The sequence below is a fragment of the Acomys russatus genome, chromosome 17, assembly GCF_903995435.1.
Source record: "Acomys russatus chromosome 17, mAcoRus1.1, whole genome shotgun sequence".
NCBI classification, from domain to species: Eukaryota; Metazoa; Chordata; class Mammalia; order Rodentia; family Muridae; genus Acomys; species Acomys russatus.
In genome coordinates, this window is record NC_067153.1 from 43,544,635 (window position 1) to 43,810,853 (window position 266,219).

The window sequence follows — 266,219 nt, forward strand, 5'->3', positions numbered from 1 at the left end:
GTCAGACAGGCCTAGGAACCAGTGTATGGCCCAACAGCTCCTTTCTAAATGGATGACCTTGGGTAAATCTCTTAACCTCTTTTGACCCTGCTTTCTGGGAAAATTAAAGTTTAATCAGATAGTTTCGGTAAAGGATTGAGCACCGTATTTGGCAATAAAATAAACGCACAATAAATGATAGCAGTTATTACTGTCAACTACCAAAAACTAAAGACACCCCCTACACACACACACACACACACACACACACACACACACACACACACACACACACACACACCACACCCCCCCCCCCCCCCAGCTAAAACGTAGTGAGGCTAATCCGGATCTGACGGACAACACTGAAGTGCCCAATAAGATACCAAGGGGGAGGGGGGCTTACAGTGAAATCAAACCAATGGCATGGGCCCTTGTTGTTGGCCGCTTTCTCACTGTTCCACCAATAGCTTGAGGATGTGACTTGGGAGCGACACCCCGACAGTCCAATGACGCACAACCAACCCACATTCAGCTCTTCGGAGGGGCTAAATCAAGGAGCCGGCACGTATAGATTCCGTTATTAGTTCAGTCTCGAATGGAGAAAGGAGCTTGGGAGAAACAGCGCCTGAGAAAGGCACTAAATGAGCTAAAAAGAGGGAAAAGACGATGACTGCGCTAGGCGAGCTCGGCCGCCATCATGCTCTAGTTTCCCCTTCGTCTCTCTGGGTCCGCGACCGAGGAAGCGGCCTCTGGGATGCTCAGGGGGTGTGTCCCCTCATGATTGGCGCAGGCCGCTCAGCCAACCCCGGCTCGGCAAACGGGAAGCCCTTAGCCAATGAGGGGCGACGGCTGCGGCGAGGACTTAAGAGAGGAGGAACAGCAGCTTGACGGGCACGAGAGCTAGCCAGTGAAAGCTAGAGGCATCCTGCCTGCGGCCAATGGAGTGGGGCTGGGGGCGGGACCCCGAGTGTTTGTGTTGTGGTTTTGGGGGAGGGAGGCGGAGGGGAAAGTTTGTTTATTTTGTTTTTAGTTTCTGGGGTCCCCCGAGCTTCGGGAAGGTGAAGCGAGCGACAGCGACCCCCCTTGCCTCTCGGCCTCCCCGCGACGTCACCCCCGACAGCTTGCGGTGAAGCGGGGACCGCGGTCACCGCTGGGCTCCACGGCGGAACGACGCGCGCTCGGAGCCGGCGCGGCTCGGCGGTGAGTGAAGACCGTGGGCCGCGCGGGCCTTCTCCTTTCTCGCGAGCCGCCGGGCCGAGCGGGGCGGACCAGGGTGGGCGACTGAGGACGCTGTCGGGGGCGCGCGGCGCGGCCCGCTGAGGCGCAGCGTGTGCGTGTCCTCCTCGCGAGGGCGCGCGCGACGGGAGCGAGCCGGGCGCGGGGAGGGAGGGGGCCCTCGCGGGGCGGGAGCGAGCGGGACCCGGGTTGGGTGGGGGCCGCGGCGGGCTGGGGCGCTCCCCCAGGGCGCGCTGTGGGATCGCGGAGTGTAGACATGAGGCGGGGGAGTGGGGTGTGAGGGGCGCGGGGGCTGAGGTGTCCCCGCGTATTGGGGCAGGGACAGACGGGCGTCACGCGCCGGCAGGTGTGAGGCGAGGACGGGCTTCCGGGTGGGCCGGCGGCTGTCCGAGCGCTTCACCTCGCCTAGGGCCCCTGGGACCCGGACTGCGCGGCACCCCCCCCCCCCCCCCGCCGAGCTGTGCGGCGCGAGCATCCTGTGTCCCCGCGCGGCGGGCGCGCAGGCTTGTGTGCGGAACCTGATGGAGGGGTCCCACGGCCATCCCGCGAGAGCTGCGTGGAGTGGAGGTGGGGGCTGTGGGGAGAGGCGATGCTCACTTTGCATGAGGGACGGAGGGATGGCAGGGATGGAAACAGCCCTGGGGAGGGTTTGCCACCTTCCGCTGGTCCGGTGCCCTTTAATTTCAAACTAACGGGATTTGTTAGTCGATAATGGCTAAACAAATATCCGGCCCAGCGAAATACACCGGTCACACGTTTAGGACTTTAACTCCATGCTTTCTCATGTGTCTTTTGGCTGCTTGCTTCTCGTCAGTCAGTGAATTAAAGAGTCCCAACCAAGACTCCTTGAATAAAACATCATTTGTATCTCCTTAACAGTTAAACATAGCAGTAAGCTGTACGAAAAATCACACGTCCTAGCATTTTGTGAAAGTTTAATCCGGTGTTTTTCTTCGTTTGTGGGAGATTTCAGTTCTTTAAAACTGTGTTTACGGTGGTTTGTAAATGCTCCTTAAAGAGCAGAGCGTGTAGACTGTTGGCTTGCACTTGTACAGTGTGACTATCGCTGTAATAAGTGGGAGGGATTTCAGTGTAGTTGTCTCTACAGATTGGCACATACTGGATAACCAGTTTACAGACTATAGATGAGACTGGTTTGACCCATTTGGGACACAAGTGATGAGGGTTATGGTGCCTGTCTGTGTGTGTTTTCTTGATATTTTTGGGTGGGGAGTGTTGGGTTTTTTGAGACAAGGTCCCACTGTGTAGCCCTGGCTGGCCTGCTGTGCTGGCCTGGGACGCATAGAGATCCACTTGGCCTCTTCCTCCAGAGTGCTGGAATAGTCCAGCTTAGTTCTTTACTGTTTAATGATCTAAGCCTGATTATTTGAGCAGTATAGTTTCTGATGGTGCTTAAAGCAGTAAGAAAACTGTCCACACTGCATGTTAGTGGTAATCCATCCTTCTCGTCAAATCTTCCCCCTCAAATAGAAACTGTTACATGATTTTTGGGTTTTATTTTTGTTTTTCGAGACAGGGCTTCTTAAATGGTCTAAAACCAAAACAATACTTTTCTTCGAATGTCACTATGGACTAATGCTTATTGTGTGCTTGCAGTATGCCAGCCTCTCTTTTGCTTTTTAAATCCTTACTTCAAGCCTACAGAGCAGAAACTCTCAGTTACAGGGATGAGGACAAGGGCTCCCGAGAACCATACAGCTAGGTTTAATCTCCGGTTTGTTTGGTTTCTTACCCTTGTGCCTCCTGAATTATCTAGAAGGAGAAAGACAGAACGCTGAGAAGCAGAGAGAGGCAGGAAAGGAGAATCCACCGACTCCACTGTTAAGGTTGGATTGCCTGCACCTGGCTTAAGAATTTAATGTTAAATTGAGACTATTCTTGTTTTAGAATTAAGCACCTTTAAAAAAAGAGAAATATATCCAACTTTGGGGGGTGTTTGAGACAGGGTCTCTCTGTGTAGCCTTGGCAGTCCTGGACTTGCTTTGTAGACCAGGCTGGCCTCGAACTCACAACAATCCACCTGCCTCTGCCTCCCAAGTGCTGGGATGAAAGGGGTGCGCCACCACACCCGGCTCCAACCTTTTTTTAAATTGACTAATTCACTATACACAGTACTGCAAAGCTTTGCTTTTGTTTGTATTTTTAATTTCTTTTTTCTTTTTTTTTCTTTTTTTTTTTGCTTTGGTGGCCTGCCTAGCCTTATATTCATGATCCTCTGCCTCAACTTGCGCAGTGCAGGAATCACAGACCTTTGCCACCTCAAAGAAGTCAACCCATCTTCCTTTTCCCCTTTTTGTATGCTGTTTTGTTTTGCTTTGTTTTGTTTTGAAAAGATCTCACCGTAGTCCAGGATGCCCTGGAGTTCACTTTGTTGCCTAGGCTGGACTTGAACTCTTGGCTTGCCTTAGCCTACTGAATGCAGGGATTATGGGTGCAAGCCACCATGCTCAGCTTCTGAAGACTTTTTCTTTCGATCTCTGCCCACTAATTCCTTATTCCCACTCAGGTCTCTTAGAGCTCCTGTTCATTTTTTGTAGTTACCAACTTGTGATTCAGGGCTGTGTCTGTTTTGCTTGCCACATCGCCAGAAAACTAGAAAATATTTGTTGGCTATGCTATGTGTTGGGCTTTTGCTCTTATTAATTATTGTTATTTTTTTAATTCCTTATAGCCTTGTCTGCCTGCCTCCTCCTGGTAGTGTCTGGGATTTGGTGCCTCTCTTAAGAGAGCTTGCCACATAAAGATAGGTCTGAAATTACTGTGTCAAGCTTGCTGGTTGAATGAGCATTGCACCCTGGTTATTTGGGCTGGGTCAGCATTGCACCTGTCGTCCTTCTCTGGTCTCAGCTGCTCTTGGTCTCTTTCTCTGCAGCATGTTGCTTCTAGAGACCTTGTATAGGTTCCAGCTGAGCAGCCTGCTTGCCTTTTGACATTTGCTGCCTCTGACCCTGACAACTGCCTCTAGTGTTTCACCCCTACACATTGCCTCCACACTAACCTTCCTGAAAGATTGCTTTATGTTTTGTGCCTTGTCCCAAATCTACCACAAACACTTAGGTTGGAAATCCTCAGTGGTGTTTGGTTGCCTAAAGGGTTTAAGTGCTCTAGGCTGTTATTTACAGACCTTTGGATTAGTACTGCCCAATAGAAATAGAAAGCGATCCGCAACTGCGGACCATGTATGCGATTTAAAGTTTTCTAGTAGCCTCCTTAAAAGTAAAAAGAAAGGGTGACATTGACTTTTGTAACATTTTATTCACTTCAATATATTCAACATTTTAGTGTTTAAATATGTAATCAGCAAAACAAAACAAAACAAAAACCAAAACCAAACTAGTACTAGGATATTTTAAAATACTTTTTTTCCCACGTTGTCTTTGGAATCTGCCATTTATCTTTTACTTATAACATCTCAATTCACGCTAATAAGATTTTAGCATTGCTGGTGGCTACCTTATTGAACAGAACAGACCTAAGCTATGTGTTCAGCATAGTGGAAGGACCAGATGTAGGCAGTTCCAGCCACTGTCCTTTGCATAACTCAGTCTCCTTCATCTAGAAGCAGCTATATTATCCAAACATGCTACATTTCTTTGCTGAGAAACACAGGGGAACCCGAGAACTCTAATTTTTAATTCTTTTCATCTCTGGAACTGTGTGTACGTGTACAGATATGTATGTGTATGTGTGTGCCCACAGAGGCCAGAAGAGAGTATTGGAGCCCCAGGAGCTAGGCACAGGTGGTTGTGAACCATCCACGTGGGTGCTGGGATCCAACCGCTGGGAAGGCTGCAGGTGCTATTAATCTCTTTAGCCATCTCTCCGACCACTTCTGTGGAAATTTTTAGCATTATTGCTTTTCCTTTTTGAGACGAGGTCTCCTTTGTTGTTCCGGCTGGCCTGGAACATCTGGCCTCAGATGGTTCTCCTCACTCAGTCTGCTGAATAGCTGGGGCTACAGGTAACACACCACTGTATCTGATTTAATGCCTTTTCAAAGGATTTTTTTTTTTAATATTGTAGTTGGTTAGAATCACTTTGTGTTATAATCACAGGTGATAAGGCACAAGCACTGACTAATGATTATGTGATGACTTAGAACTAATGCCAACAGCACATGGCCTCAGTGTTCTCATCAGTGTGTGCCTGCTAAGTAACAGCTTGATTGTCCTGGGCTGTGTGTGTTGACACCATTCCCCTTGCATGTTTTGAGAACAGGTTTGCCTTCCTCATTTTTGCCCCTGACCTGGCCTGTTATAGGAAATCTACATATCTACATATCTATTTCTGTTTGTTTGTTTCTTGCTTTTCCAGACAGAGTTCCTCTGTGTAGCCCTCCCTGGCTGGCCTTCAACTCACTTGGTAGACCAGGCTGGCCTCAAACTCAGAAACAACCCTCCCTCATCCCCCTGTCTTTGTCCTCTGAGTGCTGGGATTAAAAGTGTGTGCTGCTATGCCTAGCCTATATTTGCTTTTTAAATCTTTCTAGTTAGATAGTAGTTAATATGGTGTCCTTTGAAGACAACCTATCATGAACTGTGAAAGATACATGGCCTTTAGAGGCAGTGCTAAGGAACAATTGAATCTGGGGCTTTGTAAATGCTGAGCACTGTCGCTTTACCATTGAGCTAAATCCTAGCTCTCTGGAGCACGTGCATGCGTACATGCATGTTTTGAGACAGGATTTCTCTGTATATCAGCCCTGGCTGTCCTAGTTTGTAGACCAGGTTGGCCTTGAACTTAGAGATTCACCTGCCTCTGCCTCCCAAGTGCTGGGATCAAAGGTGTGTGCCATCATACCTGGCTTTCTCTGGCATATTTTTATATTCCTTTTTTGATTGTACATTTGTGCTCTTCTCCCTTTATTTAGGTATTACTGACATTCCAGAAGGCTAGGATATTTAATATATGCAACTTTGTATATTTGGAATAGATTTTTCTTTTTAAAACAAAACTGTTCACATTGGGTGTGGTGATGGATGCCTTTAATCCCAGCACTCAGGAGACAGGAACAAACAGATCTTTTATGAATTTGAAGCCAGCCTGGTCTACACAGTGAGACATTATCTCAAAAAAAAAAAAAAAAAAAAAAGTTAAAAATAGCTGTGCTAGCCAGGTATGGGTAGCACACACCTTTAATCCCAGCACTCAGAGGCAGAGGCAGGTGGATCTTTGTGAGTTTGAGGCCAGCCTGGTCTACAGAGTGAGTTCCAGGACAGCCAGGGCTACACAGAGAAACCCTGTCTCAAAAAACCAAAACCAACCAACCAAACAAACAAAAACAAAAACTCTGTAGGGCTGGGGGGATGGATCATTTAGTAAGATGCCTTTACAAGTGTAAGGACCTGAGTCTGAATCCCAAGAACACATAGAAACAATTGGGCTTGGCTCTACATGCCTGCAGCCTTAGCCTTGGAGGGAAGTTGAGAAGGATTGCTGAAAGTCGTTGGCCAACCAGCCAGCAGAGCTGAGTCAGTGAGCTTCAGCAGAGACTCTGCCAGAAAAAAGCAAAGATGGAGGGCAGGAGAGGAAAGGTGCCTGATATAGGCATGCATGCACATGCACACACACACACACACACACACACACACACACACACACACACAGGGTGGGGGGCCTGCGCGTACTATACATATGTATCATATGTTTGTATACACAGTTCCCTCATACAAAATTTTTTTAAAAACACAAAAACAAATAACTGTTTAGATGTTACAGTTTTCAGATGGATCAAAAATAAAGTTTGCAGGAGTGTGTGGTGTTCCTGTCTTTAATCCCAGCACTCCTGGGGTAGAGGCAGGAGGATCTCTAAGTTCTAGGCCAGCCTGCTCTACATAGCAAGTTCGAGTCCAGCCATAGCAGCATAGTGAGACCCTATCTTAAAACAAACAAACAAATACATAAGTGAATTAATAAATAATAAAAGTAGTAGTAGTAGTTGTTGTTTTCATCTTGGTGTGGTGGTCCATATCTGTAATCCCAGCAGTCTAAGGTAGAGGCAGGAGGATTGCAAATTGCTCTGGGTCTGTATAATGATACCTTGTCTCAACTACCACCACCCAAAAAAAGATGTTTACCTTTCCTGAGACTTGGTTCCCTTGTGGCATGTAGATTGGCTGTGAAAGCAGCTTCAGAAGCAGGGCTCCAGAGTGGCTCCATGGGTATTGGCCCGTGCACATGCCCTTGCAGAGCCGCGGCCAAGATGCAGTCTGAACCAGAAGTCAGAAGCCCTGTGTTTGTTTGTGTAGCTGATACTTGCTTGAGTGCCAGCTGTGGTCCAGGCACAGAAATGACTGAGAATTCAAAAACTATGGTGAAAAGGTTTTTTTTAAAAAAAAAAAAAAAAAAAAAAAAAAAAGCTCTTTTCATACAGAGGTGAAGAGATTCATTCTTCCTAGGAAGGAAGATTTCATTTCTCACTGTTCTTTTATACTTTACTGCTTTATACCTCAGGGTATATCGTGTCATGTTCCTAGGTCTGTCTGTCCTACTAGATTCTAAGCTTTAAAGAAAACAAATGTTTACTGTGTGCTTATGTCTCTGCCATAGCATGTTCTTGGAGGTCTGAGGCAGCCTTGTAGAGTCGGTTCTTTCCTTCTACCTTTATGGGTTCTAGGGATTGAACTCAGGTTGTCTAGGCTTGACCCATCTTGCCAGTCCAGAGTTTAAGCTTTGGAAGAATAAGACTATTTTATCCCTGTGTTTCCAAGTATTCATTGCCCTGTGCCTGCTTTATTGTTGGCATTCAGAAATCTAGTGAATGCCCCAGACAAGTTACTTAGTTCTGGGGCTGGATGTAGCTTAGTTGGTAGGGTGCTTGCCTAGCATTACTCAAAGCCCTAGGTGCTTTGATGCTTAACACTTCCTTAAATCAGGTCTGGGGGCTGGAGAGATGGCGCAGTGGTCAAGAGCTCTGGTTGGTCTTCTAAAAGGACCTGGGTTGAGTTTCTAGCATAGTTGTCTGTAACACCAGTTTCATAGGATCAAACTGGACCTCTGGCCTCTGCAGGCAATGCATGCATGTGTACAAACCCACACAGACATACACAGAAATAATAATAATAAATAATAACAATAATAATAAAAGCTATATGTAGTGGTTTATACATGTAATCCCAGCATTCAGAAGTGGAGTCAGAAGGATTAGAAGTTCAAGGTCATCCTCAGCTATGTAGTAAGTTTAACATTAGCCCAGGAAACATGGAAACCGTATTTAAGAAACAAAACCAACAACCAGTTATTTAGCTTTGTAGTGCCTTCTTTTTTTTTCCTCCCCAACCAGCTAGAGAACTTTGTACCTGTGAAAACTATGCAGTTGTAGTGAAAATGGTCTTTTAAAATTACAGATCTATTTTGTATGTGTTTTACCTTAATGGAAAACATTTACTTAGTAAAACAAATTTAGTCAGGAGTGCATGCTTGTGACAAAGCTTTTCCTGGGGAGATGCAACCCACACATCTACTCACTCCAGATAAGGATCCCACCACAGACCAAAGCACAGATACCACCCGAATCCAATTGGTGAACCAACAGGTTTTATTTGGTTTATAGGAGCAGAAATGACTCAACGACCGCTGATCATCAAGGCTCACCCCAGCATGGGTAACAACAGTTCACAAAGTCTGGAAAGCCTGGAGCCCACTGTACAATCTTTAGGCAGTTCTACAGTCACTTTCTAAGTGACTGCTTTAAACCTCTCTTCCAGGTAGCTCAGCTGCTTTCTGCTGCTTCCGGGCAACTGAAGGACTTTCCACATTACACAGATAAAACTTTCCTTCTCCCCTCCCTCCCTCTCTCCCTCCCTCCCTCTCTCCCTCCCTCCCTCCCTCCCTCCCTCTTTCCCTCCCTCCCTCCCTCCCTCCCTTCTTCCCTCCCTCCCTTCTTCCCTTTCTTTTGACATTTTGATTACATTTATTTACCTCTTTGTGTTGACGCATGTGGAGGTCAGAAGATAACCCATAGGAGTTGGTTTCTCCTCCTCCGCCACCATATGGGTCCCAGAGATAGAACTTAGGTCATGAGGTTTGGTGGCAAGGACCTTCAGCTGTTGAACCGTCTCTATCTCCTCTTTGTTTTTGAGCCCAGGCTGACTTCAAACTGGGAACCTTCCTGCTTTAGCCTTCCAAATGCTGGGATTATGGACATAATGCTATCATGCCCAGGTCCCAGCCAGGTTCTTGTTCTTCTTCTTGTTCTTTCTCTCTCTTTCTTTCTTTCTTTCTTTCTTTCTTTCTTTCTTTCTTTCTCTCCTCCTCCTCCTCTTCTTCTTCCTCCTCCTCCTCTTCCTCCTCCTCCTCCTCTTCCTCCTCCTCCTCCTCCTCCTCCTCCTCCTCCTCCTCCTCCTCCTCCTCTTCTTCTTCTTCTTCTTCTTCTTCTTCTTCTTCTTAAGATAGGGTTTCTCTATGTAGTCCTGGCTGTCCTAGAACTCACTTTGTAGACCAGGCTGGACTCAAACTGAGAGAGATCTGCCTGCTTTTGCCTCTGGATTAAAGATGTGCTCTACCATGCCCAATTTTTATAACCTTAAAATAAAAAATGTAAATGTATTTATGTGTATGAATGCTTTGCCTACATGTATGTTTGTGCACTATGTAGTTTCTGGTGCTTTTGGAAGTCAGCAGAAGGTATCAGACCTCTTGGAACTGTAGTTATGGGTGGTTTTGAGCCATGATGTGGATGCTAGGAACTGAACCTAAGTCCGTTGCAAAAGCAACAAGTGCTCTTAACCACTGAACCATCCATCCAGTCTCTTTATTACTTCTTTATTGTTGTGATCAAACCCAGAATGTTGTACATGCAAAGAAAGCATCTACCACTAAGCTTGCCCCTGAATCAACTTTTACCTTTTTAAAGAAAGATTTATTTTAATTTTGGTTATTTATGCATATGTGTGTGCATGTGAGTGTGGGTGCCCATGGAGGCCAGAAGAGGCGTTAGATTCCTTGGAGCTGGAGTTAAAGCAATTGTGAGTGACATGATGTGGATGCAGGGTGGGGCCTGAACTCACTCAGGCCCTCCACAGGAGCAGCAAGTGCCCTTAACTGTTGGCCCATCTCTCTAGCCTCCTTCCCTATATGAAACACTTACAGACATTCTAAAGACCTATTCAGGGAACGGTACTGTCTTCTGGTTAATGCACTTGTTTGAGTGAAGTACCTGTAAACTATGCAAATGCTGTCAGGTGGAATTAGAAAGTGGTGACTCATATCGGCTTATCTGTAGGAGCTGTGCAACAGAAGTGACCTCTAGATCACCTGTCAGTGTTGATGCCATCTCTACAGGGCCAGACACTGAAGAGTGAAAGCTTGAACAGGAAGGACTGCCCTGAAGGGCCTCTGGGCACGTGTCTTGGAGGTCTTTGCTTATCTCCAATCTCCCAAGCTAGATTTGATGCTCAAGCAGAGTTGAAGAAAGGGAGATAACAGTAGAAAGTCCATTTTCCTTCAACTGCTCCTCTTTAATTTCAACAGCTCTTTTCTTTCTGGTCCTCTTCTGTGTTAGCTTTAAATTACGATAACAGATTTGACATAAATCAACTTAAAAAAAAAAAAAAAAGGAAAGGTTTGGACTGAAGGGAACTTGCCTACCCAGTGTGAAGTGCTGGGTTTGATATGTAACATGGAAGAAAAAGAAAATGTTTTGTATGTCACAGTCTCATAGTTTGGGTGGTTTTGGTCCATGGTCAGTTGGCCTGATGCTCTTGGCCTGAGGCAAGACTGCACATTATGGAGGGAGTGTATGGGAGAAGCAGCTTTCATCGAGTGAGGGATGAGAAGCAGAAAGTAGAGGAAGAAGAGGGGCCCGGACCACGGTGTACTGTTCTAGGGAGCATTCCCCATGACCTAATTTACTTCCACACCTCTTCATAGTGTTGTGAGCTGGGCATGGTAGTGCACACCTTTAATCCAAGTACTCAGAAGGCAGAGACAGGCAGATCTCTTGAGTTTGAGACCAGCCTGGCCTACAAAGCAAGTTCCAGGAAAGCCAGGACTGGGAGGAGGAAACAAGAGGATCCCAGGGGCTCACGGCTGGACAGTCTAGCCAAAACAGTGAACAAAGAAGTAGGAGACCTTGCCTCAAAATAAGGTGGAATGTTATTGAAGGAGATACCCATAGTTGATTTTTTTTTTCCATAGTTGATTTTTGGCTTCCACATGCACAGCCAAGAGTCCACCAATCACATGTGCACAGATATGCATGGGCCACCAGTGTACAAAGTAGAAAGTGACCCTGGCTATCTGACATTCACATGAGAGCCTGGGAAATGTCTAAAGCAGCTGCTAGGCCCAGGATTCTGCTGTGGAGGAAGACACCCAAGTAAAAAGAAGGCTGCTGTTCTGAAAGAACTGCCTCTCTCCTCTGGCACAAGCCCTGCTGGTGGCGCGTCAGGCTCAGTGATAGCCTTTTCATGGGATGTTTTACCCAGGCACGTGTCTCTGTCCAACTTCTAAATATAGTCTTTGATTAAATGAACCATGAATACACACTTTAAAATACTTGTTCACCATCTACACTTTTGCCTTTTACTCCAAAAGCTTTGTATTTTTGCAACAATATGCTTAACATTTAGATGCTTTATTTGCATTTTGGCTCAGTCCCCTTTAAAAAAAGCAGCACATTCATTATTGCACTTACACAGTGTGGGGAGCTGGGAGCCGCAAGTTGCTACAGACAGGAGGTCTGTGTGTACTCCATGCTCCTAATACATGGCAGGCTGGCTGGCCAAGAGCGAAATGTTACTTGTAAAATAAACACACACACACACACACACACACACACACACACACCCCTCTCCCCCACTTCCTCCCCCTCCTTACACCCCCCTATCCCCCACCCCCCCTTCAAAACACAGTGAAAGGCTCTTTGTAGGACTAACAAAAACAAAACAAGAATGAAAATGTGAAAGACATCACATTTCAAGCCAGTAAGGGCTGGTTTGAAATGTGTGAGCAGGGGACCCTTTGCTCCCTGCATGACTTGTGACTCTGCCTCAGCACTTTGTGCCAGCGCTGCACCGATGCTGTGTTTGCTTTGGAAGCTGATGCGCTCAGCTTATTTACTGCATGGAAGAATGTGTATGGCATTTTCTCGTTTACCTTTAACCTTTTCCCATCCTGAAGTCTGAGGACTCACTCATTCAGGTTGCTTCTCAGATAAGTCTGGAGACTGGAGCACATCCTCTGCCTTACTCTCTTGCTAATTGTTGACTGACTTTCTTGGGTGCCCTCCCTAGTCACTTATCTTCTCACTGCCTGGATCCTGAAATCTGGTGATACTGATACAAATGGTGCCCTGTTCTTTAGTTGTTTTATTTTGTTTTTTTCCTGTGGCTTTGGGCTGTTTTGTGTTTGTTTTGCTTTGGTTTTTGAGACAGGATTTCTGTGTTGCCCAGGTTGGCTTTGTACTTGAGGTCTTCCTGCGTCAGCCTCAAAGGTGGCTTGGATTCCTCGTGTGCACTCTAGCAGCTTTAGTGTGGTTTCTCTTTCCAAGCCCCCACCATGATTTGAAGTCATCCTCAGGCCATGTCTAGATTATTCAAGTAGCTGTTGTCCTGTTTCTCTTTGCTCAGAAAACATTTCCTACCCACTTTTCCCCTCATTGAAAACCACGTGCTTTCTCATTCTAGGAAATCAGTGCCTATCTGAGCCAGGTGCCTTCACTTTTCAAATCTAGAAACTCTTATTCCCTAGTTTTCCCACCCCTGACTTCTCTGGCACAATCTTTACTCCATTTTCCATATGATTTCCCCCTTGTGGCTCTCTCTTGAAGGCTTGGTTTATGTGAAATAATCTTTCTGCATCTGGCTTGCAGTCTGTTTTTTTCTCTTACTCTCAAGTTGTCTTAGGCTGGAGAGATGATGGCTCCATGGATAAAGCATTGTTCTGCAAGCATGAGGACCCAACTTCAGACGTTAGTGCCTGTCTGTAACTCCAGTATTCAGGTCAGAGCCAGGCAGGTCCTGGGCTTACCAGCCCACCAAGCTAGCAGACACAGCAAGCTCCAGGTTCAATGAGAGCCTGTCTCAGAAAGAACGGTGGAGAGCAAAGGAGGTAGATACTCAGTATTAATTTCTGGTCTCTACGTGTGCACAGATGGGCTAGTGCAAACATATATATACATACACAAAGTTTCTGTAAACTTTTCTCTTTATTGAAATATTTCTTAACTGAAGTCCTTCTTCATTGTGCATCCAGAGGTGCTGTTCTAGGCAAGATAATAGGTGCACTTTATTATGACATACATGTGCAAATGTTATCAATAATACAAAGTGATAGGTATTATATTTTGAGGTCACTACATTAGATCAATATGAAGAGCCTGCTCGATGTCAACAAGAGAAGACACTTTAGGCACTCCACTTAAAGGACAGAGAAAGAAGAAATGTCAACAAGAGAAGACACTTTAGGCACTCCACTTAAAGAATAGTGAAAGAAGAAATGAACATGTGGCAAAACATAGTTTTGCTCAAAATTGAGTATTTGAATTACAATTTTTTATGTGGTACAGAAGATTGAACCCAAGATCCACCACATGCTTGTCAGTGACTCTACACTGAGCTATACCCAGAGGCGTCTTTGTTTGTTTTTCAAGACTGGGTCTCTTCGTGTAACCCTGGCTATCCTGGAACTCGCTCTGTAGACCAAGTTGGCCTCGAACTCACAGAGATCAGCCTGCCTCTGCCTCCCAAGTGCTGGGATTACAGGCATGAGCTACCACATTCTATTGTAGAGTTTTGGTTTGTTTTTTTGTTTTTTTTGAGACAAGGTTTCTCTGTATAGCCTTGGCTGTCCTAGACTCACTTTGTAGACCAGGCTAGCCTTGAACTCACAGCGATTCGCCTGCCTCTGCCTCCCAGGTGCTGGGATTAAAGGCATATGCTGCCATGCCTAGCTCTTAATTTTTTAAAAATGTATGTTGGCATAAGGGTGTCAGATCCTTTGGAACTGGAGTTACAGATAGTTCTAAGCTACCATGTGGTTGCTGGGAATTGAACCTGTGTCCTTTGGAAGCAGCCAGTGTTCTTAACCACTGAACCATCTCGCCAGCCCCCCTAGAGGCTGTTTAAAAGAGTTTATTTGTAAATGTGTGTGTGTGTGTGTGTGTGTGTGTGTATGTATGTGTACACATGAGTGAAATGTGAAGACAAGAGGACAGTGTTAGGTAATCTCGAGCTGGAATTATAGGCAGCTCTGAGCAGCCCCAGTGAATATTCAGAACCAAGCTTGCGCCCCTGCAAGGGCCTTAAGGGCTCTTAACTGCTGAGCCATTTTTCCAGCTTTAGTTTTTTGCTGTTTTGTTTTTTAATTGGTATAATGAAAGTATCATGAACTAGGCAGACTTTATTAACTTCATTTATTTGTTCTAGTGACATTTTTACATTTTATATATATATATATATTTACTTATTTAAAAGATACATTTCATTTGTATTTGTGCATGCCTACATGTATGTCTGTGTACCACATACAGGCTGTGCCCATGGAGACCAGAAGAGGGAATCAGTTCTTGCTGGGAGTAGAGTTACAGATGGTTGTGAGCTGCGCCATGTGAATCTTGGGAATCAAACACAGGTTATCTGGAAGAGCAACCCATGGTTTTAACCACAAAGCCATCTCTCCAGCCCCTACAGATTTTATATTTTTAAATATAAATATTGGGCCAGCAGGATGATAGGTAAAGGCATTTGTCATCAAGCCTGATGATCTCAGGCAATCTCTGGGTCCCACAAGATAGAAGGAGAGAATTGATTCCTACAAATTGCCTTCTACACCGGTACCTGATATAAGAAATATAAGTTAAATATATATGTGTACACTGGGTGGTGGTGGTACATACCGGTAATCCTAGCACATAGGAGGCAGAGGCAGATGGATCTCTGAGTTTGAGGCCAGCCTGGTCCCCAGAGTGAGTTCCAGAACAGCCAGAGAACCACAAAGAAACTTGTCTTGGGAAAAAAAAAAACTCCCCCCTATATATACATATTTATTTATTTATTGGTTTGTAGCTGTTTGTTTCCCTCTTTTTATCTTTTTAAAATATATTTTATTAATTTATTCATATTAATATCTCAATTGTTATCCCATCCCTTGTACCCTCCCAATTCTCCTTCCCTCGCATTTTCCCCTTACTCCTCTCCTCTATGACTGTGACTGAGGGGGACTTCTCTCCCCTGGGTATGCTCATAGCGTATCAAGTCTCTTCTTAGTAGCCTGCTAGCCTTCCTCTGAGTGCCACCAGGCATCCTCATCCAGGGGATGTGGTCAAATATGGGGTCTTAAGGTCAACAATTAATAAATGGGACCTCATGAGGCTGAGAAGCTTCTGTAAGGTAGGAGACACTGTCAACAGAACAAAGCGACAGCCTACAGACTGGGAAAAGGTCTTCACCAACTCTACATCTGACAAATATCTAATATCCAAAATATATAAAGAACTCAAGAAATTAAACACCACCAAAACTATATACATATTTATAAAAATAAGCATATAAGCATACATATATTTATTTATAACTTAAACTCATATATTCATATATATGTTTATTTATAGTTTACAAAGGAAGATGGTTTTATTTTTCACTTTTCAGAGCCTGATTCCATTCCTTATTCAACTGGCTTAGACTTTAGGTGTTATATTGAACAGAGGTGATGAGATTGATCATTCTTCTCTTAGTCTTAGGTGAAGAACATTTAGTTTTGTACTACTAAATCCTTTACCAGGTCATAACATATTCATTCATTCACTTTTGAGGAAAAGTCTCATGCAACACAGACTGGCCTTGAACCTACTGTGTAGCGAAGGCTGGACTTGAACTCTTGATACTGCTGCCGCTATGCCTGACTACTAGGTGTATAGGCACATTCCAGTATGCCTCACAGAATTATTTAATTCCTCTTTCCCTGAGTCATTTCTTCTAGCCTCTTTCTCTAACTCTCCTTACTCTTTTACTATTTTCCTTTCTTAGGTTTTTGAGAGAATCCCCATCAACGCTGTCTTGACATCGTGGTTTCTTTGTGGAAATGTTTTGGTACCAAATTCAGATTATCTAGCAACCGTTCAAGTTCTCCATCTTCAGTGAGCCTTGATATTTCTCTGTTTTAAGTTGTCAAGTTTATTGGTATGACACTGCTTATACACTATTCTCTCTTACCTGTCTTTTTTCTCCTTTGAGGTGTAATTGTGTTTGGTTTTGTGCATTTGAGTGCTGGTACTCACAAAGCCAGAAGAGAACATCAAATCCTTTGGAGCTAGAGTTTCAAGTAGTTGTGAGCCACCCAACCTGAGTGCTAGAAACTGAACTTGAGTCCTCTGGAAGCGCTGTGTGCACTCTTAACTGCAAAACCTTCTCCAGACCCCCTTACCTGTCTTTTAATATCTTAGTACCATCTGTAGAGGTGTGGCATCCTTTATTCTTATTGGTAATTATGCTTCTGTATTTTTGTCTTTGTTTCACTGGATATATATTTATTTTATTGCTATTCACAAAGAACCAGATTTTGCTTTCATTGATTAAATATATTTAAGTTTTGGTTTTGTAAAACAGTTTCTTATTATATAGTCCAGATGAGCCTTAAACTCAGCACTCTCCTGCCTCTACTTCTGGGAGTGTGCCACCACACTTGGTTAATTTTTTTATTCACTCAAAGGTTTAATATGAAAATGTACATGACTTGAGTTTGCACTGAAGAGCGGACATGTGGAAGCAGTTGATCTTTCTGCTGAATACAGCCATTTATATTTTCATTCCAAGATTTCCAGTGTGCTGCTGTTTCCTCATTTCATCCCAGTGGTGTTCTGTTGCTCATAGCTGTCATACACCAAAAGACTTCATAAAGAAATCTTTATGAAAGATCTCAGCAATATTCATTGGGCATGTCTGCCATCATTTAATTTCAATGATAAATTATTATTATTATTTTTTGTCATCACTTATTTTTATTTGTGCTGGGGATTGAACCTAGTACTGTGCATGCTAGGCAAGTACTGTAGCTTACATTTCTAGCAGTTTTTAACATGTTTTATTTAATGTGTCCCTGTCTGTGTAAGTGAATACCATGTGTGTGCAGGTACCCAGGAAGGCCAGAATAGAGTGTCTAGTCCCCTGGAACTGGAGTTAAGGTGGTTGTGAGCCCCTCAGTGTGGGATCTGGGATCTGAACATAGCCTTTGGGAAAGCAGCAAGTGCTCTTAATCACTGAGCCATCTCTCCAGCCTTCTTTTTAATTTTTATTTAGAGACAGTCTCATTAAATTTAATCTAGAGTGTCCTTTAATTCTCCTGCTAAGACAGGCCTTGAATTTATGATCTCCTACATAGGCCTCCCAAGTAGCTGGATTGTACTCCTTGAGAAAGCAGCCTGCTTCAGTGTGAACTTGTTATCATGCGTGTTTCAACTCGGCATGGCAGAGTGACTGTTAACACAGGGCATCAGATTAGTGGACTAAGAATGTCGTTACATTTTCCCTATTATTTCTCTGTGTTTTATTTTATTAATTTCCACTCTGATATTTATTATCTTATTGTTTGATTGGGTTGGGTTCTGTTTGTCTCTCATTTTTCTGGCTAAACACTGAAGCTAATTGAGAACTCAACATTGGGCATGCTATAAATCACCCTTAAATTTTGCTTTAGCTGCATCCCCAAAATTATAATCAGTTTTTATTTTCACTAGTTTAAAATACTTTCTAGTCTTTTTCTTCCCAAAGAGTTGTTTGATTTTGAGACCTTATTTGTGACTAAGAATTAAGGCCTTAAGTTGAGGAATAGATTCAATAATCTATTTTTTGTCTTATCATCCTTATATATTTCTATATTCCCCTTTCTTTTCAACCCTTATCTCCATACCTCTTAATGACAATATACATCTGTAGCCCAAGAAAGCAACCAAAAACCTATCCAACCCCCCTTAAGGGAAATGGGGCATCTTTCTTCTCTTAAGGTTTTTTCAGGCTGATTTAGGACAGAGAATACCTATGTAGGGGGCCCAAATTTAAAAAATGGTTAAACAAGCTGGGAACAGTATTTGTGGTCCAATGTCTAAATGTTGAGAAATTCCAGGCTTAATGTAAGTCCTGTGTGGGATGGTCCGAAATGCTGGACAAATTTGATCAGGAGACTTCTTTGAAATTGTCTTTTCTGATGAGGAACAGCAACCAAAGCACTTGGGGCTAGAACATGAAGGATGCAGGATGTCAGCGTTTCAGCATGCTGGAGGAATGAATCCTGTCAGGTCTGATCCAGCATCAGTGTCCGGTTCTTTTATTTTGAAAATATATAATTTCTCACAAGCATTATGCAGTCCTGATACTATGAATGTATTAGATGTGCAGGATTAACAGAATAATTAAGGCTAGTTCTCTGCTCTTTGTATGAGCAGAAGAAAGACATCTGTAAATCTTTATTCATGCCATACGAAGAATGGCATCTAATAATAAATCATGAGGATTTTTGTTTTTGTTTTTGTTTTTCGAGACAGGCTTTCTCTGTGTAGCCTTGACTATCCTGGACTCACTTTGTAGACCAGGCTGGCCTCGAACTCACAGCGATCCGCCTGTCTCTGCCTCCCAAGTGCTGCAAGTACTGGGATTAAAGGCGTGCGCCACCACTGCCCGGCTATCATGAGGATTTTTTAACCAACAAGAAGCTTTGGCTAGGCATAGACATTTATGTCTCAGCTAGCCTCAGAGCTATTCCCATGTAGTATGATTAGCGAGATAAGTTAACTGCTTGTTGTGTAGTTTGAATTCATGTAAACATAAGACTTTCTTAAGTTAGCAGTCTCTCTTTTATTTAGGTCTGTTTTATTTTGACCTCTTTCAAAGACGAAATATAACATCACCATTAACAATGAACATACAATTATCATCATACTGAAATCAAAACAAGATTGAATAGTTCTAAATGTCCTGCTCTAGGCTCTATGGCGCCTGATGTATAGGTCAGGCCCCTACCTTGTTTTGGAAACAAGCTGATTACCTTGAGCAAAGATAAAGACATTAAGCTTTAAAAAAAAAAAATCAGATAGACTCTCATTTTATTTTAGGCTTTATGTATATTGTAGGTATCTTGTACCTGGCTTCTCACATTTGTTGTGGGTGTTTTCATCTCACCCCTATCGATGGGAGGCATGCAGCTTGCATGTTTGTCTCCCCTTTTAACCATGATCCTTACTTTTACCAACAAAATATATTTCTTAGGCCAATTTATCCTTTGGCACCATATCTCCTGTGGACGTTCCACTTTTAAGGAGATTGGCTGGCCTTTTTTAGAGCAGCTACATCACTTTTCTTTACATAAACCTAAGATTGATATGTATTCATCCTTTAGATCAGTAAGTACATATAATCCATTGTTAAGAAAAAGGAATGTATGGAAAATTTGTCAGTTTAAACCCTAGTCAGTCTCTGCAAGTAATTTATCTTATCAGCAGGGGTCCTGCAGGTTGGAACTCAGGAGTTCCACCAGTCTTTGTCTCTGTGTGTTGGGATTAAAGGTGTGTGCCACCAGTGTCCTGTTCAACTATTTCATCTCAATTTAGTCAAAATCTTTAGAAATCTCAAGGAAAAATCAAGTAAGGAAACAAGAAAATTCTAAGTCTTGGATCAGTTGTGTCAATTTAGGCTTCAGTTAGTGAAATCTTGTCCATCATTCCTTGGAATTTAGTTATTGATGTCTCTTTCTGGTGGACCTTTTCCCAAAAGCCCTGATAAACACCTTGCAGCTAAGGAGCTTTGAATCCCAGCTGCTATAAACTCTATGGAGAAGAGTGCAGTTCCTTAGTTGTTAGAAACTTAGCCTCACATCTCTCGGCTTCTTGCCTTTTTCCCTGAACTTTTTAAAGAGAGGTTAAGAAGTGTGACTGTGACTGAGCACATTGCAAACAAATTCATAAACACCAAAACAAAGCCAAAAAAGATCCAGAAGCCTTTTGCCGTGGTGCCTTGGAAAGGGACCATAGTAGTTTTTATTTTATTATTTTTATTTTTAGGCAGTTAACTCCATTCCCTAGGCCAGTTTAGAAAACTTAGGTCCACCTCTCCAACCAGCCATCCCTGCTCTGTAAGAGTTGAGCCCACAGGAAGCCAGGGAGCAGTGTTTATGGTCTGTGAAATGTTCTGGCCCATGGACGCTCTCTGGGAGCTATTCCCACCTCCCTTCGGACTATAACAAAATAGGATTTTTAAGAGTGTAGATACCTGCCCCATATCAAGTGCCACTTTTTGTTTTTAATTATCTGTATTGTCAGTATGCCTGGCTAGCTCAGTCGGTAGAGCATGAAACTCTTAATCTCAGGGTCATGGGTTTGAACTCCATGTTGGGCACCACTTGTTGTTTTTAATTATCAATAGGGCCTAATAATTGTTTATGATCAGGCCTATAATTATTATTACTTCAGTAAAACCCGCAAGCAAGCAAGCAAGACACAGACACTTGTTATATTTTAAGATAGCCTTAGTTAACCTGGGGCAGGGCAGATATCAATCCTGTAAACTATTTCCCATAGTGGGGCAGCTATCCCATACCTGCCCCAATCCCATGCCATCTGCTTCTAATAACTTCTGTCAAGCTACCTCCCATCCATAATCCAAAATACTTGCTAATGTTCTTCATCTGGGTCAATCTCCATCCATGCTGGCCATGTGCTTCTCTTCAATCTAACCTATGGCAGCCTTCCTCTCTTCCCTTCGCCTCCTCAGGTCTCTCTCCTTCTTCTTGTCCTTCTTCTTCCCAGGATTCTCCCTGTCTCTCTAAGCCCAGGAACCTTAGCCACACCTCTCGTTTGCCCTGCCCAGGTGCAACAGCCTTTTATTGGTCTGAAGGTGGGTCACAGAGACAACAAGCAGTAATTAGCATCAAAGTACACCAGACCATCCTCCAACAGTCAGTTTCAGGACAGCAAGGGCTCAAAAAAACCCAAAATAAGTAAATAAAGATAAGATGACAATAAGATAAAATGAGGTACATGGCATTGCATTGAGGGCCCCGCTCAAGGTCAGGCAAGTGTTATGCCACTGAGCTGTATGTCCAGTGCTTTTTACTTTTTAATTCAAGTCATGGTCACACTAAGTTGCCAAGGCCTTTAGCTCTGAACTTTAGCCTTGTCCTTGTGATCTTCCTGGCATAACTTCCCAAGTAGCTGGGATTACAGGTTGTACCATGAGGCCTGGCTCTGTTTTGAGTGTTTGGTTGGGTTTTGAGGCAGGATTTTCTATATAGACAATGGCTGTGGCCTCACAAATCCTCCAGCTTCTGCCTCCTTAGTAGCTGAGGTACCAGGCCTGTTCTAACCATGCCCAGATCTAATGTTTAAGGAGTATCTTGAGGTATTTTTTGGTTTTTGGCTTCTTGAGTATAACATCATGACTGCTTTTGAATATAGGTAGTGTGAGGTTCTTTTCCATCTGAGAGCTGTTTGCTTCCCTCATGTTTAGATAATGAAGTGAGGTACTTGGCTTCATCGTTTCTAGCTTATTAGTAGTAAAGGGGAGGATAGGAGTGAGAGATAGTTTTAAAAATTAACAGTTATAGACCAAAGATTTAAAAAATTTTTATGTGTGTATGTGTGTGCCTATATGAGTTTATGTGTGCCATGTGCATATAGTAGCCATGGAGACCAGAGGGTATTACATACCCTCAAACAGGAGTGTTTGTGATGCTGAGAACTGAGCACGGTCCTCTGCAGGAGCAGTACGTGCTTCTAGCTGCTCATCTCTCTAGAGACTATTTTGATAAAACCCTATTTAGGTCAGTAATCCCTGATTGGAAACTCTAAAGTGCCATGTGTTTAGAATTCAGACTTGCCTTTTTTTAACTTTGGAAAGCTAATAATCCTCCATTTAGGACTGGAAATGCTGCAGCTGTGTGGTAGACACATGCCTATCACATGCAAAGCCCTGGGTTTGCTCCCCAGGAGAGGAAATCAAAAGCTTGTACCATATAGTGTGTGCCCTGTAGGGTCAGGGTCAGGGTCAGGCTAGGTCTTCCCACTCAAATACATTAGTGTTTTGGCAGTCACAGTATAGCTTTTCTTAATAAACTGGGTAGACTATAAATAGTCTCATGTCAATTCAGGTCAGATTATGCTGCTAGGCAAATCACATTGAGTTTTGCCAACAAAAGAGAAAACTTTTAGTTTCTACAGGTTTTTACATTTGGGGACTGAGTAAGGGAGATCATGTGGACTGTGTTTACCTTCTGAATAGTTCTCATGTTTGGTTGCATTCCTCTTTTTTCTTCAAGAATGTACGGGATTAAATCTGTTCTCTACAGCCCAGTTAATAGTAATTAGGACACCTCTTTGCAAAGCTTGGTACCTTAGGCAGCTGTGGCACCTTCTCAGCTCTTCCTGTTCGGACTCAAGTAAGGACTGCAGGCTCACTCTTCTACATACTCCATTCAGAGGTGCTCTTGATAATAAATAGTTGGAGACAGATTTTAAATACCCGCACATCACCTAGTAGATTTCCTACTCAAGCAGGATTGGCTGACTTTCTCTGGACTTACCTTTCCTATTGTCAGTCTATGTTGTAGCTTAAAAATAAATCTCTGTGGGCTCTGGGTGTAGCTTTCTGGTACAGCACTTTCCCAGCATGTGAGAGGCCTTAGATTAACTATAGCACTGTAAATATTCAAATCTTTGTAAAAGAAGTCCATGCTGGGGTAATTTGTTTGTTTGTTTTTCAAGACAAGGTTTTTCTGTGTAGTCCTGACTATCCTGGAACTCAAGAGATCTGCCTGCTTTTGCCTCCCTAGGCTGAGATTAAACGCATGTGCCACCACACTTCCTTTACCCCCTTTATTTTTGACCACTTGTTTTGTAGCAGTTTGGATCTTATTAAAAAAAAAAAAAAACTGAGTATTTCTTTTGTTCAGACATTACATGGGTCAGTTTGAGGGAAAAAAAAAACTTTTTAAAGATTTTTTTTTTTTTTTTTAAATTTTAATCTGGTGATGGTGATGCATGCCTTCAGTTGCTACTGGTGGATGGGAACATATTGAGAGAGAGAATATGGTGAGACTTAAGGCCATAACATAGAGGTGGGAAGGGCCAGTAAGGGCCTCCCACTAAGTCTACCTCTTTTAAAATTATACTTACTATTATTATTATTACTATTATTATTATGCATGCTAAAGGTAAATGTAATTTAACATTTTTATTTTTAGCCAACATAGTAAGAATTGTATACATAAGGTTCTATGGTTCAGTATATTTATATTTGTTGGGCTACTAGAAGTTTTCATTAATTTTGATTTTATACAATAGGGATTGAATACTAAAAGCATTTCATTTATATAAGTTATAATATTTTTATCATTGACATATTGCTCATTATTCTCCTTGCTCTGCTGACATAATAATCATGGTTAAGATTTTGGTGACTGCATATATATGTGTATGTGGGGTGTGTGTGTGCATGTGCAAGTGTGTGTTTATACAAATACACAAATCATTATCCCCATTGCAGTATTAATGATACATGTGTTTGTGTGTGTGTGTCACTATTGTCATTCTTTTTCTTTCTTTTAGACAGGGTCTCTTTGCATAGCCCTGGCTGTCCTGGAACTCACTAGGTAGACCATGCCAACCTTGAACTCACAGAGATGCAGTGGTCTCAGTCTCAAGTGCTTGGATTAAAGCCTGCAGCACGATGCCCTTCCCTGTTATCACTCTTTGATATGTAGTGCTAGCTGGCCTGGAATTTGCCCTGATTGTCCTGCCTCTGCCTCTTGAAGGCTGGGATTAGAGGCATATTCCACTACTTCCAAAAAGCCATACTTATATACAAGTTTTCATTAGGTAGAAATATTCTTGGAAATATTTTAAGTGATGTTTGGCTACATTTTCCTGAGTGAGGGCCCATACTATTTTAATGTTGTAGCTTTGACATGTGTTTGTTAAGCAGCGTCTAGTCATATTGTGCCCCTTTCCAGTATAAACACCTTTAACATTAAATTTCTTAAAATTACATATAGTGACATTGAAGATCACATCTGTACTCAGCTGCTTATTTCTTGTTGTTTCCTGAAACTCATTCCTCCAAATCTGTAGGAGCTGAATGAGAAGGACAGCATACCACTAAGAGACAACATTGCAGACCTTGCATGCACACCCAGATGCACACCCACACACGTACACACACCCACACACACAATGCCTCTGAGGGCCTCACACATAACTCCCTATTGTGCCTTTGCCTTGTTGTGTCCAAAGTACCTGCCACACTCAGTTTGGGGGACTTGGGGTTGAGGCAGAGTCCTATGATGTAGCCCAGGTTGCCCTGCCACTCACATCATTCCTGCCTCAGGCTTTCCAGTGCTGGGATTACAGAAGCGTGCAGGATACAGGAGGATGTCACTTTTTAAAACTTAGACTGAAGGACAGGAGAGATGGCCTAGCGGTTCTTCTCTTCCAGACAGCGCAGGTTTGATGATGCCTCCTTCTGGCCGCCACAGCTGTCAGGCACGGGTGTGGCGCACAGATGGTCATGCTGGCAAAACCCCCGGATACGTACAATAATCAATGAAAACAGGTTAGCCTGGGATATTTCTAAGTGCCTGGGTACCTGATCCTCCTTAAGTGCCTGCATGCTGTTTTGCACATACTGTCTTCCTGTATAAACTTCTGAGGCTTAGTTAGCCCAAGAGCACCCTGTGGAAGGAGCCTTTCTTCCTTGTCTCCTCATCAGATTTCCCTGCTTCTTTGCCTTTTGTGTGTTTGTTCATTTAAAAAAATTTTATTTATTTTCATTTTATGTGCATTGTTTAGCCTGCGGGTATGTCTACTCAAGAATGGCACATCTTGGAGTTACAGATAGTTGCGAGCTTCTTTGTGGGTCCTTGGAATTGAACTCAGGTCCTCTAGAAGAGCAGTCTGTGCTCTTAACCACTGAGCCACGGCTCCAGCCCCTGTACGTTTTTCCATAGTGGTCTGCAGTACAGTGTGCCTGGAGGTTCAGATGCTTTATGCATTGCTTGGCATTCAGGTTGCATTACTTAAGTGCTCAACCTGGCTCTGTTTCATTACACTTTGTCACCTGCAACATTATTTAACATTTCTAAACTTCAGTTTCTGTAGGTACAAAACGGGGATAGTAATTGTGGTTTCCTCTTTGTAAGTTTATTATGAGAACTAAATGAGAGAGGACCTCTGAAATGCTTAGCCCTCTTTCAGCCCCCAATACACCTGCCTATTATATCTGTCCCTACTAGACTTTTATAAGACTTGCTTTTATTTATCTCTGAAACTTAATCCTTCACCCGGAGCCTGGCAGGGAGTAGCCTGATGAATAAGTTACCGGTTGTCCTCAAAACTCTCCCCTTCCTGTTTTACTTTCTCAGTGGTACTGTCCTTCTCTTCAGCGTCATTTTTACATTTTCTTCATATCAAAACAAAAATTTACTGTTTATCATGAACCAGGTATTATGCAAGGCCCTGGCTCTGTAAAGAGAAACATATATTCTCTACCCACTGGGACTTGTGGTACAATGGGGAACATCATTTGAAAAGAAAACAAGAACACTCCTGGCTCTCTTTTTTTGTATATTTATAAATTTTCAGAATGTGTTTTAAGAAAATACTTAGAAAACATTGTGTGTCAGGGAGCTACTTCAGAGAGTGGTCAGGAAAACCCTGGGAGTTTACCTCTAAGCTGAGACTGGAAATTGAGAAGCAGCCAGAGGAGGGCATCTGTGACAGAGGGAGTAACGGGTACCAAGCCATGGGGAGAGCCTTGGCTGAGTCAAGGAGCAGCCATGCTGTGTGGCTGTAGGAGTGAGGAAGTGTGAGGAAGTGAGTGGCGCTGAAGAGCAGCAGGTAAGTGGTGCCTGTGCCACCCAGGACCCGGAGGACCAAGAGAAAGGGCTGGCAGGGTGACTCAGTCCCAGGGTGCTGGAAAACGCCTTTCTGTTGGTCTTGGGCATGGAACCCAGATCTTTAGGCATGTTAAGAGCTTGCTGTACCACAGAGCTGTACCCTAATCCTGTTGAAGCATTCAACGAGAGGCTAAGCCAGTCTAAGCCAGACTTGCCGACAGACTGTATAAGAGAAGAAGGGTGAGGAATCAAGTATCTTGCCTGAAAATCCTATATGGTGTGTGCTGTGATCCCAGCATATAGTGGTGAAGGCAAGATGATGAGGATTTCAAGGTCATCCTTGATTACATAGTGGATTCCAGACCAGTCTGTGTAATAGAAGACCCTGCTCAAGCCCACAAACCAATATGTTTGCCTTGAAAAGCTATATGTTATTTACTGAGATTAGCAAAGCAGACAGTCAGGGGGAAAATCTGATCATGTTAAGTCTGAGATGTTCTGAGGCACCTTGTGGAAATGTCCAGTAAGTAAGTGAACATAAGAGAACTAGAGTTCCAAAGTTCCCAGCTACTGATACAAATGTGAAAGTTTTCACTGTGGGAGAAACCTAGTAATTAAACTACAGGAGTGGATGATGCCGTTTATTGGGGAAATAAATTAAGGGAGGCTTAGTACTGAGTTCTGAATTACTGTGAAAGTTTAGGCATGAAGCCGGAGGAGAGTGAAAGAGAGAAGAGAAATTAAAAAAACATGAAGGAGAATCAGGAGAATGAAGGATGGTAGAAACCACTGCATTCCTGGCCAGTGCTGCTGTTAGTGCTTCTGACTGAATGAAATAGAGCGGTATCATTTAAAGAACGGGAACAATTCACAGAATGTAATGCCACTAAAGGAGGGCATGAACTATTCATTGGATTGACTGCCTGGGTGTTGCTAGAGATGGAGGCAGCTCTTGCTGGAGTGGAGTGAACAGCGTGTGCAGGGGGGTTGGAAAGTGCACATTGCAGCCGACTTCCGGCACTTGACAGTTTGGCTGTGAAGGGAGCAGAGGAATAGAGTCTTAGCCGAAGGTGATAACAGAGTGATACAGGGCCAAGCAGACATTCTCATAATTCATAATCACCTCTGTCTTTATAGATATCACTCTTCTTCCTTTCTTTTCCCCTCATTACCTGCCTCCTCTTCCTCCTTTCTTGACAGGATCTAACTTTGTAGCCCAGTCTGACCTCAGCTTCTCAGTCCTGTGTCTGCCTCCTTACTGCTTGGGTTACAGGTATGCGATACCATGCCTGTCTAGAGGAGACATTCTTGAGCTTCAGGGTTGTGGGGGAGAATGTTCTAAGACAGAGTGAGTGATGGTTGATTGCAAAATTGGAGTTTATGAAGAGATGGCCAGGAGTATCCGTGGTATGGATAAGAAGTAGGGGTGGATACGTATTTGGGCAGGGTTACAGAACTGGTCAGGAGCAGAAGACAGGCCACTACTTGTGTTGTGACTTTTTAGTTTTCAGTGAAAGATCAATAATATTAACTAAGCTAGGCACAGTGCCACATGCCTATAATCCCAGCACTCAGGAGGCAGAGGCAGGTGGATCTCGGTGAGTTCCAGGCCAGCCTGGTCTACAAAGTGAGTCCAGGACAGCCAAGGCTGCACAGAGAAACTCTGTCTCGAAAAAACTAAAAGAAAAAAAAAAAAAAAAAGAATATTAGCTTAAAGGCCAAGGAGGGTGCTGTGGTACAGGGAGAGGAAGGGATAAGATATAGCCTTTTGGGAGAATGAGGAATTAGAAAGCCAATTTGCTAGAGAAATTTGGTAAGACTACAGATTAAGATTAAGTGTCCTTTTCCTACCCTTGAGATATAGCAAACACTGAATATGTAGTAAATATTGTAAGCAACTGAATTGACTGCTTATCACTGCCCCTGGCATGGAGAAAACACAACCCCAGACTTTCCTGAGTCTGGAATAGTGGGGCTGGGGATGTAGCATAGCAAAGTATTTGGAGCATATTTGAAGCCCTGAGTTTGATCTCAGCAGTGAGAAAGAAAAGAAAAAGTAACTACCTTGCTAAGGCTTATGGTGTCTGAGAGGAGGAACCTTGAGAATTAAGAGATCCTTCCTGGGTTATTTGATAAACTGTGAAATATAAGTTTAAGAAAACATTAAGTGAAGGGAGAGGAAAATGGGGCCAGGAATAGGCAGCACCATGGCAATTACAAAGTTGTTTCAAAGGAGTACTTGTACAAGTAGCCAGAAGAGCCATGCAGCCTACTGTGTTGGGAGGTGAAAAGGGCCATTCAACAGCTGCTTCACTTTCCCTCTTTTGTTGTGAATGTAAACTACAGTTTCTCTTTATTGAGTGAAAATTTCCTAGTCACTGTTACTTAAAAAGTATTCTTCACGGCCGGGCACAGTGGGAAACGCCTGTAATCCCAGCACTTGGGAGGCAGAGGCAAGTGGATCACTGTGAGTTCGAGGCCAACCTGGTCTACAGAGTGAGTCTAGACAGCCAAGGCTATACAGAGGAACCCTGTCTCAAACAAAACAAAACAAAAAACATCATGTTCTTTACAACATCATGTTAGTAGGAGCTTAGGGTAAAGTACCGGTAGCACAAGATCCCTGGTGCCTGTATAAAGGCCAGGTGTGGCCATGTGCATCTGTAATGTCCATGCAGTGTACATGGGAGAGAGACAGCTGGTTCTGGAGAGGATTGCTCTCTGGTCAGTCTGTTTAAGTCGGTGAGCTCAAGGGTCAGTGAGAGACATTGTCTCAAAAATATGGTAGAGAGAGATAGAGGAAAGACACAAAATGTTGACCTCCAGCTTCAGCCCACTTGTACCCACACATACAACATTTAAAAAATTAGGGGGCGGGGAAGCAAAACATCACGTTAGAAGGCAGCTCATGCAGAGCCAGATGGTGAACATGGAATGTAGTCGGCAAGATGGAAGTTTAATGTGCAGTCAGAAAAGCTGCCTTCTGCAGGTGCCTTCGGAAATGTTTCCCATTTTGTTTTCAGTTTTGATTACCACTTCCATGCAGTTAGGAAATTTTTGCTAACTTTCTGTGAGCATGGATGTTGATCTGTTTTAGTTGGTCTTGTTGCTGATGATACTGAAATATGTGTTAGAGTGTATAAGCATAAACACTCTTTCCAAACATTTTAATTTGGTTAGACCATCTTAGATAATTTCTGAGCTGCTAGCTAGAGTGTCGTCAGTTAATGATATAATATACTACAGAAGCTATTACCACTTACACTATAGAAAAGCAGATGACCACTTGTCGTTGGTGAAAAGGAAATGGCCTTTGGTTTGTTACAGCAGCCTCAAACTCTTTCCCCTACATTTGTGTGCTTTTATCAGGAAGGAATAAACCAGACAGTTTATAATAAAATATAATTTTGTCTTAGCCAAATTGAGATTTATTTTCTTTTGCACATCAGAAAACTGAGAGGTAGTAGAGTTGGATGCAGGAACTGCACAGCATGTTGCCGCCTCTGCCCCTTTAGTTCATCCTTAGATGTGCGTCTCCTGATGGTGGCGAGGCCATTCCCTTCTTCACTCTCACTGCCACCTCACTTTCTCAGTGTGCCTAGTCAAACGTGCATCTCGCCGGCCACAGCTGTGGCTTGTGGTCACACCTACTCACAAGAGAGGCTGTGACACGTGAGAGGTTCTGACTGAGCCCAGTGCTACCCTTAACTAAGTCTGGATTCCAGTAGGAGGTATTGGCAAGTACCAGTTCCCTATGTGCACACACGCTTCCTTTATTTAGCAGACATTTCCAGACTACCTTCTATGAGTACCAGCCATTTCCATTTGGTGGGGGAATGAAAATTAAAACAAAGTTTACCAGCTGGGTCTGCTGACACATTGTACGCCTAGTGCTTGGGAGGTGGAGACAGCTGGGCTGATTCAAGGCCCACCTGTACAGTGATTTCCTGCAAGTCCCAAACAAATAAACAACAAAACCCACATACAATAGCAAAGGTTGTAAAAACTAACCTGTAACCCTCATGTACCAGGCAGATATCATTGATAATTAAAGGGGCTCATCCTGGTCAGCACTAGGTAACTGGGCTGGTAACTCTAGCCTAGGCCTTCCACACATGGTAGCCCCCTTGAACCCCTCTCATGTCAAAATATAAGTATTTATACTTTGATGAGCTGACTTATCTTAGAAACATATAAACACGACCAGACTTTTAAATTTTTTTAATTTAAATTTTATTTTATGTGTGTGAGTGTTTTGTCTCCATGTACCTCCATGCTTATACGTGGTGCCTGAGGAGGCCAGAAGAGGGTTTCAGATACCATGAAACTGGAGTTTCAGTTATGAGCCAGCATGTCGGTGCTGCGAATTGAACCCAGGCCCTCTAGAAGACCATCAAGACAGAACCATCTCCAGTCCCAAGAATAAATATGTAGTCTTGGTAGATGTTATAATAATTGTGCTCTAGGAAAGCAGTAGAAGAAGACATGTACCAAGATGAGAGAATTTGGGAGCCTGCTGAGAATTTCTTCCATGATTTTACCTAAACTCCAACCCAATTCAAAGACCATGTCAGTGCTGGAGAGATGGCTCAGCAGTTAAAAAGCACTTACTGCTCTTGCAGAGCACCCAAGGTCAGTTCCAAGCACCCGTGTCAAGAGGCTCGGGACTGCCTCTAACTCCAGCTCTAGAAGATCCAAAACCCTCTTCTGGCTTATGCTGGCAACACACACACACAAACGTACGCACGCACACACGCACGCACAGAAATAGGAAAAATAAATATTGAAACAAAGCAAAAACTTACCTAACAGGGCATAGTAATGCACACTTATACTCTCAGTGCTTAGTGGATAGAGGCAGGAAGGTCAAGAATTCAAGGTCAGGCTAAACTATATTACAAGTTTGAGGCTAGCATGGGCTACACAAGACCCTGACCCAAAAGCAAAACAGGTCAAAAACTCTCACCTCATTTCCAATCTTGGTCTGCAAGCATTCTATCTCATCGTCAGCATATGCTAGTGTCTCTGTCTCCATAACTTTGCCAGTCCATACTTTAAAAAGTGTGTGTGTGTGTGTGTGCGCACGCACGCGCGCGCACACACACACATTTAAGTATGTATATGGAGACCAGAGAACAATCTCTAGTGTCATAAAATATTGTTCACCTCCTTTGAGATGAGGTCTCTCACTGCCCTAGAGCTCTCTGATTAGGCTAGGCTGGCCCCTGAGCCCCAGGGATCCTGTTGGCTCTACTCCCTCAGCACTGAGGTTACAGGTGTGTGCCACTGTCCCAGCATTTTACCTGGGTTCTGGATATCTAACTCAGGTCTCAGGTTTGGGAGGCAGGCTTTCTTTTATGCCTTTAGAGAGAAATGATCATGCTTTTGGGAAGAACTTCCTCAATCCAGTTTACAAAATGACTTTTATCCATAACTCACAGTCCTTTTGTGGTAGGTTTTTTGTTTTTGTTCTATATAGAGTATCTAATATAGCCTCGGCAGACCGCTTACTCAGGACCCAATTGCTTCAGTCCCTAGGTACTAGGATTATAGGCATGCTCCGCCATGTCCAACTTCCTTTTGATTTTTTTTTCTTTTCTTGGTTTTTTGTGCTGTTTCGTTTTGCTTGCTTTGTTCCTTAAGACAAGGTCTCATTCTGTAGCCACTGTCATTGAACACTGGCAGTTCTTCTGCCTTGGCCTTGCAAGTTCTGCGATTACAAGGCATGAGCTACCAAGACCGGTGAAATGTTTCTCTGGAGTTTTATTTTCTTATATGGAACAAAATCCATGAAATAAAGAATATATCTTCTCATTCTCTATTCACATATGACCAACCAGTTATTTTATACCATTTGCTGAAAAATCCATCTTTACTAGTTTAAAACACCTTTAGTGGGCTGGAGAGATGGCTCAGAGGTTAAGAGTACTGACTGTTCTTCCAGGGGTCCTGAGTTCAATTCCCAGTACCACATGGTGGCTCACAACCGTCTTTAGAGATCTAGTGGCCTCTTCTGGTGGACAGGCACACATACAGGCTGAACATTGTATACATAATAAATAAAGAAATCTTTAAAAAAATTTTAAGAAAAAAAACCACCTTTAGTATGTTTTTCAGGTTTTTTTAAGGGGCTGTATGGTATTGGGATTGAACTCACACTTGCTAGGCTAGACAATATCCCTGAAACTTTGAATCACAGTTTCCTATTCCTGCATTTCCTTTCTTCTTGACTGACTAGAGCTCCAACAGTGAAATAGCAAAACTTGTACTATATTGGGAGGCAACTGGGAGAAAGACTGAGCCTCAGCAATGCATGGGGTCAATAACTATGTATGGAACTTAGGATTTTTGAGGGGAGTTTTTCATTAGTCAAATGGATTAGAGACTGGGGGAGGGGCTTTGCAGTAGAAATTCTGTCTCTAAGTTCTCTTGGTTCATTCCTTTTTCTACCTGATAAACCACCAATTCTCAAACTTTAGCCTATAATAGAATTTCCTGAGGAGCCTGCTAATCAAAACAGAGCTTCTGGGTCAGTGGGTCTGGGTAGGTGCTAAGGGGTTGATCTGTCTACCAGTATCCCAGCTGATGCCCTTGCCACACATCTAGGACCACCTTAATTAAGAGCCACTGCTCCTCCTGTTGCTCCAGTGCTCTCTAGTTTGCCTTCTTCCCCCATTTCTCAGTCCTTTCACACCAGCCTCCAAATTAGTACTGTAATGATGAGAGTAGAGGGAAGAAGAAAGGAAACAAGCCAGAGTCCAGACAGACAGACAGACAGAGGGAGGGGACAGAGAATGACTACCAGTGGGTTTTTGACAGTGCAACAGTAGAGGGGCAGTCCAAAGGCAGGAAGCAGGCCAGGTGTTTTCTAAACATAAAAGAAGTGAGACTACACTTTCTAAGTGCTGTTTCTGTTTTGAGGAATCTGATACATCTAACATGAGATTTGTTTTAATAAAATAAACTTGCAGCTGACAAGCAACAACCAGTGTAGTTTCTCTTGATTTGTCCAAGCCAAACCTCACAGTGACATGACTTTCAAGTCAATCTCTGCATTACCAAATACTTTGACGACTTGGCTGGTGACCTGCTTCAAGCAGTATCCAGTTTAGCAATTCCAGTTGAGCAGAGCAATCTGATGATACTGTAGGATCTCGCTGAGGTGCTGTAGGCCGTTCGTGTAAAAGGTACTTTCTAGGGTTCTCCTGAACCGAATTTAAGAATCCTGCTTGTGCTGTGTTTGTTATTGTTTTTTTTTTTTAATCTTTCTCATTTTATCTTTCTCATTTACCTTTTTTGTTTTTACTAAAATTTTTATTTTATGTGTATGAGTGTTTTGATTGCATATATGTCTGTATACCATGGTGTCCACAGAGACCAGAATGCATCAGATGCCTGGGGACTGGGACCTCCACATGGGTGCTGGGACTCAAACCCAGGACCTGTGAGTAAAACAACCAGAGTTCTTCACTGCTGAGCCGTCTCTTCAGCTCTGAAGTTTTTCTTATGTTTACTGTTTGGAAAAAACCCAAGAGTGGGGCCATTGTGTGACATGTATTTGTAGTTATACCTTTTAAAATCTTTTTCCACTCTTGTACTTGTAGCTATAAAGCCAAAGCTAGAGTGTGTGTGTGTGTGTCTGTACAGGCGGATGAGGTAAACAACAGTGAAAGCCTGCTCGCTCGTCAGCCTGATTGCCTATTGCTCCCAGATTGGGAAGTGAGTAGGGGAAGGAGGTTTCTGTTTGGGGGGGGGGGTTACTTATTTTCATTTTCTTTTGTGGTGCTAGGGCTTGAATCCTCAGGGTATATGCTTCACCACTGAGTTACTGTCTCATCTGAAATTTGGGATTGTTATGTGTTTTGTTTGTTTGTTTTGAGACAGGGTTTCTCTGTGTAGCCTTGCCTGTCCTGGAGTTGATTTGTAGACCCCTGAGTGCTGGGATTACAGGTGTGTTCCACTGCACCCAGCTCATTTTAGTTTATTTAAAAGCTGAGTTCTTGTTATATTTATCCTTATATGTAGGTGAGAGCTTAAGGTTATCAAACTTACAGGCGGCTTTGAAAGAATATCATGTTTGCAATTTTTAAAAGCCACTTCATTGGGACACAATTTCCGTACTGTAAAATTCACCAATTTAGGTGTAAAATTTAAAAGTTTAGGAAGCTCAGTTGGTAAAGTACTTCCCACAAAAGTATAAGGAAATAAGTGGGGCATGTAAAATAGCCAGGTGTGATCCATCCACTTGTAATCCCAGAGCTGGGAAGGCTTAGATAAATCCAAGGGACTCTCCGCCCAGCAAGCCTAGCTTAATGAGGCCCATCTCCCAATGAGAGGTCTCTAAAAATACAAGGCGGAAGCTCCTGAGGAATGACACTCACAGTTAACTTCTGGCCTCCACATAAGCACATCCTCCCACATGACCCCCCCCCCTCGGTTGTTTTTTAAGAGTTGGGAATCATGCTACAAACCTATGATCCTAGCGTGTAGGAGGCAGAGACAGAGCTGCCATGAGTTGAAGGCAGCCTGGGTGTGCACCAAGGGAATGAGGAGCCAGCCACAGCTACATTGCAGGACTCTCATCAACAAACACCCCACCTTTGTTTTCAGTAAACTTAGCCAGCTGCATATTCATCACAACTCAACTCTAGGGCTTCGTCTCTGTTTACCACAGGTGATCTCTTCTGTCGTATCATTGTCAATCTTTGTTCTTACACTCTGCCCCAAGAAACTTGTAGTTCATGGTCTGATTATATAATCTGTGATCCTTCAAGCCTACTTCTACTTAGCATATTTCTGAGGAAATACGTGGGAGTGTGTGTCAATAGTAGCTTGCTTCCTGCTCAGTATTTGTCCTTTCACCAGTTGGTGAGCTTTTAGATTGGTTATATTCCTTAGCTATCATGAATAATATTGCTGTGAACTTTAATGTGTATAAGGATTTACTTAATGTTCTATAAATCACTGATTAGCCAAATGAGAAATGTCTAAAATTAAAAATTAGAAATTTTCATGATAAGACATATTTAACCCAAAATTAAATGTTTTATCTCAAACCACATCAGATAGAAATTTTAGATTATATTCTTCTTTAAGAAATTTTTGACAGCCAGGCAGTAGTAGTGCACACCTTTAACCCCAGCACTTGGGAGGCAGATCTTTGTGAGTTCCAGGACAGCCTGGTCTATAGAGCTAGTTCAGGACAGCCAGGGCTACACAAAGAAACCCTATTTCAAAAAACCCCACAATTTTTTTTTTGAGACTTCAGTTATTTTGTGGCTGTCTCTTCTGCATGCATTGTTTGTGCAGTGCCCCAGAGGGCGTCGGAATCTTTGAAACTGGACACATAATGAGCCACATAATGAGACTGTGTCTCAAAAAAGCAAACAAAAACAAAATAAAGATTCTACCTAAGTCTAGCCTAGTGAACAAGCTAGTTTATGGGCTTGCTTATAAGAGCATGGGTGGTTTTCCAGAACAGCTCCATCACCAGAGTCTCACCTCAGCATGCATGACAACTTCCTCATAGTTGCATAGATGGAGCTCTTTCTCTGTTAACCTTCAACTTACTATATATCTCCCAAGACCATGTACACTGGAGCCGAATCACTTACAGCTGGCATGAGGGCCCAGGAACTGAACTCTGCTGAGGGTCTCTAGCAGTGGCTGTTAAGCACACAATACCCATGTGCTTTCTGTGACCTTGCTATAGTTCAAGGACTTTACTTATATTTGCCTGTTTAGCCTTCACTATTACTCCTTGAGACAGGTAATACTTTTATCTCATTTTCTTTTTTTTTCCAAGACAAGGTTTCTCTGCGTAGCCCTCTACCTGTTCTGTATAGCCACCTATCTGTGGGCCAGACTGGCCTTGAACTCAAGAGATCCTCCTGTCTCTGTCTCCTAGTGTTGGGATTAAAGGTGTATGCCACCACACTCTTTACTACAGTCACATGGTTAGAAAATGGCAGATCTGGAATTGGAACAAGGCAGTCTGACTCAGTCCCTAGTAAAAAGATTTCCAATAGGAAAGACACCGGCAGGAGTATGATCACTAGGCCTGTATGGTTTTCTATCGTGACTGAAAGTGGAGACAGCACATGGTTGGGAGTGAGTGTGTCAGACTAGTTATGGAAAGGGTGAGTGACAAAGGCCTGGGCACCTGAAGGAAGAGCTCAGCTAGCTGGAGAATTTAGGTTCTGAGATTTAGTTTGTAGAGTTTTGTCACCCATACTACTTAATGCTTCACTTGTTTATTGTATCTGTTTTGAGGCAGAGTCTCACCAAAGTTGCCCAGGCAGTCCAAACTTATCTTCCATCTGCCTCAGACTTCAGGAAGTAAGTTTTGTTTTGCTTTGTTTTGATTTTTTTTTTTTTTTTTTGTAAAGTACATCACACAATCAGAAATGTGCAAAAGGGCATGGAGTGGCTCAGTGGTGGCAGCTTCCACTGCATGCAGGAGGCACCAGGCTAATCCCCAGCACCCTCCCACCAAAGTAAGAAGCAAATGTAATTTTAGTGAATTACTTTTAAAAATCACATTTTCAACTTTGTGGTGACTCAGTAGCCCCTTTGTAACCTTTGTCATAGTCCCTGCCTTCCTCCCTACAGGTTAGCTATTTTCTGTTTTATTTTCCTTTCTACTTAAATTACCTGTGTACCCCTAAACAAACACTGTGATTGGATTTGAACACATGAGCCATATGCTGTGCGTTCCTTTTATCTGGTCACTGTGCTTTTACGTCTCACTCATGTTGTGTGGCCTGTGCTTTGTTTCCAAGCTCTGTGGTTGTCTATGGTGTAAACACTCTACAGTGTATTTACTGTTCTGCTGTTGAGAATATTTGGGATAGTCATAATTGAGAGTGTCAAAGGACAAAAATCACATTGGTTTAATACAAAAATAATAATAATCTTTATTTAATTTTGCCTTCTTAATTTCCCTTTGATGCTAGGAATGTAGCCCAGAGCTTCATGCATGCTAGGTAAGCTATATATCCCCTTACAACTGATCTTTAGTTCCATCCATATCTGTTTTTAATAACTGGTACCTTTTATGTGCTGTTTTGTAAATTCTTTCCCTATTTCTAAATTTAAAAACCATTATTCTATAATACTTCTGAAAACATTATTATTTATATTTCATATTTAAGTATGTAGCTTATCTGGAATTTTTTTTTTAAGTTTTTGTTTTGTTTTTCAAGACAGGGTCTCTCTGTGTAGCCTTGGTTGTCCTGCACTCCCTTTGTCTTTCAGGCTGTCCTTGAACTCACAGTGATCTTCCTGCTTCTGCCTCCCCAAGTGTTGGAATTACAGGTGTGCATCACTACTTCCAGCTAAAAGATTTATTTTTATTACTACTTTTAAATTACATGTACATGTGTGTGTCTCTGTGTGAGTATGTGCTGGGAATGCAGATGCCCATGGACTCTAGAAGAGTGTTGTATCCCTTGGGCTGGAGTTACAGACTGCCAGGAGCCAGCTGATGTGGGTGCTGGGAACAGAACTCAGGTTCTCTGCAAGAACAGTGTATGCTCTTAATGACTGATCTGTCTCCAGCTCCTGGAACTGGCTTCTATATTTGGTAATTTTTGATGGATTTATTAGTGCTTCTCTAACTTAAGGGCTTTTTATTTTATGTTTTATCCAGATTTTTTCTGGCAGGGCAGTTGGTCTGAGTCATGCAATTTACATTCCCAGTATTAGAAATATCTTTTGAAGTTTTAGTTTCATTTTGTCTTTAAAAATTATCTGGTTTTGTGCAAGCCCCTGGGCTTACTTGGCATCATATTACCCCCACCCCCACCCCAAAAAAAAAAGTTCTGTCTTGTTAAGGAGCCTCACTGAATATGTTTTACTAAAAAAATTTTAAAGGCCTGAAAGACTGTATTTTATAGATTGATGCCAGTTCCTATATTTGTATATTGCTTTTTCATTTAAGCAACCAAAAGAAGTTTCTGTTTCTTCAGAACTTCTCCTATATTTAAAATTCTGTTAGCCAAGAACTTGCTACATTAACAGAACACAACTGTATTTATGGCAGAATATTTCTGGAATTCAAATCATGATGGAAATTGAAATATATACTCCCAAACACGGACTTGACAGTTACAGCAGTTTAACCATTACCATGGTCACTGGTAATCCCCCTTTCTCCATTTATCTGAAATTTAAGCCTTTCTCTTGGCCAAGGATGGACTCTGCAAACCGCATCCAGAATGCTTACAGTTTGTGCCACAAAATATGAAGAAAATGTTTTTGGTTGATGGCAGCTAGATCCGTGACATACGATGCTCCAGGAACTGTTTTTACAGCGCTCAAGATGCACAGGGACAGAATAACAAACTCACATGATCGTTGGCAAGGAAAAACTGGCTACGTGGCTGATGTTAAATTTGCTTTTGAAGGCAGTCAGACCAAGAAATATCTGAAGACTGAGGCTGCAGCAGGGAGAGGGTTTTACAGTTAGTAAACAGCAGCAGGATGATGTGGCAAGGCTGCTCCTGCTTCTAAGCCCTTTGCAGCTTCTAGCAGCAGAACTAGGAGACTCTAGAGAGGAAACACTGCCTCCCTCAGCCTTCAGGGAATGTTACTCAAGGCAGTGAAGGCAGAGAGACTGCCATGCCGGAGACTTTACTGCTGGTCCTCTTGCTGTCAGCGTGAGCCTGTCTTGCCCTGGCTGGCATTTTTAGGCTGTGAGATTTCCCAGGGGCTGAATTAGCCCTGGAGCTGCCTTTAGATGTTTGGCTGTACCTCTGGCCACACACTTCCTTCTTGATCAGCCCTCACTCGGTTTATACTTAATACCTTTTCATTGAGTCTCAAAGTGTGGCCCAGGGATAGCCCCTGGGTCCCTGTCTCAGTGGGCGAAGACCTTCGAGTTGTGTGGAGGAGTTGGGGGGATGGAAGAATGGCGGATCAGAGGTGGGTTGTCAGGAACTCCACAAGGAGCCTTTCAAGGCTGGCGGATCTGGATCCACAGGTGAGGACCTGCACAAGCTGACGTACCAAGGACATTGCAAGCAGAGAGCCTAGACCCCTGTTCAGATGTAGCTGATGCACAGTGCATTCTCCACATGGGGAAGCGGGCGGGAAGAGTGGCAGACTGCCTCTGACATGAACTCTGGTTCCTCTTGGTGGAGAGGCTCCGTGAGAACACAGAGGAAGGGGATGTAGGCTGTCCAGATGAGACCTGATGGGCTATGGTCAGACAGTGGGGTGGCAAGAGGACCCCCACCTGTCAGAGGTCTAGGGGAGGGGAATAGGGCAGAAAGTAGAGAAAGGGTGAGAACAAGAAGATAAGAGCCAGGAGATTATAATTGGCATGTAATATGAATAAATTATAATACAAAAAAGATTTTTTAAAAAATGGCTTCCTGTTACTGAGCTCACTACCATGACCAAAAGCAACCTTGAGAGGAAAGGTTTCTCTCATCTTAGAGCTGGTAGTCCTTCATCCAGGGGAGTGACTGACACAAGGCAGAAACCTGGATGCAGAAGCTAAAACAGAGGCCAGGGAGGAGTGGCTCTTTATTGGTCTGCTCCTCATGGTTTCATATAAACTCTAGCAGGTTTCAGCCTGCTATCATATAGTCTCTAGCTCCACCGGCCCAGCAGTGACATACCCTCCAATAGGCTGGGCCTTTCCGTGTCAGCCACTAAATAAATGCACCCCTGGCCTGCACATGGGCTAAGCCAGTGGGGGCATTTTCTCATTTGACATTCCCTCCTCCCAGATGACTCTAGCCTGTATCAAGTTGACATAAAAGTAGCCATCATACTTAAGTGTCTCTCAAGGGGTCCTCCAGGTCTCAACTAATTTATGTACTTCTGGGGATGCAGTATGCCTTTTTTTTTTTCAAGGCTTTTTTATTTATTATTATGTACACAGTGCTCTGCTTGCATATATACCTGCAGGCCAGAAGAGGGCACCAGATCTCATCATAGATGGTTGTGAGCCACCATGTGGTTGCTGGGAATTGAACTCAGGACCTTTGGAAGAACAGTCAGTGCTCTTAACCTCTGAGCCATCTCTCCAGCCCAGCAGTATACTTTTAAAAATCATTCTTTCTTTAGTGCATAGAATTTTCCAGAGAATACAAGATATTCACTACTGCCCAAGACCAAAAGTAAAATAAACATTAGTGTACATACAGCTCTCACCTCTTAAGCCAGGCTCTAAAGAACCTTGCCAAAATGCAAGACAGCACTTTCTCATGTTATTAAGCCTTTGAAATGTGATCATGTGAATTTTGAAGATTAATGGCTTATTGTTGGTAATTTTTTCCTCTTCCTCCTCCTCCTCTTCCTCCTCCTCCTTCTTCTAAAGAAAAGAACTTCACTATGTAGCCCTGGACAAAAACTCACTGTGTAAATTAGGCTAGCCTAAAATTCAGAGATCAGCCTGCTCCTTCCTCCTGAGTTCTGGGATCAAAGGTGTGGACCACATGCCTGGCCTTGTTGGTAGCATTTAATAAACCAACAAACATATAAATGTTTCATACTTTTAACCATTTAGTATGATATATATTGGTAATTTAATTACATAAAACCTCTTTGGAGCCCTCTGTAATTTTAGGAGGAAGTGAGATCCTCAGATGAATAGGTTTGAGAAGTAGTTTTAACTCTGTCGTTTCAGTTAGAGGCACAGATTATCCCTCCACTTTCTGTATATTCTGTACACTTCTGTCACAGAGTGAGTGACATTAGGTGAAATGTGTTCATGATCATTTGTATCATTTTTATCATCCATATCAGTGTCAACAGTCCGGCATAGTGGCATACACCTATAAGCCAAGTACTCCAGAGGCTGAGGCAGGAGGATCCCAATGAGTTTGAGGCCAGTCTGGGCTCTGTGAGACCTGCCTCTCAAAAACCAAACAAAAACAAAAACATAGGGAGCGGGATGTAGCCCAATTGGTAGAGTGCTTACCTATCCTGAATAAAGCCCTGGGTTCCATCCCCAGCACACGTGCATGTACACACACACACACACACACACACACACACACACACACACACACAGAGCCCTGGGTTCCATCCCCAGCACACATGCGTGTACACACACACACACACACACACATACACTGCCCTGGGTTCCATCCCCAGCACACATGCATGTACACACACACACACACACACACACACACACACACAGCCCTGGGTTCCATCCCCAGCACACATGCATGTACACACACACACACACACAGCCCTGGGTTCCATCCCCAGCACACATGCGTGTACACACACACACACAGGCACACACACACACACACACACACACACACTGTCTGTCTGTCTGTCTGTCTGTCTCTCTCAATAGGCATGACAAATAACTTTCTTGTGTGATCAACAGTTACAGTGAAACGCTGCTTCATGCTCTTGTTCTGATAAGGACAGAATGCTGTACTTCATAAACTCTGAAAAGGTGGTTGAGTCGAAGTACCCCCGTTCCTTATTGCAGCCCTTACATTCCCCACCAGTGCTGCCTCTCCTTCCAAGAGGGTCATAGTTCTGTGTGTTTAGGTTTTCAGAATGCAGCCTTATTTTCTCAGGCCTTTTCTGTCCTGGAGGCAGGCTGGAGGATATAGCAATTGAACAGACTGGCTTAGTAGCCCAAGGTAGGATACCTGGCTTTCTTATCATTCCCGCTTTAGCCTGCGCCCTACACCTGGCAGCCTTTCCTGAATCCTAGCTAGAAGAGTAACTTTAGAGTTTTATAGCCAGGTGTGGAAGGCAGAGGCAGATGAATCTGTGAGTCTAGGACAGCTTGATTTACATAGCAAGTTCTAGGCTCCTGCCAAACCAGTCCCAAGACTTCCTCTACTGTAAGTACCATGGGGATGACATGTGCTGATGAACCATTGTTTGTTTTTAAAGAGATGAGTGAGTAGAATCCTTATGAGTAAGCTCAGAATACTGTATTTAGGTGACTTTATTTATTTCTAAAAATGTGTGCTTATCCCACAAGGATTTATTGAGAATGTTACACTTTAGCTGACACTGGACTTAATGATACTGATGAAGTGTTAAATGCAGACAGTCTTAGTCATTGTTATATTGCTGTGAAGAGACACCATGACCAAGGTAACTCTTATAAATGAAAGCATTTGGTTGGGGCTTGCTTACAGTTTCAAAGGTTTAGCCCATTATCATCACAGCGAGGAGCATGGTGGCACACAGCAGACATGGTGCTGGAGAAGGAGCTGAGAGTTCTACATCCAGATCTACAGGCAGCAGGAGAGGCTACCCTGGGCCTCAAAGCCCATCCCTGGTGACACCCACAGGCTGCAACGCCTAACCCTTGTCTAGCAGTGCCACTCCCTGATGACCAAGCACTCAAATATATGAGCCTGTGGGGCATGGTCTTACTCAAACCACCACACAGACCATGCCTTCAGGAAGCTTATAAACTAGGGAGTAGTGCCTGTGCAGTTCCTAACTGAGGGAGGCATATCCAGATTGCCTGTGAGATGGGTCAAAGACTTCACAGAAAAGATGGCCTAACCTGCATCTGCCTGCAAGTTGAGAAGTTTGGCCCGTGGGTGCTTCTAAGAGGAAGTAGCTTGCACAAAGGCACCTGAAACCTTGGGTGCTCTAGGGAAACAGGACACAATGTAGCTTTGTGAGATGGAGCAGGAGAGGTGAGTAGGTACTGGATCTGGTGTAGCATGGGGTGGAAATTATATTTTCTTAGTCAAGATTTTATTCTAAATATCATTCTAATGTTGAAGGTAGGTGGTATTGAAGATAAGAAAACCAATTTTTTGTTTTGCTTTGTTTTTTGAGACAGGGTTTCTCTGTGCAGCCCTGGCTGTCTGGGAACTCATTCTGTAGACCATGCTGGCCTCAAACTCAAGAGATCCACCTGCCACTGCCTCCTGAGTGCTGGGATTAAAGGTGAGTGCCACACTATGCCTGGCTAGGAAAATCAAATTTTAAAAAGGGAGTAGACTAGGAAAAACAGATGAAGTCAAAGTCAGTAGCAGTAGACACAGGTGAGATTAAAACATACCAGAAGGTTAGAGATTAAAATCAGTAGAGTTTGGTGCTAGGAAGGAGCTGATGATGTCACCAGAGTTCTGATTTGAGTGGGATGATGACATTGCAGATGAGGCTGAGGGAGAGCACACATTGGGGGCAGACAGAGGTAGCTGCACGGGGTTTTAGGGACCTGTAGCACAGGAGGAGGCAGAGACATCTGTTGGCGTAGGCAGTAGTGCATCTGATTCTAGAGGTTGGTAAGAAAGGTCAGCACTGGAGTTGGCGATCATCAGCTCAGAGTTGGTAGTTACATTTGTGAAAAAAGATAGGAACCTTGGAACTACAAATACAAGCTTCTTTTTCAGAGCTGGGCATAGCGGTACACACTTACATCGGGAAGTTGAGGCAGGAGGATCTCGAGTTCAAGGCCAGCCTAGATTATATAGTGGGACCCTCACTCAAATTAAAAGAAAAAAAATTTCAGCAAAAATGATTAGCAGAGAAAAGAGGGACACCAGCAAGATTTTAGGGGTATGTGTTTAGGAATGGGTAGGCCTGAACATTTTTACAGAATTTCTAAAACATTGAGCTAAATTGGACCTGTTTGAAGCTGTAAAACTAGCATTTCCAAGTCTTAAGGCAAAGCAAACCCTGGGTTTGGGGTGGCTGAACAATACTCTTGCCTGCCACAGGTCTGCTTGCACCTGTGCTCCTAGGCTTCTGCTGTCTGTGGAACTTAATTCAGCAGGCAACCTTGTTTCTACTTGGGCTAGCTGCCCCCTCACACAACTGGCCTGGAAGGACAACGCCCCCCCCACCCCCCCAGCCTCCTTGCTGGTGTTCTGTACTTCTTACATTTATAGCTTCACTTAAAATACTGCCTGTGGACCTCTTGATAGCTGGTTGCCACCAACGCAGCCAGACATGGTTTTCAGTGTTCATTTGTGTCTCAGTTAAAGTGTTTGATTGATTTCACAGGCCTGTAATCCCAGTAATTGGGAGGATGAGGTAAGGTATTGAGGCTAGCCTGGGCTACATAGGAAGCTCTTGTCTCACATACCCCTAGTCCTCCACAAAATCTCACAAAAATAAGGGGTCTCAGATGTAGGTCACTTGATAGAGTGCTAGCTTAGTATGCACAAAGTCCTGGGTCATCTGGGTGAAAATGGCACACTCCTTTAATCTCAGCACTCAGGAGACAGAGGCAGGTAGATCTCTCAAGTTCAAGGCTAGCCTGATCTACAGATTGAGTCCTGGAACAGCCAGGGCTATACAAAAAACAAAAAACAAAAACAAAAACAAAAAAAAAACCCCTGTTGTTTTGGAAAACAAAAGACAAAAATGAAGTCCTGGGTTCAGTCCCCAGCACTTGGGAAGTGGAAGCAGGAGGATTAGAAATTCAAGGTCCTTCAGTAGAGGGAGGTGAGGCCAACCTCTGTTATGTGACACCCTATCTCAGAAAATAAACCAATAAAATATGTTGCTACAAAAATGTAACAGTGTATTTTGTTGTTGTTTTGGTGGTTTTATTTGAGTACCTTTTGCTTGCTTTGATTTTACAATGATAGAGAATAGTATATTCCGTAACAGTTTGCATTCCAAGAAGGTGCTAGATACATGCTGGTGACAGCAGTGAGAACCAAGGATGAAGGAAGAGACTGCATGATCAAGAGCTTTTCTGTGCTGCTTGAATTTTTAAAATGAGAATTAAATTGAATTGCACTGAATAGTTAAGTTTGAAAATTAAAACCCTGTCACATCAGAGGTGATACTAGGAAAGTAAGTGTCATTTGTTGAATATATATGCCTTTCAGCTTGCCACATTCTCTAGGAAACACTTAGCTGCAATTACATCGTGTGAGTCTAGTTAAATACTTGACTGTAGCCTATTTCAGTTTAGCAAGACCTGCAGATGGGTGAGTCAGAGGTCTTTGGCATCTGGTCGTAAGTCCCAAGGTTACTCTAGTGGCACCTTAAGAGAGTAGAGGAAACTGGTTGGCAGCTTTCTGCCGTGACAGTGCATGATCAGGTGGTAGGATTAGATTACTCCTGAGCACCTCAAAATAGTTGTTTGAGGGTGTTTTTCTGGTATTCATCTCTTAGAAGAAATATACTGCTGTAGATAACTTAAGCTGTTGGTTTTAGATTCAGTGTTTATGCTTACCTTTGATATTCATGTACTTGGTACAGAGCAAATAAAGACGTTTTTTTGAGAAACTCAGTCTGAGACTCCCTGGAAGCCAGTCGTGGTAGAGCACACGGGTGATCTCAGCTACTTGGGAGGTGGAAGTGGCACAGTCACTGGAGCCCAGGAGTACAGAGATACCCTGTCCCTTGTAAGGAAGAGAGCAGCCCTGGAAAATTACCTAGTTTCCCTTGCTCATCTAGCCTCTGCCGTAGTGTCCTTTTGTCTTCCTTAAATGTTAACAGGTGTCCAAGATGACAGTGGAACTTGTTGATGACCATCTCCACCTAAAGTTGTCTGTCAGGAGCATATGTAATAATGAGCTACGTTATGACATTGGTGTAGAGTTTGGTCTGATAATGGATCTAGAGAGAAGTCATGATTCAGTCTGGGTAGAAATTAATCAGAATAGAGAACTAAGAATAGACAGTGTAGTTTTCTTGATAATTAGAGGCTGACAACAAATTGAAGAATTTGATCACTCTCTGAAGTACCAAGGGTCACATGCAACTACATAGCCCTGAGTCTTCCAGGAGGACCAGATCAGTCTCAAAGGTGCAGCCAGCTCCTTTACCTTTGCAGTGCCATTTAATGGGGATCGGCCAGCATTATGCATTAAATTCCTGTGATGCAGTTGGAGTTCACTTCAGCATGTTTGTTGGACTGCTCACCAAATTAAAAGACATGTAAGTCTTAATCTTTGCTGTCAGGGTTCTCATGTTGTGTACGGAAGAGAGACACAGGTATATTACCAATATAACATGATTTATCTCAGAGGAGGGTCCAGAAAAGGTTTCTGGAAAGGACACCAGCGCCAGAGGAGTGGAAGGGAATCAGCAGAGGGCCTTCAGCAGAAATTAGAGCAGGTGTGGTGGACAAAGAGACCAGATGAAGTCTGTATGCACAGTGCCTCCACTAAAGGCAGTGGGTACTTCCTGACTCAATTTAAGCTACAGCGTACACAAAGGTCAAATGTGCTTTTGAGATTGTAACAACAGTGTGCTGTAGCAGAAGGATGAGAGTGAATGAGATGGTCCTAACTCTGTTAGCAATACCACAGGTGTATTGATTCAGACAGTGCTGAGTGCAGTAAACAGAGGTGATGGCAGGCATGGTCATCCGGTACAGGGACCTAAAGCTATCCCTTATAGTGCGTAGCCACGGTATGGTGTGCCCTCTCATAGACAGAGCACAGCTTGGTTGTGAAGCAGAGTGCATACTTCTGGATGGAGACAGTTTGCTGACAGCCTAGACTGGCACTTGTTTTGCCTATCTCCACACACACAGTCGGTGCATCCTGAGCAGGAGAGAGACTTATCAGAAATAAAGTCACCTCTGGATTTACTAGCTGCTGGTAATGAACTGAATTAAAGACATCATGCCAACCATTACTTGGCAGAAGCCTAGGGAAGAGCAAGAGTAGCACAGAGCCTTTGAAGGAGAAGTGATGACGACAGTGAAAATGAAGAATTGTGGGTGGATCTGAGATGGAAATTTTGAAAATATAAATACTAGCTAGCACTTGGTGGGCTTGTGTGAGGGGCTTGGGGAAGGTGAGATTGCTTGAAGTGAACGTAGGTTTTGATCTGGGCCTTGGGGAAGACAGTGGAGAAGGAAAGGAGAAGACTAGGCAGGGTGAAGGTAGGGTTTGGGTCATCAGTCTGAAGTGATTATGAGACATCCAGACATTGAAAGTGCAATTTGGTATTTTTGAGGCACATAGAACAAATAACATAAGAAATAGTAAAGATTTGTTTGTGCATTGTGGCATGCCTGCAATCTTAGCACTTGGGAGACTGTAGCAAGAGGATTGTAAATTCTTGGGCAGCCTAGGCCTATGTAGAAAAACCTTATCTTTTTAAAATATTTTTTTGAAATTACAATATAATTGCATAATTTCCCAACCTTTCTTTTCCCCTCAGTCTCTCCTATGTATGCCACCCTGTTCTTTCTTAAATTCATGGCTGCTTTGTCTTTAATTATTGTTTTGTGTGTATGTTTCTAAACACATAAATGGAACCTGCTCAGTCCATGTAACGTTAGCTATATGTGTGTGTGATCTCAGGGCTCCCCGTTGGTACTGTATGGGGCTCTTCCTAGGGGAAGGATATTTCTCCTACTCTGAGCATCCCTCATTGCCCACAGCTCCTTGTCTAGGGTTGAGGCTCCACAAGCTTTACCCACTGCCTGATAGCGTGGCCGTTGGTGTCATCATTGTGTCGATCTTGTTTAGGAGACTTAAGGGGTGGAGTCTCTCTAAACTTCTAGGAGAAGCAATTCATCTTTCCAGCCACTCTTCCAAAAGGAGCCCTGAGCCTTAGGTATAAGAACTGTTGTATCTGGGCCTCACATGTTCTCCTGTTCTCTGCATTTTGATTACTTGTGGTTTTATGATGGTTTCCACCAGTTGCAAAGAGAAGTTCCTTTGATGAGGGGTGGGAGGTACACATACCTGTGGGTCTAAGGATGGATGCCTACGATGTAGTCAGGGGTTATGCTGGTTTAGTAAAGTGGCAGCTGTAGGATCTTTTCCAAGATCCATGACCTCACTAGCTCCAGGTAGTTGGCTAAGTTTCCGGTACCGGGCATGACTTTCCCTCTTGTTGAACAGGGCTTAAGATCAATTAGAAGGCTGTTGGTTACCGCCAAGGCCTGCATGTCACTGTGGGTTATTATGCCATGCTGGTCATTGTTGTGGTTCATGTGGGAAGGTACTAGGGCCAGTGAGATTATCAGCACAGAGGGTGCTTGCCTAACAGCCTGAGTTTAATCTGGAACCTACATCAAGATGAGGAAAGAGCTGACTTCTGAAAGCTGTCCTCTTAAACTCTGCATGAACACTGTTGCATGCTTTCACTCATTCACATGAATACACCACACACACAACATTAATAACAAAAAGATCAGTTTGTCGAAAAAGAAAGTAGTAAAGATTGGATACAGATTTTAATGTCATTTCAGAAGCTATTCCGTTTTCGTGTATGGCTACGATGGACCCCAGGGCAAGTGCTGTACCAGGGAGCTTCATCCCAAGTCCTCACTCCACATTTTCTATTATGACCTGGTTTATTAAATAGGTGTTTTGCACCTTGTGTTATCCGTGCATTTTATTCATATTGCATTTAACTTTAGAAGAACCCTTGAGGAGTATGTTTGTGGAGTTAGGCCACTGGCCCGTGAACTCTGAATGAAAGAGTGGACTCAGACAGCACTGCCTACTCTGCTGCTTCCTCGGACATCTTACGCTGTCTGTATGGCTTATTGTGATTTTTTTTCAGGGTTTTGGCTTTTTGCACTGAATGTAACCTAGACTGGTTGTCTCAGGCTTGTGTTGCTGCAGGATACTGTCAGAGGTAAGTTTTCATCATCAGCAGTGAATCAGGAGTCTTCATTTTAAAAAGAAGGAAACTGTATGGGAGGGCTTCTTCCTTACATTCCTTTAAAACATTATTTAGTGGTTAGAAAGATGATTCACTGCTGAAGAACAGTGGCTGCTCTTTCAGAAGACTGGCTTTGACTCCTTGCACCCACACAGTGGCTCACAACTGTCTGTAGCTCTAGTTACAGGAGACCTGATGCCCTCTTCTGATCTCCTCTGGCACCAGGCACACATGTGATTCACAGATGAGCATGTACGCAAACATATAGATAAACAAGCATTTTTAAGTGCTTGGATTAAAGATGTGCGCTGCCACATTTGACACTTTATTTTTATTTCATGTGTATGAGTGTTTTTACCTGCATATGTGACTGTGCACATGTACGTAGTTCCTGTGGAGGGTGTTGAATCCTCTGGAACTGGAATTACAGATGGTTATTAGCTGTGTAAGAGCAACAAATGCTATTAACTAAGCCTCCTCTCTGGCCCCAGATTTTCTGCATTCTTTTAGAAAGGCAAAATATGGCCCATAATAGCAGCTTTTTGTATTCTGGCTTTAGTTGCTTCCTTTAAAATACACTGGTATTGAAATTGGGAAGATAGCTCAGTTGTAGTGTTTGCCTATACTGCCTGATGCCTGGGTTCAGTCCCCACACCACACATAAACACACTCACAAAGTGCACTGGCGTTCATGTTGACGCTGATGTTAGGTGCCTCATCCTGTGATGAGAAGTTAGTTATTAGGTTAAGCAATTGCAGGTCTAAGTGGACAGTCCTCACTGCTCCAGCCCACATTTGCTTTCTAAAAGAGAGTTAATGTCACTCTGCTGAATCTGCTCCTGTGGCATCTTGGGGCCTATTGACCTCTTCAAACCTGAATTTCAGTCTTTGAGTCTGCGTTTTTGTTTTTTGTTTTTAGTAGGAAATCCCTATGTTTAAATCTTAAGTCCTCACTATGAGTTCGAAGTCAGCCTGGTCTACAATGCAAGTTCAGGACAGCCAAGGCTACTCAGAGAAACCCTTTCTTGAAAAACGGGGGTGGTAGGGGTGGGGTGGGGAGGGAGGGGAGTCTTTTTGGTTTGTTCGTTTGTTTTGTTTTGGTTTGGTTTTGGTTTTCAGACAGTGTTTCTCTGTGTAGCCTTGGCTGTCCCTGGACTTGCTCTGTAGACCAGGCTGGCCTTGTGCTCAGAGTGATCCACCTACCTGCCTCTGCCTCCCAAGCGCTGGGATTAAAGGTGTGCGCTACCACGCCCCGGCTGGAGGGGCAAGTCTTAAAATTCTCTTATTCAGTGGTGCTGGCAACAACCCAGGGCTTTGCTCGTGCCTGACAAGCTCCTTACCACCAACTTTGCCTGTATCCTTTTGTAAGACCTTTTTTGTTCCCTAGATAAACAGCGCTCTGTTGTGGTTTTGTGGCTTTGATGCTGCTTTTTTCTTCTTTAGAAGAGGGAGGAGACACTTTGCTGCTTTACCTCTTGTCCTTTCTTCCTGGTTCCTCTGCAGGATCTTCCTCATCCAAATTGGAAAGGCCCTGCTGTTATTGTACTAGTCACCACCCATTGTTTTACACTAATGTTACTGAGCATCCACAGATTTGTCTGTAAACTCTTTGAGACGTCTTAAAAACTTTGAAGGGTTTTTTTTTTTAAACAGATATATAAAAATAGGAAAAGCATACACACTTAAGGGGGACACGTGCACTGTTTTGACACATATAGACATTGTGTAATATTTAAGTCAGGGCTAGCAAACCTGCCCACACCAACAGTTTTCATTGTTATGATGAAAACATGGGAATCTAGCTTTTGCTTTTTAGATTCATTTTTATCTTTAGTTACATGTGGGAGGGTCAAGTTAGGTGAATGCAGGCACTCCGAGAGGACTGAGGCAAGTGCTGGAGTTATAAGTACTTGTGAGCTGCAAATGGGAGTTGGGAACGTCCGTCTTCTGCAAGAGCAGTGTGCACGCTTAACTTCTGACCATCTTCGCAGCCCCCATTTAGCTTTTTACAATACACAGTGTGTTGTCATCATCTGCAGTTACCCTGCTGCACAATAGCATATCAGAGCTAGGAAACAATGTTTTAAAACTTTATTTTCATTCTGTAAGAATGGGTGTCTTGCTTGCAAATATGTCATGTATGTGCCTTGTGCCCACAGGGCTCAGAAGAGGGTATCTGTTGTCCTGGATCTAGTTACAGCTAGTTTTGATCCTCCACATGGATGCTCTTAACTGCTGGGCTCTATCTCTAGCACAATATACTGGATTTTAAATAAAAAGCACTTCAGGTAGTTAATTCAATTATTTCTACGTAGAAACTCACTGAATACCTGTCAAATGGCAGGTGCACAGTTTTTGCTGTTTTTAAGTGTTTTATTTGTTTGTTTTCCAAGACAGGGTTTCTTTGGGCAGCCTGGTTGTCCTGGAACTGTGTGTGTGTGTGTGTGTGTCTGTCTGTCTGTCTGTCTCTGTCTGTCTGTCTCTGTCTGTCTCTGTCTCTCTGTCTTCTCTCTCCCTCCCTCTCTCTCTCTCTCTCTCTCTCTCTCTCTCTCTCTCTCTCTCTCACATCTACCTGCCTCTGCCTCCCTGAGTGCTAGGATCACAGGCATGCGCCACTATGCCTGGCTGAAGTGCATAATTTTAAGTACTGAATACAGAGATTAACAAGCTCTAATATCTGGTATTAAGGGTTCAGGAACATCCTTGTTACATAGAGAATCTCTGTGAGCAAATAAATTCAGAAAGGTGTTAAGTTTCATAACATAGAACTCACACAGGCCCCACTGAGGAAATCTCCAGCAGATTTGCGTTGTTTTGTTGTTTTTGTTTTTGTTTTCTGAGACAGGGTTTCCCTGTGTAGCTCTAGCTGTCCTGGAGCTCACTCTGTAGACCAGGCTGGCCTCGAACTCAGAGATTGATCCACCTGCCTCTGCCTTCTGAGGGCTGGGATTAAAGGTGTGCACCACCATCACCCTGCTCATATTTGCCTGTTTTTCTAGAAGACATCCACAGAATGCATGGTATTACTTACATAGTAACTAACAGTTACTGAGTTATTGTCCTGTGTGTGTTGAGCACAGTGCCAGGTCAAGACGAGCCATCATTTAAATGTATGATAAAATAGTGGAATGTTCTGCTGAAACCAGTCAAACAAACACCACATGCCAGCTGGTGTGGTAGCACACACCTTTAATCCCAACACTCGGGAGACAGAGGCAAATGGATCTCTTTGAGTTCGAGGCCAGCCTGGTCTACAGAGTAAGTCCAGGTCTGTTACACAGAGAAATCCTGTCTCGAAAAACCAAAAACCAAAAACAAAAAAACATCGGACATCTCAGGACAGCTTTGCCACCTCTGGCTACCCTGTCCAGTGAATTTTTGTATTGGTTTTTTTCATCACTTTTCTAGTACTGACATTTCACACCTTTCATTAGTCCCCAGATGACACACCTTTCGTTCACTCTATACTTAAGTATTGGCCTATTTTATTATTTTTTGTCAAAATGATAGTAAAACTGACCTAGATCCTTAAGAATGATTGTAAGCCACATTTTGATGCAAGTACATCATCAAAGTTTGCAGCCAGATTTTTTTCTAAAGATTTGTTTTTATTTTTAATGATGTGTGTGTATGCGTTTGTGTGCACACGCGTATGTGCATGTGAGTAAAAGTGCCCTCAGAAGCCAGAGGTGTAGGATTGCCTACAGCTTGATTATAGGTTTTGTGAGCCACCCAGTTCCGGTGCTAGGAGTCAAACTCAGTTTCTCTACAAGAGAAGTATATATTCTTAACCACGGAGGCATTTCTCCAGCCCAGTATGTGGATTTTTTTAGGGGCAGGGTTTGTTTGGATTCTGGGGGTTGAGCCCAGAGACTAGGAACTACTGAGCACACACTTTACTTTTGAGCTATACCCCTAGCTAGGCAGGACTTAAAAGAAAATACTTGTTTTTGTTTGTTTATTTGGTTGGTTTTGGTTTTTGAGGCAGTAGTCCTAGGTGCCCTAGAACTAGTTATGTGGACGAGGCTGGCCTCGAACTTACAGAAGTTCCCCTGCCTCTGCCTACTGAGCACTGGGATTAAAGGTGCACACTACCATACCTGACTAAAGGAAACACATTTAAAACCACTAAAATTAATCCCAAAGGAACAACAAAAGTTGAGTGAAGATAAAGGGCAAAGAGGAAAAGAGGTTCCAGATGATTTACAGCACATAGGTACGCTAGTGCAAGTCAGTGAAGAGGTGTAGAAATAAAATTAGATGGCTGTTAGACGGAAAGGACATGAATAAATGCAAGAGGTTTCTAATTGGGTATTGTTAGCTTTCTGTCACCATGCAAATGCACAAGGTAATTAACATACAAAGAACAAGATTTGTTTCGATTCAGCGTTTTTTCGATGTATAAGCCTCAGGCTTCTGAGTCAGGCAGTATATTGTGACAATAGCATGTGTCAGAACAGAACTGTTTACCTTGTGCTAATAAAAGAAGGAAGAGGCCAGCATCTCTCACTCCATTCCAAGAGCTTGTTCTTAGAGACCCAAAGATTCCTAGGCCCTAACACCTTCCAGGTCAGTCTCTGGGGACCAGGCTCCTATTACATGGACCCTGGGAGTATGAAAGATCCAGACTGTAGCAGGTGTGACCTGGGGGTGTGCAGAGAGGCACTAGCATGTTGTATGGAGAGAAGAGAGAAGCTTGTCTGAGTGGTGTGCAGAAAAGGACGTATATGGAAGAGACAAGGCTAGTGAAGAGTTTGGGAAGTAAAGGTTTGTGGCTGGTGCTAAGGAAATGGATTGTGGCTAAGAGGACCCAATAAATAGCACTCTCCCTACCGAGTCCTCAGCTAACAGGCATAGGACATAGGAATGAGACAAGTAGTGATCAAAGTTTCCCTCCCATAATGAATACAGTTGACTTTAGAGAGCTGGCTTATATCTGAGGGCAACTGGTCCTCTTATTCTGAACTCTAGACTTCATAGGTATATTGGGGTGGCAGCCCTAGTCTGAAGTAAGCCTGCCTTTTAGAAGAGTGGACAACATGGGGCTCAGTGATTAAGAGCACTGTTTGCTCTTTCTGAGGTCCTGAGTTTAATTCTTGGCAACAACATGGTGGCTCACAACCATCTATACTGGGATCTGATGCCCTCTTCTGGCATGCAGGTGTACATGTAAATAGAGCACTCATATACATAATAAATAGATAAATAAATCTTTAAAAAGAAGAGGAGGAGGAAGAAGAGGAGGAGGAGGCAGTGGCACCAGAGTAGAGTGGGAATCTGCGAGGTGAAGGAGCAGCAGAGGGGCTGGATTGTGCGCACCCAGATTGAGCTTCTTCTAAACACACTAGTCAGATTAGCACTTCTCCCTGACACTATGATTCAAGGATTTACACCCCTAATACTAAAACATTGATACTGTATTGTGTGAAAAGAAGTCTCGGTAATGTTGGGGAAGGGGTTTTCTTTCTTAGGGTGTGCCCTTTGGTCTCTCAGTGCACTGGCCTTAACCCGGGTATGCTCAGGCCCTTCCTTCCTTTCTTAGACATGCTAGGTACAGTTAAAAACCTCTTAATTTCCATTTTCTCTTTGAAACACCTACATATGTCTAGCACAATCAATTTAACCTAGAACTTTACTGGCTTTGTAATGCATGTGCTGTTTGAAGTTCTGCTGCTTTGTAGCTTATAGATAGCTAATAGATAACAGCCCCACTCTCTGATGTGTAAAAGGCCTGTATGAAGGAAGTCTCCTCTCCACCATCTAACCTTTGCCTCAGCCATGCTGGCTTAGGAAAAGCTGGGCAGGAGAATTCAAGGTCAAGTAGCAATCTCTGTACCCGGGAGCCACCCAAGCCTGCTAATGCCCTGTTGTCTTTGCTGAGACCAGCACAGCTGGCATTTGCTTGCTAGGCCAGAGTGGTCAGTGTATGCTGAGGCTACCCGCACAGCTGACATTTAGTGTACATGAGCTTTCAGTGCCAACCACTGTGACAAGCTGTGGTTTATTCTTGGTGAGACCTGAAAACCCCTAAGCTTTTGCTAAGGCTTCTGAGTCTAATGCATGCAGCCTTGTCTCTATAGAAACAGCCACTTACCTAACGACGAAGTTGCCATAACTACAGTCACTGCTGAGGTCAAAATGCTGGGTGGCCTATAGTTTATAAGGCTCAGTAGCTAAAAGCTAGTGTACAGCTATAAACATTCACTTGGCCTAATGTTCAAGAAAACACTTTGTCCCTCACTAAAGCCCAGCTTGCAACAGAAGCCTCAAAATGTAAAGTGCCCTAAAATGTCATTTTATGTCGTATTATCAAGATTTTAGTCTCAGGGCTGGCAAGTTAGTTGGCTCAGTGGTTAGAAACATTTGTTGTTTTTGCAGAGGACCCAGGTTTGATTTTCAGTACTCACATTGCAATTTATAACCATCTGTAACTCCAGTCTCAGTGGACCTGATGCCCTCTCCTGACCTCTGAGGATGTCAGACAAAAAATAAACAAAAACCAAACAAATAAAAAACCAACCACATTTCAGTTCCGTACACCAGAGGTTAGTGTTGTTGAGGCACAAGAAAGGCGCTGACCTTCTCCCGAGGGAAAATGAGATAAAAGAGGACATCATCAAGGGGCCATGATGATGCTTCTGTTACTAAACCTATATACAGAGCAATGCGTTTCTAGCACTAGACTCCACAGACTTGCTAGATGTGTGGTGTGTGCCTATAGTCCCAGCACTTGGGAGATGAAGACAAGAGGATCAGGAGGATCAGGAGTTCAAGACCAGACTCGGCTTCTTGGGCAGCTTGAAGAGGAAAGTGTTGAGTGCCCCATGGCTTGTCTTTCTGAGCTCCCAGGCAAGCTGCTGTACATGCTCTGGGGCAGGGAGCAGCTAGAAGTGAAGGTGTGGAAGGATGAAGAAGCCCTTCTCGCCAAGTGCACAGTCATGGGGAAAGGGCCAGTAGCTGAGAGTGTGAGCCTATAGGAAAGCAGGAATTCAGAGTAGAGGGGCTTCCTGAGTGGGCCATCAATATTATGTGCCAAGTGCAAATGTATTGCCAGTAATCCTCAGAAAAATGGTTCTTCCCAAGGTTCCTTAGGGGTACTGAGCCAGAAAAGAGCACCAGTTTTCTCAAGGTCACACATAAATAAGCATTAGTGTTTGCGTCTGTGGTTATAGCTACAGCTGTCTCTGCAGGCTGGTCACTGCTCTGGTCTCCTTCATGCTTAGTAAGGAACGGTAAGATCTCCTGCTGTTGCCAGCTGCTGGGTCGTTCAGTGTCCTTTGTTGGTCGGCTTTAACCATTTCTATGCTAACAAGGAGACGTCAGACTTAAGTGGGCCTGATGAACGGGTAAGAGCTTGAGAAGAGATAATGGGTTAAGAAGTGAATATAGAGACAGAAGTTGAGGCTAAAACCTTGAAGGTAGGGATAGAAGGGCAGAAGACAGACGAGTGTCCTCCGGGGACAGGAAAGAGGAATCATTGAAGGGGAAGAGCAGTGGCTGACAGATAAGGGGTATCTGATAGAGACACGTAAGTCAGGCTAGAACAAGATGCTTAAAAACAAAAAAGAAGACTAAGTAGGAGAATCCAAAAAGGGAAAGCTGGTAGATCTGTAGCTGAAGAAGTTCACCTGGTGAGGACAAGTGCCAGATCAGCCACCGCTGGTCTCCCTGTCAGAGAGCCTCACGTGGCTACCAGTGACCAGCAGATAAAAGGGGCCAGAAATGGGCTATAGAGCTGGCTCAGCGGTTAAAAGCATTTGTTCTTGCAGAGGACCCAGGTTTGATTTCCAGGACCCATATGGTGGTTCACAACCATTCATAACCCCATTTCCAGGGGATACAGCAGGCAAATGAATGGTACATAATACATGCATTCAGGCAAAACATTATACACATAAAGTAAAGTAAAATATTTTTTAAAAAATAACAAGGTGAAGATAATACCTCCTAGATGGGGCTGGAGAGATATCTCAGCAGTTAAGACCATTTGTTGCTCTTTACAGAGGACCAGGGGTCAGTGCTCAGCAACCACATGGCAGCTGACAACTGTCTGTAATTAAGTCGAGGGAATTTGATAGACTCCTTTGGCTTCCTTGGGCACCAGGCACACACATGACACATAGACATATGGAAGCAAAGTACCCACACAAATAAAATGTTTTTTAAAAGAGAGGCCAGGGATTGAGCCCCTTGTGGAGGAAGCAGGGATCTAGAGGCCTTTGGAGAGTAACAGCATCACCTGTGAGCCGCAGAAACCTGGGAGCAAGAAGAAGATCTGAGATGTGCTTGTGATACATGGTTCATGAATGCAATCTTCCCTTTAACCAAGAGGGATACACTTTGCGTATGAAGCACCTTGCGTAGAACATCTTTCTGGATAGGTTATTACATTTTTCTAGTGTTTTTTTCCCCCCTCTCCCTCATCCTCTCTTTTTTTTGCTTTTGAGGCAGGGCCTCACTCTGTCTCTCAGGTTGGCTTCAAATTTAGAACATCCTCCTGCCTCAGTCTTTCAAATATTGGATTGTAGGTATGCACACCATATTTTATTGGGTACTAGAAATTGAACTCAGGGCCTCAAAAATGCTACGCAAGCACTGTGCCAACTGAGCTGCATCCGTAGCCCCACTGACTTAAATTTCATAGAAAGAACAATTCCATTTATGTGTAATTGCCATAAAAAGTGAAGGGCATGATAATTCCAGGCACCTTGTTTCACTTGTGAGCACAGAGGGCCTGGGTGAATAGAAATTGCCAGCTACTATTATGACAAGTTTACATTTCCCATTACCTAGATATACATTTGTTCTTTAAAACCTTGTAAGTGAGAACATAGATATTTTGATATCCCCTTGCCATGTAACCAATGTGGAAATGTAGAAGTCTCTTCTTGGCCTCCGGTCTTATAGCTTGGCTATGTAGAGAGGGCTGCACCAGAGCAAATTTCCGGGCCTGGGTACATTCCTAAAGGGTTTCTCTGCACGTAAGCATGCACTAAGAGCATCTTTTTAGCTGTAGCATAGCGGTCACTGTGCTAGTCAGTTGTATGATGTTCATCCATAAAGATAATGGTCATGGGCACTTTGATGGTGGTCAGTCATAGTAGTCATTGTGTTGTTTAGCTGTAGTGTCCACTGTGATGGTTAGTCATCGTGGACACTGGTAGTCACTATCATGGGCATAGTGGTGGTCAGCTGCAGTGTTCACTCTGAGGATCAATCATAATGGTCACTGTGGTGGTCACTTATAGTGTTCACTGATTGTCCATGTGATGGTTTGAAAGAAAACAGCCCCCGTTGACTAATATGGAGCGACATTATTAGAGGCGTGGCTTTGTACAAGTAAGTATGGCCTTGTTGGAGGAAGTGGGTCATTGAGGGGTGCTCTTTGAAGCCTCAGAAGCTCAGGCCAGGCCCAGTGGCTCACTGCCTCTTCCTGCCGCCTGTGGCCCCAGATACAGAACTCTCAGCTTCCTCTCCAACACCGTGTCTGCCTGCATGCCGCCATGCTTTCCGTCCTGATGACAATGGACTGAACCTTCGAACTGTAAGCCAGCCTCAGTTAAATGCTTTTCTTTATAAGAGCTGCCGTGGTGCTGGGTGGTGGTGGCGCATGCCTTTAATCCTAGCACTGGGAAGGCAGAGGCAGGCAGATCTCTATGAGTTTGAGGCCAGCCTGGTCTACAAATTGAGTCCAGGACAGCCACGGCTACACAGAGAAACCCTGTCTCGAAAACAAAAAACAAAATAAACAAAGAATTGACATGGTCATGGTGTCATAATATCTCTTCATAGCAATAAAACCCAACTAAGATAGTCAGCCATGATGGTTATTACTGTGGCCACTGTGGTATTTATTGTAGTGTTCACTGTTGTGGTCAGTTACAGTGGTGATTATTGGTGTGGTCAACTGTAGTGGTCACTGTCAAAACTGTGGTGGTCAGTTGTAGTGTTCACTGTGTTGATCATTGATGTGGTCAGATAGTGGCCATTGCTGTGCTCATCAGTTGTAGTGGTCACTGTTGTGGTCACTTGTAATGTCCATTGTGATGGTCACTTGTAGTGTCCACTGAGGTGGTCACTCATAGTGGTTCCTTTCTGTTGGTTTGACTATTTTTTTCTTAATACTTACTTTTAAAAAGTCATTAAAATATAAGATAGGCCAGATTTTAAGACAAATATTGTATTCGTTCTTTCATTTGGGAAATGTAGGTTAAAAAAAAACAGACTATATAAGAAGAAGAATGGGACCAGGATTAATGATAGTTTTGAGGAAAATTACAAAAATAAAAAGTGTCAAAAGGAAACTTTTAAAAATTACCTTTGAAAGGCTTGAGCAAATGACTCAGTAGTTAAGAGCACTTACTGCTCTTACAGGGACCCAGGTTCCATTCCCAGTGTTTGTGTAGCAGTTCGTAAGTTAATGAAAAACTCTAGTTCCAGGAGGTCAGACACACTCTTCTGAGCTCGGTAAGCACTAGGCACACATGTGGTGCATAGACATGCATGCAGGCAAACACTCATGCACATAAAAGTAGATAAAGAAAACGTCACTAAGAATACTAGGTTGGAAAGTTTAACTCTATTTTTGTTTTTGTTTTTTCAGTGCTGGTCATAAAACCCAGGCCAAATTGTATATGCCAGACAAGTGCTCTCTACGTACCAATAGTTAGCCTAGAACTCGCTGTGTAAACCAGGCTTACTTCAAAAACTCATCAGATCCACCTGTATCAGCCTTCCAAGTGCTGGGATTAAAGGTATATACCACCATGCCCAGCACTGTCTTTTTTGTTTGTTTTGTTTTTTGTTTTTGTTTTTGAGACAGAGTTTCTCTATGTAGCCTTGGCTGTCCTGGACTCACTTTGTAGACCAGGCTGGTGTTAAACTCACAGAGAGCCACCTGCCTCTGTCTCCCGAGTGCTGGGATTAAAGGCGAGTGCCACCACACCCGGCTTTAACAGACTTCTTGATGCATACTCTTTAAATATTTTTTTACACTTACTGATTGTATGCATACACTGCATGGTATGTGCATGGAACCATGTGGGTTCCAGGAATTGAATCGTAAGTTGTCAGGCTTGGCAGCAGTGGCACTGGTCTCTATTCTTAGAGGAAATAGTACTACTTTTATTATATTATTCTATAAATAGCCAACTTCTGTAAAAATAATGAACTGACATTTAGGTTTTTAGACATCTTTTCTTTAAAAAGTATACTGATTAGAGTACATCAGTTACAAAGACCAAGGATGTTGAACATAGCTATGAGCCCAAGAAACGCAGCCAATTCCTGTAGCATAGCCTAATACCCAGGAGGCGAGACTGGCTGTGATATCACACTTTTGTTCATTGGCATCCTTTCTGGAAGATATCTGCTGTAAGAGTCATTGAGAATTTCCCTTATCACCTTTCCCAAAAGCCAAACAAATAGGTCAAGAAATGGAAAGCTGTTAACACCCCAGTGCCTTGAACCTTCCCAGCTGCCCTCTCTTTTCTCAGGTGCCTTACTGTACATATATGCACACTGAGCGGCACACCTAATTAAGGTCATTGTTTCACAGCACCCAGGGTCGATGCACTTGAAAAAGCAGACTTTTGCCTTGAAGTACTTACGTGTGTTTTTTCTGTTTGCTTTCCAGGCAGTGTTTGTGTGTGTCTGCAGAGTTTTGCACAGAGGCTGTTCCCATGCAAACCAATGAGGGAGAAGTAGAGGAAGAAACCAGCTCCCAGGTCAGTACTGACTCAATGGAGGGGCAGCTGCAGCAGACACTGAGCAGTAATGGCAGTGGGTGGACAGAGCGGGTGTTCTGTTGTAGGTGAATTTAGAAAGTAGAGTGATGAGATCGTTCTTCTCAGTATGCATCTTCATTGCGCTACATGATAATTTAACAGTAACCTTTACTGAGTTGAGAGAGAGAGAGAGAGAGAGAGAGAGAGAGAGAGAGAATATGAATGAATGTGGTGTGTGTGTGTGTGTGTGTGTGTGTGTGTGTGTGTGTGTGTGTGTGTGTGTGTGTGTGTTACTGTGGATTAAACCCAAGGCCTGGCTCATGCTAGGCAAGTGCTTTAATTCTGAGATATACTCATCTCCCTTTTTAAATTTTTATTTTGAGACAGGGTCAGGCTAAGTCACCTAGGCTATCCATGGACTTATTTGGCAGCCCAGCAAGCCTTGAATTTGTGATCCTAAAGCCTCAGCCTCCTAAGGCTGGGTAAAGGTTGTGATTAAGTTGTATGTACTTGTGAAAATTTGAAACAAACCAAAAGTATATAAGAGAAATTTTGTGAAGGAAACATTGGCTTTCTTGGTTTTCAGTTACTTAATGGTGTATTAGTTCAAAATCAGTTAGACTAAAAATAAGAGAACACAGCTGGGCACAGTGACACATGCTTTTAATCTGCTTGGGATGCTGAGACAGGAGGATTGCCTTGTATTTGAGGCTAGCTTGGGCTATTCAGTGAATAGTAAGCCATCTAGGCCTACAAAGCAAGTCCTTGCAACAAACAAGAGAAATTGGATTTTAACTTCACCATCATCAAACATTTTATCTCCCTGCCTTGCTTTTATATATAAAATCTTATATTTGTAATGATTATTGATTAATCCCAATCACAGGTTTGGCTTATCATAATATTATGTTAATTGGGCTGAGAGATGGCTCACAGATTAAAAACACTGACTGCTCTTCCAGAGGTCCTGAGTTCAATTCCAGCAACCACATGGTGGCTTACAACCAACTATAATGTGATTTAATGCCCTCTTCTGTCATGCAGGTGTACATGTAGGCAGAACACTGTATATGTAATAAATAAATAAATCTTTTAAAATGTGTTAATTGATGGATATTTGTGAATAGAAAGCAGGCTTTGAGGATAAGTGGAGCATTTTCTGTAAAATGTGGTTTTCAACTAAGTCTATTTCTTTATTCAATAATAATTTTTCAATGTTTTACCTGCATGTATATATGTGTGCCCCTAGTGTACCTGGTATATAAGCAGGTCAGGAGAGGGTGTAGGACCTCCTGGAACTGGAGTTAAGGATGGTTACAAAACACCTTGTGGATGCTGGGAAGCAGTCCTGAGTCCTCTGCAAGAGCAGTGAGTGCTCTTAACCACTGAGCCTGCTCTCTAGCCTCAATAAATACTTCTTAATCATGTTATAAGGTGGTATATCAGAGAGTGGTTATTCTCAAGATGGCCACATTTTCACAAGAGACAAATAAAAAGATTAATTATAAACCACTGTAAGTTCTGTAAAGAAACGAAACTAAAGCATAGGTTAAAAGGTGACAAGGAAGAAGAGCTTAGACTGGAGACAGGCCTCTGAGACAGGTCTTAGCTAAAGGACCAGGAGGCCAGCTACGTGAAAAGTGAGAGGAGCAGTGTTCTAGACAGAAGTGGCTGCAGAGGCCCCCAGCCTGTTCCTGGAACTACCGGATGCCCAGGTGGCCCAGTGTGATAGCAGATTAGAGAAGAGTGTAGAGACTACGCTCCTCAAAGGCCACATGTGGACCTAGTCTCTGAACTGGGCAGCTGTCTACAGCTGTTCCCTCTGGTAGGAGCATGATGGATGACTGTTTGAGAGGTCAGCCTAACCACCTGGAGCCTGCTAGGAGAGGGCTAGGAACCCTGATTTGCAGCTGTCAGGGGAGAGGGAAGCCCACATTCCTGTGGTAATATTTGAGACAAAGAAAGACAGATTTGAGGTGTGTTTTAAAGTGATTTCACTCTAAGAGGGTTTGAGGTCCTTTTGCATCATAAATCAAGTGGGCTGGAGAGATGGCTCTTCTAAAGGACCCAGGTTCAATTCCCAGCACCCATGTGGCAGCTCACAACTGTCTGTAACTCAAGTTTCAAGGGATCTAACACACACACATGCACACCAATGCACATAAATTAAATTATTAATAAAAACAAAAGAGAGCTGGGCGTGGTGGCGTCCGCCTTTAATCCCAGCACTCAGGAGGCAGAGGAAGGCGGATCGCTGTGAGTTCAAGGCCAGCCTGGTCTACAAAGCGAATCCAGGACAGCCAAAGCTACACAGAGAAGCCCTGTCTCAAACAAACAAACAAACAAACAAACAAACAAAACAAACAAAACAAAACAAAAAACCAAAAGAAACAAAAGAGGGAGACTTCCAGAGAACGGGAGATGGCTCAGTTGGCAAAGTCCTTGCCATGAAAACACAAGGACCCAAGATTAGACTCCCAGCACCACATAAAGAGCCAGGTGTGGTATCCACCTGTCATCTTGGCCCTGGGAAGTCTAGAATCCAGGAGGATCCTGGAGCTCAGTAGTTCAGTAGCCAACTGGTCTTGCTGCATTGGTGAGCTTTGTGTTCAGTGAGAAGACTCTATCTCATGTGACCTGTGCATGTGCGCGACATCCAAACCTTTGAGGTGCTGGGATTACTGGCACATTTGGTTTATGTGGTACTGGAGATCAAGAACTTCCTTCATGCTAAGCACGAACACTACAAATTAAGCTGCATCTCCAGTCCTAGATAGATCTGTTTTTTAAACAGCAATAAAAGCTAGTGTTGTGGTTTACACCTGTAATCTCAGTATCTGGGGGGTGAGGTAGGATTGTGAGTTTGAGGCCAGCCTGGACTGCATAGAAGTTCTACATGAGTCTCAACCACATAGCAAGACCTTGCCTCAGAACACAAACAAAAGCATAGGGTAGTCACTGTGGAAGATCCCCGCCTGTAGTTCTAGCACTGCCGACAATGATTACTTGAGCCCACATCCTATTAGATCAACAACAAATGACTTGTGTAAAAGGAAAACATGACAAAACCTATGAGAGGTGAAGGAGATGCTCTGTTTATAGGGCTGTAACTTACAATGATAATAAAAATACAGATCTATTTTATCCAATAAAATTGTAAAGTAATAGCTATTGAATATGGTGACAAGTGAGTTGAGGTCTAGATGAGACAAATAGCAGACTATGGACACCTGTGGAAGTTTGAGGGTGGTCATGTAGAGGTTCGTCTGTGTTTTACCGTGTGTATACATAAAATTCCTGTAATAAAACTTTCTAAAAGCTTTATACATTTTTCTTTGTATGTTCGGTTGTTTTTGTTTCTTGAGACAGGGTCTCTCTATGTCGTCCTGGCTGTCCTGGAACCTGCTCTATAAACCAGGCTGGCTTCAAACTCACAGAGATCCGTCTGCTTCTGGGATTACAGGTGTGTATCACCATGCCCAGCTTTTTTTTTTTTTTTAATCCCAGCACTTGGGAGGCAGAGGCAGGAGGATCTTTTTGAGTTCGAAGTCAGCCTGGTCTACAAAGTAAGTCCAGGACATCCAAAGCTACACAGAGAAACCTTGTCTCAAAAGAAAAGAAAAAGAAAAAAGAAAAGACTGGAGAAGGCTGTGCTTGTTTAAGAAAAGAGGGGAACAATGAGTAGAAGGAACAGAGTAGAAATATGAAGGATGCTATCTGAACTCAGGCCAGATCCTGCTCCTACTTGGTAGGGGTGACGGGTTGGGGGAAGCAGATCGAGTTTATTATTAGTATTAGTAGTATTAGTAGTATTTAGTAGGTGGTGGTGGTGGTGGTGGTAGTAGTATTGTCTTGGAAATTGAACCACTGATCTAGAGAGTGCAGTGCATAATTGAGGACTTCAAATAACAAGATTTCTTATTGATGGGGAAGGAGGTTTGGAGTTGAAATTATGGAGTAGACGTTAGGAATATTAAATGTGAATATGCTGGCCAATACATTGACAAGATACCAAGAGAATGTGCAGATTGAAAACAATGATGATTGATGGTGGCCTGGGGAGGGGCAGCTTCTTGGAGCATGAAGAGTCTCTAGAATGGTGTAGTATTTTCTAGGCCTTTTCCTGAGAGAGATGCTTGTGTTCAGAGAGGTTAGATATTTATTATATATTTCTTCAGAGTTGGGAACTGTAGGTTCTGCCTCTTTGAGTTTAGGAAGATTTTTTTTTCTCTGCCAAAAAGAGATGAAACAGACAGTAGCTACCAGAAGCTCATAGTAGGTAAATCATAAATAATTCTTAAATTATGTAAAACTGTTCTTTCCATTATTGTTTGCTATCCTTTTTAATTTAAAAAAGTTATTATTATTATTATTATTTATATGATTGTGTGTGGACGTACATGACACAGTACACTTAGGGAGGCAGAGCACAACTTTATGTAGTCTACTTTTTTATTTTCTTCAAGACAGGGTTTCTCAGTTTGTAGCCCTGACTTTCCTGGAATTACTCTGCAAACCAGGCTGGCCTCAAACTCACAGAGATCCACCTGCCTCTGCCTCCTGAGTGCTAGGATTAAAGGCATGCGCCACCATACACACACACACACACACACTTGCACACGTACTTGCTTTTTTCATTTGCTACTTAAATTCACTGTGCTATTTAAATTGACTGTGCAGTTCAGGCTGGCCTAGAACTCAGTTCTTCTGCGTCAGCCTCCAAATGATAGAATTATAGGTACAAACTGCACCTGTCTCTGCTTATTTTTACTCTTATCTTTTTTTTTCCACCACCTTCCTCCTCTTCTAGTTCTCTGTTAATTTAGCAAGTATTTATTGATCACTGCTGTGTGTCAGGAACTGTCCTGGGTGCTGACACACACTGAGCTGTCCATTGAATTGTAATTTGTTTTTTACTGCATTAAGTGCTTTAAGTGCAAACAAGAAGAATGTCAGTTGCACATTAGTTTATGACTACTGCCTACCTTTGCCCCGAATGGTAACTGGAATGCAGTTGTATATGGCTAACAACACAGCCTTGTAATTTTAGTGAATTTAGTTGTTTTAGTGAAAGTATCTATTATAAATACTAAAGGCATACTCAACAACAGTTGTCATAGTAAAACTCTAGAAGCCTCTAAATATTCCTTTCAGAGGTTTAGTGACTATCTCTTATTTTTCCCAAGGACCATTTCTTAGTGAATTTCCCTGCTGTGTACAAGAAAGAACACTGAATACATTTAATACAGTTACCATGAGTCGGTCTTTTGTTCCACACTTGCAGAGGTTGAGAATGAGAATTATGTTCTGTAAAGTCATTAATGGCACATCAGAAAATGTAAAGGTAGGAGGTATGCACTTGATTCCTTTCCCTCAGAGGCTCATGTGACCTACTTCATTTGACTGCATTTCATCTGTCATAGTGGTTCTCACTCATCAAAAGTTACAATCTTTCCTCTAGTGCCTTGCCTAGCTATAACAGAGTGGAACTGTGTATTAACAGAGATGTTTAGCTCTGCTATAGATCTCCTGACATATCTTGGACCTTAGCTATTAGGCATATCCTCCCTTTCTTTTATTGAGATATTATGAAAAATGATATACTTTCATAGGCAATCTAGTTACTAAGTTTAAAAAGCACTTATTGGGCACTTACTATTTATTGTATTCTAGCTATAGGTGTGCCAAGTTGTGGCAGGGTTAGTGTTTGTACCCTGGAAACTTGAGTCTCCCTGAGAGTCTTCCATGGGCCGTGGCACTGTTATTAAATGTGGATCTCCTTGAAAGCATTGACTTCTTCCTGGAAGGAAGTTCCACAGTGAAGAGGGAACATGTGGACTGGGCTTTGGAGGAAGATTAAAAAGGCTCTGTTGTCCTGGCTTGTGTGGAGGTGGGTAGAGGCAGAAGAGGGTTACAAGTAAATGGAGCTGTGTGACACATAGATAGTAACTATGACAGAAGATGCTCAATCGTTTTGAATGTGTTTCAGATAGCCTACTATGTCTTGAACTCACACTGACATTTATTAAATCAGTCCAGAGCACAAGAATCCCAAGTGATTTCTGTGGCTACTCCACTCTAAGGGATGTGGATAGTAACTTCCCACTCCTTGAATGTGGCTTCACAACCACCCGAGGACCAAGTTCAACATTACCAGTGACGCCATGTTTCCATTATGTGCCCTGGAGGTAGTGTGAAGTAGCACTTTTTCCTTAAACCTTACTCAAGAAAATACCAGAATGATCGTACAAAATATCTGACAGCAGTTATCAAGGAAAATGAAAGTGTCTGAGAATCAGCCAAGAGGAGCCTAAGGAGACACACGGCTACATGCAGTGTGCGGTGCTCAGAGGGACCCACCCACATGTGTAAATACTAATGAGATCTCAGTGGGATATGCACTTTAGTAAATGATAATGTGTCATTATGGCTCTTTAATTGTGATAAATGGACCAGATTAGGACCAGCCAGGGTGACGATGAGCATAGACTGGGTTCAGGGTACATACGGAAATGTTCTATCTTTGCAACTTTCTTGTAATTCTGAATTTGTTCTTTTAAAAAAAAAATGAAGTTTCTTTACTCCATATTTTAAGACTCTAGGACAAGAGCCTTGTGCTGTCTTTAATACTTGGTGGTTGGCTGAGCTCAGTAGAGCAGTTCTGCTCCAGTGTTGTACTGGCTGCCTGTGCAGTCAACTGGATGCCCAGTTGTCCAGAAACATCCAGAACAACTCATCGCATGGCTGACAGCCAGTGGCAGCTGGTAGCTGGGAGCTCAGCTTGAGGCTGTTGACTAAGCATGGAGGTGCATCTCTATGTGACCTTTCTACCAGCCTTAGGGTGGCTGGGATCCACCAGGGTATGTTCCAAGAATGCAGCAGCCATGGGTATCTTAAGGCCCAGCCGCAGAAGTCCTCCATGTTCTGTCAAATTAAACCAAGTCGCAGAATGACTCCAGATTTAAAGGGCAAGGGCACAATTACTGCCTCTCAGTGAGAAGATTGGCAAAACACTCAAAGCTGTCTTTAGTCTACCACACAGTGATTAAAGTGCTCAATGCCAGGTTGAAGAAGAGGGGTGACAAGAGACTGGATTATTTCAGACTGCAGAGTTTCCAGAATAGGCAGTAGGTGATGAAAAGGGAAAGGAAATCCTCGCTTCACTCTGTTTGCTTTGACTAGTCTTGATGGAGGAGATAGACTAAAACATTTGTATCTTGACCTTGATGTTTCCAAAGAAAGAATCTGAGTCCCACATGGTAGTACTCAGGCTGAGACAGGAGAGTTGTAAATTCAAGATCAATCTGGGTAACTGAGGAAGACTTTCAGAAAAGCAGGGAGGAAGTGAGAATAACCGCCTAGCCTGTATGTCAGTTTCCTTAGGGTCTTGAGCTTTCAGTGTAGACCGGGCTGGCCTTGAACACCTGCCTGCATGCTAGAATTAAAGATCTATGTTCCCATGCCTAGCTTCTCCTTTATATTTCTTATGAAGAACAAACTATTATAATCATTTTCAACTTCGTAGCTATTTTTTTCTAAATCATATTTTTCTCCATCTCTCATACTAGGGATTGGCAGCCTGGGCTTCCTGCATTCCAGACAAGCTCTTTACCACTGAGTTGGCAAGTAGAAGCAGGAGGAGCTTTTGTTCTAAAGTTAATCTTGTCTATATAGTGATCTCAGGCCAGCCTGGGTTGCATGAGACCCTCTTACAAAATAAAAATATTGACTGAATGAAGCCTACATATTCGCTATAATGGTTTTTTTTATCATTATCAATATTAACAAGTAAATTTAGTCTTTTTCTACAGGGAATACAGTGATCCTTTGATTTGCTTATCATTAATGACAGTTAAACAAGATGATTTGGACATGAATACATGCTAGCATTTATCTTTTACAAAGTTCAGACACCTTAATAAAAATGTCCTGCTTTTTAAATAAGTTTTTGTATCTCTACCTTAGACTGAGTCTGCATTAGCAAATTATAATAAGGCTTCATGGGTCTTGATATCAGGTGATAATGGTGGGTCTGAAGAGTTAGGGGACACACAGAAACATGTGCAGGAGTGGAATGGGAGTAGCTGAGACAGTCATGAAAAGGAGGGTGGCTTGGATGGTAAGAAATAGTAGAGAGGGTGAATCCGTTGTAGCTGGTGTTACCAATTCTGCAACTGAGCCCAGGCCTTCCGAGGCCAGTCAAGTGGCTGCCACTGTAGCCCTAGCCTGTTTTGTCTTGTTTTTTTAAACTGAGTATGGGTGGGTTCTGATTTTGAAATATTGAGGTGCCTAAAGGCATCCCAGAGGAAATATTTGCTAGGCATTTGGGGCTTCAGTAGAGATAAGAGACAGAGATAGAAACAAAGAACATAGGGGAGGGAAGCAGGGCAATAACCTGCGAGTGTTTGGGGGCATTCCCGGCCTGCAGGGACAGGTGGAGCCAGTGTAGTCCTACAGGGAGTATTTTAGACTGCATCAAACCCTGGTATAAGCAAGAATTACCTTGGGTGCCTTTCTTTACTTTTTCAAACAGCTTTATTGAAGTCTTATTTCATAAGCCATTAAATTCATCCATTTGTTGGGGCCGTAGTTAGTGGTAAAGCAGGTATTTAGCATTTGTAAAGAAAGCCCCGAGTTCAATTCTCACTGCATTGCTATGGTCACAGAATTATACAGCCACTTTTTAGTTTCATTTCTCTTGCTGTGATAAAGACATTCTAGCTTACAATTCCAATTCACTATCCATCATTGAGGGAAGTCAAGGCGGGATCCTGAAAGTGGGCTTGCTTGTTATTCCATATAGAATTGCTTCCAACCAAGGAACTCACTTCAAAGCCAAAGAAGCCAGACAGAACTGTGGAGGATGCTGCTTGCTGTCTGTCTGGCAGACAGGTTTATGCTCAGATAGCTTTCTTTCAGGACCTCCTGCCTCAGTTAACAGTCAAGACAAGTCTCCCACAGACAGACTCAGAGACAAATCTGGTGTAGGCATTTCCTCAATTAAGAGTCTCTTCCCAGGATATGTGTGAAGTTGACAGTTAAAATTAACCTGGACATTAAGTAGTACATTCTAAAAAGAAAACAAACAAACAAACAAACAAAAAAAAACCACAGTGAAAAACAAAACAAAACAAAACTAACCAAGACCAATATTTAGTACAATTTCAGAACATTTTCACTAGCCATTACTTCTTATTCGTTTCCTCTGGCCTCAGGCATCTATTAGTCAACTTCCTGCCTATATGCTATTATGTGTTCTGGGTATTTTACATACATAAACTCATAATTTTGTGTGTGTGAAACTTTTTTCACTTGGTATAATGTTTTTAGTACTCCTACATATTATGGTATATTACTAGTATTTTATTCCCTTATTTGCTTGAATAAGTCACACACACAAAATAATGTATTAGTCAGATGATAGACATTTGGATTATTCCCACTTTTTTACTGTTATAAATAATGTTGCAGTGAAAATTTGTGTATAAGCTTTTATGTAAACATATTTTTCTCTTAATTATATATCTAGAAGTAGAATTATTAGCTATATGGCTTATATTTGGCCTTTTTAGGAACTGCCAAACTATCTTCTAAATTGGTTATACCATTTTATATTCCACTATGAATGTGAGTGTTTATAATTTTGATTTGCACTTCAAATACTTGTGTGAGTATGTGTATACACATGCATGCCACAGGACATGTGTAGAGGTCAGAGAACAACATCCAGGGTCAGTCTCTGACTGCTAAGTGAGAACTACTCGCTGTTGCTTACCACTGAGAATGTCAGCCTTGCTGGCCAGCACACTTCGAGGGAATCTCTCATCTCCGCCTTTTGCTTTGCAGTAGGCATGCTTGGACTACAGCAGGTTTACCTGGGTTCCACACTCTAGTCCTCATGTTTGGTCTGCACATGCTTTAAGCATTCAGCCATTTATGCAGCTCCATGCATGCTTTTTTTTTTTTTTTTTTTTTTAAATGAAGGTGAATGGGTTCATCCTCGAGTTAGCAGAAATATGATTTTAAGAGTTAGGATCCTGCAACCAATATTTTCTTTATAAGCATCCCATATGAGTACCATGCAGGTTATAGGTAAATTGCAGCTGACCTAGAGAAACAGTGGAAGAAGAGCCAGTGAGTTTGTTGTTATGACTTCTTGGGGGAGATGTGAGCAAACATCTGTTTACCACAGATAGGGCACTAACAACAGACCAAGTAAATGTTCCCACTCAAGTCTTGCTTGGTGAGCCTTTGAGGTTATTGAGGTTGTTTACAAGAGCATAGGTGACTCACTGGCCCCTGCATCACCAAAAAGAAAGCCTGGGTGCCAGCTCATGAAACCTGCATCCCTAGAGCTCCCTCTGCAGCTTGCAGGTAGCCTGTATGTGAGAGTGGCTTCTCCAGTAGTTTTCACTTACTTGATCTTGGGAAAGGGCCTCTTGGCTCTTGGATGTCCCAGGAGCTTCCTAAGGAGCTCAGGGTTAACTTCCTTTATTTCCTATGCATTAGAAGTTTTCCTTCTCTCTCTAAGAATTTTCAAAGTGATCTTTCTTTAATGGCTATTTCACTTAAATTTGTGGTTCTTGTCTAAATTTGATTCTTGGGCTGGGGCATAACTTGGGGATAGAACATGAGTTAAGTATAAACAAGGCCTTTTGGGTTTATTACTGAATGAAAAAAAGAACTATAAAGGACAGGACAGGACAGGATCACTCCTAGGTGTGGTGGAAGAAAGTTTATTACAGATAAAAGGGAGAGCATAGGCAGAGGCAGGGACATCTGGGAGAGTCCAGAGTGGACATGACCAGACAGAGCTGGGGTATGTGAGGAGAGGGGGAAGATGGAAGAGGGAAGAAAGGGGACTGAAGTGGAGCAGCCAGGAGGCCAAAGGCACTAAAAGGGTGGGTAATCAAAATGGCAGCCTGGTCTGTTTTGATATGTTAAATGGCACATTGGTCTGTTTTGAAACTTAACAATTTCGCAGCACTGTCTTAGTCACTGTTCTGTTGCTGTGAAGAGACACCATGACAAAGTCAACTCTTTAAAAAAAAGCAATAATTGAGGGCTTGCTTACAATTTCATAAGTTATTCCATTATCATGCTGGAAAGCATGGCAGCACATGTAGCATTGAGGAGCTAGCTGAGAACATCACATCCTGATCTGCAGGCAGAGAGAGAGAGAGAGACAGACAGACAGACACACAGACACAGACAGACAGAGACAGAGTCAGAGAAAGCAGGGAGAGACAGAGAGACAGACAGACACTGGGCCTAGTGGGCTTTTGAAACCTCAAAGCCCACCCTCAGTGGCTTCCTCCAACAAGGCTACACCTCCTAATCCTTCTAATCTTTTCAAAAGTTCCACTCCCAGGTAATTAAGCGTTTAAATATATGAGCCTATGGGGTCTGTTCTCAGTCAAACCACCACAGTCATGCGTTGTCTAAGAAGTTAGACACATTGTCCAACACGCTGCTATTGTGCTGGCCTTGTTCCTCTTGTAGTTGTGCTCTTGATTCACTGAACTGATGTATAAGGCTTCACAATGGAAAAAAAAATTACCAAAAGGCTAACGTGATGTAGTAAGAGAAAAGAAAGCAAAATGTGGTGGTTTGTACCTATAATCCCAGGATTCAAGTAGCTAAGGCAGGAGGGTAGTGAGTTTGAAGTCAGCCTGAGCAACATAGTAAAACCATTTCTCAACAACAAAAACAGGAGAGGGAAGAGTGCGAGAACAACTAGGTAGCCATATGTAAGTGCCTGGGCTTTCAGTTATATACCTTACATAAAACTTAATATGAGGTGGTCCATAGCTCTGAATATGAGGGTCAAAAGTAAAAAACCTTTGGAAGACACATATAGAACATGTCTTCATGGCCCTGTGAAGGTTATGGAAGTTTCTTAGTAGGTTGTAAACAGCAGCAGGACAGTTTTTAAATTGGATTTCATTAATTTTTCAACTTTCATGGTGGTGTGTGCCTCTAATTCCAGCATTTGGGAAATAGATGTAGAACTTTAAAACTTTCTATTTAAACATGTTCGTGTCAGGGCCCTGGAGTGGGTGAGCCAATCAGTAATCCTCTTTGCCTCCTTTTCCATGTGGCTGGTTCTCCAAATCTCCTTTCTCTCTTTTTCACCAGTATTTACCTGTTTGATTGGCTTAGTGAGGACTGGCAGCTGGGCCTCACCCAGTAGGGCTGTCAAGGCAGGCCCTAGCCCTGGTAGTTGTACTGTACCTAACCCTTCCAGTAACAATAGGACCCATGAGAAAATCAGATTTGGAAAGGAAGAGAATGAATGTTGTTTCCCACTTGAGGTTTGAGGTGCTCTATACTATCGGTACTGCTGAATCTGCCTCCCAGGTAAAGGTACATGGCTGAAAGACAGGATGGTTCAGAACGCAGGACAGAATTTGGAATCACCCAAATGTAATAGTTGAATTAGTAAGATTAGACTAAATTGCAGTAGCAGAATGTAGAGAGAGAAGTTCAGGGACAGATGCTGGGAGAAGTGCTTGCTTAGGAAATATGGAAACAAGAAACAGAATCCAGTCATCAGAGCTTTATCAGATCTCTTGTTTGTGCCAGGCCTCCAGTGTAGAAGACATTCAGCGTGTCTGGCTCAGGTATTTGCATTGTTGGTACGGAGCCAGACAGCAAAATACATGAACAAATAAGAGGTCCTTCTGGGTAGTGATGTGTGTTACTCAAGAGAATGACTGAATATGGAAGATGCCTCAGCTTCAGGGACACTCTGCTCAAAGAGATGGCACCCAAGTGGATGTCTAAACGATGGCAAGAAAGCTTTTATGTAACAGGATTGTAAAAAGCATTCTGAGTCCCACGAATCCACAGGCCCCAATATTGGGTAAGGGAGAGAACAGGAAATAAAATGGAAATCTATATGAGAGTTCAAGGTGCAAAAGAACTTCAGAAGGGTAGCGGTGGCTACTCTGTTAAATGGCAGTAGAACTCAGGGAGTAACTCACTAGGGAGAGCTCCACTCAGGGGTTTACATTTTAAGAAAACTAAGCATAGCCAGGCATGCCTATAATCCAAGTGCTCAGGGAGGCGGGAGCAGGTGGGTCTCTGTGAGCTAGTCCAGGACAGCTAGAGCTACACAGAAGGATCCTGTCTTTAAAAAACCGGAAGGGGGGGCGGGGGGAGAGGAAGAGAGAGAGAGAGAGAACTAAGTATAGTGGAAAATTGCAGAAGGTTTTAGAAAAACAGCAGGTACCCTCAAACAGAATTTAGAGTGACATGCAGCTTCCATGTGGCAACTGTGGGAACTCACAGCTCACTCTGCTGCTTCTAGAGGGGAAAACTTTACAATAAAGAAAATTGAGTTCTACCATCCCATGGGATTCAGCTGCATGTGTTATTTCCTTACTAATAGCACTGTTTGAAATGAGTATCAGCTTAAGGAAAAATCATGACTCAGGTGGGAGGATAGAAAGCAAAGGGGGATCAGGATTGAGGAGGAAGTATTACTTGATATTTTAAGACATATATGTAAGAACCAGGGTGTAGCTAAATGATAGAGCACTTGCCTAGCATTGTAGAAATCACTTAATCAGGCAGTCAGCCAGCTTCAACTGCATATTTAAATAATTTAAAAAATCAAGTTACTGAGCTGGGCATGGTTGCGCACACCTTTAATCCCAGCACTCGGGAGGCAGAGGTAGGCGAATCACTGTGAGTTTGAGGCCAGCCTGGTCTACAAAGCAAGTTCAGGACAGCCAAGGCTACACAGAAACCCTGTCTCAGGAAAAAAAAAAGTTACTTGTAAGGAGTGGAAATACTGGCTGAGTTTACTCTTAAAAATTTAGGCAGTTAAAAGCAAGTATGGGGCCTTGAGAGATGGCTCAGCAGAGGATTGGCATTTGATTCCTAGCACTATGGCAGATCACAGCTGACTAACTTCTGTTTCAGAGGCTCTGACACCCTCTTCTGGCCTCTACAGACACTGCATCATGTTACACTGTACATGCAGGCAAAACACTCATACACATAAAATGAAAATAAGTAAGTCTTTAAAGAAAAAAGGAAAAATCAAGCTAGAGAGATGGCTCAGTGGTTAAAAGCACCTCTTCCAGAGGATCCCAGTTCAAATCCCAGCACACATATGGAAGCTCACAACCGTCTATAACTATGAAACCTGACACCTTCATGTAGACATGTATATGCAGGCAAAACACAAAAACCACCAATGTACATTAAAAAACAAAAGCAAACAAACAAACAAAAAACCTGGCTGTGGTGGCACACACCTGTAATCCCAGCACGTGGGAGGCTGGAAGATTTGAGTTGCAGGTGGTAAAAGATGGGGTAGTTTAAAAAAAAAAAAAAAGGTAATAGGGAATGTTTGAGGCTTCACAAAGCCAAAAATTTTAGATTGAGATGCAAAATATGTGTCAATTGAAGAGACAGACTTACTAAAACTAGGGAACAGGTGCAAGAGAAAGAAGAGTTCCTTAGATAGGAAGATCCAGAGAAAGCAGAGAGGTTAGTGTAGCTGATGGGTACAGGGTTCAGAGAACGAAGTTGGCCTAGCAGAACCCTAGAGGCGGGGGAGGGTGATGAGTGAAAGATACAGGTTTGTAGTTATGGTCAGAAGAATAAAAGAGAGGCTTTGAGTAGACTAAGTTCCTAAGACAACCTTAGGCCTGTGGAGCAGGAATAGCTGCCTGGTGGATGGACCCTTTATGTTTGGGAATTGTAGAAACATTGCTGACTGTAGGAGAGATGTGTTTGTGAAGATGGAGCGCTCATTCACTCCAGTGTCTGTCTTCTGGGAAAGGGGCTGTGGAAAGTGTATTGAATGAATGCCTGTGTGGGAGGCTGTGGTTTATCCACAAAGATCACTGTGTTTCTGTCTATCCAAGCTCACCCAAAGGGAAGCTAGAGCAAAGGGTTGTAGCAGGCACTTCAGGAGGTACTCTCAGGATAGAGGTATGGGAGCAGGGGACGATGGAGAAGGCAGTGCCAGATACCAGCAGCCGCTTCTAGGGAATGAAATGACTGGTGAGTAGGTCCCAGAGAGGCGGGGTTGGGGTTGGGGTGGGGGTAGGGGCAGGAGGTTCCCAGGCAATGCCAGGGACTGACATGGCAGAGGGTCTACTCTGTCACTTTCCACAGCAGTGTCCTGTAGATGAGACAAGGGGGGTGGAAACACAGTAATGTCCTAAGAACAAGTCATCCGAGGAACAAATTTTGGAAATTGAGAAGGAAATATTCTGTCTTCCTGTGTGTTAAGATCCAAAAAGACTTCGGGAAATAGCACCCTGAAAACACAAGTCAGTCAAGTTTTAGAATTTTCTTCATTTTCAGAATGGATGTTGGGGTGAAGCAGTGTGAATTGGTGGTGAGGCCCAGAGCCTAGGCTGCCTGTTTCTGAGCAGAGGTAAAAGAGAAGAGCCACCCATTTGAGACAGGTTTGAGTGTGAGGTTGTGAAAAATTGACAATAAAAGATTTCTAACTATATATCAACCAAAAATTAATGCAAAATCAAATGTAAAATGAACACAGGGTATGTTGAGCAGTGCTTGCCACTGTGCGTTACCCAGCTTCAGAGCAGCCTTGATTCTGACACATAGCATGTGTGCTTTGCAGTGCAGATGCTGTTGTATCATGCAAAACCAACAGTTGCTGATCAAAACACCACACCTGGGATGGAAACTGTTGTGTTATGAATTGTGGTATCTTGTTTTTGTTGTGTGCAAGTACATGTATGTGGAAGACCAAAGGATTAACTTCAGCTGTCTCTGTTCAGATGACAGCTACCTTTCATTGCTGTTTTTGTGCATCTGTGCATGCATGTGTTCCTGTGTGTGCAGCTCAGACTACCCACTGCTCAGCTTTGTCTTTCGTTTATCTTCAAGCATCTGGCTACTCATCATGACGTCTCAGTTCTGTATTCTAGCGTCCTTCTGTTGCTGCTCCTCTACTGCCTCTGCCACTACTTTACTGTCTGTTGTTTCTTTCATTTCCACCTGAGCCTGGAAAGGCAAAGGCAAACTACATTATACGTCGAGTATATAAAGCAACCCTGCTTTTGTATATAGTCAGAGAAGGACTATTTGTAGCCATCATAGCAAACCTCTTGTGCAAATGAGGGTTTGTGTTTGCACTAGATAGCAGTGTCCCTTTCCCACAAGTCACAATTCCCTCTAGTAGGCCACTAGGGAAAGTGCACCCTTCTGCCTGCACATGGAGTTCAAGTAGTGATAGCAAAACATCTTGTACAAACAGTTTGAAACTGTCCTTGTTGGGCCTTGTACTTTCAGAAGCCCAAGCAAGCAGCTGGATCATCATGTGTTTTCCTGAATGTGTCAGAAAAGTGTTTAGAGCAGCTGGTGCTAGAATCAGAGAAGTCGTCTGGCTGGTGGGCAGTCCTTTTGCTCAGGGAAGTGGGCAGGGCAGCGAGGGAGAGTACAGAAGCTCAACCACAGTGAGCCAACAAGCTCCCCCTGTGTTTGCTTATTTACAAGAAAGTGAACTTCAGGCAAAGTGCTTATGATAAAAATTTGAAGAACTTATCAACAACAACAATAATGATTTTTAACAGTTTTTAAAGTGCTTTAGCAATGCTTTACACCTGCTCAGTGCTTCAAGTACAGATAGGCCCCTCTCATCTTGGAGTCTCATTGAATCTGAGATTAAGGGTCTCAGGTAATTAAAGGTTTCTTGTTAAGGGATCTTAGTAAACTGTGATGCTATTCACAAGAGAATTAGGAGACATATTGCTAGGTGGTTGTGGCACACACGTTTAATCCCAGCACTGGGGAGTCAGAGTCAGTTGGATCTCAGTGAATTCAGGGCCAGCCTGGTCTACAGATCAAGTTCCAGGACAGCTAGGGCTATACAAAGAAACTTTGTATTGAAAAAAAAAAAAAAAAAAAAAAAAAAAAAAGAAATGAAAAAGAATTAGGAGATATAGGAGGCTAGGGAGATGGCTCAGTAGTTAAAGTACTTGGTACACAAGCACAAGAGCAGGAGTTTGGATTCCCAGAACACACAAAAATGCCAGGTGAGCATGGCAGCCCATTTGTAATGCCAGCCTTGGAAGGTGGAGACAGCATCCTTATAGAAAGCTGGCTAGTGAGATTAATATATCAACAGTCTGGGTTTGAGAGAGATCCTGTTTCAGTGAATAAGCTGGAAGAGTGAGCTAGGATGACTCCTTGGGCCTTTCCATGAATGTATACCACAGATGTGGAATCGTGCAAAAATACTGTTAACCGCTGGACCATCACCCCAGTCCTTGGTTGTGTTTTGTTTCTTTTGTTTTTCAATTATGCATTTGGGAGTAGTTTTCATAAGACTGATAAGCCCATTAATAGAGGTATCTCCAGTTCTGTCATTTCCTTTGTGACCAGCAAACACCTGGTAGTAAAATGTCTGTTTTCCTTAGAAATGTATATAAACATATATGAATAATTATGAAGAACACCCCCCCCCAACACACACTGTAGCTCTGGCTGGTCTCAACCTCAGAGAGACTGGCCTGACTCTGCTTCCTGAGTGCAGGGAATAGAATAAGCCAAGAAATAGAAGATAATGGTGCCCTAGGTGGCCCCATGTGTCCTCCCTAAATCAGTCCCCTCCCTGATCATACTCTCTCCCTTGCTAAAATAATCACTACCCTAAATTTCATCTCAGTCATTCCCTCCATTAATAATCAAAGCTTTATTTATGTAGATGTATCTATACATATGCACAGGCTAAAGTTCCATTATCTTTAAATGCTTGGGACCAGAAGTATTTCAGGTTTTTGAGCTTTTGGGTTTTGAGATACTTATAAAGCATTTACAGATTATGCATTCCTAATCTAGAAATCTGAAATCTGAAATGCTTTCAACACTGAAGCTTCAGGTACCAATATAATAAAATTTCCTATTGGGAATATTCAAGCTGTGTTTAAAACTGTAACAGTGCTGGGGAAATGTCTTAGCAGTTAAGAGCACTGGCTGCTCTTCCAGAGGACTCAGGTTTGATTTCCAATACCCATGTGGCAGCTCAAAACCATATGTAACTCCAGATCCAGGGGATCCAACACCTTCTTCTGGCCTCCATGAGCACTAGGCACAGTGCCCATACATATAAAATATAAATACATCTTTAAGTAAATAATTGTATACAGGCTGAAAAAGGATTGTGAGTTTGAAGCCAGCTTGGGCTACTTTAACAAGTGTGTGTGTGTGTGTGTGTGTTTATACATATTCATAAATAAAGTCATACCCTATTTGTTTAGACCATCTTTGTGTGAGTTCCTTATTCAAAACACTGAACCAGTTACAATTAGAAAATACCAGTTGGGAGGCAGGCGTAGTGGTGCACTGCGTGATTCCAGCACTCAGGGAAGCAGTGGCAAGTGGATCTCTGTGAGTTCGAGACAGCCTGGTATGCAAAGTGAGTCCAGGACAGCCAAGGTTACACAGGGAAACCATGTCACAAAAAAACAAAAAAGGGGGTGAGGCAGAGAAAGAAAGAAGGAAAATAAATACTTAAATAGGTAGGGATTCTACAGGGGTTGGAGAAATGGCTCAGAGGTTAAGAGCACTGCCTGCTCTTCAAAGATCCTGAGTTCAATTCCCAGTAACCACATGGTGGCTCACAACCATCTGCAATGAGATCTGGTGCCCTATTCTGTTATGTAGTTACATGCAGGCAGACACTGTATATTTAATAAATAAATCTTTTTAAAAAGGATAAATAAATCTTTTTTAAAGGATTTACTTATTTATTATTATATATACAATGTTCTGCCTACATGTACATCTGCAGGCCTTTAAAATTTTTTTTTTATTTATTAAATATACAATGTTTTGTCCTCATGTAACTGCATAACAGAAGAGGGCATCAGATCTCATTATAGATGGTTGTGAGCCACCATGTGGTTGCTGGGAATTGAACTCAGAACCTTTGGAAGAACAGGAGGCACTCTTAACCACTGAGCCATCTCTTCAGCCCAATAAACAAATCTGTAATAAAGAAGAAAAGAAAAATAGCAGAAAAGGTTGCACTTCACTTGTTGTTGTTGTTGTTGTTGTATAAGCAATACACTATAACTATTCACATAACATTTGTTTTGTATTAGGTGCTAAATCTAGAGCTGGGCATGTGGTTACATGTTACCCCAGCACTTGAGTGATTAGAGGCAGGGGGATTAAAAGTTCAAGGCCAGCCTCAGGTCCATAGCAAGTTCAGTTGCAGCCAGGACGGCATGAGATACAAAGAAACAAACAAAACAACACAAATATCTTGGTCTAGTGAGATGACTCAGTGGGTAGCAACTGTAGCTGACAAGCCTGAGTTCAGCCCTCAGGACCCACATGGTAGAAGAAGATAGCCAGCTCCCACAGGTTGTCCTCTGACCTCCCCACATATGTATGTCTGTACATGTTTACTTTCATGTCTAAACAAATTAGTAGTACAACTTTAAAATAAATCTTTCTGGGCCCAGTGGTACACACTATCTTATCTTAGCATCGGTTTGTGTAAATCTTTTACCTCTTGGTACTGCTCCTCCTTGGACTGTGGAATCCCTGCGAGTCCTGCAGCGGTCGTCTGTAGACACTAAGGGGTGAAGGCACTCTCTATGATTCGCTTCTCTCAACAAAGGTTACATTCTTGTAACTTAGCTGGCTTGAGTGTGTAGCTAAAAATGTCATAACCTATTTATTCTGCTGTATTTTCTTCTGCTAAAAATGTTACTGTTGCCGAGCGTGGTGGCACACGCCTTTAATCCCAGCACTCAGGAAGCAGAGGCAGGTGGAACCCTGTGAGTTGGAGGCCAGCCTGGTCTACAAAGTGAGTCCAGGATAGCCAAGGCTACAGAGAGAAACCCTGTCTCGAAAAACCTTTAAAAAAAAAAAAGTTACTGTCTGCTGCGCAGTGGTGGTGTATGCACTTGGGATACAGAGGCATGCCGTCCTTTGGGAGTTCAAGGCTTGCCTGGTCTACACAGAGAAAACCATTTCTCAGAGAGAGAGGGAGAGGGAGGGAGGAGAGAGAATATGATAATAAATAGATACTTTTGTATATTTATAAAAGTTCTTTTAGAGCACATACCTGGAAATGTATTTGAAGCTTGTATGGTAAGTCGGTATTCAAATTCCCAAGTGAGGGCAAACTTTCTCAAAGTCGTTGTACCAGTTTTCCCTCCTACTAGGAGTAGAGAGTTGCCACGCTACTCACCTCTGCTAACACTCCATGTTGCTGGGCTTTGTCATTTTACCCAGTGTGGTGGTTGTGAAATGGTGTCTCTTTGTGGTTTTAATTTGCATTTTTATGACTGACAAGAAATTAAGCAGTTTTTCCTGTGTTTAAGAACCATTTATATGTTCTCTTCGGTGAAATTCTCACCCAGTCATTTTGCAGGTTTTCCATGGGCTAGTATTTTCTCATTGATTCTTAGATAGTCTTTTATGTTCCAGATGCTAGTCCTTTGTCACGGTGCCTGAAGTGCTCACCAACACTCTTCCTTTTTCCTCCTGTACCCTGTTCACCCAAGGAGAAGTGCCGTGAGCACACCTGGAGAAAGCGAGTCTCAGGCCTTCACTCTGTGCTAGACACTGTGGTAGCATGGCCCTCCAGGTGTGCACAGAGCAGGGCCTACCACTGGAGCACTTCGCATCGTAGTACTGACTGCTGCTGACCTGTGGTGCTTGCCTTTGCAGGTGGAACAGGAGGATTTTGTAATGGAAGGGCATGGCAAGACTCCACCTCCTGGAGAAGAGAGCAAACAGTGAGTCACAGTTTATTAAAGGGTCCTATTACTGATCCCCAGGAGCAGTTGGCTCAGTGTGCTGAGAGCATGCTGCTGGGCTTTGGAGATACTGCAGAGCACACCAGTTGCTTGGTTGATGCGTTGCTTCTATTTATAGACTAAGCAGAGGGACAGGACAGTTGGCTTTGTTGTTTTTCACACTTGGCTAATCAAAATTTATGTTATGCTTAAGCAAAGGCTTTAAGGCTCAGGATGTTCCAAATTGAACTAATTAAGTTTGGGTGTTTTCCAAAGAAAATATGAAATGATGCTTCCTTTCCTTTGCAATGTCTTCATGAAGGAGGCAGTTAATGGCCTGTCTGCACACTCCAGGTGTGGGTTTGGCTGCATAGTACTTCCTGAAATTCATTTTCAGTAATAATTGAAACTTCTGATCACTATTAAAATAACAAAGTTTTTATCTGATGGAGTCCGGGTTAGCCAACAGTCTCGGTAATTCAGGATTTACTTCCAACTTCTGAAAAGGTAGCTGGTTTTAAACTTCAATTTGGTACCTTTGGTGTAGCTTTTTAGTGGCGGTAATAGATCTTATTTTCCCTTGATCTGTCATAGAACTTGGGAAATTGTGTTTCAAAGCAGACTGGTTTTTCATGTGCCCTTTTAAAGGAAAAGCACCTAAGATGAGCTTGAAGCACTGACAACTCCAGGTTTTATTTAGGCAGGAGTTCCCTAAATTGAATGGGATGGTGATTCATGAGATTTACCAAAAATCTTAAAGAAAACTCTCTTCGTCTTTCTCCTCTCCCCCCTTTTTTTCCCTAGAAAATAGTTTATTTTGGTATATCTTAAGAAAATGATGTTTCCCAAATCCTTAAGATGAATTATGCAGAATAGCCTGCTGCCAGGAGGCCAGATCATTAAAGAGAGTACCTCGCCTTGTGTGTGTTGTGAATGGGAAGCAGGAGAGCTTCACAGCCATTTAATTTGCTAAGCTTGCAGTTTTAAAAATAGCTCATAGTATAAATCCTAACTTTGCTCCATTCTGTCTAATGCATTTTTATTTTAGATGGACTGATAGCACCAATTCCTCTTTAGGGAATTAGAATGCCAGACATCTACTTGGTTCAGTGAAAAGGCAGGAGAAATACTCCAGGCAATTTTCTCCATGGCTCCCACTCACTCTCCTACCCCACAATATTGTCCTATAGAAATCACAGTTCCATTTGTCAAGGGCTTTCTGTATTCAAGGTAGGTACATGCCACCGTTACTGAATCAGTTAGGTTTTTGTTTTGTTTTGTTTTTTCCTTAAAGATTTGTTTAATAAAAAGAAGTGTATGGATGTTTTATCTGCATGCATGCCTGTGCACCACATGCATGCTTACTGTCCATGGAGGCCAGAAGAAGGTATCGGAGCCCCTGGAACTGGAGTTACAAGTGGTTGTGAGCTGCTGTGTGAATGCCGGGAATCAATTGTCATTTTTCTGGAAGAGCAGTCAGGGCTCTTTACCACTGAGCCATCTTTTCAGCCCCAGTGTCATTTCCACTTGTAGCATATTGTCTCCATTTTATTGGGAGATCATATTGTCCCTGAGCAGTGCTCCTGAAGGAACTGTGGCTAACACAGTAACATCAGTCAAGGCCAGAGTCTCAGAAGGAATAGGAAGTGGGGAAAACAATGAAAGAGCATGAGGACTACTCTCTAGACACTGAGGAAAGTTTTACTCTGTCAAGGGTGTCCATGCTCAGGGATCCTCGCCGGGTGGGGGTGGGAGGGCAGTTTCTGCACACGTTCTTGGTCTTCTGCTTTCAGAGAGTTTCAGACAGCACTACTAAGCTTCACTAGCTTGTGTGGTATCTTTACTATTCTCTAGAAGCTCCTAAACCCTGAGATGTTGTGTGGTTTTAGTTGGGACTATGGATGGAATCAGGAGTCTTGGGTTTGTAAGGTGAGCACTAAAGTACAGTCCCAGCCTTGTTTGTTTGCTTTTTTTCTTTCATTTGTTAGTTGATTCATCAGTTCTGGGTCTGCTCTGCTACCCTATATTGAAGTAATTAAGTAGGAATGTATCTTCTCTTCCTGAATATACTTACCTCTGTGAGAGTCAAGAGCAGAGTACCTGGGTTCTTTTGTTTCGGGAAAAATAAATAAAATTTTCATTTGTTTGTTTTGTGGTTTGTGGGGGTGGGGAGTTGTTTTTGTTTTTGTTTCCTGTGGTGCTGGTGATTGGACCAGGGCTTTGCAAATGTCAGGTAACTAACTACTCTGCGCTGTGGTCTGTACGCAGCTCCTAGACATACTCTTAACTTTTCCAGGTTGATTTCCCAAAATTGCTCATTTATTTATTGGTAAAGCAGGCTGTAAAATAGCCTGTGTTACTTATGGAAGCACGACACAAATATGTGAAAGCATAGTTTATTGAGGATGTTTTTGCATAGTTGTGTTCACTGCGGGTTGCTGTATTGCTCACAGTAGTCAGGAGAGCAGGGGATGGTGTGGTAGAGTCCTTGCCTAGCGTGCACCAGAGCCTTGGGTTCGATCCCCAGCGCCACAGAGCATGAAGCGGCTGTGCATCATGCCTGAAGCCTAGCACTCAAAGATGGAGGCAGAAGGATCTGAAGTGCAGTGTCGTGCTCAAGTGTGTAGTGAGTTCACAACCATTCTAGGATACAGGAGAGCCTGTCTCAACAACAAAAGAGTCTCAGCATATGAATGAATTCGTCTTAAAACACAGAACAACTTATATAAAATATATGTATAGGGGATGCAATAGATAAAAGCACAATTCCCATAATCTGAGTGTAACCCCTGAAACCCATGTAGAGCTAAAAGGAAGGAACAACCTTCCAAGTGTTGTCTTCCAACCTCCACACATGAGCTGTGTTGTGTGCACATTCACTCACATATCGTTCACATTCTAATAAATAGATAAGAATTTAAAAGTTTACCCTAGATCAGACTAAGATCCATAAGCTGGCCTTGGAGCACAGTAGGAGAGCAGTTGCTGAGCACACACAAGGTCCTCAACTCAATCTCAAGCTTGGCAAGGGGGGGCGAGGGAAGGCTCCATTTGCTGTACTGTTCTTTGCTTTATATTTGGCCACTGTATTTAAGACTATGCCGTTTTGTTTTCTTTTGTTTTTTTTTTAATCTCTTCTCTATTTTTCTAACCTATAGTACTGGGGATTGAACCCAGGGTGCCTCATACATGGGTGCCATGCAATCTGTCACTGAACCTGTTTCTGCAGTCATCTTTTTACTTTTTATTTTTATTTGTATTTTTAAATTTTTTTTATTTTTTATTTTTATATTTTGGTTTTTCGAGACAGGGTCTCTCTGTGTAGCCTTGGCTGTTCTGGACTCACTTCGTAGACCAGGCTGGCCTCAAACTCACAGCAATCCACCTCCCTCTGCCTCCCGAGTGCTGGGATTAAAGGCGTGCGCCACCACTACCTGGCCCTTTTTACTTTTTAAATAATGAGGCAAGGGCTTGCTAAATTGCATAGGTCTCTCCTGAGAGCTCACAGTGTAGCCCAAGGAGGGCCTTGAGTTTGTGATCCTCCTGCCTCAGCCTCTGGAATTATGTTTTGATGATTGTTTAAAAGTCTTGGACAACCCCTTAGCATTTCCTAGATGCAGAAACAATAAAAATGTCCCAAAGAACAAAATTTACAGTTACCTCATCTTCAGATGCAACATTTGTTAGTTGGCTATAGGGGAATTTTCTTCTTTCTTTCTATCTATTTATGTATGTATGTATCTATCTATCTTTGGTTGATTGTTTTAGTAACAAGTTACATATACTATGTAGCCCTGGAATTCACAGAGATACCCCTGAGGTTAAGGGTGTATGCTGTTAACAGACATTTTTTATGTATTTTTCATTTGTATGCATGTTTGATTACAGAAGAATCATGTATATATATGTATCATACATGTGCCTGGTGCCTGGAGAAAGAAGAAGAGATCATCAGAAACCCCCAAAACTGGGGTTACAGATAGTTTTAAACCATTGTGTGTTTCCTGGGAGCTGAAACAAAGTTCTCTGAAAGAGCACCAAATGCTCTTAACCATCAAGCCATCTTTCCAACCACCACAGGGAGGTTTTTGGGGATTTTTGTTTGCTTGTTTGTTTTCATTTGCTCACTTGCTTGCTTGAGCCAGGTTCTCACTGTGTGTCTCTGACTGACCTGGGACTTTGTAAACCAGGCTGGCCTCCAACACAGGGAAATCCACCTGCCTCTGCCTCCCAAATGATGGGATAAAAGGTGTGCACCACCAAGCCAGGCCTATTTTGTGTATTGTAGAACCAGGTTTTCACAGACAGTTGCTTCTGCTTCTGCCTCTGCCACTTCCTCCTCTCCCCCACTCCATTTTTCCTCTTGAGCATTAAAACATGAGAATGCTGAAATACTAAGTTGAACTCTACAAACACAGTAAGTACCCAGGAAGCTGGACATCAGGAGAAAAGTAGTTTAATTTTTTATATAATCTCAGATTCGTGGGAAAGAGAAAGTATGAATTTTGTTTTCAAGTTAACTGATATATATATATGTATGTATGTATATAGTTTTTTTGTTTGTTTTTGTTTTTTTTTGTTTTTTTTGTTTTTTTGAGACAGGATTTCTCTGTGTAGCCTTGGCTGTCCTTGACTCACTTTGTAGACCAGGCTGGCCTTGAACTCACAGCAATTCACCTACCTCTGCCTCCCAAGTGCTGGGATTAAAGGCGTGCGCCACCACCGCCTGACTAGATATTTTATATTAATGAAAAAAGTGCTTTTAAATTTTTGAGTGAAACAATAGTTTGTTTACTTTCTGTGGGAAACTTTCCAGTGTTAATACATTTTCCTTCCTTCTTTCCTTCCTTCCTTCCTTCCTTCCTTCCTTCCTTCCTTCCTTCCTTCCTTCCTTATGGTGAGAAAGTATATATTTAGAACTTGCTAGCTGGACTCAGTCTAGATGATCCCAATCTTGTTGGCAACATTCAGAGCATCATAATCAGGAGCCAGCCGAGCATGCGCCTTCTCCTCCCGGCAGGCCGTATCAGGGCGTTGACTTTGGCCACTTCAGTGTCATAAAATTTCTTCACGACCTGTTTGATCTGGTGCTTGTTAGCCTTGACATCCACTAGTATGTTGTTGTCCTCTAGCTTGATAGCTGACTCGGTGGTCAGGGGGAATTGGATGATGGCAAATAGAGTGGTTAAGCCTATTTCTCCTGGGCTCTATCTTTTGAGGGTATTTGGGCTGCTTTCGGAGCCTTGTGGTCTTGGGCTACGCAAAGGTGGGTGCAGAGCTTCTTTTTTTGGGAGGCTGTGGACACCTTTCATCACTGCCTTATTAACTTTCAAGGCCTTCACTTTGGCTTCGGCTGTGGGAGAGTCAGGAGCCTCCTTCTTTGTTTTTGGCACCACCTTGGCAAGAAAGAAAAATGCTAACACATTTTCTAATTTGCATTGAAGTTGCTTAAAAGAATTGCTTCCCAGAAAATGTCTTTTTGTCTTTCACGTGTCTCTTAATAGTAAAGAAGCCCTGGATTCTGTGTTGTAAGGTTTTCCCTGGATGTCTGAGACTGCTCTCCTCTTGTAGACTGAGGTAGTGATATCAGCCAGCAATAGAGAGGGTGGCTCACGTAGCTCACAGGCAATTGTGGTTAATTTAATAGAAGTCTTACTTTATTTTGATTTTTTTTTTTTTTTTTTTTTTTTTTTGAGACAGTGTCTTACTAGATAGTTAGGGCTGGCTTTGAACTCTTGAATATTAGGATTAAAAGGATTGTATCAACACACCTGGCTTACTTTGCCCTTTTGTGTGTGTGTGTGTGTGTGTGTGTGTGTGTGTGTGTGTGTGTGTGTATAAATATTATAACTTTATATAATACTTTACTAGAAAGATAAAGTATGAGAGCTACATGTGGGGGTACATGTAAACTTAGCACAGGGGAGGCAGAGGCAAGGATCAGGAGTTCAAGGGCATCCTTGACTATATAGAGAAGTTCTAGGCCACCTGGCCTACATAATGACCTTGTCTCAAAAATAAAACTTCTTAAAAAGAAATGAAAAATGGAAAGGAATAAAGAAAGTGGTATTTTAAGGCTCTTTCCCAGAGATATTATTATCATGTGCTTGTAAAAATGTTTTGAATCTTTAATATTATATAAATATAGGCGAAGGTCTATGTCCACATCCAGAATCTCCTGGAGTACCTGAGGAGAAGCTGGTGCATGTTTTTGATCACTTCACGGTATGGACACCCAGTTCTGCCCTTAGCACCCTTCTTGGATTCCTCTCCCCACCAGGAATCTGTAGATGATGTAGGGATGCTAGGAACATACATCCTGGGTATATGCTGCCAAAAGGCCAGGCTCTGTGAGGCTTTCTGCTAGACCTCCAGCTCCGCAGGCCAGGATGGAGAGTTTGATTGCCTTGGCCTGTACCCATCAAGTACCTGCCACACAAAAGCTCCAATAAATGCATGCTGAATGGATGAAGATAGCCCTGAGTTCCCACTCCTGTTCCACATACCTTCTGTGAAAGTCTGAGGTAGTAGGTTTATCAAGAACCTTGAATTTCTAGGATGTTATTTGTTAATAGCAAAAGAAACGTGGGTGGTGGCATATAGTTTAACTTGATATCCAGAGCGAGTAAGCATTTTCTTCTGTTTTTCCTCCCTTTCCATTCCTTTCCTCTCTTTTCATTTCCTTCCTTCCTTCCTTGTTTATTTCAAGCTGGCTTCAAATTCAGAGATCCACCTGAGCTCTGGGGTCAAAAGTGTGCATGCCCCCCGCCGCCCCCCCCCCATATTTGATATCCAGAGCTTTCCTGACTATCCCAGAAGATAAGTTAGCTCAGTACTGCCCCTTTCAACTGTTCTACCTATAAGCCTGCCATTGCTAGCCTCTTGGCTGCCTCTCCCCACCCCACTCCCACCCCCCTGCAAGGATTATTTCCTTATTTCTTGGTTTCTAATGGCCTCTTTCAGACACTTGTAGCCTGCCCACAGATCTGTACTGCTGTTTGAGGACCTTCTTCCTTGTGCCTGTGCTGCCCCTTGCACAGGTGGTCTACCCTCCCATTGCCTCTGTTCAGGCAAAACCATATTACTTTCTTGCCAATAATAAATCAGATTTTTTTCCTTTCCTGTTTCTTTCTTTCTTTTTTTTTTTTTTAACTTTTATCTACATTTATTTTATGCTGAATTTATTCCTGTGTCATCAGTTTTTGTTTCTTCAGTTTCTTCTGGGATCTCTTTTCTTCTGTGCCACCTCCTCCTCCTCTGGCTTTGGAACAATGCGCTCCTTTTCAGTAAGGATCATCTGGATGTGGCAGGGGGAGCTCATGGGCGGGTTAATCTGGCCATGGGCTCTGTAAATTCGTTGGCGCATCTTAGGTGCCTTGTTCACCTGGACGTGTTCAATGACTGGAGAATCTACATCTAAACCCTTAAGGTTCAGCATTACTCTCGGCATTTTTCAGTACATGCAGCAAAAATTTAGCACTCTTTGTGGCCACCGACCCTGAGTCCAGCCCTACTACTTGGCCTGGGTGCACCTCCCAACTCTGCCATTACACCGCTGGAACAGTGCACAGTGCTTTTTTAAAGTGACATCGGTCAGATACTTGGTGGCTTTTTGGATATTCATATCCTTGCTGGGCAGGGCAGTTTCCCGGGTGTTCTTAAAGTGAACACGAAGATTAGAACCTTTTGATTTTCGTGATTTTGTAGGGTTTTCTGGGTCAAGTGAGTAACAAACCCATCTTCGCAGGTCACCTCCGGCTGCTTACAGGAAGAGCTAGGGTTTTTTCTTTTTATTTATTCTTCTTTCATATAGTCCATCACAACTAGAGTCTCCCCTCTCTCCCTCTCCCCAGTCTCTCCTCCACACCTCCCTTTTCTTCCAGGGGGCATCAACCAAATACAGCTTAAGAAGTCCAGACACATATTCTCACATCAAGGCTGGACAAGGCAACCCAGTAGGCAGAAAAAGGCCCCCAAAGACAGGCAAAAGAGTCAGAGACAGCCACTGCTCCTACTGTTAGGAATCCCACAAGAACAGCGAGCTGCGTAGCCATAACATATATGCAGAGGAGCTAGGTCAGACTCATATAGACTTTCTGAGCCCACTTGAGTCCTGGTCAGTGATCCTTGGGCTGTGTTCTTGTGGTGTCCTTGATCCCCCTGGCTCCTCCATCTTTCTTCCCCTCCACCGCAGGACTTCCTGAGCTCTGCCTAATATTCGGCTGTGGTACTGCATCTGCTCCCATTAGTTGCTACATGAAGTCTCTCTAATGTTGATTATGCTAGGCTCCAGTCCAGCACATCCTGCAGGCATGACAAACTGTAGCTTGAAGGTTTTGTGACTGGGTTGATGTCTCAATCCCTCCACTTGAGGCTTTGCTTGGTTACAGAGGCTGGCTGGTTCAGGCTCCGTGTTCCCCATTAATAGAAGTCTTAATCTTCACTAGTGTATTTGTCTTCACTAGTGTCACCTTCATAGATTCTGTGGAGTTTCCATTGCAATAGGTTTATCTACTTCCAAAATGCCCTCAGTTCCAGTTGTCTGTCCTCATATTTTCTCCTTCCATTCCCCCAACCTGATCCCTCCTGTTCTGTTCCCACATGCCCTGAGTCCACCAGAGAAATCTGTTCTATTTCCCCTCCCTAGGAAGATCCTTGCATCTCCCCTAAGCTCTCCTTGACTTAGTCTCTCTGGGTCTGTGGATTGTAGCATGATTCTCCTTTATTTTACAGTTAATATCCACTTATAAGTGAGTACATATTATGCTTGTTTGTTTATCTGGGTCTGAGTTACCTCACTCAGGACGATTTTTTTTTCTAGTAATATCTATTTGCTAGCAAATTTCGTGATGTCATTTTTTTAATAGCTAAGTAATACTCCTTTGTTTGAATATACTTTTTTTAAAAAATCCATTCTTTGGTTGTTTCCAGTTTCTGGCTATTTTTAAAAAGCTGCTATGAACATAGTTGAGCAAGTGTCCTTCTGGTAGAATGGAATGTTCTTTGGGTTTAGGCCCAGAAGTGGTATGTCTGGGTCTTGAGGTAGATCAATACTCAATTTTCTGAGAAACAGCCATATTGATTTCCAGTAGTTGTACAAATTTGCACTTCCACCAGCAATGCAGAAGTGTTCCCCTTGTTCCACATTCTTGCCTGAATGAGATGTCACTGTGTTTTTTATTTTAGCCATTCTGGCAGGTGTAAGATGGAATCCCAGAGTTGTTTTGATTTGCATTTCCCTGATGGCTAAGGATGTTGAACATTTCTTTATTTCTCAGCCATTTGAGATTTCCTCTGTTAAGAATTCAGTTTAGATCTCTACCCCATTTTTAATTGGCTTATTTAGTTTAGTGATGTGTAGTTTCTTGAGTTCTTTATATATTTTGGATACTAGTCCTTGCCAGCTGTGGTGTTAGTGAAAATCTTTGCCCATTTTGTACGCTGCTGTTTTGTCTTATCAAAGATGTCCTTTGTCTTTCATAAGTTTTTCAGTTTAATGAGGTCCCATGATTTTAGTGCCTGTGCTACCAGTGCCTGACTTATTCAGGATAAGTCAGATTTTATAAAGATATTCTTTAGGGAAAAGATAATTAGTTTCAAATAAATAACTGCATCCAAAAGTTAAATGATTACTTTAAAATTGGTATGTTTATAGGTACAGTGATATATATATATGTGTGTGTGTGTGTGTTATATGTGTGTGTGTGTATACACACACACACAATGATCAAATAAGGGTAATTAACATACTCACTACCTTAAACATTTTTTTATTATTGTTGTTATGAGACCTTTAAAAATCCTTTCTTTTAGGTATTTGACACTTTTGAAACCTCAAAGCCCATACCAGTGGCATATCTTTTTCTTAGATTAGGTGGCACATGTACCTCCTAATACTTCCAAAACAGTTCCACCAACTTTGGGCCAGACACTCAATTGTGTGAGCTTATTGGGGTCATTCTCTTTCAAAACACCACACTGGCTTACTTAATTTAACTCGTCTTCAAAGATTTACCGATGTTACAAATGACAAGATTTCATCTTTTATGGTGTGTACAACAATGAATATTTACCTAAGTTTGGGGCTAGCCTGGGCTTCATAGCCAGACACTGTTTCAGCTTTTCCTCAGCTACCACCAAGGTGCTTGGTCCTTCCGAAGAAGCTAAGGCTGTGTTGGGGTAAGGCCCTCACTTCATCCAACAACTAGCACCGTGCTGGCAGTCCACAACATGTCCTCAGTGTCAGAGCTCACCTGTATCTACTCCACCCTCATTCTTCACAAGGATGAGGAGGTCACAGAGGATAAGATCAGTGCCCTTACTAAAGCAGCCAGTGTCAACGTTGAACCTTTCTGGCCTGGCTGGTTTGCAAAGGCCCTGGCCAATGTCAACATTGGGAGCCTCATCTGTAATGTAGGGGCTGGTGGGCCAGCTCTAGCACTGCAGCTGCACCAGCAGGAGGCCCCACACCAGCCACCGCTGCTGCCCCCCACCCGACCCCCCACCTCCGCTGAGGAGAAGAAAGTGGAAGCAAAGAAGGAAGAATCTGAGGGGTCTGATGATGACATGGGCTTTGGGCTTTGGTCTTTGCGACAAAATCTCTTGTCAAAATGCCCAATAAAAAGCTGAACCTGTATGGGGGGAAAAAAAAAGGAAAGACTGTTTCAAAACAAAACCAAAAAAGTTGACAAATACCAATGTGTGTATGAAGTTACTGCTGGGAGGTTTTTATTTGGACCATGGAAACAGAGGAAAGTATTAGAGTTTAACTTTTGAGATTTTGGGGGGGGGGGTTTGTTGTTGGTTTTTTTTTTTTTTTTTTTTTTTTTTTTTGGTTTTTCGAGACAGGGTTTCTCTGTGTAGCCTTGGCCATCCTGGACTCACTTTGTAGACCAGGCTGGCCTCGAACTCACAGCGATCCGCCTGCCTCTGCCTCCTGAGTGCTGGGATTAAAGGTGTGCGCCACCACGCCCGGCTTAACTTTTGAGATTTTGATCTGAAAAGTTCTTGAGGATTTTGTTTTGTTTTTAAGGAGGCTTGAGCACTGAAGAGATGGTTTAACAGTTAAACGCTTTTGTTCCTCTTCCAGAGGACCTGGCATTGATTCCCAATAACTACATGACAGCCCATAACTCTTCATAACCCAACAGCAGGAGATAATGTACCCTTTTCTGGCTTCTGAGGGTATCAGGCACAGACATTGTACCCAGATGTATGTGCTAGAAAAAGTCATACACTTAAAATTAAAAATCAAAACAAAAAACTATACACACAAAATTTTAGGGTATTTGTTTTGTTTTTAAATTAAGGTTTGGGCTGAGGAGATAGCTTATCCAGTAAAGTGCTTGAGAATCTGTGTTAGGTTCCCAGAATCTATGTATAAAAAGTTCATCTTGGTATTGTGTGCTTGTAACCTTAGTACTGTGGAGGTGGAGGCAGGTGGGCTCACTGGCCAGCCAGACCAGCCACAAAGAGACCCTGTCTCAAAACAAACAATCAAAAGGGCAGACAGTATATGCAAAGGACACTTGAGATTGCCCTCTGACCTCCCCACATGTTCATATGTACCCACACATGGAATCTGAGGTTTGTTTTGCTTTGATTTTGTTGTGCTAGAATGAAGCCAGGGCCATAGCAGGAAAGCACCCTAATGATAAACTGCGTTTGTAGTCCCAGGTTTTAAAAAAGATTTGTTTATGTGTGTGTACATTCTCTCTCTCTCTCTCTCTCTCTCTCTCTCTCTCTCTCTCTCTCTCTCTCTCTCTCTCTCTTTCTCTCTTTCTCTCTCTCTCTCTCTCTCTCCTTCCTTCCTTCCTTCCTCCTCTCTCCCTCTCCCTCTACCCCCAGTCTCTTTCCACCTGTACACCAAAAGAGGGCATTAGATTTCGTTATAGGTGGTTGTGAGCCACTATGTGGGTGCTAGGAATACTCAGGACCTCTGAAAGAACAGCCAGTGCTCTTAACCAATGAGTCATCTCTCCAGCCCTTTGTGGGGTTAAGAAAGTTTTTCCTGCCAGATGAGGTGGTGTGAGAATGATTTAACAGTCTACTCTAGGAGGGCTGCAATTGGAAAGATGGCTCCATGGTTAAAAGCACTTCATTGATCTAAGTTTGGTTCCTATTTGGGGCAACTTATAACTACATGTAGGTCCATTCTATCAGATCCATTGCCCTCTTTTGGCCTCTTTGGACACCCATACAAATGTGTATATAGACACACAAAATAATAATAAAGGTGGTTATGGTGGTACATGCAACACTTGGGAGGTAGAGGCAGGAAGATCTCTCTGAATTTGAGGCCAACTTGGTCTGAGTACCAAGTTACTGGACAGCTAGGACTACGTATAGAGATCCTCTCTCAAACAAAGAAAAAAGAGGAAAAAACAAAGAGAAAAGAAAAATAATAAAATAAACATCTTTGAAATTCTAATTTATAAATATAATTGAGTATAATAGTGGCATTCTAGTTTCCAACAATAATCTGACCCCAAATCTTGGGTCATTTGGGGTATTATTTCCACCTTCTAACTATGTTGAGGGTAATACCATAGAATCAACTACATTTTTTCTCATCCTCCTTCTTAGCGTCATTGTTTGGTATTATTGAAGTTAATAGAATTTAGGAAAGCCTTTACTTTTGTTTCCTTTACCTGACAAATGGCAAACCTCCTGCTTTAGGACTCAGTTTACGGGATTAGAGGCATACATAGCTAAATTGAAAGAGCACCTACCTACCAAATGCAAAGTCCCAGGTTCAGTCCCCAGCACCTAGTAAAATTGGGCTTGGTGGCCTGCCTCTGTAAGGCTAGCACTCAGGAGACAGAGGGAGGAGGACTGTGCTCAGCCACACAGTCAAGGCAGGGCTTTTTTCTGTGTAACAGCCCTGGCTAACCTGGACTTGCTTTATAGACCAGGCTGGCCTTCAACTCACAGAGATCCACCTGCCTCTGCCTCTCAAGTACTGGGATTAAAGGCATGTAAAGGCTCAAAAACTCAGAATTTTACATCTCACCTCTGCTGTGAAATATTTTTCTCTCATTTTCATTATGACATCATGATTGAATGAATGAATGAGTGAGTGAGTGAATGATTTTGCAGTGCAGTGCAGTAGATTGAAGCCAGAGCCTCAGACACATTAGGCAAGTGTTTGACCACTGTCTTTCCAGATGATAATAAATAGTTTTACAGCTTCCAGGACCTGGTTTTGAACAAAATACTTGCTACATAGTAGGTGCAAAATAGTGACTGTTGAGCACCGAGCTTGCCTTTCTGTATGGTTTCTGTGTGTGTGTGTGTGTGTGTGTGTGTGTGTGTGTGTGTGTGTGTGTGTGTGTGTGTGTGTATGTATGTAGAGGGTAGATATGTTTAACTTTATTTAACTACTACGCAATGTATACATGCTATGAGACATGGGTTATACTGCAAATGTGTAATTTTTTATGTTTTGTGTAACAGAAGAAAATAAATGTAATGTAAAATAAAATAGTGAAAACAAAATTTTTTCTAAAAAAGAACAAAGTCAGGTGTGATCAGTACCAAAACAGAGACTATAAATCAATGGAACAAATAATGAAGTCCAGGAATGAGCCTTCATGTATATGGACAGTAAGCTTTAACAAAGATGCAATAATAAAATTAAAAGGCATTTCCAAAAATAGTACTAAAAAATGAAATATCTCTATGCAGAGTATGCGCTTTAATCCACACTTCATACACATGCAACATATTTCAAAAATTGTTATGGGCTTAAGCCTAACTTCTACAATTATGAGATATTCCACTATAAAATACAAGATAATGAGTTTGAACCAAATAATTTTCTTTTATTAATATAATATTTTTTGTTAATTTTTTGAGACTTTCTGTATGTACTCTTTTTACTTTGTTTGAGACAGAGTCACTATATAGCCCTGAGTAGGCTGTCTACCTACCTCTACTTCCCTAGTACTGGGAATAAAGGTGTACATCACTAAACCCAGCTGATACAGTGTATTTTGGTCATATTCATTTCCTATCCTTCCCCTCTTCCTGGACACATCCTACCATCTGTTACCAACTTCATGTCTAATTTGTGCTACCATCTATACTGGAGCAAGGTTGACCTTTGAGGGACCACACTGCTAAAGAAGATTTATTCTCTCTCTTCCCTAATACTCATCAACTGTCGATCATTCCTCAGCTAGGGATGGAGCTTATGATCCCCCAGCCCCTCTATACTATAATGTTGAAAGACTTGATACCCTCACTAATAGAAATTCAAGAGTATATTGATAATGGTATGCCAAGAAACACCGTTTTCCCTTGATCCTTACCAACCTCTCGGCCTCTTAAAATCTTCTTACTCCCTTCCCAAGATTTTCCCTGAGACTCAGTAGGAGGTTATATCTTTTTGGGGGGGGGGTGAGAGGAGGAGGTTATATCTTATAGATGTCCCACTTATGGCTGAAAACTCTATAGACATATATTCTACTTTGACCAGATAAAAGTTTCAACATTAACCACTTTCTACTGCACAAATAAGCTTCTTTAGTGAGAGCTGAGAACTGCACTAATTTAAGTAAAGATACAATTTATTTTTATTTTTTTTAGTTTTTCAAGACAGTGTTTCTCTGTGTAGCAGTTTTGGCTGTCCTAGATTCGCTTTGTAGACCAGGCTGGCCTCGAACTCAGAATCATCTGCCTGCCTCTGCTTCTCGAGTGCTAGGATTAAAGGTGTGTGCCACCACGCCCAGCTTAAGATACAGGTTTTTAGAGAACAATTTGAAACCATGTCAGTTTAGCAAAATAATAGTAGTAGGTTAACACCATAGAGCCTATGGTCTCCTCACCGATGGGTTCTGGATCAGTTTACAATACTAGGTATGTGTTACCTCTCATGAAGTGTCAGGCCTGAAATTCAATCAGAAAAGTTGGTTACTTCTATACTATATGTGCCACTATTGTGACAATTGGCATAACTTGCCAGTCTGGTCCTTATTGTAGCTTACAGAATTCATAGCTGGGTAACATACTGTTGATAACTTTCTTTCAGCAGTGGGCTACATAGCACCTTCTACTACTGTGAAAGCTAGCCAGCAAGAGAGGAAACTTCTCTGTTAGTATCAACTTGATTTCTTCATGTCCTGTGACCAAAGAGTCTTGAGCAATAGGGTATTACCATCAAGACCTGCTGGACAGTCAAGAGCAGTGCCAATAGCCTGTATTATTTTGGGGGTCCCTAGGATATCTCACATCTTGAGGGGCAGATATCTTACTTAGTGCTAGACTGGTTTTTTTTTGAGACAGGTTATCTCTGGCTGTTCTGGAACTCACTCTCTTGACCAGGCTGGCCTCAATCTCAGAGGTCTTCCTACCTCTGCCTCCCAGGTGTTGAGATTAAAAATGTGAGCCACCACTGCCCAGCAGCACAAGACTTTTGGGTGTCAAATCCCCTCAAACTGGAGTTACAGATAGTTGTGAGCCACCATGTAGGTGCTGGAAACTGAACCTGGATGCTCCACAAGAAAAGCCAGTGCTTTTAACCACTGAATCATCTCTTCAGGCTTATGGCTTTTTCAAATATACCTAGTGTTCTCTCTTCCTCTGCCCTACCTTCTCACACCTCCCTCACTTACCCTTTTCGTCACTCTTTTTTCATATGTGTTCTACTGTTCCTTCTCCCTTAAAATCTTTCTTCCCCTCCCCTCAGTGGTCTCTTTCTAGTTTCCTAGCTTTTACAGGTATTCCAGAAGATCAAGCCCAGGATCTCAGGCATGCTGAGTAAAGATAGAGGAAGATGACACTAGCCATGGAATGTGGGAAGCCTCTGGAAAGTGGTCAAAGGAAGGAAATACTTTTCACCCTAAAGCAGTAGTTCTCAACCTTCCTAATACTGCGACCCCTGAGTATAGTTTCTCATGTTATGGTGACCCCCAACCATAAAATGATTTTAGTTGCTACTTCATAACTGTAATTTTGCTACTGTTAGGAATTTTAATGTGAGTATTAGATTTTTAATGTGAAGAGAGAAGTTTGCCAAAGGGCTTTTGACCCAGAGGTTGAGAAACACCGATCAAGGGTGTGTTCTCAGTAAGAGACCCAGGATAAGTTTCTGGAAACAAATCTCAGCCCATCTCTCTCAGAGAAGCTGTAGGACTGCCTGGGTCCTTGGTGTGCTTGTGTTTGGAGACTTTGAAGGCTCTTTCCATGTTATAGATATAAGAGAAAACAGAATTCAAGAGATGGAGGAGTGAATCTCAGCAGTAGAAGATACTATGGTAGAACTTGAAACTACCATCAAAGAAAGTGCTAAATCTGAAACATTCCTGACACAAAATATCCAAGAAATCAAGGACACCATGAAAAGGCGAAATCTGAGGATGATAGGAATTGAGGAAAGAGAAGACGCCCTGCTCCACGGCCCAGAAAATATCTTCTTTCCCAACTTAAGAAAGGAGATGCATATAAACATACAAGGGGCCTACAGAACACCAAATAGAATAGACCAGAAAAGAAAATCCTTCTGCTACATAATAATCAGAACACAAAATATACAGAATAAAGAGAAAATATTTTTTAACACATTTTTATTGAAAGATAAAATAATTCATATTATATCTCATTTTCTATCCCATTCCATACATCCTCCCATTCCTCCCTCCCTCCCTCCCACTTTCACCCCAATCCCCCTTCCGTATGACTGACCAAGGGGGACCTCCTCCCCCTGAATATGGTGCTAGGGTATCAAGTCTCTTCTTGGTAGTCCTCTATCCTTCCTCCGAGTGCCATTGGGCCTCCCCACCAAAGGGACATGGCCAAATATGGGGCACCAGAGATCCTGTGACAGTCAGTCCCCAGTCTCCACTTAACTGTGGAGAATGTATAAAGAGAAAATATTAAGAGTGGCAAGGGAAAAGGGCCAAATAACATATAATGGCAAACCTATCAGAATTACACCCAACTTCTCAGCAGAGACCTGCAAACCCTAAGAGACCACAGATGCCAGGCAAGATTACTCTATCCAGTGAAACTTTCTCATTGATGGAGAAAACAAGATATTCTGTGATAAAAACAAATTCAAACAGTACCTAACCATAAATCTGGCCATACAGAAGTTACTAGAAGGAAAACTCCAACCCAAAGTTACAAACTACAACCAAAATTACATGGGAAATAGATAACTACACCATCACAAAAACATAACCACACAAACACTCTACTGCAACCAACATAAAAATCAAGGGACTTAGCAGTCACTAGTCATTAATATCTCTCAACATCAGTGGTCTCAATTCTCCAATAAAAAGACACAGACTAACTGAATGGATGCATAAACAAGACCCAATACTCTTCTGCATCCAAGAAACACATCTCAGTCACAAGGATAGGCATTACCTCAGGGTAAAAGGCTAGAAAAAGGTAATCCAAGCAAATGGACATGGGAAGCAAGCTGGTGAAGCCATTTTAATATCTAACAAAATAGACTTTCAACCAAAATTAATCAAAAGAGATGAGGAAGGACACTTCATATTCATCAAAGGTAAAGTCAACCAAGATGACATCACAATTCTGAACATTATCCTCCCAATACAAGGGCACCCACATTTGTAAAGGAAATATTAAGAAAGCTTACTCCATACATCGATCCCCACACATTGATAGTGGGAGAACTTCAACACCCTACTTTCACCAAAGGATAGGTCAATAAAACAGAAACTAAATCAAGAAACAATGACATTAACCAATGTCATGAATCAAATGGATCTAACAGATATCTACAGAACTTTTCACCCAAATACGAAAGATTATACCTTCTTCTCAGCACCTCATGGAACTTTCTCCAAAATTGATCACATATAGGTTACAAAACAAGCCTCAACAGATACAAGAAGATTGAAATAATACCTTGTATCCTATCAGATCACCATGGACTAAAGCTGGACTTCAACAACAACAGAAATAACAAAAAGCCCACACACACATGGAAACTAAACAACTCTCTACTTAATGACAACTGGGTCAGGGGAGAAAGAAAGAAAGAAAGAAAGAAAGAAAGAAAGAAAGAAAGAAAGGAAGGACTTCCTAAAATTCAATGAAAATGAAGGAACAACATACCCAAATTTATGGGACACATTGAAAGCAGTACTAAGAGGAAAATTCATAGCATTAAGTGCCTTCATAAAGAAACTGGAAACATCTCATATAGGCAACTTAATGATACATCTTGAAGCCCTAGAAAAAAAGAAGCAGGAACACCCAAAAGGAGTAGACAGATGGAAATAATCAAACTCAGAGCTGAAATCAATAAATTAGAAACAAAGAGAACAATTCAAAGAATCAACAAAACCAGGAGCTGGTTCTTTAAGAAAATCAACAAGATAGATAAACCATTAGCCAAACTAACTAAAAGGCAGAGAGATACTATCCAAATCAACAAAATCAAAAATGAAAAGGGAGACATAACAACAGACACTGAAGAAATACAAAGAATCATAAGGTCCTACTTCAAAGGCTTGTATGCCACAACATTTGAAAATCTAAGGGAAATGGACAACTTTCTTGATCGTTTCCACTTGCCAAAGTTGAATCAAGATCAGATAAGCAAATTAAATAGTCCTATTTCTCCTACAGAAATAGAAGTGGTTATTAATAGTCTCCCAACCGAAAAAAAGCCCAGGCCCAGATGGTTTCAGCACAGAATTCTATCAGACCTTCAAAGAAGAGTTAATACTGATACTCTTCAAGCTACTTCACAAAAGAGAAATGGATGGAACATTACCAAACTCCTTCTATGAGGCCACAGTCACCTTGATACCTAAACCTCACAAAGACCCAACAAAGAAGGAGAATTTCAGACCAATTTCTCTTAAGAACATTAATGTGAAAATACTCAATAAAATACTTACAAACTGAATCCAACAACACATCAAAGATATCATTCACCATGACCAAGTAGGCTTCATTCCAGGCATGCAGGGATGGTTCAGTATATAGAAATCCATCAATGTAATCCACCATATAAACAAACTGAAAGAAAAAAAAACCCACATGATCATCTCTTTAGATACCAAAAGAGCATTTAACAAAATCCAACACCCGTTCATGTTTAAAGTTTTGGAAAGATTAGAGATACAAGGCACATACTAAATATAATAAAGGCTATATACAGTAAACCAATAGCCAACATCAAATTAAATGAAGAAACACTCAGGGAAATTCATTTAAAATCAGGGACCAGACAAGGGTTCCCACTTTCTCCATATTTCTTCAATATAGTTGTTGAAGTTCTAGCCAGAGCAATAAGACAACAAAAGGAGATCAAGGGGATACAAATGGGAAAGGAGGAAGTCAAATTATTCCTATTCGCAGATGATATGATAGTGTATATAAGTGACCTCCAGAATTCCACCAGAGAACTCCTACAACTGATTAACACCTTCAGCAAAGTGGCTGGATACAAAATTAACTCAAAAAAATCAGTAGCCTTCCTGTATACAAATGACAAACTGAGAAAGAAATTAGAGAAACCACGCCCTTCACAATAGACACAAGCAATATAAGGTATCTAGGAATAACTCTAACCAAGCAAGTGAAAGACTTGTTTGAAAAAGACTTCAGATCTCTGAAGAAGGAGGTTGAAGAAGACGTCAGAAGATGGAAAGATCTCCCTTGTTCATGGATCAGGAGAATTAATATAATAAAAATGGCCATCTTACCAAAGGCAATTTACAGATTTAATGAAATTCCTATCAAAATACCTACACAAATTTTAAAGACATTGAAAGATCAATTCTCAATTTCATATGGAAAAACAAACAAACAACCAAGAATAGCTTAAGCAATCCTGTACAATAAAAGATCCTCCGGAGGAATCTCCATTTCTGATCTCAAGTTGTACTATAGAGCAACAGTAATTAAAACAGCATGGTACTGGCATAGCAACAGACTGCTTGACCATTGGAATTGAATTAAATACCCAGAAATAAAGTCACACACATTTGGACACTTGATTTTTGACAAAGAAGCCAAATCTATTCAATGGAAAAAGGATAACACCTTTAACAAATGGTGCTGGTCTAACTAGACGTCTACATGTAGAAAAATGCAAATAGATCCATATTTATCACCATGCACAAAACTCAAGTCCAAGGATTAAAGACCTCAACATGAAACCAGACACACTAAATCTGTTAAAAGAAAAAGTGGGGAAGAGCCTGGAACTCATTGGCACAGGAGATAACTTCCTGAACAGAACTCCAACAGCCCAGGCTCTAAGCTTAACAACTAGTAAATGGGACCTCAGAAGTCTGAGAAGCTTTGTAAGGCAGAAGACACTGTCAACAGAACAAAGTGAAAGCCTACAAACTGGGAAAAGATCTTCATCAACCCTACATCTGACAAAGGTCTAATATCCAAAATATATAAAGAGCTCAAGAAATTTAACACCACCAAAGCAAATAACCCAATTAAGAAATGGGGCTCAGAATTAAACAGAATTCTCAACAGAGAAACATTGAATGGCTGAGAAACACTTAAAGCAATGCTCAACATCCTTAGTCATCGGAGAAATGCAAATCAAAATGACTCAGATTCCATCTTACACCCATCAGAATGGCTAAGATCAAAAACTCAAATGACAGCACATACTGGCGAGGATGTGGAGAAAGGAGAACACTCTTTCATCGCTGGTGGGAGTGCAAACTTGTACACCCACTTTGGCAATCAATCTGGCGCCTTCTCAGAAAACTGGGAATAGGGCTACCTCAAAACCCAGCCATTCCACTCCTTAAAAGTATACCCAGAAGATGCTCCACCACACAACAAGGACATATGCTCAACCATATTCATAGGAGCCTTATTCATAACAGCCAGAACCTGGAAACAACCTAAATGCCCCTCAGTCAAAGAATGGATAAACAAACTGTGGTACATTTACACTATGGAATACTACTCAGCTATTAAAAACAAGGAAATCCTGAAATTTAAGCAAGTCCAGGATAGTCAAGGCTACACAGAGAGACTCTGTCTTGAAAAACCAACCAACCAAACAACAACAACAACAACAACAACAACAACAAAAAAAAAACCCTAAGACTTTTTCTGAATTCTTTTGCTACTGTTTTGTTGCTTTTTGCTTGTTTTGTATTGCTTGATCGTTTTGAGGCAGAGTCTCTCCCCATTTCCCATCCTGACTTTGAACTCTTGTATACCTGAAACCGGCCTTGAATTCCTGATGATCTGCCCATTACCTCCTAGGTGCTAGTACTGCATTTATACTTTATCACACCAAGTGCCTTAATTTTTCTTGAGTTGATTTTGACACTTTGTATTTTCCCTACCATCCATTAAATTGAATCCTCTTCATCATTTCTGACAGGACTATGTAGGTGTATAATGCTGGCTGGCTTTTACCTCTCTTTATTTCCAGTGCAGGTGTGTGCCATGAGTAATGGTTATTCAACCCAGGATCTCATGTATGCTAGGTCTTAGCTTTTAAAATTTATTACTACATTTTATGTGTGTAAGTGTTTTGCCTCCATGAACACTTGTGTAGCATGTGTGGGCCTGGTGCCTGTAGAAGCCAGAAGAGGGTATGGGAACACCTGGGACTGGTGTTACAGATGGTTGTAAGCTTTCGTGGGGGTGCTAGGAATCAAATCTAGGTACTCTGGAAGAGGAGCAGTGACTACTCTTAACTGCTGAGTTTAGTTCCAAACCCTAACTTCTTGAAACTGCGGGCTGTGATTCCATATAGGATTATATAACTGAATGTGAGGGGACAGCAGTAAAACATTTCTGAATGCAGTGGCTAAAAATTGATTCAGAATCTAAATGCATAACTAATCTGCATTGGTTTACAGCAGTGCTCACCTCTACTACAGTGTGGGGCTTCACTGTAGCCTTGTTTCTGAACACACAGCATGTGTGCTTTGTACTACACGTGCTTTCACCTGATGCACTGCCAGCAGATGTTGCCTGAAACACCTTGGCCCAGACTCAGGACTATTGTATGTTCTGATTGCAGTGTTTTTCCTTTCATACAAACTGTTCTACTCTTATAAGAACATAATGGTTTAATTATGGAAAACAAAGACTTAGTGTATTTTCCTATTGTCATTTTCAGCATTAAGTATAAATTGGTGCATCTCTGGATTGTATTGTTATGTTAGAGTGTTAGATTTTAAAGATTGCTGTGTAAATCACAGTTAATAATATATATCTTTGGATGAATGTTGTCTTGAGATTAGGAGAGAACTCTTAAGAGTTTCTGAAATGTATTTCTGCATTTTCTAATGTGTATATATATATGTATACATATATATGTGTGTGTGTGTGTATATATATATATATATGAAATGAAGTGTTCCCAGTATCAGTGATTATAAAATCAAAATATAGATCAGCTCTGAAAATATTAAAGATTCCCCATGCCCTGCAATACTAAATATTTGGCTAACATTTAATTCATGTAAAAACAAATTGAACATACCTCTATCATTAGTATGAATGTTTGTTTTGGTATTTAATAAACGGTGATGTTACAAATATAACAAAGAATTGTCTTAAAATATTTTTCATGATTTATTTTCAGTAAATATTTTATTTGCATACCTATTTTATTTTGTGTGTGTGTGTGTGTGTGTGTGTATGTGTGTGTGTTTTCTCATATGTGCTGGTGGATGTGGAGGCTTGAGGCCAGCCTCTAATGCTCAGGTGCTTTTTTCACATGGGTGATTAAATCCAGTTTCTTAGGCCTACATGACAGACGCTTTACTAACAGGGCTTTCTTCCCAGACCATTTTTTATTTTTTGAGACAGAGTTTCATGTAACTCAGGCTGGCCTCAAATTCACTGTGTTGCCTGAGGCTGGCCTTGAACTCCTAATGTTGGAATTATAGGTGTTCACCAGTACCGCATGATCTATATAGCTATATATCTATAGACCTGGGTTGCATAAAAATTGGTCAGGTAAAGAAAGATCATAAGAGGGAGAAGCATAAGAATCTCTGTGTAGCCTCAAATAAAACAGGAAATAGATTTAAACATCTGTGCAAAATACTATGCCTCAGAGAATAGAGACAGCAGAGTACAAATGTGTGAGCATCAGAAAGTGAAGCAACATGGCTATATGGTCAGTCTCCACATGTTTTTCACATATTGAGGATGCTCCTTGTAAGGTTTCTGTAACTTACCTGAAATGTATTGGAAGGATAGAAATAGATGAATGTTCAGAGTTTCCAGCCTCGGAGTTTCCCGTCTTCACCCAGCCCAGGTTCCAGCGGTCCTCCCGGCCAGTGCAGGCGGTGGGTGCGCTTCACACCACAGAGTGTTAGAGCTGCTTGACTGACTGGGCAGGGGCCTCTGCTTGCCCTGAAGCAGCTCCTTTCCTGTTCTTTCCTGAGTGGGAAAGTGGAGGGGACATTGTACAGGCATAGAAAGCTAGAAAGACAAACACTTAGGGTTTAGACTGAATTGACAGGTTCTTTTGCAAGAAAAGCCTGGCCTGTTTCTTTATGCTGTAAAGAATCCTTAAATGGGATTGGGGTTCCTGGAGCTCTCTGGCAGCCTTAAATTACTTATATTTGTTTGTTACCTTCTGTTCAGTTCAGCTCTTCCGAACAGAGCTCCAGGTGATTTCATTGGTTCACTGATCCAGCTGCTGTTTGGACTTCAGTGTGACACCTCACTGAAGATGATGAAGATGGTGGTATTTGCCTTCAGACAGTTGACAAAGACCAACATCAAGCAGTTTCTGTTATAAACTAAACAACTGCAGGAGTAAAGTGTGTCCTAGGAGTGCTCAGTGAAAGGGCCTGGCCTCTGTGGTGCAGGATGCTTGCTTTGGGTAGTGACTGACTTTTTGAGGCTGACCTAGAACTTGCTATGTAAAGCAGAGCTCCACCTACCTCTGTCCTGGGATTAGCAGCATGCGCCACCACTCCTGGCCTGTGACTAACTTGACAGGATAAAGTGAACAGAGCCACTATGGCAAAGAAACCAAGCACTGGGGAGATGGCTTAGTAGCTATGAACACTGGCTACTTTTGCAGAGGACCTGCCTTCGATACCCATCACCCACATGGCAGCTCACAGCTGTCTGTTCCAGGGGAACCGACAGCCTCACACCAACATACTTCCAGACAAAACACCAATGCACATACAAGTTTTTTGGCTTTTTTGTTTTGTTTTGTTTTTTAAGCTGAAGAAAGAAACAACTAAGGTACCATGACTTCCCAATCTCCACACCACACCTGCCAAAACAGTGGCCCAGGGAGGCCAGGACTGGACTTCTACTTCAAGCCCAGGGTAGGTTTTCTAGGAGGGAGGAGTCACTAGTCTGTGAGGAGGAGGGACTTGCTGCAGGAAGCTAGGTAGGCTTTAATTGAGTGCCCAGACTCTGGGCGACTTCCTCGGCTGGGAGCAGATTAAAGATGACTCAGAGCTGTCCAGCCTGGAGGGATCCCTGGCTTAGGCTGTACTTGGCTTTGGGAGAGAGGCTGCTAAGTGCTGTAAGTCGCACAATAGGCGCCAAGTTCAGGGTGGAAAGCCGCCACTGTTCTGTCCATGCTGAGCTGTGTGATTTGGGGCGCTGCTAAACCTCTCTGAATTGCCTGTCAGTTCATGAGTGGGTGCAGTAACTTTCTGTCTTTTTGTGTATTTCAGAGGTGGCAAGAAATCAGCTGTGTCCTGTTTCATCTTACTGTAAAAACGAAATTCTCTTTTTGTTTAGGTAAAGCTTTGTTTGAGCCCCCTTTTAAAGAGCAGTTTGCCAGTCTGTTCTTGCCCAAACATCTCGAGAATAACTAGCCAGGTAACTAAGATCAGATCCAGGATCTGCAAGCATCGTTAGCAACTGAGCATATTTCTATAAACCAATAAAGGTTTTTCGATTTTGTTCATCTGTTACCCTTATGGTGTTGCCACTTTCACATGCAGTGTCTGTAGGCGGGAGTATAAGATAACAGCATTGGACAAATGAAAGGCAGTGGAAAAAGGCTGCTTTCTCTTTAAGGCAGCTTCAACTCCAGCTCCCGCCCCTTTCCTGATTGACAAACCTACCCGAAGTCACGTGATCCGCCTCTATTTGAAGGTCACAAAAAGCTGCTTCCTTTAGAGACAGAGGGGGAGAGAGAGAGCAGGAGGGAGAGTGAGCGAGAGAGTTAGTTCAAGCCAAAATGGCCGACAGAGTCTCTGCTGGTTTCTGAATATTTAAAATACAAAATACAGATAGACAAAAAGAATTCAATTTTTGGACCTTTTTCATTTCCATTTCTACCTTGTATGCCTCAATTTGCTGGATTTAAGCACTGCTGCACTTTATGAGGTTGGTAAATATTTTAAATTTTTAAAAACCAATTGATTTATATGGATCATGTCTAACCGTTTTCACTAGTGCTGTTGCAAATCGACATTTCTCTAGCATGGAGACTGGCTTCAGACATTTCGCGAATCTGTAAATCATACCCGTGATGTACTTTTGGTTCAGCATTTTAGAAATGGAAAAGATTTGGTAAAATATTTAAATTCTGAAGTGATTTAATTGCACTTTTAGTTTATATGTAGCTTTTAATCGTTTCTATCATGCAAACAAACGAAGCTGTGAGTAATTGAAATTTGATATTTAGAAAGAGGTTTTTTAAAAACACAAACCTCTCCCTCCCCCCTTAAATCTGCTGCAAAAATTTGCATAAATATAAATGGGTTTGCATTCTTTCGGCTGTTAAGGCCGACAAAGGATCCGGGAGGACTAGCCCTAGAATGGGAAGGCTTCTCTCTCTCTCTCTCTCTCTCTCTCTCTCTCTCTCTCTCTCTCTCTCTCTCTCTCTCTCTCTCTCTCCTTCTCTCCCTCTTTCTCTCTTTCTCTCTTTCTCTCAGACTGGGCTGTCCTTCCTGGAGATGTGTAGAAGCTAAAGTGAGATACATTTTAAAATAGCGCCGGATGGTTGCCGAACACACCAGCTTTGGGGTTATAGATTCCCCCTGCTTGAAATGCAAGCAGTATTCACTCCTCTCTTCTGCGCGGGCTCCTTTGCTCTGGGTCTCAGTGTGTGTTCTCAAATGTGCAGCCAGATGCGCTTTTATTTTGATCGTGCCTTCAACCAAATGGTAGGACTGTCTCGTAAACACGATTATTTTTAAAATATAAATTGATTTTTACTCTGTTTAGAAATTATTCCTTTACCAGTTCTCCTTATACATTGGTCTCCATTTCATATGAAATTAAATATTTTGTTTAATGCTACATTTCCAACCCCAGTTGAGTGCGTGTGTGTGATGTGTGTCTTTTTGGACATATATTTGTTGTAAAGTGGTCATTTAGGATCAGAAAAATGAGTGTCTGTGATTGCTAGTAACCCTGAAAGAGCTGTGCCTCAAGTTAAATTCCAGTACTCCTATTGCAGGGTTCTGGGCGGCTGAAAGCAGGCTGGAAAGAAAGCCGAAAACTTGCTTTCCCAGGGCCACCTCCCCCTATCATTGTGAGAGTGTGATGTAATGCCTCTCGGTCTGCTGTGCTGAAAGGACTGTAGTTTGTGATGTGGGGTAAATTACCCCACCCCTGACGAAATCCCTCCCCTGCTCCCCCCAGCACATCCTTGGCTCTGAGAAACCTTGTTTTCTTTGCTTTTTTCTCCTAATTTGTGTCCTCTTGGTATTGGCAAGAGAAAGATACCATTCTTCTAATTCTGCTACAAAGTATAGTTTAGAAAAGACATTTAAAATACGCAGACAATTGAATTATCGTATTCCATCATTAAATATATAGACTTGGATTAAAGCTAATTAAGCATAAATGGAATAATTTTGATCAGAAGGGAGCAGTTTTTTGGTTGTTGTTTCCTTTTTAATTAATTTAATTACGATATGCGAAACTGCTGGACCATTTTGAAAATTTGACAGTGTGGAAGAGGGTGTGTAGTGCTTTCAGAAGCTTTATTCACTGGTAAATGGGTTGTTTCTTTGGGCCAATTGTGTGTAGATGAAGGGACTTTTCACGCCAATTTAACAAAAAGACTTTCCATTTGAATAGTAAGGATAATTAGTCTTCTGTCTCAGAAGAGTCATCATTTTATTATTTTTTTAAAGTAATGTTGTTGTTATATTAGTAATGGTTATAAGCAGAGAAGTGCCTAGAGTGCTAAAGGCTTCCATGTAAATTTTATGGTGACATAAATTCAGCTTTTGTGTGCTAGGAATTGGAAACATTACATTAAGAGGAAGACACATTTGACTCTGAATTATCTTTACAGTTTGGATTAATAGAAATTATCTCCATGATAGAGGAAGGGTTGCATTGTGCTGGGCCTGGGGAAAATTAGAGCTGTTTTGTGTTGTTTTCTCTGAAAATGAAAGCAATTATTTGGAGCTTCACTTGGTGGGTGATTTATTTTACTCTTGTTTCCTAAGTTGTGGCTGAAGATGAGAGAAAAAACTCAGCTTGCCATGTTTTTGCCTTCAGCTTCTTTTTGTGGGCTGTAAACATGTGAATAGTAGGTTTATTCCCTGTTGCAGAGAGGAAGCCAAGCAGTGCCTGCTTTCCTGGGCAGAAAGGAGAACGATACTAAGCACCTTGGCAGAATGCTGTCAGAGAGAGTCCCGGACATGTTCTCATGAGTACTCTTTCCCAGGGACAGTGGAGAGGTGAGATAAACAAGACCTGGTCTCATGGATGCTAAGACTGATGGCTCTGGCGAGTTTCTGAAACACAGCTGCCATTTTGGGTCTAAGTTCCTGCAGAGCCAATTTTTATTCTCACCAAATCGTGATAATTCAGAGCAAATGAAGAAGAGTAGCACATCCAAAGTGCAGGTGAATAGTGCTTAGTGTGTCTTCTCTAAGGTTTTCTGTTCATGCTGTGAACTGTTGGGTTAACAACTTTAAAGATGTGTTTGGTGCTATGAGGAGCAAACCCCAGCCGTATTAGACCTCAAATGACACCGTTTATGCAGAGGAAGTGTCTTGCTGGAGAAAGTAAACATAATCCTTAAGCCCTCATTCATTTTTTCCTTATGCTTCTTGTGGCTTGAAGTGTAAGTCATTGTTCTCCTCACTACTCTCTCAGAAAGAGGTGGCTTGGGTTCACCACCAAACATCCCAGCATTTGATAATATTTATCAGAGGTTTTTCTGGCCTTCCATCTGGTCTGCACAAAGCATTGGCATCTTTGATAGGTGGGACAAATATAACTCTGCTGTTCAGCTCTGAGTGGCCTTTTGCTATTTGCTGTCACTGCTAGGACAGTCTTTTAAAAAGAAACTTCTGAAAATTGAAGCAGAGACTTCTCTGACTCTGACTTTTAGCAGACACTGAAATGTGAGCCATCAGGGCTTACAGAACAGGCTGGCCAGCTATAGTGATGGAGTGGTCCTCACTCCACCAGTTACCCAAGGCTGAGAAGGTGAGAATGAAGTGACACCAGTGAGTATAGAAAATACTTGGTACCTCTCCACCAGTAACTTGGTCGTATGTGTCTGTGCAGCATTCGGAACAAGTGTCCTGAGTGTTTTTATTGAAAGCTCTTATTTGGAGAACTCAAATAATTGCCCCTTTGTTAGTTTTGAGTCACCCTTTAGATATTAGACTTTAAGTGGAATTTACTATTTCAAGATGGGGCCTTTGAGCATTGGCTGGTGAGGTAACATAGTAAGCTAATTGTTTCCCAGGATAGTTCTGTTCCTGGGCTTATCCTAATCCCCCTTGTCTCACCTGCTTCTTATGCTTAAGACCGCTGAGTGAATTGTAGTCACTTGGCCTAAAGAGGGATTTAACCCACGAGGGTTAAATGTGCTTTTCCTTCCTTTATATACTTCTTCAGCAATCATTTGTTATATCCTGATGGACATGCTAAAAGAACCTAAGAATTTTGACCCGCCTTTCACTCTTAACAGCCATCTGGTTCCTGTGGAGATACTCTGGCGACTGTGGTGACAAATAGGGTTATGTGTAGGATAAATTTCTATAATTTCCTTAACTCATAATCTGGGAATGAATGGTAGTTTTTGTTTCTGATCGTTCTAGAGCAGTGATTCTCACCCTTCCTAACGCTGCCACCCTTTAAAACAGTTCCTGATGTTGTGGCTTCCCACCATAAAATTATTTTATTGATACTTCATAACCATAATTCTGCTACTGTTATGTACCATAATGTAAATATCCATGGTTTCCCGTGGTCTTAGGAGGGATCCTTTGTCGTCGTCCCCCCCCCCCCCCTCCAGGGTTGAAACTGCTGTTCTGGAGAGTTGGTTTAATCTCTCCCTTTGTTTTCTATAGCCCTGCAAAGTCTCTTCAAGCTTACCTTTGGTGCTGTCTCTGAGAACCGTGTGACCTCAGTTGCCTTCTTAGTTACTCTGTAACATCCCTCGCTTTTACTTTTTTTAATTCCCTTTAGTTGTTTCGCTGAGTATCTATACTCCTTGTATATAGAACACTCTACACAAAATAACCTTTCCAGAACAGTCAGTTTAGAGAAACCTGCTTACTGTTCTGTTCCCATAGCCTAGACCAAAAAGAAGTGCTCAGGGGTAAATGCATCTGAGTGCAGGGCACAATGGTGTGCTTAGGATTTCAGCAACCAGAGCTAAGGCAGGAAGAGCAAAGGCTCAGAGGCAGCTGTGGCTTCTTATGGAGACTCTGGCTTGGGGTGTGTGTGTGTGTGTGTGTGTGTGTGTGTGTGTGTGTGTGTGTGTGTGCGCGCGCGCGCTGCTGTAACTATTTGAGTTTGAATACGTGTAAGGTCACTAGGACCGGAGTGTGCCTCCTCCTGTATAAAAATGGAGAGAATAGGTTCTTGTGAAATATAAGAAAATGTTGTGTGACAGCAGATAACCTAGTCTTGTTTCTTTCACCTTCACAGAATCTGCCTTAGTTGAGAAACCAGAAAGGCGTTTTTATAAAGACATGGTCACAATCTGTGGCCCAGGCTGGCTTAGAACTTATGCCAGTGTTCCTGCCATGGCCTCCACAGTGCATGGATTACAGGTGTGAGACACCATGGCTTAAAATAAACCAGGAAGGCTGGTCTCTGCAAAAGGCCTCTGTTCTTTCTTGTCACTACTGGGTCATGAAGCTTGTTTAGTGAGTGGACAAGGACAGGGACAGCTAGAGCCTTTTATTTTTAATAAAGTCCCTGCAGTCCCATGTTTTGATGTTATCTCCCCTTCCTCTTTCTCAAGGTAATCTGTTATTTATATTTTACTGATTGGTTGCATTTATTTATTTATAGACAGGGTTTCACTATATAGCTCTGGCTAGCCTGCAACTTATTGCATAGACCAGTCTGGTCTTGAACTCAGAGATCTGCGTTCCTCTTCTTTAAGATTGCTGGGATTACATGAATGTGCCATCATACCTGGCTGATATAGTCTCCATATCCACTTTCTTGGCTGCTTTTCATGTGTTCTGTTTTGTATCAAAAATTTCTAGTTAATTTTACATGAATTATTATTAGCATTGACAAGACAAAGGAGAATGTAGAATACAGTATTTCCTTTCATTTTCAATATTCTGAGTCCATACATATAAATTGTATTTAATCAAACTATTACTGCTTTTTTTTTTACTCAGAAGCCATATTAAATAAAAATACGGGTCAGTTGTCTACTTTACAACATGCTGTTGAATTATAAATGACACAGAAATGGCTTTCACCCTTTAATCTTGGATTTTTTAAAAAATCATAAGAATATTATTGTCAAGTTAATCATTAATACAGCAAATAATCAGAGTTCATGCCTAGTATTAAATGTTAGCATCATAGAAAGTACGGAGTAACCAATTCCTTTCTGATTGATTTGATTAGTGCCTGTTCTAGTCCACAGGGGAGGAATTCAAATCTGATCCTGTAAGCCTAGTCAAAAGAATGTGTTTGGGAAGGCCATAGGCACTGCTGCTGCTTGCTAAATGGACATGGTATGCCTATCAAACTGCCTTCCAATAACTGAGTGTATGCTCATGGCTGAGCACCGCTGTCAGCTGTGGGCAGAAAACTTGCTGCTTTACAGTGACGACTATTAAATGTAGAGGCAAAAATGGGACATCTGCCTCTCTACCTCTGAAGTTTAGGGAGCATCTTGGAAAAGGGAGCAAAAGGAGTATAAGAGCTAGAGGAAGCAGGGAGGGGTGTAGAATGCATGTTTCTGGGCATGATATGGCTGGCTACCTGTTGAACTCACAGTGTATAAACATGTGATTATCCACACAAGATTTGATCTGAGGACATCCTGACATGGAACCAAGAGAGGCTTTTGGGAGCCTCACCCCTCCCTGAAGACTTATGTGCATATACGTACATATTCAGTGTATATATGTGTATGTTCAAGTATGTGTGGATGTGTGCATGTGTGTTTGTGTGGTATAGACACTGGTGAGCTGCCCATACCCCTGTAAACAAACCCTCCCTTACACGTGCTCCTGCAGCAATCCAAATAAAAATCACTGAGCCTTAAAGCAGAGCAGCCCATGAAAGAAAATGGAAATATAGTTGGGAAGAGGAAGAGAATTATACCTGGAGCGGGGGCAAGATGAGATGGAGTAGTGAATATGATTAAAATACATTATGAACATGTATGAAAATGTCATTATGAAACCCATTAGTATACATAATCGTATGTGTTATAAAAAACAACAAAAAGTAATATGAAAATTTCTCTAAGCATTACTGCTGAATTAGAAAGAATATCAATGTGAGGAGGCTGGCAGATTCAGGATTTCACCTGATTACAAAGGAAGATCACAAAACCCAAATGGGCCGGGCGATGGTGGTGCACACCTTGAATCCCAGTACTTGAGAGGCAGAGGCTGGCGGATCTCCATGAGTTCGAGGTCAGCCTGGACTACAGAGCTAGTTCCAGAACAGTCAGAGCTGTTAAACAGAGAAACCTTGTCTCGAAAAACCAACAAAACAAACCCCAAATGTAAGTAAGCTCGGACAAGAGCAGACAGCGGTGTGTTTGGAGAGCTTCATGTTTATCACTAGGGTGTATTCATACTTAAGGAGAGAGATGATCTGGGAAATGGAGAATGAAAGTTAAATCTTGGCCCGAAGCAATGGAGTCTGTCAGTTGTATGGGGAGTCTGTTTCTTACAAGTAGTTGCAAAGGTTCTAGGCAGGAGTGTCACTTGTTTAGACCCGGTGTGTGGGGAATGACTGACAGGGTATGGCATGGGACCATTCTGACCGTTTGATACAGGAAGCATTCCAGGTGGTGTTAGCCAGAGTCGACAGTAGAGTTGGGAAGAAGTAGATGATTCCCAGGGACATTTGGAAAGACTTCACAGACTCTGGGCTGGCTCCCATGGGGAATTGTGAGTGCCACTCAGACTTAGAGGCCATGTAGATGAGAGAGGCAGGTGTGGGGTTGAGGCCATGAGTTTTGTTCTGGAGTTATTTTACTTTGTGACTTTTAAATAAAGATCTGCAGAAGTTAGAGATCTAGCCTGAGATAAGGATCTAAGAATTAAGTTGGGCGTGGTGGCCAGCCTGGTCTACAAAGCAAGTCCAGGACAGACAGACAGGGCTACACACAGAGAAACCCTGTCTCAAAAAAACAGAGAGAGAGAGAGAGAGAGAGAGAGGAGAGGAGGGAGAATCCTTTGTAGTTTTGAAATTTTTCCTTAAATTGGTTTCCATGGTAAGCTGTCCAAAGGTGACACACCTATAATGTGTAGTATAGGGGACAGAGGTAGTAGGAGACATTGTTTTATAAAGAAATAAAAACCAGCCGGTCAGAGGTGGCATATACCTTTAATCCCAGCAAGCTAGAGGCAGAGGCAGGTGGATTTCTCTTGAGTTGGAGGACAGCCAGAGCTACACAGAGAAACTGTTCTCAATGCCCCCCCACCCCCACCCCACCCCCCGCCACCAAAGAAGAAAAAAAAAGAAAAAAAAAAAAAAGATAAAAGCTATATAGTTTCATTACAGTGGTACTAGTCATATCAAGGTTTGTTTTTGTTTTTCAAGACAAGAGTTTCCTTGTGTATCCCTGGGCTGTCCTGGACCTCACTTTGTAGAGCAGGCTGGCCCTGGACTCAGAGATTTGCCTGCCCCTGCCTTGGAGTACTGGGATCAAAGGTTGGACAATCCTGGCACCCAAGAGCATTTGAGAGAGGAAAAACACTGGTTTGAGCTGGATTGGTCAGGGAATGTTCTATGAGGCCTTTGCATATACAGAGCCCTAAGACTGGACAGAATTGGACTCAGGGAAGTCTTAAGGTGGGCCATTATACCTTGAGGGAGCTCCCCCACAAGCAGGACTGTCCGAGAAGGTTGGTGAAGAGGAACTGGATGCCTGCTGAGTAGTTCACATGACTGTTAGGCCATGAATGGAGAGCCGTAAGCTTGGTGACAGTGTAAGCAGAGTGGTTTTGGGGGCTAGTAAAAAAGCAGTAGGCACAAGAGGACAGTGGGAGAGGATTCAGAGTCTGGCAGGCAAATTAGAAGAGTTTGGTGAGCCAGGCGATGGTAGTGCACACCTTTAATCATAAGCACTCAGGAGGCAGAGGAAGGATAATCCCTGGTCCAGGTCAGCTCAGGCTACACAGAGAAGGGGGGACGGGAGGAGTTTCGTGAAAGGACTATGGTAAAAAAAAAAAAATTTTTCCCCCCTCTGACTGAGTCTGACCTTGGAACTACAAAAGGGCATACTCCAGGTTTTCCAGGTGAATGACTACAGTGAATTTTTCCTGACGTACAGAGTTGAAGACGTTGTGGGACTTTATTGGGCTGAGAACTGGCTCTGTGGAGCTACAGCCTGCGAAAGAGGTCAGAACGCAGATGAGTTGGATAGCTTCCTTGTTGAAGTGATAGTGGATGCCGAGGAGTGGATGAGGTCACCCCGGAGTCTAAACAGTAGAAAAGAAAAGAGAATGGGGACAGGAAGAGAAAGAAGATCTGGGAAGAATTAAAAGGAAGGTGTATAGTCAGTCACAGACACCAAGGATGAGGGAAGGGCTTCTCAATTCATCGCAGGAGTGGCTAGCTGTTTCAGATGCTTGACCGGAAAGAGGGTATCTGGTAATGACGCTGTTCCTAGCTGGTGTTGAAAGGTGCTCCATTTGGGGAGTTGTTAGGTAATGCCAGTACAGTTCAGGGGAAATAGAAAACAAACCATGTAAGAATCAAATTAATTGGAACAGTGTTTTATTTAAACCAGTTTGTATAAAATATTATCAATCTAATGTGTAAATTGATCGAAAGCCAGTGCAATGTTTTACTTTCTTTCATACCAAGTCTGAAATCTGGTGTGTGCTTTACAGTTAGAACACATTGCAGTTTGAACATAACTTTTTCATTGGAAATACTTTGTCTGTATTTAGATTCCATAAAATTTACTACTTTCTCATGAAAAAGTATATTCACACACCCAAGTCTTTTCCAAGCATACGAAATTTTTCCAGTGATGAAGATAACTGTCAGTGTTTATAGTAAATTAAATTTGAATGGCACTGGCCACATGTTGCTGCTGCCATGGCTGCTGTAGTATCACTTGAGGATTATGCAAAGTAAAACAGGCTGGTTTTGGTGCTGTGTACTTTTTAAATATCCAAAATGGCTTCACTTGGCACAGGGCCTTTCACAAGGTGAGCACTCTCTGAAATGTGCTAGCTTAGCCTGTTGGCAGACTTTGAAAATGGAAGAGTCCAGTCTCTTATCCTTATGTGTGAAAAGGCAAATTTTTTTACCAAAGTACACAACGTTCAAACATAAGCACTATTGTAGTGAAGGTCAACAGAAAAACACTGGTACAGGTACCTGCATCAGTAGAACTAAGATTTCCTGGAGATGGGTGCTGCTTAAGGTTTGTGAGACTGCGTTGTTCACTGTCGGCCTGAGCTGCTTTGCAGCGCTGACCGTGCTACGTAGTGATCTAAGTAGTGATCAGTAAAGATGGAAACAACCTTGAAGTCTGCTAGGAACTGAGTCTTGTTCAAGCTGGAAAGTAATTGCTCTTTGCTTACTCTTCTTCTTTTTTTGGGTGTGTGTGTGTGTCTTTTTCTCTGTCTCCCTGTGTGTGTATCTTGTTTGTTTTTGTTTTTGTTTGAGATGGGGGAACAGAAGGTCTCTCTATGTAACCCTGGATGTCCTGGAACTTGCTATGTAGACTAGGCCAGCTGTGAACTCAGAGATCCTCCTGCCTCTGCCTCCCTGGTGCTGGGATTAAAGACAAGCACCACCATGCCCAGCTCTACACAATTTTTCTATCAGTTGACAGCTTATTTTTTTTCTAAGTCTCCTATAAGAGTTTGGGATGTCAGCTATTAAATTTGGTTTGTTTTACTTTAATTTTTTTTTTCTTAAAAGATAGACTCTCCTCCTGTTGTTCATTTTGGTCTTGAACTCCTGGGCATAAGGTACCCTGTTACCTTAGCTTTTAAATGCTTCAATTACAGACAGGGGCTCCTACACCCAGCCATTTGTTTTTGTTTGTTTTGTTTTGTTTTGTTTTGTTAGTCAATATTGAGAATAATCGCCACAGCTTTGCTTTCCTTTAGAAGGGCGTTCTGGCTCTCCATGTCTGCCCTTGTTAACATTGTATCAGGGTGGGCTTAAATAAAGTCTTCTGCTCCATAAGACTGGAGGCCTATGAATGACTCCTGCCTTTCAGGAGTCAGAGCAGCAGACTATGCTTAGTAGCTGCATCTGCATGCTGTTGTTCCTTTTACTATTTCGCTTATAGAAATAATTGCTGTTCTTTTTATGCCATGTAGACTCATTCAATGTAGACACATTGAGAAGAGGGACAAAGAGATCCAGTGACCTCTCCCGTCCACAGCTCCTCCTCTGGGGTCCTGGAATGAGGTTTAGGTCTAGGTGGAGGGCCACGGGTATGCATGGCTAAGCAGTCCTGGCCAGGATGTGGTCCACTCTAAGGTTAGCTGGCTAGTATTGTGAGGAATCTCTCTAGGAGATAAGTTCCCATCTGGCTGGCCCCCAGCTTTAGCTTTTTCCTTTTCTCAGTGTGAGGTTCCTAGTGGAAACCAACTCCTTAGAGTGTATTGTTCTTAGTAGTCTGATCATTGAAGGGAAGGTCACTCTTGTCTCCTTAAAATATCCTCATTCCTGCTTGGCAGTGGGCCAGTTAGACACACAAGACATAGAAGTCCACATAGAGATTCCTCTGGAGCTGAGGACGCCATACCTATGGATTCAGTAGTCTGGGCATCAAAATTAATCTTTAAAGAAATCACATTTAAGCCAGTTTATCATCTAGAGATGATTTACCAGGATGTGTGAACATGCATGTAGGCTGTATACAAGCACAACATTTTGCATGAGCTACAAGTGAGCAGCCATGGAGTTTGGTAGCTGAGAGGGCTCCTGTATCTCTCAGCCATATTTTCAAAGACATTCAGGTAGGAAACACTTCTTATATCCCTACTTGCATATTTTCTTAGAAAACCTCACAGAAAGTACCACCATGGTTTTGGGAAGACAGAAGACACCATTGCCAACTTTCCCAGATTTCGTGAGACCACATCACTCAGAATAAGACAGTCTGTCTTCAGATATGTTCAGAATGACTGTTCATTTTCCTCCAGTATTTATTTTTGTTGTTTGTACTAATAGATCTGCTTGTGCCTTCCCCAAGGAGGAGGCCTCTCAATTAAGCTGAATTAAACTATCCTTTGGTTGCTGTAGGCTGACTTTGTTTATAATGACAGTGTATAGGCAGTGTGTAAATGATATAATTTTTAAAGTGCTCATATTTTTGTTTTGTTTTGTTTTGATTTTTCAAGATAGGGTTTCTCTGTGTAGTCTTGGCTATCCTGGAACTCATTCTCTAGACCAGTCTAGCCTCAAATTGCCTGCCTCTGCTTCCTGAGTGCTGGGGTTAAAGGCCACTGCCTGGCCTTTGAACTGGAATTTTAAATAAGACAATTTTGGAGCCTTGAGTGGTGGCTTATGCCTGTAATGCCAGCACTCCAGAGATTGAGGCAGGAGCATTGTTGTAAGAATAAAGCCTTGTCTCAAAACAAAGGGAAGGGAAAGAAAAGGGAAGGGGGCATGCTAAATTCCAGTATGAATCACTGGTGTGAATTTGCCAAGTAAAACTCACCAGTATTACCATCATCTTAAAGATGATGATGATGATGATGATGATGATGATGATGATGATGATGGAATGACAACAAATGCATGGATAGTCTCAGACTAAGAAGTGTTATCATTAAATTGAATATATACTTGTGATATAGCAATGTAAAGTAATCTACTTTGTTTACTTTTTCTCCCTTCCCTCTATTGGTCAGCATAGATGCTTAAGTTTAGGATTTGAGAACTGCATCTTAATTACAGATGAACTCAAGGTGTATCACTGTTAACTATATGCTTGATGATTTTATTAGCCTCACTCACAGGAATAAACCTTTTTTCAAGTTCTAGGACTACCTTCTTCAGAATTCTTTGTTAGTGACTACAATAGTGATTTCATTGAGTCACACTTTTTAAAAAAATTTTTAAGGAAATTACAAGCCACGGATGTAACTCAGTGATTGCCTAGTGTGCACAATCCTCAGTGCCACAAAAACAATGCTATAAACTTTTTAATTACTTTGTTCTCTCTGAATGAACTGTGAGCAGGTAACCATTAATATTTTATAAGGCAAAGAGGGAGAGAGTGAACCCCATTATCTATCTAGCTAGTAGAATCTAGAAGAAACTAAGGCAAAGTTTTATTTATTTATTTGTTGTTTGTTTGTTTTAACTATGGCAAAGTTTATCTGATGCAGTAGGTATGGCTCTTGGTGATTATGTGAAAGTGGCAAGTAGGTTATAAAAGTAATAGTACAGACATTATTTTTAATTTCATTTTTGTTTTTGTATGTGCACTCAGGGAAACATGTCTGCCATGGCATGCATGTGGGGTTAGAAGACAGCTTGCAGGAATCAGTTGTCTTCTACCTTGTTGGTCGTGGGGATCCAGCTCAGTTGGGAGGCTTGTCAGCAAGTGTCTTTATGTGCTGAGCCTTTTCACCAACTTGCTTTTTTGTTTTTGAGACAGAATCTTGCTCTGTATCCCAGGTTGGGCTTCCAGTTTCTTCCTGCCTCAGCTTCCTGAGTGCTAGGATTAAAGACTATACCTTATGTATGCTCATGCTAGCCTGTTTGTCAGCCCTTAATGAGTTATAGATAATGGCATGGCAGAGTTGCCAACATGCTACATTTTAATTTTAATTTTCTTCCTTCACTAGTGCATTTTAAATGGCAAAGCACTTAATTCTGGCAACTCCACATCAGCTGTCGCTGTATCCTTCTGAAAGATAAAATGTTGGATGCACTTCACTCCAGTAACTGAGGCCCTAGCCAGCAGCTCATGTCACATTGACTGCCATGCTGACACTATCAGCCATTTGCGGGGATTGCTTATCAGCAAGACCTTAAACTTATAATCCTCCTGCCTGAGCCTTTCCAGTAGTTCTGAAGTCAGGGCTGCTGTAGGTGCCGTTAGCCCAGGATTGGGCAAGTCACATGCTGCATGCCTCAGCTTTCCTAAGATACTAGGGCAGTGGCACCTCAGGAAGTTGCTCTGGGGGTTGTGTAAGAGTTTGTTTTAAAGTATTTAGAATGTTGTTGGCTCTTACTTTTTGTTTATCGCTATCATTCCAGGCAGAGGAAGTACTGTCAATAAGGAAAAGAGTTAAGGAGGTGAGTGGGGCGCTTGTGGGATCAGCACTGGCTATCTGGCGGAGTGGAAGCGTGGTTTAGAGTCTGTTTTTCTTCTCTGGCCCCATATGGTTTTAACACAGAATTTCAACACTATAGCTCAGACTGTCCTAGAACTCACTTAGCCTAAGCTAGCTGGAACTTGTGAGTGACTCTCAGTCTCCTCAGTGCTGAGATTACAAGCACATACCACCTCACTCAGCTAGAGTTGTGTCTTGATGTGTTTTATATAAGTTTTTAACTGAATTTTAAAGAAAGCAGAGTTTTTAAAATTAGCTTGCCTGAACTGATATCCATGTTGAAGATCTGACAAAGAAGAGAGATTATAGAGAGACAAGTGAGAGAGCAAGAGGAGTGGCTGGGACATGGCTAGAAAGACGGAAAGACCATTTTCTAGAGGCTCTTGTGAAGTGTAGTCTGTGGGGGAGAGTAGGGACGGGGGTGGGGTGTGCATACTCCAGGCTAGGGAAGGAATCAAGCTGTGGTCTGGGGAAAGAGGTTTACATTAAGCTTTGGGCATGTTGTACATGTACTAGATGGTTAATATAACCTAAGGAGACAAAGGAAGGGGCTGGAGTTAGAGCAAATTTGGGAGCTCTTAGTTTACCTAGCACAAATGGGTGGGAACAGAAACAAGGATGGTGCAAGAGAAGCCCAGACAGATAGGGCTTGAAGGGAGAAAAGAATGGCATCAAGGCCCCGGGCCTAGACCTCTGCCGAGGAAAGCCCCCAGTGCGTGGGGTGCTCCTGGGACCATTGCTTGTCATGTTTGCTGCTTGTCTGTCTTAGCACATTCTCACCTCTTCCTGCCATTGCTTTGAGCAGGTTCTGTTACCTAGCATCCATACAGTCTCAAACACCAGAGAGTTCTCAGTGTTGTTGAGTGGGTAAGTGAATCAAGGATGACTTCCCCTCATTGATGTTTATTGAGTGTGGTATGAGTGCCAGGAGCTATGCTACTATCTAGGTAGAGAGCTGTGGGCAGAAATGGAGTTTTTAAATCCCTGCCCTTGTTGGGATTTTGTTCTTAGGGATGGGAAAGCTGTCAGAAAGAAAGTAGACAGGTCTGAAGGCACCCAAAGGTATCTGTTCATCATTTATGAACTGACCTTGCACCCAGAGTTACTAACCTGGAGCTGGAGAGATGACTCAGCAATTAAGAAGGCTTGTTACTCTTCCAGAGGGTTCAGTTCCCATCACTCACACTGTGTGGTTCACAACCACCTGTAACTCCAGCTCCAGCAGATCCAGTACTTTCTTTTGGATTCTGCATGTATTCAAACACACACACACATATAAAAATAATAATAAAAGTAAATTGTAAAGTTACTAACCTGAGCATGGGAGAGAGTGAGTCACAGAGACCTAGGCATGGGACCAGTTAGCCCTAGAGAGAAATACACCTTTGGAAGCAGGGAAAGATTACGGGGGGGGGGGGGGGGGGGCAGGGGGTGTTTGTCTGTCCGTCATCTCACCCCCCACCCCACACCCTCCAGTCATTCACTGGCTCTGTTTAATAGGAGGTAAAGTGTTAAATGAAGGGAGATGGCATTTGGAGCAGCCCCTCTTCCTGATAAGAAAAAGACTAAAGAAAGAACAATCTGCCAGCTCCAAAGCCCCACTGAGAAGGCTCTGCTGGTAATTGCTGTGCACAGGTAGGGTTCTCTGCTGCTGTGTCAAGGTGAAAAATAGTTGCGTGTTGTCCGAGCCCTGATGAAGATCTGCTTTGAAAGATAGCATAGAATTTCTGACAGGCCTTTACATAACTCTTAAAGATCTGGCGAACTTTGCTGCTAAGTGGTTAAATAGGAAATGATCCCAACAGCCTTAGCTGTTGAGTTTGTGTCCTTAAGCACTGATATTCTGTGATCTGGGAAGGTGGTTAGAAAGTGCTGCCCTAGGCCAAATACATTTTCAGAGGTTTCTTAAAATATCTGAGCCAGCTTTTCTTCTATTAAAAAACCATTTACAAGGATGTAGAAGCGGACTGTGTGCTGTTTCCCCATATATTTTAAAATATGTATCTATATCCTTGAAGGTCGGGTCTCGACTATGTATCCTTGGCTGGCCTGGAGCTCAGAGATCCTCCTACCTCTGCCTCAGGAGTACTAAGATTAAAGGTCTGCACCACCACCTTAGGATCAGAGTCTGCACTTGAGACAACAGTGCATATGTGGCCTTACTTAGCCATGGAAATAAATTAACAGCTATATTGAGCATGTGCAGAGCTTTTTGTTCTTAATCATTATTTCCTAAACAACACAATACCACAGCTATCCAGTATACATAGTAGTTACATCATGTGAGGTATGTCATGTAATCTGGAGATTCTTTGAAGCACACGTAGGAGGATATACTGAGCTAGGTTACGTGCGAGCACTACGTTATAGGCTACACACAAATACCACACCAGTTTCTAGCTTGAGTGTCCGTGGATTTTGGTGCAGGAACCAGTCCCCACAGCTACCAGCAGTCAAGGGTACCCCACAGCCATGTGCCCTACATTGGGCTCTTTGTTCTTCCCAACAGAAGCCTGTGTAGTGTTCACGAAGAGCACTCCTCTCTGGCTGTTGCCTTGAGCAGGCCTTCTGGAGAGCCCATGGACTTAGATGCTGGATAAGGACGTTAGCCCCTGGCCCTGTGCTTTGCCCAGGGAGACCCCTTTAAGTTTTACCAGAAGCTGCTCAAAAGCATGGGGGCTTTTATAAGCTTAAGCAACCCGAATGGAGAAAGAATGATTTGTGGAGACCACAGTGGTTATTATTCTTGATTCCTTTGTATTTTGTATGCATTCTTTTAATATCTGGGCTTATTCTTGTGGCAATTTTGAAAGAATGCCAGTCTCCTATCTTTCCAACATAAAAAAAAAATTTGCATGTATGTCAATCCTTTTTCCGGGGACAGAGTCTTCTATTTCTATATAGTTATTGGCTGGCCCAGAACTCTCCTTGTAAACCAGACTAGCCTTATAATACTGTCTCTCCCTCCTAGAGATTACAGGCATGAGCTTTAGAACAACAAAGAGAAACTCTTACTCTTTCTAAGAAAATTCAGTCAAATACTGAAAGTTAGAGCAAACATATCTAGCATTATTTACTTAGTTTTTAGAGACACTCAGATTATGGCATGAAATATGTTAGCTGCTTGGATTGTCCGTGTCCTTCTTGTTGTTGGTGTTTTGTTTTATTTTGTATTTTTGTTTTTTGTTTTTGTTTTTTTTAATCAGTTATTTTTGGTTTTTGAAACAGGTTCTCACTCCGTAGCCCAAGCTATCCTAAAACTTACTGTTGTAGCCCATGCTAGCCTCAAACTTGTAGTAAATTGTCCTGCCTGTCTCACATTTGTGTTTGATGCTTCTGGTCTGTAGTACCTGACATTCTTACTACTTTGAGCTTTAAATTGATTGCCCCTGGTGGATTTTAAAAGTGTCATCTCTGCCAGATGAAAAATCTTAATATTTTTCACTAGAAGTTGAAGAGTTAATAGGTAAAAACTCAAATAACCATCACTTAGATTGCATTTCATGATCTGGAGACTCATAGGCTGGGGTTGATTGGATCTCTGGGACTAGTTGCTATTGCCATGGGGAAGTCAAGGTAGAAAATGTCACCTGTTTATTGTTCATTTCTTCTCCGCCCCCCCCATCCTCACCCCCCTGCCCCCCCCCCCCCCCCCCCCCCCCGGCCACAATACTGATTCTGTTCTCTTGGGTCACTCGAGGTTATGGAGCTTCTCCCTGTCTCCCCTTGCCTTCATCAGTGATGCAGGCATGATGCTGGTAGTTAAGAGATATCTCTCAGTTTCTGAATCATGCTATTTTTATTGAAACTGTTGGGGAAAGGACATTGAGTAATATTAATTATTCATTCATATAGTAGGTACGTTCCCTCACCTCTTAGTTCTCTTGACAACATTTCAGGGAGATTTTATCTTCATAAGGAAAATGAAGTGATGAAACCTAGTAATTAGGCTGAGGCCCCACAAACAAGGAAATGGGGGAACTTGAGGCTGTAACTCCAGGGGATGCACTTTTTCCAAGCCTTTCTTAGTTAAAAATATACTAATTGATTGGAGAAAATCCTGTTTTATAAAATGGAATCTCTTAGATAAAATAAGGATGCAAATGGTAGGAGCCCATAAGGCTTCTGGGTACTGATAGCTTTATGGGTACCATCTTCACTGCATTCATGCGAACACTGGGAGGAGGAAGTTTTTGTTGCTTTTGTTGGTGGCTTGCAAAAGATGCCTCAGGTGCAGTCCTTTGTGGTCATTGGAATGCATTTCTGTGTTTTTTGTTTTTAGCTGCATGTCAGATTAAGAGAGAGAAAGGGAAGGAGCGGGGAGGAGAAGGGGGGGGGGAGAGAGAGAGAGAGAGAGAGAGAGAGAGAGAGAGAGAGAGAGGGAGAGAGAGAGAGAGAGGGAGAGAATATTCAGTGGTGGGTTTACATACAAACTTTATTTTAGAGGATTAATTATAAAACCAAGCTCATTAATGAGCATTTTTAAAGGATCTTAACAGTATCGGGCTTAAGTTGCCACTCTTAAAATGTAATCAAATAGGGTTTATCAAAGCTATAATGAAGAAAATAGAAATCATTTGTAATTAGACAATAATTAAAGGCCAGTACATGCCCAGTGATTTTTTTTTAAAGTGCTTGAAAAACAATTAGTTTCCTTAAGTAGGTTAAACATCTGGGTTACAAGCTTGTTTATTCTGTTAATTTACTTAGCAAACCTGTTCTTCATAGATGATGCAGAGGTGAACTTCAGTTTGCCTCTCTAAATGATCACATGTTTTAAGTTTATGGGTATCTTTTTTTTTTCTTTGTTAGTGGGTTTTTCTTTTAATTATAAAAGTGCTCTTGTCTTTTTCCCCCTCCTGAGTACTTTAGTCGTAACTGCTAATAAGAAAGAAGAGCAAGATGGAAGAGGCCTAGACAGAGCTCAGGTAAACTGAGGCAGTCTTCATATAGAAGAGGGTGGTGTGGTATAACAGAACCCAAGAGAGGTGGAGGCATCCTTGGCGGCTGTGCTGGTGGCAGCAGTGAAAGAGTAGTCAAATATAAGTGAGCATGTTCAGGTCAGTGGGAGCCAGCAGCTCTCATGGAGAAGGGTATTACAGAAACCAATGAAGAGACAACTCGAATGGCCCCTGCAACGTTAAATAGTAAGCAGAAATGTTTTGTGGAGGAATGGGGATGTAACTGAGAGGTAGAGCATTTCCCTTTCATGTACAAGTCCCTAAGTTTGACCCTTAGTAATAAGAAAAAAAATAACTTGTGTGTGTTTGTGTTTTTTAATAAGCACCAATAATGTCAGCATGGTGTGCATATATGTGGTAGGTTTTGTGTGTGTGTGTGCGCGCGCGGGCGTGTACATATACATCAGTGTCTGTGACCTGCCTCTGTCCACGTCAGAGTGGGATTGCTCACTAAAAGCAGCAGTGAGAATCCTGACTTCTGTATACCACTGCCACCAAAAAGAATCTTGGTCTCTTTGAGAAATGGGTAATTGTGGAGTTGGGATTTTGTTTAAGGTAAAGCTGAGGCATCCTTTACTAGAAAGCCAGGAAGTCTCTGTGACGAATAATAGGGACATGGCAGAAGAATGTGGGATCCAATTTGAAGGTGCTTTCAATGGCCAGCTGCGATATAACTTGAGTTTCAATTTAAGAAATGTCAGTTATGAATTAAAGCCTATGGAATAAAAGAAAACTAAGGTTCTCATACAATGTCGTACACATTTTATAAGAAACTTATGGGTAAACTCAGAAATAAGCTCAGTCTGAGGGACGGACTATTCAGGTTTCAAAGGATCTTTCCACTGAGCACCTATTGATCGCCAAGAGGGACCAGTCTCTCTACCGTCCACACAGACTTAGCCACATCAAAGGAGGTGCAGGGGGCACACAGGTTTGAACTGGTTACTTCCTAAGATGCAAAGACAAGCAACATTACTTCTGTGATATTTCTGTCAGGGTGTATGACCTGAATCAAATCACAAAGTTTGAGTGCAGAGTAACCGAGTATAATCTTCAAAACTATTTCTAGGCTGCAAAAGTCAGAGGAACTGTCTTAACCAAAGAGAGAATGAAATGTGGCACAGAAGTCTCACACAGGACTTCAGTGTGAGGGTCACTGCTAGGAAAAGTAGCAAAAATTGAATGGGGTTTGAAGAATGAATGGTAGAAATGTGGGTTAGTTTATGAGCCAGGCAGATGTATTACAGTTATATGGGACAGTAGAAAACATATACTAACATATTTGGAATGAATAGACATCAGACTGACTATTTAGCATAGTGGTCTGCAGAAGTGTTTGTTTTTGTACTGTTCTTGCAACTTTTATGTAAATTTGTGATAATTACAAAACTTTGAAAGAGTTTTTAAAATAGCATTTTATTTTATTTTTTGAGACAAGATCTCATTCATTATGTAGCACTGGCTGGTCCAGAACTTTGATTTCTGATTGCTGAGACTATAGTTGTGCACCAGTCAATCCCCAAAGTAACTAAAAGTTAAACCACAAGTACAGGCTAGCCTGAGCTACATGAGATGCCACCTCAAAATTGTAAATGACCAACTTTTTATTTTTAAGCTTTTAGCAAGAATGTTGCCTTCTATTATCTTTTATATTGGGGATGACCCAACATCTTATTTTAGGGTACAATAGTTGCAGATAGACTGCTTTCCCTGCACCTAGTGGAGAGTTATAAGTAAACCATTGTACTGGGACTGAATTGGCCCCTCTCTCCAGTGAGTGCCAAAGTAGGGACAAGAGGCCTGAATAGGGCCAGTAATTGCAGGTGGGTGGGAACCTTGGTCTTCCAGTCCTCCCTCTGGGAGTGTGTGCTGCTGTGTATCTCAAGATTCATTGCCTGTAACAAGCTTCCGTCCGCCACTTCCCCACAGGATAGCACTTAGACTGTGATGAGGCTGAGTTGCATGCCAAATGGGCTTCAGCTTTGTAGGTTGTCACTGGCTTACAATGCGTTTTAAAAAAATGTCAACCGCTGGGCTGAGGTTATAGCTCAATTGATAGTAGGTGCTTGCCCAGCATGGATGAAGAGCTGAGTTTGAATCCTAGAACAGTATAAATGAGGCATTTTGGTTCGTGCCTACTATAGCAGTGACGGAGGTAGAGGCAGGAGGATCAGTCATCTTTGTATATCAAATTGGAGGCCAGTCTAGGATAAATGATACCATGTTTCCAAAACAAACAAAAGGAGCCAGGGAGATGATTTGCTGGGTAAAAAACTTGCTGCCAACTCTGTTTTATCTTCACTCATCTTGTAGAATTTGAGTTATACAGTTATCCTCTGATCTCCACATGAACACATTTCTCACACAATAAACAAACAAACAAATGAAAACATTTCCCCTAATCTAGCTGCTGTTGTTAACAGACGTGACAATAGCTAAAAACAAAACGCACTTTCAGTCCTGAGCTATTGATGCTTTCTAGCTGGATCCTCAGGCACTCTAGGGCATCATAAAGACGTCACATAGCACATAGCACACCCTGTAGATTCCCACCAGGGTCCTCTGGCTGTATGACCCATTTTCCTCTTTGCTTCACTCATGTCTTACCATTTGTCCTTCCAGATATGTCATGGAAATACAAACATGTACAGTTGTTTTGAAAAATAGAATTGGGAAGACAGTTTTTGATTACTTTGACAAATGCCACTTATGGCATCCCTTTATAGTTCAAGCATTCCTTTGGTTTTTCCTTGGCTTCTTTCTCATTTTTGTTTTTCTTAGTTCTGGGAATTAAGAACCTGGCTGAAACATGCTAGGCAAATGCTCTACCACCAAGCCACAGTCCTGGCCTTCAGTTACACGAAATTCCATATTTAAAAAATTTTGAGGCCCAGTATCTTCTTTTCTCATCTTCAGTTCAGCAGATCAACTCATGCTGTGAGGCTGCCTGCTGGTGTTTTATTTCATTTTGTTTTCCTTTCTTTCCACATGGCAGGAGCAACTGAGAAGTACCTTTAGAAATTACTTAAAATTGCAGCCTCATCTATCTTTGTGTGGGCTCAATGACCTAGAATCTAGAGTGGCCACTCGTCACAGGGTGGGAGGATGGTAGCTCGTTTCAACTTCAGTCCGAAGCCTGCTCTCTGTGTGCCTCTAATTTCTCTCTCTGCTTCCTCAGGCTTGCTTCTTTCTAGCTTTCTATCCCAAGTTCCTGTCTCCAACATCATCTTGTTTAGCTTTCTACTTCTCACCTGTTTGCCTCTCCATAAGTAAAAGAGAATCTAAAGAAAGAAAAAAGGAAATAACAGAGAAAGGAGGGAATCGATGTTATTATTTCTGGAGACAGGGCCTCAGCCTCCCAAGTGCTAGTGTAAGATGGGTGGACACAGCCACACCTTGCAGAAGAGACATTCTATAATGCAATTTTTTCTAGCAGAATACTTTGAGAAAAGGTCTTTTGAAAATTAATTTAGTGTATGGTCTGTGTAGACACTCATGGAAAAGTTAAGAGTTCTTTCCTTCCACTTTATCATGGATTCTGGGTATCAACTCAGTTTATTAGGCTTGCATCACTGGGTAGCAAACAGATTTACTAGCTGAACTGTCTCTAGCCTGAAACAAGGTCTTGTTGTGTTATGCAGCCCAGGCCCAAGACCTTGACTTCACTATCGTCCTGACTCAGTCTCTCAGGTTTAACTTGTTTGTTTGTTTGTTTGTTTTGGCTTTCAGAGCACTTGCCTGTGTCCATGCATGCGCTCGCCTGTGCATGTGGAGGCAGAGGAGTTGATCCAACTGTCCTCATATTTTTTGAGGCAAGGTCTCTCACTGAAGCTGGAGCTCACTGATTCCAGCTAGACTGACTGACTTGGCAGCAAGCTTCAGGGACCCACCTATCTCTGCCTCTACAGCACTCAGATTATAGGCATGCAGCCAGTGCTCAGTGAAGCTTTACCATTGGTGATTAGAATTAAACATGGCCCTTATGCTTACATGGAAAGCACTTTACCAATAAAGCCATTTCCTTAGTACCTTAACTGTCCTTTGTTGCCACATCTTAAAGTCTCAGAACTTTTTAATATTTTCTGTCATATTTTATAACCCATCAACTGTGGCTTTTTTGTTTTTTAATCATGAGAGGTAGGAAAAGGGACAGAAACTTTTACATGCAAGCTTTACTTGCAAATCCAGTCAATCTTATGAAATGTTGCCATCTACTGTGTATTCATGGGTCACTAGAATAAATAAGTCATTCAGGTTGAAACCACACATACACACACATACACATGAGGATGCTGTGGCCAGTAGCCAAGCCAGTCACTCCACAGCCACATTGCTTTCCCAGAGATTGGCAGAGCCCAAGCAGTGTGTTTTCCTGGCTCAACCTGGTATTTTACTTCCTGTAGCCTGCTTGTGTTCAGAAGGTGCTAAGTGACTGGATGAAATAGATTCTCTGTGTTACAGAGCAGTTGATGGAACTTGGGTTTTAACGTTTGCAACATTGATTGTAAGCATGTGCCCTATGCATGGGGGTGGAGGCTGCAGGTCTCTGTGAGAATAGTTGACTCTGGTGACTACAGAGCTGCCTGTGGCTATGAAGAAGCACAGCCGCTCTGACAGCACCTGCGATTGTTCCCACTCATCGGTGTTCGCGCTGCTGCTGCTGCTTTTTCTGTTTTGCCAATTACTTGATTCCTGTAGTGATGCCAGTAGTTCACTGAAATAGCACACGAGAGAAAAAATGGTTGGTTCCTAACCTTGTTCTCATTTACCAGGGCAGTTAACAGGAAAGATTCTCCTCAATTATTATTTTGAAAATGTGATGCATTTTTATCTTGCTAAACAGCAGTATTATGTTTATTGCATTCTTTTTACTATTCTTTCAGCACCATTTAAAATTTTGTTAGCATACAGAATAATGTGTTTCATTATGACATTTTCATATGCATGTCATATATCTCGCTATTACTATCCTCTGTCCTCTCCCCCTCCCAAAAGTCCCCTTTCTGCTCTCATGCCACATACACGTAGATATGCATACAAGTATTTATGTCTGTATATTTGTCTATATAGATAAATATATATAATTAAATATAGGTTTTACATGTGAGACAGAACATGCAGTATTTCATGTTTGCCCTTAGTACCTTCTCTTGCTTTTTCCTTCCCTTTAGACCAACTCTTCTCCATTCATAATCCCATTTTATTTTCATGTCACATATATGTATGTATGTATGTATGTATGCATGTGTGTATGCATGTACATGTATTCGTATTTAAATTTGTGAGAGAAAATTTTCTCTAATTTTATTTCACATGTTCACCAGTTCCATTTTCATCACCATTTTGAAGTTACTATAAAACTATATAAAGAGAGTTTCTTGGCATACATATTTGTATGTGGCATATGCACATGTTCATATGTGTGCACATGTATGCATGTAGAGCTGAGGTCAGCATTGGATGTCTTCCATAATTGTTCTCCACCTTGTCTCACTGAACCTGGAGATCATTTGTTTGGCTAGGCTTGCTGGCCAACAAGCTCGAGGAAGCTGCCTGTCTCCAGCATTGGGATTATATATATGTGCCCTGTACACTGCTTTTACATGCGTGCTGGAGAGCCAAACACAGGTCTTCATGCTTGCATGACAATCACTTTACAGATGAGTCCACTCCCCAGTTTTAACAGTGATATTAATTCTGGTATCCTCCTTAAATAGGAGTTGATAAGCTGGCTCTTCTGACCTCTCCAGGGCCACTGAGTCCCTGGTTTCTCCATTGCTTGGCATTTTGTTGGAGAATTTTTAAACTAAACTGTTTTGTGTACTCATGTGTCCCAAGTCCCTAATAGTAATTTAGGCTTTATAGTGTTGTAACAAGCAAACAGATGTACTCAATGTCTATGAATGGTACACGGTTTTGCACCAGTATGAAAGAGGACTGGTTCTGACTGACTTTAAAGAGAGCTGAGATACAATAATCACTGGACAATCATGAACATGGTCAAGTGAAAGTTCCTCAGAAAAGAAGGAATAGTCATTATCCTGGAAGCTTGAGATTTGATTGGTTCTACTGGAGAATCATTAATTCAAAAATTAACAGTTAAACACTGATTTTTGTTTGTTTGGTGTTGTTATTGTTATTGTTGTTTTTGTTATTTCAGACAGGGTTTCTCTGTGTAGCCCTGGCTGTCCTGGAACTCACTCTGTAGACCAGGCTGGCCTCAAACTCAGAGATCTGTCTGACTCTGCCTCTTGAGTTCTGGGATTAAAGGCGTGTGTACCTGTGCACCACCACCCAGCAAGCATTGAGTAATTTTTAAAAATTAATTATAGATTATCTGAAAACAATCATCATTAGAAGCAGAAATAATTGTTTGATTTTGTGGTACATGAAGACACATACTCTGCCATTAGAACTGTACCCCCAGCTCAGAAATAGTAGTCTTATGACAGTCTCCATTTTCTATATGATCTCATTATTTTTCAAATTTAATTATTGGTGCTGGAGAGATGTCTCAGCAGTCCCTCTGAAGGTCAGTTCCCAGCACCCATGTCAAGAGGCTGTGGTTAGAAGAACTTAGTTTCAGAGGTAACTAGAGGTCAGATGCCAGTATGTATCAGGTGCCTCACAACTGCCTGTAAGTCCAGCCCCAGGACACACACACATACACACAAACATACACACACGCAAATAATTTTTTTTAAAGTTTGACTTTTAGAGGCTGAGCATGCTGGCATATATTTACAATCCCAGCACTTAGGTGGTAGAGACAAGAGGACCAGAAGTTTGAGGCCAGGCTTAGCTATGTGGTGAGCCCCCATCTCAAAAAATGTTCTTATCCCCTTTTAAGTATACAGTTTTTTTATGCATCAGTGATAGGGCTCAGCAGGTAAAAGCTCTTATCACACGAGCCTGATGACTTCCCTGAGTTTAATGCCTAGAATTCATAGTGTGAGTTGTCCTTGGACACCCTGCTTATACAAACATGCACGTGAACATGCGCATGTGCACACACGTACCATAGCATGTATGTAGCTGCACAGATAAAATAATAATGAGTAAAAATGAACAGAATCATATTCCAAGGAATCTGAGAAATACATTTGGTATTGAACGTAATAGGACATCCATGGGGAATGTGTAAAGATTATAGAGTACTAGATGTCTACTTAAATAGCAGCAGAGCTCTGTCAGCTCAAGAATAAAGAGGAATCAATGGCTTAAGATGTCAGGTTTCCTTGAAATAGTGCATAAACTCAAACCCATTTTAATAATTACAGTAACCTTTTTGAAACCTGATGAGGTGATTTAAAGTTTATATGCAATAGAGAAAGGAGAGGGGTGAAGGTAGCAGGGCCAAGTCCACTGTTTCTTAAAAGCTCTAGTGAAGAAGGCAGCGGTGGATCAGGGTCAGAGGAGGAAGTCTAGATTTTAGGATCCACATCCCCCTCCCCCAGTGTGTGTGTAATCTTGTTCCATGACAGAACTAGCCCTACTGTTGCCTGGGAGAGGTGACAGTAGACGCCAAAAATTAAGGAGCAAAGGAATAACAGGCTTTCCAACAAATGCTGGAAATAGTGCAAACGGACTGCATTTGTCTCTCAGTGCTGTTATACAGTATACCACAAACTGGATGGTTAACACATCCAAAGTTTACCCTCTTGACAGTTTTGCAGGCTGGCAGTCCAAAATTCTGCTCCCTCTGAAGTCTGGGGAAGAAGTGGTCCTCTTCTCTTCCTGGCATCTAGTCTTTGCCTGGTTCTTCTGGTGTTCTTTGGCTTATAACTGCATCACTTTAATTTCTGCCTTCATTGACAGGAATGTCTTCTTCTCTGTGTGTGGATCAAGTCAGGCACCATACACAAAATAAATACCAACTAGATGGAGGTAAATAGGACATTTTCTGCTAGCCCTAGAATAAATACGTAAGGGATTTTATAATTTGGAGCAGGGATCATTTAAATACAGCAACAAGCAAAGTGAGTGAAAAAAGTGATCCATTTATGTTCATTATTAAGACTTAGAGTCACTAAAAGACACTGATGAAAGTGATAGGGAAATTAGGAGAAAATACTTTCAACACAGGATTTGTCTTCAAAGGATTTGTGTGTATGTACACACACACACACACACACACACACATACAAACAATAAGGAACTCCAAGTTGGTTAAAAAGAACCTAGTAGGAAGCACAAAGTTAGACAAATAGTAATTTCAAAGTAGAGGAATTCCCAATGACCAAATAAGCTGGGGGTTGGGGAAGTCAATTAGTAACCAAAGAAATGCAAGTTAAACCACAATGAATGCCTTTATACCCACTAATCTGACAAGAATTGAAAAGTGTTAAAATAACCAGTTCTATTTGAGCCTGTGAGGCGGTGAGCACTCTTACTCTCTGGCAGGAGTATAAATTGTAAGCTCTTTGGGCAATAGTGTAGGTTGTATTAGATAGGAAGTGAAGTTAGGTACCTTGTGTCCAGCATTTTCAGTTGTGGCCGTGTACGTGTCCCTCCAAGAGATGAACTCCCCTGCACATATGTACAAAGGCCATGTACTAGGTTGTTTGTGACAACATGGCTCGCAGTGATAAATACTGAAAGCCTAGATGCCCATCAAAGCAATGAAACAGACAGGATCTCAAGTTGTAATGTAGTACATGTGGGCCTTGAACTAGCTGTGTAGCTGAGAATGACTTGAGCAGTTGATACTTCTGACTCCTTTTGCCAAGTGTACACTTCTGTGTTCACCTGCACCGTGGTATCCTTATTGTGACATTTATATGGATAAGCAAGAGGTGATTGAGAAAAGCCAATTGTAGAAGAATAAAGTAATGTAATTTCATTTATAAAATGAAAATATTAGGATATAAGGTATAACATGGTAAGTCAAAGGGGGTGCAACTTGGGTGGAATATGAAAAGGTAGATTATACAAGGGCTTCTGTGTACTAGAAACATTCTCTTCAGTTGAGTGGAAGTTCCACAAATTTCTTTTGTATATATTAAATGCTTAATAATAAAAAAAAATGATTAGAAATTGTTTTCAAGAATGGGAGATTAATAGATATGCCCATCTCAGTCCAAAAAAGTAATTCAAGTGCTAAACATGTAATTTAAAATGTGATTTGAATTCTTTATACATGAGAAAAACTTGAAACAGGAAGGAGGAAGGCTTGGTGGTCGTGATTTATCCTATACTTGGGCATTAAAGTAGCTCCCACCACTGTAGATGTGAGTGTCCCAAAAGCCAGTTGAAGGGGTTTTTAGCTGAATCCAGAGCTTATTCACATTTTCCTCAGAGCATCAATATGCCCATCTCCTGTTCATTTTATGTTCCCTTGGCATCTAAGTAATTGAGCCAGATGGAAAATGGGCCAACATTAGATTCTCTTGCAACCTGTCAGCCTTTTAATTTAAGGCTTCAGAATGTGAGTACTTGACTTAAAATTCCAATTTATTCTAGTCAAAGTTGGTTGTAGGCCATTCTCATTCTCAGGGCAGCCGTGCTTTAGAGCATTGACTCTCCCTTGAAGTTCTCTTAATGATAGCTTATACTTGCCCATTTCTATTGAAATCACATAGTTAATAGATTGGAATAAGTAAAGCCAGCTTTTGTTTCATTCAAGCCCTATCTGAACACAGTATCACAGTAGTTATCTACTTAGATGAAAAACCCCAAACCTTTATTACAGAAAACAGCATGGAAAATTCACTATGAATCCTAGTTAAAACAAAAAGGCACGGAGGAAAGGTGGCTCATGCCAGCCTTTCAGTGATCCAGAGTCACTTCCAAAGGCAATTGAGGCATTTTGAGAGGTGGTAGGAGGAGTTGATGTGGTAGAGCTGAGATGTAGCTCAGTTGGTAGAGAGCTTGTGCAACATGCATGGAGTCCTGGGTTCAATGCCTAGCACCAAGTAAGCTGGACACGACACCTGTAATCCTAGCAATTAAAAAACTTTGGGAGGAGGGTTCAGGCTCCTCCCACAGAAAGTTAGAGGCCAGCCTTGTCTCCCCACCCCACCCCAGAAAAGAGTTGGTATGTGCTGTTAGGGACTACAGAGATGGTCAGTGGTTAGGAGCACTATTGCTCTTGCACGGGACCCAGGCTCAACTCCCAGTATCTACATGGCTACTCTCAACTGTCTGTAACTCAGGGACCAGGGGATCTGACATTCTCTTCTGACTTCTGTGGGCACCGGGGCACCCAGACATGTATGCAGGCAAAACACTGATATACATAAAATAAATAAATATAAAAAGAAAAGGAAAAAAGTTTAAAATGTATATTTTTGTTTGGCTATATTACACTAGCCATAAACGAGGTACTAAGTTTTGTCACGTGTTGGGTATGATTAAAATACCCTGACAAAAGCAACATGGGGGTTATTTTAGCTCACAGTTCGGGTTGCAATTCATCATTGTGGGGAGGGGAAGCTAGGGCAACTACAATTTGAATTAGCTAGTCACAGCCACACAGAAAAGCAGAGTGAGGATGAATGCAAGCATGCGTGGGCCCTGGCTCACTCTCCTTTTGACCAAAGCTAGGGACCAGCCCGTGAAATGGTGCCACATTATGGTACTTCTTCTCACTCAACTAACTTATTTAAGAAAATCCCTCATAGACATGCCCACAGACCCACACAATTCTAGACATTTAAAACTAACCACCAGCACAAACATTTGGGGCCAACCTACACACAAAGGCCTGATAAGCTGTTTGTCTTCAGCAAAACAAGAAAGCCACATTAGTCTATGTGAGAGAAAGAATTACTACTGAGCTGATCACTTAGAGTACATAATAATGATAATTGTAATTCTAAATGATCTATTCCAAGATTTTTTTTGTCAATTCTATAAGTACTTGTTCTCGTTACTTTTCTAAGTAGGTGTAGGTCAGGGCCTAATGTTTTTACACATTTTTAAAAAGGGGTGGAGGGGAGACAGCCAGAAAATAGAAGGCAGTTCTTTAGAAATTTAAAGGGTCCCTCCCAGAGATTGGAACTTAAAGATTAGATGCCACGGGGTTGGGTGATGACATGTTTTCACAGTGTACCTTGTCCGTGGACACTTCTCTGTGTCTGCCAGATGGCCTGATGTCACCTAGCATATTTTGTGACCAAGTCTGCCCTAAGGCCAAGCCTTAATTATTTGTGTTTAGCTGTATGACTTTAGTAGTGAACTCTTAACACCTCTTCCATGCTTAAACTGCCCACCCTCATGTTGTAGCTTTCTCTCTGAAATTCCATTGACCGATAGTATCCCAGACTCTCTGGCCCATACACCCAAGGCTTCTCTTACCTAAGCAGGCAAGAAAAAGTAACAAACATAGAACCAAAACTCTTCGGGAATTTTGAAGAGTCTAGCTGGAACTTGCTCCCTGCAGGGTAACCCCTAAGGCATACCTTTTCAATGGGCAGTCTCAATGTTCTTTCTTTGAGAATCTCTTCACTGTACTAGCAGCTCTCTACCTTCTTCAAGGTCAAACTAATTGTGCATTTCAAAGCCAAAAAGAGATAGAGACTCCCAGGATTCCTTGAGGGAGACTGAAGCGCACTCCACTAGAGTGCACCACAACCCCTTGCCCTCCTTAAGAGATTTTGTCCTTTCTATCTCCTTGACAGTCACCAAAACTATCAAGAGACAAGATGAAGCTTTGATGATGGAGATGGTGGTGGTGGCTGTATACCTGTATAATTCCTCCACGTGGGAGGCTGCAGCTGCTGGAGAATGGTTTTGAGGCTAGCCTGGACACTAATCTTAAGACCCTAATCATAAGAAAGGAGGAAAAGAGGAATTGCATCACATTGAAAGATCTTGCTTAGATTTTATTTGTGATCCTAGGATCAGCAATACCTCATTCCATAAACTAGAACGTGCCTGGTGAGGTGTGCAGAGGCTAGTTCATAAGCTGAAGGCAGAAGCAGAGCAAAAAGCACATTGGTTGTTTCAAACTTATTTTCCCTGTAAAGGTTAATTTGGAAGGACAGGAGGACTGCTGAATGTAAAGAGCACAGCCTGATCTATATGGTGAGTTCCAGGCCAGCCTGGGCAACAATGAGGTCCTGTCTCCAAAAAATAAAATAAAAAATAGAGGATATTTTCCTGTCATGCTAGATAGTACTTGTTTATTTGAAGATTTGGCTACTAACCTCCTACTCTCTGAGTTCTCAGGTCAAAAACTGACTTCATTAGGGTTTTGAACTGTGGTGAAACTGACTTCATGTTGCATTGGTCAGGTGGGCTGAGCAATACCAACAGCCTGTTGTAACTGTACTTAACACTGGGTGCCCTGAACTCCTATCCCTTATTTGTAGGTTGTGTTCAGTATGGCTTATTCCACGCTTACTTTTCCTTACCAGCCCTTCATCCCCAAGAGGGACGGCAGGAGGGTGCACCCCCATACAGCAGGGCTTGGCGGGTCAGTCCTCCATCTCCAACAGAAATGTGTAGCCGCACACCATTCTACGTGTAAGGAAGAATCTCAGAGGGGACCTGTGCCCAGGTTATATTAGGATGCATGGGCTAGATTCTGACTCCACAGTCACAATTCTTTCCATTGCTGTCTCTTCCAACTTTCCTCTTTTGCCACATAAGTTTAAACTGGATTGCCTAATTACTTTTTTAGTACATTCCCTTAGTTTTTCCTACCTCAGATAAAGTTCAGATTCAGCCTGAAAGACAAGTCCTGCTTATCTGAATGATGAGTCTCAGCTTCCCTCAGTTACCAGTCACCACTCCCACTGTACCCTTCATACTTTACTTCTGTAGCTCCTGGGCCTAGGAGAGTGGCAAGGGTCAGAGACCCTGAGAAACAGGGTTTAAATCTTTGTTGTTGTTTGAGAACAGGCTGTCTTCCAAGTGCTGGGATTAAAGGTATGTGTTTCCTCTCCTGGCCATTACATGCATATAACTTGAACATTTGAATGTGACTAGTGTGACTAAGGAACCCATTTTTTTGTTTGTTTGTTTAATTCAATTTTAGTTGCTGCATTTGGCTAGTAACTGATAGACCAGTGAAATGAGCCAATTCAAGCCACATTAAAGTATAAAGACAGGTTTATTGGGGGCAGCTCTCAGTCCCAAGGGACGGGGCCAGGGACCAGGGAGGTGGCCATGTAGGCAGGGAAACAGAGATGTGGGGGAGGCATAAAGAGGACAAGGGAGAGGGATGGGGAGAACCAAAATGTCTGGGTTCTGTAGGGAAGAACTCTGGGTGAGAGGAAGCCTAGCCCTTGAGCTAGAAAGCTTAGGTTGGGACTGAGGGATGATGGGAGAACCTGGACACTCGAGTCTTGAATGAGTTTTGGATTTTGTTTTGTGACTGGTCTTGCTCTTTGAGATTATAGGTATGAGTCTGTATACCTAGCTTTTTATTTGGTTTTGTGGGGTTTTGTTTCATTTAGGTTGTGGGCTTTTTTTTGTTTTGCTTTTTAAGACAGGGTCTCATTATGTACCTGGCTGGCCTTGAATTCACTACCGTTGACCAGGCTGGCCTTGAACTCACAGAGATCTGTCTGCCTCTATCTCCCAGGTGCTGGATTAAATGCTGTGCCACCATGCCTCTCATGAAATGATACTTCATATTTTCTAGATTTTAGCTTCAAATGTTCTTGTTCCTCCGTAGAAAACTTAGATACTATTTTTCCTGCTGCAGCTAGCTGTGGTCAGCTGATAGAGAAATTGGATAAGCACCATGTCCCATCATATCCATGGGTTCCATACCCCTAGATTCAACCAATCAAAGGGTGACAGAAAATTTTGGGGGGAGATGGGAACTGCATCTGTATGAACGTGTGTAAGCTTTTTCGTCATTATTCTATAAGCAATACAGTAGTTACTGACATAGCCTTCACATTGGATTAGGGACTAGCAGTAACCTAGGGATTATTTGAGGTATGTAGGATACCCATATTCCATGCACAAAGGCTACAGCGTTTTATATACAAGACCAGAGGGCTCTTGAAACCAGTTTCCACAGATAGCAAGAAATGGCTTTTGGTAGTTTTGAAGTATACACTGAAATAATTAAGACAGTAAAGTTTTGTCATATGATCTGTCACAATAGGATTGTGTACATGTTGTGAGGGGACAAACAATGTGGTGAAAGGCCATCAAAGAGGCTTTTTTTGGAGGAGGCAGTACATGAGTCTGGCGGTAATCAGCAAACATCCTGGAAAACAGGTGATATATAGCTAGCTAGCTTCCTGATGTTGGCCTGTGGGGGACCCAAGAGCAGGCGTGAAGGTGCCAGGCCGTGAAGACCCTGCTATTGCAGGCCAACTATAGAAGACTTGGTTAGGAAAGCCATGAAAGGCCATAAGAGATCTTATGTAAGCACATTACTTCATTTTATAAAGGTCACTGGCTATTCTGTGGAAAATCTGTCAGGCGACGATGACTCTAGAACAGACAGACAGACAGACAGGCTAGTCAGTCACAATGACAACAGCAGCAACTAGCTCACAGAGCTGTAATTGTTATGAAATATGGGGCCCAGAGTGATTTCCTCATTTGGAGGAATCTCTCCATTGCATTGCTACATAGAAATAGTTGCCCAAAAGCTGAGTAAAGTATCTTGCTCATTGAAGAAAGGATCCTTGCAGACTAAGATAAACCTTTTCCTGAGGGGTGGCATGGCATGTCTTGGAGAGAACTGACTGTGGTGTGCAAGGGCAGTGTGTGATGAAGCTGTTTTTGTTTTTTTTTTTTTTTTTTTTTTTTTTTTTTTTTTTTTTTTTTTTTCCTATTTTTTTTTTTTTCTATTTTTTTTTTTTTATTAATTTATTCTTGTTACATCTCAATGTTTATATGATGAAGCTGTTCTGGGTGGTTGTGGTTGTGTGAATGTGCAAAGAGAAGTTGAACAGAATGCAGTACGAAAGTTCGGCACCAGTGAGTGTGTGTCTATGTGAAATCTGAACACTGCTGGAATTTGATCAATTCTAGTGTTGTGGCTGCGGTGCTATACTGTAATTAAGATGTTACCTGTGGGAGCACCTAGGTGAAGTCATCCCCGTGCTTGGCTCTAACATTTCTTAAAGTTGCACATGTATATCAGTTTTCCCAGAATACAAAGTTAACAAAAGAATTGTATTTGGAGCTCCTGTTTTTAAATATTTTCTGCCTTTTTGGTTTTTTCCTTTTCTGCTAGGGATTGAATGTTACACGTGCACATTTTGATGCCTTTGAGTTATATACTCATTACAAGTATTTTTTCTCCCCCCTGTTTCTTTCATAGAAGTTTACATAGAAAAAGTGGTGGGTTTTGTTTATTTGATGATTTTAAGAAAGGTCCTCTATATCATGGGCTGGCCTTTGAACCTTAGGTAGCCAAGAGTGACATTCAACCCCTGGCCTTCTCTCCTTCAACTGGAATTAGGAGCGTGCACCACCTACCTGGTTTATGTGGTACTAGGCATCCAACCCAGGGCCAAGCATTCACTCTCCTAACAGAGCCACATCCCAGTTTCAGAAACTATATTTTGTTTGGTGTTTTGCTGCATAATATGTGGCTGCTTTGGCCTTTCACCTTTGAGCATTTTACAATGGGGAAATATCTTACAGTTCAAACGGACACAGCATCGAGTGGGCGTGGTTGGTGTGCTTCTTTTTCACTCAGTGCTGTGTAAAATCCTGCAGTCTTACTGCCTTTGGTTTCCCAGATTTGATTTCCTTGATTAGTGAGTTGTTGGTTCCATGGGAAGAGAAGAGTAGAATGGCAAAAAGTCTGATAGGCACAGCTTTCTGATTTGCCAGTAACCGACTGTTGAGTTCTTAGTTCCACACCTACCTCTCTCTCCGCCCAGTTTGTCACCTGACTCTTGGCTGTGCCGTACTGAGAAGGGGCGAGGCTAGGGAAGGAAGAAGGCCCTGGTTGCTTTCTGGGCTCACCGGGCAACGTTTCTTTGCTCCAGCAACAGCAGTTCCCTCCTGGGCGTCGGCCAAATCTAGTTTCTAGTTTTTTCTGCTTGCAGGATCAGTACCATGGCACCTTCTGAGGTATGGCACTGAATCAAAGTCCCCTACTCAGAGTTACTTGGCCTTTCCTTAGAACCTCTTCCCTTTGTTTCCCCTGGCCCTGGGAAGTTCTGCCTTCTCTCTCCCCACACCGGCCAGTGACTAGTTAATAACTTTATTATTTATATTATCCTTTATGTTAAATTTTCTGTCTCCTGGGTGGACCTGAACTGATAGCTGCCCTATAGGCCCACCAGTTGGAACATGCCCTACATGTGTGCATCTCTCACATGTACTCCATTCTCTGCTGCCAGTGACCTTTTGAAATGTAAACGTGAGTTTCACCCACTTAACCATCAGTAGGCTTCTGCGCCCAGGTTAAAAGAGCATTCCTAATGAAGCCTACAGAGCCATGAGCTATCCAGCCCCATCTACTAGGTCTACTGGACCTGTCTCATCTCGCAGTTGCCTGGGAATGAAACCATGAGCAAGAGACCACTTATTAAGGAAGTCATAATGTCAGCTTGCTGCCTTCCTTAGCTATTAAATGAAAAGAACTATAAAACTCTATACACCCTCTGAAACCCACTTTCTTTAAATAATGGGTACAAAGTCTCCCAGCTTGCTCTTGAGAGTTGCCACTAGTCCCAAGTGAGACACTCTGCTGCAACATGAACACAGTTATAGGCTCCTGCTCCTCCAGAACTTTGGCTCCTGTTGCAGTACTGTGCCTAATACAGCCATGGCTTTCCTTCCTTTCCTCCAGGACTTCTCCAGCTCTGATGTTGTGGCCAGGAGGTCTGCTCCTTTTCCCCTAAGGGGGCAGGGCGGGGAGCGCTGGTCAGTGGCTTGTCTGGGTTCTATGGGGTTGTCCAAGCAGGGCCAGAGATGCCAACACCTGCCTTGTGCTTTTGGTGATTATAACAACCACAAACCAGTCATGTGTGAAGCAGTGTTGAGACAAAATGCATGTGCTATGTAAAGTGATTTATTTCTAGATTTGAGTCCTAGAACTTACTCCCTCCAGATTACTAAAAAAGATGTCCTAGGTACTGTGTAGTCTAAGAGGGGAGTGCCAGGGACTGAACTAGGACAGTGTTAAGAAGAAACCAAACCAGCCTTAATAAATTCTACTATAGTTACTGTAGCACAAACACTTGACAGGAGTCTGCTTTCAGCCAGAGTGCAGCTAACTATAGGCACAGTGCTGCACAACAGATCTAGATTTCATCTTGCCTGTGCGCCTACTCCAGTTCCTGGCAACCACCATCCCACTTTGGTGGGTGCTTCATGAATTTGCCTATGGTACTACATGCCATGTCCTTTTTTTCTGTGTTAAGCTTATTTCATTTGACATTGTGTCTGCAAATTTTACCCAAATTGTTGCCTATTACATATTTTAGTAGACTTATTTCTGCATACTTCTTAGAGTAAAGCTGTTTTGAGGCTGCTTATAATATTCCTAGAGATAGTGACTTAACACACTAGAACCACCACCATGCATGCTGGGGACCAAACATGGGACCATGTGCATGTTTGGCAAGTATTTTAGCATTGAGATATATACACCCCAGCCCTAGAAAGAATTCTTAGCTCCTGTGATACACACCTTACTGATTCTAAGTGGTAGCGGATGTAGAGGGAGGAAACGTTGTTGGCAGAGCTTTGTTGGTAAGAGACCTGCACCCCAAGCACACTTGGGTGGACAGTGACCTTTTTTCCTTTGCTTTAACAAGCAGAGGTTTATTAAGAACCTTTCTTGGTCCAAACATGAATCTGTGACTGGAAGAGGGTAGTAAGTTATCAAATTCGGTTTTTTGTTTTATTTAGTTTTTGGTTTTTGAGACAGTTTTGGTTTTTGGCTGTCCTGGAACACACTCTTTAGAGCACACGGGCCTTGAATTCAGAGATATTCACCTGCCTCTGCCTCCTAAGTGCTAGGATTAAAGGCGTGCAGCACTGTGCATGGCCTCTGTTGGGTTTTGACAGTACTGGTTGCAGGTCTCTTCGGGGGAGACATAGTAGAGGAAATGGGGTGTGAGTCAGAAACTGGGCTTGGGAGCGGACACTTGGCTTTGGCTTTGATGGGAAAGACAATGTTGTTGTCTAGCCCTTGATGTTTTGAGGGTGTAAATCTGATCTTGGAAGGCATTCTGGGAAGAAGCCCAATCTGTCGCTTGGGTTTTCAGTCTGGTCTGGGCAGGTGACATCATATGCTGGAGTGAAGTTGCTGCCAAAGGCAGTTATCTGATGAAATATCAATGTACCTGTGTTGTTACAGTTACCAGTCATAGAGAATGTGTTTGGTTACCTATCCTTACAGGGAAACCAGGCTAAGCCTCTATCCCTAGACCCTGGCAGCTACCACCTGCACTTAGTAGGTAGGCATTGACTATTTCCTTAAAAGAGGAGTAAGCATTCTGGTCCTCAGGAACACTTTTTAAAGAAAAGTGGATCTTGGATGGGAGGAACTCCAGCAGAGAGGGCTGGGAACTGAGGATGGAGTGATTCCCCCAGGAGGCCAGAGCAAAGTGAACATCCTCAAAATGATGGGGGAACTTACTTGACGCCTTTGTACTGGTTAGGCATGGCTGACCTCCTGCACCACCAACTTTGGCTGGGGAAGCTGAAGTTACCAACAGCCACACAGATATGCTTTCTGTGCTTTTGGGGCTAGTTCTTCTCCCTGGGCTGTCTCTCTCTCCCCAGAGGACTATCCACATGTTCTGCTCACATATGGACCTCCACCAGAAGCCCTCCATACTGCTTACCTGAAAAGATTTCTGCCCTGCCTACATTCTGCCTTGTCAACTCCTGGTTCATTTCTCTACAATGTTGGTGCCTGCTGAGGTCATCGGGGTTGCCTGTGTTCTTTTTCTGGAATGTAAGCCCAGTTTCTGTTATGCTTTACTTTTCTGTGTACAAGTTGTGGCCTACAGGCTATAGGAGGCGCTGAGTGTCAGGGTGGGGGGTGGGGGTGACTAGACCAGTACTACCTTTGTTTTAAATACTGTTTGTAAACATTAGGAACCTCTGAGCAGCAGATAAAGATGTTTACAACTGATGTCCTTGAGGACTGGCTACTGTAACAGGTGTGGGGCCCTTCTAAGCTATAGGTCACCATCCCATAGAGGGTTCATGTACTTTGAGTGTGGGTGTTGTAAAACAAACAAACAAAAAAACCTAGCAACATTAAAGGGTTTCTAAAGATTCAGTGGCCAAAAATTAGCATAAAATCAAACACATAACATATTTCAAGTGTTTCTGCAGCTTTTACTGATGTTGCATTACACAACTTGGCTGGACTGCAGCCTTGATTCTGAGCACATACTATGTGCACTTTGTACTGAGCATGCTGTCACACCTTCAGATGCTGCCTAAAACACCTCAGCTTGTATTTGATAATGTTTGTTACGTGTTTCCTGCTCTTACAGAAGCATAATGGTTTAATTGCAGAAAGCAAAGGCTTCTAATATTTTCCTTACCATAATCCATCAGTAAATGTCAAATTAGTATACCTTTCAATTGCAATGTTTGATTTTAGAAGTTGCTGTTTGAAAGCTAGGAGGGATTCTTTATACCTGTAACACCAGCACTCAGGATTGCCATGAGTTCTGGACCAGAGTAAGGGCCTGTGTCAATCCCTCTCCCCAAAATTACTGTTTGAGTCTCCAACTTGAGTTTTGTGACAGCTGGTTTATGGGGGTCTGGGAAGATGGCTCAGCTATTAAGAGTACTTCCTGCAAGCATGAGAACTTGTTTGAATCCCTAGCATCCACGTAAAAAGCAGGGCAGGGCCACACACACTTAGGAATGCAGAGGACAGTCAGGAAAGTCATAGTCTGTGGCCTGCCAGTTTAGCTTCAGATTCAGTGACAGATCCTGTCTCAGTGGAATAAGGTGAAAAAGTAGGACACCTGACGTCCTCACCCAGCCTTTTAACTGTGTATGTATGTGGGCATGCATACCCACACATGTGTGCACATACACACCATGTACATAACACACCACACTCATGCACACACCGAATCAATAAGTGAATTTTGACTTGTGTCTAAGACCGCTTCCCATAATTTCTGAAATGACCCTTAAGTATATCTCTGCCACATTGAATATGTATTTATGCAGAGCAGGATTCAACATTCCCAGTTGTAAAGTCCAGGTATCAGTCTGTGCTGACAACAAGCACTGGAGATGCTCTATGTTCTGCATCATCAGATACAGCCGAGTTAATTCATTTTGTAAAAATAAATATGCATAAGTATGCAGGCTTGCTTTGTCTTTAAAAAGTGCTCCAAAGCTCCAGAGCGTCTGTTCTTTGGATAAAAGAGCATGTCACCAAGCCTGACAACTTGAGTTTGATCCTCTGACCACCACACTCTTCATAATAAGTGTGCCCTGCCTCCAGTAAATAATAAATGTTTGGGAAAAGTTCAAAGAGTTGCTTTTAAATACGTTTTACTATGTTTGATTTGTAATGCCTGTTTTACATATCTATATACCCAGGCTTGCATAAAAATTTCTCTGGCTAGCCGGGCGTGGTGGATCACGTCTTTAATCCCAGCACTTGGGAGGCAGAGGCAGGCACATTCCTGTGAATTCGAGGCCAGCCCAGTCTACAGAGTGAGTCTAGGATAGCCAAGGCTACACAGAGAAATCCTGTCTCGAAAAACAAACAAACAAAATTTTTTTTTCTCAAGCAAAATGGTACAAATGGAAAGGATTTTAAGAATGTCTGCTCTAACTGAGCACCTAGTGTCTGAGCTTTCTGATTGTGAGGGCCGTGGGGCTTCTAGTAAGAATGCTCATTGAAGGAGCCCCATGTTGTTGGTGGCTACACACAGGTTGCAGTCTGAACCATGGTCCAAAACACCAGTGTGACCTGGGACCAGGGTTGAAGACACACCAAAAAGTGTGTTACATGCATTTCTACTTGAGGGTGAGGGGCGTCGTGTGCTTGTGCTCTCACCGCGTCCCACTCTCAGTGAGAAGCCTTTGCACTGTTAGCTTGAGAGTAATGGGAAGGAAGGCTGGCGGGGGCTGGGATGAGGACTGTTTGACTCTGCTCAGCTGGAGGCAGTTAATAGTTTTCAGTGTATGAACATTCTACACTCTGTCTTAGAAATTGCTGAGTCTTTTTGGCTGTCCCTTTATGACTTGGTTTTACTGCGTGGTGTCAAATTTCTTATTGCCATTCTTTTTTTTTTTTTTTTTTAATATATAACTAGCAAAAAACATGCACACACAGAAGTGGAAAGCAGTATTGTGGAAACCTTAAGCTAGCCAGACTTGGTAGGCCAAACACACTTTCTTTCTTCACTTTCTCTTCCCTTTTAAAGCCTTTGTGTTAGGAAAAAAGGAAATTGGCATATTTGGAGAGCAAATGTTGGCTTTATGTGACAGGACTAATTTGGTGAGGGCCTAGAGCTGCAAATGGAGTAAACAGAAAAGATAGAGCTAAAGTAGGCATGCTGGGGAGGAAGCAAATCCTGGACATTCAGCCCATCTTATGGACTCCATCTAAAGCCTCTGGAAGGCCTGAGGAGCAGCTTCCAAGTACCTGGGACCCTCCCCATTCTGCGAGAACTCAGGCCAGGTCAGTACTTAGCAGATGATAGTTCGTTTTCTGTAGTTCAGCATGACAAGAACTTCCTTTCTGACAGAGCTTGTTTACTTCTTTGTCTAGTACACACCTAGACTCCTAAAATAAACTTCAAGTGTCCAGAGTGAGGGTCCAACTGCTGTTTCAGGAACAGTGTTCTGTCTGCCTCAGCAGAGGGCTAGGGAGGCAGGTACATACAGACTGACTTGCTTAGAATTCTGAAGGAAGGAAAGGAAGTGACTGCCTTCTTGGAGTTACTATTTATTTACTCCCTGTCTACCTTCCTGCTGTCCCCTGCTCAGAGACTGTCACTGGGCATTTTGCCTATGACTGTCCTTAGCCTAGGTATACTGTGTTTGAGACTTAGATGTTGCCTGGTGAGCAGGATGGCCTTTTATGGGCTGGTTTATTGAAGGATCTTAATGGTGTCCTGATGTGAAGGTGTCCTGTCCCAGCCAGCTCTTTCCATTTAAGATCTATCCAGGAGGCAGGTGATTCATACCTACTAAGAGAGGCACTTTCTGCTCTAGGGAAAGTAGACACCAGCAGAGTCTTGTTCTGGCTTCCTGTGTGTGGTGTTCCATTCTCACACTTCCTCATAACCCCTCTTGGAGGTGATGTGGGGAGTCCTGGGACCTCTTAGTGTTCTGTTGGCAGCCTGTTGCAGAAGAGGATTTAATTCTCGCCTGGCTGACCGTGTGAGTGGTCTGCATTTTCATGTTTGAGGCACTTCCATTTAACCTCCGTGAATCACTCACTAGACAGTGCTGAGCTGTGAGGAGTGAATGAGAACTTTCTTAATTACTTGATATTTTGACTGTGATAAGAATAAAGGAGGAAGGAAGTTGCCTGGGTGGTGTCTACATGAGCCAAGAGAGTTCAAGAGGTATAGGGATTGAATAGGGCATCGAAATGTCTCTTACCAGGAATCTTGAATCCCCTGTGGTAAAACCTCAGGCGTCTTATGAACATGGAGTTTCTGTCTTGACCACTCCTTTTACTTCCTCCCAGATATTGGGATAATTTAACTCAAATAAAATAATTATCTTTGTCTATGTTTTTATTTTGAAAGAATTGTGTGCTTGCATACAGTGGCTGGCACCTTTTATCCAGTGTCTCCAGTGATGCCTTCTTTTAGTAATATTTTTTTAAAACTTGGACTGGCAAGAGACTCAGTGGGTAAAAGTTCCTGCCACCATGCCTAACAACCTGAGTTCAGTCTACAGGGCCTGTATAGGTGAGGGAGAGAACTGAGGCCTGCAAATTGTCCTCTGGCACGCATATGGTACACACATACACAGTACATAAATGTAAAAAAATTAAGGAGGCTGGAAGATGACTCAGTGGGTAAATAAGAACACTAGCTGCTCTTGGGAGGATTTTGGTTCAATTCCCACATGATGCCTTATAACTATCTTTAACTGCAGTTCTAGGAGAGCTGGTGTTGTCTCCTGGTTCACAGGTACCAGGCACACAGATGGCACACACACATACATGCAGACAAAGCCCACATATACATAAAATAAAAACAAATATTTGAAATTTTTTGAGAGAACTAGTTTAAAAAATAAGAAAAGTAAAAATTGAACATACCAACCATGAAAAATTTGTACACAGTGGCACTGGCAATATGGCTCATGTGGTAGAGGGACTTGTGCAGCTCTGTTGGCCTTTGCTGGATCCCTGGGTCCCACAAGATGGCAGGGAGAACTGACCCTGGAGAGTTGGCCTTTGACCTCCACATAGGCACTATGGCACACACATGCCTGAGCTTTTACACACACTTGGGGGGGGGGGAGGGGAGGCTGTACAGTTGTCTACAGGTATCTTCTTCAGAATAGCAGTAGCAATAGTTTCCTTCTGAAGGGTGTGTGCCCCTGTATAGAGATTATATAAACTCTCTTTTACCTGAACCATGTTTTAACTATGCCCTGAAAACTTAGCTTTATTAGTGCAAGAAGAGCTTCTTTATACAATTACATAGTATTCCTTGAGTAAATATATATAATTTATTTAGGCAGTCCCCCATATCTTTGCCGTTACATGCATTGTTGCAGTGAGTGTTCTTTACAAATACAAATCCCACACGTGTATCGTGAGTAATGCTTTTCCTGTGATAAATTCCAAAGATTGTACTGTAACTTTGATAAATAACTGCCAGGGTGTTTTGCGTAGAGATTTTGAGTCGGGGTTAAACTCTGACCAGCAGTGGTGTCTGTGGATTAAACACCATTATTCCCAAATGTCTCCTTTCTCAACCGTCCACTTCTTCCATTTCCCCACTGGGTTATCTCCTCATTGATTTGTAGGAGCTCGTATAATGTGGAATAAAAGGTACTGGCGTTTTCTCACAGTTCTGACTTCGTTCACAGAGAATTTTATAGCTGGTAATTGTGTTAAAGGTTTTTCCATGGTCAGATATGTTGTCATTTGTTGTGGCTTCTAAGTTTGTGTCATAGTCAGAAGCTTATCTGTTCCCTAGTTCTATTCTTAAAATTCTGTGCTGTTTCCTAGAGCGGTTCCCTCCCTCCTTCTCCTTCCCTTCTCTTTCCTCTTTACCCATCTGGAGTTTGTTCTTCCGTACAAAGAGTGAGATGTACAGAACTCACTTTATAGAGGCAAGTGCTTTCATGGGCGTGGAATGTCTCCTGCTATAGCTGCTCCTCTTGATTTATGCAGGTAAGAGCGGGGTGTGGGAGCGCCTGGGGCAGCAGTAGCTCCTGTGCTGGTGTAGTTAGCTTGTCAGCATCAGCTGTTTCCATGGTCTGTACTTCATACCCCCTGCTAGATAGAAACCTGACTTCAAAGTTGGGTAATTTGCCAGAATTCTTGCCATTAATGTCCAAACTACAATGTAATCTTTCTATATCACATTTTGCTTATTTACTCATTTATTCTTTGTGGTATATATGTATGTCTGTATAGGTGAACAGTGTCATGGCACACAAGTAAAGCTTAGAGGACAGCCTGCAGGGCTTTGTTCTCCCTCTCATCCAACTCTGATCATCAGGCTTCGTGCAAGCACTGTTTACCCACTGAGCCATGTCTCTTGCCTTACAATGTGATCTTAAACTGAATTTTTCTTCCTTATCCCTGAAGAAAAGGGGAGGGTCCTTGGGAGAGGGCCTGCTTGTCATGATCGGCTGCCTTTGGGTGTAGGGCTGTGAGACAGGAATTCAAAAGAACTTGGAAGGTACATCCTGGGAGGCTGAGAGTCCTGAAACACTTCCAAATTAAAGAAGTACTATGTGCATTCATTAATAGAATCCCTAGATTCGAGCAAAACATAGTATGCGGGTTAGCTTTTATGTCAGCTTGACACAGGTTAGGGTCATCTGAGATGTGGGAAAGCTCAATTAAGAAAACGCCTTTAAGCCGGGCGTGGTGGCGCACGCCTTTAATCCCAGCACTCGGGAGGCAGAGGCAGGCGGATCGCTGTGAGTTCAAGACCAGCCTGGTCTACAAAGTGAGTCCAGGATGGCCAAGGCTACACAGAGAAACCCTGTCTCAAAAAACCAAAAAAAAAAAAAAAAAAAAAAAAAAAAAGAAAACGCCTTTATAAGAATGGCCTATAGGTAAGCCTTCGCATGCATTTTCTTGATTGATGATTGATGTGGAAAAGTCCAGTGCCTGGGTGGGCAGTACAACCCTTGCAGCAGGTGATTTTGTGCTGTATAAGAAAGCGGCCTGAGTAAGCCATGGGAAGTGAGCCAATAAGCAGTATTCCCCCTTGGTCTCTACATCAAGTCCTGTCTCCAGGCTCCTGGTTTTAAGTTCCTGCCCTGACTTCCTGGATGTTGATCCTACAAAACAAGTCCTTTCATCCCTGAGTTGCTTTTGGTCATGTGTTTTATCATAGCACTAGAAAAGTAACTAATACACATAAAAAGAATATTTTACTCAAAGGAGAAAAGGTCCTATTCAGTAGTATGAAAGTGTCTCCTAGAAAAACATAAAGTTTACACATAGCTGTTACTGAGATTGTGGACAGCTACAAGGTTTGATCATTCATTTTAAACACTTGTCAGGTTACCTAAGCAGAAATTATGTGTTCTACACTAATTAAATTACTAGTACACTACTAAACACTGTCTCTGTAGAGACTTGGGCGTCATTTAGAATGGCTTAGGCATCCTCTATCTGACCTCACAGATTAAATGTTGCCATGGCTATTACAAAAGGCTATATGTAATTCATATTTTAGATTTTGAGTTATTTTCCCATTGGTATGTAATTTTAGTGGAAGAACTGGGTCATATGAGTTCACAAGGCAGCCTTATTTTATAGTTCATTACTTATTACTATTAAATATGCTTATCTTTCAGAAATGTACATTTCCTTCTGGTAATTCAATTATCATTCAACTTTCTAAATTTACATAACAACTACTGGTGCACAAGAACATGGCTTTCCATTTTTACCATTCTGAAAATAGAGTACAAATTGCAAGCATTGAGAAGTAGGGTACAACTGTCACCTGTGGAGTCTTGAATTCAGAGTTGCTTTTCTTCTGTGCTAATTTTTTTTAATACCAAGATAAGTGTCACAAATAGCACCCTTTCTCGTAGCATTTCCAGAATTAGAATAGCAGATACAAACTAAATGGGAATGGTGCGGACTGATAGGAAGCGAGCTGTGACTGAGATTGTCTTTGGGAAGTTATAAGCCTCGGTCATTCATAAAACATTCCTGGGTTCCCTAAGAAGCTTGTGTTACATTGTGTCTGCCTGGTTCCCTTGCCATGTTCCTTTATAGATAAAGTCCATTTTTCTTCTGTTCAATTTCTAGCATAAAAACATACATTTGTTTGGTTTTCTTCAAGGCACAAACCTAGAGGAATGTGTAAATTACTTTAAAGGCCAGACATAATTGGGCTCTGCTGATCATCCCTGTGTCTGTTACGTGGTACCTGTCAGGGCTAGGTTGAGGACATAGGCTCAGACAAGAGTCAGTGTACTGTCTTAATTTCTTCACATGGGTTCCACAAATTGTAATGTTGCTTTAAAAGACTCTTACAACATTATTAAGGCTCATTTCTTCTGTGTGTGAGTGTAGCCCTTGGAAAAGGAGCAGCTTAGTGGTAGAGGAGGGCCAAGGCTCCTTCCACTTTTGACAAGAGGTGCCCTAGGACAGTGGACCTCTTTCTCCCTCAGGATGCTCAGCTCCTAGCTTCCAGTCAGCATCTGAAGAAAGAGGCCCTGGTGTGTGTAGCCATGGTAAAGCACTTCTGTTTTTTCAGATCTTAGCCACTGATGCCTTTTGAGAACATAAATTTAGTCAGACACCACACTTGAATTGCTTTACAGTTAACACTGAGTGGAGTTTCAACTTAATTTAATTTGGGTATGAAATTGCTGACAGTCAATGTATTTCAAAAGCAAATTACTACTGTTGTTATTTGAGGCAAGATCTTATTCTGTGGCCCAGGCTGGCTTTGAACTTGTGGCCATCTTCCTTCGTCAGCCTCCCAAATGCTGGTGGTTACAAGCATGAGTCACCACACCCAGCTATTTAATCTTCTTAAAATTAATTGCTCTGTTGTTACTGTGTTTGTGGCCATGTATGTGCCACAGTGCAGATGTCAAAGCCAGAAGACAGCTTTGAGACCCTTCCTTTCCTCACACCACTTACCTGTAAGTCACCTCACCAGCCCTGTGTATTCTCTTTAATATAAAATAAGAAGTACATAGGGCCATGCCCAGAGGCAACTATTGCAGCACAAGATGACTACACCTGAGTGTGACTGCACCCCCATCTACTGTTATTGCATTCAGGCTCGTGTGTGTGTGTGTGTGTGTGTGTGTGTGTGTGTGTGTGTGTGTGTGTGTGTGTGTGTGAGACAAGTGCGCATCTTGGTGGTGTGGAGTAAGGGGTGAGTTACCTTCTTGCCTCGGTAGAGACTTAGTTATCACTTGTAGTTCTTTCCAGAGCTTTCTTCTCAGTTTCTTGGTGTCAGATGTAGAGGGTAGACTGTTTCTGACTTTGTCACTTTTTGTGTTTGTGGGATTTTTGGTCCCTGAGTTTTAAACAGTTTTTAGTGGCTCCAGATTATAAATATTAGAGCATGTGGTATAGCCTTTGTCACAGTGCTGTCCCTTAGCCTTCTTGGATATCAGTAGAACTACTACTGTTAGGCTGACTTCACGAGCTCGCCATAATCATAATATATGAGGAAGAACTGTGGGAGTAAAATGGGAGGTAATGTTAGGATACCTTAAGGTAAGGTACTTCTCCTTCCTTACTCCCCCACCCCCACTCCCTTTCTTTGGCTAGCCCAGAACTTGCTATGTCACTACATATATCAGGCTTGCCTTGAACTCATAGACATCTGCTTGCCTCAGTCTCCACCATACCTTTCATAAGAGGTGTTGAAAGGTGGACATTTATGCCTACCAGGGGGATGCTGCTGGCGCAGAGCCTCCATGCTAGAAGTTTGTGACCTTGAAAAATAGTGTGCACACTGAAGATGGGCTCCCACGTGCTAAAATGAGACCTTGTTCATAGGACTAGAGGAGGTACTGTCCTGCTGTGAAAGCAGAAGCCAGTTAGGAATTTCATCTAAGAACTTTCTTAAGACCTCTTTTATTTTTCTTTTATGTAAGATAAAATTGACATATAATAAACTGCTTGCTTCTGAGCCTTGTGACGCACACCTTTAATCCCAGCACTGGGGAGGCAGAGGCAGGCAGATCACTGTGACTTCGAGGCCAGTCTGGTCTACAAAGTGAGTCCAGGACAGCCAAGGTTACACAGAGAAACCCTGTCTCAGAAAAACCAAAAAATAAAATAAAACAAAATAAACTGCTTGCATTTGAACTGTTCCATATGATACATATTGATTTCTATGCAAAAGATAATGAATGTCTTCTTTACCATTTGTCATCCCTCCTGTTCATCTTTCCCTGCCTTTTGCCAAACCCCAGTCAGTGCTTGTATCTGTCTACTTTCTATCACTGTAGATTAATTTGCATTTCCTGATATTTGTAGTCAAGTAGATTGATGCATCAGATCCTCTAGCCTGGCCTCTTTTCCTTGTTGTCATTAGTTTGAGGCTTATTTGTGTTGTGTACATCAGTACTTCATTCCTGTTGTTGCTGAGTAGCAGTCTGTTGTATTCTGTATCATGATTTACCCATTCACTTTTTAAAATTTTTTTTATTCACTTTTTAAAAAAGGATTTATTTATAAATTTATTTATTTATTATGGATACAGTGTTCTGGCTGCATGTACACCTGTAGGCCAGAAGAGGGTATCAGATCTCATTATAGATGGTTGTGAGCCACCATGTGGTTCAGGAACTCTGAAGGAACAGTCAATGCCCTTAACCTCTGAGCCATCTGTCCACCTCCTATCCATTCACTCTTAAAAATATATTTGGGTATCTCTAATTTTCAGCAATTACAAAGAATGCTGTCATGAGTATTTATTTGAAAATCTTTGTTGGAGGTAACACTTTTCTCTGGGAGTGCAATGGCTGGCCATAAGCAAGTTCATGCTTCACTCTTTCAGAGTTTGCCAAATTGCTTCGCAGAATGATCGTATCATTTCATAGCCCCACTATGAGACAGGGCAGTTGCTAATGCAAAGTAAGTACGGTCAGGGTGTATTACTAGTGGAGTGCTGCTGTGCGACGTTTTGATACATGCAACATTGTACATTATTATTATTACTATTTTACACAGGTCTCAAAAGACGCTAGATGATGTTGCATGTTACTGCCTATCATGTCACAAGACGCAGCTGAAGGCAGGGGAAATATCTGTACCTGTCTGGATTAAACAGAAATGCATTATTAAAGTTTTGTGGTTGCAATGTTATGTTTCTTCCTGTGAACCATTTAGTCTCAAAATGACTCCTATCTCCTAGCAATGTTTGGCTGTGTGTTCTAATTTAATATCATGTACAAATTACATTAGCATCCCATTAAATTCCTTCGGTCAGATCCAACACATGAAAAAATGTTAAGAACAAATCCAACACAGATATTTGGAGTAGCCTACTATATAATTTCCTCTGCCTAAATGGATGTATTCCAGCGGCTCCCTTTCTTAGGCATTGAAATTAAAAACACTTCCAGTGAGTACATGGAGCACTATTTAGCTCTTTTTACTTCACTTCTTTTGTCACTTTTTCTCTTCCCAAATATTCATGTGGTATCATTAATCCCTAATAGGTTTTGATTAGTAATGGTTTGTGCCTAGTTATTTTCTTTGTTATATAAATTGCAAGGATTACCTTTTGTCTTTTAAGGAAGTACATACTTGACAAATCACAGATATTAGATGTGTTTTGAAAAATTCTGTTTAAATCTGTATTGAGTAGAGTTCTTGGTGGGCAGACAGTGAGTGGCATGTATTCCCTTTGATGGACAGAAATGATTAAATGGTGATGCCATCTCCCAGGTCCTTGAGAAGCTGTCAGGTCAGGCTCCAGGGGAGTTTCTTCCTCCTCTTGCACAGTCAGGAAACTTCTGTAACACTTGTAGGCTTCAGGATCACATCATCCCTGTCCGACTCTCTGGCAGGATGTGAGCCCTTTGTGTTCCCCATTGAAGTTGCACATAGGTGTTCTTTATGGCAACATAAATGGCTCTGTCTTTGGTCATGAGGAAGTCTGGGAAATAAGCCAGAAGGGACTGGTGTTGGCATTAATAGAGCTGAGGTACATACCATCACAAAGGGAGTAACAGCTAAAAGAATTACTGTAAGCAGTGTGGTAGGGAAGCGCTCTGAGTGGCCTCATGGCATCTGATATACTTAAGACAAGAAACACGTGGCTAACAGAGAACTATTAACGATTAGAACATGGTAGGGTGGGTGTAGAGTCTAGAATATATTTGGAAGAAAGTATCTAGGACTGTCAACTAAAATTGTTCTGAAGTTCTCAAATACAACTTTGCTAAATAGCTGTTTTTAAAATGGTTTAAAGCAGTGGTTCTCAACCTGTGGGTTACGATTCCTTTGGGATCTCACGTCAATACTTACATTACAAATTTGTAAAAGTAGCAAAAGTTACAGTTATGAAATAACAATGAAAATAATTTTATGGTTGGGGTTACCACAACATGAGGAACTGTATTAAAGGGTTGAAGCAACAGGAAGGTTGAGAAAACTGGCTTAATCCTGGGGCTGGAGACATGGCTCAGTGGTTATGAGTACTTGTTGCTCATGCAGAGGACCAGGGTTCAATTCCCAGCACCCACATGATGGTTCACAACCATCCAGAACTCCAGTTCCTAAGATCCAATGCTGCCTGAGTCTCTGTGAGCACCAAGCTTGCCCGTAGTGCACATATATACATACTTGCAAAACACACATGAAATAAAGTGAGTAAATATTTTTTAAGTATAGGTCCTTGGAAATGTGTTAATTAGGGGAACAAAAGATGAGTCAGTGTTGATGCTCTTTTTTTTTTTAAATTGAATTTTTTAAATTGAATTGGTAATAATTGTAAGTTCAGGTACAGTTCTAAGAAATAATACAAAAGAATTCCATATACTTTTTAGCCCAGTTACCAGTGGTAAAACTGGTAAGATGATGACAATGATACAACCCATGGATCTTATTTTATTTGTATGTGTGTATGTGTGCATATATATAGTTTTGTAGAGTTCTCCATAACTATGGAGACAGTGTACCTTTCTAACCTCATTTGCCTCGCCCTCGCCTGCAGCCTATGGCAGACAAGCACTTGCTCTTGTCTGTTACATAAATGCTGTGAGACAGTACATAGTGAATGTGCCTCTTCAGATCTGTCCACTAGTCTATGCAGTTGTTTGTAAACTCTGGGACTAGAAGAGCTGCCACTTAGACAGCCATCTAAACTAAGCTGTTCACTATTTCACTCTAGTTACCTTATAGCCAAGATACTGACAGCCCTTCCCTTCCTCTCCTTCATGGGTGATGTCTTGACTGGATTAACACAGTTTGACGGCATATGTGCTATCATACAGGACACAGCCTTTGGTATTGGCTTTGTCTTCCTGGGCAGTTTATCTGTGTGGCTGGTGTACACGTTCTGCTCATGCTTTCAAACAACAAAGGCGCTGCAAGCTCTCCTTAGAGTACTTGGAATGCACTGGAGGTGAGAACGGAACATGAAGGACATAGGCTCCTACCCTGTGTGCGAGGCAAGCCATGGCATGTTAACAAGTCTGGCTGAGTGCTCCCCGAAGGCCTGAAGCACTGGCCCTCTGTGCTGCTCAACTCTCAGCCTCTGCGTAGCCCTCAACATCAAGCAGGTAGTAAATGACTGAGGCAAAAAGAGAGTTGTTGGTCTTGTTTGTTTTGGTGGCGGTCTAGGACTTTTGGAGTGTCACACAGTGAGCACAGGAAACTGAAGTATGAGAGAGTCTGTGGCTCTCTGCCTCCCTTCAACAAAGTAAGCCCTAAACTAACGCCCAGAGTTTTGCTGTGTCTTATCTTGTCACCTCTTCTCCCCTCTCCTTTTCTTCCTTTTCTGCTTCTCTTCCCTCTGAAGCTCACGTGTGGCCCAGGCTCTACTCAGGCCCCTGGACTCCCGTGTGCTCCTGCTCCCAGTGGCTGGAGGTGGACACACCACTATTCTCTCCAAAGGATGTTCTCCATTTTAGATCTCTAGTCAGATGCTACTACCTCAGCAGGAGCTGCCAAAAGTCTCCTGTTCCCTGTTCCTTCATCCATCTTTATTCATGGTACTTGTCATGATTTCCTTGGCATTGTGTTTCCTCTGTCTCTATCTGTCTAGGGTGTGAGCACTCTGAAAACAGGGACTGTCTCTTCCTACAGTTCTGGGTCAGTACTGGTTCGCCACAGTTCCAGGGGGTGCTTGTTAGATCTGGCTTCCTTTTTTTTTTTTTTTTTTTTTTGAGGCTTTTCTTTAAACTTTTCTCCCAACTAGAGGACAAGATGCATTATTCGCTCTTTGTCGGGTTTTCAGCTTGAACCCAGGGCTTGCATGTGCCAGGCAAGTAAAGTATTCTTATCACTAAATTACTAAATCAATCAACATCTCCCCTACCCCACCCCACTTTACCCCACCCTACCCCACTCCCTCTCTCTCTTTCTTTCTCTCCACATGGAGCCTCTCCTGTCTTCTCAGTACCTATGTGAGACCAGTGACAGGAAGAGTCAGGCTGATACCACCTCCATCCCCACTTGTGTACTGCAGTGTGTACGGTGCTCTGCATAAGGCCTGCTGTAGGAGCTCGCATACTGATAACTACTAGGAGACATAGCCTTTTGGTTGGAGGTAGGGATACTACAGGGTTTTGTGAGTGATTCTGTATCCATTGTAGGAAGCTGTCTGCCATGTGATTTGAAAAGCCTTTATTCTGAGAACATTCAACTCCTCTTATCTTGCCCTTTGCTACTTGCCACCCCCAGTGTAGAATGCTCTCTTGCTATCCACAGGGACCAAGGGATACCTTACCTCAATGGTCTCCATTCCCTCCAGCATGCCAGGTAAGGCAGTGCCCTCTTCTGCTATTCTGCATCAGTTCAGCCTGCCATGTTGCCACCTGAAGCTTGTATCTTGGGCATACATTTTATTGTATACCCTGTTTATTCCCTGTTCCCTCTGCAAGCTGAAGATTGGCTTTGTTTCTGCCTTGTCCTAGTGCGTGGGAAAGTGCCTGACTCATGTTAGACACCTAGTGTTTGTTAAAGAAAAGGTTCCATTTCCAGGCCTCCTGATAGGAAGGGAGCGGAAGGTTGTATACAAAACACAGAGGTACCCCTAAGCCACATTCCTGTCAAGGCCAGGTACACTACGTAAAGCTATTTTATGGGCTCTGAGACAAATGATGGCATGGGTCTACCTTAATGCCTGTAGGACCACACAAGAGGCAGGACAACAGTTGTGTTGTGTACAGAAGAGGGCAAATTTTCATGGAATTTGACTTGGTAAGGAAGATTTCATTGAAGCAAGTGGGGATGAAAGCTAGAATTTGATGGGTTTTTTTGTTGGTGGTGTACAGAATAGATGAGTGGGGGAAGTGGAGGTTGAATTTGCACACTTGAGTGCCAGCACTGGGGAGTTGTAGTTCTTAGCTTTCCTCTGTTTAGTGTCAGGCCGCAGTAGCCTTTGGGCGGGTTTTCAGGAATGTCTGCTCCATTGTGCTTCAGTGTTGCAAACTTGCATGCAGAGCAGGGTTCTTGGTGTGCCACAGCGCAGGCAGTATCTAATGTTTTCCTTTTTATTCGACTACTGCCTTTCATGTGTGTGTGTGTAGCAGGTGCACATGAATATGCTAATGTGTATGTCTCTAGAAGCCAGAGGTGAGCCTCAGGGACCATTTCTTAGGAGCCGTCCAATTTGGTTTTGAAGCCTTGAGCTTGCCAATTAGGATAGGCTACCTCCAGCCAGTAGCCTCAGGAACACAGCTCAGGATTCAAAGTACATACATAATCATACTCAATTTTTATGTGAGTTCTAGAATCAAACTGAGGCCCTCACAGCAAGCATTTTACTGACTTAGCTACTACTTCAGCCCATCAAGTAATGCCTTTGTGTTTGTTGGGAGTTGTTTGTTTGTTTGTTTTTTGAGACAGCCTTGGCTGTCTCACTGTAGACCAGGCTGGCCTCAAACTCAAGAGATCCGCCTGAGTGCTGGGATTAAAGACAGGCGGAGGCAGGCGGATCGCTGTGAATTCAAGGCCAGCCTGGTCTACAAAGTGAGTCCAGGATGGCTAAGGCTACACAGAGAGACCCTGTCTCGAAAAACCAAAAATAAATAAAGAAAGAAAGAAAGAAAGAAAGAAAGAAAGAAAGACATGCACCACTACAATCTGGGCTTTTTTGTGTTCATTAAACAAATAATATATTTTGTTTTGTGTGTTTGTGTGCACAAGTATGGTTAGAGGACAGTTCGCAAGGGAAGGGTCCGTGTTTTCACTACATTCTCCCAGGGATCAGGCTCAGCTTGCCACATTGTGCAGCTTTGTGTCTTTTACATACTGAGACACTTTACAACTGCCTTTCTTAAACGTTTCTTATAACTGATCACTATTACAAAAATGGTGAGCAAATGTTGATTTTCCTTTGGGGGCTCTATAGTTTGTGGCTGTAGTGATAGGAGCCTGTGCATAGCTGTAGCTTGGCTTTTTGATTGTTCTGGATTGTGATGTCTGTCTCTGTTGTGTTTCTTGTTAACCTTCATACACCTCAGTTCTTCCAATACTAGCCAGTGAACGCAGAAATGGCAGAGATTTGCTGCCTGCAGAGCCAGGTGCTGGGACCCGCTAGTGAGCCCAGCTCTCAGACAATGCCCTTCACCTTTCATGTCCAGATCCTCATGAAAGAAATGTGTGCAGAACATTGGAGTAAACAAATGAGGTACACTAGACTGGTAGCCCCAGTTTTAGCCTAGTGCCTGAGGGCTGTGAGGGATTTGAGGTAAAGTTTTAAAGTGTAAATTTTAATGAATGCATTTGTATCAGCAGTTTTCAAGCCTAGCTACATGTTAGAATTCTTGGAAGTGGGGGTGGGGTGTGAAAAATGCCTAGTGATGCTGTCTCACTGAACTGGAATGCTGCATGGGTGATAGTTTATGTGTGTTGTTTGGGGAAACAGTGTTGAATTTAGAGTTCAAATCTGTGCAGTTTTGAAAGGTCCTTCTTTTTGCTTGTTACAGAAGGAGCACTGAGTTATGCCCAGGCCCAGGCAGCTCTTTCCTCAGTGCTGCAGTGTCGCAGTCTCCTGTGTTCCTGCACTGTAACCACCAGAAAGAAGCAAAGGCTGAGGCAGGAGAATTGCTCTGAATTTGAGGCCAGCCTGGACTACACAGTGTATCCAGGACAACCTGGGCTGCTACAATGAGATCCTGCCTCAAAAGAAACCAAAGCAAAATGCAAACTCAGTATTGGTTCCTTCTGGCGTTGACTCCTCAGCCCCATTGAAACCATATCCCTCCCCCATCACTGCCTCCTAACTGCGGCTTTTTGGACTTGCCTGATGGTTTTGGTCCTCTCCATAGCTTTCCTCTACTCACAGCAGGGTTTGAAGCCTTCCTTGATTTTGATGGCCTTGAAACCTGGGGAGCTTTCAAGCTATTTATTTTGTGCAGTTGTCTGATAGGTCAACAAGTCCCCATGATGATAGACGAGTGACAGAATGCTTGGCTGAGGCTGTGTCTGCCAGCCTCCGGTTACTCTTTTTGCCTTAAAAATGAAAGGGGTTTGTGGATAGATATTTCTAAACTCTTTGAATATTCCATTCCACTCTCTCATAATTTATTCATTTCTTATTTCTCTTTTGCCCTTTGTGGTTTACTAATTTATATAATGGTTTATGACCTCTTCTAGCATTACTTACGGTGATCTTATGTCGTCCCAGGTAGTCAGATCCCCTCCAGACTGTCCTTAAGGACTTCCTGCTCTATGGCCAGCAGTCTGTTTTCATATTAGACTTTCCTGGCCCTAGCCCCTGAGTTAGCATTTTGGTTTTCTTCCCAAATAACTATGGTTCTTTTAGTAAAGAATGGTATTTAAAAGCTGCAGCTCTGTGGGCTAAGTGGGCGCATTACTATTTGCGTATCCCTTGCTTTGCGGCCTCATGGTTAGAGATGTGGAGGTGGAGTAGGTAGGTGCACAGACCAACAGTTCCGTGTCTATGCTGTGTCTGTGTTTATTGATAACCAATTTAGATTCAGCTCCGAATGTTTGGGTTTTTAGCCCCCTTTGCATTTTTGTAGCTCCTTTTTTTTTTTTTTTTTTTTTTTTTTTTTTTTTAAGCTTGAGACACCAGGCTGCTGTTGTCTTACTGCCCTTCTTTCCCGGCACCCTTCTGTCTGCAGGTGCTTTCCCATTGTCACCACAGTGGACATTCTTACTCTGCTTGGGCTCCAAGTCAGCACAGCGATCTTTTAGAGCTCTCCAAATTATATCTTATTGCAGCCAGATAGGGAACACTTGAATTAAGAGGCAGGCAAGTTCCACACTGTTTGGTTCAAGCAAGTCAGTGGCAGACTTTTAAGTACAGTTTGGCAAGGTACATTTTTCTCTAAGAAAATGAAAGGTAAGAGATGACTTCTACCAAGATGTTGTTTAAAAACGAAGCATAAAGAAAAAGAAAGAAAAATCAGGGAGAAAGCAAAGCTTGTCTCCTGGAAAGCTTTGAAAAATATTTGCTTTGGAAATAAATGTCTTTCTAATGAGCATGAATTTTACTTTCTTTCCCTTAATTACCTGTTCATAGGAAAAGAATTTGAAAAAGATTAGTTGTTTTTTGAGAATGTATCTGATTTAAAATGTACGTTTTTTTAGTGGAGCATTTTGAAATATAAATTTAATTTTAGACTTAGGAGAAAAATGACAGCCTGCTTTTTCAAAGCACCAAATACTTAAACAGGAGATATCCAGACTTTAGAGCTGCTTTTTCTGTAACCAGTTTCACTATAAAATCTGGGAGCCGAGTTATAGGGACAAGAATTTTCTCCTTCTGCTTGACAAAAGGAAGCACGTCACCCCTAAAGCCATCTATAATGAGGATTGTACCCAACCTCTTTACATGGTCAACACTCCTCTGTCCTATTTTTATTCTTTAAAATTTTTTATTATAATTTTACATGTATAATCTTACATGCATATGTGTTTGTGCGTTGTATGAGTGCCTGGTGCCACGAAGATCATTGGGTATTGGTTGTGAGCTGCCATATGGATAGTGGGAATTGAACTCAGGTCTTCTGCAAGAGCAGCTAGCACTCTTAACCCTAAACCCCCTTTCTAGCCCTGGCCAAAGCGTACTGCGGCAGACTCGCGTATAATAGTGCCCGCTACCCAATCACGGAAACCCGTCGTCGGACCTGTGGGCGCTCAAGAAGAGTTACCCTTTTACTGTCTTTTCACATGAAAGCTACACTTGAAGTTTGAGTTTTGCATATAAAGCTTTTGCCTGTTTATGCCCAGGAGTGTCATAGAAAGTCTGATATTTGTGTCTGTGGATTCAGTGACAGTTTAACCGAAGAGCAAATAACTTTTTTGTGTGTTGTTTTGTTTTAATATTGGGGCTTGGGTTTTTGGTTTGGTTTGGTTTGGGCTGTTATGTTCTTGGTGTTTTAACAGAATGTTACTATGTAGCCAGGGCTAGCTTGTAACTCAGCAATGCTTGTTCTGCTTCCCAAAGCATCCCACATGCAAGGCTGCTCACTGCCATGCCTGGTGTAGAAAATTCTTGTTACTTATATTTTGGGGTTTTGTTTGTTTGGTTGTTGGTTGGTTGGTTGGTTGGTTGGTTTGGTTTTTTGTTTTTTGAAACAGAGTTTCTCTGTGTAACAGCCATGGCTGTCATGGACTCACTTTGTAGACCAGCTGGCCTTGAATTTACAAAGATCAGCCTGCCTCTGCCTCCCAAATGCTGGGATTAAAGGCGTGCGCCACCATCACTGGCCTTGATTACCTATTTATGATGAGTGCTCACTTTAGTTCTCCCTCTCTGTCTCCTTTGTGTAGGCTGAGTGTGTTTGACTAGACATGCCTTCTTCCCCAGACTTGTCCTTCTGGAACCATTTTTTTGTGGGTTTTGCCATTTGCAAACCTGTTAGTTCCTTAATTGTCTCTTTAATCTTTTTTATCTTGGTCATATTCTAGATGATGTCTGTGAAGCCATGAGCTAATGCTTTATTACCTAAAATCCTAACTGCCATAGGTTGTGTCTTTTCCCTGCCATGGGGAACTAGGAGCTGGGCCTCTGAATGCTTCCCCTACTAAGGTTCGGTAAGCTGGGCCTTGTTTCCTCGTGGGAACCCTCTAGATGAGGTTATACTCTTGGTGAGTTGGCCTTGTTTCTCAGTAGATATGTAGAATAAAAGTTATCGAGATTAGAATAAATGTTACATTTCAGAGTTACTTTGTATTTGTAATAGAAATTGTATAATTTTAAGGTTCAGCACAATTCCTCAACTGGAGGTCTATTAGTGTGCATTGGTTTTATGCTAGTAAGTGGAGCAGATCAATTGACTTAATCTGTATTTATAGAAAGTAGATGCAACTGTGAACTCAACCAACAGAGAACACTTTGGTTTCTAGGACTCTTAGTGCACTCCTTTGGTTGGGGAGATGGCTAACCAAGTATAGTGCTTGCTGTGCAAGCATGAGGACCTGCGGTAGATCCCCAGGTTTTGGTTGTTATTGTTTTTAAGTCCAAGCAGTGGGACACACCTGTAAACACAGCTCTAGGGCAAAGGGTTAGGGATCAGGGACAGGTAGATCCCTGGGGCTTGCCAGCCACTCTGTTTACTAGAAAAAAAAAAAATGAGGTGGAGGAGAAGAATTGCTCAGTGGTTAAGAGCACTTGCTGCTCTTTCAGAGGACCCAAGTCAATTCCTAGCACTCACACGGTAACTCACAGCCATCTGGAACTCCTGTTTTAAAGACGCAGTGCAATGCCCTCTTCTGGCTCCCTCAGGCACCAGACACACAAAAACAGACAAGATACCCATACCCCTAAAATAAAATGAAAGTTTAAAAAAAGGAAAAAGGTGCAGTGATGGAAGAAGAAACCACAAGGTCCACCTTTGACTTATGTATGCACACACATGTAGCAAATATGTACAGCATGGTATTAATAAGTATATTTGAAAAATATAGAACAGTTTATATGTTCATTATTCCAAAGAGATGGGCAGGCACCTAAATTATGATAAAAATATCTAAGCCACAACTGAATGAACATATCTGTATTACTTGTTTTAAATATCACTAGAATCCAACTATAATTTTATTCAAAACCTATTACTAGCTAGGCATGGTGGCGCACGCCTGTACTCCTAGCACTCTGGAGGCAGAGGCAGGCAGATTTCTTTGAGTTTGAGGCCAGTCTGGTCTACAACACGAGTCCAGGGCAGCTAAGGCTACACAGAGAAACCCTGTCTTGAAAAATAAACAAAAAAAGAATTCCATTAATCCTGGGAGTGTGTGTATACAGACAGTGTAGAAATGCATCCAGGCAGGCATCTCTGAACCCAAGCCTGATGTAACACACATTATGGAGAGAGATGGCAAGCCACAATGTGGAAATATCTAAAGATTGTGAATTTTATGTGTCCTTTTGGTGTAAGTAAGGTATTAGCACTGTGAAGTGGGGTGTGAATATACGTGTATAGCCTTCTGGTGTGAATATACATGTATAGCCTTCTGGTATGCTACTTCTTTTTACAGAGAGAAGGAGCAAGAAAGGGAAGAACAGTTAATGGAAGACAAGAAAAGGAAGAAAGAGGATAAAAAGAAAAAAGAAGCCACCCAGAAGGTAAGTTGAGTATTTGGGTTTATGTATTTGCTGGCCATCCATAAGTGATTGTGTTACTTGAATACCTGACATTGTAATGCTGCCTGGGACATTAGTTTATTTGAAAGTAGAAAAACGATTGTGGCTTATACATACAGTAGATGATAAATAGTATTACAGATTATTGTATAAAAACATTAGTAAACAATATTAAGAAAGTATCAACTTGTGCTATGTTTCACTATCTGAATCACAATTTACCATCCATCTTCTCTCCCAAGTTTATAGACAATTTTTTAAAAATTTGCTCAATTATGCCCTTTTGGTTTTTGGTGGTGGTGATGGTTGTTTGGTTTTTTTTGTTGTTGTTGTTGTTTTTGTTTTTGTTTTGTTTTGTTTTGTTTTTTGCCTACCCATGGGAAAGTTTGCTTTTTAATAATCGCATCAGTAAGCTGCCCTCAGACAGGTTCTAGTAGGCAAGGCATGGAGTCACATGTCTGTAATCCCACCACTTGGGAGGCAGGCAGATACTCAGTTCCAGACCAGCTTGAGCTGCATAGTATGACCCTGTCTCAAATATGATTAAACAAATGGTATCTTGCATAGTGCCCTAGGGGATAGAACATTGCAGTTTTGAGGAATGTGCTTGGAGGGGAAAAGAGATACTAAATGAAAAGACGGAGCTGACAGCTGTCAGGTTCCGGTTAAAATGTTTGCCTGATAGAGATACTGCAAACAGAGAGTAGTTAGGATGTCCCAACAGCACAGCCCTTTGCCTCAGAGCATTGTTTCTGCCCAGCGCACAGGCCTGGCCCCTGCTGGGCCAGGCTTCTTTTCCCTGCTCCATCATTCCATTAGTAACATGTAACTTGGGCTCTGGCTCTGGAGGGTTGCTGTGTTGCTTTTCCTGGAGACAAGATTTGCTGGCCAGATCTTGTATGGTTTACATGGAGATTTGGGAAGCAGGGCCTCATTGCAAGTCAGTTAGCTTGAGGATCCTTGCTGTGGTACTGGTTTTAAAGCTAAGTTCATGGAGGTATAAACTGTTAGGGGTTCAAAAAGAACCGTTCACACAGAACAGTAAAGGCCGTCAGACCTAACATGAAGCAGAAGGGCCATACCACAGATTTCCCCCAACATTACTGAATATGCCTGCCCTATAGTTTCATTATTTGAAGTAATATTTACATAGGTCATTTGTAAGGGTCAGCATTTGAAAAATCTTGGAAATGCTTTCTGAATTGGGCTGCAGATTACCCTGCTATTTTAAATGTATGAAAGTAATTTATTCTTTATGACCTAATTAAAAGGCACAGTCAATTGTTATTTAGTGCTGTATCAGACTGCTGTATGATTTTAAAATTTGTCGGCTTTGAAAGGTGTTTCTGTCATGTTGATATTGGTGCATCTTTTATCATATCTTCATGTTGTCAGAGTACTTGCTTCCAATCGCAGCCTATCAGAATTGCCTACAATTATAGAATAAAAAGTATAAATAGAAAACAGATAATGAGCCTGTTGTGGTCATGTGCACCTGTAATCCCACCATTTAGGAGGTGGAGGCAGAATGACAGGAAGTTCAAGGTGTTCTTCAGCTGTGTAATGAGTCCTGTGCCAAGTGGGCTACATAAAACATTCTCACAGATGGGGGAGAGAGGTGGGCCTTTGGTCCTTCACCTTCCCTGCAGTGAGGCTGAGATGTGCAGGTGCACCAGTGTTGGCATATTGGCCTTGTTGCCCTGTAGCCTTTAAGCTCCTGACCTATGCCTTGCTAATACCCCCGCCCCAAAATCTCAAGTGAACTGAGAGAGAACTTTTCCCTTCAGTCACTCACACATGCCATCTACTAAATTGGAACACAGGTTTCACCGTCTATAGGAATGAGGTTAATGGGGTCCCCAAGGGTCTTGGGCAGGGTTGCTGACTCGATGACAAGTAGAGAGTGATTGTTTTAGACAATATATATCCCATCTTTGTTCTTAACATAGACAACTGCTTGTTGCATTAAAAATACTAATGTCAGTAGGGAGGCAAAGGAAGGTAGATCTCTTTGAGTTCAAGGACAACCAGGGATACACACAAAGAAACCCTGACTCAGTAATTAACACACACACACACACACACACACACACACACACACACACACACACACATACCCATATATCTCAATGTATATTTATATATCAATATAATGTAAATATATGTTTATATTTTTATATAACATTGGTATGTTAATGTCTCAAATCAAATGTGTATATGCAGACTTTAATATGTATTCTACAAATAGAAAATTTATTTGAAATAAAGGAGAATGTGCCTACATTAGAGAGTAAATCGGGATTATTTATGCAAAGTATGTAATTTATACAGCTAGACCTGTATGTGCAACTCTTCTATGAAGACTGAGTAAGAAGTAATGACAAAGAGGACAGTAGCCTTATATTTTTAAGGGATTAATTATGACTAATAAAAATATTCAGTCATTTTTGTTGGGCATGAAGATTCCTGTCTATAGCCCAATTCTTGGCAAGAGGATTCAAAGTTCAGGTCAGCCAGGGATGCAGGGAGACCGGTAGGGGCGGGGACGGAGGGGAGAAGAAGAACAGGAAGAGGAAGAAGAGAGGGAGGGAGGGAGGGAGGGAGAGAGAAGAAAGGAGAGAGACATACTTTTTCAGAAACATTCTAGACCAGCTAACAAAGTCTAGGCTGATACAGACTGGCACTTTGTCTTTGATATTTTGTTATGCAAAACCACTCTATGATTTTAGAATTAAATTTCAATTTAGCAATTTTAAGGAAGAAGCACAAAGCTTTCCCTGTGATTGTCTTAATGGCCCCAGCATTATTGTAAAGACAGCTGGAAAGCATTAAATATGCTCTGGTGGAAAGGATTTTAGAGACTGTACCAGAAGTTTTGTTCTGTGGTCATTGGTCAGCTTCCATGGCTTTGTTGTTTCCTTGTTTTCTAACCGCCTCTCGGTGTCTGTCTCCCCTTTAAACTGCATATAGGTTTCCTGACGTCATGTTTGTACTGTATGAACAGCATCCGTGTGCCTGGTGCCCAGAGTGCTGTTTAGTAAGTGAATTATCAAGAATGAATGGTGGGCCGGCGTGGTGGCGCACACCTTTAATCCCAGCACTCGGGAGGCAGAGGCAGGCGGATCGCTGTGAGTTCGAGGCCAGCCTGGTCTACAAAGCGAGTCCAGGACAGCCAGGGCTACACAGAGAAACCCTGTCTTGTAAAACAAAACAAACTTAAAAAAAAGAATGAATGGTAGTGGGTGAGTTGGTAGAAGAGTGTTCTGGGTTCAGTCCTTAGCACTGGATCCAGAAAAGAATGAATGATGCCAGTGTAATTTTATTAAAACATTGACTTTCATTTAGGGCTAAAATTAAATTTCTTCCACACAGAAATTAAACATAAGCTCCTTTCCACTGTGTTCAGTGGCAGTTTGCTCTTTCCAGAACCAAACCTGAGTAAACCATGTTAAAGTTCCCATTCACGAGAGAGGTATAAAGAAGGACCCCATTCATTCATTAGGCTGACACTGCAAAAGGAGCATTGTGTAATGTTGGCAGGACATAGGCTCTAACTGTCCAGCTTTACCCCGTCTGAGAACTGGCTGTTGTAACAGCACCCACATTATGAGACATATTCAGCATGATTTAGACTTGTTGTTTACAACTGGGGAAAGCATTGACTTCTATACAACTGCTCTTTAAAATGGCATTCCAAGAAATAGTTACAATGGAATAAAACCTAAATTGCCATCAGGAATTGGTATAGAACAAACCCATTTGTTCTTGGGTAATTGGGGATTATAGAAAATGTACAAGGGTGTTTCACTAGAATTGAGCTCTGTAGCAATTAGTAGTAGGGAGCAGGTTCATTTTAAGACACTTCCACAGATTACAGCAGAGTACAGTTAGCCTGCCCTTTAATGCACAAACGTAAGAAGCACTTTAGGGAATCCTAAGAATAGATGGTTTAGGTCACATTCAGAGTCTGGGTGTGCTAGGATGTGGTTTGAGGGCGGGTTAGCTACAGGATGTACCCTCCAAAGCCCACCATGCTTTCACGAACAGCAGTAATCCAGAATGATTACTAGTCACAAATGTCTTTTTTAAAAGGTTGTGGCGTACATTTTTTAATTAGTTAACTATTCATTTAATAACATTTTGAGGTTTTTTTTCTTTCTTTCTTTGTTTTTGTATTTTCCAGACAGGGTTTCTTTGCATAGCCTTGGCTGTCCTGTACTCAAGTTGTAGAGCAGACTGGCTTCAAACTCACACCCATCAACCGACCTCTGCCTCCCCGAGAGCTGGGATTACAGGCATGCACCACCATGCCTGGCTCCATTTAATTTAATTTTGGTTAACATATTGAAAGTATGTAAAACTGTACCTAAATAAAAATACACTTAACCTTTATATATATCAGCTTATCATCCACCATATTTTCTAAATATATTTTTATTGCTTTTGAGAATTTGATACATAAAGCGCAATAAATATTTTGACTATACTTACTCTTTCCATTCCTCCTCCAACCCCTCCCAGATCTGCCCCACCACTACCTCCCAATAGCTGCTTCTCCATTGAATGCAGTTTGTGCTGCTCATATTGTCAAGGGTGCGGGGCTATTTACTACTAAGCCCAGTAAAGATGTTCCACAGGCCTCGCCCTTAAAGAAAGCCTCTCAGCCTCAGAAGCCAGCAGCTGTGTGTAGGTCCTCGGCTCAGGGTGGGGTCTCAGGACACCTCAGTCCTCCATGCTGGATTGCTAACTGGGTTGACTTTGTGCAGGTCTTTTCTATTTGCAGTGAATTCATGAGTGCAATGGTTCTGTCAGGTCCGGAACTATTTTGGTCCTCACGTCTTCTAGCTCTTACCGTCTTTCTGCCCCTCTTCCTCTGTAGTCCCTTGGTATTGGGGGCTTTGCATTTTTAATAATTCGTCTTACACAGTCAGTGTAAATGTGCTTTAGCAGACTGACAGTTTGGAAACGTAGGTCAGAATCTCTCATGATCTTAACAATGTAGTGCATCCAAGGCTAGGATTCTGGCTTACTGCTTTGAGATGTTTTTATTTTTTGGTGGATGATGATGATGATTTTTACAGGAAGTATATGATGAAGGGTCCCTGTGTTGTTGCTGTGCTCCCCCACCCCAAGCACTATTAGAAGCAATTTCCTTCTCGCTTCTAAAGATTTCCAATCCCATCCCCAAAGCCCTTTACTTTATTTAGCCACCCATCCTTTTAGGGCTTTTCATAGAATCTTCCTTACTACATGAAGAAGAATTTTTAAGAAAACACTCATAAAACTTTATTCAAATTTTGTACAATTCAGTCTTTTTCTTTGCTTTTCTTTTTTTACAATTCAGTCTTACTGCTCTGCTTTATGGTATAACTTTGATGCCAGCAGATATCAATTGACCATTGGCATGGCTGTCTGATTTTACCTTTAATAAAAACCCTACCAGGAGAGATGACTGTGTCTCTCTACCAGACAGATGGATAACTGAGATCACACAGGCTTGGCTTTAGATCTTTGCAACCGAAATTCCTGGTTTCACAATGAACCCTTCAGGCCTTTTAGGTTTGAGCTCTAAAGTATTTGAGTTCATACTCAGTGGAGAATCTTTTAGTATTAATGGCAAATTTAGTTTCTTGATACATCTATTTGATTTTCTAAAATTAGAGTAATCAAAATGGCTAACAATAGTCCCAATACAGGGCCTACATCATTTAGTCAATGGAGTATTTTTTTGTTTTTGTTTTTGTTTTTGCTTTTTTTAATTTAGATTTCCTCCTAACCCTGAGTTGTGTGAGTATGGCTGAACATCTCTAGAAAGATGTCCAAATTGACTCTCAGCTCTTTTGGATTTCAGCTAAGCCACGGGTACTGTGTATAATAAAATTAAAATGGTCTTACAATACAGTAATGAATTAAAAAGCAAATTTTATTCACTTCTGTCTGTTATTTATTTTGCAGGTCACGGAACAAAAAACCAAAGGTAAGGTTTTCATCCTCTTTCTGTGTTCAGATTTCACAGTGCCAGTGACTCGGCCTGCAAGAAGAGCGTGGGCACACAGTGATTAAGGTGGGCTGTTTGCAGTCGCTGCAGAGCACAGTGACAAGCTGAGGGAGCTCAAGTTGTGTTTCTAGTTGGCCTTACACTTTTAGGAAGAAAAAAAGTAAATGCTTTGTTTTAAAAGTGTGTGAATCATGATTTTGAACTGAACTCTTGCAGAACTTTTAGTAGGACATGACAGACTACCCCCTCCTAGTTTCAGATGGGAGCTACAGAGAGCACTGCCCATGGTGCTCGGTCACATCCAGAGTGTTCACGATCTCCTGAATCAGAGCCTGAGGCTGTGCTTTTAAAAAGATGCCAGGTTACCTCCACTTTAAAAACTTACATGTTGCAAACAGAGTCAAGTGACTCTTAGGTCACTCTCAGTCTAATAGTCTGTCCTTTTCTGTGGTTCTTTTCTCCTTTCTGGTTCTAGCTTTGTAGCGTTGTTTGGGTTAGCAAGCCCTAGAGTCAGGGATGGCAGTTTCTTGAGCTGGTGCTTATTTTTGAGCATTTAAACTTTGTGGTTCTCAGTTAAGGGTACACCAAGTTGTCAGAATACAGAAGCCCAGGCTGGAGCGCCTATAGATGCACGTGCAGTGTCCATGAGGCCCATGAAATGAACAACATTGCCCTGGATTTAAAAAGAAAAAAAAAATCAGATAAGGATAATGGAGATTTGGACTTGATGCAAGTCCCTTTAAAGATTAGATGGTTTGGGTTGTTTGGTTTGATTTGGTTGGTTTGAATACTGACAGGCTACAGTGTGTCATTCAGTGATGGAAAGTCAGTAAAGGTGGTCAGTCTTCATAGACGCTTTATCTAAGATAGCTTTCTTAGGAAATATAATTATGAAAAGTAAATTCTCAAGTAATTACAAATTAATGTATTGTATTTCTAATCAAAGGCATTTTAAAAAAGACTGTGTCCTGTGACTTTGGAGTGATTTAAAAAGTAAGCTGTAAGAAACGGTTGTTATAATTATCTTAATTGATGGGAGGATAGTGTTCTCCGCTTGTCCAATTCAGCCAGTTCCCAACCCATAAGTAGGCTTTCTTTTAGTTTTTTTTGTTTTGTTTTGTTTTGTTTTGTTTTTTTAATGGTTTTTTGAGACAGGGTTTCTCTGTGTAGCCTTGACTGTCCCGGACTCACTTTGTAGACCAGGCTGGCCTCGAACTCACAGCGATCCGCCTTAGGCTTTCTTTTAGAAAAATTCCTCAAACGTGCATTTTTTTTTCTAAGCTTATTTATACTGTGAGAATGGACGTGGGAAACTAACTATTTATAGGACTTTTGTGTCTGAGAGAGAGACAGAAATCTCACTGTATAGCTATAGTTAATCTGAACCTCATGGTGTTGACCAAGTTGCCTTTGACTTTGCAGTAACCATCTTGCCTCTGCCTTCTGAGGACTGGGATTACAGGCATGTACTGCTGGCTAATTAAAGGACTTTTGGGGTGGACTTCAAATGAGAAAATTGGTGTTTTCTTGACAAGCCAGGCTTGAGTTCCTAAGCCTGGCCACTTGGGCCAGCATCTGCCTCTGTTCTGTATGGTCAGTGGTATCTCCATCAGCAAACAAAATTCATTAGGCATTCTCTCAGAAATTAATGCCAGGTCTGTCCTCACGCAAATTGTTCTTTCTTCTGCCAAATTCTTAAAAAATGAAGCTTTGCTTCCTGCGCACTTCTGTCTGCACGGGTCTTTCTCATGCCTACTGTAGATGAAGTGCACTTCCTGTCTCCTCACTCTCCTCACAGAAGATCAAGTCAGATAGTCCTAAAGGAGCTGAGGGCCTAGCTCGGGTTTCCAAGGGATTTAGTTGTTAGAACCAGGGAGAAGACCAGACACGATGAAAAAGTACACACACACACACACACACAATTTTTTTTTTTAAAGATGTGTCAGATTCACCAAACTTGATAGGTTTGTTCCGTTTCATGGTCAAGTCTTTGTTGGACACTCTCCACCTCCTACTTCTCCCTGAGCTGACATTTCTGGTTCCTGTTCCTCTCCCCAACAATAGTTATCTTCCTTAAGCGATCTCCCCTTAACTATGAATCTACTCTTTCCCCAGCCGAGAAAAAAGAAAAGACTGTGTTGGTGCCATGTCTTGGGTTGTACAAGGACTGAAGTAAGATTTTTCTGTGTTTCAGAAAAGCAGTATCCTTTCTCTTCCACATTAGAAACAGTGCAGGGACAATTCCAGAGAGGAGAGTAGGACAAGGACTTCAATTAGAAGTTCTCTGAGGGTATGGAGGGCATGGGCTGGCTGTCCTACTGCTCAGCTGAAGGGAAGGAAAAGCACTTAAGCAAAAGTTTACATTCTCTTTTGTGGATTTTAGACAGAAGCAAAACAGTTCCCAAAATTCTGCAATAGATCAGATTTAACTAGGTGAAATTTAACAGGGAAAGGGTAAGGCTGGGGTTAAAAGCCCAATTGCACAAACTACCTAATGGCAGAATTAGCCTTGTTAAAGGGTGCTATAGGGTGATGGTTGGCTTAATGAGAGCTGTTAGTGTGGAATGAGTTGCTGGGTTTCTAAAAGCTAACAGCCTTTAGCTGCTAAAAAGTATCCAGAGTGGGGATTGCAGGTCTGTAGCAGACATCAGTATGGAAGGGGAAACTTCCGTGGACTGTGTACAGCTTGAGTCATGCCCACCAAAGACAGGCTTAAATATATGGGACTGTGTAACTCCTGTGTCATTCTAACGGGGCACTTGATGTAGGGCTCTGGTGACTAGAACTGAACATGTCCACTGTAAATATCTGCTTTGTTTTTTGTTTTGTTTTGTTTGTTTGTTTGTTTGTTTTCCAGTGAAGTTTATTTTTGACCCCAGAAGTACCAAGGCTAAGTCAAAATGGGGAAACTTCCAGCACAGTGGACCAGTTTTTAGGCACTGTGGTTCAGAGCCCCATAGCCCATTGGTACACATCTGAGGGAAAGCATTTCCCATCAGTATATCTGGGATTGTGCGTCATTTTACTAGATTGGCTTCTGAATTTATTCCAAGAAGCATGTTATAGTGAGTACATGGATATGGTCAGATAATTTAAACTGTCTGCAGGCCCCTACACTGTAGAGATACTTCTGCGATCTAGTAGGTGGTAATATTTGGTTGGAAGTGGACCTAGGGCTGGCAAGATGAAACAGTGCCATTCAAGCCTGATGACCAGGGTTTGATCCCTAGGTCCATGGTGGAGGGAGAAAACAAACCCTCAGAAAAAGTTGTCCTCTGACCTCTGCACATGTTTTGTGGCATGTACACACCTGTATTACCTCCCACACATCAGTACTTTGCACATATAAATAAATAGGAAGCTAGAGAAGAAACTAGCTGTCTCTAAGATACGATAAAACGCGCACTCTGATGAGGGAACGAGAATGGACAGCGCTTGGGTGCAATAGTGGTGGCAAAGAGGAAGGAAGGAGAGTTCATCTCTGTTCCTGGGGAATGGCTGTGTTCATCTCTGTTCCTGGGGAATGGCTTGTGTTCTGGCTGAGGACAGATTGAGTCCTAAACACCTAGGCTGGAGCACAAGTTTGGCGATGACTTCACTGTGCTAGGAGTACAGGGCTGGGGAGTTTGAAAGGAAGGGGAAGAATAAGAGGGACCTAAGTTGGAGATAATGGTTTGATCAACAGTTATAGTGATAATTAACACCTCTGTTCTCAAGTAACTCAGGGTGAGAAGTAGGCAGCGCCCTCCTGTTTGTTATAGGTCGATGGAGACCAATGACTACTACAAGTTGCCCTCCAGCTGCCACACTCACACAGTGGTGATCTGTATGTGCCCACACATATACACTAATAAATAAATATAATTTTTTAAAACTTAGCTGTAAACTCAGTGCTAGGCGTGGTGACTTGTACCTGTTTTCCCACCCTTGCACTTGAGAGACTGAGGTGAGAAGGTGGTCTGAGTAAAACTGCAGAATAAAGCCCTGAGGGAGAGAGAGAGTCAGAGACACAGAGAGAGAGAGAGAAAGAGAGAGAGAGAGAGAGAGAGAGAGAGGGAGGAGAGAGAGGAGAGAGAAAGAGAACACATATGTGCACTTGGTGCTAATGGCCAAACTAGCTACTATTTTGGAATTGTAATTAAAAAGATGTTCAAAAGCAGGGGCTGTTGCTGGTCCTAGAAGCCAGATCTAACCTGCTACTTTATTTTCGTTGTTGTTGCTATTTGTTTGGGATGGGTTTTTTGAGACAGGGTTATTCTCTGTGTAGCTCTGACTGTCCTGAAATTCTCTATGTAGACCAGACTGGCCTCCAACTCACAGATCCGCCTGCCTCTGCCTATGCTTGGATTAAAGGCATGCACCACCATCGCCCAGCTCTCCTACTTACTTTTATACTGCCTTTGAGCAAAAAGAGTTCTTTATATTTTTTCAATTGTTTCAAAGAACAGTGTCTGTCAGAGTATAAAATTCCCATTTCACTGTCCTTGAATAAGGTCTTACTGAAGCACAGCCACTTTCGATGTCTGCTTTCACCTTTCTAGTATACAACTGACTTGTTGAAGCCAAAACCTTATGCCCAGTGAGAGATAAACATATACTGGGTTGTGGGTTTTTGGTTTTTTTTTTAATGATTTTTTGTTTTTGTTTGTTTGTGTTTTTTGTTTTTGTTTTTTTTGTTGTTGTTTTGTTTTGTTTTGTTTTGTTTTTTGAGACAGGGTTTCTCTGTGTAGCCTTGGCTTCCTGGACTTGATTTGTAGACCAGGCTGGCCTCGAACTCTCAGTGATCCACCTGCCTCTGCCTCTCAAGTGCTGGAATTAAAGGTGTGCACCACCGCTCCTGGCTATTTCATTTTTACGTGCATTGGTGTTTTGCCTGCATGCATATCTGTGTGAGGGTGTCAGATCCCTGGAACTGGAGTTATACACAATTGTGAGCTGCCATGTGGGTGCTGGGAGAACCATGATTTCTGGAAGAGCTGCCAGTGCTCTTAACTGCTGAGCCATCTCTCCAGCCCCTAAACATCTACTGTTTAACCCTTGCTCCACAGTATGGAGGACCCCAGAGGAAAATGAGGAAGAATTGAAGATCTAGCCAGAGTAAATCTCAGAAGAACCAGTAGTCAGGAGCTGCAGGCATGACGACAAGTGCCAGGTGCCCTCTAGGCTGGCAGTGAAAACTTTGGTAACTGAATGAGGGAGATACTGGGTGCAGGAGCCAGTGTGTGTGAGTGGAAAGTGAAGAAGTAGATATTGTGGGTGGGTGGGGGTCACTGAGAATCACATAGTATGGGTGAGTCACCTGTGCAGGGGTCAGTCTTTGAGATTTTAAATTGTTAACTTAAAATAGTATATTTTCTATGGCTTTAACTGTTTGTTGAGTTTTCACTTTAGTTTTGTTTTTATGGTACTGGGGATTGATTCTAGAGCCTCTTGCTCACCACAGAACTACATTCCTAGCTCTTTTACAAACATTTCTAGATGAAGTTTGTTTTTGGTGTGTGTGTGTGTGTGTGTGTGTGTGTGTGTGTGTGTGTGTGTGTGTGTGTGTGTGTGTGTGTGTTTTCTCATTAACATGAAGGAAGAGGTAGCTTGCGATGGTTCTGTGCAGTAGTTTGGTTTGTTGCACAAATACATAATTCAGAAGCTTGTCAATCAAACATTTCTCTTTTTTCTCATTAATTAATCAATTTATTCACCCTACATCCCAATCACAGCCCACTCCCTCCTCTTCTGATCCCACCCTCTTCTCCCATTCCTCCTTCCCCTTCTCAGAAAAAGGGAGCCACCAGGACTAAGTGCATCCTCTTCCATTGAGGCCAGAGAGGCAGCCCAGCTAGGGGAAAGTGATCCAAAGTAGGCAGCTTCGCCCATGTCAGAGAAAGGCCCTGCTCCAATTGCTAGGGGACCCTCATGAAGACCAAGCTGCCCATCATCAGCTGCATATGTGTAGGGGGCCTAGATCCAGTCCATGCTTGCTCTTTGGTTGGTGGTTCAGTCTCTGTGAGCCCACATGGGCCTAGGTCAGTTGACTGTTGCTCTTCTTGTGAAGTTCTTGTCCCTTCTGGGTCTCAAAACATTCCTCTATTGCTGGTGAGAGTCCGAACTGTACAACCAATGTTGGGTTACACCACCACTAGAAAAGATCATCCTGAGTGAGGTAACTCAGACCCAGAAAGGTACACATGACAGGAGCTTAGCATAACTGTCCTCTGAGAGGCTCTGTCCAACGGTGGATTGAAGCAGATGCTGAGACTCATGGCCAAACCTTAGGTGAAGCTCAAGGAATCTTGTTGAAGAGTTGGGGGAAGGGTAGAGAAACCCGGATGGGACAAGAATTCCACAATCAAACATTTCTTGAAGAACACTTTTCCCCGGGAGAGAAAAAAAGGTACCTTGCCAGTGCTTTCGGAGATGAGGACAATTAGAAGTTGAAACTGTAAAATAAGAGAATGTTTAAGGAGTGGGAAAGGGAAAGACTGAGTCAATAGAATGTGCAGTTTTTAAAGGTGCATGAGGAGAAATTAGAAAATAGGATACCGGTATTTTACAGGGTTTTTGTCTACTGTGAAACAGACTGAATTTATAAAAATCATAGACTTTTGGTGGTGGTGGTGGTAGTGGTGGTGGTGGTGGTTGTGAGATTGAGCCTAGAGTTCAGAGCCAGGCAGCCACATTACTCCCTAAAGCATACATAGGCTTTTTATGGCAAAGAAACTGAGACCTTGAGGCTTCTGAACCAAAAAGCATCGTTTATTGACTAGAGTAGCTCATTTTAGAACTATTTGTGCTTCACCTACAAGTCATTAACACCAAGAAGAGGCCTGAAAAAGCAGCACACCTAGGCCTGGAAGGTTCTGTCTGACATTTCCAGACATGTGTTCTGATGTCTTAACTTTGAACTTGAAAGGTCTATAAAAATGTGTCTGCTCCTAACAGCTGCTTTCTGTCCAGAAAATGTCAAGAGTCCTGCTTCCTTTGAAAGTGTGTTACATTGACGTTTATTTATTGTGTGAAAGTTCGCTCAGAGGACAACTTCCAGGAGTCATCTCGTTCCAGCATGTGGGCTCCAGGGATTTTAGGCTTGGTTCAAAGTATCTCTAGCCGCTTAGCCATCTTGCTGTCTCTTGTTTGTTTAAAGTTCATAGAGAACTGTAATAAAGAAAAAAATGAAGAAGAATCTGGCCAGGCCTTCTGCTACAGTTAGATTTTCTAACCAAGTCCTAGAATTTTCAGCATCTGAGATCCAGAGACAGCACATATCAGGAAAGGTAGTGAAGCTGTGTTCTCATCATATCCATCCTGTCTTTGATATGATAGGTAGAAAATACCTCAGGAGGGTTGTACAAGGATTCTTGTACAATGTACAGCACTGCATCAGGGTTTGGGGTGCTGCAGCTGTGTGTGCTATAAAGTTAGTCAGGCCCTTACTCACCTTAGGCTACTCTGTCATTGTCTTATTTAAGAACACGAGGCATGTGGTCAAGCTAGTTAACTTAGAGATGCTAACCCATTTGTAGAAGGGCAACCTCATAAACTAGCTGGGAAGAACCCACCCAGCTTTATTCTCATAAGAGCAATGAGGAACGTGGAATATTTCAGAAATATTACCAGTTATTTGTCCATCGTCTGCAGAGGGCACTAGGTTAATATTAGACAATGACTGGCTTAAGTTCATTCTGCTCATCACATCACAGCCACCACCCTTTTACTGGGAGGCCAGTACTACCTTGTGATTGGCTAAGAATAGACATATGAATTGCCTGGAACTTATTCAGCCAACTGTTCTTTTCTCCTGTCACTCACAGTATTCAGTAATGTCCAGCGGTGACTAGTCTGGGCCCCTGTTTTCTGATGATGTATCTCTCTCCTCATAAAGGAGGCAATTAAATGGCAACATGCTTGCCCAGCATCATTTCAGCAGTCAAAGCAATACTGCTACTGAGCTAGTTGGCAGGGACATGGGCCTCAGATAATCTCTGTAGTACCATCAGCCTCTGTGTGCTGGGCAGATTTTCTTGGAAGGAGTAGGTGATTTTTTTTTTTTTTTTAAGGAAAGTACTCAAAACTATTATTCAAGCATAAGTACTGAGTTTTTAAAACAGAAAGAAGTACAGAGTGGTGGTCTTTTGCTAGGATGAAGACAGGAGGTTCAGAGCTGGGAACCTGTAGACAAAATGGAGGTGGAAGCCAACAGGTCCAGCAGGATGTAGTAATTTCAAGGTCGCTGTGCACATTTCTATGTTTGATGTTTTGTATCAATGAAAAAGCTAACACAGATCTTTTAAGAATAAAAGCTAAAAGATTTCTAATGTTTCTGTTATGTAAACAGTCACAGATAAGCCTTTGCATCCAGGTTGCTATGAACCAAAGCCAGGTGGCGTTTTGTGATTCTCTAGGTCTGTTGTCTTCTGTAGATGCCAACTCTGTCTGTCCCACAGGGAGGAGAATGAATAATGATGGTTTCTGTTCTTGTCAGAGAGGGGTCTGTAAGTAGAGACAATTCATTATGCTGCAGGACATGGATGGACAAAGCATGCTCCTCTTGTCTAGTCAGGAACTTCAGAAAAAGTTAACAGAGGTCTTCAAAGAAACCGGATGGTTGTCTACAAGGTAGCTCAGAGAGTAAAGATACTTGCTGCCAAGGCTGACAGCCTAAGTTTCAGCCCTAGGAGCCATATGACAAAAAGAAACCATGTCCCTCAGCTTGTCCTATGGCCTCCACATGCTTGCTATAGCATGTGTGCACACAGAATAGAAAAGTGCATGTAAATAAATAAATAATATTTTTTAAATTAAGAAATTGGAGGCACTCTTATCACTCCGGAGTCAGAAGCAGGCAATCTCTGAGTTCAAGGACAGCCAGGGCTACACTGAGACACCCTGTCTCGAAAAACAAAACAAACAAGCAAACAGAAATTGGAGGAAGAGAAAGTCTTCTGAGGTACTGAGGACTTGGGCACAACCGTTTGTACCTTCAGGATTTGGGGAAGTTAAAGGTTGTTTAATTAGTAGAATGTGCTATCTTTGATTAATTATTACCGTCACCTGCCACTACCACGCTTGCCATAGTGAAGTGAGCATCCTGGCAGGACTTTGAAAAGGCGGTCCCTTGAGAACTGAGTGAAAAGATTTTTCTTGTTTGAATGGTCTCGTGTAAGTTTTCTTAAAAACAAATTTTAGAAAAGGGTATTGAATTTAAAAGACTTTACCAACTCCTGTTTTTCAGTGCCCGAAGTGACGAAACCAAGTTTAAGCCAACCAACGGCCGCCAGCCCAATTGGCAGCTCTCCATCGCCACCAGTCAATGGTGGCAACAATGCCAAAAGGGTGGCAGTGCCGAACGGACAACCGCCAAGCGCCGCCCGCTACATGCCTCGGGAGGTGCCACCGCGATTCCGTTGCCAGCAGGACCACAAAGTGTTACTAAAACGTGGGCAGCCCCCTCCACCGTCCTGCATGCTCCTCGGGGGTGGGGCAGGGCCTCCTCCCTGCACAGCACCTGGAGCAAACCCAAACAACAACGCACAAGTGACAGGAACGCTGCTGCAGAGCGAGAGTGGGACTGCACCAGGTAAGACTCCGGTGCCAGCTTCCTAGGAAGGGAGAAAGCATTTCCTTTGTTTATTTCCTGGTATCAATTCCATGAAAACCATTGTTAGTAAAGAGGGCTTGTATTGTGCAGCCGACGAGAGAGGATCCCAGCACAAAATGTGCATGGACAGTTCTCTGAAGCTGGGTTGTGCTATGTTGGCATGAAAGGCTAATAATAGCATGCTTTACCTCCTAGCATCTGCAGTTCCTCAGCTCTGTTCAGGAAATGAGACTTGCATGGGCTTTTTCTAAATCTCCCAGAATCCTATGCTTCCAGAATGATTGCTTAGGTTGTCGCTTAGATTCTGGAAGGAACACCAGATAATATCATTTCTGTAGTTTGCAACAAGGGTTGGGTGTGTTTTTGGTTTTGTTTTCGTTTTTAATCAGTATTTAATTTTAGAACCCTGGATTTTTGAGCTGTGCTAAACACTGTAATACAGACATGAGGGATCTTTCCCTGAGAGTTTCATTAGACATCTTGAAAGCTCTTTCTTGTCTGTCTTTTGAAAAAGGATCTCAGGTATAGCCCAGGTTGGTGTCAGATTCATGATCCTCCTGCCTCAGATTTGTGAGAGCATGTGCTACCAAGAGTTTTAAATAAATATTAAGTCAATAAATAGCAGAGTTTCCCAGTCCCTTTTAAAAAATTAATGTGCCTTTTTAGGTTATATTACAGTTTAGAGCTTGAGTTAGAGGGCTTAGCAGGCAAAGATGGTGGCCACCAAGCTAGATGGCCTATGTTCCCTTTCCAGGCCTCACCTACACAGTGGGAAGAAAGAACTGACTCCCAGAAGTTGTCCTTAGACCTCCATAGCACACATACAAATAAGTAAATAAAGGTAACTTTGCAAACAAATTTTAAAGGAAAAAAATTAAACTCTGAATATTCTCAAGCATAGACAATACCAGCACAGTCTCAATTGTTAAGATTCTGTTCTTCCCATTTTATATTCTGTGTGGTGTTCTTAATTCATATTAATTAAAAGCTGCTTGTCTAATGGAGAAATTAGGTTAGAAAAAAATTCATTAAAACATTATCTTCCCATACCCACACAGTCTCTCTCTAGATATGGTGTAATCTACTGAAATATGTGCTAAGCGGTACTGATTTAATCCCCTTGGGAGCCTAGATCTATCAGATGCATACTTCTGCATCTCAGCAGCTAGCTCAAGGACTCTTAACATTCAGCGAAGGCTTATGGGGCAGAATTCACAGAGTACTCTGTGAAATTCATGTTAGCAAGATAGGCTCTCAGATGCAAAGACCAGTGTGCAAAAGGAAGGACATGAACAGAGGGCTACCACATGTTCTCAGGGTACAAGAATGCCCTTGTGTGTCAGCAGGAATAACAAGTATGTTGCTTTTGAGAGCTGGTATGGAGTCAGACTTAGCAATGCAGCAATAGCCCGTGACAGGGAGGAAACTAGCATGTCCTCCTAGCTTGGCATATAAAGGCCAATAATCTCAACTCCAGTCCCTGAGACCCATATGGCACAAGGAGAAAACCAACTCCAGCAAATTGTCCTCTGACCTCCACACTGGCATCATGACATGCTCACATATGGTGCATACACACACACTTAACTTATGTAAAGGGGTGACTAAAACCACCCAGGAAAATCGACCAGGTAGACAAGCCAGCCTGAGGATGTACTGAGCTTTCCTGGGGCAGTCAGAGCTCCAGGTGTTGACACATATGTGCAGCTGTGATTAACAGAAGATCTCTTTCCCAGAGTCAACCCTTGGAGGTGCTGCTGCTTCAAATTATGCAAATTCCACTTGGGGCCCGGGAGCCTCCTCCAACAACGGCGCCTCCCCCAACCCAATCCACATCTGGGACAAGGTGATTGTAGACGGGTCTGACATGGAAGAGTGGCCTTGTATTGCCAGCAAAGACACTGAATCTTCTTCCGAAAACACCACCGATAACAACAGTGCCTCAAACCCTGGCTGTGAGAAGAGCGCTCTGCCAGGAAGCACCACTAGTAACAAAGGCAAAGGGAGCCAGTGCCAGTCTGCGAGTTCTGGGAGCGAATGTAATCTTGGGGCCTGGAAATCTGACCCTAAGGCTAAATCTGTTCAATCTTCCAACTCTACTTCAGACAGCAACAGTGGACTAGGAAACTGGAGGAATGTGACTGGTCAGGATAGAATTGGATCTGGCTCTGGCTTCAGCAACTTTAACCCAAATAGCAACCCATCTGCCTGGCCAGCATTGGTCCAAGAAGGAACTTCTAGGAAGGGGGCATTGGAAACAGAAAATAGTAGTTCCAGTGCACAGGTTAGCACAGTAGGTCAGGCATCCAGGGAACAGCAGTCAAAGATGGAAAATGCGGGTGTTAATTTTGTTGTCTCTGGCAGAGAACAGGCTCAAATTCATAACACTGATGGACCAAAAAATGGAAACACTAACTCCTTGAACTTAAGTTCACCAAACCCCATGGAAAATAAGGGAGTGCCCTTTGGAATGGGCTTGGGGAACACCCCCAGGAGCACTGACGCCCCTTCACAGAGCACTGGAGATCGAAAGACTGGGAGTGTTGGGTCTTGGGCTGCAGCTAGGGGGCCTTCTGGAACTGACACCGTCCCTGGACAAAGCAATTCTGGAAATAATGGGAACAATGGGAAAGATAGAGAGGACTCCTGGAAAGGAGCTTCTGTTCCAAAATCAGCGGGCTCAAAAAATGACTCCTGGGACAATAACAGGTCTACGGGTGGGTCCTGGAATTTTGGCCCTCAGGACTCTAATGACAACAAATGGGGTGAAGGGAACAAAATGACATCTGGGGTCTCTCAGGGAGAATGGAAACAGCCGACTGGGTCTGATGAGTTGAAAATTGGAGAATGGAGTGGTCCAAACCAACCAAATTCTAGCACTGGAGCATGGGACAATCAAAAGGGCCACCCCCTCCCTGAAAACCAAGGCAGTGCCCAGGCTCCCTGTTGGGGAAGATCTTCCAGCTCCACAGGAAGTGAGGTTGGAGGTCAAAGCACTGGAAGCAACCACAAAGCAGGAAGTAGCGACAGTCATAATTCAGGCCGTCGGTCGTACAGGCCCACACATCCTGATTGCCAGGCTGTCTTGCAGACTCTTTTGAGCCGAACTGATTTGGACCCCAGGGTGCTCTCAAACACTGGCTGGGGCCAAACTCAAATTAAGCAGGACACGGTGTGGGATATTGAAGAGGTGCCAAGGCCTGAGGGGAAATCTGACAAAGGAACTGAGGGGTGGGAGAGCGCTGCCACACAGACCAAGAACTCAGGGGGCTGGGGAGATGCACCCAGCCAAAGCAATCAAATGAAGTCTGGATGGGGGGAGCTCTCAGCCTCGACAGAATGGAAAGACCCCAAAAGTGCAGGAGGCTGGAATGACTACAAGAACAACTCCTCCTCCAACTGGGGAGGGGGACGAGCAGATGAAAAGACACCGTCCTCTTGGAATGAGAGTTCCTGCAAGGATCAGGGGTGGACAGCTGGGCGCCAGCCCAACCAAGGATGGACTTCTGGGAAGAATGGTTGGGGCGAGGAGGTTGATCAAGTGAGGAGTAACAACTGGGAAAGCCCTGCAGACAAGCCTGTCTCTGGGTGGGGTGAGGGAGGGCGGAATGAAATTGGAACCTGGGGTAATGGTGGGAATACAAACCTAGCTTCAAAAGGTGGGTGGGAAGATTGCAAAAGATCCCCTGCATGGAACGAGACAGGCAGACAGCCCAATTCCTGGAATAAACAACACCAACAGCAGCAGCAGCAGCAGCAGCAGCCGCCACCACCACAGCCAGAGGCTTCTGGTTCCTGGGGAGGCCCACCCCCACCACCTCCAGGCAATGTTCGACCTTCTAATTCCAACTGGAGCAGTGGGCCCCAACCTGCAGCCCCTAAGGATGACGAACCCAGTGGTTGGGAGGAGCCATCTCCACAGTCAATTAGTCGGAAAATGGACATTGATGATGGAACTTCAGCTTGGGGAGACCCTAACAGTTATAACTACAAGAATGTGAACCTATGGGATAAGAATTCCCAAGGGGGCCCAGCACCTCGAGAACCAAACCTGCCTACCCCGATGACTGGAAAATCAGCGTCAGGTAGGTACCCGCTCTTTTCTCGTAGGTCTGAGTAAAAGAAAACTAGCTCAAGTTCTGTGTGTTGTGGTGCATCAAACACTAACTCACTCTGAGGATTGTCACTCCAGTTCCAGCTCTGTTGCTCTGAGGGCACCAGAAAATGGCATCTGCTCTAATGCATTACAGTGGTCTTTCTTGGTCCCTAGAATTATTTTTCTGCAATAATAAGAAAACACAAAACCAAACAAGCTTTTTTTTTTTCCCCCTCCAGCAAACTGTTCTAGGTAGCTGGGTGTGGTGACACACACCTTTCATCCCAGCACTTGGGAGACAGAAGGAGGCAGCTCTCTGAGTTTATGGCCAGCATGGTCTATGGAGCAAGGCCAGAACAGACAGAACAGGGTACACAGAGAAATCCTGTCTCCAAAAAATAAATAAATAAATAATAAATAAAAAGGAAGTAGAAAGAGACTTGGGGTTTTGGTTTGTTTGTTTGTTTGTTTATTTTGTTTTTCAAGGCAAGGTTTCTCCCAAGCTGGCCTCGAACTCACAGAAATCTGCCTGCCTCTGTTTCCCTGAGTGCTGGGATTACAGATGTGTGCCATTGTGCCTGGCTCTTTTTTCTTTCTTTCTTTCTTTCTTTCTTTCTTTCTTTCTTCCTTCCTTTCTTTCTTTCTTTCTTTCTTTCTTTCTTTCTTTCTTTCTTAATTTATATTGGTGTTTTGCCTGCATGTATGTTTGTGTGAAGTTGTCAGATCCCCTGGAATTAGAATTACAGACAGTTGTGGACTACCATGTTGTTGCTGGGATTTGAACCCTGGTCCTTTAGGAGAACAGCCAGTGTTCTTAACCGCCACCCTAAGACCTGCTTTCTTTCCTTCCATCACAGTGCTGTATCACAGCTGACACCTGGACGGGGGGTGGCCCAAATATATTCATTTACTTGTTTATTATTTACTTTTATGGTGCTGGGGGCGTGCTGAGCAAGCACTGTATCCCCAGCCTCATTCCACTTCCTTCCAGGTGACTGCATGGTTGGCTGTGAAGGGAGTGTACTTACAAAGATGGTTCCAGACAGCCAGATCCAGCTGTGCCAACGGCTCTTAGTTCTATTCTGTTTGGCATGAGTGTCCCTGTAAAAGACTCACCAGTTAAGAAAATATGCCTTTCAGGGTTGTTTTTAGTTAAAATTAATCATAATGCTAAGTTTTCCAGTATTCAAAGTTAGCTAAGTTTTTAAGTAAATAATTAGGAACACTAATTAACATGCTTTTAAGAATTTTAAAAGAAGAGGATAGAAATAGAGATTATTCTTTAACTTCATGTCTACAATGACACTTGCTAATGCTGTCAAGTCTTAGGCTCAATCCTGAGACTTCACACTGCACAGAAAACCAGAAGATAATAAGTGAGAATCTTGGCTTCTTGGGTTTCTCACTGTAATCTCTTAGAAGTTTGTTTCACTCATAAATCTTGCTCTTATCTATTACAAATATACCTAGCTTTAAATATTTTTTAATAGGGAAGGGATTATACTTCTGCAATGTTCATCTTGGTTGTTTTGTTTTTGTGTTTTGGCTTTTTGTTTTATTTTGTTTTGGGTTTTGGTTATTTTGTGTGTCAACTTTTTCCCAGGGAAGAGGCAGGGATCCTGATAATGGACCCCAGGGCCTTTCCCTGGTAGGCAGGCAATATTCCTGTAGCTATGTTTTCATCTCTGTTTAAGCTTTTTGTAGCACATACAGTTTTTTCTCTTAGTGGCTTCATATATAGTGGTCATTTTATGATCCTATTTTTGTCTAATCTGTCTCCTCTGGTAGATACTTAGTTGCACTTTACCTACACTTTGTATAACCTTTTTATTTCCTCCTGATATTTAAATTGCTTCCAGTTTATTCTAGAGTTAATACAGTGAGCATTGTACATATAATTTCATCACTTTAGTACCTTTTTCTAGGGTAGATGTTCCTAGCAGTGTTCCAGGGTCACTTTGAAAAATGGCTTTGCCAAATGCCCTCCATAAAGGTTGAATTTGTTTCAGCTGTTCCTGCCCCTTCACCTCCACTGGATGTTAAGTAGTCAATGGATCCTTAAAGGCACACATTTCTTTTTTGCAGTCTGGAACAAAAGCACACCACCTGCTCCAGATAATGGGACTTCAGCCTGGGGTGAGCCAAACGAAAGCAGTCCTGGGTGGGGTGAAATGGATGATGCAGGAGCATCGACCACAAGCTGGGGAAACACACCTGCCAGTGCTCCCAATGCTATGAAACCCAGTAAGTAGGTGTGGTTTTTCAATTGAGGAATTCCTTGTCAATTAGGAAATCAGGCGTTTTGGGGAGGGCTGTTTTATTGGAAGGGCTGATTCAGTGCAGTTCATTACCAGAAACACTAACAGCAGCAAGTAGTAGGAAGTGTTGTTGGCATGTGTGCGAATGTTTATAGTGAGCTACAAGTCACTTATATCATTGATTTAAAAACAAATGGATGCTGGGCGTGGTGGCACAAACCTTTATTCCCAGTACTCAGGGTGAAGCAGGCAGATAGATCTCTGTGAGTTCAAGGCCAGCCTTGTCTATGTGGTTAGTCCCAGGAAAGCCAGAACTCATGGTGAGACCTTGTCTCAAAAAAATAAATAAATTAATTAATTAATTAAATTAAAAATAACAAAATAAAAACAAATGCAGGCTCCTCAAGCACTTGTCTTCAGGTGTTGCTGAGCTTCTCTGTTCCCCAGACCCACATTGTAAAAGAGAAACAACTTGAGCAAATTGTCCCTTGACCACATACATGCATATGCGAACACAAACAATAGTGAGTGTAAGGAAAAAGAAGCAAACTAGATGTAGTATCTAGCCAGAAATTAAGATGTGATCTCTCAGACGTCTACTCACTTTAGAGAATTTTAGTGTTTTTTTTTCCCCCCCTAATCTGACAAGGATGGCAAGTTTTTAAAGAAAGATGTAACTGGCAATTTGTAGTCATTATAAACTGCAAAACTCTTGTTATTTGATTAAATTGAAAATTAGTGTCAGGTGCACATTTCTGCTTGACTGTAACTTCCTTAAACATGCTACGGCATCTTGTTCCTCTTGTACAGCAAACTTAAGGGTTACAATTTTTTGGTTAAAGAATGAAATTTTATAGAACACTCAAATTTGTAGATTAAAAAAGGGATTAAGTGTATTCCATGATACTCAGGACCCTTGTGTGAGTAATATACTAGATTTAATTTGGAATTCACAACCATGCCTATGAGAGTTTGTTGCATTTTAAAAGTTTTTATACTCTCCACTTTATAGACATCTGGAGTTTTCTGAACACCTTGCTCTCATGGTTCCCACTGTAAATTCAGTTGTGCTATCATGGGAAACAGCATCTAGATGACTTGAAATAAATTCATAGTGTTTACAAGGCCTGACATGGATTGTTAGGTGTGTAGGATTCAGAATCCTCTCTTCACCATAAAGCCATACTTCCCTTTTGCAACAGAATGTGTTGGCCAGGTTAATTTGTAGTTGAAGTTCTTTCTGTGGGTAATTTGAATGTGTTATGCTCAGAGGAAGGAGTAAATTATTCTACTGATGCTAAGTAACAAGGTATGACCTATACCACAGCCAAAAATGCCTTATGTTTGATACTCTGAGTTCTATGATTAAAAATCAGATGCTGCTAGGCGATGGTGGTGCACGCCTTTAACCCCAGTACTCGGAAGGCAGAGGCAGGCAGATCTCTGAGTTTGAGGCCAGCCTTGTCTACAGAGTGAGCTCCAGGACAGTCAGGGCTGTTACACAGAGAAACCCTGTCTTGAACTCCCCACCCTCACCAAAAAAAAAAAAAAAAAAAGTTTTTTTCCTGTTGAGTATAAAGTTCAGGGCCTCCTGCATGCTAGGCAAGTGTTGTACCACGGATCTGTAGCCTCAGACCACTCTTATAAATGTGTGTGTGTGTGTGTGTGTGTGTGTGTGTGTGTGTGTGTGTGTGTGTGTGTGTATCTGTCTGTTGGTTAGTTGGAGGTCAGAGGACAGTTTTGTGGAGTTCATTCTCTACATTTTTGTGGTTGTGTTTGTTTGTTTGTTTGTTTGTTTGAAACAGGGTTTCTCTGTGTACCCCTAACTGTCCTGGACTCCCTTTGTAGACTATGCTAGCCTCAAACTCACAAAGACGCCCCTGCATCTGCCTCCCAAGTGCTGGGATTAAAGGTATATGCCACCACACCTGGCTTGATTCTCTACTTTTGAAAAAAATTTCATTTGGATCCCAGAAAACAAAATTCAGTTTGTCAGGCTTGGCAGCAAGCACCTTTACGAGTGGAACTGGGCAGGGGACAAGGTCTGACAATATAACTTAGCCTGGCTTAGAAATCAGAGCTCCCAAGCACTGGGGTTAAAGGTGTGATTTTTTTGGGAGGGGGTATTTGTTTTATACGGATGGATGTTTTGTCTGCATATATGTCGGTGTACCACATGAATGTAGTGCCCTCTGAATCCCTGGGACTGGAGTTACAGACAGTTGTGAGCTGCCATGTGGGGTCTGGGAATTGAACCTGGGTCCTCTGGAAGAGCATTCAGTGCTTTTAACTATCTCTCCAGCCCAGGACCCATTTTTATAAAGGGATCAGTATGCTATATATATATTTTTAGTTTTAAATTCCTGTTGCTTATCAGTGGGTGGTATAAAGCCTGTGCTTGTACAATATACATACAATGCAGGGTGATATAAAACTGTAACCTCTTGTACTATCTGTCTGGCTATCGATATTTTGAGTAATAGTCCTGCCTATTGTTCTTCCATCAGAAAGTCTCTTTCTGTGGCTAAGATGAACTCCATGGAAGAGTCATGGCGTTCGCTTGGACCTGCTGTAGAGTGAGATGCCACCGTTAGAAGAGCCAGCCACCCTGTGCTTTGCAATTGGCAACCCATTTGGCTCTCATAGGTCTCGTCTCGGTCTCAAAGATAGCACCAGTTACTGGAAGTAGTGTAGAGAAGGGGCACTTACCAGCGCTCACTTCATGTGGAGAAGGGAAATCTAGTTCCATACAGTAATTTTGGAGGGACATGAATTCTTTCTTGTAAGCTTGGTATTAACAGTATTTGTTCAATGGGTCTGGCGGTAGAACAGATTGGAGACTGCTGTCCAGTGACCTCCTCTCTGGTTGTTCCATTTTTCTTTTCTCCTCCCACTCTGCCTTCTGTGTTTTCTCCTCAGTTGCTGATACATTTCAATGTTTGTGGACCTAATAAGCTTCAAGTTTCCATGGCCTTGTAGGAGTTTTGTTATTTGTTTGTTTGTGTTCAAGTCAGGGTCTTTGTGTGTAGCCTTGGCTATCCTGGAACCAGGCCGGCCTAAAGCTCAGAGATCTCTGCCTCTGCCTCCCGAGTGCTGGGATTAAAAGGTATGTGCCACTACTACCAAAGTGGCCTTAGATTTTTATTCCCATTTTTATTTCTGCTTCATCCCAAACATAGTAGCCAGTTAAGTTTTGGTCACAGCTATTTGAAATGCCTATATTTGGTAGTGTAAAATAAAGACTTCACCACAGCAGCCATGCACACTAAGAGGAACCAGTTTCTTCTCAAGGAAATGCGAAACTCACTCATTCATATTCAACACACACACTTTTTGTTGTTGTTGTTGTTGATTTGGTTGGGATAGTGTCAGATAGTCTATACTGGCTCAAACTCATGGTAGTTCTGCCTCAGCATCCCAAGTGCTGGGATTACACGCGCGTTCCTCCAGTCTGAAATTTCTTATAATAGCGATGAGTTCTTTTGAGTTTTGAATCACTATCTCCTTGGTTCCAGGAAGAAGCACAGAAGCAGTCAAAAGATCTTGATTGTCAAATGCTCTTGATTGTCAGGTCTATTTGTCTGCTCTCTTAAGTATGAGTCATGCATTTGCCTTGCCATGTAGATGAAGCAGACAAAATGCAAAGATACTAAAATGCTGCATGTGCAAGGAACCTCTCTGTCTGTTACATGTTCTTACCAAAGAACTGATTCATTCTTTCCGTAAAGATTCCAAATCTATGCAAGACGGCTGGGGGGAGAGTGACGGGCCGGTCACAGGAACTCGCCATCCTAGCTGGGAAGAGGAGGAGGATGGAGGAGTCTGGAACACCGCCGGCTCTCAGGGAAGCACTTCCTCCCACAACTCAGCAAGCTGGGGACAAGGAGGAAAGAAACAAATGAAGGTAGTGCTTTAGAAAGGCTTCGGCTTGCCTACTCATTCCTAGAAGGCAGAACTGAGAATTTGTTCATGGAGGGCATGAGGCAGCCGGAGTCACCAGGATCCTAAGGCAGGGGAAAGCATTTCCTTACAAGTTAATAACTACGTCCCTTGTGCCCACTAATCTTCCTATTCCGTGACTTTGAAATCTTGAACTACAGAAGTGGCGCTGCAAGTAAAATGAAATTTGTAAGGTAGAGGTCATTGAGTTTTGTTTTCCATGTTATAATTTATTTTAATTCCTGAGGCCTGCTTTTTAAATGTCTTATGCTTTTGCATTTAAAGACAAAAAAGTCCTATGGGCCAATCTCCTGAAAATGTAGAAAGATACCAAATAGTTCTGGCTTTCCCAGTGGGGATCACCTGACTCATCCCAAGGCCCAGAGCCCTTCTCCCAGTAAAATGAAAGCCGTTTCAGCACTGCTATAACTAAATTCTTTCCTCACTTCCTGTGCCAAGCTGTGCCTTCTAAACACCTCACTGTCCTTGTAACAACCAAGAGTCCTCTTGGAATATCATGAGTTCATTACTTATTTCATAGTCCTGGGGATGGAGCCCAGAGCCCTGAGGATGCTGGGCAAGCACTCTACTGCTGCCTTTGCATAGGGCGCTAGCATTTCATCTGCAGCCGTGATCTTCACACCTGAACCACTGTCTTGACAGATTCTTCTTTTCACTGAAGCTTTGTCCTACACACACACACACACACACACACACACACACACACACACACACACACACACACACACGAATAAGAAACATAGCTGGTCTACATGGAGAAACCCTGTCTTGAAAAACCAGAAGAGAAAGAAAAGAAATAAGAAACAGATGCTCATATGCTTAATTTGGACCTGAAAGCCCTGCCCTGTGAGAAGCTTCCTAGCCAGTATCCTCCCAGGCTTCGGATACTGCCGCACAAGACCATCAGGTGGCCTTTGCCCCTTGTCCTGAAGCTCTAGGTTTCGGGACACGTTTTTCTGTAGGATGGAACAGTTGTTTCTGTTAGAGATGTCAAGTGAAGCAGTACTTCCTGAGTATGTCTTCGCTAAGGACTTGCCTTTCCTTACTCTAGTCACTAAAGAAATCACACTGCGCAGGCTGCCCGGTGTCCTTTGACTCTCCTGCTGTGTGGCCTGCTTTGGCAGTCTTTTGGATCTGGCCTAGCTGAGTGAAAGCTCCTAACTGAACCTCCCACTCAGGTGGCAACCAAGACTTACTCCATTGGGAGTTGAGTGCTTCGATTCTGATGCCCGTGGTTCTGACCTTCAGTACTAAGGGCTTTTTTTTTTTTTTAATGTGATAAAATACACACAATGTAAAAATTATTGTCTTAATCATTCGTAAATATGCAGGACAGTGGCTTTGGGTATATTCATACACAGTCTGTTGTCTTCTACAGCCGAAAGCTCTGCACTAGTAAACTCATCTCTGCTTTCTTCCAGGAGACTCTTTTTCAATCTAACTAAATATAAGTACCCTATCACTTTAATATATGTATTATATATGTGTACTATATATGATATATGTATTAAAGCATGGCTGAACTTATGGCTTACTAGTCATTTAAAGTAACAGGTAAAGCATCAAAATTACAAAAGCTATCAGTTCAGAAAGGTGAACTGAACTCTGCATCATTAGTTTGTGGTTTGAGAGGCTGGGATAAGCTCTGTGACTGAAGTTACATGTCTCATTTCTATAGTGCTCACTAAAAGGAGGAAACAGTGATTCATGGATGAATCCTCTTGCCAAACAGTTTTCAAATATGGGATTGCTGGTAAGCTTTATTTTTCTTTGTGTGTAAACATACCCCAAATTTCAGGCTTACTACAAATTTAAGGACCACTGCCATGTACAGTACAAAATTACAGATTTAAATACGAGTTAAGCAATGTTCTTGGCCCTTTAATCAGTATTGCTTTCTGTTTTATTAAGTGATCTATGCCAAACCACATCTTTGTGTCCTTTTCCTTGGAAAGGTAGGGACAAAAAAGACACTTAAATTGACATCTGTGCCTTTGTTTGCGTTATCATTTTTAAAAAATAACCAGAAAAACTGTGCTGTGATTCATTATCTAGAGAATAATTTATGCAGGATCTCTTAATTTCCTCAAATCTTGGGCACCCCCTGTCCTGGTTGCCAAAAGACAAATGAATTAGTTTGGCCACACAGTTCAAGATTTGATGAGTTGACAAGTCACAAGAAGTTGTCACCATCTGGCTATACTTGTGGGCCTTGACTGTGCCTACTTAAGAATGAGTTTACTTCTCTAGGCAGCTGATGGACTAGTCCTCTGTCCATAGCTGCAATGGTTGCTTACATGTGGAATTGAGTATTAGACATTTAGTAAGGCGTGGGTGGCCATCAACTTGTGATAGCCGCAGTGTTAGTCTTTACTCCAGTTTAAAGTTCACTACAGAGGGTCTTTGTGGGACACCTGTGGTAAGATGTGGCTTTACACATGAAAACTGACATCTCTTCTCTGTTTGAAAAAAGTGTATCCTTAATTGTTTCTCACTTGTGTTTGCTTTGTTTTATTCAGAGTCAAACTGAAGATAACCCAAGCAGCAAAATGGATTTGTCTGTAGGTGTGTATCTCTCCACAAAAGGAATGGGACATATTCATTGCCATGGCAGGCCCTTGGGATCTCCTGCCCTGCTTGAGTTGAGGCAGTCGGATCGATAGCCATTTACTGTATGCTTTATTCTGTATAAGATTTCATACAAGACACAATCTAGAGGTTGAAAATTCAGATGGCTGAAGAGCTGGGAAATAATGTAAAGGAATGTTGGGTGCTAGGAGTGCTGGTTAACTGTGAAGAGGGTATGTCTGCCTCAAGAGCCATCCTTACTCTATCTGAGGCAGTTGCTGCATGAAAAATGCCTGCTTGACTGGACCATGCCTTATTAGCATCCAGATTTGTTTCTAAAATGCTGGAAGCTAAATTCAGATGATTTTAATATGTCTGTAATACTGCTAAACTAGGCCCTCAAGTTGACTTTCTTGTACCCCAGGGTTTTCATCATACTTTTCCATTGTGACTGGAGCAGATGCAGAGTCGGCTCTTCATCTGTGGGATTTTTCTCAGTAATGCTTTTGCTCAACCCCAAAGAATGTAAAAAGAATCAAGTTAGATTAGAGCAGTGGTAATATGTAGTTTGAGCTGTGGCCCGATCATATAACAGATTTATAGGGCTTAGAAAAGGAGGAAGGCATAGTCACCATGCATGCAAAGAGGGGGAAATAGCATTGCACATATGGAGAGGAGGGAGTAGCATCCCACTTACATAAGCTGATCGGGTACTGTAAACACAATCAACTGTTAAATTCTTTCCTTTCCCTTCTTTTTCCCTTTTGGTTTTCCAAGACAGAGTTTCTCTGTGTAGCCTTGGCTGTCCAGGACTTGCTTTGTAGACAAGGCTGGTCTTGAACTCAAAGAGATCTGTTTGCCTCCACCTCTCAGAGTGCTAGGATTACAGGCGTGCCCTGCCCTGTGTTAAATTCTTAAGCTTTAAATCTTAGAGCAACAGGTGTGCCTCTGATCTTTCTATTCCTCATAACTGCTTTAAAGCCCCAGCCATATATGTAACAGGCACTAACATAGTAAAATAGGCAACTTTTCTCATCGCGAACATTTGGCTTCATGAACAAGATGTGTTCATCCAGCACGTCGATTGTAGTCTAAATATTTGCTCAGTCAGCTTTGCCTCAGAGCTCTCCTTAAGCCTTCCGTGGTAGACAGACTGTAGCAGATAGATATTTGTGTTTTCCAAAGGGACCCGTGTGTGCTCCAGGAGCAAAACAGGCACTCTGAGGCAGTGAGAACTCTCCTGGTCTCATGGCAAAGAGTGGAGAGGATTTGTCCCCAGGACCTCAGACAGCAGCTGGGCCAGGCTACATGTGGCTCTTAAGGGAGACATTGATCTTGAAGTTTTTGTTTATGTCCTATCAGATAAGAAATTTGATGTGGACAAGCGAACAATGAATCTCGGGGATTTTAATGATATCATGAGGAAGGATCGACCTGGGTTCCGTCCACCTAATTCCAAAGACTTGGGAACCGCAGACAGTGGGCCTTATTTTGAGAAGGTGAGTTGAATGCTTTGTTTAAAATAAACGTCTGTAAGAATCACTGTGTTCTTATTGCCTTCTCATAGCTCATTGTGGAGAGCTCAGCAAGTAGAACATGAATATCACCTGCTTTAGTGTGGCAACATGAAAATTGCCGATCTCAGCAGGTGATTGGGCAGGAACGGGAGCCAGCTGGTCTTAGTGTTTCTGTGATGGAGCTCGAAGTTTGCGATAGTCAAAAGTTGGGGGGAGATCACGCCACTCAGAACATGGGGAAAAAACATGGAGATACGTTTACCCTGCACTGTCGTTCCTGCTGCTCTGCCAGCTACAGGTGAAATCTGGGCATTGTGCAATCATAAATGTCTTCTGCGAGCCTGGTGTCGGGCACGGAAAAGCTCTGTATCTGTCCTACTTCCCTGGTGGCTTGTGTTTAGGTAAATCGTTATGTTCTTCAAATTCTCACTCCTGATTGAAGCAAATAACTTTTGCTCACTTGTTCTGATTGTAACATTTCTAATGAAATGGTTTCTTGATTCAGAATACTGTTTTAGAGTGCTTGCTCCTGGTCCCCAAAAGTCATTTAAAACCAATAATGGAGCTCTGGGCCCACAGCATTCTGTTGGTCTAGGTGACACTGTATTCCCAGGAAGATTGCCTGGCTTCAGGAGCCATAGCACCAGAGTAATCAGAATTAGACTTATAAAACCAGTGTCTGGCAACCCCTGTCCTGGTGCGGCGGAGTGACTGAGTTAGTAACTCAGAGGAAGAGAACGTCTCTGGAAGAGGCTGACAGATGGTGTCTGCTGGGCAACATGATTATGACCAGATCCAAATTTCATCCTGGGTTATTGCTAATCCATTCTCACTTTGTTTATTCCTATTGTGTCTCTCTTTCCCTTCTTGCATTCTGTTGCTTCACTAACCAACACTCGTTGTGATTGGCTAACTCCTACTACCTTTCAGCTGACTTTGCCTTTCTCCAATCAAGATGGGGTGCCTTGGGGATGAGGCTCCCTGCTCTCCCTTCTCCCCTTCTCCCAGCTACAAGCTGTCTCCCTCTGGTTCCACACTACCCAACGTCAGCCTTGGAGCAATCGGCACAGGGCTCAACCCCCAAAACTTCGCTGCTAGACAAGTAAGGAGGCCTCTCAGATTTGTAATTGCTTGGCTGTGGCCTCGCCTTGGCCCTGGTCTTCAGTTTATTGCATCATTTGTCTGTCTTTGGGAAACCTGTTGATTACTGAATGCACAGAATGATACTAAGTATAGGTTTTACATCTTTCAGCCCATAGAATCAGTCTCTCTTCATGTTTCTCAACATGGATTTTACTTTAAATCTGTTTCTTTTATCTTCATTTTTGGTTATAACTGAGTTAAGAAAATATGAATGAGACTCTTATAGGTATCTTAGATAATCTAGTCATACATTTGACATTTTTAATATTAGATTATATGTTTGCCTAGAGAGATGGCACAGCAAGCAGTTAAGAGCACTTGATGTTCCTGTAGAGTATTCAGGCTTTGTTCCCAGCACCCATATGGAGCTCACATCCTCCTTTAACTCCTCTTTCTGAGGATTCCGCCCCCTTTTCTCGCTTTTGCAGTTACCAGGCATACATACACATGATGCACAGACATACATGCAGGCAAAATACTCACATACTTAAAATAAAAGTAAATAGTTTAAAAGCCAATTGGATATAAACTCAGTATCCCAAGGGTCTTTTTAATTTAGTATATCTGCTAACCAAAAATAAGTAGCAAAACCAATATGATTAAATAAATATTAAGGGTTTAAAAATCTAGCTTCTTGGGGCTGAGGAGTTGCGTTTCATCTGTAGAATTTAAGCCACAGTACTTACATAGAGAGCCCAAGAACATGAGTTATACAATGTGAGATTGAGTCCATTCTGTTTCATGTGATGACTATCGCATGGACATTAAAGGCTAAGGTAAAACAGAACAGCTTATACCATTGTCAAGTTGTACACAGCTGCTCATATGCAGATGTAATGTAGGTTATGCTGTGTCCACGTAGTCAGATTAGTTTTCTCTGGATTGAGGTCACAGACAGTTTTTCTGTCTCCTTCCTTTAATTTCAGCAGTTGGTTTGTTTGTAGTTTCATGTATTACTTACATGAACAGAGAAAGCAATGTTTTGAGGTTGCTCATTTTATATTGAGGTATAGAAAATATAAAATACAAATATGGTCCAGGCTTGCATATTAGTAGGTAAACTTGGGTTTAATAGACCAACCACCAGCTTGGCATTGGACTTTTCTTGTGATGGGTGGATTTCTGTAGAACCCGTCGGTGTCAGGTTGGTGTGTATGTCCTCACCAGAGAGCTTCTAAGTGTTGCAAACTTCTGTCATACAGAGCTCTTTACATTTACTTCATAAGAAAAAGATAAACTTAAGTCAGGCATGGTAGCACACCTGTAAGCCCAGCACTTCAGAGGCCAAGGCAGAAGGATCAGGAGGCGGGAATTTGAAGCCAGCCTGGGCTACAATTTAAAATTCTGTCTCTAATAATAATAATTTAGCCAAATCATATAGCCTTTCAATCAGTTTGCTAGTTTTATTTTAAATTTATATACCTTTCTGAATTAAACCCTGAGGGTGAGGCAAATATCCTCAACAATTAAGAGGATCTAGACAAGCCTAACAATAGTTAGATAAACCACCACTGGCGTGCATACAGCCTTTGAGTCACTCTCTTCTTAATTCCTGGATTTCATGTTTTTGAAATATGGCTATCTTAAGCAAATCCCTGAAAATCAGGCAGTCTGAGCCAAGAAATGAGCTAAGGTGCCATATTAAGATGGCAGGAAAGCATTTGTATAGACTGCTGTTGGCTGGCTTGTATTCGCTTCAGAAACATCAGAATGCTGCGTGGTGGCTTCAGATACCCGTCCATGTTGGCAGGAAGCTGAGAATCTTCTTATCAAAGGAAAGGCTGAAATTTAAAATGACTCTAGCTGGGTGTAGTAGCACATGTAGGCGGATCTCTGTATTTGAGGCTAGCCTGGTCTACAGAGGACACCGAGGGCTACACAGAAAAACTCTGTCTCAAAAAACAAAAAAATAAAAGACTCTAAGCTGGGTCCAGTAACATAAGTTAAACAACTCTCGGGGAAAAATTTTTGATCTTTTTATGATATGTACATTTCTACTTTCCATTTGTAATCATTTTTAGTTTCAGTGAATGTTTTTAATTTACCTGTAGCAGTCTCTTAATCTAGTTTTGAATCATTAAAACCATCACAGTGTCTTCAGTGTTCAGGAATTTAATGACACTATGTGAATTCTTTAAGATTATCTTATCCCTGTGTTAACTGGGACTATTAACCTCAATTTACAAATGCATTATTAGCTGTCTTTGCTGAAGATGTTCAGTGGGATGTTTTCAAATGAATGATTGGTGGGTCATGGATATTTGCAAATGATGTGTGCATCCTGTAGACCAAGGCTTTATGGAGTTTCGCTAATGCCCAAAGGAAGGATTAAACTGGTACAATAGGAAAAAAAAAAAAAAAAAAAAAAAAAAAAAAAAAAAAACCAATAAAGAATGACCGAATCGTGGTTTTAGTGGACACAGAGACTTCCAGTGTTTTCTTAGCACAGAGGAGAATTAGGCACTTTGTACATGGGATGAGGAAGAGGCATTAGAGAAGATATCCTTGATGGCCCCTTTAATTCAGGCCTTGAATAGGCCAAGAATGCACAGTATAGAGAACCGTAGGATGTCAGATGTGATGGGTGGCACATGCCACCTCAGCTACTTAGGGAGACACTGTTTTGGGGAGTGGGGGCTATCCTCAGACAGAGCAAACAGTGGCAAGTCACCAAATGCAGTTTCTTTACTGAAGATCTTTTCCTAGCTACAAACTAATCAGAAAGCCAGGCTCCAGAGCCCAACGTCCCTTGCTCTTGTTAGAAGATTAGTGATAAACTCAGGGATTCCTTGGGAATCATGAAATTAAGCTTAAAAACAAAACAAAACAAAAACTAGGCTGATATTTATACTTTTAAATGAGAAGTAACAGGTGAGTAATGTTTATTTCCATGACCTAGAATGGTATATAATGTATCATTTTCTTCTTATTTTGATGTGAGATTGATGAGCATTATCTCATGTAGCAAAGAAAGGCAACAGATTCAAATAGGGAAGGGTGCTCAGAGCTACAAGGAGGGACAGGTCCTTGTGGGTGGCTGTAATTGGCTGAGCCAACTGATAGAAGGCAGTGATACCAGTGTTACTTTGCAGCTAATAGTTTGGTTGTACTGTGGTTTTATCCACACACTTTCAAGATGGATCTCAGATTAGAAAATCTGAGAATTATATTTGATAAACCCAGACTTTTAAAAAGAGGGTTCTTAAGCCAGCTGTGGTGGCACATACATACAGTCCCAACACTTAGGAGGCTCACCTCACCTGACCACAGAGTGAGACCCTGTCTCAAACAAGCAATCTAAAAAGCCTGCACACAGCCAGTTCCTTTCAGGTACAAGGAATGTTGGACTAAATTTAACCTGTTCCGTTTATAGGTTTTATCAGACCACCTGTGGTAAATGATTTGCCCGGGACTCAGTTTAAGTAACTGCCCCCAACATCTCAATGTGAAAAGGCCCTCAGTTCTAAAATGACTGCTGTCATTCTGTGGAGTAGAGATCTTGATTCTTCTTAGGAATAAAAACCAGAACTGCTGTTTAACCATCTTTTTGAATTGCCAAGAAGACCTGACTGGTACTGTTCCTCTGCAGGGTGGCAGTCACGGTTTGTTTGGAAACAGCACAGCACAATCGAGAGGCCTGCACACTCCAGTGCAGCCACTGAGTTCTTCTCCTGGTCTCCGGGCGCAAGTGCCTCCCCAGTTTATCTCCCCCCAGGTAAGAAATGTTGTGTTCCTGTCTTTCAGCATTAAAGGACCTTCAGGTGGCAGGCAGCCCATTGTTACTGCCTGGTTGATACACAAGGAAAGAGGAGTGGTTACAATTAGATATTTGGCAAATCCAGGTGCCAAATATAATACGTTGTTGTTGTTGTTGTTGTTGTTGTTGTTGTTGTTGTTGTTACTAATTAAAAGCAATTTAAGTTCTACGGTGACAGTGTTCAGAAACAGATTGCCCTCAAGAATTAGCCTGAAAATAAACAGAATTATGAGATTCTGTGTTTTTCTGTAGAACTCAGAAGAGCTGTGCACTAAAATACTGACTTCATCCTCTGAGGGAGCCCTAGCGCTGATGCAGAGGGCAGTCTGATGGGACACTCCGGAGCAAAGGAAGATTCAGTATGATAAATGTCATAGATGGTCAGCAGGGATTGGGAGCCATGGCGATGCTTCCCCTGACTAAATGTTACATTTAAATGTTACTTTTAAACTGGATCTTGAAAAATAAGTTCAAAATTTCTAGGCACAGCCTCAAACCAATGCAGTAATAGCCAGCATTTGGTGTGTTGGGGAAAGGCAGTTGGTCTGAATGATTGGTTTGAGCAGGTTGGTAGAGATACATGCACCCAGACAAAGAATTAGGGACAGAGTGCTTGCATTGCTGAGAAGTTTGGGTCTTGTCCTGCAGGCCCACCTTTGTGAGCTTGTTCATAACCACGATCTGGGCTGCTACTTAAAAGTCTGTCTCCGTCCTTCTAGAACAACTGTATTAAGACAGAGTTCTTGGGATTTGGGGCCTGCTCAACCCTAGGTAGTTTTCTTGGTTTCCTTTTACTATGTATACACTATATTTAAGTTAATTTAGTATAACAATACACAGATATTTTTTGCCTGTGTGTGTATGTGTGTACATATATGTGCCCTGTATGTGTACAGTGCACATGGAGGCCAGAAGAGGGCATCAGATCCTCTTGAACTTGAATTACAGACAGTTAGCCCCGACATTGTGCTGGGAACCAAACCCCAGCTATAAGTGTCCATCTCTATCCTGTCTCATCCCATTCCCCCTCCCCCACTTCACGGGGTTATGTTTGTATCGTGGCTTCTGTAGACAATAGAATGAAGCAAAGCTTTTTAATGTCTGAGAGGTGACAACTGGCAGTAAGATGGGATGTGTTTACATGGTGGAGTTACCAGAGCTGCAGAGAGCAGGGCTGGCACAAGGCCATAAGCAAAGCAGTGAAAGTGGAGGTCAGGCCCACTTGGAAAGGTTACCTCCTATCTTTGTGTGTCCTATCCCCTCCTCCCTCAGCAACACTTAAGTCACTTGGTTCTCAAGCACCTGACAGTGTTTCTCTGCCTCTCTCCCACCTCCCAACATCACTCATCATCAGACTCTTGGTTCTCAAACTTCTCATAGTATACAGCCATCACTCGGTGACTTTATCTATTCCAGTGACCTTAACACTGAGTTCCAAAATTGTGCCTGCTGTGTTGACAATCTAAATTTTGATCCTTCCCAATCTCACAGTCCACATTCAGTCCAGTAAATTCTCTCTTCAAAACTCGAAGCTATCTTTGGGAAACCTTGATACGCTCCTTGAGGATAAAGGGTAACTCTGGAGGCAGGGATTTTAAAAAATGAGTCTCAACCAGGCATAGTGGTGCACACCTTTAATCCCAACACTCAGGAGGCAGAGGCAATCAGGTCTCTGTGTTCAAAGACAGCCAGGGCTACACAGAGAAACCCTGTCTCCAAAACAAAACAAAAAAAACCTGATCCAGAGATGGCTTCTTGCAGAGTAGTGCGGACCAAAATTCAGATAACAGCACCCACATAACAGGTTGGGTGTCCTGCAACTCCAGCTACAAGGCCTTCACAGAAATCACAGGGGACACATGTGCACGTACAAACGCATGTGCGCGCGCACACACACACACACACACACACACACACACAGTTTTTAAGAACACAAAAACAAAAACCATGACAACAACCTCCTTGATCCAGGCTCTGACTGTCACCTCTACTACTTTGGTCCCATTGCTGCCATCATTGATAGTCAGGGCCTTCTTGCCTGTCTGTCCCATTCTCCTTCGTTCAGTTGTTGCTGTCTGTAGTGTCAGGCGCATTAGTCCTCGTCTATAGGCACTGTCCACTCTGGTAGTTTCTAGCAGGGGAGCACTTGAAATGTAGCTATTATTTCAATATCATTAAATTGAAATAGCTTTATCTAGTCTATGTCTGCTTCCCCATTACAGAAGGCTCTGTGCGGCATTGCTGTAAAACATACGGTACATCATGCTGTCTCTTGGCTGCAGATGCTCTCCTCGCTTTCTCACTCACTTAGAATGTAGTATTTACTGCCATATTTAAGGGTCTGGGTGATCTCACCCAACCTATACCTTATGTCTCTCCCGTCAAGTGACCTCTAAACACCAGTTATACTTTTAGAACACCTTGTCTGGGCCTACCAGTCAGCTCAGTCTTTACTTCCTTAGCTCTCTCTTCAAAGCACCTTATCCAAGTTGCTGTGTCAGGCTAAGCTTTGAACCTTACAGTGCTTCCCCATTACTCTTGTGTCCTTACCCTCCAGAGGTATCCTCTGTCCCTTGTCTTTCTGCCTCTCTGCCCCTTGGGTCAAGCTTCACAGTGGCAGGGTTGCAGCAGTTGTGTTGCATGCAGTCCATTGACTTGGCATGAATAGATGTGCTGTTCGTTTATATACTCACTGTGGGTCACTGTAACCCACTGTGTCTTAGTGTTTTCCCCTGTTGCAAAATAGCCTTCCTGTTGATTCCCCACCCACCCTCTCTCATTTGGTTCTTGGGATGGAACCCAGGGCATGCTAGGCAGATAGTCAGCAAGTGAGCTATATCCCAACCACAGCGATCATTCTTCTGGTTGTTATGTTGTTTTAGGGTTTTACAGTTTTGAGACAGGATCTCACCATAACCCTGGCTGCCCTTAAAATCACAGAGCTCCTCTGCTTCTGTCTCCCAGTACTGGGATTAAAGGCATATGCCACCACACCTGGCAGTGCAATCACTATAGAGAATGTTTCATTAAATACATTTACCTTAATTTGCTTAACACTCTCTACCTCTTTTATTGGATATTAAATTGTTACTCCTTTCTTGCTATTATAAGTAATCTGAAAACAAATTCTTATACAAAAACCTTTATCAATGTAGTTACTTTGAATCTAGCCTGGCCTTCAATTTATGAGCCTCCTGCCTTAGCCTCCCTAGTTGTCCAGAATGTAGTGTTTGAGGATATTTTTTTTAATTAAACACCAAAACTTAACATTTAATTTTTTTAAGATTTATTATTTATTACTATGTATACAGAGCCTGCCTGCATGTACATCTGCAGGCCAGAGAAGGGTATCAGATCACATTATAGATGGTTGTGAGCCACCGTGTGGTTGCTGGGAATTGAACTCATGACCTCTGGAAGAACGATCAGTGCTCTTAACCGCTGAGCCATCTCTCCAGCCCCAAACTTAACATTTATTACAAGGCTAAGAAAGTAATTTGTTCAATGGTAGAAAAGTCATGTTTGAGACCTTAAGTTCTTTTCCCAACACAGCCAGAAAAAAAAGGAAAGAATTGTTAAAGCTTTTCCCTTCAAGTCACTTTCTCTCCAGTCAGTGGAATATTCAGGAAGTAACATTCTAGTTGGCTTTTCTCTTGCCTTTAAATTTCTGTCATTTTGCACCGGCAATGCTTTGTTTAAATTAGCCATATAGATTGCAGCAAAGTCTTCACTTTCTCCAGCCCAACTGGAGACTGGGGGCTTTTAAACCAGCATAATTAACTCTACAGTAGGAATGTGCAAATCTGCACTTTAATTATTTTACATTCTAGTTTGAGCAGCCACTTGCCAGGAGCATAGTGGTGATACTTCTGGCTCTTTTGTAATTCTTGTAAGGAGACACTATATGGAGCTTGAGGAGCCAAGGGTAAATAGAAAGACCTCCTGAGTATAACTATTAAAGTCTAAAACTGTCAACTTAAGGAGCATGTGCTGTGGTGCAGTGTAAACATAAGAATTTCTTGTTTAGTGTGCTTTTCTATATCCAGCCGTCTTTAAAAGCTGTGTTGTTAATATTGCCGCCTTTGATTTGGGGCAGTGAAATCATAGCAGTATATGTGAAAGAACATACAAAGCTAGGCAATAGTATCACACGCATGTAATCCCAGCACAGAGGAGACAGGCAGATCTTTGATTTCTAAGACAGCCTGGTCTACAGAGAAAGTTCCAGATCAGCACGGTCTACACAAAGAAACCCTGTCTCTCAGGGGAAAGGAAGAAAGTATATAGTATATGTAGTTTATATGAGGTATATAGGAAAATTGTAGAAGGTACATACTGTACATACTAATCATGAGAGTGGGATGGGAGCCAAATCCCATGGTGATGGTATGCTCATGGTGTTTGTGAGTAGAGGGGTTCAAAGAGAGGTCAACCAAGGTTTTAAGTTCATTGGCAACACACAGCATCATCAGTGTCTCTTAGGGGATGGAGAGGAAGCAACCAGCCTCACAGTAGAATTTGTTGGGTGGCTGGATGTGGCTGAGACGATGGGAAAAAATGAGTTGATAGGCCAGATATGTAGCAAGTTGGACTTGATCAGATATTTCTAGACTAGGAAGTGTCAAAGGAAAGATAGTCATGCATTCTTGAGGATATTCAGAGGTGGTGACTTGAAATTAATACAGAACTCCCAGGCATGGTGGCACATGGCTTTAATCCCTGCAGGCAGGCAGAGACAGGCAGATCTCCAGCCTGGTCTACATAGTGAGTTCCAGGACAGCCAGGGCAAGAGAGGGGCGGGGAGGGAGAGAGAGACCCTGTTGACCAAGAAAGAAAGGTAAGATCGGAATGCTCGGTAGGGTAGAGAATGGGCGATGAAGTTAAAGAGTGACAAGGACACTGAGACTAGAACCCTGACTAAGGTAAGGCGTAGAGGGAGGAGGAGTGAGCAGATACTAACAGAGCCTTTAGAGTTTGTTTTTGTGTGCAACTTAGTTCTTTGCTTATACTAATTGTGTAGTGCTAACTGGTGACTAAGTTATGCATCTTCTGCTTTTGTCTTAAGTAGCATGTCGGAGAAGGGCTGGAGAGATTGCTCCGCAGCACTGCATTCACATGGTGGTTTACAGTTGCCTGCACTCTAGTTCCATGGGATTTGCTACCTTCTTTCAACCTTCTTGGGCTCCTGCACGCACAGGGTGCACATACATACGCTCATAAAGTAGCCTCCCACATGTTAGAATTAAAAGTATACGCTACAAGGCCCAGCCCAAAAATCCTTCTTTATTGCAGAGAGAAGAAAAAAGGCTAGCCTGGTCTATATAGCTCATTCAAATTATTTAGGGCTATAGAGTGAGACCTTGGCTCAAAAAAAAAAAAAAAAAAAAAGAGAGAGAGAGAGAGAGAAGAAGGTTTGAAGCTCAGCAATAAAGTGCTTGCCTAACATCTGTAAGACCCTGTTTCATTCTTAGCATTGAGGCAGGGGAAGAGAGGACAACCAAAAAGTTAAAGGGCTTATTACAGATTAAATCTTGCAGCAGAGAGTGAATTTATGATGAAAAATAAAAGTTAAATGAAGACATTTGTTTGCCTTAGTAAGTAATGGGCTCACTTCAAGCTGGGCAGAAGTTTTAGGTGCATTCTCCTAGATTATCCTCCACTCTAGCTAGTTGGTCATTTCTATCCATGGTCCCATAGGGCAGCATGGAGTGGCAATAAGTAGATAAAAATAATTAGGAAATAACTTGGTGAATGACTCCTAAGTTAGAATAATAATGGTGGTTTGTTCGTTTAATAAGTATATATTGAGTATCTACTTTGTGCCACCTACATAAAAGATAAGTGTAACTAATAAAAATCAGAGACCAATTTGCATGGGTTCAGTATGACATTGTGGGGCTAGAACTAGGACTGTGGGTTAGTGATGAAGTGCTTGCCTGCCACTGGCAGACCCTGGATTTGTTCTCGTCACTGCAAAAGTAGCACCATTGGTTCTAATTGGTACTAGGCTTATGGCTGAATAGAGAATTGGGATGTGATCACTAGAGGAACAGACCTGAGGCTTGGATAGAGAAAATCTGGCTTTGAACGAGTATTTAGGGGTGAGCACGTCTACTTGGTATTAGACTTAACTTGAAAATGGCTTTCTGTTCTTGGTCTGCATTAAGAAGCAATAGAGGTGAAAGGAGCAGTGTGTTAGCCTGAAGATGAAGGTCTAGTGAATTCTGGTCTTGTGTCCTGAAGACCCATCCTGTGACATCAGAACGGGCGCTTACGAAGTACATTTCTGAGTGTTGGTATAGATTGATCTCAAACATCACATGGAGGTTTCTGTTGCTGGTTCAGCTGGTTACTTTCTAGTATTCCTGTTTGGGGGCTAGGCAAATAAAATTCAAAAAGGTTAAATAAGGTACATATTCTGAGTCACACTGCTTAGAAATGCTTAGAGATGTCTAGGCAGGCTGTCTCAAGCCCTAAAATCGGTGTTTGATTTTGCTTTTAATGGGAAACTATACATCACCAGAATGGCCCAGAATCCCAGGGCTCAAGAGATATGTCTCTTCCCCAGGTCCTAAAGAAGTATTACCTTACCCCATTCATACTAACTCAGCCCTTAACCCCTGTGCTGTGTGGGGAGTGTCAGGGTTGTTCTCTGAAGGAAATTAGGAAGTCTTAGGAGAGAGTTACAGGTCCTTAACAGCCTCACGGCCTAGAGAGAGATATAACCACTCTTAACACTCTGCCTAGTTCTTTGTAGATAATTTTTTAAAAAATGAGTGCTTACTTTAGAGCCATCAAGTCTCCTTCCTCCCACCCCACCCCACCCCACCCCCGCCATGGGCCTGGAGAGATGGCTTAGCAGTTGAGAGCACAGAGTGCTCTTCTAGAGGACCTGGGTTCAATTCCCAGCACCCACATGGCAGCTCAGAACATTGTTTGTAACTCCAAGATCTGACACCCTCACACTGTAATACATGCAGGCAAAACACCAATGCACATAAAATAGATTATTTTTTATTTAAATAAATTCTAAGGAATTTTCCTCTGTCTTTTGATTAGGTTTCTGCCTCAATGCTCAAGCAGTTCCCCAACAGTGGCCTGAATCCAGGTCTCTTTAATGTGGGCCCCCAGTTATCTCCTCAACAGATTGCCATGCTGAGCCAGCTTCCACAGATCCCCCAGTTTCAGTTGGTAAGTGGCATGTTTTCCTCCTGTTGCTCAAAAGGTTATTTGCTTCCTTCTTCCTTGGCATTAATTTTCTTCGTTTTGTCACCTTATGTTGAAACTTTTATACAGATGACTAATTATGATTAAAAGTTGATAAATCAGTTTGCCTGAGGGTAGCTGTAATTATAGACCTTGGTTACATATGCTTTGACACAGTGACCTGCCCTGTAGCATGCAGACGCTCCTTGTCAGTCTGAGGAAGCTGTGGTTTCTCCTCATTGTTTTATAGGCATGTCAGCTTCTCCTGCAGCAGCAGCAGCAACAGCAGCAGTTACTACAGAACCAGAGAAAGATTTCTCAAGCAGTGCGCCAGCAGCAAGAGCAGCAGGTGTGTGGGTGGGGAAGGTCCCCTATAGCTCAGGGTGAGGAACACCTTTTGGCTTAACAGCTAATTTGGGATACTGGCTTATCATCTGTCCATTTCTCTTGGGTCCTTCCTCAATGGATGTTGCACCTCAGCTGGCAAGAATGGTGAGTGCTCTCCAACAGCAGCAGCAGCAACAACAGCAACAGCAGCGGCAGCCTAGCATGAAGCATTCACCGTCTCATCCTGTTGGGCCTAAGCCACATTTGGACAACATGGTACCCAATGCACTGAATGTGGGGCTCCCAGACCTTCAGACCAAAGGGCCAATCCCTGGATATGGTTCTGGTATGTTCTGTGTGGTAAAAAAAATACTTAGTATGGACTGGAGAGATGGCTCAGAGGTTAAGAGCACTGACTGCTCTTCCAAAGGTCATGAGTTCAATTCCCAGAGACCACATGTTGGCTCACACCCATCTATAATGAACTCTCTATATATAATAAATAAATAAATCTTTTAAAAAATACTTAGGATAAAATCTGTTTGTCTAGTCATGTAGTAGGAGTTGGCTTTAGATTACCCTCCTTTGCTTTTTCTTTTTAATGTTACTTCTTTTACTTTAAAAAAAAAAAAAAATTGAATTTGGTAGTGGTGCACACCTTTAATCCCAGCACTCAGGAGGCAGAGGCAGGTGGATCTCTGTGAGTCTGAGAGCAGCTTGTTCTACAAAGACAGCCAGGGCTACACAGTGAAGAATACACAAACACACACACACACACACACACAGGAAGCAAAAGGAAGCAAGAAGATTTTTGTGAGATTTATTTGATATGTTTTGTCAGTGTGAGTATTTGTGCGCCAAGTATGTACAGTGCCATTAGAGTCTAGAAGAGGGTGTTGAATCCCTTGGAACTGGAGTTACAGGTGGTTGTTAGCCACCTTGTGGATGCTGGGAATCAAACTTTATTCCTCTGGGAGATAGTCGGGGCTGTTACGGCTGAGCCGTCTCTCCAGCTCCTGTAGCTGACCTTTGTTACTTGTGTGAGTTCTTCTTTTTCCTACCCTGTTTCACCTCCTAACACTAGAGGGGAGAGAGGAATTAGGAAAATCCCTTAATCAAATTTCTTTCCTTTTGGTTCTTCTTTGACCACGGCTAAAAAACTGCAACCAATTTCCCTAAACTACCAACAACCACTGACCTCACCTATGGGGCTCTAGCATTTATACACCCTCTGAAAAGTTTCTAGAATTCCAGACCTCGCACAATTGCTGAAAATGTCTGCAGCTGGCAAAACCACGGCTCTGCTAGAGCACGAGGCAAATCACAGTCAGCCGCTAGGGACAGTCTGAAGCAGCGCCACATCCCCACACCTGGGGTTAAACAAAAGCACATTCTAATAATATTCCTGTGTTTTTAAAGAAACCAAAATTCCAAAACTATCACTACAAGCCCCCTTCTATTTTTACAGTAGATGATACAAGTAAAGACAGTCTTTGAAAGTCACTAGCCACCTAGTCTAGCATAATCTGTGAGCTGCCAGCCATTGAGAGACAGTGTCTTTACACAAACAAACAGAAACCCAAGGTTGGCATCTCCTAAGGAACAATACGAAAGGTTGATGATTCCTGACCACCACATTTACGCATGCTAGCACACATGTGAACATTTATATACATGGCATGCATACATGTACATATACAAGTCAGTTAAAGTATTTAGGGGCTGGAGATACGGCTCAGAGGTTAAGAGCACTGGCTGCTCTTCCACAGGTCCTGAGTTCAATTTCCAGCAACCACACAGTGGCTCACAACCATCTGCAATGTGATCGGGTGCCCTCTTCCAGCATGCAGGTGTTGCAGGCAGAGTAAAGTCATTATATGTCCTGAATGCTGCACGTGGCTGGGGTTGTATCTGTGATAGTATGTACAAGTTTAAGTGTTTAACTTTGCTGATTGAAAAAAAATACCTTTTCAAAATGTGAACTAAAATTTTAAGGCAGGGTCTCTTAGAAGGTGACGTGGGGCACAAAGAAGGCTAAGTGATTTAAAGTTAAAACTAACAGCCAGGTGGTGGTGTTGTACACCTTTAGTTCCCCCACTCACGAGGCAAGGAGGCAGATCTCTATGAGTTTAGGACCAGCTTGCTCTGCAGATCCCAGGACAGGACAGGACAGAGAGGCCCTACTTTTTTTTTTTAAGGTTTTTCCAGACAGGGTTTCTCTGTATAGCCTTGGCTGTCCTAGATCCACTTTGTAAACCAGGCTGGCCTCAAACTCACAGAGATCCACCTGCCTCTGTGTGCAAGTGAGGAGCCGTGAGATCTCTGTTCCTGGACCTCCTAGGAATTACAGCTAGAGTTAGGAAGTAGTAAAAATGAGGGTGTCTTTGATCCTAGAAGTCTCAGCTTTCGTCAGCTGTCTTCTTACTAATGACCTGAGAACTGACTTAAACTCAGAATAGCCTCTATGGGGCTGCAAGTGGCAGAGCAAACACTTATACTTAAGCACAAAACTTGGCTTCTTGGGGAGTAAATACGTTGGCCGTTTCCTGTCCTTGCCTGCACTGCCATCTTCTCTGGGTTGTAGAAGGCCAGTGTGGCCAGTAGGGGAGCCTACCTTCAGGATTCAGTGTTTTCTGTAAGGAATGAGACTTGCTGGCAGAGGCTGGTTACTGTGCATGTGGATGTTCTCTGACTTTAGGCTTTAGACACAGCATACAAACACAAAACAGGACACCTTATCCTTTTCCCTCCCTGTCTTTTTTGTTTTTTGTTTTTGTACAACATGCTGAGTATGTAGCTCAGTGGTAGAGTGCTGGGTGGTGTGTGCAAGGCCCTGAGGTGGATCCCCAGAACCATGAAAAAAAAAAAAGTCTAATAGTTCTCCAGGTAAGAGCCAGTCTGCCCAAGGGAGAAGCATCTAGAAGTCAAAGGTGGCGTTCTCATGTCCTAGTGCACATTGTTGTCACTACTCGTCCATCCTCAACCCTAAGGACATGCCCACTGCTTGGGAAGATGACTGACTTCCATGGCCAGACTAGTATAGCTCAGTGCATCAGACATGACGGTGATGTAGCTTAGTGGTAGATTTGCCTCTTTAAGGCTCTGGGTTCATCCTCAGTATAAGGAAGAAAGAAAGGCAGCAAACATCAAGCATGGTATATCTATAATCACAGGACCCAAGAGGAGAGACAGAGAGATTACAGCAAGGTGAGGACTATCCTGGCCTACATAGCAACTTCCAGGCCAGCCAGAGCTTTTTGAGATAGGCCCTATCTCAAAAAGAAAAGAAAAAGGTAAAGTATATCAAGCAACCCATTGTAGGCAAAACAGGCTGTAATTTCAGCATGTAAAACCCAGGAGATCCAGGAGGGTCAGAAACTTGAGGTCAGCCTGTGATGCATGAGACTCTGCCTCCAAAAGTAAATGAATAATGATTGCAGGTTTAGCCCAGTGATGATCTTATTTAATTAAATAAAAACTTTTTCCTATTTTGTGTTTATGGGTGTTCTGTCTGGATGCATATATCTATGCACCATACCTGTCTGGATGCATAAATATGTGCACCATACTATATGTTCACAGTGCCTTTGGAGATCAAAAGAAAATAACCAGATCCCTTAGAATTGGCGTTATAGACGGTTGTGAGCTACTATATGGATGCTAGGAATTGAACCAGGTCCTCTGCAAGAGGAACCAGTGCTCCTACCTGCTGAGCCATGGCTTCAGGCCTAAACACAAAAATGTCATCACAGTGCCTTATTAGGTAATTATGTTATTTATGGTTATTTTGTTTGATTCCTAACTGATTATAAATACTAAAGACCAGCGTTCACTAGACAAAAGTACATTTTCACTTGCTGAAATTTTGTAGTTTAGATTCTATTCCTGTTAACTTTATTTTATTTTATTTTTAAATTATTTTGACTTTATTTCTTTTTTTAATTAATGTATTTATTATTATGTATACAGTGTTCTGCCTGCATGTACACCTGCATGCCAGAAGAGGGCATCAGATCACATTATAGATGATGATGAGCCATTATGTGGTTGCTGGGAATTGAACTCAGGACCTCCAGAAGGGCAGCCAGTGCTCTTAACCTCTGAGCCATCTTTCCAGCACTGCAGCTCCCCCCCCCCCCCCCCCGTTTTTTTTTTTTTTTTTTTTTTTTACAGGATCTTACTAAACTCACTCTGTAGACCGGGCTGGCCTCAAACTCACAGATATCTTCTGCCTCCCAAGTGCTGAGATTAAAGGTCAGCACCACTCCTGACCTATTTTTCTTTCTTTAATCATAAGTGTGTTTTATGACAAGCCTTGCCTCCCAGCCTGGGACTTGTTCTGTGACTAACTGGCCCTGAGCTTGATCCTGCCTCAATGGCCCACATGTTGGCATGATATCACTATTTCTGGATGCCTTTTCTGAGTAATGTACTAAGCCTGCAACAATAAGATTTTGCTAAAAATGTCTTTAAAACATAATACAAAGCTTGAATTTTTATAAAAATATTAAATATCAAAAGTAAGGGTAACAAAAAAAATGCTGGGTGTGGTGGTGCATGCCTTTAATACCAGCTTGGTCTACATAGCAAGCTTAGTCAGGACTACATAAAAACAAACAAAAATAATAACACAAATACTGCAGTTTTTCTAATGCTGAGCATATCAAATTATATGCAGAATAACTGGTGAAAGAGTAACAAGATCTTAATATGCCTTCACCCTGTGTTTCTGATTGTTGGTTGTGGTTTGTTTGTAATAAGGTCCCACTATGTAGCCCTGGCTGTCCTGGAATTCGCTCTGTAGACCAGGTTGGCTTTGAATTCGCCGAGATCGATCCGCTTGCCTCTGTCTCCTGAGTCCTGGGAGTAAAAGCTTGTGTCAGCATATTGTTTCTGAATAAGCCCTTTTAATTGTGTTTTCTCAAAATTAAAAATCGTAGCACCCACCAGTCACCCCAGCTGTCAGGAAACAGAGGCAAGAGGATCAGGAGCCACATGAAAGTCTTTTTCAAAACAAGAAATAGGCCTCCCAACCCTGATGCCCTGAGTTCAGTCACTGTGACACAAAGTTAGATAACTGGCTCCTACAACGGCGTCCCCTGACCACAGGCAAGCCGAGGCCTGCAAGTACCATACACACAGTGAGTGAGTGAGTCACTGCCTAACTAATCCTCACTGCGTTGTTGTTGTTGTTGTTGTTGTAATAATAGTTTCTAATTCCCTGTTTTTTGGTTTTTTCTAAACACAGCTTTTCTGTGTAGTCCTGCCTGTCCTGGACTCACTTTGTAGACTAGCCTGGCCTCGAACTCATAGAGATTTGCCTGCCTCTGCCTCCCAAGTGTTGGCATTAAAGGTGTGCACCACCACCACCCAGCTTAATTCTCTGCTTTTAGTAAAATTAAAAAGACACCTAGTTGAATTTTCAGGTAATAATGACCTTTCTACAAATTGTGTTTCTGTGTCTTAGGCCAGAGGGAGGGTAAGTGATATTCTGACCTGTGTGTTGTGAAAGGGATATTAGACTCTGGAGGGCTTCGCTGCCCCAGCTAGTTCCTAAATAATTGAGACAGACTTTTTAGGTTTATAAAACCTTAAAGGCATAATATCTGGGCAGGTATCTACCCTCCAAGCTACTTTGCTATTTCCCAGCTACACACCCCAAGTTACCTGCCATAATTGTTCCTGCCTGGGCTGCTCTGCTCCATCAGGACAGCCCTCATGGCCAGGTGCTCATGGTCCATGCTGCCTCGTGGTGACTTCCTTCTCTCCTGCTTCCTCCCCTGCTCCTCTCACCTGCCTCATGGTCCCTATTCAACCCCAAGCCCAGGAACCTAAGCTCCACCTACTTCTTTCCTGCCAGTTACAGGCTTCTAGCTACTTTATTAACCAATATCTGGATAACAACCAAATATTGGGAGCCAGAAATTAGCATTAGAATACATCACACCAGACCAAACTTCAACGCCCATCTACTTATATGACTTTTTTAAACTTACTTATATGATTTTTTTAAAGTAGGAGTAGAGGGCCAGGTGTAGTGGCACATGCCTTTAATCTCAGCTCTCAAGAGGCAGAATCAGGTGGATCTCTGAGTTTGAGGCCAGCATGGTCTACAAAGTGAGTGCAGGACAGCCAAGCCTACACAGAGAAACCCTGTCTCAGAAAAGAAAAAAAAAAAGGAGTAGAGTGATATGTCCAGGGAAAGAAAGCCACTCATCTACTAGAAAAAAAACATTTCCAGTAGATATGGTAGATTATGCTTGTAATCCTAGCACTAGACTCAAAGCCAGCCTGTAAGCCATGTCCACATTACAAGACCCTGTCCCAAAACAGCATTACTACCACCCAGAAAAAAACTGGCTTCTAAGTATCTTTATGTTTCAGATTTATCTAATTTTATTTAAATATTTATTTGATATGTCTTATTAACATATAATATTTGTAATATTTACATAGTATACTCAGTGAAGAGTAGAGTTGTGTTTAATGGAAATTATGAAATAAAAGTAGGGCCAACAAGATGGCTCAGTGAATAGAAGTGCTGCCAAGCCTGACACCCTGAGTTGATCCCTGGGACCTCTAAGGTGACAGGAGAGAACATTTGTTCTCGGTCATTTGTCTCCTCTCTCTCCTCCCTCCCTCCTCCCCCCCCCACCCCACACACACACCACAAACACTGTCTCTAATAAATGTATATTTTTAAATGTTAATGAAAGCAGAGAAGTTTGTATCTATAGTAGGATAATTGTGTCAAGTCCAGATGTGGCACAGCTGTGTTAGAGTTGGCCTTGTGGTGGGTTGTGTTTTCATCTTCAGTGTTGGTGACTGTACCTTACACATGCCAGTCAGATACTCTCACTTTTTAATCCACAATAAACTGAACGGTGAAACTAAAGAAAGGGAGTGATGACTCAGTTAGTTTAAGAGAGTTAATTTGGGAGAGTATCTTCAAGGGCAAATGAACCTGGCCAAATGGTACTGTGTGCAGAGGCAGGAAAATGATTCTGGCAGGGACAGATAAGGTAGGTAAAGGATTGTATTTGCAAGAAGGACAAGTAGTAAAAGGCATATTATGGTGAAATGAGTCCGTGGCAAAAAAAAAATGAACCAGTTCTTATCTCCACTTGTACCTTGGCCTGTAATACAGAGACTGGCTTGAATTAGGCTGTTTATAAATATTCATTAAACTGAACTCAGTGACTTCTTTGACTGGGCCTAAGACTCTGTATGTGAGTTGGAGAATCGGAAGGAAGCTACTGTGGACTAAAGAGGTTTGGTTTTGATGAGAGTTCACATGTAGATAGAGATCACTAGTGAGGTGCCCCTGAGTGCAGCCCTTAGGGTGTGGTCCACATCTTGGTTCCATACCAGGTACTACATGACACTGAGTACTCACATGACCAGTGAGTCACATGTCTTAGCATGTCAGGCAAGCACTGTGCTATGGACTGCATACAGTTCCCAACATGCCTGTTTTTACTGTCTTCCTCTTACAGTTTGAGAATATGGATAGGATGAACCTTCCAAGAGGTTTTATCTCCTGTTCTCACTCTATAATGTCCTTGTGTTGGCACTCGGTCCCCACATTCCAATGAAATAAATGTCCTCTTTAAGTTTCAGTGGTATCTGCTCAACTCTTCCCTCTTCTAAGATCTATCACTCTTCATTTTCTACACTTTGAGTTTGAAAGAGATTTTAAGAGCAGCTTCAAAAAAATATTATTGTGTGATTCTCTCCTTACCAGTCTTTGTGTCTGGTGTCATCTTTTCCAAAAGCCACGCTTTCAGAAGGCTGCAGGCGCCATGCATTGGCTGCTTTCCTTTCAGAGGCAGAAGTGTAATGTGCAAGAAGCAACTTGTTTAGGCCACAGGGATTCACAGATAGCCGTCTGACTTCCAGCACCCTGCTCTCCAGTCTCACTTGATCTGCATTGGAAAAGATAAGTTTGCTGTATAATCTCCAGGCTGCAGAGATGTTCTTGCAGAGCCCCTGAGGCCGGTCTCAGTGCCACAACTGACAGCACTTAAGCCTCAGTTCTCACACCCTTTCTCTGGCCTCTGCAGACACTCACCCCCACACAGAGATAGATACAGGCAGTTAAGAAGCTCAGCTCTGCTCACCACCCTCACCCTCCCAGCAGGCAGTTGGGCTAGTAAATTATAAATGTGTGGAGAAGCAGGTTCTCTGTAGAAATAGGCGATGTTTTAGATGAGGAGAAAGAAGGTGTCAGATTCCCCCTCCCTGGTCTATGCACTAATAAAACAGAGCCAGACACTGAGGCCTAGGGAGGAGACTATGGAAGGGCCTCAGTGGAACTTGGGTCTGTAGATCCAGTCCAAGGCATCATTTTACACGAGGAGCACCATGGGAACAGCTGGGCTCTGGCCTGGCTGGAGCCCAAAGCCTCTTGACTGAGGTGGAGTGAAGGGCTAGTATCTGGCTCTGCCTGACCCACAGCACCTTATGTCCTGGCTGTGATGGAAGCCCCAGGGTTCCAGTGACTGCGCGTCCATTTCATTGGTTTGCTTTAACCTGTAATTGATCTGCTTCGAGAGTCAGGTTGAAAGCTGACTCCAATAGAAAGCCTCTTGGGTTGTATGTGGCTTTCAGTTGTAGGGCCTTCTTGGGGCCTTCACAGCACTGTGAACTCAGAATCTCTCTTTTTTTTTTTTTTTTTTTTTTTTTTTTAAATGCTTCCTGCACCTTTTAGGGTGTTCTCACTGTGAAAAGACTTCATTCAGACATCCCTCCCCCACCCCACCCCCTCTCTTCTGTTTTAGAAGTAAAAGTAAAAGGACTCCAGCCTCTTAGCAGACAGGGTAACGTTGGCGTGTCATTGGGCTTCTTGCCATTCTCTAGGCACACCTGAATGTTGCGAGTCAGACCTTGTATTGCTCTGCTAACCTCTACATTGTGAGGCCCCTCTTCGCAGCCTTTCCTCTCGCTGGCACCGTTAACACAGCAACCTACTCTCTGTGTTGGTGGAGAGTGGTTGAATCCGGCCAACTGTCCGGCACAAATGTTTGTTTGCTGGGTGGAATGTGGATGCAGGTCAGCACTGAGATATACCTATTAGATGACCGTGACACCCATTTTCATGCCATAAAAAAAGAGACAATAGAGTTCATATCAAGTAGGACCCAAAATTTCTTTCTTTCTTTCTTTCTTTCCTTCTAAGATAGATAGATTTGTTTATTTTGTGTATGAGTGCTCTATCTGCATATACACCTACCCGCCAGAAGAGGGCATCAGATCTCATTATAGATGATTATGAACTCAGGACCTGTGAAGGTCAGGCAGTCCTAACTGCTGAGCCGTCTCTGCAGCCCTCTTGGTTTATAATGTAAGAAACATATAGACATAATTGTGATCTCTTTTCAGGCTTCAGCTCTGGCAGCATGGACTATGGTATGGTTGGCGGCAAGGAGGCTGGAACTGAGTCTCGCTTCAAGCAGTGGACCTCCATGATGGAAGGGCTGCCTTCTGTGGCCACACAAGAAGCCACCATGCACAAAAACGGTGAGAAAACAGCCTTATGTTTGTAGCAGAATTTTCTGATCCCTACTCAGACCTTGACCAAGTATCCTGCATGTTTTGTTGGCTTTGTCTGTGTGTGCTTGTGTTTTCTCTTTGAAACTGGGTCTTTCTTTATATTCTAGGCTGGCTTGGAACTCTCAGAAATCTGCCTACCTTGGCCTCTACAGTGCTGACATTAAAGGCATTGTCCCACCACACTTTTTTTGGTGTTTCAAGACACGGTTTCTCTGTGTAGCCTTGCCTGTCCTGACTCACTTTGTAGACCAGGCTGGCTTTGAACTCACAGCGATCTGCCTGCCTCTGCCTCCCAAGTGCTGGGATTTAAGGCGTGCACCACCACTGCCCAGCTTCCCATCACACCTTTAAGGCAGTATCTCAGGAAGGCTTAGTGTGCAAAATTCCACCACTCAGGAGGTAGAGGCAGGTAGATCTCTATGAGTTCAAGTCCAGTAAATTCCAGACCAGTATGGCAAGATCCTTTCTCAAAAAAAATTATGTGGTGTGTGTGTGTGTGTGTGTGTGTGTGTATTTATGTAAATGAATAATTGCAGTGTCTTTCTTGTCATGCTGACCTTGAACTCAAAAAGTTCTACTACCATAATCTTCTGTGTACTGGGATTAACAGTGTATGCCACCATGCCTTGTTTTTTATTTTATTCTTTTAATTTTATTCTTTTAAACTCTATGTGTATACATATTTTGTCTTCCACATACATGCAGTTTCTTCAGAGGCCAAGAAAGGGCGATAGAGTACCAGGGGCTGGAGTTTAGATGACTGTAAGCCACCATGTGGATGCTGGGAATCAAACCAGTGCCCTATAGAAAAGCAGCCAGTGCTCTTAAGTACTGAGCCATCTCTTTAGCCCTTCCTTTTTCTTTCTTTTCTTTTCTTTTCTTTTCTTTTTTTTTTTTTTTTTTTTTTTTTTTTTTTTTTTTTTTTTTTTTTTTTTTTTTTTTTTTTGGTGCATTGGTGTTTTGCCTGCACGTATGTCTTTAAGGGTGTCAGGTCCCTGGGAACTGAGGTTACAGACAGCTGTGAGCTGCCATGTGGTTGCTGGGAATTGAACTCAGGTCTTCTGTAAGAATAGCCAATGCTCTTAACTGCTGAGCCATCTCTCCAGCCAACCCCCCCCCCTTTTTTTTTTTTTAAAGCACACCTTTGCTTTTTACACAAGTCTCTTGATAATGTCCCTAAGTTTTATGATCACCTATCAGGAAGGTTTGACTTGCAATTCATATCACAAAGCATTTAAAGGATTCTGGTTAAGGATGACATAATGTCCCACTTGGCATGGGATTGAGAAAATAGTTTTGAACTTATGCACCCATAAGACTAAAACCCTATTTAAGCATCTGAAAGAACAGAATCCTCTTGCTGAGGTTTTTGTTTGGTTGGCTTGGTTTGGTTTTCTAAGACAGGGTCTTGCTATGAATTTGAAGTTCGTGCTACTCTCAAACTCCTTCCCTTAACGGTTTTTGGGGGATTAGAGATCAATATCAGATTTCAAAAATTCCTGCCCTAAGCTGAGTATGGTTGTGCATGCAAATTGAATACCAGCTTGAGCAGCACAGTTCAAGGAATACTGGGAGACATAGTGAAGCCCTGTCTCAGAAAAAGCAGCTCTCCCTAATCTCTAAAAGATGGCTAGTACATGAGAATTCATAAGGTTTGGGCTTCTCCAGAGCCCCTTGTTCTTTGTGAATTTGTGTCCCACCAGACAACATCAGAGTCTTATTATAAATGTGGATTAGCCTTGTCTGACCATAATTTCCTTTAAGAGCTTATCCATTTCCCTAGAAAACAGATAAGAGGTCTGGACCTTCTTTCAGCCTTCAATGCAATGCTTGTTTCGTTTGTCAATATTTCACTTGGACTCAGGGTTGTCCTCATTGGAATCAATATAGATGACTGTCTGGTTGTCCCTACTGCAGAGCCCTGGCAAACTTAGCCCAGCCAACTCATTCAGTCTGTAGCCTTTCAGACTTCCATTAAAACCCTCTTTAGCAAGCCTTTAGAAGTCCTCTTTAGTAATCCCATCCAGAGACCAAGAATGAGCTGCCCACAGCTTTCTGCCTACCCTGCTAAGCATATCAAAACCAAGAAAACTTTTCTGAATTACAAAGTCTGTTTTATGGACTGAGTAACCCTAATCCTGTGTCATCCATAGCATTGGGCACTTTCATAGCTCCCTTTGGCTAGTGATTTGCCAGCTCTGGATAATAAATATAAAATGGCATATGAAACGATATCTCAGAAGTGCAGTATCCTCTCTCCTCATCAGAGGGGATAATGTTTTCCTTATTTTCTTAGCAATCACCAGGATAATTGAGCTTTTCATTTTACATTACCTCACTGTACTATGCCTCCAAACCACATTTCTGTCATTGTCCACGGAAAAGCAAATGTCCTCTTAACATAAAATGGAGACAATTTAATAATATTCCCATAGTCCAAACCAAACAGATTGCTTAGTCAATATTATATAAGCATTTTACTACATTACCCTGAAAATCATTCTGTGTGCTCATGATCAACACCCTAAGAGGTGAATTACAGACTATATGAACTTTATTTTGGAAATAAGGAAAATAGTCTCCCATGCGCTCCTGAATTTTTACTTAAAGTAAAAATTTATTGTTATTGTTAACGAATTTTAAGCTTTCAGCCTTTCCTATTGAAAATGCTTGAAGGCAGTACTAACAAGGCCACAGGAATAACCCTTGGGATACAGTGACAAAGGATTTGCTGTTCTCTATGTATGAGGCCCTGGGCTCAGAAATACAGAGTTCATTGCTGGCATGCTGGCAAAGACCTTGGGCAGGAACTCCACCTCATTGCCTTGGAATTTAAAGCAATTGCAGATGGCTTTTTCTCCTGTGGACTCTGTACACTGCCAATTCCAGATAACCCAAGCTCAACCAGCCTTTAAGAGCTGGGGCAAAAGCTGGGTGGTGATTGTGTACACCCTTAATCCTAGCACTCAGGAGGCCACAAGCAGATCTCTGTGAGTTCAAGGCCAGCCTGGTCTACAGACTGGGTTCCAGGATAACCCAAGGCTACACAGAGAAACCCTGTCTACAGGGTAAAGGGTAGAACTGGGGTAGAAAGCATCAATAGAAAGATCATGTAAGGGCATTGAAGAGATGGCTCAGAGGTTAAGAGCACAAGCTGCTCTCCCAAAGGTCCTGAGTTCAGTTCCCAGCAACCACATGGTGGCTCACAACTATACTATACTATACTGTACTGTACTATACTGAGATCTGGTGCCCTCTTCTGCCGTGCAAGCAAAACACTGTATACATAATAAATAAAAGAAAGAAAGAAAGATCACTGAAGGAGCTGGGCACAGTGGCTCCCCCCTGCACTCAGGGAAGCAGAAGTAGGCAGATCATTATGAATTCAAGGACAGCCTGGTCTACAAAGTGACTCCAGGACAGCCAAGGCTATACAGAGGAAACCTTATCTTTGAGGGGGCTGGAGAGATGGCTCAGAGGTTAAGAGCACTGGCTGCTCTTTCCTAGGTCCTGAATTCAATTCCCAGCAACCACATGGTGGCTCACAACCATCTATAATGAGATCTGACACCCTCTTCTGTTGTGCAATTGTACATGCAGACACAACATTGTATACATAATAAATAAATAAATCTTTAAAAAACAAAAAAACAATCTGTCTTTGAGTTCCTCAAAGGCAGGGTGAGGTAGAAGGTTGTTTACTAAGGGTGTGTGTGTTGTCATAAAAGGGTGTCAGACCCCCCAGAATGGACTTACAGACAGTTGTGAGCAGTTGTATGGGTACTAGGAATCAAATCTAGACCCTCTGAGTCCCCTAGAGCTCTCTTGCTCCCTCCCTCTCCGTGTGTGTGTGTGTGTGTGTGTGTGTGTGTGTGTGTGTGTGTCTGTCTGTCTGTCTGTCTGTCTCTCGCTCTCTGTGTGTCTGTGTGTGTATCTGTCTTTCTGTGTCTGTCTGTCTGTGTGTGTGTCTGTCTCTCTCTCTCTCTCTCTCTCTCTCTCTCTCTCTCTCTCTCTCTCTCTCTCTCTATCTCGTTTTCCGAGACAGGATTTCTATGTGTAGCCTCACAAAGATCTGCCCACCTCTGCCTCCTTGAGTACTGGGATTAAAGGCGTGTGCCACCACACCCACCTTAGAGCTCTATAATTTGTCAATTTTTTTCTTTCTTTTCTCAGGCGCTATAGTGGCCCCTGGTAAGACCCGAGGAGGATCACCATACAACCAGTTTGATATAATCCCAGGTGATACACTGGGTGGCCATACGGGTCCTGCTGGTGATAGCTGGTTACCTGCCAAATCTCCACCGACTAATAAAATCGGAAGTAAATCCAGCAATGCCAGTTGGCCTCCAGGTATTGTTCATAAACTGCTTTTTCTGTTAAGTTCAGATTCTGAACACATTGCTTGCACAGCTCGCTTTACTACCCCATGCTTTCTTTTCTGCATATAGTAGTTTTAGTCTGATAAAGGTAAGGCATGCACTCTGAAGTGTGCAATGGGAAAAGAAAAGTTAGGGATAAAGGAAGAGGCTTTGTAGCTGGGACTTGACATTTGTCCTGTGTGTAAAATGCTTTGCAACATGTGCGTTGAATTGGTAGGCATAGTCATTCATTAGATAGGTCATTTATCCGCCCCAGGTACAGTGATGAATTCATTAAGATTCATACCTCTTTCTTGCTCCCTCCTTCTTCCTTCTCCTCCCCTTTGTCTCTGTCTTCTGTTTTCATTACAGAAAATTTAATAAAGCAAAAGTATAAATCAGTAATTATCCTTCGGTCCATATGTAATTCTGACATAAATGTGTGTAACTACATTTTATTAGAGTGAAATGAAACAACACCTCCTGATCGTATATAATACATACTGCTCTTCTCAATATAATATCAGTTTGTTAATGCTATCACATAACTTTAAATATAGCTTCAATAAAAACATGGTAAGCTTTATAGTCTAGGTGTTCTTTCTATTTTTTTTTCTTTTATTTATTTATTTAATTATTTTTGGTTTTTTGGGTTTTTGTTTGTTTGTTTTGTTTTTTGAGACAGGGTTTCTCTGTGTAGCCTTAGCTGTCCTGGAACACACTCTGTAGACCAGGCTGGCCTCAAACTCACAGTGATCCACCTGCCTCTACCTCCCAAGTGCTGGGATTAAAGGCATGCGCCGCCATGCCTGGCCTTAGTCTAGGTTTTCTTATGATCCGTTAAATTACTCCCAACTATCCCTAGACAGTCTATGAAGCAATGGTCACTTACATTTCATTTTATTGTGTGCTTTTGGCAAATACCTAATAAGAACAATGGGAAAGGTCACTGGTCTTGAACCAGATTTTTCTCCTAGTTTTTGGCCTCACTTCATTAGACACCAGCTTCAGCTTCCTTATGATCTGACTTCCTGTAGTAGCTAGAAAATCAGGTATGGGGCCAGGCCTTTATGGGCATGGTCCAGTGCACTGCCAGACAGATGAATGAATGGACAGACAGTGTGCTAACAGACACGTGCTGTACTGACAAGCGCTTGTTCAGAGTAAACTTTTTTATTTCACGATGAAAATCTGATACACAATAGATTGCATTATTTAGATATAGCACATACTTTTTGAATCAATTTTAATTTAGATTTTCTTAATGCTTCTACCTCCCTTTCAATCCCTCGACTCTAGTAGGAGAGAAGGAAGTTGGAAGAGACAGGGGACGTAGACCTCTCTAGACTTAATGCTGGCTGCCTAGAGTGGTTGGGTTCTTTGGGAAAACACCAACAGCCGCCTTCTTTCTCCGTCCATCTTCTATATGTCTCTCAGAGTGTTCCTGAAATCTCTGGGCGCTAATATTTATACCCTTCCACAGTCCTCAGAATTAAACTAACTGCAACTCGTATCAGCTGTAGACAAACTAAAGCAGCCCAATATCCCACACTTGGGATTAAACATGTTTACATAGCATAACTGAGTTTTTAAAGAAACTCAAAACTTCCACTACATTTAGACTGTTCACGGGACCATGTTTTTTTCTACTAAACAGTTATTTTGGCATAATAATAAATAAAAATTTAAAATATTTAAGTTTAAAATATGTTAGCAGCCGGGCATGGTGGCGCATGCCTTTAATCCCAGCACTTGGGAGGCAGAGGCAGGCGGATCGCTGTGAGTTCGAGGCCAGCCTGGTCTACAAAGTGAGTCCAGGACAGCCAAGGCTACACAGAGAAACCCTGTCTCGAAAAACAAAACAAAACAAAACAAAAATATGTTAGCACTCTCCTATCCCTAACATTTCTTCTTGTCTTAGAATTCCAACCAGGAGTGCCATGGAAAGGTATCCAAAATATTGACCCTGAATCTGACCCCTATGTCACCCCAGGAAGTGTGCTGGGGGGTACAGCCACATCTCCCATTGTAGATACTGACCACCAGCTGCTGCGGGATAACACCACAGGTACGTGAGTGCTGCAGACTTGTGCATTTCATTAAATAGCATCTCCATAGTTAGCCTGTGGCCTTGTTTCTATTCATAGTACCTGATAATTTAACCAGAAAATAGAAGAATATTGCTTTTTACATGAGTATTGTTGGGTTGCATTTGTTTTCCCTCCTATTTGAGTTTAAATGAAATACACACAAAGTTTCCTGTTATACTGACATTTGTCTCCAATATCTTCTTCTTCTTCTTCATTTATCACCTCAAGGGTCTAATTCTTCCCTCAACACCTCGCTGCCTTCACCTGGTGCCTGGCCCTACAGTGCCTCTGACAACTCCTTTACCAACGTTCATAGCACTTCAGGTACTCGGGGGCTTTTCCCTCTTGGTTAGCAGTGGACGGTGAAGCTCCTCGATCACTGGTGGTTGCTTCCTAAGGAGTGTCTGTGAAGGACATGAAGCACATAGGTCAGCACAGATGGAAGCACAGCCTTTCCACGCACCCAGCATCCACTCCTGGCCTCCTAGTCTCACAGAGATAGCATAGGTAACACAGGACTACATTGGTCAAGGCCAGTGGGAATAGAATCTTATACAGCTGGGGGTATTCAGAAGGCAGGCTGTGACTGATGACCAGATGTTTCTGTTAACTAGCCTGCCAAGGAAGACCAGTAGTTCACTCTGTATTAGCATTGAGGCAACCAGTAATGGCTTATTCTTCCCCAAAAATCTGACTTAGAGACATAATTTAAAAAAAAAAAAAAAAGATGGCCAGAGTCAAAAAGAGGACCTTGATTAATTTTCCAATAATACTTAACTTGTTGAGTTCCTTGTGATTTGTCAGGGGTGGGTGGGTTGGTTGGTTGGTTGGGTTTTGTCATGTATTTGTTTACTGAGGCTTTACACGAAATAGATTAGGAGCTAGAAACGTGGCTCAGTGGGTAAAGTGTTTCTGTGCTGTCCCCAGCACCCATATAAAAAAACAGGCACAGCTAGGCACACCTTTCATCCCAGCAGAGACAGGTATAGTTTCATGAGTTTGGGGCTAGCCTGATCTACATAGCAAGTTCCAGGATAGCCATACATTGTGAAACTCTGTCCCAAAAGAAAAAACTCAGCTATGGTGGCATACAACTGTAATACCAATGCTGAGGAGGCAGAGACAAGAAGATCCCTGGGTCTTGCTAGCTGGCCACTCTAGCCAGTTCAGTGAGTCTCAGGTTAAGGGAGAGAAGTTTTTTCTCCAACATATTATTTTTGTTATTTGGAAATTTCATACAATGCACCCTTATCACACACTCTTCTCATTCCTCCTAGGTCCATCCTCTCTACCTTGTGCACGCCCCCCCCCCCAAAAAATAACCCACAAAACTCATCAAGTCCAATTTGTCTTCACTGGAGCATGATCTAGGTGGAAAGAAACTGAGAAAGATACCTGATGTTGACTGCTGGCCTCCAAAAATACATCCCCATAAAACTAAGCATGCACATGTACACACAGAGCTGAGAAATAGGATAAGACTTCTGTGTGGTTTTGTCAGGATCTTATGTAGCCCTGCCTGGTCTGGAACTCACTATGAAGACCAGACTAGCCATCCCTGAACTTACAGCGATCCTCCTGCCTCTGAGCACTGAGCTTGCATAAAACAAATTCTCAGCGACCAGCAAATCCCAGTGAACTAATGATCCGCAGTTTCTTTTTCTTTCTAGTTCTGTCACATCAGCACACCCTTACCAAGTGTTGTAGTAAACTTAGCTTGAGCTCCTTGACTTTCTCCTACTGTGTGAATAGGTTACCCTCATTTTGTAGGTAAATGAGATCCAAAGATCTGGATACAGACAGAGTAATTGTAAATGATTCCCTGCAGGCTGCTTTGGTTATGTAGAAAAACCCTGTGTCAAAGACCAAACAAAAGTACTGTTACATTTTGCCTCAGAACTGCGTCTACACTACAGAGAAAGTGCCTCAGGGGTCCTTGTCCCCAGCTCCCTCCCTGTGTTACACTTGATAGGACACTATTTACTTATAAACTTACACTGAAGCTGACAGTAGGTAAAAGCTCCCACTGCACAAGCCTGTCAGTCTGAGTTTGAACTCGACATCCCACAGAAGGACAGAACCAACTCCAAAAAGTTGTCCTCTGACCTCCACACATGCACCCTGTAATGCGCACCTACACCCACATTCACACTTAGACATATACACCATAATATAATAACGAAACAAAAATTAAACTTCTGTCCAATTTTTCCTTTTGTTTATTTGATTAAAGAATATTTTGGGTTCTTTTTTCTGACATGGGGTCTCATACAGCTCAGGCTAGCCTTACATTCACTGTGAACCAGGCTGACCCCTACCTTCACCCCTCTTCCCCTCACTCCTCACATGCTTTACTATATGACTATAAAAAGCGTTGAGAGAGCTTGTTACCTAGTGGGCTCTGTTCCTTGGCCTCTGAAGCACTCTTCAGCCTCAGCCCTTAGCGGCTTGCCCACACAGGCATGCGCTTCCTTCTCTGGCACTCTCTGTTCCCTCACTCTCTGTTTCCTATAAAAGCCCAGATCCCACGAATTTTCCTCCTGCAGTTGGAGGAAGACTCAACTTTCCTATCCTGAGAACTGTCTTTCCTCCCTGCCTCAGTCCCTTAGTGTTTTCTCCACCTTTCTTCCCTCCCTCCCTCTCTGGACCCCAGGCTTTCTCTCAGTAAATATATTTCAAAGTCATATATTTCATTTCCAATGCTCTTGCTCCATTCTCACCCTAGGTTTTGTTTTATTGTTTGGAGATGGGGTTTCTCTGTGTAACCTTGGCTGTCCTGGAACTAACTCTGTACCAGGCTGGACTCAAACTCACAGACATCTGCCTGCCTCTGCCTCCCGAGTGCCGAGATTAAAGGTGTGCACCACCACAGCCAGGCATTGTTTGTTGGTTTTGCGCTGATTCTCATAGCAACGCTACTGCAATTTACTTAGCCACAGTGTCCCTGTGGCCTCTTTGTCTGCTCCCATGAAAATTGAAAGGAGAAGCTGGGCATGGTGGCGCACGCCTTTAATCCCAGCACTCGGGAGGCAGAGGCAGGCAGATACCTGTGAGTTCGAGGCCAGCCTGGTCTACAAAGTGAGTCTAGGATGGCCAAGGCTACACAGAGAAACCCTGTCTCGAAAAACCAAAAAAAAAGAAAGAAAGAAAATTGAAAGGAGAGGGGCTAGAGAGATGGCTCAGGGATTAAAAGTGCTGCCTGCTCTTCCTGAGGTCCTGAGTTCAATTTCCAGCAACCACGTGGTAGCTCACAACCATCTGTAATGTGATCTGATGCCCTCTTCTGCAGATAAAGTACTCATATACAATAAAGAAAGAAAGAAAGAAAGGGCTGGAGAGGTGGCTCAGAGGTGAAGAGCACTGACTGCTCTTCCAGAGGTCCTGAGTTCAATTCCCGGCAACCACATGGTGGCTCACAACCATCTATAATGTAATCTTATGCTCTCTTCTGGCCTGCAGGTGTACATTCAGGCAGAACACTGTATACATAATAAATAAATATTTTAAAATTAAAAAAAAAGAAAATTGCAAGGGGATGTACTCATACAAGGAGCTTATGTTGAACTGGGATTTCCTTTTTCTTGCTTTCCTGAGCCTATCCCTTGATGTGAACCCTTCAGACCTATCTTAGCAGATAGGTCTCTGCTGGCCCCTAAGGTTTCTCTTCTGTGTACTGAACATATGCGCTCTTGCCAAGGTTACTAGTTCTGTCTCCCATCAAAACCAGACGCTCTGCAAGATAATTGTATTACCCACAGTGCTGTCCATTGACTTAAGCATAGTAAGCAGTAGTGATTATTTGATGTAATGTGCTTTTTTAGACTCGTTTATTTTATTGTATGTGTGTGAGTGTTTGCCTGCATGTATGTGTATCACATATGCAGCTAGCGCCCATAGGTGTCAAAAGAGAGAGTGAGCTTCCCCTGGAGTTCAGATGGTTGTGAGCCAGTATGTAGGTGATGGAAATAATGCTGGTGGCTGATGTATCAAGGCACAAGTGATGCATAACTCTGGGCCGGGGGGTGGGGGGGCATTCAGTAAGCATTTATGAGACTCTAGTTCTGTGGTGTTGGCATTCTGACCCTGTCTATTATCCTGACCTCTTTAGGAATACTTTCTTCATGAGTTTGCCCTCTCTTTCAAGTTGTGTTTACCCAAGGAAGTAGTGGGAGATTAGCTACCTCATTAAATCTTCAATTCACATGAGGACTTTTGTCAGTTTAGAGTCATTTTAAATTTTTATATTCAACATACTCAAAGAACAGTTATTTTCACATTGATGGTCTTAAAATGTATGCTTCTTGCTACTTTTCAATTCTTTTGAAAGAAAGTTCATGGAGCCCAGGATTGCCTCAGCCTCAGAACTGTGACTTTATAAAATACAAATATAGACATGTTTGTATGCAGACATGTGCTGTCTGTGTCTATTTGTGGGCAGGTGCCCATCTAACCTGACTGATTCCCAACTTTTCTCTTCTCACAGCAAAGTTCCCTGATTACAAATCCACGTGGTCCCCAGATCCCATAGGACACAACCCCACTCATCTCTCCAACAAGATGTGGAAAAACCACATCTCCTCCAGGAACACTACACCGCTGCCCCGCCCACCTCCTGGCCTGACCAACCCCAAACCGGCATCTCCCTGGAGCAGCACAGCACCCCGATCAGTCCGGGGATGGGGGACACAGGACTCTCGGATTGCCTCGGGTAAGGATGGTCGGCTGTGCAGGACCATGGGAAGGATATGGAGGAGAGAGTGGTTGTCTGGAAGAGGAAAAAGCAACTTTTGATTGAAAAGTCGCAGTCAGCCCAGATGAAAGGACCCATTTTACATAAAGTAAAAATGTGCAACTATAGCTGGGCGTAGTAGCATACGCCTTTAATCCCAGCACTCAGGAGGCAGAGGCGGGTGGATCTCTGTGAGTTCGAGGCCAGCCTGGTCTACACAGCAAGTCTAGGACAGCAGGGCTACACAGAGAAACCCTGTCTCGAAAAACCAAAAGAGGGGGAGGGGTGAACTATAGATGAGGGGCACTGGGAGGGAATATTGTCCCACAAATAAGTGACTGAATTCACTGGGGTCAAGGACTAGAAAAGACCAAAAAGGTCAGGGTTAGGTTTAAAAAGAGAGATGGTAGGCATAGTAGCATGAGCCTTTAATCCCAGCACTCGGGAGGCAGAGACAGGGGGATCTCTGTGAGTTTGAGGCCATTTTGGTCTACAAAGAGGGTCCAGAACAGCCAAGGCTACACAGAGAAACCCTGTCTGGAAAAACCAGGGGTGGGGAGGGGGGTTAGGGGTGAGAGGACATATGGTCTGCATGAAAATGTCCCCTTTGTGGTTCCCTGAGAATTTTGCTGGTTTGGTTGTGTGTGTTTTCACTTTCCCTCATTCTTCCTTACAGCCTCTACCTGGAGTGATGGTGGCTCTGTACGTCCTAGTTACTGGCTGGTTCTACACAATCTCACTCCACAGGTAACCTCGCTTTCTTGAGGTTTTCTAGATAGTGTTGATTTTGTTTAAAGAGAGAGGAGCTGTGCATAGTGGCATACACCTTAAGTCCCCAGCACTTGAGAGGCAGAGGCAGGTAGATGTCTGTGAGTTCAAGGCCAGCCAGGTCTACAAAGCAAGTTTTAGGGGTACATGGGGCTCTTGTGTAAAATAAAAGGGAAGAAACAGAGTGGAGGAGGTTGGTAGCTCTGAAGGGTCATTTATGAGACTAGAGAATGGTTCAGCAGTTAAGAAAGTTTGCTGCCCCTCGCCTTTAATCCCAGCACCTGGGAGGCAGAGGCAGGCGGATCACTGAGTTCGAGGCCAGAGGCCAGCCTGGTCTACAGAGTGAATCTAGGATGGCCAAGGCTACACAGAGAAACCCTGTCTCAGGAAAAAAAAAAAAAAGTTTGCTGCTGATGCAGAGCACCCAAGTTTGTTCCCAGCCCCTACATCAGATGCCGGTCAGTCTGGATGTAGAAGCTCTGACGCCCTCCTCTAGTCTATAAAGAGAGCTCGTTTACTTCATGGCCTCCAGGCCTCACACTCACATAATTCTAGAGATGAGAAGAGTCTAAATAGCAGTGAGAGTGAGTTTGTGTGACCTGCTGAAGAGCTAGTGTGTTGTGTAGATATGCTAGTTGGAATCCGGAACCAAATAAAATGTTACCAGCAGGGGCTCAGTTGGTAAAGTGGCACTGTGAGATTCTCAGACCCTTTAGCATGCTAGGGTCTGTTTGGATTCTCTGTGGGCAAATGCAGTTTGCTATAAACTTATTTGCCCAGTTAACCTATTAATGGCAGGTAAATCACAAGACTCTATTTCTAGGCACATTTGAGAAAGGAATTTTTTTTACCATGATGTCTGATCAGCTCAGAAGTCTCAGTTTAAGGCCAGGTTTGGTGTTGCATGCCACTGGGAGGCAGAGGTAGATGGATCTCCTGAGGCCAGCCTGGTCTACATAGAGAGTTCCAGGTCAACCAGGGCTATGTAGTCAAGAAAGAGAGAAAGAGAAGGGGGTGGGGGGAGAGGAAAAGAAGGAAATGTCCAGGTTTGTTTCCTTAGCTAATAGTTGACAAAACTGTAAAGAGTCATGTGTGGGGACAGGAGTGATACTGATACTGGGATCCAACCCAGGGCTTCTTACACGGTCAGCAAGCACTCTTGCCTCTGACTTCAACCCCAGTATGAACAGCCAAGCATGGTAATGCTCAAGATCACACTGTGTAGTGGTTATGATGTGGGTAGGATGAGAAGCAATAAGAGGTAACCAGGTTTGGTTTGGTTTGGTTTGGTTTTTTGAGACAGGGTTTCTCTGTGTAGTCTTAGCTATCCTGGACTTTGTAGACCAGGCTGGCTTCGAAGTCACGGTGATCCGCCTGCCTCTGCCTCCCAAGTGCTAGGATTAAAGGTGTGCGCCCGGCGAGATACCCAGTTTTGAAAAGAGCCTAAGCATGCTAGCTACCCAGTCACTACTCCTCCTATCCACTAAAAAATAGTAAGTGTGGGCTGGAGAGATGGCTCAGAGGTTAAGAGCACTGACTGCTCTTCCAAAGGTCCTGAGTTCAATTCCCAGCAACCACATGGTGGCTCACAACCATCTATAACGAGATCTGGTGCCCTCTTCTGGCCTGTAGTTGTTACATGCAGGAGAACACTGTACACATAATAAATAAATCTTTTTTAAAAATAGTGTATATTACACATATAATAAAAGTAAAGTGGTACTGGCTGTGGTTTTGTCAGAAAGAGTTGATTCCTTTAACTATTAAGGCTGCCTAGTGAATAGACGGTGTCACTTCCAGCTGAAGCTGTCAGTAGAGCAAAGTCGGTACATGCTCAGTTGAGTTTCCATCACCAAAACTGCGTTTGAAGGACATCAGTCTCCTGGAAATGCATGTGCGCCATATGCCGACAAAGGCATGCAGGTGATGTCCCTCACCAAACATGCCGGCAGGGTTTTCTTTGATGGTTTTTGGTGGAGAGCTACCAGGAACTGCTGGGTTTTCTTCTTCAGGCAGTTGCTCCACCACTGGCTCTCACACATTACACAGCTTCTCAGTCATTCCCAACTGTAGCATATCTGTTCCAATGAGGGGAACTGAAATAGTGGGATGAAGGCTTTTAAATAAATGGATTAAAGCTGGGCGTGGTGGCGCACACCTTTATTCCCAGCACCTGGGAAGCATAGGTAGGTGGATCGCTGTGAGTTCAAGGCCAGCCTTATCTACAAAGTGAGCCTAGGACTGCCAAGGTAACCCAGAAAAACCCTATCCTGAAAAACTAAAAATAAATAAATAAAAATTTTAATGGGTTAAAGATCTTGTAAAATTAATCCATAGAGTAAATAGGTTTGTTTGTATAACTCCTGGATTGGGGAGACTACCATAATCTCCTCCAGCCTTGCGTCAGGTGGGCTTAGTTGAAAGGAGCTGGAAGTAGTCCCTGTGTGTGGCTGGAGGAGTGTGACAGTGTTGGAGTGGGCAGGTTTAACTGTCAGGTGCTCAGGGTGCTTTTCTCGTCTTCTCTCTGAGTACACACTTGTTGTTCTCTTTTTTAAAAGCAGATCATAGGCTGAATCTTATACTTTTATTTTTAGCTGTTTCTATAAAGACTTATCTTATTTACAAAATAGAAACAATGGATCCCAGTCTCATTCTTTCAGTGTCTTAGAAGTAGCCTGGCATGGTGGCTCATGCCTGTAACCTCAGAGGCAGAGGCAGGCAGATCGCAGTGAGTTTGAGGCCATCCTGGTCTACAAAGCGAATCCAGGACAGCCAAGGCTACACAGAGAAACCCTGTCATGACAAACAAACATGACAAACAAAAAAATGTCTTAGAATTTACCTTTCTCTTGCCACCTCATTATCTCACATGTGTGTGTTGTTATCTCTTAGATTGATGGGTCAACCTTGAGAACGATCTGCATGCAGCATGGTCCACTGCTGACATTCCATCTGAATCTAACCCAGGGTACTGCCCTCATCCGATACAGCACCAAACAAGAGGCAGCCAAGGCCCAGACTGCACTGCACATGTAAGTATCGTGTAAGAAGCCAGCAACCATCTAGACAAGCACACACAATGCCCAATTCTGGTCCTGCTTACTTAAACAGTGACATAAGCATCCACTCAAGAGCATTAGTCATGTGTACACTTACAAATCCTGAGGCGGCGGCCTTTTCTACCTAGCTCAGGGTTGTCTAGTGTATGTCATAGGCTCATACTCCAAATTTCAAAAGTAAGTAGGTAGTAAATTATAAGTACTACAAACAAGGCCAGTGTTTATGAAAATGCAAAACATTCTGAATGCTATTATTTTTGATGTTAGAATCTAGCTGGTTACTGTTGCAGAATGTAGATAAGAAATTGTTGGTTGGTTGGCTGGCTGTCTGGCTGCCTGGTTTCTTGAGCCAGGATCTCTATACATAGCCCTAGTTGTCATGGACCTCCTATGGAGACCAGGGTGGCCTTGAACTCACAAAGATCTCCCTGCCTCTGCCTCCTAATGCTAAGATTAATGGTGTGCACCACCACACCCAGCCCAAAAAAGAAAGTATATAGCTGTGGGTAGCAGGGGCTTTGCATGATGTGGACACAGTGGATCAGATTCCGACCATTCTTTCCCACCCTGTCAGACTGGTAGACAGCGAAGTGTTCACTCCCTTTGACCACAGATAACCATGACAAACACCAGTAAGTTACAGCAAGGTCCCAGTAGCAGTGCCTGCTCTAACAGAACGGTGCTCTAGTGTTGGCACTGGCTTGCCTGCTGTTACTATGGGTGGAGTTCTTCTTTACCTCACATGGAGTTTTAAAAACTGACATTTTCTTCTTTTGTAAGACATGAAATGTTTTGAAAATAGTTTTAGATTCACAGCAAAATTGAGAGGATGGGACAGCGACTTCCCATAATCCTCCTGACCACTCTCAATGACACCTCTCCTGTCGTCATCTCTCACGACTGTGGTCCATTTGTTGCAGTTTATGGATATTCATTAGCACCTAATCCACCAAAGTCCACAGTTTACATTAGGGTTCAGTTTACCTCCTGGGTCACTGTTGGTGGTGAGGGTGAACAAATAAATGCTCATGCATCCACCATCACACCATTCTTGTGTCATTTAGAGTGGTGCCATTGCCCTAAAAGTCCTCCATGCTCTATGTTCTCTCTATGTCTGTGTGTCTCTTACAAGCACTTGCAAGCGCACACCCACACACACCACACAGGTGGGCTGGAGACAATAGCTCAGTTCTTGCTTAGCATGCATAAATCCCTAGGTTTAGGCCCCAGTACTTCATAAACCATGCACGATGGCACACACCTGTAACCTCAGCCCCGGGGAGGTAGAGGCAAAAGGTTGAGTTCAAAGCCAGCCTGGTCTATATTGAGGTCCATCTCTATCAATAAGCAAGCAGGCCCGAAGACAGCATAGCAGAGGGCTGGCCGCAGGTATCCCTTGTGTACATGGTCCCTCAGATCAATCACATCGCTGTTCTCCTCCTTTCTCCAGGTGTGTGTTGGGAAACACTACCATCCTAGCCGAGTTTGCCACTGAAGATGAAGTCAGCCGCTTTCTGGCTCAAGCTCAGCCCCCTACACCTGCAGCAACCCCAAGCGCACCCACCACAGGGTGGCAGTCACTGGAGACCAGCCAGAGCCAAGCAGACCCCGTTGGACCTGCGCTGAACCTTTTTGGTGGGTCCACTGGGCTCGGGCAGTGGAGCAGCAGCGCAGGTGGCAGCAGTGGGGCCGATCTTGCTGGCACTTCCTTGTGGGGCCCCCCAAACTATTCTTCTAGCTTGTGGGGAGTCCCAACGGTGGAAGACCCCCATAGGATGGGCAGCCCTGCCCCTTTACTACCTGGTGACCTTCTGGGAGGAGGGTCGGATTCAATCTGAACTTAGAACTTTCAACTCTGACCTCGTGACCTTTTTTGGAACAGCAGCAGCACTAACTTGACCTTTTCGTTTTTTTTTTCAACTTGCAATAAATACATTTTTAAAAGGAAAAAAGAAAACGGAGAGAGAAAAAAGGTGGGTCATTGACAGACTGTCTGAGCACATAGTTGCCTCCCTTAAAACTTCAGTTTTTTCGTTTGGAATATGAATCCAAAAAGAGAACATATCACTCTTGAAATACTTGAATCATGAACGCCAACCTAGAAAGACAATGTGAAGCAAGTACACATACCATTTAAATTTAAACACAAAAAAATTAAAAAAAATTAGTTTCTAGTTTTTCACTTTTTTCATGTTATATGGAAGTTGTTGCTAAGAAACATATATACTGAAAAAAATAGCTTTTTAACTTTGTTTGCACTGGGTGTGTTTCCGTCCTTAGGTCTACCATGTTTGGGTGGGAGGGAAATTCAAAAGAATTGTTGGGGGAGGGGGGAGGGAAGACTTGACGGAGCCTCACTTTAAAAACAAAACAAAAAAAAAAAACCTTTAAAAAAAAAAAAAAGGAAAATTTTTGTGATTGGCTGGTTGATAAATACCAGTGTGTTCTGGCACATGTAACTGCCCAGGCATGCTCGTTCTGGTATGTGTGTGCACGTGTGTTCATGTGCATTTGCGTGCATCCTCCTCTTTGTCTCTTATGTGTGTGCCTGCGTCCTACCCTCCTCGTCCTACCCCACCCTATTTCTCAGAAAGCTGCATTGCTGACAGTTTGCAGGCTGGCTGGCCGGCCATCCGCTCTTTATTATTTTTAACTATGAGAACACAGGAGCACAGGGAGCCGCTGCAACTCAAGCCACTTCTTCAGGCTGCATTGAAACGAAGGGTGCTTCTCAATGATGAGAGCGGCAGCCAGGAGGAGGTGAGGGTCCCCAGCTCCTGCTGACCTAGCCGCAGAGCTGAGCACTGCCACGTCCAGCAGCTGGGCGGGAGGTGCCTCTCAGAGCTGCTGTTGCTCACTGCTGTGCTGTGAAATAAGCAGCCACTGAGCACATGGGGGACTAAGTCCCAAGCAGGCCTTTTTTGCTACTTTGAATGGGAACAGATGATTCAGTCATTTTTAAATTGTGATGTTTTAAAAGCAGAAAAACTGTGTTCCCACTTTCCTGCATCATCAGGTATGAGAATTGTTTTTAAAGGAATCAGGTAAATGCAAATTAAGTAATTCCCGTTGGTTCTTACTATCATTGAGGAAAACAGCGCTAATTGTGAGCAGCCTCCTGGAAACATGGCAGCCCCTCCCTCTCTGCTCCTCTCTAGTTGAGCTGAGCATTACCTGTGCCAGGCCATGGGCGTTACAGCACCAGGCCATCACTGACAGAAACGTTTACTTATCGAATGTTCTTAAACCAGTGTGTACTTCAAGCGTCTCCCTTTGTTTCTGTGTTGTGTTTCCTGTGTCTGTGGTTTTGCTTAGGCAGACATAACTTAGCAAAGATTTAAGTATTGCACCTTGTTTTGGTTTTGACCTCTTTTTTTTCTTCCTTGTAATGTTTTTTTTTTTTTTTTTTTTTTTAAATTTTGGTATTTAAAGACTTTTTTTTTTTTTAAGCATCAATGTAGTAGTTCTCTGGGTCGAACAGGAGGCAATGTTTAATCCACAGTTATCACCAACACGTATGTACTATGTTGGAATCAAAATATATCAAATTGCTTATTGTAAAAAGAGTGAAGGCAAACCTGAAGGGGATCCTTACATAGTAAACGGCGGGCGGGCGGGCGGGGCCTGTGGGGGGGACTTGCTAGCACTTGTGTGGATGTCCCAGTCTGCATCGTACTGCTTGTTCAACATGAAGTGCCGACATTCTGTACCAGCAATTACCTGCCCATTCCAACCCCTGGTGGGAGCAGAGCTCTGCTGTCCTCTGTGACTTGCTGCTATTGAGGACAAGGGAGCTTTTCCTTCTTTAGCATCTTCAGTGAAGGATACAGCAATGCCTGATGTATTTGACTTTCAGCTTGTGTCTTTGTGGGTAGAGGGGTATGGATAGGGAAAAAAAGAAAAAGAAAAAAATGCATGTAAGTGGCTTTGTAAGACAGTGAGTGGAAAGTTCTGTTGTCATCTCGGCTTACCCCATTGGCTATAAACTTAGCTTCAGAAGAGATTGACAGGCACCATTCCTGTGGGCACTGTGCTTGCCAGTCTGGGAGCCCTTGGCAAGGCAGGTGGGCAGAGGAGTTTGCAGTTGTGTCTGTTCCTGCAGTACCTTGCTCTCATGGACTCTGCCTTTCTCCTGCTCTCTGGATCGCATCACCACCATCCCCCTCCCACTTGTGCCCCTACAAAGTGTCTCCTTCCAGCCCCACTGACCCTCAAGCTCTGCCGTGGTGGTGATGTCAGACACCTGCAGACTGAAAGCTAATTCTCAGTATCCCGAGACTCCGAGGAGCCTCTAGGGACTGCTTCCTGCCGCTCTTGGTTCACGGTCCTGCCTGCTACCCTCTCCTCCGCTTCCCCTCCTCCTCTTTCTGCCTGTTGGGTCCTTGACCTGCACTATGGCTTAGTTGAGTTCCTTACGATACTACGGTGAAAGCCGGGTGCTAGAGCCCCTCTTGTTTACAAGACATAAATGAGGGATTTGAAATATGTAAAAATAAACATGAGAAGCTAAAATGTTCTTCCATCATAAGCTTAAAGGGAAAAAAAACTAAAAACTTAAAAAAAAAAAAAGACCAAAAAGTGCGTGTATATATATATACATATATATATACATATAAATATATATTTTAGATGAAGACTAACTCTGGGAGCATTTAACAGTGTTTTTGTTTTTATTTTTAACATTTATTTTCCTGCTTTAAAATTTGCAAGCATTCTCAGGAATTCTAGGGTAGGAAGCCAGTTTTTTGAAGATGGTTTATTTAACCGTATCTTATCCTAGATAGACAGCTGTTTCTTTCCTGTTAGTAAACTTTTACAAGTTCCTGAAACTTCAAAAAGTTTAAACAATTTTTACTTACAAAAATGTAAAAAGAAAAGTCTCCAAACATATTACCATTGCAGGGGATCACATGTTTTAAAATACATAGAAATATTTTTTAAAAATTACCAATTTAGCAGCAACAGGTAAAGTCATTATCTTAACAACTGTGGGAGAAGGTTTAGGTTTTCTAAGCACTGTCACAGCCTCACTTGAGGTTGTGCATACCTGAGTGGGGGAGTGTTTGGTACACTCGAGGAGTGCTGCCACACTTCCGCTTCTGTGTACAGCTGGACTGACATCTCCCCGGCCATGTCTCTGTTCTCCAATGCAGCCCTTCTCCCTGTCTCTCCAGCCCCATCTACAAAAGAAAGGACTAAAGAAAGAAACAACAGCTTGAGAAAAAACAGATTGGCTCTAAACTGTGTACGTAGTGTGGTTGTTGGATTGCTGAGAATCTGTGTAAAGAGTTAGGAAATATAGGTTAATACTGTTTGAAACAAATCTTAAATATAAGCATTACTAAAGGAAAATTACCTATGGACTGTTCTGTTCATGAAGAATATCTGTTTCGCCTCCATCTGTTACAGGAGGAGAAAACAGAAGAATCTAATAAGGAACAAGTGTTTTTACTTTGTTTTAGCTCCCAGCTACTGTTGTGTTTGTTTTAAATGCTGTTTTGAAGATCTGCTGCTTACCAGCCCCATCCTGGGTGGCAGAGACCTGGAGTGTTTTCTTTCGATTTCGGTGATGTTGAATTCTCCTTTTGTATTCCCTCCTGGGGCTAGAGGTCATGGCCACAGCTTCTTTCAAACATTAAGCTTCCCAGTGGGAAAGAAACTCCAGCTCCACAGGTAAAGTGAATGGGTGGGGTGGCTGCCTGCATTCTCTGAAACCGCTTTAGTGCCTTCGTACATACACCCGGACATCCTAAGAGGGGAAACGTGTGTATGTGCATGTGGTCCAGTCACTCCACAGTTGGTAAGATGCCTGCCTGTAAAGGAAATTGGAGTGGTTCTGGACAGGCCCCAAAGGCAGTGGGCTAAATCAAAATTTAAAAAAAAAAAAAAAAACTGAGGAAGTTAAATATGTTGTTTTGTCTTGATAGCGTGGGATGCCAAGTCCCTTCTGTGTTGTGTGCCCTCCATAGGTGCTGACTTCTCCATGTGTAGAAGGGTGACAGTTACAGCGATGGGGAAGGTCTTTTTGTGCCTGGCCAGTGGAAGAAGGCTCCTGCTTCTCAGCTCCTGTTCTCTGTCTTCTCCCTGCCTGTCCCCTTCGCCCATCTGTCATCTCACTGGAAGCTTTTGTTATTGATAGGCACTGATCTAAGGAGAGGACGTGGTTGGGGATGTTTTGAAGGTGGAAAGCCCTTCCCTTCTCATGGTATTTTTTTAGCAAGAACCATGTCTACTAAGACATTAGGTGACTTTATTATACATGGAAAAATTCAATGAGCATATCCTTCCAGCACATTCTGGCATATATACAGAGGCTTGCTAGTCACCGTTACATAGATTTGTTTTGTATAGATTATAAGCATGTAAGTGTGAGCTTTCTGTTTTATATTAGTTTTTTTTTTTAACTCTTTATTAGTGGTAGGAAGACGTATATATGTCCATGAGCATCACAGACTTGTTTCTGTCTACCACATGAGTAGCCAAAAGAAAAGCACAAGTGTGGGAAAGAGTTGTCTTCCATCACTCGGGAGAACCTCTGCTGCCGTTGAGACCCAGTGCCATGACCCCATTTAAGGACTGAGAAACACTCAGGTCTCTAACACCATGTTAAAAAAAAAAAAAAAAGACAGTCCATATACCATCTCTCCTCTCAGCCCTTAATCCTTGAACTTACCTTCTGTTTCCAGCATTTGTAGGAATGATCTTACCAGTGCAGCAGTGCTGGTCCACAAAATGACTCCATCCCTTCAGTGGCCCTGGTGTAGCATCTGTCATCAGCCGTTCAGCCCGTCCTCTGTATTGCAGTGGCTTGTGTTCTAAGAATTTCCCCTCTTCTGTTGTGAAGGTAGCAGTGGGAGTGAGTCAAAATTAAGTGTGGTGTGGAGGATAATATGCAAGGGGAAGAAGAAAGAGGAATCCCTGCTAAGAATTTGAACGGACTTTACTAGTGTACCTGCCAGAGACTGAACCTAAACTTACTGCAAATACTTCTTCTCTCCCTTCTTGTCTGTTGTGCTGGGGATGAAAGCCAGGACTTTGCCCATGGTAGGAGAGCACATTCTATGCCTGAGATACACAATTCCTCCAGCCCTACACTGTCATTGTCACCTTTTTCTTGTAAGGGAAATGCTTTTTGTAGGGCTAATAGCCAGATTCTACTTTGACCTCAAATGCTGTGTACTTTTAAAGCTATTTTCTCATATTCTGCCATTTTGACTCTTAGTGTCTCTATGCTGAGCAAAATGCTTCACAAGCCTGCGCGTGCTCTTGCGCACGCTTTCTCTCTCTCTCTTCTCTCTCTCTCTGTCTCTCTCTCTCTCCTCTCTCTCTCTCTCTCTGTCTGTCTCTCTCTGTCTCTCTCTCTCTCTCTCTCGGTCTCGCTCGCTCGCTCTCTCTCTCTCTCACTCTGTCTCGCTCTCTCTCGCTCGCTCTCTCCTCTCTCTCTCTCTCTCTCTCTCTCTCTCTCTCTCTCTCTCTCTCTCTCTCTCCTCTCTCTCTCATGTCAGCTGGATGTTTTCAGCAGATTTGGCTGTGATAGCCATCTCTAAGATTCAGGCACAATTGAGTCTTTGTATAGAGAAAGTCCCATTCTTCCCTGCCCTCAGAGTTAAAATTCAGCATATACTACTCGGCCATTTGTTGCTTTTTAAGTTAACATTACTTATTCTAAGTATAAGGTTGTCAACTAGAAGCAAAGACACATTTTTAGCTGGTTTTTTAAAAGAAAAAAAATAAACTTTATTCTCCAGTGTTATTGCCAAGTTTTGTCACAGTTTCATGTCAGTGGATTAGCTATACTTCTTAATGTCACTGCAAAAGGGAACCTTGTTCTGGCTGGGATCACATTTGTCTTCTCTGAGTGCTACTAGGACTTTTCTAGCCTGTGTGTAAGTGAACTGTCCACCTGTAGACCCTTGGGGCCATGCAGAGCCCCTTTGCGTTTTACCTACAAAAACAAGGCTGTTGAAGACATCATCAGCCTATGAAAAAAATACAAGAATATCCCCAGAGTCTGTACACACTGTAAGAATGCTCTCTGGGCTTACAGCCAGTGCCAAAGGTGAGCTGTCACCAGAGATGGTTTCATTTGTCAACAATAGTTTTTTATTCTTAGCCTTAAATTTGACAAAGGGGGTACCCATACTATATTCTTTAGATTTGAAATAATTGTCAACTCCAAGAATCTAAACATGATAATAAAAACTGAGTATCAGACCAGACTTAGTGGCACATGCCTTTAATCTCAGCACTTGAGAGGTAGAGGGAAGTGGATCTCTGTGAGTTCAAGGTCAGCCTGTTCTACATAGCAAGTTTCAGAGAGACCCTGTCTCATAAAGCAAAAGTTGAATATCAATACTCTATAAACTGCCCACAAAACCTCCCAGTCCACACTGCCAAAGGAAGGCATGAACAAGATACAAGATGGTTTAAAGGGGACACTAGTCAAAGGGCGGAGAGCTAGCTGCTCAGCATCCATGCTGCCCCTCATGTGCATGCTCATCCTGACCAGGCCCTGAGCAGCTGGAAAGTATCTCCATCATTGGAATGGTTTTTAAATTGTAGCCAAGTGACAGAAAATGCTGATGTTTGCCTCAGAGTTTAAGGAGCTCTTTCTAGTCAGGTGTACACACGTATTTGTTTTCAAAAAGAAACAGCCATTGCCAGGAAAAGGAGTACCATCCTGGCCAGATTGTTCCTCATGGTGATACTTAACCTTTCCGCAGGTATACTTTCATACACCAGATGTGGTGTGTTTTAAGTAAGAAAAATAGTGTTTCCTTGAGTTGCGTGCCTCTGCTCAGCTTTCGCTCTGAGTGCTTTGGAAATAAACTGTCAGTTATAATTGACCTGTTTCCAGCTGGCAGCAGTAAACTGGGATGACTTCTTCAAACAGGGAAATCCCTTCTTCCTGCATTCACCTCTCTTCTCCCTGGGCTCTTGGGCCTTCGGGTGGGTCATGAGGTTTTTCTTGGGCCACTGAAAGGGTACTCCTGGGGTCTGTAAAGGGGCTGGAGGCAGATGGAGCGGCCTTGCTTTCATGACTGACCTTACAGCAGGAAAAGGTGGTAGATGCTAACTGTGCATGCCAAAAACAAAAGGAGGTTCTTTATGCAAAACAAGCCCTTGGGGACCCTTCAAGAGGTCACACACCTTGTAAAGGGAGGTTGGGCACTCACCAAGTGATGGATTTTAGCCTGAAACTTATTTTTGCCAGAAGTTTGGGGTTATGTTACAGTAATGGTGTTTAAAACACTAACCCCCTTTAATTCTTTCCAAGGAATCTCTTAAGGTAGTACTTCTGAATGTGCCTTTGTCAGTCCAGAGACCAACTGTGGCCTGTCAGAGGGTCTCCTAGCAGCCCCAGGGACAGCTGTTGGATGTTCATAGCACCCATTTTGCACAGTGTGGGTTGTGCGGAAGAGATTCTGGGTCTTGGCCCAGGAGGTTATAAGAAAGCAAGGCCAAGGCCCAGGTCAGCTGTCTACATCTGCATTCCCTAGTCGTGTGTGTGTGTGTGTGTGTGTGTGTGTGTGTGTGTGTGTGTGTGTGTGTGTGTGTGTGTGTTCTGTAAGCACTGAAGAATTGGGATATGGCAATTTTTTCTGACCCATTCTTTTAAAGAAGGCGTTTCTGGCTTTGTTCTGCAGAGTAAATTTTTTTACCCTCTCTGCCTTAGAAGGTCATGGTTTTCCCAAATGCAAATCACATCAATGTTGCTACTTGTGTGAACAGGGTATTTGTTGCACGCAAAGGAAAGGTTTTGAAAGAAAAAACAAGCAGCCGAAATCATACTTTAGTTCTTGAGAACTGTTGTAGTTAAACCTAGAAATCTATAGTCTCTTCATGTGTTTGATGTTTGTTTTTTGATGACCCGCACCTCCTCTCCCACTCCCAATCTTCTAAGGAAAGATCCAGTGAATGCCAAGGGCCCTGTCCACAGTCCTCGGCATCCTGCCCCCTCTGCCCCCCCCCCCCCACACACACACAGGAGAGCACTCTCCTAGATTCCTTCAGCTGCATTCAGGAAGACAAAGGGAGGCTGCATTCCTCTAGCTGCCTTGGGATGTATCGTCATGCAAATGTGAATTTAACTAGAGGTTGTGTTTTTGTGGGTTCACACACACACACACACACACACACACACACACACACAAAGTCCATTTGTGGTCGTCTTTGCTCCATTTTGTATCTTGAGTTTGTAACTATGCATTTTCTGAAAAGGGGGAAGGCAGGGAAGAGGGGAAAGAAACCGATTTATATCCTTACATTTTCCAGTTTCTGTGTCCATGGAACCCCCATGTCTGTGAAGGGAAGAAGAGGGACTCACTAGGTCAGCATAGTGAGGGCGAGAGGACCTCCTAGACCCTGCCCTATGGCAGGTCTGATTGCCAAGCAAATTCCGGGGGGGAGGGGGTCTGCCATGCCTGTCCACCATTATGGTGCAGGATTCTTGATACTGGCCATGCAGTGTTAACCCAGGGCAGCCATGGAAGCTTACAGGCTCCAGTATTCTCTGAACTCAGAACCCTTTTAAGCTCAGGGAACCATGCCACACTCTGCTGACCTGAGAGTTCATCTCCTTTTACTTTTCTTTTGTTTTCAGTCATGCGAAGGCTGCCATTCCTAAGTATGAGCTGAGAAAGAGGGCTGGTACTTGCTGTTGGCTGACAGGAAGGAGAAAAAAAAAAAAGCTTCCCATCCCTTCCTTGCCTACTGTCCCTGATCTCTGCTTTCCTTACCTGTGCTGAGCTGGCAGTGCAGTGGGTTGTGGGACACTGGAAGGCTCCCATACTTCCTCCACTTTGTCCTTACAATTCTTTGTGGAGTGGGACTGTGATAAATCAGCACATGCATTGCTGTAGTCTAGGCATTAGTATGACACATAGTATCAGAAGTGAGATATGTTCAGCCTGTATTCAGTGTTTTCCACACCGCAATGTTATGTTCACAGTACTGTAATGAGTGACCGACTTGATCACAGTCTCTCTGTGTCTGTGCGAGGCTGCACAGGCATGATCTTATCAGGGTTCCATCTGTTCGATTGCCTTTTAACAAAAGCAAAACAACAAGAAAATCCTGATGTTTCAAGTGTCTGACACAAAATGATACCTCAAGGTATATTTCCCGTGCGGTGTAAACCCTTCATTCCTCCTTTCTTGACATCAGTCAGCTATTCTTTATAAAATAAGGATGTGTAAATAACAAGTCTTTGAAACATTTTCTTTGCTGTGAAAATAACCCTAAAATATGATATTTGCATTTTAAGCTGTCAGAAGTTTCAGGTCTGAATTCTTGTTGAAGAAAAAGCAGCACAGGTCAGGGGGTGGCTTTGGGTTTGTGGGGTGGCTATTTTCTCCTGGTTGTCCTTCTCCCTAACACAACAGCAGACCAGGAGCTACACCTGCCCTAACTAGGTGCTGTCTATTCCAGCACCAAGGCCTCAGGTGAGGAATACCTGAATTTCTCTCTTCTGTATGATCCATTTCCTCCAAGGACTTGAGGTTTCGAAGCAGGACCTTGGGTTCTCTGCCTACCCCTTTAGTGTGGTTCTTTAGTTCCTCAGTGGAGTTCAGTGCCTGATAGTGCAGTCTGTCCTGTGGCTTTTTCAGCAATGCCCTGGAAATGTATTTCTCATTCAGCTAAGGGCATGCAAACAAGCCTAAAAGCTCCGTACATCCTCAGACCTTCCTCCATGCTGCCTAAACTGACGTTCTTAGAGGAAGCATGCTGATGCGTACTGCCTGCCAGGGCACTCACAGTGGCTGCCCTCCTAGACTTTGGGCTCCCATGACGCAGGGTTAGAAGACTCCCTCATTTATCCCATTTTAACTTAAACTCCTATCTGTCAAGGAGCTTTGTAAGTGCTCCCCCTGATCTTGCTTAATGACGACTTCCTTTGAGGGAAGAATCTTGATGAAAATGCATGGGCATCCCCTGTCCACCTGACTGGCACTGTTCACTTGGATTTTACTGTGTTGTTTGTCTGGAGGCCCTGGGGTATCAGTGTGCTTCCACTCATCACTAGGGTTCTGCCTGCCCTCGTCTCCCTCTCTGATGTTCCCAAAGGGCTTTGCTGATGTCTGCACCTCTTTCCTGGGATGTCCCCCTACAACACCCTTTGCACACACCAGTGACCAAAGTGTATGCAGTGGTCTCAACACAAGACATCAAAATGGTGCACGCACCTCTAGTGTGCTCACAGACATGTGCACAAGATTCTGCACCCTTGGCCTTAATTTCAGCATGACTTAAGGTGCAGGAACATTTTTAACAGGTTAAAAAAAAAATACTCTTCTAGGAGGGAAAATAAAGCAGATCCAACCGCTCAGCCATGCCCCACTCCTTAACTCTCCGCTAGATTCTTACAACTTCTCATTTGGCGCCCAGCCCAGCCTGGTTTTGCATAACCAAAACCAACAAAGAGCAACCTAAGGAGAGGTTTCTGGACTGTTTTATCTTTCTCCCTTTAGATGGAGATACAAATGCTGCTTTGGGTTCTGTAATCCTAGGGGGCTATGTTTACATAGTGAAATTCATTCTACCAAATCAGGAAACAGTAAGTAGTGAGAGACCCTTCAGTAACAGGTCAGTGAGGCTGAACCCGAGGTGAGAGGACCTGGGGGTGTGGGAGAGGAGGAGAGAGATCCTGGTTCACTCCCTCCTCTCTGCTCTTGGTGGCCCTCTTTGCTCCTTTATCAAAAGGTTCAGAGAAAGACACCAGAAAGGCTGAAGTTTTAAGAGGTAGCTTTCCAGCTTTGCACACACATAGAAGGTACCATGAAAACCCTCTCATCTGAAACACTCGGCAGAAAACCTGTCACTGCACGTGTTGATGCTCTCTGCAAGTTACCTGTAAGTGTTTTTGTTTTCTTATACTTGAAATTGCTTTTACAATATTAATTTGGTGGCTTTCTTTTCTCTCTTCTGATTGGCAATTGAAAATACAGATGATAAGTTTTAAGGATATTTGAGGGGAGAAAAGGAAGGATGTGGCATGGTCTTTTTTTAACATAAAGGTTTAATTGGACTCCCATATGGTAAAGTTGCTCATCTTACTGGTTTAACATGGACACAGAAACTAGGCACTTTGGTGGTTCACTTGCACGGCAGGCCGGCCCCCTTTCTATATTTTATTTTACTTCTTTAGTATAGTGGTACTTAAAATCACTGGTTCACTTAAAAACAAACAAACAAAATGTTAAACTCTACTAATGTACAAATAAGCTGAAAAGTTGCATTTTATGTGTATTTTTTGCCATAGCAGGTACTGTATTTCTCATGCTGGATTTCAAAATATATATATATATATATATCAAAAAACAAAACTGAAGGGTGGTGTTTTATCGGATTGTGACAGGTTGAGTGATGCAGAATAAAGTCATAGTCATTTCATTAAAACTGAGAGATGATGTGATGCATATACAAGAATTTTCTGAAGGGTTGTTTGTTTTTTTTTTTCTTTTGGGCTTTTAAACAGCTTATTTTGTTTTTGTTTAGTTTTTATTTTATTTTATTTTGGAAAGATGTGATTGTATTATGTGCAACTCAGTTGCTTACATTATAACTACAAAATATTTTTGAGTTCCTGGAAAAAAAAAGAAAAAGACTAATAAATGTGTTTGGCTGCTAAGCATTTGCTGTTGTGGTTTCTGGCTTTATTGTGACAGTTTGTTTAAACTCCGCTAGCTTCTTCAGTGTTCCTCTTCCCCATCTCTCCTCCCACCCCCTCTGGTCTACACAAAAGTGTGTCAGAAATTCTACATTTGAGTTTGAGCCTTCATCTAAACTAGACCAGTTGGTCTATTTCTGCTGTTTGCTGCCTGTCCTGGAGCTGAAAAACACTTGCCACCGTGCAGGGTTCAAACTTTCCGAAAGATACTGAGGGTAGTTAGCTGCTGCCTGGTGTCTTGTTACGTCCTTGTTTGTGTTTGCCTGAGCACCAGCATAAAGGAGGAGAGAAGATGCCCCTCAGCTGCTGTTACCTGCTAGAAAGGAGACTGAGCTCTTTCACACAGACAGCAGGAAACTCTTTTTCTTCAGAAAAATTATGGTTGGCATAGTCTAGCTGACAGTAGGTGGTAGCATTGCCTGACGCCCACTCTAAGTTTTACACTGTTCTGAGCATGCCACATACATGCACCCATTTAACTGGCACTCACCTCTGCCACTGGTAAAATCATACTAGAAGACCCAGGTGATGGCCAGAAGTCATGCCAGTGTGTGTGGGGCAAAGTACATGCTTGGCACGTGCAAGGCTGAGTTCAAAACCCAGCACCCCAAAAGCTACTCTGAAGTACCTGTTCTGATAAACACCTGGAATCTTCTTACACACTGTCCAGATCTTTCTTCATAAAGACTGTAAACACTGGCCACCTTAATCTCAAGACTGAAATGTCAAAGCTAGCCTGGAACTTCACTGAAACTTTGTTTCACAAAAGAGAAACTGTGAGTAGCTCAGTGTATTAGATCCTGAGTTTAATCAGTACTTTCAAATAAGAAAACATAAACACTGGGAGGTGGGGGATGAACTGGGCACCCTGAAGGCCCTTCCTATCCTAAGTTCATGTCTTGTTTAGATTTTGGTTTCACAAATAGAAATAAAACAAAACAAAACAAAATAAACCTTCACTACAAAAACCTTCATTTGCAAAGGCTTCCAATTTCAACCACGAGGGTGGAGGTGCGAGCTGTAACCCCAGCTCTCAGGAGGTAGGTTTGTGCAAGCCTAGCCTGTGTGAGACCATCCTGCCTCTGGACACTTCCCCTCCTTCCCTTGTGCCTCCCCAGCCATGCTCTGGAAACTTGCTTCCAGAAACCCACAGGTGCATCTTTGACCATGACATGACTTCCTCCCCTCCCAGCTGGCTCCTGTTCTTTGATGGTGTACTGTGTAGAAGTTACAGCCCATAATGTCACAAGTATGCTGTTGGATATCCCTGTGTCCACTGCCCCTCTTTTCCTGACACTTGGGGCTAGTTTCTGGTTGGTACCAGCATTCAAAACCAACTCAACATTGCAGAGGGAAAAGGGGGCAAATACGGAATCTGTAAATGCACCCTTAGCTCACTGCGGTTTTCAGGACTTGGTTTTCTCTTTCCACCATGTAGGCTCTGGGAATTGAACTCTAGTTATCAGGAGGCCTCTTTATCCGCTGAGTCATCTCTCCGGCGCAAGGCTTTTATTTTTGTGTTTTGTAGTTTTTGTTTTGTGTTTTATTTTTTGAGAACCAAGTTGAAAAAAACAAGGACCTTAAATGGGAAAAACAAAAGCTAGAGATGCAGAGCAATGGTTAGACCCCCTGCGTAGAACATGGAGGGCCTAGACTGAGGTTTAGTGTCAGAGAAGGGGACAGTACTTGCCTTCATGCACAAAGGCATGGATGCTAATGGGTCACCCATGTGTGATCACAGTGTATGGGGGGTGTAGAAGGGAGAGGATAGAGGGAGGCAGAGGCAGGAGGATCGCTGTGAGTTTGAGGCAGGCCTGGTCTACAAATCAAGTCCAGGACAGCCAAAGCTACACAGAGAAACCCTGTCTAAAAAAAAAAGGTTAAAGGTCATCCTTGACTACACATATTTGAGGGCAAACGAGGTAGGCTACATAAGACCCTGTCTCAAAGAAAAGGCAGAAATAAAAACATAAAAGGCATCAGAGAGATGGCTCAGAGGTTAAGAGCACTTGCAGAGGGTCTGGGCACATCAATTCCCAGCACTCACATGATGGTTCAAAACCACCCTTAACTACAGTTCAGGACATACAGTGCTCTTTTATGACCTCTGTAGGTCTCCGGTATACACATGATGCATAAACATACATGCATGCGAAACACATAAAAATGAATAAGTCTAAAAAAATTTTTTAATTTTTGAAGACCTGTTTCCCAGGGGATCTGGTGCCCTCTTCTGGCTTTCTTGAAGACTGCATGCATGGTGCACAGACGTACATGCAGGCATAAGACCCGTACACATAAGATAAAAATAAAAAGCCAATACTTTAATTGAGAGATGCTGCTTCAGGTAACAGTGGCAGCCAAATGGCCATGCCTAGGCTCCAGTCAACCCGACACTGTGGGGTCTCGTGAACTCAGAAAGTAAGCCTTCCGGTGGAGGCAGCGGGGGAAGGGTGGGTTGTTCCAGGTGCAGCTGTGTGGACTGAGGGAAGGGAGGAGAGAGCTGCAGGATGGAGGGAAATTGTCCAGAGTGTTAAACTCTTCCACCAGCCTGGAGGTTTATCCAGGAAAATGGAGGAAAAAAAGAGAAATAAAAGCTATTCAGTGCAAAACTGAAAATGACATAAATGACATTTATCAGAAGCTGAGTGGTGAAGACCCACCACCTTTAATCCCAGCACTCAGGAGGCAGAGACTGGCGGTGGATCTCTGAGTTCAAGGCCAGCCTGGTCTACATAGTGAGTTCCAGAACAGCCAAGATGACACAGAGAAACTCTGTCTTGAAAAACCAAGAGAGAGAACGAGGGCTGGAGAGATGGCTCAGAGGTTAAGAATACTGCCTGTTCTTCCAAAGGTCCTGAGTTCAATTCCCAGCAACCACTTGGTGACTCACAACCATCTATAATGAGATCTAGTGCCTTTTTCTGGTACGCATGTGTACAGTGTAGATAAAATACTGTATGCTTAATAAATCTTTAAAAAAGTGAAAAAAACAAGAAAGAGAGAAAGGGGGGGCGGGCAGATAGGAAGGAAGAGGAGGCGACAGAAGTTACAATGCAATGTTAGAAAAGCATTAGAGGACAAGCTGGCCGGGCCCATTGTCCCGAGCAGAGAGCCAGCATCTCTTTTTGTCTTCTCACCTCACTGTGTCCCTGGGAGCGTCAGCCATATTTTTCCGAAAGATTAAATAACTTGCCTAAGGGACAGGACCAAAAAATATGGAAATGCTCAGAATGGTTAGTTAGGAGACAGGCAAAAAGCAGGGCACTCCACACTAGCCAGACCCTAAGGCAGCTGGCAGTGTTTAGCAGAAGAATTCCATACATTAAACAAAACAAAACAAAAACAGCTGACCCATCCCTTTAATCTGAGCCTTCAGGCATCAGAGGCAGGCAGATCTCCTACCTAGCGAGCCCTGGGCCAGTTAAGGCTACAAAGTGTGTCAAGAGAGTAAAGTCACAGAAGGAAGTGAACCAAACAGAACACTACAGGTAGATGAGGAAAAGTAAGAGGCCAAATGATGCAGAGGCAGGATAGCACGGCTCAGAAGGCTGAGGATGGCCGACTTTGCAAGGATCTCAGGAAGAGAACAGTGCGCCCCTACAGAATATCAAAGCAACTATACCCGTGAACCAGTCCAAGAGAGTGCAGTCTTTTCAAAATACATATGTCCTCAGCCCCCAAGTCAGCCTTATGCTGCTCAAGGATGTTGGGCCCAGGTGTCTAGTAGGTTTGTTTGATGGACAAAGTATTCTGAATGACAGCCAACTCTGGTTGGTTGGTTGGTTGGTTTGGTTGGTTGGTTGGTTTTGGTTTTTGAGACAGGGTTTGTCTGTGTATCCCTGGCTGTCGTGCGCTAACTTTGTAGACCAGGCTGGCCTCGAACTCACAGCGACCCTCCTTGCTTCGGCTCTAAAGGAGGGTCTTAATGTGCACTCCTCAAATGGAAAAACCGAGGAGGCACAGAGTGGGGCAGAGACTTAAGAGGCTTAATCGCGTTTCGTACAAATCAAGAAAAGAGCAGAGAACCTCCTGGGGGAGGGAGATGAACCAAAATTAAGCCGCCTCAGTCATCCAGCTCAGCGTTATCCACTCCCCACCCTCCCCCCCCCCCGACGAGGGCGGGGCCGGAGGAGGAAGTCCCGCCCAACACGCGCCCAGGTTTCCGCTTTGGACCGAGCTACTCGTGTCGGCCTTGGCCCGGGTGGCGTGGTGAAGATGGCTGCAGCCGGCGACCCTGGCGGTCATGAAAGCTACCGTTCTCCGCTGGCGGCCCGCTACGCCAGCCTCGAGATGTGCTTCTTGTTCAGCGACAGGTACAAGTTCCAGACGTGGCGGCAGCTGTGGTTGTGGCTGGCGGAGGCCGAGCAGGTAACTGGCCATGCTCCTTGTCGCTAGGCAGGTCACACCCTAAGCACTTGTCTCTGTAACAGTCCCAGAGTCGTGCACGTCCTTTGGAGGACTTCGGTTCGGCCAAGGCTACTGCATTGCTACTTAAACCTTGCAGGCTCAGGGGTAAAGGCGCTTGCCGCCAAGCTTTCTGACCTGAGTTCGAGCCTCTGGACAACACGGTGAGGGGCGATACCTGACTCCCGTTAGTTGTCCTCCGACCTCCGCGCGCACGCCCGCACGCACACACACTGTAAAAGAAAAAGAAAGTAAGTAACTGCGTTGCAAACTTGATGGTAGCTTTTCCCACTTTTTAAAAAAGGATGTATTTTATTTTTAGTGTATAAATGTTTTTGCCTGCATCCATCCATGTTCACCACGCACATATCTGGTGCCAACAGATGTTGTCAGGAGAGGGAACTAATTAACAGCTTGTTGTAAGCTGCCATGTGGGTATTGGGAACTGAACCTGGGGTCTCTGCAAATTCCTTTAACCTCCCAGCTGTCTCTCCAGTCCCTGAATCTTCGTCTTTCTGGGGGACAAAACTAAGTTTGTATGGAGCAAGGCTTGCCCTAGGTTTCCCAGCTAGCTCTTGACAGCAGATTCGAACCTGGATCCATTCCAGATCCTAAGCTGAGCCCTTTGCCACTTTGACAGCTTTGGAATCTGTTTTCTGAGCCACTATTTGCTCTGAGAAGGGAGGACCTGGGCACCTGTTTGTTCCAGAGGGTTTGTGGGGTTGTTTTTATTGGCGGTGGCTTGGCAGTTTTTTTTTTTTGAGATCAGCGTGTCACTGTGTAGCTGTAGCTGGCTTCAGACTCACAGAGATCCACCTGCCTCTGCCTCCCAGAGTGCTAAGATTGCAGTCTTTTTTTTTTTTTAAACACATAGCATAAAGTCCTTTTTTTGTTTTGTTTTTTGTTGTTGTTGTTTTTCGAGACAAGGTTTCTCTGTGTAGCCTTAGCTGCCCTAGATTTGCTTTGCAGACCAGGTTGGCCTGGAACTCACAGCGATCCACCTGCCTCTGCCTCGCAAGTGCTGGGATTAAAGGTGTGCACCACCACTGCCCAGCGCAGTCTCATAGGTGGGAAACCAAAGCATTGGGAACTATTGGCTCCCTAACAGTAGAGAGTGGGACCCCTGCATGTGTCTTACTCTGTGATGTTCTTTCCTCATTCATCTGATGCCCACAATCTGTAGATGGGGGCAGTAGCTTGCAAGCCATTGCCAGTGTCACCATAGCGTGTAAATGGCCTCCAGCTGAAACTGGAGTGTAAGGCTCATCTGGTCCACAAATTGTTTGAAGCATACATAGCTATGAGTATGGGTTTTCTTTCTTTCTTTCACTTATTTATTGGTTTTGTTTTGTTTTGAGACAGGTTTTTCTCTGTGTAGCCTTGGCTGTCCTGGACCTGCCTTGTAGACCAGGCTGGCCTTCAGCTCACAGAGATCAGCCTGCCTCTGCCTCCTGAGTGCTGGGATCACAGGAGTGCACCACTGCATGGGTGCCTAGCTAGGGTATGGATTATCTATTAGAGCATCAAATTAGTAGCAAAATCCAGGTGTGGTGGTACAGATCTTACAGGTGTTTTTGTTTGTTTTATATGCAGTTATGTGTCTGCATGTGGTACGTGCATGTGTGAGTGCAGGTGCAGTGGAGGCCAGCGTGTGGCACGTGCATGTGTGAGTGCGGGTACAGTGGAGGCCTGCAGGTGGCACATGCACGTGTGAGTGCAGGTGCAGTGGAGGCCTGCAGGTGGCACGTGCATGTGTGAGTGTGGGTGCAGTGGAGGCCTGCAGGTGGCACATGCACGTGTGAGTGCAGGTGCAGTGGAGGCCAGCGTGTGGCATGTGCATGTGTGAGTGCGGGTACAGTGGAGGCCTGCAGGTGGCACATGCACGTGTGAGTGCAGGTGCAGTGGAGGCCTGCAGGTGGCACGTGCATGTGTGAGTGTGGGTGCAGTGGAGGCCAGCAGGTGCCCTAGAGCTGGAGTTACAGCCTTGTGGGTGCTGGGAACCAAAGCCAGGTCCCCTGCAAGAGCAGTGAGTCCTCCTAACTATGGAGCCATCTCCCCAGTCCCAGCATTCGAGAGGCAGGGGCAAGTGAATTTCTGTGAATTTGAGGCCAACCTCATCTATTTAGCAAGTTCCATGCCAGCCAGAACAACACACTGAGACTTTGTCTCAAAAAAATAAAAAAACAAACAAACAAACAAACCATATATTCCATAATAACTGGTTGAGTTGTGGAAACTATGAGAAGCTAGGACGGTGGTTCAGTAGTTAAGAACATTGGCTGTTCTTCCAGAAGATCTTTCCAGCAACCAATGGCAGCTCACAATCATCTGCAGCTCCAGTTCCAGGGCATCCAAAGACTTGTCTGGCTTCTGTAGGCACCACATGCGCATACATAGAGTAAAACATAAAAATAAATCCTTTTTTGGGGGGGTGGGGGTTCAAGACAGGGTTTCTCTGTGTAATAGCCCTGGCTGACCTGGACTATTATAGACCAGGGTGGCCTTGAACTCACAGAGATCCTCCTGCCTCTGCCTCCCAGTGCTGGAATTAAAGGTGTACGCCACCACACCTGGCCAGTAGATCTCTTTTTAAAAATTAAAAGGCGGGGGGGAGATCAGAAGTAATACAAGACGTTCATAGCATCAGAAGTGTGCACGGTGGGAGCACACACGTGGAGGCCACGTGTGATGACAGTTCTGTGGAATAGGGCCTCCCCAGCTCTGCAGTTCCAAGAGTGGAGCTCTGGTTTCCAGACTTTGCCTGCAAGTGCCTGGTGGCTGAGCCAGCTCACTGGCGGGTAGTTTCCCTTTGGAGATTGGAGACAGTGTTTCATTTGTAGTAGGGATCCTTCTGTTTCTCCTTCCCAGGTGCTGATGACATCCTGTAGAGCACTAAGCCCAGCCTTGAGGAATTGTTAATTCTGGTTCCTGTGAGTGCCCCCATACTCTGTGCACTCACAAGTCACGACTAAGGATTACGTAGTGACTAGATCAAAGGTCTCTTCTCGTGCAGTATGCCTTCAAGAGAGCTGAATGGGTTAGTTCCATATGGCACAGTGTCATACAGTGATGAGTGTCCTAAATAGAACCTGGCTAAAGAAGCAAGAGTTGACTCAGTGTTTTACACAAAAGTCCAAGAAGCCCAGAGGCTAGAACAAGAGAGGCTGGAGTGGGCCAGGTGGCGGTTGCAGAGGCCGTGCACACTCAGGAGGCAGAGGCAGGCAGATTTCAATCCCTCCGTGGTGGCTTCTCCCCCAGCCCATACTTTTGAACTTGTTGTTTTAAGAGTTTTCACTTCCTCTCAAATCCTTGGACATGAAGGTCATTGGGTTTTCTTCTGCCTGCTCCGCAGACACTGGGGTTGCCCATCACAGATGAACAGATCCAGGAGATGAGGTCAAACCTGAGCAACATTGACTTCCAGATGGCCGCCGAGGAGGAGAAACGGCTGCGCCATGATGTCATGGCTCACGTGCACACGTTCGGCCACTGCTGTCCGAAAGCTGCGGGCATCATCCATCTGGGCGCCACCTCCTGCTACGTTGGAGACAATACAGTACGAGCCGACACTGTTTATACTTGGGCTTCAGCCTTTATATTGTGTTTGTGTGGTTTTAAGATTCCAAACTTACCCAAGGGCCTTTATAAACTACTGTTGGCTTCTGAAAAGAGAGGACAGTATTACAAGTGTTTGTTTTTGGTTTTGGTCTTGGTTTTTGGTGTTTTGAGACAGGGTTTCTCTGTGTAGCCCAGGCTGTCCTGGAACTAGCTCTGTAGACCTGGCTGGCCTCGAACTCAGAAATCTGACTGCCTCTGCCTCCACCTCCCAAGTGCTGTGTTTAAAGGCGTGCACCGCCATGCCCAGCTTTTATTTTTTGAGACAGGGTCCTAGTACGTTGTTATGTTTCCTAGACTGGTCTTCAGCTGCAGAACCCAGGCTGTCTATCTGCTTAGCCATCTGAGTAGTTGAGTACAGCTGCATGCTGCTAGGGCCCCTCCTTTTTAGGGTTAGGTGATGCGTAATTAAAGATGTCTAAGCCAGACATGGTGGCGCAGGCCTGTAAGCCCAGCACCCTGGGAGGCAGAGGCAGGCGGATCGCTGAGAGGCAGAAGCCAGCCTGGTCTATCAGTGGTTCCAGGACAGCTAAGATAACACAGAGAAACCCTGTCTCGAAAAAACTAAAAAAAAAAAATCTCTGGGTGAGTGGCAAGATGTGGAAGAATAATCCTACTACTTGGAAAGTTCTTTCATTACAGTTATTTATTTATTAGGAAGCAGAATGTGCACTCAGGTATGAATGTGGAGACCAGAGGACAACTTGTGGCAGTCTTTCCACCGTCCACCATCCATGCAACTTGGGTTGGCAGGCTTGGCAACAAACACTTTTACTTTTTTGGTTTTTTGAGACAGGGTTTCTCTGTGTAGCCTTGGCTGTCCTGGACTCACTTTGTTGACCAGGCTGGCCTCCAACTCACAGCGATCCACCTGCCTCTGCCTCCCGAATGCTGGGATTAAAGGCATGCACCACCACACCCGGCCTGGTGAACCATCATGCTGGCTTGAAAAAAAAAAAAATGTTTTTAAGTTCCCGGTAATGCTGTGTCTCCATGGTTTTTGTGACATAGGGACATGTTTTGGAGTTACCCAAAATACTTTCTCTTTCCTCCTACAAGAGCAGTTTGAAGGCTTGAGGATGTAGCTCAGTGGTAGGTCACTTATCTAGTATACAGTTTTATTTTATTGTTTGATTTTTTTTGTTGTTGTTGTTGTTTTGTTTTTTGAGACAAGGTTTCTCTGTGTAGCCTTGGCTATCCTGGACTCACTTTGTAGACCAGGCTGGCCTCGAACTCACAGCGATCCACCTGCCTCTGCCTCCCAAGTGCTGGAATTAAAGACGTGCGCCACCACGCCCGGCTATTGTTTGATTTTTGAGGCAGGGTTTCTCTGTGTAGCCCTGGCTGTCCTCGAACTCTCTCTGTAGGCCAGGCTGGCCTTGAACTCACAGAGAGCTGCCTCCTGTATGCTGGAATTAAAGATGTGCATCACTACTGCCTGGCTAAGTTAAACTTTAATCCTAGCACTTGGAAGGGAAAGGCTGCAGATCTCTTGGGGACAAAGCCTGGTGTACGGTAGGTAGGTAGGTGGGTGGGTGGGTGGGCAGATGGATAGATAGATAGATGGATGGATGGATGTAGAGAGAATACTGATGTAATGTGCCATATAAGAGAAAAGCCCAAGGCCTTCTGCAGCTCTCGGTCAGTGTGAACAATAAAGGTTTTGCTCCTTATGGATCCCCATAATCCAGTAGTCTACCTGTCCACATGCTCTGCAGATCGCCCACTCCACACACACACACCCCCCCCCCACGCCCCAACAGCCTCCTCCCTAGCCAATGCCAATCTTTAGCTGGAGCTTGCGGGGTGCGCAAGGATGACCTTTAATTTATGATTCTCCTGCCTCCGCTTCTCAAGTGCTGCTATCACGGGTGTTTACCACCAGTCCAAGTTAACGTGATGCTAAGGATGGGACTCAGGGCCTTGCGCACACTAGGTAAATATTCTGCCAACTGAGCTACATCCCAGCCCAGCACTTACGTCTTCCAGTGGTAATGAGGGAAAAGCAGCCTTTTAGCACCTTTGGACACTCTCGTTTGCTGAAGGTGAGACAGGCTACTTGAGGCTGAGACGTCAGCTCCAATGGCCAGAAAGTTTCATTGTAATACTACTGCCTGGCACCGTGTAATTCGAAGCCGTTGAATTTTCTCTTTCAGGACCTGATTATCCTAAGAAATGCTTTTGACCTGCTTTTGCCAAAGGTAAGATGCTGACAGAAGTTTCCTACCAGGAGTGGTCTGCAGTTGTAAGTGAATCTACACAGTGGGATGCCTAAAGCTTACGTTCTCAAGTCAGGGACTCTGTATGTCGTCTGTGGAGTTAACTGTCCCTTCTTGGGCACAAATAAGAGGTGGTGTACCTCTTTAATGCCAACAGTGGGGAAGGAGGCGGGTGGATCTCAGAGGTGAAGGCCAGCCTACAAGAATGTATTATTACTCTCTAAAGCATGGCCTTTAAATGTGGCACAAGCGAGATGAGATGTGTTGCTGGAGTATTTTGGTCAGGCTATGGCTTGGTCCTGCTATGCTGCGATGGTCCTAAAATAGTGTGTGACATGTTAGGGATTCGGCTCAGCTTTCAAATGTGGGTTCCTGTGATCCTTGCCCAGGGCGCTTCAAGATACAAAGGGGAAAAGACATAAATAAATGCTACCTTCCCCGAGCTGAAGATGGAATTTTATGTGAAGTTGTGTGGACGTTTAGTCAAAGTTACATAAAGAACTCAGTTACATTCACTCCCTTCCCACTGTGGTCTTACTTGTAGCTTGCTAGAGTGATCTCGAGGCTTGCCGACTTTGCCAAGGAACATGCTGACCTGCCCACCTTAGGCTTCACACACTTTCAGTAAGTGATAAGGTGACTCTTGGGGAATTGAACTTAAACAGGCTTGTTGATGCCAGAGTATCAAAGCCTAGCAGATAACGTGGGACACTGGTGAGGCGTGGGCCTGAGGCCTTCATTAGGAGCTGGGGGTCTGGGGATGCTGCTCAGCCTGGCATGCTTCAACTCTTGATCCAACATACACGTTGTAGTCCCAGCCGCTTTGTGGCCTGAGGTGGGAGAATAGCTTGGGCCCACGAATTCTAGACTAGATTGGACAACATAGCAGGGAAAAGTGTAACTTGGTTTGGGTTTGGGTTTTTCAAGACAGGGTTTCTCTGTGTAGCCTTGGCTGTCTCGGAGCTCACTCTGTAGACCAGACTAGCCTCAAGCTCAAAGATCCACCTGCCTCTGCCTCCCAAATGCTGGGATTAAAGGAATGTGCTACCACAGCCCGGGTAGAAGCTATAACTTTTTAATAATTACATTTATTTGTTTGTGTGTATACACACGAGAGTGCATATGTTGGGGTCAGAGGACAGCATGTAAGAGTCACTCTCTGCTTCCACAGTGTGGAATGAACTTAGGTCATCCGGATGGGCAATAGACGTCTTTACCAGCTGAGCCATCCCATTGGTCCAGTAATTAGCAGTTGGTTTATATTTATCAAAGACAGAGAACCATTCTCTTTTTCATGTGTGTGGGTGTTTCTGCATGTATACATGTTGATGCACCACCTGGGCATCTGATGCCCTCTGAGCCATTTTACCAGTCCACAGTTTGGTTTTGTTTAAAGATAGTGGTTCCCTGAAGAACCCTTGCTAGCCTCAAATGTGTCAGCCTTAGCCTCCTGAGCGCTGGGATTACAGGTGTGCACCGTCCTACTACACTGTTTTTTGTTTTTTGTTTTTTTTAATTTTTAAAATTTATTTATTTATTTATTTTTGAAATTGTAATTTTTTTTATTTTATTAATTTATTCTTGTTACCTACTACACTGTTAAAAGGCTTCTTGGTAAAGAACTATACCAGCAGCCCTTTATTTTTAGTTTGTAGTAGCTTCAATGCCCCTTCACCCTTCTCCACTCCAGCTTTTAACTGTCATTTCATCTTTACTAGTTCCTGCAGCTCTTACTTTGTCCACTCTCCAGCAGGTAGTGGTGGCTGTTAGGTGAAAGTAGGCCTCAATATGGGAGCCTTTGTGTTCTCCTTGTGTCCCTCTCAGGCCTGCTCAGCTGACCACAGTTGGGAAACGCTGCTGCCTTTGGATTCAAGACCTTTGCATGGATCTCCAGAACTTAAAGCGTGTTCGTGACGAGCTACGTTTCCGGGGAGTGAAGGGCACCACTGGCACACAGGCCAGCTTCCTGCAGCTCTTCGAGGGGGATCACCAGAAGGTATTCTGAGGGACCAGCAAGATGGACACTTGAGTCAGTTCGGGGACCCACACGGTGGAAGGAGAGAACCGACTCCTGCAAGCTGTCTGTTTCCTCACTCGTGTCCTGTGGGTGTGTGTTCATATACACACATAAAAAGTTTTTTGTTTTTGTTTTTGTTTTTTTGGTTTTTCAAGACAGGGTTTCTCTGTGTAGTCTTGGCCATCCTGGACTCATTTTGTAAACCAGGCTGGCCTCAAACTCAAAGTGATCCATCTGCCTCTGCCTCCCGAGTACTGGGATTAAAGGTGTGCACCACCACCGCCTGGTGCTAAAAACATTTTTTAAATGTTATTTATTTATTTGGTTTTTCAAGACAGGGTTTCTCTGTGTAACAGCCCTGGACTCACTTTGTAGACCAGGCTGGCCTCGAACTCACAGAGATCCTCCTGACTCTACCTCCAGAATGCTGGAACTAAAGGCCGTTGCCACCACATCCAGCTGGCTTAAAAATGTAATTTAAAAGATGCCTACACTGCATTCATCTCTAATGTATGCAGTATCCAAAAAAGGACATTCTGAAAGTGACTTGAGGGACAGCTCAGTTTAGTGGTGCCAGCCCACGAGACAAACCTGCTTGTGACTTGATACAGTTGATCCAGAGTGTGTTGGAGGGAGCCCAAGACCTGGCAGGGTGACCAGTTGAAGCATACTCAGGCTGAACACCTACATGTCCATCTTTCTTTCTTTTTTTTTTTTTTTTTTTTAATTCATTTAATTTTATCTTATGTGCATTGGTGTGAGGGTGCCAGGTCCTCTGGAACTGGAGTTACAGGCAGTTGTGAGCTGCCATGTGGGTGCTGGGAATTGAACCTCGGTCCTTGGAAAGAGTAGCCACTGCTTTTAACCCTTGGGCCATCTTTCCAGCCCCTAAAATTTGTTTTGGATTCTGTTTGAATACTTATGTTTCTAATAGGGTGTATCTTTTCTTTCTCAAAGGTGGAGCAGCTGGACAAGATGGTGACAGAAAAGGCAGGGTTTAAAAGGTATGTGCCTGGGGAAAATGCTTCCTGCCTGTTATTGACAGGCTTTTTGGTTTGGTTTGGTTTGGTTTTTCATGACAGGGTTTCTCTGGGTAGCTTTGGCTGTCCTGGACTCTCTTTGTAGACCAGGCTGGCCTTGAACTCAGAGATCTGCCTGCCTCTGTACCCAGCTAATGACAGACCTTTTGATTCAACTTTTGCTTAGCTCTATTATTGTTGTTGTTGTTATTTATTTATTTATTTTAATGTATATGAGTAAATCTGTCTTCACACACATCCGGAAGAGGCCATCAGATCCCATTACAGATGCTTGTGAGCCACCATGTGGTTGCTCGGAATTGAGCTCAGGACCTCTGAATGAGCAGACAGTGCTCTTAACCTCTGAGCCATCTCTCCAGCCCTGTTGTTGTTGTTGTTGTTGTTGTTGTTGCTGTTGCTGTTTACTATTGAGTGTGTGTATATAAATTATATGAATGTTTTACTTGAGTGTATACCTGGGGTGTGTGTGTGTGTGTGTGTGTGAGAGAACATTTTACCTCTTTGTATGCCTATGCACCACATTTGTGTTTTGTGCATTTGTGTGAATGTTTTACCTGTGCGTATGCCAGTGCACCATATTCATAATTGTGGCTGTTGCCCATAGAAGTCAGAAAAGGCCATCTCCTAGAAATGGTTGTGAGCCACTATATGTGTGCTGGGAATCGAACCCAGATCCTCCGTAAGTGCAACAAGTAAACTTACTGCAAGCCATCTCTCCTGCTTGCTTGCTTGCTTGCTTCTTTCCTTTCTTTCTTTCTTTCTTTCCTTTTTTCTTTCTTTCTTTTTATAGGTGTTTTGTCTGTGTGTATGTCTGTGTGTGTGCAGTGCCCATTGGGCCAGAAGAGAGTGTCAGATCTCCTGGGACTGACATTACAGAAAGTAGTGAGCAGCTGTGTGGGTGCTGGGTATCAAACCTAGGTCTTCTTCAAGAATAACAGATGAAGCCGGTGCCGTGGCGCACACCTGCAATCCCAGCACTTAGGAGGCAGAGGCAGGTGAATCTCTAGTTCCAGGCCATTCTCTTAGCGTCTGAGCCATCTCTCCAGCCCCGTGGTTTCCTTAGAGCGGCTCTGTGAATGTGGCTGTTCTGTCCTAGGCGTTTGGTTTGGTGGAGATGAAGTAGTCCAGGAAACTCGCTGTACAGCCCAGACTGAGCTTGCCCTCACCAAAAGCCTTCTGCCTGAGCATCTCAAATGCTAAAGTGATAATCGTAGGTCTCCGTGCCTGGATATGTTGCCAGCTTTGTTTTTTTCCCGGGGTCCCTCAGTGAGTTAGTGTAACTCTAACCACTTACATCGAGTCCACCAGGCTCCTTCATGATCCCTGGAGCTGCAGGGGACGGGGTTTAGGTTCTCCTTCCTCCTCAGGGCAGAGCACTTTGCTAGGGATTAGTAAACAGGGGAACAACTTATTTCAGGAGCCAGTTGCTAGTCAGGCCCTCTGAGAGCAGCCTAACTGAGCATGCCAGGAAGCCAAGCCCAGTTGCTTAGGATCAGTTTTTAGTTTGTCTATATGACAGCCTTTTTTCGCCCGAGACAAGGTCTCTCTATGTAGTCCTCTCTGTTCTGTTGCTTGCTCTGTAGGCCAGGCTGACCTTAGACACAGACATCTGCCTGCCTCTGCCTCCTGAGTGCTGGGATTTAAAGTGTGTGCACCATGCTGAGCTGACAGTCACATATTGTAGCATAGATCTCTTCTCTGTTTATTTCTAGAGCTTTCATCATCACAGGACAGACCTACACACGGAAAGTGGACATTGAAGTGCTGTCTGTGCTGGCCAGCTTAGGGGCGTCAGTACACAAGGTAAGGGTGAGCATGTGGGGAGGAAGGTGGTGACCTGAAGGGCAGCCTCCGACTTTGACTTAACTGTGTCTGTGTATGTTAGTCATACGAGTTTGAGATCTCTAGGGAAAGGATTTAAATTGAGTGTGCTAATGGGAAAGAAGTTACCCCTACAGCAGCAACACGTCTGTCTTTTGAAGGATATGTTAAGATTAGAATTCCTCAGCCAGGTCTAGTGGTGCATGCCTGTGCTGCCAGCGCTTCAGAGGGGAAAGCCAGAACTGGTGCAGGGTCTTCTTTGGCTACATGAGACCTGTCTTAAAGAAAGAGAAAAAGATAATCCTATTATCTTTTCATAATCTATGTCTTTTTCTCTTTTGCACGCACAATCTTGCCCTACCCCCAGCTGTTGTCTTTTTTCCTCTCAAGGCTCTGTAGCCCAGGTTTGCCTCAGTCTTTATCCAGCTGCTGGGGTTATGGTACCCACCACCACACTCAGCTTCTGGATACTTTAAGCGAGGTTTGACAGCAGCGGCCACCTCCTCAGTCTGTGCGCTTTGTATTTGTCATCCCAGCTTTTCAGGAACAGAGAGAATCCTGGGTGGGAACTCAGGATGTGGTGGCATATGCCTTTAATCCCAGCACTCTGGGAGGCAGAGGCAGGTGGATGTCTATGAGTTCGAGGCCAGCCTGGTCTACATAGCAAGTCCAAGACAGCCAAAACTACACAGAGAAACCCTGTCTCGAAAAACCAAAAAAAATAAAATAAAATAAAATAATCAAATAAAAAATAAAAGAAACCCATGGTTCTCCTAAATGGGTAGGGCTGGGCTTGACCTCAGCAACAGCACACACTGAGAGCTCACCACTGTGTGAGCCTGGCCTGGCCCCAGGCTTCCCTATGTACCAAGTGTTGGGGATGATGCCAGGTCTTCCTCCACAGATTTGCACTGACATACGCCTCCTGGCCAACCTGAAGGAGATGGAGGAGCCCTTTGAGAAGCAGCAGATCGGTGAGGATAAAGCAGGCTCTGGAGCACCACGAAGCTGTTGGGGAGGGCCGGGCTGTCCCCGCTGCCTTTCAGCGTGCACCTGGCAGATGCCTGCGCACTTGCTACCTACCCCAGGTGCCTTTCTGCCTTTGCATCTCATCCTCTTCTGTGGGTAGGCTCGAGTGCGATGCCATACAAGCGCAACCCCATGCGCTCTGAACGTTGCTGCAGCCTGGCCCGCCACCTGATGGCCCTTACCATGGACCCACTACAGACGGCTTCCGTGCAGTGGTTTGAACGCACACTGGATGATAGTGCCAACCGGTCAGTAATGGTGACAACACACAACACAGCAGAGGGGGGGTGCTAAAGCAAGGAAGCGACATCTGAACATGTCTGCTGTGGAAGTGGAGCCCAGACGGTCGCTGGACACTGGACAAGTCTGCTTTCTTTCTTATCCTCAAGATAAGGAAGACTGGGCAGTGTGCTCGGTGTTGCCCCAGTGCAGTGGTTGATAAAGGAGCCCGGGCAGGCTTCCGAATGGAGGGGATGGCTTCAGACTCAGCAAGGAAGACGGGACTCAGTTGGTAGAACGCTTGCCCATATGCTTGAAGCCCAGGTTCAGACCACATAAAGACCAGACGTGGTGGCACACACCTGTAATTCCATCTCTCGGTGGGGACGGGCCTGGGGGCATCCTCATAGGGAGTCAGAGTCCACCCTGGAAAACCTCAAGGCCCCAGAAGGAGTCTAGTTTTGCCTATTTCCTGTTTGTTCATGTCTTCCTGTTTACTTAATTATCTTTAAAATGTAGGTTACTTTACATGTATGAGTATTTTGCCTACATGTGTGAATGTACACCATGTGTGCCTGGTGCCCACGGAAGTCAGAAAAGGGCACTGGATTCCCTGGAGTTAGAGTGATGGATGCTTTGAAGCTGACCATGTGGGTGCTGGGAACCGAACCCCAGGTTCTTGTAAGACCAACAAATACTCTTAACTGCTGAGCCACCCCTCCCATGTCCTTAAAATGACCTGTAGATTGCACATCACACCTAACACTGGGTGAACAATTATTTAGGGAATAGATAAAAGAAACTGACTACTGAGGCAGTTTCTTATTCCAGCCATTACCGCTCCGAGGCTGATAGAAGCCATGGGTGCAGGGCTGTGATAGGTGTAATGCCCTAGCATCATTAGGAAGTCCTTCATGCAGGAGGCACTAACAAGCTAGAGATCATGAGCAGTCCAAGCCACCCTGGGCCCAGTGGCCATGTGGATGGGAAGGAAGGGTGTGGTAAAGTCAGCTGATTGGCCTCAGCACTGGACGGGAGAACTGAGTGAGTCAGGCCATTCCCTCCGTCGGCTGAGACGACTACTGCAGCGGACAGCGGGTTAGCAGTATTGAGAAAGAGGCAGTGAAGAAATGGCTGTCATGCTGGAGTTTGATTGAGGTGGAGCCTTAGCTTTGACGCCTGCTGCTTGGGCGGCGGCTCAGACTGGAAGTGAAGATGAGGGTTGTGAGGGCAATAGGAAGTCCTGAGACTGAAGGAAACTGCCCAGAGTTCAGATGGCAGGAGCAGGCTAGCGCTTCTTGGAACACGCCCTGTCTGCCTCTGACATCTGATTAATGGAGTGAAATACGTTTGTTTTGTAGACGGATCTGTTTGGCTGAAGCGTTTCTCACGGCAGACACTGTGTTAAATACCCTGCAGAACATTTCTGAAGGATTGGTGGTGTACCCCAAAGTAAGAGGCCTCTGGAAATGGGGAGGGGAGTGCTCTGGAGTGAGTGTACGGTGCTAATGCTATAGGGTGGCCAGTGAGGGGTCTCCCACCAGACCTCGCACAGGGAACCTGTGCACAGGGAACCAGATCTGTGGCACTCATGGACGTGCATAGAGTCCAGAGAAAAGGCTGGATTGTCTTGACCTGTGAGCACAGGTGGCCAAGCGGAAAAAGTGACACTAATTGCCTTGTTTTTGTTGTAGTTTTGTTTTATGAGTGGCTTTCTTTTATTTGTTTGTTTGCTTGTTTTGGTTTATGGAGACAGGGTTCCTCTGTGTAGCCTTGGCTGTCCTGGACTTGCTTTGTAGACCAGGCTGGCCTCTAACTCACAGAGATCCACCTGCTTCTGCCTCTCGAGTGCTGGGATTAAAGGTGTGCGTCACCACACCTGGCTGTGAATGGTTTCTTGTGGTTGTTTGGTTTTTATTCTTTGAGTCAGGGTCTGTCTATGTAGCCCTTGCTGATCTTGGGCTTATATATATATATATATGAGACTGGCCTCAACTCACAGAGGTTGGCCTGCCTCTGCCATCTGGAATGCTGGAATTAAAGGCGTGTGGCGCCACGCCTGGCTGGTTGCTTTGTTTTAGGTGCCTGAACTAGATATTCATCTCCATGGTGTTCTCGATGAAGAGGGACAGTGAGCTGTAACAGGTGGAAGGAGGGCACTTGAGGCATGTGAATGTGTGTCTGCATGTGTGTGTGTGTGTGTATGGTGCATGTGCAGTACCCATGACGAACCAGAAGACGGCGACAAATCCCTTGGGACTGGAGTTACAGGGGATTGTGAGCAGCTATATTGGTTCTGGAAACCAAAGCCAGGGCCTGTGCGGCAGCAACAAGCAACCGCTGAGCCAGCTCTCAGCCCCAAACTCATCCCATGAAGCTGCTTCTGAAAGTTTACTTAAACTTTTTAAAGAAAGGAAGAGAGGGAGAAAATCTGGATTTGTATAAAAATTGAGAAGCAGAGTCCCAAATAAAGCGTTGCACCGCCCATCTCCTTAAACAGTGCATAGCCCTACTGTGCATTTTCTTGACCTACTGTGGCTTTGTAATATCGAGACTTCTGTCTTGGCCCCTCTTCTAGGTAATTGAACGACGCATTCGGCAAGAGCTGCCTTTCATGGCCACAGAGAACATCATCATGGCGATGGTCAAGGCTGGGGGCAGCCGACAGGTATGCGAGTCAGAGAAAGGTGCCGGTGACATCATGTATGCAAGTCAGGAAAGGTGCCTGTGCCGACAGGTCTGCGAGTCAGGGAAAGGTGCCGGGGCCGACAGGTCTGAGTCTGTTGTTGAAAGTGAGGAAGAGGCAAGAACCAGCGGTTCATAAGGTTTGGGCGGGGAGGGGCATCTACCTTAGAGTGGCCGCCACTGCAGCAGAGGCAGGTTCTGATGTGACATGTCTGATGACTGAGTAAGGTCTAAACACCTGTTAGTGATGATCTAACATACCTCACTCTCTCCCCAGGACTGTCATGAGAAAATCAGAGTGCTCTCCCAGCAAGCAGCTGCCGTGGTTAAACAGGAAGGCGGTGACAATGACCTTATAGAGCGCGTTCGGGCAGATGCCTACTTCAACCCCATTCACTCACAGTTGGAGCAGCTGTTAGACCCCTCTTCTTTCACTGGCCGAGCACCCCAGCAGGTAACTGTCCAGTAGGATGCTCTTGGGAGAACTGTCTCTGTGATGCTGGTTGCAGAACCTCTGAGGGTGTGGGAGGGGCCATCTAGAGAGGCTAAAAAGTATAGTAGAGGGTAGCCACGGTGGCATGGGCCTTTAATTCCAGCCCAGGTTACATCATGAGTTCTAGGCCAGCCAGGGTTGCATAGGTGCATAGACCCTGTCTCAAAACAAACAAACAAAAAAAGTAGAGCCCCCTCCCCCAGGGATCTCAGAATCCTGTCTCACTGCGGTGTCACCAGGCTCAGAGTGCCTGGAGCACGGCAGCCAGTGCACGGGCATCATAGGGCGCTGGCACTCAGCCAGTTGAAGTGAAGTTAGTTCTGTTTTGTTTTCTCAAATATCAGAACTGTGCTTTAATTTGTAAGGAACAACATGTTTAGGCTACAAGGACTCAGTCACAAAAGCCCACATTGCACCCAGGCATGGTGGCACACGCCTTTAATCCCAGCCTTCAGGAGGCAGAGACAGGCAGATCTCTGAATTCAAGGCTAGCCTGGTCCAGGACAGCCAAGGCTACACAGAGAAACCCTGTCTCAGAAAACAAACAAACAAACAAAAAGCCCACATTGTTTCCAACTCTAGCTCAAGGCTCCAGCTTCTAGCCTCCACTGGCCCTGCACACACATGCATGCACACACATGCATGCACACACAGAGAGACATACAATTAAATAAAAATAAAGATTGTGAGGACTCTGAGCCAAGGGGTGGTCAGGCAAGAGCAGGAAACTAAAGATGCCCAGGTGAGTGTGTGTGTGGCGTGGTGGTCTCCGGATGTGCTGGGTGGACATGCTTCTGTCTGGGAGGCAGAGCTACTAGACGGCACATGCTCAGTGGAGGAGCTCTAGCATGCTGGGTCTTGCTGCTAGAACTGGTTTGAAGAAGCTGTTGTCATTTCTTTATCATGGTTTGCTCGTCCCTGGCAGGTCCACAGGTTCCTAGAAGAGGAAGTTCATCCCCTGCTGAAGCCCTACGGGGATGTGCTGGCGGGGAAATCAGAGCTGTCTCTGTAGCAGGGAAGACAACGAGGGAAGACAGTTTGCTATTTATATCATTGAGAAGTTAATATTGTGTTCTGCAGTGTCCTTTTACCTCAAGAGTGTACATTAAGGGCTGGAGAGATGGCTCAGAGGCTGCTCTTCCAAAGGTCCTGAGTTCAATTCCCAGCAACCACATGGTGATTCACAACCATCTATACTGAGATCTGGTGCCCTCTTCCAGCCCACAGGTGTACATACATAAGTAAATAAATAAATCGTTTTAAAAAAGAAAAAGAACAATGCCTTTTTAAAAAAAAAGTGTACATTAAGAGCCAGGCAGTGATGGCGCACTTTATTTTGTTTTGTCTTGTTTTGTTTTTTGAGACAGGGTTTCTCTATGTAGCCTTGGCTGTCCTGGACTTGCTTTGTAGACCAGACTGACCTCGAACTCACAGCAATCTGCCTGCCTCTGCCTCCCAAGTGCTGAGATTAAAGGCGTCGCCTAGTGGTTTTCTTCATGCTTTCCAGCAACATGATACATACGTTCCAGATGCCCCAAG

The 266,219-nt window shown here is 43.1% G+C and overlaps 2 protein-coding genes, 1 non-coding gene and 2 pseudogenes across 3 annotated transcripts; 4 read left to right on the forward strand and 1 right to left on the reverse strand.

Annotated features, from left to right (window-relative positions):
- The first annotated feature begins 952 nt into the window (after window positions 1-952).
- On the forward strand, window positions 953-235,073 carry Tnrc6b (trinucleotide repeat containing adaptor 6B). The gene is given in 27 exon segments (XM_051160026.1): window positions 953-1,179; window positions 48,496-48,570; window positions 60,233-60,323; window positions 81,003-81,070; window positions 164,383-164,470; window positions 170,444-170,465; window positions 179,713-180,057; window positions 181,815-184,163; window positions 186,260-186,418; window positions 190,161-190,336; window positions 192,071-192,145; window positions 192,912-192,957; window positions 194,323-194,459; window positions 195,408-195,434; window positions 195,436-195,579; window positions 199,210-199,335; window positions 206,437-206,568; window positions 206,834-206,932; window positions 207,064-207,256; window positions 216,292-216,429; window positions 220,636-220,812; window positions 222,742-222,888; window positions 223,139-223,234; window positions 227,394-227,618; window positions 228,316-228,386; window positions 231,300-231,439; window positions 232,917-235,073. Coding segments are annotated over 25 exon segments (5,613 nt in total). The 5' UTR covers window positions 953-1,179; window positions 48,496-48,570; window positions 60,233-60,278; the 3' UTR covers window positions 233,305-235,073.
- Trnak-cuu (transfer RNA lysine (anticodon CUU)) lies at window positions 20,486-20,558 on the forward strand. The gene has a single exon. It is a non-coding gene; the product is annotated as a tRNA-Lys (tRNA).
- LOC127201768 (60S ribosomal protein L17-like) lies at window positions 88,252-90,260 on the reverse strand (annotated as a pseudogene).
- On the forward strand, window positions 91,049-91,699 carry LOC127201769 (60S acidic ribosomal protein P1-like; annotated as a pseudogene).
- Window positions 235,074-249,316: 14,243 nt separating the features above from the next.
- On the forward strand, window positions 249,317-265,706 carry Adsl (adenylosuccinate lyase). Its single transcript, XM_051160030.1, has 13 exons — window positions 249,317-249,506; window positions 252,895-253,098; window positions 255,314-255,358; window positions 255,921-256,000; window positions 257,201-257,372; window positions 258,351-258,397; window positions 260,146-260,236; window positions 261,159-261,228; window positions 261,384-261,531; window positions 262,864-262,954; window positions 264,081-264,170; window positions 264,465-264,641; window positions 265,606-265,706. Exons 1-13 carry the CDS (start codon window positions 249,354-249,356, stop codon window positions 265,690-265,692), a joined length of 1,455 nt encoding a protein of 484 aa, XP_051015987.1. The 5' UTR covers window positions 249,317-249,353; the 3' UTR covers window positions 265,693-265,706.
- The last annotated feature ends 513 nt before the right edge of the window (window positions 265,707-266,219 follow it).

Bases quoted from the DNA above. Each gene is read 5' to 3' on its own strand.
- Adsl (XM_051160030.1), top strand. From the start codon at position 249,354: ATGGCTGCAGCCGGCGACCCTGGCGGTCATGAAAGCTACCGTTCTCCG. The intron at 257,373-258,350 runs GTATTCTGAGGG...TCTTTCTCAAAG, and splicing joins TCGAGGGGGATCACCAGAAG to GTGGAGCAGCTGGACAAGAT. The intron at 261,532-262,863 runs GTCAGTAATGGT...TTTGTTTTGTAG, and splicing joins CTGGATGATAGTGCCAACCG to ACGGATCTGTTTGGCTGAAG.